Genomic DNA, 288,358 nt, shown 5'->3' with positions numbered 1-288,358 from the left:
TAGTACAGGCCGGCTAGCCATCTTATTTTCTGTGAGATTTTGTGGACTTGGGGCAGTTTAACCCATGTCCCAGATCCACCTTATAAATCACTTCTTTTTATTAAGCATACAAGATGGTAAAACACAGCAAAGTGCCTACAACCTTGTGGGCCGGCATTGCAGGGGCAATAGAAAGAGGCATATACACAGCTTGCGCCTACACCCTGGGGCTGGCAGTGGTAAAGAAAGTGGCAACCATACAAAAGTTACTTAACATGCCCATTGACCAATTCCCCTCCCACCCCCATTCCTTCTAAGTGTATATATGAGCAGTACGTGGGGCAATTCAGTCAAATCCAGTGTCAGTGGGAAGCAGGGTCAATGTCTTCATGGGATTAAGTAGGGGAGTTGCTTGAGCAAGAATGGGGGGGGGGGGGTAAGCCGCAGAAGCCTCAAGTATGCGGGCATGTCAGTTAGGTAAATTCCAAAGAAAGGATACGAATGAAAGGGACCCAGTCTGTAGCATACTCATCTGATCTCTGTTCTACGGCTAATTCAATTTTCTCCATTCCTAAAAGAATCCAGAGCTTGTACAGCCAAGTTGAATGTTGAGGGCTCCTGTTCACAACGCAGAGTGCAAGAATAACCTGGTGCGCTGCACCCAGTGCCAATGCCATGGGTTTTCCTCCATGAGAGAAGAGGGGGGAAAAGTCTGGGGATTGGGAAGCCGGAGGATAGTATAGGCAGGGAATCGAAGGACAGTGGTCATGAAAGCTTTGTCTATGTCATTTAAAACCTGATCCCAGAAGCGATTGAGTTTGGGGCAGTGCCATAAAAGATGAAGAAGTCAACCTGTCCCCGCCGCAGCCTCTTCAGCATTCTTTAGAGCGTTCCTCATTCCATGCCCCAGTCCTTCCAGGAGTTAGGTACCAGTAGGACACTATCTTATATGCGGTTTCTGTGCTAGATATGTTGTGCACCATATGTCAAGCTCAGTAAAGATGTCTGCCCATACAGTATCTGAGAAAGGTCTGCTGATTCTTCCTCCCATCGCATCTGCCCCGCAGAGCGGGTGGCAGAATTCCCACCACCAAGGACAGTATACAACTCAGAAATAAACCGTCTATCATTTTTCTTCAGCATTAGCCATTTTTCAAAAGGGATCAAGGATTGCTCTGCATGGGGTCGAATGGAGGGATGTAGAAACCAATGGCGTATTTGAAGGTATTGAATGCAGTCGGCTTCCTCCAAGCCGTAATCCATTTTAGTTGATCAAAGGGAATTATCCCTTGTGGGTCAAATAAGCAGCCAATATCTTTGCAACCCCATTCGTGCCATCGTCGAAAGCGGTCAGGCCGGAGCCCCAAAGTATACTCAGGGTTGGCAAAAATCGGTGTCATCGGGGAGGGGAAGGTCGTCAAGCCAGCCTTGACCGCCACCGCATCCCAGGCACGAAACACAAAACTCATGACTGGTGAGGAATAAAGCCCCCAGACCCTAAGTCTCCTGGGGAGCCAGGGTTCCTTCCAAATATGGGAACTAGAGACTGCCTGATCCATGAGACACCAATGTTTCTCGATGAGAGGTATTCTCCATTGTACCAGAAATGTTAGTTGCGAGGTCTGATAGTACCGCAATCGTGAAGGTATTGCAAGACCACCGTCGCGTGTTGAGTGATAGAGAAGATTTTTTATGTAACCGTGGCCCTCCCAAAATAAGCCTGTTAATCTTTACCTGCATACAGTGGAGTGTGTGTTGGGTCAATGGCAGTGCTTGAAATAGAAAGAGGATACATAGCTACGTGGTAATTTTAATAGCGCGATCCTTCCCAACCAGGAAAGGCCTAGGCATTCCCAGTTATGGATATCTGGCCTAAGTTGTTTGGCTATTATGCTATAATTAGGGGCAATGATTTTGGGGATAGTATTAGCTTATTGGATCCCAAGATAAGAAATGGCCCACTCAAATGGAAATTAAGCCCATAAGTAGGTTTTTGTGGGGGAAAAAAACCAAAATATTCAAAACGTGTGATTTATGCATATTGACCTTCTACCCAGAAAGGGATCCAAAAGTGTGGAGCGTTGTGACTACGGCAGGGAGAGAGATCAAGGGGTCAGAGCCTGCTAGAATCACGTCATTGGCATATAGGCTAGTTTGATGTTGCTCCCCACCGAATCCAGATCCATCTTATGTAAATACATTGTTTTTTTTTTTTTTTTTTTTTTTTTTTTTAAAACCTTTATTGAACAATGAAAGCTCACAAATACTGGCCTACAACCCCACGGGCTGGCCAGAACAGAATGGTCAAATAACCAGCATACAAAAAGAAGATCTGCACAGGATATAACATCAGGAGCACTGGTGAAGCAATAAAAACCATCGAGCGTTCAGCAAGAGCAGGATAATAAAGGTTAATTTTCTAGCACGGGGAGGGGACCAAAGGAATAACGGGCCGTATATGAGAGTACAAGGGAGGGACCGTGGCAAGCAGCCATTTTATAGACACAACGTAAGAAAATGAAACCATATAATCAAATCTAGCAAAGGACAGAAACAGAATCAGACCATCAAATAGCGACAGTGGCAACAGTCAACCGAGCTCACTCACCTCCGCCCCTACCCGAACAAAGAAGACGTGGTCAAAAAGCCCCATCACAAAGACTACGCAATACGCACCCCAACGGAAAAAGGGAACCTCCATAAAGGAGGAAGGGAAAGAGGGAGAAAAAGACAACAAAAGGAACACCCGCCAGACCATGCCCCCCCAGGGGGAAAAACAGGACAATAAAACCGGCATGCGATGTAACAGAAACACGATACCAGAATAGGCAGCGAACCACAATCAGCCACACACCGGAAGAAGGACAGAAAACCCCCGGGGGAGATACGAGGTGACAGAGTCCCGAAAAAGTGAATACGCAAGAGCCATAGAACAAAAAAGGGGAAAATAAGGGGGGAAAAAGACCCCCCGACACAAACAGACACCCCCCACCCACCCTTAAGCCCACCCTGCACCCCTGCAGAAGGCTACGGCCTACCCCCCCCGCAGCGTGCCTGTCGCCCTAAGTAGAACCCGAAATATAGTGGAGCAAGAAAAGTTGGAATTAAAAGACAAAAAAGGGGGGGGGGGGAAGGAAGGGAAGGAAAGAAGGGAGTAAAGACATACAAACATACACACGGGGGAGGGCCAAAGACAGGAGTAAACGCACCCATCCACCCGCCTGGGTTAAAGGTCCAAGTCCTCGGGAAGCCAAAGAGTATCAGGCCAAAGTCCAGGAGCACTAACCAGTTACACAGAACCATATCAGGACACAGAGATCATCCAAGCCGTTCATGAGCTACCGCATATAAGAGTCAGTTTTCATCAGCCCTGACCCTTTTTATCCAAAGCAATAAGGGTCCGATCCAACGAGGACCCTGCCAGAAAGAACAGAAGGCAGGCAGCAGGAGAGTCCAACGGCAGTCCAAAAAAGTCACAGGAAGAAAAGCACGGAAGATCCAGGAAAATCACAGAATGTAGCAAACGATGCAGGCACAGTTCCAAGGACATATCCATAAAAACCGACCCATCCGGGCCGGCACAGGAGACGTCATCGGGCAGTGGTGATTGAGAGGGACCAGGAGAATCATGAAAGTCCGGCAAAACAAAATCCAGCTCCCGGGCCAAGGGCAGAGGAGGCAGTACAGGAGGAGAAGGCGCCATCAGGTTACGCACCTCCGGGGCGGCAGCCGGGACCGAGTCCGTCAGGAGAGTACCAGCCACACCCCGCGATATCAATGCCTCATCCGGTCGTGGGGGCCCGGGAGGCCCGCAGTGAGGAACCGTCTCCAGAGCCAGGAGTGGCGCGGCCACCGAGAGCCGCCAGGATAGCAGGATGTTTAAGATCCCCTTAAGTGCAGGAAAACCTTCACAGTATCCGACACCCGGGCCTTGCGGCGGGCCCCCAGTGCTCGTCCGGGCCCGGCCCAAACAAATGGGGTTGGTCGCCATCTTGAGAGCCCGAACAGGCCGCGCGGCCAACAACCTCCGCCGGGGCGGCAGTCAAGCAGATGAAGTCCCGCCGACAGGCAGAAGAACACCCCGGACAGGAAGGGGGGCCACCAGAAGAAGGGGATTCGCCGGCCCCCCAATGTCGCCAGTCCCGATCTCCGAGTCCGGGCGGCAAAGAACAAAATGGCCGGACCGGAGAACAAAGGGGGAGGAAGCTGAACACACGAGGAACCCCAATAATGAAGGGCAGCGCCACCATCCAAGGCTGCCGCCACACAGGAGTCTCTCAGCCAGGAACCTCCGGCTCACACGAACAGCGGCCCTCCAATCACCTCCAGTGCGCCCCGAAGGGGAAGCCCGCAGGCTGCATCCGGCCCAGGAGCCGGGACGAAGAACCAGGCCAGTCCGCTCTCGAGTCCCGGGAATGGTCGGGGGCACTGCACCGGACCCACAGCAGCCAGGACAACCGGAACAAGTGGTAAGTGCCCGCAGTGCGTCGTAGTAGTACCACACAGCAAGGAGGGCTTCCCGGGGCAGGATAAATGCAGGATAAATGTGAAAAACACAGGCGGGCGAACGGAGCCGAGCTAAAGCGCGGCCATCTCGGTCGCGAGCTAGGCTCCTCCCCTGTAAATAAATTTTTAACAGTGGTAAGTGGTAGAAGAATTTACATTTTTCAATGATGTTTTCGTTATTGAAGCATAAAGAAAAATGATTAACTTGGAAGGAGTTTTTTATGATCGGATGTGAAGCGTTTCAATATGGAAATGACGTACATTTCTGAGGCTAAAGGACAGAAAGTAACATGGCATCACAATTTAGATGTCCTAGAAAGGACACAGAGCACTCTCGCTTACACCTTGAGGATGGTTGCTTTTTTTTCATATTGCATCAGAACAATTTTCATCTGTCAATCTTCCTGAACACTAATTTGTTTTTTTAAATGTGCTAAATGCTGCAGTCTTTGGCATTTCAATGAACTGCAGATATAGGTACTCACATCACTAAGTTTATTACAATTTAGTTTATCGGCTTTAGGCAGGGTGAAGGCCTGAATTGATTTTAGTGGGACTCAAATACATTGCCTGTTGGTGACACTAAAATGAAAAGAGTGAGGACTTAAATCCTTGAGTCGTTTGGCCCTAAAGGACTTGATTATATTATATCTGCCCGCATCTTCTAATCCCCGCCTCATAGCGATCCCTATTTTACTTTAACACTGTGACAAACGCATCCTCTGCTGAAACAGTAAATGGCAATGACATGGTTAAAAAACAAAGCAACAAAAAATACCAACAAGAGGGACGGATCTACTGAAATAATAGATCCAGGACCAGTTCTGCGTGCCTTAGCCATCACACCTCTCTCTCAGCAGACAGCTACCTCCCTGCAGTTTCCTCCTCACCACTCTGCTAACTCAGCTTTAAAACCTTCATTTTTGGAGGTTCCGAAAGTAGATCTTGGAGTTTGTGCCCTCTCTGCCCTGCCCCCAACCCTGCTCGAGCCGAACTGTATCAGAAAATATTGCAGCATAAAGCAGCTTTCGTGGCTGTTACAATGGTACATAATGACGTGGGCGTTTACAGTCAATAATCAGTCACCATTTTTTAGGTCTCGACTGGCGTTGCAGCGCGAAAGCGCTGTCGCCAGCGAGACCTATTGTGATTGTCTTGCCTCCCAAGTGGTACAGGCCGGGGCAAGCGCGGCGATTGGGGTCTGTGGACGCGCACGTACAGCCACGTGCACATCTCCTGTCCTGCTTCTCACATGCAGTTTCACTTACGCCCCATCGGCTACATGCAGCGTTACTTGTTACTGTTGAAGCATTCCTGAGCATAACACAAGAAGCTGTGGGGACACACTGCACAAATGGTCAACAGATTGGCACACGACTAGGATACTGCACCGAAAACACGGGGTGGCAAAATAAAGGAGAGCACAACGCCACCTCAACGCAAACTAGCAGACCCCCGCACACTCCTTACCGACTCTTCCGGAGACCCTCAGCCTCGTCCTAGCAACCACCCAGGCCGCCGACGTCACAATCAGCGACGTCTTGTGTTAAAAAGCACAGACCTCCATCCATTCACTACTGCCTTTAAACAAACATCCACTGGCTGGAGAATAAGCCAGAGTGAGGCTTGCAACGCGATGACGTCGTACAGCCCATGTGATTATATTGGTCCACAAAGAGGCTTGTAACGTGCGGTGTCATTCTCTCCAGAGGAGATCTCTACTCGCTCTAGTCACTCAGACCATCTAACGAGAGGCTTGGAACGCACAATCTCGTCTTTCCTCGTGACTGCTATGGAATTATTATGATTCAGAGTTTGGGGGTGCAAAGGCAAAATGTCTAAGAATCCAAAAGAAACAAGCAAAGTTCTCCTAGACCTAGACTATTTTTTTTCTATGCAAGATTTGTATTTGTTTATTTAGGTGTTGTGTACAGTATAAAAGAATCAAAATAAATTGCAAGGTTGGCGCAAGGGTCGGATTGGGATTAAAAATCAGCCCGGGCACGCTTAAAGAAGTGGCCCACATATGTATATTGCCTTTCCGCAAACCACTGCCTCTGCGACATGTTATTAGCAATGTTTGCAAATGTAATAGGTCTCGCATTTACGCGAGTTTGAGCTATTGTCATTACAAATAACAATGCATTTTTTGTTTTTAAAACCTAAATAAAAGGCATTGTTATTTACAATGCCAATAGCTTTAACTTGCATAAATGCGAGACCTATTGCATTGCAAATACTTGTGTTAAATGAATTTACCAAGTGCATTTAGGTTCCCAGTGGGAGTGACACAAAACGCTGCATAGCTTCCGATGGTGGTGATTGGAAGACATAATCACCACGATTCCAGTGGTTGCCCATTGCATGTCAATGTAACGCTGGTTTTCATGCCTCTGTAATTAACGTGGCTGCATTGTGCAGGAAAATCAAACATACAAAAAGTAATGGGAGAGGGTCGGCTCCCCGTGTTCAACAGTGTAATCTGAGGGACCGCGGAGGGGAGTTCTGACGGCTGCTGCTGCAGTTTTGTACGGACACCACAGGCTCCCGTAGGGGCAAGATGTCGCCTCTGTCCTCGCCCCCACGCACTGCCTCTCTCCAGAACGCACCCGCCTCCTGCCTTTTTCCCTTCTCTTCAAAAGTGGCCTGAGATTTCCGAAGCTGGGCTGACAGACACCTTCATGCTGAGGCACCAGGGAGTGCCTGATCGGCTTCACGTGAGCTCAGCAAATAGCGGGGGTCACTTCACACCTTGGAAAGAGGCTGCTTCAGACCCTTCCTCGATCTACCTGCCTTACATCCAACTGCTCTCTGCACCGATAGGACTGGAGCAGAGCTGCGGCGAGTGCCCTGGAGATCACCGAGTCGCATGGGCACTCCGATCCCAGAGCTGGGCTAGTCTTCTCAGCAGATCCCAGTGCTTCCCTCCTGGGTCAGGCTTGACACCAACTTGAAACCAGAGAGATTGAGAAACGGAGGCTGTGATCAGCTCAGCTGCACTGGCGATACGGAAACAGCGGCTACTTCCTTGGCTTCAAGGCGCCTCCAGGTCCAGGAGCAAGCCCATTCTCCAGGGGGTCCTGCGTGTGTGCCCAGTTCTCTTCTCACTTCGGCACCTTGAAGTAGAGAGATGCGGACGGGTTGCCCCGAAAGTGACACTCGGCCATGAGAGGGCATTTGGTCAGCCTCTGCCACCCTGCCCTTGCCAGGAAGGAGCCCGCGACCAGCTGGTGACCATCACAAGGAACGGGTGCGCACTTTTTTGAAGGAAGACTGCTGCGCCCCCTGTGAGTGAGAGTCCGCGCCCCCACCCTCCCTCCCGAGAGGCCAGGTTTCCCACTCCCTGCCTGTGACAGCCTCCGCCCGCCCAGTGACAGGCGCGCTCCAGGTGACAGACCTGGCTCCCCACCTCCCCCAGAGCTGACCCTGTGTAGAGCCAAGATACCCGCCCGCCCCAACCCGGTTAGAGGCTTGCTTCACCCCCCCTGTCGGTGAGAGGTCTCCCACCCCCCCTTCCCCCCCCTGCCCCCCTATCTGGTGGCAGGCCTTAGCCCCCAGCCACCTCCCCAGGGCGAAGAAAACGTATGACCTGCTGTTCAAGCTGCTGCTCATCGGTGACTCAGGGTGGGCAAGACCTGCCTGCTCTTCCGCTTCTCCGACGATGCCTTCAACACCACCTTCATCTCCACCATAGGTGAGTGTTTGTGGTACCTGCGTGGTGGGGGTAACTCTGATGTATTGGTCCTCCTTCAGTACCAGCTGCTTGTGTTGTGTCATGGGTGGAAGTGGAGGCGTGATGGTGGTGATTGCATTATTAACAATCAGAGTCCCATCACCATCGTTTAGGGGCTTGGAGGGTGAATTGAAAATGTATGCCATGGCTTTAGAACCACATCTGCTTCATTACATGTATACACCAAAAAAATAAAATATCTAGTTTTCAGTATCTGCTGTTGACCCAGATCACATCATTCTCGCGCCCATCCTCTTGCAACTCACAAAATATCACACGCGTTTGCCACCACTTTACACCATAGTATAATTCCTACAAGCAGATGTGCTGCTTGCGTCAGAGCCTCAGCTGTGCCGCGTAATGGGGAGCCCTTGTGTGTGTGTGTGTGTGTGTGTGTGTGTGTGGCTCTGTGTTTGTGTGTGTGTGGGGCTCTGTGTTTGTGTGTGTGTGGGGCTCTGTATGTGTGTGTGTGTGGCTCTGTGTGTGTGTGTGTGTGTCTGTGTGTGGCTCTGTGTGTGTGTGTGTGTGTGTGTGTGTGTGTGTGTATGTGTGTGACTGTTTGGGTGGCTCTGTGTGTGTGTGTGTGGCTCTGTGTGTGTGTGGGTGCAAATGCAATTGCTCTCGCATTTGCGAGAGATTAAGCTATTGGCATTGTAAATGAAAATGCCATTTATTTATCTGTTTTCAAAACCAAAACATAAATAAAAAAGTAGTCATTTACAATGCCAATAGCTCTAACTTTTGCAAAGGCGAGACCGTTGCATTGTAAATGCTTGTTTAAACAAGGAAGCAAGTAGTTAAGTAAGTTGTGTTGCCCATGAACCTTTTACTTTTTTGCGGCATTAATGGTACATACCGTGGACACTGCGCTACTTACTTGGCTTTGCGATTTTATAGCGAATCGCAAAATATCGAAATGCTGGAGGCTCTAAGAACACAAAATTTGGTCATGTAGGGAAGCAGCAGTAGATTACATGTTTTCTGTTTTATTTGTGTAATTCGGTCACTACGTTTGCACCAGGGCCGGACTGGCCATAGCGGTCACTGGGCAATCCCCCGGTGCGCCGCACAGTTGGGGGCCGGTTTTGGCCCCTGGGGGCCATTTTTGTTACAGGGCTGTTTTTGCAGCATAGCTGCAAAATCGGCCCTGTACCAAAATCGGCCGAAAACCGGCCCCGCCAAAGAGCTCGGCGGCACCTCCAACCCCCCCGAGTGGGGGGTGGGGGGGGGTGGGGGGGGGTGAACACTTTGCCAGGACCGGTTGTTGTTCCCAGTCCGGCCCTGGTTTGCACCCCTTGTTCCTGTTTTGCATCAAAGGCTAATGTTTTGACATTAATTCTTGATGTGTGTGTGTGTGTGTGTGCATGTGCATATATATATATCACTTTGCACACTTTCCAAAAGAAAAGATGAGAGGCCACACGGGGAGTAGGGAGTAACGGACTCGAAACGCGTCGGCACATGTGGTGCAAGCTGTGAAGGTAGCAGGTGGACGTTCTCCTTGCCATGTAAATAATGAGCTGTGCTTGGAAGCTCGTGTTGATGTGCGAGTGCTCTTCAATTGTAACGATACCAAGTGTGAGCACAACATATGGGCGGCGGTCGTGTCACCGAAGAGCACCACGCCGAGAACCTGGGGGCCCCGGAAATCAGCATTTGCCGGCTTCTGCATGGGGAACATCATCAAGGCATTGAGGAGAACACAAACCATCTGCCGAGGCCCATTGGGGGCCTTGTTATCAGCAGGACATTGCACTTTCATATAACCGGCACTGCAAATCCCAGAATGCTGTCTTGAACTCGTACGGAGCGTTCCAACAGAGGGCGTGCCTCGTCAGGGTTTAAGAAGGAGAAGTGGCCAGAATGTGCTTTCTTTCACCACAGCCCATGAAGAAGAGTAACAGACTCGAAACGCGTCGGCACATGTGGTGCAAGCTGTGAAGGTAGCAGGTGGACGTTCTCCTTGCCGTGTAAATAAAGAGCTGTGCTTGGAAGCTCGTGTTGATGTGCGAGTGCTCTTCAATTGTAACGATACCAAGTGTGAGCACAACATATGGGCGGCGGTCGTGTCGTCGAAGAGCACCACGCCGAGAACCTGGGGGCCCCGGAAATCAGCATTTGCCGGCTTCTGCATGGGGAACATCATCAAGGCATTGAGGAGAACACAAACCATCTGCCGAGGCCCATCAGGGCCTTGTTATCAGCAGGACATTGCACTTTCATATAACCGGCACTGCAAATCCCAGAATGCTGTCTTGAACTCGTACGGAGCGGTCCAACAGAGGGCGTGCCTCGTCAGGGTTTAAGAAGGGGAAGTGGCCGGAATGTGCTTTCTTTCACCACAGCCCATGAAGAAGAGTAATGGACTCGAAACGCGTCGGCACATGTGGTGCAAGCTGTGAAGGTAGCAGGTGGGCGTTCTCCTTGCCGTGTAATTAAAGAGCTGTGCTTGGAAGCTCGTGTTGATGTGGGAGTGCTCTTCAATTGTAACGATACCAAGTGTGAGCACAACATATGGGCGGCGGTCGTGTCGCCGAAGAGCACCATGCCGAGAACCTCGGGGCCCCGGAAATCAGCATTTGCCGGCTTCTGCATGGGGAACATCATCAAGGCATTGAGGAGAACACAAACCATCTGCCGAGGCCCATTGGGGGCCTTGTTATCAGCAGGACATTGCACTTTCATATAACCGGCACTGCAAATCCCAGAATGCTGTCTTGAACTCGTACAGAGCGGTCCAACAGAGGGCGTGCCTCGTCAGGGTTTAAGAAGGGGAAGTGGCCAGAATGTGCTTTCTTTCACCACAGCCCATGAACAAGAGTAATAGACTTGAAACGCGTCGGCACATGTGGTGCAAGCTGTGAAGGTAGCAGGTGGACGTTCTCCTTGCCGTGTAAATAAAGAGCTGTGCTTGGAAGCTCGTGTTGATGTGCGAGTGCTCTTCAATTGTAACGATACCAAGTGTGAGCACAACATATGGGCGGCGGTCGTGTCGTCGAAGAGCACCACGCCGAGAACCTGGGGGCCCCGGAAATCAGCATTTGCCGGCTTCTGCATGGGGAACATCATCAAGGCATTGAGGAGAACACAAACCATCTGCCGAGGCCCATCGGGGCCTTGTTATCAGCAGGACATTGCACTTTCATATAACCGGCACTGCAAATCCCAGAATGCTGTCTTGAACTCGTACGGAGCGGTCCAACAGAGGGCGTGCCTCGTCAGGGTTTAAGAAGGGGAAGTGGCCGGAATGTGCTTTCTTTCACCACAGCCCATGAAGAAGAGTAACAGACTCGAAACGCGTCGGAAGATGTGGTGCAAGCTGTGAAGGTAGCAGGTGGACGTTCTCCTTGCCGTGTAAATAAAGAGCTGTGCTTGGAAGCTCGTGTTGATGTGCGATTGCTCTTCAATTGTAACGATACCAAGTGTCAACACAACATATGGGCGGCGGTCGTGTCGCCGAAGAGCACCACGCCGAGAACCTGGGGGCCCCAGAAATCAGCATTTGCCGGCTCCTGCATGGGGAACATCATCAAGGCATTGAGGAGAACACAAACCATCTGCCGAGGCCCATTGGGGGCCTTGTTATCAGCAGGACATTGCACTTTCATATAACCGGCACTGCAAATCCCAGAATGCTGTCTTGAACTCGTACGGAGCGGTCCAACAGAGGGCGTGCCTCGTCAGGGTTTAAGAAGGGGAAGTGGCCAGAATGTGCTTTCTTTCACCACAGCCCATGAAGAAGAGTAACGGACTCGAAACGCGTCGGCACATGTGGTGCAAGCTGTGAAGGTAGCAGATGGACGTTCTCCTTGCCGTGTAAATAAAGAGCTGTGCTTGGAAGCTCGTGTTGATGTGGGAGTGCTCTTCAATTGTAACGATACCAAGTGTGAGCACTATATATATATATATATATATATATATATATATATATATATATATATATATATATATATTTATTTATTTTCACCAAAGGTTCCTTCTCAAGGAAAACACCGCACTCCAACAGGATATAGATTATCAATGATTTATTCTGTGCAACATCAACCACCACCTTTGCGTTTCAACCACACTCTGTCTTGCTCACGGTATGCGAGTCCTACATCAGTGTCTTACTTATATAGGCTCCCACTAATGTCATTTAGGAGGCATTGTGGGATATGTAGTCCAAAATACATGTTACCAGTTATTACAAAAGGAAAAAGTAATTATATACATCACTAATAAATCTTACGATGTCTTTTCATTATTTAAGTCCATAAGATTCCATTTCATTTCAGGCATTGATCATATGCTATATTTACATCGTCCTGTTTTTTGTGTATATAGCCTGATCTAAGGCTGGGGCATTTATTGACATTTCATTTGTTCATGCGGATGTTTCATTATTCCTGCTTAGTGCATTACATCCCTTATGACTTTTCTATTAACAATAAAGAGCTCAGTGCTCAGTTATCGCTATTTTACAAGTGTCCTTCCTATCATTATTGTTTGATAGTTGGTTTGATATCTGCTCAGTGCAGGATTCCTTTATCCTATGGCCCCTGTATTTCATGATATCCTGGACTCAGTACCTTTTATAACATCTTGTTCAGTTCAATCGGAATCAACAAATGAAATGGGATCTTATGGACTTAAATACCAGATTGACAGTCATTTGCTGTCAATCTGTTCAGTAGGTTTAGAGATATTAAAGGTAAGAAATACAGATAGATAAGGACACGGATACAAGGCGGGTAAATCCGCTGATTCATGCTCCAAAGTAAAGACCTGATTGGCTGGCCGCAGCTTCACGGAAAAGTTCCTGCCGCCATTTACTTTTATTGGGAAATGGTTCCTGTGGCTGAACTTTAGGCTGTAATGTTTACAAACTGCAAGGGTGGCGAGTCCCTGTGTACATGGGGTATATAAGTAGGCTGTCAGCATTAGTTGTTTAGTTAAAATACATGTATATATTTTTTGGGACGTTTTCTGAGGTCCACGGATCTGCCCGCCGGGCTCAGTGTGGCCGAGGTGTGAATTCAGGAGCAGATCAGCAGATATGGGCAGTTGTCAAAAAACAGACAAACAGTTTATAATCCATACCCAGTCAGACAGTTAGCCAAAAACTCTCACAGTGACTCTCACACCTAGAGAAACACTCTCACATTTATTGTCTCAGCCAGCTAGACAGGCATCCTCACACCCACTGTGAAAGGCAGGGACACCTTCCGACACCAAGTGGCACATGCAAACAGATACTCTTACACACATACCCATCCATACACTCTCACACCCACTCATATACCCACACATGCATTGTTACACCCAGTCACATACTCTACAGAACTGTTACACCCATTCACAAACCCATACACAGACTCTCACACCTACACTTACACCCATACAGACACTTTCACACCCATTCACTAACCCATACTCACACTGCCACACCCATTCACTAACCCATACACACATGCTTACACCCACACTTACACGTGCAGCCATGCACTCACACTTATTCATATACCCTTACAGGTACTGTTACACCCATTCACATACTCTACAGACACTGTCATGCTCATTCACAAACCCACACAGAGACTCTCACACCCACATTTATACCCATACAGACACTCTCACACCCATTCACAAACCCATACAGAGACTCTCACACCTACTCATATACCAATACAGGCACTGTTACATCCATTCACATACTCTACAACCACTGTTACACCCTTTCGCACATCCATACAGAGACTCTCACACCCACACTTACACCCATACAGACACACTCACTCACATACCCGTACAAACACTGTCAGACCCAGTGCTACACCCATACAGATACTGTCACACCCATTCACAAACCCATAGATGCATGGTCATACCCATTAACAAACCTATACAGAGACTCTTATGCCCATATGTACACGTATACAGACACACCCACTGACATACCAATCCAGACACTCACACCCATTCACAAACCCATACAGACACTGTCTTACTCATTCAGAACCTGATACAGAGGCTCTCACACCCCCACTTACACATATAGATATGCGCTCACACCCATTCATATAGCCATACATACACTATTACACCCACTCATACACTCTAAAGACACTTTTACACCCAGTCACAAAAACATACACAGATTCTCACACCCATACTTACACTCTTACATACACGTTGACACCCACTCACATACCCATAGGGATCCTCTGAGACCCAGTAATACAGCTGCACAAACAGTGACACACCCATTCACAAACCCATACAGACATGGTCATACCTATTCACAAACCTATGCAGAGACTCTCAGACCCATACTTACACCAATAAAAACACTTACTCACATACAGATACTCTCACACCCACTCACATATCTATGAAGACATTCACATCCACTGTTACTTCCATGCAGACACTGTCACATCCATTTAGTAAACTATACAGATGCTGTCACACCCATTGAGAAACCTATAGAGAGACTCTCACACCCCTACTTACACACATATACATACTCGCTCTGTTATACCAATTCACTTACTCTGCACACACTGTTACACCCATTCATAAACCCATACAGAGACTCTCACACCCTCACTTACACTCATACAAACACTCTCACACTCATTCCCAATCCCATACAGACACTGTCTAAGATATTCACAAACCTACACAGTGACTCTTACAACCACACTTACACATATAGACATACTCTCACACCCACTGATATACCCATACAGGTACTGTTACACCAATTCATATACTCCACAAACACTGTTACACCCATTCACAAACACATACACAGACTCTCACACCCATAGTTACACTCTTACAGGCACTATGACACCCACTCAGATACCCATAAAACCCTCTCAGAGCCAGTGTTACACCCATACAGACAGTGACAAGCCCATTCACAAACGCATACAGGCATGATCATACCCATTCACAAACCTATACAGAGACTCTCACACCCATACTTACATGTATAAAAACACTCTCACACTCACTCAAATATGCATACAAATATTCTCACACCCACTCACATATCTATGCAGACACTCTCACATCCACTGTTACATCCATGAAAGCACTGTCCCAATCCATTTAGTAACCCGTGCAGTGTCACACCCATTCACAAGCCCTACAAACACTGTTACAGCCATTTAGAAACCCATGCAGACACTCTCACACCCACACTTACAGCCATCCAGACACTTTCACACTCAGTTATATATCCATACACACTCTTTTACACCCACTCTTACACCAATGGAGACAGTGGCGGCTTCTCTGCTAAGGCGGAGGAGCGTCGCCCCACTGCTTTTAAGCAGTGTCACTAAAGGAAAAATAAAATGATAATAAGTATAAGTTATTATCATTTTATTGTTTCCTTGTTGCTTCAGGTATGCGGATGGTAAGGGGCAGGGCTGCTCTGCTGACAGAGCAGGGGCGGGGAGGAGTGGTTTGCACTCCCTAAAGTGCGCATGAATGTTTGTCTGGGGCTGGCCAAATACTAATGCGCACATTGCATGTTCTCCATGCAGGCTGCATTATAGGCTGCATTGTCTGGCTAAGTACTGATCCACGTAGCTCAGACCAATCACAACGCTGTATTGCAGCTTTGTGATTGCCACTCTCACACCCACTCACATACCCATACAGTCACTCTTACACCCACACACATACCTATACAAACACTCTCACAACTCGTCAAATACCCAGAGAGACACTCTAACTCTCACTGTTATACCCAGACAGACACTGTCACACCCACTCACTGAGATTCAAGATTTACTAAAAAACAAAGGTTCATGGAATGTTATAGTTAGGAAATAGAATTTTTAAGAAACCTTAGAAATTCAAGGAAAAAAACAAAGGTTACAGGGATGTTATAGTTAGGCTCACATTTCACTCATAAAAAATAATAAAAAATTCAACAGTTATAATTACATGAGCTAACTAAAACGTACGCCCCCTTAATGCATTGCTTATGACTTCACATATTACATCTCTCATGATATGGTCAGTGGGATTACTGATGACATTACTGATGACGATGGCATTAGCTCAGTCTGAAGTATACAAAAAAGTGATGGCTGGAATGCTTGATGTAATCTCAGCCACTGGTAATTACTCGGGCCGCATCCCAATCCATCGTTATTCTGGACACCATGTCAACTCAGCTTGGAGCCAGCTCTCTACAAATCAGTCTTCACCATGCTCCAATCGGAACAATCGGATCAGTTCAGTCCAAACTGCCAAGCCAGGTCCTCCCTGAAGCAGAACAAAAGCAACCAAGATCCGGTTTTGCCCTAGTTATGGGCTCATCAGCCAGGTACACCCAGGGCCGGACTGGGAACCAAAACCGGCCCTGGCAAAGTGCTCGGCCGGCCCCCCTCCCCACTCGGGGGAGGGGAGGGGTTGAAGGTGCCGCCGAGCCCTTTGCCGGGGCCGGTTTTCGGCCGATTTTGTTGCGGGCCGATTTTGCATAAACGGCCCTGTTACAAAATCGGCCCCCACCCTTGCAGCGCACCGGGGGATTGCCCGGTGCCCGCTATGGCCAGTCCGGGCCTGGGTACACCTTGGTTCCAGTGACACAGTGCGCACGGGACCCATGTCTGGGCATGGCTGTCCAACTTGGGCGAAACTGTAAAGTTTACAAAAAAGTGATGCACGGAATGTCTGAGTTAATCTCAGACGTGGGTCCCATTAGTTCCGTGCACACTGTGTCAGTGTCAGAGTCTGACCTTGAGACTTATGTTGCTGTGCAGTGCATTAAAACAAAAACACACACACACTCCCTTCCCCCTATTCACCAGAAAGACCAATGCTTAATTTGAGCTGGTGGTTGCGGGTGGGGCCCATTGGTGCAGCAGGAGCAGCGGCACCTGTGCCCACTGAACCCTGACTATTGCTGTGTTTTATCATTCCAACAGCAGCCAGCGGGGCCATTTCCTTTCTTGCACTAGGGTCCATGACACACTGTGTACATTACTGGGCCCACCATCACTAACTTTTGGGGACCAGCACTTTTTTTCCTCAACAAAATTGGATCCAGGGCAAAAGAAAAAAAAACACAAAAGGGGGTAGGAAGGAGGAAAATAAAAATGGAAAAATAGTGACAAAGGGAGGAAGCAGGGCTGAAAAAAGAACTTCAAAGATGCCGATAAAGGGGCAGGGAGTGTCTGGTGGTGCAACAAAGAGGCATGAGGTGGAATCAAGACTTGGCATTCTGCACCTGCCCTTCGACAGCAGCTGCCGCAGGTTTCTGAACAGAGCTTTGGGCCCGGACACTTTTCTTTTACAAATTAGGCACTGGCGCTGAACAAGTCTTACTTGGGTCATAACCACTATCGGTTGCTCAAGGAAACACAAGGTCTTATTAAACAACGAACGTCCCGGGCAGGACACCCGTCAACAGCATCAAACAGACAGTGTTGACATATCAAACAATGACACGCCTGCGTACACTGCGAGCTGGCATCCCCCTCTACCTGCTGGAGAGGAGCCCAGAGTGAAGAACAATGGCGAAAAAACCTAAACAAACAAATGCAGGAGTACAGCTATCAGGCCACCACTCCCTCGCCTCACTGAAATCAAACACAAGCTTAAACACGTGCAGGATCTTATCAGCACCCAAACAATGTTTTGCAAAATAGTGTCAGGACCTCCTGTAACGTCTTTCTTTTTTTCTTTCTTTCTTTCTTTTTTCTTTCTTTCTTTCTCTCTATCTTTCTCTCCCTCTCTTCCTCCATATACATTCCTCTTTTTAGCACCGCGAAGAGATAATTGTGTTTCTGCAGACCAACAAGAGGCAAGCTGGGCCCCTAGCTTGCACGTTGGGGGCACCCAACGGCCCCCAGAATGTCGCGTCCATTGTAGGAGAACTTGCTAGTTAAACTTGGCGCCAAATCAAAGAAAGAAACAAAAAATCACATTTTGGAAAATATATTTCGCCACACTAAATGAGCATTCGGGAATCGTACACAGAATGATGTCATTAATCAGGGTATTCTCAGGGTTCAACTAATAATCCAGTTTAATGCTGTACCCCTAGAGTTACAGAACCCCCCCCCCAGTATTGTCAGCTCCTAGGGGTGGCATTAACACCCTCACACACCCGAACTCCTAATGAGACACCCACGTGTCAGTACTGATAGGTCTGAGACGCTCTGTCCGTGATGACACTACATTAGGTGCTAGAAAGAATGAGAACCTCCGGTACCACAGCCGGGTCACACATAGTCATTCCAGGTCAGGACTTTCTGAGGCACCGGTGCTAGCAATTGATGCACCAGGTCACCCATACATCCTTCCTAGCAGCTTCCCCCGGAAATTAAGCCGCTGAAAACTGCAGGGCAAACAGGACAGGCCCTACTTCAAAATTCTGGATAGGTCTTCTGTTGCCCCTGTGGCAATTTCGAAGCAGGGAGTAGTCAGACCCTGGATCAGGTGCTCAAATCCTGCAGAGCAGCTACTGGGAGGAATGCATGGGCGTCCCACAGGCCCCTGAGGCACAAGGGCCCCTCGACCCTCCAGAGGGCCTCCTAATCCTTCAGGGGCCCCATTCAGCCCTATGCCAATGAATATATGTGAGATATCGGAGACTAAAGGGCCCCTCATCATATTCTACAGGGGAGCCCCATCTTTTTCCGTTAAGCCTCTGGAGGGAGGAGTTGGTGGTGCTCGAGCAGAGAGAGAAGCTTTTACAAGTAGGCCTGATACCGAGGACCTTTGTAGAATATATGGTTATAATAGGCCTGATGCACAGTCATAGCTGAAACCTGTATGCATTTAAATCAAGAAGTTAACTTGCAACTTGTAGTCAGGGCCACTGGAACTATGCGACGGATAGAATCAACTTATGTGGCAGGGTTGACTAAATTATACATCAGAAAAGGCAAATAATGTGGCACATGTTGCATTCTTTTGTCTGTGTCTTTTACACACTACCTTTAGTAACAGATGAACACTCAAATAACAGCAATAGGCAATTGAAAGGGGACTAGTCAACTTTCGCAGAGGGCCTCCACATTGCCTTTGTATAGCACTTACTACCCCCGACGAGGCGTTGAAGCGCTTTTTTCGGCGAGTAGCACGCTACTCCGGGAGCCATAGAGGATTAGTGTTGAATTAGTATAGTGAAACATGCAAGTACATTTTAAGTGGTGGATAGGTTAGTCAGTTATTTGGATTCAGAAGGATAGCAGAAGGATAGAAGAGGAAAAAAGGTTTGTATTTATATAGCGCTTGTTACCCCTGATGGAGGTGTTGAAGCTCGCTACTCCGGAAACCCATAGAGGATTAGTGGTGAATTAGTATGGTGAAATATGAAAGTAATTTGAGTGGTGGATATTAGTCAGTTATTTGGAGTGAGAAGGATAGTGGCGGGATAGAAGGGGAAGAAAGGTTTGCATTCATATAGCACCTATTACCCTTGATGGGTGTTGAAGCGCTTTTCTGGCGAGTAGCCGGCTACTCCGGAACCCATAAAAGATTAGTGTTGAAAATTAGTATAGTGAAATATGAAGCAATTTGAGTGGCGGATATGTTATTCAGTTATTTGGATAGAGGAGGGTAGGTGGCGTGATAGAAGAGGGAAAGGGGTTTGTATTTATATAGTGCTTGCTACCCCTGATGGGGTTTTGAAGCGCTTTTTTTGGTGAGTAGCATGCTACTCAGGAACCCAGAAGGATAAGTGTTGAATTAATATGGTGAAACATGAAATTAATTTGAGTGGTGGATATGTTAGTCAGTTATTTGGATTGAGAAGGGTTGTGGAGGGGTAGAAAAGGGAAAAAAGTTTTGCATTTATATAGCGCTTGTAACCCTGATGAGGTGTTGAAACGCTTTATTGGCGAGTAGCACGCTACTCTGGAACCCATAAAGGGTTAGTGGTGAGTTAGTATAGTGGAATATGGAATTTGAGAAGTGAACATGTTAGTCTGTTATTTTGATTGAAAAAGATGGTGGAGGGATAGAAGAGTGAAGGATGTTTTTTTAGGTCATAGCAGTAGGAGGAGGCTTTTGGATGAGTAAAAAGGGTTTTTGGAAGGGAAGAGGTTAGAGAGGTTTTTTGGGGGGGATCGGTATAGTAAAAGAAGGGCCAGATTATGCAAGGAGGGGTAGAGTAGGAGAGAGTCTAGCAAGGGTACTCTTGAGGATCAAAGTAGTGGTATGGAGTTTGGGATACATGAGAGAGTAGATGTATATGGTGAGAGATAGGGTAGTGCATTGCAAAGAGTAGTAGAAAGTAGTTTGAGATGAGTCAGAAAGTTGGGCTAGAAGATATAATGAGAGAAGTATAGGCTGAGAAATAGGATAGTGCATTGGAAATGCCAAATTAGAGGAAAGCGATAATTATATAGATCCATAAGTACATTGAAAGTTTAGAGAAGCATAAAGAAGGAAAGTATATGTAAAGGCAGTGGCGTTGTTCTTATTGCTATGCCGGTCGTTCGCCGCTAAAGTACCCACTTAGGAACTTCATTCACACTAATGGATGCCTTTTCTCAATGCCTACTAAACAGTTTGCATACTAACCATTATTTACAGCTGCGCGCTCTGGCAGCACGAGATGGGGGTGACTTGAGCGGTGTGAGGTTCACTCTGTCACAGCATCATACGTCCAAGTGCCCTAATGTGCTGAACATGTTTGAAGGATGATGAAGACACGCTCATGAAAACAATGTTGAAGACGGCCCACAGGCTGAGCAAACAGTGGAGGGACTAATTATGATATGAAAATCACAAATGACGACACAGGAAGTGAGGCCACAAGAAGTGACGACTTGCCTTTTTAATAATCCTTACTTAATAGGTCAAGGGCGTATTTTCCAGAAACCGGCAACCGCAAAGTAACAAGCAAAAAGAAATATGAAAATAGCACATTTTTGATTTTCCTTTTTTTAAATTACATTTATTTTCCATATATCAAAGGTGTTACTTGGCTCCGACTTGACTAAAAGTGAAAATATATTTAAAGCAGCCATGTGAAGCAAGTACACTTCATTCTTAAACTGCTTCTAGGGAGTAATCAAAACATGCTAGGTATATTTTTAACATTAAACTTGCTGTTCAAGTATGTCTTTTTCTTACTGGTGTTCTTTATCTCCCTCAAAAAGCACTTAACTTCACATTTGCAGTTCCTTAAACAATAGAAGGGTTAATGGTAGCAAGTTCTTTGTTCTTGTAATACGGGATTAAAACATAACTTCTTATTGAGCCATTCCCTCAAATAAAAGGTATGTGTTGCATGCTTGCAATGAGAGGTCGTAAGAAACTCGTTGCATCCCCTTGCCAGTCGCTGGGGTAAGAGCTTGAGGGGTAAGCATAGCATTTTTACAGCTAGTGAAAACACTTGGCAGAAATTTCAGGCCTGGTCAGACAAGCATTGGCATAGCCAATAGGTCTCGCCTTTGGGACATTATAAGTGTTTAGCCATGCAATAGTTGATGGTGCACCAAGGATATTGTGCTGCATAATTAAATACTTATAAGGTCCCAAAGGCAAGACCTATTGGCTATGCCAATGCTTGTTTACTTGTATCTTGGGATTTTGAGGCGAGATGCCCCTTTAGAGCAGAGGTTCCTTTGTTAAATGTGTTTAGTGAATTTATTCCTGATGAAGAGCGGTCCCATTCCACTTGGGCATTCATCAACAGCTTGGAGTCCATGGTCATTCCGAGGTCTCTTACTTCCTTTGATACTTTAGGCGGTCATCCCAATTCATCAGGCCAAGTGGCAAGCGGGTCATAATGTTTCTAGTCACCACACATGAGTATTTCCGTTTTGGAAGTATTCAATTTGAGATGACTCCAAGTCATCCACTGATCTACGGCTCTGAGGCAACTGAAAATTGGGGATTTTCCAATGTCTTTGGGTCCAGTTGAAGGAGTATTTGCAGGTCATATGCATAGTTATAGCGCGTGAGGTGAAATTGATTGATCAGTTCCGGTAATGACTTCATGTAGAAGTTGAAAAGCATGGGCGAGATGATAGAGTCTTGAGGGACCCCTGCTTTTGTGGAGTATGGTTTGGACGAGAAAGGTGGGGTATGGATGACATTAGTTCTGTTTTGAAGGTAGGACGCAATCTAGTCTGGAACAGTTCCATCTATGCCGGCTTCATAGAGTCTTTGTTTCAGAGTGTCATGGTCAACCGCGTCAAAGGCAGCCGAGAGATCCAAGAGGAGTAGCGCAGCACCCCGCTGCGGTCAACTGTATTCTTCAGGTCATCCCAGATGGCAAGGAAGGTAGATTCAGTGCCTCTTCCCAGACGGAATCATGTTTGGAAGTCTGAAAGTATGTAATTCTCTGCAATGAATTGTGACATCTGGGCAAACGCTGCTCTTTCTATCAGTTTGCCCAGGAAAGGTCCATTTGTAATAGGTCTGTAGTTGTCAGGGTTCAGCGGGTCAAAGTTTGTTTTCTTCAGTAAAGGGCATATGTGTGACTTTTTGAGTTTTTCTGGAAATATTCCGGTAGTTAAGGAATCATTGATGATTCTTCTTACTGGAGTGGCAGCAAAGGTTGTTAAAGATATAGTTAGACAGTTCAATTCAACAGATAGCTAGGAAAACAATGTTAAACAATTTGCAGGTAAGTACTCAACTTGCTTCCCTAGGTCTTCAGGGTTTCAGGACAACACAGGGCACAGTTCAAGACCACATAGATACTGCACCACCACTAGCGGCACTGTGGCCGCCGGGTACAGAGATCACTTGGCCCAATGTTATCCCATGGAGCCGGGAGATACCTCAAAGAGGCACGGTTTGCAGGTAGGTGCACTCAGTCTTGGGGCAAGTGTCACGGGGGTTAAGGTGAGCACAGGGAGCGCCACCAAGCAGCACCAAAGCTAAACCACCAGTAGCAGCCGGGTGCACGGTGCAAATCAGCATTGGGTGCCCAATGCTTTCCAATGGAGGTCGTCGGTTTAGGAAAGAGGCTGCAGGTATGGACCAGGAAGTTGGACGAAGGCGACAGACAGTGGGGCTGGTAAGCTGGATAGCTGGGGGACACCTGGTCACCATCAGGTGTGCTCCCCAAGGTCATGGGAAGGTGGATGCCGGGTGCCTTTTGGTGTCAGGGTTTCTCAGCTGGTCCCGGTCGTGGCCGGGGGACCTTTCGAACAAAGGCTGCCAGAGTCGAGAGAGAGGTTCTGAAGAGGTCAGTTACCGATGCAGACGAGGTCAGAATCGCCAGGGAGACTTCACAGGATAGGTAAGTTACTTGATCTAGGTTGTGGGTGTTGGGTACAGTGTGCACTGGGGACGCAGATCTGCCTTTATCCGGAGTCCTTGAAGTTGCTTTGTTAGACAATCCGTGTCCTCGGGAGACCAGAGTCTCTCAAAGGCAGGGCAGGTCTCCGAGGTTCTTGGAGGCTGCTCGCTGCAGGACTTGGTGGTTTCAGCTCGCAGGGTCTCTGAAGTAGGAGACAGGCCGATAGGGCTGGGCCAGAGCAGTTGTCGTTGTCTTCTCCTCTGTAGCATGTCTCTTTGGTCCTTATTCTTAGGTCATCTACTCTAAGGACCAAGGTTCAGGGGTGCTCTCAAATTCCTAGATTTAGGGCTGTTACGGGGTATGCAGGTTGGGACCAATGGGTCCCCTCCCTGGGGTGTCTACATCCCTTCTTATGCCACACTTCAGTGGGAGGAGGCATATGCCTCTTCCTGAATGGGGAGTCCCCCCATCTCTAAGATGGAGGGGACTGAGATGTGTGCTTCACTTCGCCTCCCCAACCAGAGGGGTGGGGTTGGAAAAGGTGGGCACACCTCCCTTTCTCTCTAGGTTTCCCGATGATTCTCCAGCCCAAAAAGAGGGTCGGAACTGGTGGGAGCCAGCTGCTGATAGCAGCAGAGGCTGGGGGTAGCTAGCAAAGGTAGCAAGCCTTTGAAGCTTCCCCTTTGTGGACCCTGCGCATCCTGGGGAGGAGGCATGACACCTTTGCCCAGGATGTGCTTAGTCTCAGGACCCAGAGAGCAGAGGGCGCTCTACCCAGGGGTCCAGACACCGGTCTGATGGTGGCAGATGGTGGGTAGCCATTCAGGGTTGGTCATTTTTCAGAGGGCATCTCTAAGATGCCCTCTGAGTGCATTTTACATTACATCCAACACTGGCATCAGTGTGGGTTTAATGTGCTGAGAAGTCTGGTACCAAACTTCAGTCTTCAGCAAAGTCATCATGGAGCTGTGGAGTTTGTGCTGACAAACTCCCAGCCTATGTACTCAAATGGCTTCACTATACTTACAATGTCTGTAAATGGCACAGAAACTGTAGGGGCAAATTGCTCAGGCAGCTATGCCCTCAACTGTGGTATGGCGCACTCTGCCTTTAGTGCTGTAATTCCTGCTAGAGGGGTGACTTACCCATGCCCCAGGCAGTGTTGGTGGGCATGGCTCACAGGGAAGTGTGGTCTGTTTGGTCTGCACTGAAACAAGCAGCCTGCAATGGCAGTGAGTGGGCGTTAAGCTGAGGGGTCTCTGAGGGTGGCATGCTGCAGCTCTCAAAGGCCCTCTATGGTCACAAGGCTCTTGGAACCAGGGGTACATTTTAAAAGGGACTTACCGGTGCCCCAGGGGTGTGCCAATTGTGGAGGCAAAAGTACTGTTTTGGGAAAGGACACAGGCCCTGTGGGCCAGATTGACAGGGACCCAGGGCACACTCAGTCAAGTTGGCATCATTTATCCGGCAAAAAAGTTAGGGGTAACCATGCACCAAGGGGCACTTTCCTACACACATGTCAAGCAGATAGAGGTGCACTAATCACAAGAGGTACACTCCAACCACAGAGACATCTAACCTGAATAACTCTGGTAGCTGGACCTAGAGAGACCTGGAGGAGAGGCAACCCCATTAATCTGTGCAGGTCAAAGTCATCCTTGAGCTTACTGAAGGAAGATGAAAATGAGAGACGGTCAAGCAGGATATCGGTAACCAGACTAACTGCAAACCGCACACTTAAAGACCAACCAAAGCAAATACAGAGCACAAGGACAGCACTCCAGATCCACGTTGAAGGTTGAAGAAAAAATATAATAGGCACGCCAGGTGGCATGTTATAAGGCTCTGAGGCATCACGACTGGGGAGAAGTCGGAGATCAGACAGAGCCAAGATGCTACCTGTTGGGGGAGGAAAGCTGTTTCAAGTTTCTGACAAAGTCTAGCACCTATAAGGATTCCAATGATGAGGAATCTGCAGGTAGAATGATCTATCAGAAGTACTCCTTCTCATTTGTATTGATATGCAAACATTCTCTGGGGTGGATAGACAAAGGGCAAGTAGTAGAGTTTTTCAATTTCTAATGGTATGGAAAACGGTGCAGTGCCTGAGCAGGCATTGTACCTCTCAGGCAGGGTGTTAAGGCCAGACAGGCAACTTTTACCACAGACAGAAACAATAACTCCAGTATTCATCTCATCTAGTCGGCACTCAATTCTAGGTAACCTAAAACTGTGAGTAGCGAAGAGTCTCAAACCATACTCAGATATGGAGAAGGGTTCATCCGGCAGACGTGAAGATAACTTGCGATTTTAATCAGAAAACACTTGAGCCCTATTTGACCCCTTTCCGTTGTGCAGTAGGTCAGGGCTTGAAAAATCCTAACATTTTTACTAGTCCTTCTGGTCTAGTAACTTAAAAAATCTCCTCGACCTAACTATAATGTACTTGACCTCCGTCTCTGAAAGCGAGCAAATGTGACAAGACAGCAAGATCCAAAGCCATCGCTATTGCTCATTCACTTTGTGAGCAATAACAATGTCTCTAAATCGTGCCATCCCATCACACCTGCCCTGCCTTCAGAGAAAGAGGTAAAAAGTCAGTTTGTCTTCCTAATCACCAGAAAGGGCGAGTAGAACCTAAAAATAGCTCATCCTGAAGAAATCTGGCTCGCCATAGCGAGAGGGTGAGTGGATTTTTCAAGCCCTGTAGGTGGAGTCCTTTTCTGCTTTGGCAAGCATTACGTGATGGAAGCTATGATATTAAAGATTTTTTTTCATGATGTAGGCAAAACATTCCAAGTATTCGACCTCTGAAATATTTGTTTTTAAGTCAGTGGTGGATGTCTCCTCCTTGGTGGTTAGCAAGGTTTAAAGAGCAATTATCCTCATCTCTGGGACAAGAAAGAATGAAAACTGTTCTAGCTCCTGTGATGGAAAGTTAAAATGCTAATAACGAAATGATCGGTAGGATTAACCCTCACAAAAGCAGGTTGATAGATAATGATGGCTATTTTCCCACCGAAGGAAGGAATTTGGGAATGGTATTTTAAGGTGTTTACTTCAATATGGTTGTGTGTGCCAGTTCATACATAAGAGATGCTGCTTATTTTTTTATTCTGCGTCTCAGTTGTTTCTGTACTAATTTGGAATGTTTGTATCTGCTTAATTCTTATGCGAAATATTGTACCTAAGTCTGGAAGATCTTGTACAACTTCTGATGGAGCGCCTATCTTTTTCTTTCAGTTTCTAAACAGAAGTGAAACAGAATCATTGTTCAAAGTCGAATGATACAGATTCTGCATTTAGAAAAAGGAAGTGCTGAAGTATCTGTGTTCTTGAACTGGTTACATACAGGATTGTTAATTTGTTATGGGCCAACTAATGTTTGTTAATAACTGCCTCTTGGAAGAAGTTGACAGTGGATATTATTACTATTATACGTCACTATTATCAGTAGAAGTAAAGAAGAGGAGCATATCTGTCGCCTCCTTGATCTTAACAGAGTCATAACTGTTTACCAGGGTGACTATGAAATATTTTCAGTCGAAATAAAAAGAAAATGTATATAACTAGATTAAGAACAGGTTTTCAAATAACAAAAGCGGTTTTGTGAACCAAAGATTGCTCTCACAACGGAAGGGGAAAGTATAATGAAACTGAAATGTAACTCACCCATGTTTCAAAAAAATTCGGAAGTCTCAGCATCCTTATCTATTAACACCTTTTTCTACCATCATACACTAAGCACAGAAGCCCTAAGGCACCCCACCATTTTCTCGGCCACTGCTTGACCGATCACCCCAAAACTATACATGGTGAAACGAACCAAAAAAGAACAGCACATGTTTGGAAAGTTTCATGAAGGTTTGTCAAACTGCGAAAAAGTTATTAGCAAACCAAAAGGGCTGTTCCTATGGAAATGCAGACCTAACTTTAACTAGCCATTGGCGACCACCACTGGGTAATATACCGAAAATGGACTAGCAACAACCCATATGCCTTAATTTCTTTCATTATTTCATTAAAATTGAAGCAAATTATACATACCAATTTTGCTAGCGAAAACTAAGCAATTATCATTCAACTTTATACCTGTAAAGAAGATTCCTAAAACTCCATCCCCATCAGCCCAGAAAAGCTGCTGCAAGCCTGTTGATTGTTCAGAGTCAAAAGTAGACAGAATCACTTACTTCTCCAGCTCCTCCTGGGAGTGTGCAAAGGTGCAGCAGGCCCCACGGGGGCATCCTCCTCGCTGCTTCTTATCAGGGCACATATACGTTTTGTATTTGCTGTGCTGAGGAGGATGCCACTGTGTTTTAAGTAACTTTTGATCTGCTTGATCTAGAAAAACAACATTTGTTAATCGTGCAAATTATGCAGCAGGTGATGAATTATGTGGCAAGTCCATAATTATGTGAAAGATTTCACTGCTACAGAATCACATAATTCCAGTGGCTCTGCTTCTAGTGTGTCTCAGTGTCACCAAGACAGTACGCTGGTAACGGGGTGGTCGTTTCGGTTCCATGTTTAAATATCGACAACAAAAATATAGTTAACAAAAATATAGATGTAAAAATATCGACTACAAAAATATCGAATCCCTATACTTAAACAGGTAAGTACAACAATAGATGTAAAAAATATAGATGTAAAAAATATCGACTTTAAAAAATAATATAACTTAAATTAAATAATTAAATAATATTAATATTATTAACAAAATAAATTAAATTACATTTACATTTTAACTAATTATAACAAATACATTTAATTTGATGAATGTAAACACAATAAATGTGTACATATACATATATTTTCTTAATTATATTTTATTATTAACTTTATTTAATTTATAAACTTTAATAATTATATAAAAATAAACACATATATAAAACATTTTGAATAAAAAATAATATTCTATATTTAATTAACACATTAAAGTATTAAAAAATTAATAATACATACATTTAATAACAAAATACAAACATTAGTAGTGAAAACATTTGATAGCAAAGGGGTAAAAATTACTATTCCCACTCCAAATGGTGCAACAATAGGGAAAGCGTTGGATAGCATAGGGGTAAAAATTACTACTCCCACTCCAGTGAAAGCAACAGTAGGGAAAGCGTTGGATAGCGTAGGAGTAAAAATTACTATTCCCACTCCAGAGAGTGCAACAGTAGGAAAAGTGTTGGATAACGTAGGGGTAAAAATTACTATTCACACTCCAGACAGTGCAACAGTAGGGAAAACGTTGGATAGCGTAGGGGTAAAAATTACTATTCCCACTCCAGAGAGTGCAACAGTAGCGAAAGCGTTGGATAGCGTATGGGTAAAAATTACTATTCCCACTCCAGAGGGTGCAACAGTAGGGAAAGCGTTGGATAGCGTAGGGGTAAAAATTACTATTCCCACTCCAAAGAGTGCAACAGTAGGGAAAGCGCTTGATAGCGTAGGGGTAAAAATTACTATTCCCACTCCAGACAGTGCAACAGTAGGAAAAGCGCTGGATAGCGTAGGGGTAAAAATTACTATTCCCACTCCAGAGAGTGCAACAGTAGGGAAAACATTGGATAGCTAGGGGTAAAATTTACTATTCCCACTCCAGAGAGTGCAACAGTAGAGAAAGCGTTGGATAGCGTAGGGGTAAAAATTACTATTCCCACTTCCAGTGAGTGCAACAGTAGGGAAAGTGTTGGATAGCGTAGGGGTGAAAATTACTATTCCTACTCCAGAGAGTGCAACAGTTGGGAAAGCGTTGGATATCGTAGGGGTGAAAATTACTATTCCCACTCCAGAGAGTGAAACAGTAGGGAAAGCGTGGGATAGCGTAGGGGTGAAAATTACTATTCCCACTCCAGAGAGTGCAACAGTAGGGAAAGCGTTGGATAGCGTAGGGGTAAAAATTACTATTCCCACTCCAGTGAGTACAATAGTAAGGAAAGCGCTGGAACACAAAACAATAAAAAAAACTAACTATCCAATTTTTTAATTTTTTTTTATTTCCAATATAAACATAATTAATATATACATTTACATCTATTATTATTAACAAAGATAATAAAAATTAATTAGTTACACATTATTTAAAACTATAATATCCACCACACACACCTAAAATTAATTACACAAATACATTTAATATTTACTAATTAATTAATGAAAATTAATATATTTTTTTTAATTAATTAATTAATTACCAGCTTTCACACCATATACACTTAAAAACACCACAACACACACCTAAAATAATTACACATTTACAATTAATAATTACTAAATAATTAATGGTAATTAATTTAAAAATTATTTATTAATTAATCAATTAATTAATTACCACCCTTCACACCATTTACACGTATGAACTCCCCAACACACACCTAAAATTAATTAAACAATTCACATAATTAATTATTAATTGAATAATTGAAATTAATTAACAACTAATTATTACACTATTATTAATTAATTAACACATTAATTAATCAATTAATTTTTATATAATTAAATTACTTCCCACCCTATGACCCTTTAAACCCACAACCCGCTACGGAAGTAATAACACAAAATTAAACATAAAAAACATTAATAACTAATACAATTCCAAAACATATAATAAAATAACAAACAATTCTCATTTAAAACACTAAAATACATCACATTATTAATAATTCGATATTTTTGTAAACTATATTTTTGTAAACAATATTTATTACAACGATATTACTTACCTGTCAGTCGATATTCTGGTCAAACTATATTTTTGTTGTCTATATTTGTTCCACTCGATATTTCTGCGGAGATATTATTGTCAGGCGATATTTCTACGTCGATATTAGTACTCTGCACCCTTCTCGGTTCGAAATTGGAATAATGTCGATATGCCTTCCCTTTGCCACTCCCTTCAAGATGCCTACCCTGCCCTAGAGGAGCTTGCCCCTACATCCCAGCTAGCTGCCATCAACGTTTGGCTCTCAGGGGCATGCGATCAAGTGGCCCCCTTGAGACGTGTCACAGTCAAACGCGCCCATAACGCCAATAAATGGTTTACTGATGACCTCTAGGAATAAAAACTGGCTGTGCGTCAGGCTGAGCGCGCCTGGAGGCGCGCTTATTGCCCGACCCTGAAAACACACTATTCCCTTAGGCTTAACACATACAAAAAGGCTATCCTTCTTGCCAAGACCAATTACTTCTCAAGCAAAATACTCTCAGCCGAAAATCAGCCTAGGGAAATCTTTTCCACCGTCTACAAGTTAGCCTCATCAGACAGAGCCTCCCTCAAACCTTCCCCTTCCCAATCCCTCTGTGACTCCTTAAACAATTTTGTCATTGAGAAAATTGCAGCCATCAAGGCTAACATACCACCGCCTCCCTCCTCCTCACTCGCCGCTGAACCTCCGCCCAACAGATTCCACCTTGATCATATACCTCCACTGACCAGGGAAACCCTTTCTCCCCTGTTGGCCCGGGTTAAGTCCGGTTCCCCCTCTGATGTTTGCCCAGCTTTCATATTGAGAGAGATTTTTCTAGCTTGCCCTACTCCCCCCTTGGTTTTCCTCAATGATTCCCTTAGTAAAGGCATTGTCCCTGACCACCACAAAGCGGCAACAATATTTCACATCCTGAAAAAACCTGGCGCCGATCCCTGTTCCCTTTCCAACTACCGCCCCATCTCCCTTCTCCCATACTTGGGTAAAATCCTGGAGTGCCATGTTACCACTGTCCTCGGCTCTTTCATTGAGGACAGTGGCTGTTTGGCTTCCTGCCAGGCTGGCTTTCGCCCGCTCCACTCCACCGAGAAAGTCGTGGTCTCAGTCATGGACAAACTCAGGGAGGGGATGGATACCAACCGGCCCCAAGCTCTGGTCCTCCTCGATTTGTCTGCTGCCTTCAACACGGTTGACCATTCCATTCTTCTCACCCGTGTCGAGGCAGCGGGCAACAGGGGACCCCCTCTGGCTTGGCTTACTTCCTTTTTGAGAGACCGCACTCAGGCCGTCCATCTGGCAGATTTTTCTGCCCCCCCCACGCAAGGTGCAGTGCGGTGTCCCCCAGAGCTCCTCCCTCTCCCCACTTGTATTTAATCTGTACATCTTCCCCCTCATTTTTGCTTTACAGCAACTGGAGGTCACTGTCTTCAACTATGCAGATGACCTCCAGCTCATCTTTAACCTTTCCCACTCCCCTGAGTCCATCCATAATTTTCAATCAGTTATGATTTTCATCAGGGACTGGATGAACCTAAACCACCTTAAACTTAACCCAGACAAAACTGAGTTGGTTTTCACTGGTGGTACATCCAGTCCCTGGACTCCCACGTTTTGGCCCCCTTCACTTGGTTCCCCCCCTTTACCTTCCCACTCAGTTAAAACACTTGGGATCACGTTGAATCAACATCTCACTCTGCACTCCCAGATCAGTATGGTGGTATCATCTTGTTTCTTTACCCTTCGCACCATCAGAAAAATCTCCAGATTCTTTTCCCTTTCTGCCTTAAAACTCATCCTGATGGCAATAGTGTTATCTCGCTTAGATTATGGTAATATCCTGTATAACAGTGTTCCCGCCTATGCCCTCCGATGCCTCCAGTTGGTCCAGAACCAAGCTGCCCGCCTCATCCACGGTCTTTCCAAATCACACCATGCCACTCTTCTATTAAATACCTTGCATTGGCTGCCCATCAGAGAGCGGGCCCTCTTAAAACTTGGCTGCACCACGTTTCAGGCCCGAGCTGGAACTGCCCCAGCTTTCATAAACTCCGAAATCAAAAACTATATACCGACCAGAGAACTTCGTTCCTCCACCCAGTCCCTCCTTTCCGTACCACGATTCAGGAAAAAAAGAATGGGGGGGATGAAGTTCGCTGTCCTCGGTCCCACTTTTTGGAACTCCCTCCCTCCCACTATTAGATCTATACCCTCGTATCTTGAGTTCCGCAAGGCGCTCAAAACGCATCTTTTCCTGCAAGCTCTTTCTCGTCTTAAACTCCTCACACTCTTCTCTCAGGTTCATTTGCATCCTCAGCGCCAAGAAACCGCTAGGTATACGTGCGCTTAATAAATGTTTTTAAATTCAAATTCAAATTCGGTGCTTGCTCTGCTACCAGGTTTCTCCCTATGTTTCTACTGCTCATAATCACCATGTCCTCGTCTGAGGATTCCTCTGAAAAGCCAAGGCCCAAGTTGGAAAGAATGGTGCTGGTATCATCTAGTGCTGGTAGAGTAGCTGCTGCTGGCCCTGCCAAGGCACTAGATTTGGTAGGGCCTTCCCCATTTGACGTGTGTGTGTTAAGCAATCTGGGGGTTAGTAGGATAAAGGTATGTGAGAATTTCATTGGTCCGTGAGTATTTTATTTATTTATTTTGAAGGTTTTATATAACGCGAACAAGACTCTTGCGAGTATCAGAGCGCTTTACAAGTAAAGTAGAAGGAAGGATATAGTCTACCATGAATAATGAGAGTAAGTTATGATAGTACTAAATCTAGAGAATACAGTGCTAAGCAAGCGCAAACAATATAAACAGCAGGACGAATATGAGCACAAGGAACAGCAAGTAATACAATACAATGAATAGACAAATAGTTCACGTGAATTTAGCCATGAGGATAGCTTTCACTTCTCTTTTGAAGGAGGCGTGGGAAGGGTTCATTCGTATTTCGCTAGGCAAGGCGTTCCATATCCTAGGAGCCATACCAGAAAAGGACCGGTTATAAGTTTTTTTCTTTGCAAATCGTTGAGGTTGTAGAAGAAGAGTCTTGGCACTCCTGGAAGATCTGCTGCCCGCTGAGAGCACCAGTTTCTGAGCTAGGTATTGTGGGGCTTTGTGGTGGAGAGCCTTGTGCGTCATACATGCGATTTTTAAATGAATTGGGGTTGAATTGCCATGTGACGCTGAAACATATGCAGATCTCAAGACCAGCCTAAAGAGTTATTCGCTACCCCTCCAAAGCAGACCACAAGAACTTCATTTTTCATTCTATGCATAAAGAGCATGGCAAAAGTTTTGGTTCCTTTATCATTCACCTGAAAGGGCGAATGAGGGATTATCAATTTGATATATGAAGCTATGAGAAAACTCTCAAGGCTCAGATTCTTGCAGGCTGTGAAACCTCATCTTTCAGAACTGAACTGTTTCAGAATTCCTTACAAGCGGTAAGAATCCAAGCGTAGTGTATGCAACTCACTCTGCGGGCATAAAGCCGAAGCGACAGACCAGCAAAAGCAGGGTAAGGACCATCACATTAATGGCTAGATTACTTACCGGTAATCTTCATTACTCTTAATCCTACTAGTTCTCATCTCAGTCATTAATTGTTGGGTGAAACCCACATCTGAGACAGGAAACATCAGGGGTGATAAAAAGGCAGGCCCGCCCACACTCAGCTGGGTGCCATAATAAGACTGTCATTGCCAGCATCCTCCAGTCATTTTCCAGGCACTGTCAAAGGCTTAGACGCGATCGTACTGACTGGGACGGGGCGACTAGGGCTAAGAGTAACGCTGAATGGCAGTGAGTAATTGGGCCATTACTTCTCCACCACTATAGCCCTTGTGCTTCTCCCAATGATTACTTGTGAGGTATACTATAAGGCCTTTGAAAATAAAATAAACCAAAATCACTATAATGTAATAACCATGACAATTGAATGTATACATGGTGAGACAAAGCTTAAACAGAAATGCAGTCACATATACAGATCAAATGGGGTTACTAGCCTTTTCTTCGGGTAAAAACAACAGTTGCAGGTTTTTGTAGTTGCAACTTAAAAAAGTACATGTTCCACTTTCTAATATACAGCATCCTGCTGTGGTGCTCGATAGCCTACCTTAGGGGTGAATTATAAATAATAAAATACAGGATTGGGCTTTGCCATTGGTTTAAATAGCCAAGTCGGGTTAGCATTTTAAAACTGACCTTACAGTCTGCATTGGCAGACTGGGAGCGTGTTTTTACCTTTGTCACCTCCAGGGGGCACAACTAGTTCTGCAGTCCCTGGTGTGGTTCTCTAACTTACAGGCCCTGGGTACCATATACTAGGGACTTACACGTAATTTAACCTATGCCAATTGGGTATAAGCCAATCAAACATACACATTTTAGGGTCAGGGCACTGGCAATGAGGTCTGTTTAGCAGGCTTCAGTGCACCCTCAGAGTTGAAAAACCAGCAGAATCAGTCCAAAACTTTGGCGGGTGACCATACAAAAAGAGGTATTTCCTTACACTGTCCAATGTACCAGTCAGCATGTACCTTGCGCATGAAGAAACCCCAACACCATCCTAGTGCCTTTTCCTTTGCTGCTGCAAGCCGAGATAAGTAGTGTTTTTCTCCTTCATTATATATGGTGTTCTCCTATGTATCGATATACTAAGTGATGGTTCATATTTGCAGGTGGTATACCATTATGTTTAGCTGTTCTTGTTAAGAATTTCACTACTAACAAAGCATCTGACAGGGGTGCTTAGGAGGTGGGAAGCAGGAGCACACCCTGGACAATCCCTGCCCAGCGTGCATAGTCCTCTGTTTGTTTCTACGTTGGCTGCTTACATTACGCCCGGCAGGACACCCAAAAAAATTCGAGGAGAAGGAACCAAAATAAATGACACAAACAGTTAAAGGAGGTTCCTAGGGAATATTTAAAGACCTGGCATGAACACCATCCCCATATTCAACATGTACTAAACAAGAATTTCCATGGGTCTAGAACAATCAAAATCTACCTCACTGATAAATCAACTGGAAAACCTACACAATATAAACAATATAAAAGATCTCTTTTGTGGATACCCATCAGTCACCAACCGGTGCCACCCTTAGTCATCATCTGGGTCTCCTCTTGATATTTCCATAGTGAAACGTTGATGGTGAGTCTGGGACCTGTTGATCATATCCCATACCAACTGACGAAACACTGGAAGACTTACAGATGTGAGAAGATTACCATTTATGATGGGAAAAAATATATATTGCAATGCGAAGCTCAAAAAAGTGAATTTAAAATTGGACAGCTGAGAGAAAACGTATATTTATTAACAACACTCAGTGCCCAAACCTAAAAACAGTGCAAAAACAGTGCAAAAAAAGGAAAGCTTTCAGCAAATAACTGTCATCAGTGATTATGGGGTCGACTTCTGGCCAGGCTCACTTTTGTGAACACATTCAGTACAATGCCACCTCCCGTTTAGCCAGGAGCAGCCCCAATGATGCAAGCTTCCTGACTTTCTTCGGAATCTGTACAGTGTACCCTAATAGGGCAATCTCTGGAATGGGGACCATCGGCAGTCCTACTATCTTCCCTAGGGTCGCATGCACCTCTATCCAAGAGGATTGTAAGCGGGGACATGACCATGCTAAATGTATGAAGTCAGCATGTGGTGCATTACATTTGATGCAAGTGTGTGGTCGACCAGCGTCAATCCTGTGTGCCAAAGCTGGGGTAAAATAAGCGCAGCAGAGAAATTTAAAATGTAACAGCTTATGGCGACTATTAAGTGAGATGTCTTTGGTGGCCCCGCAGCACTTGGCCCACTGCTTGTCCGTGATGGTGCACCCCCTGTCGCCTCCCAAGCCCGTCTGAGGCCGGAGTCGTCCGACGGCAGCATTTCGGCGCAAGCCTTGTACATTTTAGAGATAAGGTGCGCACCGCCGCGGGACTCCAACACCAGTGTAAGTGGAGGAAAAAAGTCGGGCTCAGTCGGGTATGTGGGGACGGCAGCGCACAGCGAAGATTTAATGCGGCACAACAGGAATTTCGTCATGAAGTCACAATCAGTGAACCGGGCGTCCTCGTCTAGTGAGAACACATGGCCCCCCGGGAACAGAACTCCCACCTTTGTAACATCCAGCGTGGACAATGTATTCTGCACCAGTCTCTCCCCAGTAATGGGGAACCATCTAGCGTTGGATAAGGGCAGGGCAGAGGAGTATAAGTGTGGGACACCAGTACGCTTTTTCAGCCCACTCCACACCCAGGCAGTTGTAGACACCTTCTGTATGTCGTGCTTGTCGCGCGGAAAGCCGGTAGGCAGTACCTCGCATAATCTGTCAGGGAGTACCAGGTCAGCCTCTGGCCTCAGGAAGGGTATGCGTGCATCAGGATGAAACCAAGCAAATGCATATTGGCACTGTGCTACTAGGTAATATAGATGGAAATCCGGCACATTGAACCTGCTCCTTTCGTACGGTAGCGTCATCATAGTCCAGCAAACTCGCGGTCTTCTCCCGCCCCATACCAGCATGGTCATGAGAGTCTGCAAAGTACAGAATAAACCATCAGATAGAGGGATCAGGATGTTATTAAAAAGGTATAAAAATTTAGGAAGAGCTACCATCTTCAGAATGGCGACCCAACAAGCCAGCAACAGGGGCATCCGCAGCCTGCGCTCGACCTGGTCCTCCAGCTTTTGGAAAGTCTGTCCGTAATTCAAGCGAATGATTTGAGTGGTGTCTAAGTGGATATGTATACCAAGATACTTTACCGAATCTTGGCACCACTCCAGGGGAAATTCGCATTCCCATGGGGTAGTGCTTACTGTGAGTGGGAATATGATGGATTTGTGCCAATTGATACCGAGTCCCGAGAAACGTCCAAAGCGAATGATCTCCCGGATAAGAGGGGACAGGTTGATACGTGGCTCATGGACGTAAAGGATAGTATCATCGGCGTATAGGGAGGCGGGTAGGGGTCCAGTATTAAACTGTAGTCCCCTATGGAGATGACGTTCCTGGAGATGTCTGACCAGGGGGTCCATGGCTAGGATGAACAAAAGCGGGGAGAGGGGGCAGCCCTGCCTAGTCCCGTGGTACAGCTGGAATGGCCCGGAAAGGGTGCTGTTTATCCGAAGACGTGCCGAAGGCTGACTATATAACAAAGAAACCGTGGAGATGAAGCCATAAGGGAGACCCATGCGGTGCATCACCTCCACCAGGAAAGGCCACTCCAAAGAATCGAATGCCTTTTACGGCATCTAATAACACCGCGGCCACAGGGACCTCAGGCTGGATTCTGTGCAGTACGGCAAACAACGTGCAGAGGTTCAGGGATGTGGATCGCCGGGGGACGAAACCAGACTGCATCGGAGAAATAATGTATTCCATGAATTGTGAGAGTTTATTAACTAGCACTTTGACTAGGATTTTGTAGTCCAGATTTAGGAGGGACAGTGGTTGATAGGAGCCTCATTGTTTGTGGTCTTTGCCGGGTTTCGGAATAAGTATGATTACAGCTTCTCGCAATGTAGGAGGGAGAATTTGCTTCTCAAGTGCCTCCGCATAGACCTCGATTAACTGAGGGGCTAATATGTCCTTAAATTCTTTATAGAAATCCCCAGTGAAGCCGTCAAGCCCTGGGGTGGAGGAGCTTTGCAGGGTATCTATGGCCCTTCCTACATCCATGACTGATATGGGCTCAGCCATAAAGTCGAGCATGTACTTTTCAAGGAACACCAGCGCAATCTCGGCTAAATAGGCAGTCTGGGCTGCGCCGTCCAAGTCAGCGCGTGAAGTGTATAATGTGGTGTAATAGTCCAGGAACTCATCCCTGATGGCCGATGTGGTGGAGCAAAGTGTAGCTCAGTAATGTAGGAATGGCTGTAGGGTGGTTTCAGCATTTGTGCAAGTACTCTGCCAGGACATTCGCCCTCGCCATACCTATGGACTACCTGATATTTCCCCATATACAGTATCTCCCTTTCCGCTGTGTCCCTGTACTCCATCAGTAGGGCGAACTGTTCCGCCTGGTCGTGTGGACTAGGAAGGGAGGCGAGATGTGCGACCAGCCTAGAAATATCTTGCTCAAAGCGGGGCAATGAGTCAATGTGTACACCGGATTGTTTGGAGATGCATACTCCCCGAATGACTGCCTTGAAACCCTCCCAAAGTATGGCAGCTGTGTCTATTGAGCCAGTATTTATTTCGAAATAGTCCTTGATCGCCTCGCGCACCTCTGCCTTAAACATTTCGTCTAGGAGGGCCCTGCTGGGGAACTGCCACAATCTTTCGTACCCCACTGGACGCTGGAGGGCCCTGTCCCCTCACGGGCTCACAGCAGCAGAGTGGTGAGGCCGAAACGGCAAGTCCTGCCGCCGCAGCAGACCGGGATAGCAGGGGAGGGGAAGCAATGCAGAAATCGCGGGTCCGACTCATAAGACCGGCTGAGTCACGGCCTTATGGTGCTCTCCAGCAGCAGCGGGAGGGAGACGCACACCGCGCCCAGGGTGTCCGTCACGGCAGAGCCGGCCCAACCCAGACTGCCTTTGGCTCGATGAGTCTCCGCATCAGTTGGGCGCAGGAACCAGCACCCGGCTCGTCGCATGTCTCTCCGCTTCAGGCACACGGTCCCAGGAATTTTAGCTCTGAATGAAAGCGCATTGCGGGGGAAATTGTTCTTGCGGCCGGCTGTGCACCTTTACTCGAAAGCGGCTATCTTTGCCGCAGGCTCGGCCACGCTTCCCTATGCCATTGTTTTTTTTTTTGTTTTTTTTTTTTTAAAACTTTATTATCGTAAAATGAGGACAGATACAGACCTACAACCATCAAGGCCGGTCAGTAATGCAAATCAACAAGAGTAAATCAATACACAGCTCATCAGCCGACAACCCGAGGGTCCGGCAGCATAGAAGCAGGATGAAGTGAGGAGCATCTGGCAAAGGAGGATAAACAATAGGTTTTACATTTTTATACATACAAACAACAAAAAGAAAACCCACAAGAAAAAGGTCGAGGCAAAAGTATCAGTATGAGGGCTGCTACGTGCGGCATGGGGGAGACAATGAAAAGCAAGCATCAGGAAATCATGGAGGTGGGGAGCGGGGACCAGGAGCGAGCAATACTATACAAAGAACCGAAAAGCAAAATGCTGGAACGTCAAAAATCAAGGAGATCTCGTAGCATCAGGGGGTTCAGCAAGGGGAGGGTCACAAATCTCTCCACGATACGAGTTCCACTGACCCCAAATCCTATCCCACTTCCTGGGCCTACCTCGGGAGATGTACACGATTTTTTCTCGAAACATGCACCAATCCATGTTCTCCTCCCAGGCCGAGACCAGTGGTGCCCTATTAGATCCCCAGAGTTGAGCAATGTCCCTTTTTGCAATGACATTGCCCAGCGTGACCCATTGAACCTGAGCAACAGTGCAGTCATTCGGTTCCCAGACATTCAGCAAGCAGCGTCGGGCCTCAGGAAGTAGCCCGACGCCCGTCACTTCTCTCATCACCGCATGCACACGATTCCAGAAAACCACCACCGCCGGGCATTCCCATATAATATGGAGGAAGGTAGCAAGCAAACCACAGCCACACCGACATAACCCATCCACAGAATAGCCCATATGCATCAAACATGGACCTGTGACATAGATGCGATGAAGAATCTTTAGCTGCACCAGTCGGAGACGCGCCGGAATAGCGACTTCCTTTGGGGAGGATATTGCAGCCTGCCAGTCCTCATCATCTAATTCCAGCCCGTCCTTAGTCCACTTCTCACGCAGCTGTATAAGAAGGTCCGAACGGGCATTAATAAGTTTTTTATATATGAGGGAAACAGTGCTGTCAGGGACATGCCCATCCAGCACTCTATCCTCCAAGGGAGATGACTCAGGGATCGAGGTACCGGCGGGGAAGACCGAGTCGAGCGCGTGGCGGAGCTGAAGGTATCGAAAGTGCTCTCTATCACTCAGCTTGTATTCCCGTTTCGGCTCGTCAAAAGTTTTGACTCTATTGGTGGCCCAAAGATCCCCCACTTTGATAATACCGATAAGGTCCCATCTATCGAATCCCTTTGAAGACCACAAGCCACCCAATCTTTCAGCTGCATATAAAGGAGTCGCCCTAGTAAGTTTACCAGTCCAGCCCGTAGCCGATGTTGCACTATCCCATACACGTATCGCCACCACAGTGGGGCCCGTCAAACACCTCCTGTCGATCTTGGAATAAAGCGCTCTATTATAATCACCTCCCGGCAGTTGCCACCTATCCATATCATAAGCGGGATTAGGAACAGGACCATACATGGCGTGGTTGATAGCACTCAACTGGGACGCCCAATAATAGCGCTTGACGTCAGGCAATGCTATACCACCATCATACCAGGGCAAAGTCAATTTCGCCAGCGCTATGCGTGGCCACCCGCCCCAGACCAATTTTCTCTGAAGGCCCTCGATTTCACAGAAGTAGCCCGCTGGAACTAGATCCAGCGTGTTCTGAATGGCATATAAGAATCGGGGAAGAGACATCATTTTAAACAAGGCCGCCCGTCCCAGGGGGGAAAGAGGCAATCTACACCATGTCGCTACATCCGATCGAAGTCTAGCAAGCGGAGGCAATAGATTCCGCTCAAATCGGACCTTGGGGTCCATAGAAATGTAGATCCCCAAGTATTTGAAACCAACGCTGGAAACAGGTATAGGGCAAGAGCGAGGCAGAGAAGGCTAACCACCCGCAAGCGGGTAAATACAGGATTTAGTCCAGTTGATAACCAAACCAGAATTCTTCCCGAAAGAGCTCAGGACATCAAAGAGGACACCCAAAGACTTACGGGGAGAAGTAAGGTATAATAGTATATCATCTGCATAAAGTGACACCCGATCTTCAAAGGTAGGGGACCACCGTATTCCCTTGAGCGAGGGCTCCCAGCGGAGCCACGCGGCAAGGGGTTCAAGAGCAAGCGCAAAAAGGAGAGGCGACAAAGGGCAGCCCTGTCTCGTGTCATGCCCGAGAACAAAAGGATCCGAGGCCCGTCCATTAACCACCACCTGTGCGAGCGGTTGTTCATATAAAAGTTTAACCCATCCGATAAACTTAGGACCAAAGCCAAATTTAGCGAGGGCAGCCCACAAATAAGGCCATTCCACCGTGTCGAAGGCCATCGAGGCGTCAAGGGAAACCAAAATGGCTGGTTCAGTAAGAGACCCCGCCCTCGCCAAGACACCATGGAGACGTCGAAGATTGAGTGCAGTATTACGGTGGGGCATAAACCCAGACTGATCAGGCTGTACCAGATCGCCAATCACCGTGATCACGCGGCTTGCCAAAATTTTAGCAAGAACCTTAGGCTCTACATTCAAAAGCGAGATCGGCCGATAAGACGAGCAGTGTTCCCGGGGCTTTCCGTCCTTATGGATGACCACAATGGACGCCAGTCTCTGATCTCGGGGAAGAAGCCCGAGATCACGTGACGCCAAAAACGCCCGACGAAGGTGCGGCGCCATTTTGTCAGGATACAACCTATACAGCTCGACCGGCAGACCGTTCGGGCCCGAAGCCTTACCACAGCGAAGTGCACGGATAGCGAGCGCTACTTCATCGGTAGAAAAATCCGCCTCCATAAGCTCCCTGTCCGAATCCGACAGACTAGGCAGCGTGATATCGCGGAGTAACAGATGCGAGTCCTCCTCAGGTCTGTCCGAGACCGGCGAGTACACCTTCCAAAAGTGCTGGGCAAAGACCTCAACTATCTCGACCGGGTCCACCACTCGCACACCATCCATACGCTCAATAACAGGCACCACACGATTCACTCTATCCCGTTTATCAAGCCAAGCTAGCAATTTCCCCGCCTTATCACCCACATCATACAGACGTCCCTGTTGTTCACGATGCATCACCTTAGCCGCATCGGTCACCAGAGCCCTATATTCAAACTGTTTAAGCGCCAAGGAGTGCAGACTAGCAGGCGTAATTACAGATCCCATCCGTTCCTCCAACTCAGAGATATCATTATCAAGGCGCACCACTTCTGCATTTTTGCGCCCCCTTTCGCTAGCAATCAAAGAGAGGGTCTGACCCCGAATCACAGTTTTACACGCCTCCCATAGGGTCACAGGAGAGGACACCGACCCTTCATTCTCGGCGAAGTAACAATCTATACACTTAACCACTGCCTTACTAATGGTGGGGTTACAAAGATGCCAAGGATTAATAGGAGCGACACGGCCCCCGGACTCCAGCCGCACATCAATAGTGAGCCACAGTGGGGAGTGATCTGAGATCCCCCTAGCCAAATGCCTAATTTCCCTCACGGAAACCATCTGTGCCGCTGGTATAAGAATGTAATCAAGTCTCGAGAGACTACCATGGGCCCCCGAATGAAAGGTGTACTGAAGCTGGCCAGGGTGAAGCTGTCTCCAACAATCCGCTAATCCCAGCGTATCAATGAAACTGCCCAACCATAGTTGCGATGTGGGGAGGGATCTACGAGGGCTTCGATCCACTGACAACCGAATTAAAATCTCCACCCACCACCAGCAAGCCATCGGGGAGCCCCAGGACCACCCCCCCAAATCGGAAAACGTGGTAGACTGTAGACCAGGGGGGACATACACAGACAAAATGGAGATCGTCTCCCCCTCCCATCGACCCACAACAGCAGCATATCGTCCCCTATCATCCAGCACCTCGTCATCCACTTCTAGGGGGAGGGAGTTCCTAACCAAGATACCCGCCCCCCTCGATCCAGTGGTGAATCCAGAGTGGGCCACCAAACGGTAGCCTCTTCTATTCAGCGCTCGGCATATATTTCCTACCAGATGTGTTTCCTGTAGTAGAACAATATCAGGGGAGTGCCGCTTTAAATACTGTAAAACAATCCCCCGTTTTAACCTATCTCCGAGTCCATTAACATTCCAGCTCAGCACCCTCAGCCCCCTACCCCCCATCCCAGACAAAACCCAACAGTCCCCCCGCCACAAAGCAGGCACAAAGGATAAAATAGCGACCAGATCAGAGCCTCGAAACAAACAAACAAGAAAAGACCCCCCACCGCCCTCCAATGAACCCTCAACACACAACCCCCCACCCTGCACCCCTGCGGTAGACTAGAAAGCCACCCCAACTTGCAGTGTGCCTGTCGCCCCATTAAACTAACCTACAAGAAGAGAGAGAAAAAAGTCCCCTGAGGAGGAAGAGTCCCAAATCCCCCCACCCCTGGGTATCTACAACGTATAAAACATCACTATCACAGAGCCACTGCAAAAGCGTCCAATAATGGCTCATCGGCGCCGACTCACTACTCCTGTTCTTCCAGGCCGCCTTCGGCACCTTTCGAACTCTCCGGATCGGCGTGTCGTGTCGGCAAAGTGTCCAACCAGTCACTGGCTACTTCAGGGCGATCAAAGAAAAAAGTACGTTCATTATGCACAATCCTCAGGCGAGCCGGAAATAGCATGGCGTACTTCAGTTCCATGTCCCTGAGGCGACGTTTCACCCCCGTAAAGGCCATACGTTGTTTCTGCACCTCTTGAGTGAAATCCGGATAGAAACTTACCGACACATTTTCAAACTGGACAGGACCATCAGTGCAGGAGGCCTGCAGGATAGCGTCTCTGTCACGGAAATTAAAAATCCTGGCTATGATAGGCCTCGGGGCGGCCCCAAGCTTGGGCTTCCCACCTGGAATCCTATGAGCACGCTCCACCGCAAAAACTTTTACTAAGGCCCTTCGGGGTCAAATAGTTTTGGATAAGGTCCTCTACCAAGAGATCCGTTGACACGTCCGTAGAAGTCTCCGGGACACCTATAATGCGAACATTATTCCGTCAGGCTCGGATCTCAAAATCATCCAGCCGACGGGCAAAAAAGTCTCTGGCCAAGCGAAGATCGCGGACCTCTGTCTGAAGATCCGAAACTTCCGTAATCAGGCTTGCTGTTTTAACGTCCAGGGATTTGACCCGTTCATTAGTTTTCCCCAGGTACGTCCTGATAAGGTTGACCTCAATCGCAAACGTATCCAATTTAGTGGCAAGCGTTTCATATTGTTGACCCATAGCAGCCTGGACACTGGCAATGGCACCCATGACGTCTGTCAGAGTCGGCTCCTCATTCGCAGGAGTACCGTCGCCAGCCTCTCCGAGGGTCTTGCCCGGACCACCCGGGGATACCTTAGGGCGAGTGAAGTGTTCAATAGTCTGGGTCTGAGCGGCTCCCCCTCGATTCGGGCCTCTGGTGGTGCGTCTCTCAGCGTCCGATCTGCCCGCCATGATGATCAATGACCACCAAAGGGTCCTCTGAAATCTGGTCAAAATGAATCACTTCACGGCAATCGCAGCAAGTCGAGAGGCCAAGGAACAACAGCCAGAGTTGAGTCGGCGACTAAGCCAGGGCAGCAGTATCAGTCAATAATGAGTCAGCACCCACGATGACCAAAATCGAAACCGAAAGTACACACAGGGGCAGCGGAGGCGTCACTCCAGCCGTTGTTGTTCAATTGCCACCTGGGCACCTCGGGAACTCAAGCCCCCGGATGGTCGTCACCGTAGGCCTCAAATTGCGGGGAGCAGCAAGTCCAGTTCCCGGCAGCCAAATCAAATTCCGAAAAATGCTTTTAATATCAGCAGGGCATCAGCAAGAAATACCCGTCGACGAATTCAGGATTAATGTCAGGATAGACGAAGGTGGCGGAAGGGGTCTCGGGAGCCCTCTGCTCAAGCGTCCATCTTGGATCCGCGCGTAGCTCCTCCCCTATCCTCCCTATGCCATTGTTGAACTCCAGGGGTAAGTACAATAATAGATTACAAGTTTACATGAGGAGCTGCAATTTATACCTTTTGTCAAGAGTAAGTGGTTATATTTCAAAGACTGATTGGGGTTGCTCCCCTCTATTCTGTACCTTGTACCTACATCCATTCTTTAAGCGTTAAGAAGCCACTAGGTGCCCCCCACATTGTACATTGTTACACACGTCTGTATAAAGCGGATATTCTGACAGAGTCCAGCCATTACGCGGAAGATGCTTTTGAGGAGTATGTGGGTGATGAGTATTTTATGGAGGATAGCCTTATTGAGGCATTCGAAAACTCTGTACAGCAGTACGAGAGATTTAATCATCAATAGGCCTCAAGGTAGTAGAACCTGCAGTCTGTGGCTTAAGCGGAGTGCTGATTTGCTAAAAACCACTCTAGCCCAGAGCCTGCCTGTAGTGTCCAACGATTTTGACTCAGCTGCCAGTAACTACAGTCTCTGGTTCGACTCTACTCTCAACCAATTGGCTCCTATTGCAGTATGCCACAGTCACAGAGTGACCCCTTCCGAACTCTGTTTATGGAAGAGCTGAGGCTCCTAAACAGCAGTGCCTTAGACAGGAAAGAAAGTGCAGTTACTAACTTTGACCCTAAGGAAAAAGCAGTTTACAAATGTAGTATTCAACTTGACAAAGAAACGATTGATAAAGAAAAAGCCCATTATTTTACGGCTAAACTTTAATCCCCAAAGAATTCTCCCAAGGAACTGTTCACTACTGTAAAGAAACTCTCAAAACTACCTGAGAGTAAAAACAATTTTGTCAAACAATAGTTTTGTAACACAATAGCTTCCTTTTTTTAAGACAAGGCCAAAGCAATACACAACATATTCTTGGCCAATATTGAGGCTTCTCCTTCCCGACTGATGATGCCTTGACTAGCAATTTTGAGGCAGGGGAAATGTTGGACATTTCTCCTGGTGCAGAGACTCATTTGGATGGTAGTTTTGATAATGATCCCAATTTTACAGCTGCCTCTCCATCCATGGTTAACCATGCTACTTTGTCAATGTTTTCGCCACCAATGTTTGCACAAACTCAGGATTTACTTAGGAAAATATAGTCGGTTCCCCCATGGATCCCTGCCCACCCAAGATCTTGCATGCTGAACCAGAGATTGCAGCTATGCATCTTATGGACATCTTTAATAGAATAATCACCACTGGATGCAATCCAAAAAAGAGGAAAAAGCTTCCATTCTTCCTCTTCTAAAAAACCCAAACTTAGGTGCTGCAGAGCCCAACAACTATCGGCCAATCTTGCGTATTCCATTCCCTGCCAGAATTGTTGAGAAAACCATTAATTTTTTAATTAACATCATTCATCAATGACAACCAGCTTTTAGATCCGACTCAATTTGGCTTCAGAAGCCACTATAGCTCGGAATTGGCCCTGCCCACAGCATCAGAGGAATTAAGACAGACCACTGATGATGACGGAAATGCTGCCCTGATCTTATTAGACCACACAGCAGCATTTGATATGGTGAACCATGCCATACTCATTGACTGCCTTTTCTCTGTAGGTATCAGGGACAGGGCCCTGTCTCTGCTAAAATCTTTTCTTACCACCAGAAATAAATTTGTTGCCATAGATGATTTCATCTATCCTTTTTTTTCACTGCATCTGGGGTTCCACAAGGCTCATTTTTGAGTCCAACTTTTCAAATTTTATATGTAACTCCTTTGGCTAGACTGCTAAAATTGTTTGGCTTCAGGACGTGGCCGGGCAAGATGGCCAAGCAGACGTAGCCTGCATCGGCTCCCGGTTCGCGCGCTGTCGGGCAGGATTTATCGGCGGCTACTCCAGACGGAATCACCTTCCTCCCATACCCACGGGAGTCGGAGGATATGAGGCGTCAGCGGCGGACCTTTGGCGGCTCTTCGTGGTCTTGAGAGGCCCCTACGCGCTGACTTTGTTTCCCGGCGTGGGACCTGGGGACAAAATGGCGGCTGCGGGACGACAGTGAATGGCACTGCGCTAAAGCTGATCCGCAGCAGCACCGGCAGGATACAAGGCTAAGGGAATCGTTGCGGCGACGAGGACAGGAGCGGTATGCCCAGGGGTGAGTGCGGACTGCTGGAATCTGGGCGAACACTTTGTGGTGGCGGTACCCACATGCCTGACCTTAAGATGGCGGCGGCAGCGGTGGTCCCGCAAGGGGCCGCGAGGGCCTGATCTCTGCCTGCCGAGGCCCGGAGAGTGGTGGAACGAAAGCGCTGCCAGGGGAGCTGAGTGGATTGGCCCCCCGGGGCCCATTGCGGCTGCTGCGCCCTGTGGGTGAGGAGATGAAGCGGTCGGTCCCAGGGCTCTGGATGTTGATCCCGGGGCGCCTTCCCTTACCTAGGCTGCGACAGTGGACCACGAGGTTGAGCCATCTATCCGCTGCGGGCGCACAGCACCTACCGCTCACCGAGATGATCGGCTCTGGGATAGATGTGAGAGGGCCCACGCCGATTTCTAGAGGTATAGCCAAGCACCAGGAAGATATTTGGACCTACCATCCCCCGAGCCTACGACACTGCCTAGTGGAGCGAAGTGGAGGGGCCTGGTGAGGCCCTCTCCTTATGCCGCCGAAGAAGAACACGACTAAGGGGACCGGTAAGGTATCTGATTTCTTCACCACGGCCGACAAACGCCCGGCTCTCCGAGGGGATACCGACAAGACGACCATGGCCCTCTCGAAAGCGAACTTATTGTCCATGCTCAAAGACTTTAAGACGGAGCTCCGTACCGAGTTGTGTCAGGATATTACGTCGTCCATCGACCAGTTACCGGTGGATTTGTCTGAGCGCCTGTCCTCTCTTCAACAGGATGTGGACTCGGTGGGCACGAGAGTCCTAGATTTGGAGACGCAACATCAGGAACACAAGCAACTTGCCGGAGAACGTCGCGACGATATCCAGGCGCTTAAGGAACAGCTACAGCAGACGCAATTGAAGGCGGAAGATTTGGAAAATCGGGCCTGGAGGGAAAACATATGAATTAGAGACCTGGAAGAAGGAGCTGAGGGGCCCGACATAGAAGCATTTGTGGAGGGATTGTTCGCAGAACTCCTGAGCCCCCAGAAACTTAAGATCAAGCTCGATAGGGTGCATAGAGTGGGCCCTCCGCAGAACAGTGATCGACGGCGGCCCTGTGATGTGCTGGCAAAGTTCCACTCCTACAAGGTCAAGGAAGCGGTGCTGCACGCTGCCAGGGCAAAGGACTCCGTCTCCTTTCAAAACTTCTCATGTGCTATATATCAAGATGTCGCCCCTTCCACGTTGGCGCGCAGACAGACGTTGCGACCTATCACTACTAAACTGCAGGCGGATGGTATCCGGTACCGTTGGACATACCCCTTTGGACTCAGCTTTGAGTATCGTAACAAGCGGAGGCACATCACCGACCTGAAAGACGGACTGTCCCTTCTGGGCCTCCCATCGGATGAGGGGGGGTCCCTCGCCAGAGTCGTCTGGAGACTCCTCGCAGGGGGCATCCTCGGCCTCCGCTTGGATGCCGGGTTCGAGGAGAGGAAGACGCTGACGACGCCTGCGCTGGGGACCCGCTGTCGTGAGTCACCTGGGCCCCACGGAGGGGTTCTGCTTTGCTCCGAGCCAGCGCACCCATGGTAAGGAGGTTCCAAGGGCTCCGGGGCTTTGGCAAGGGTGAGACTATGTTCGGCTCTTATCAGCTGCAATGGCCCCCAGACTGACTTTCTTGGGTTCCTATGTGATGGGGCAAGACTCTTCGCTGAGACCTTGGAGCGATTAGTCGCATTAGGCGCTGCTTGCTGGAGCCTTGGGACTTTTCTCTGTCTCTCTTGGGGGGCAAGGGAGGGCTATTCTTCAGGATGGACAGAATGCTCGTGTTGGACCCGGCCTCATGGCGTGGTCCTACCCCTCCCGCATGGCGGGCCCAGGACGACATCAGCCCTCCTCCGGACCTCGGGCGGCCCCTTCGGCCCGACCCCGCACGCCCCAACACCACAGATCCGGCTATCATCCCGGATCCCCATCCCCGGCCTGGCTCCAGCGTAGGCCCATCACGACCTAAGCACGAGGCCGTGCCCGACTCCATCTTGGGTCCCCCACGTCACGACCACGTGGCCTCGGCCCAGGCCCAGACCCCAGCGAAGCCCCGACATCGAGGCACCAAGATCCACCCAGGTGGTCGAGTGGCCACTCGACAGATCCCGGAGGGAGAGGGGTTTCGATGGCCCTCCAGCCGTCCCCGGACGCCTGGTATCGATCGCCCTCCGGCCTCCCTGGGCGCTGGCTCCACCCCCCTGCTGGGTGTCTGGACACCATCATCCCGGCCCCTCTGACCCCCAGGCGAGAGGGTCCGGACATCAAAGGACCTCCCTCCTATATCTGGGCCAGCCCCGGAGTTGGACGCCAGTTGTGTCCTGGACTGGAAGCCCTGCTGACGCTGTCACGGCCGACACCAGACTAACTCATCTCCGGTAACCTGAACCATCTGGGAGCCTGCTGGCGCTGCCGCGGCCTACCTTGCTGAACCATCCGAGAGCCTGCTGGCGCTGCCGCGGCCTACCTTGCTGAACCATCTGAGAGCCTGCTGGCGCTGCCGCGGCCTACCTTGCTGAAACCATTTGTAAGCCTGCTGGCGCTGCCGCGGCTCGAACCTCTCGGAACCCCCCCAGCTCGAAGATTGAGAGCTGTGCGCAGGGTATCCCTTCCTCAGCCCAGAAGCTAGACTGTCCCGCTACCTTACCCCCCTTCTCGAGACTTTACGGATCCCTCGATCCGCCTGTATATACTGCCAAGAACCTGCAACCTTTATTACTTATAAAAGCTTGAGAACTTGACCTCCTGTGTGGTGTCCGTTTGTAGTATTGTGATTACTCTGCTGTACGATCCTAGGAGAGGGCCCTCATCCAGGAGGCCTCTCGGTAACGCTCGGCTACGTCTCGACGGAGAGGTGGACCTAGGGGTGGTCCGGCAGACATCTTCTGCCTCCCCCGGGGTCACCTTTCTAACATTAGTGGCAAGCGCCGGGATCCGAGCCCACGCAGATCGTACAGAGAGTGATTCACTCGCTACCAAGAAAAACCCACTGCGACCATGAGCACAGAATTCCAGAAAGAGAAAATGGAAGACTACAGTCACAAGGAGCTAAAGCAATTCTGCAAAGACCTAGGCATCGCTACCACTGGCTTAAGCACCAAAGAATACTTTAAATCGGCCCTGCAGGCCTGGGTGGACGCCGGCGAGGCGCCACCCCCGAGTGAAGATAACCCGGGCCCGAACGGAGGCCCGGAGGCCGAGACGAACCCAGCGGGAGGGAGACCCGCAAACCCAGACACGGGCCTCTCCCACGAAGACGCCCGAGAACGAGAGAAGAACCGGCTCCACGAGTTGTATCTTGCTCGACTCAGACAAGAAGGAGAGATCCAACTGGCAGAAAGGAAGTTAGCCCTCGAGCAGCTACGGCTAGAAGGAGACCTAGAAGAAAGGCGAAGACAAAGAGACCTCGAGGAGAAAAAACTCATGCTCGAGCACGAGCGCGTCCTCAAAGAAATAGAACTGAAAGCCAAGGCAAACGAGTCTGCCATCGCCGGGGGTAAGACCTCCCCCCCGCCGGTGGACACGAAGGTGCACATACCCAAGGATGTCGTCAAGGAGTACTATAAGAACGACGACATCCAACAGTGGTTCAAAGCCTACGAGGTCGCCATGACCGCTCATCGAGTACCCCTCAAGGACTGGGGCGCCGGCCTGTGGGGGAAGTTTATCAACTAAGGGAGAGACGCCCTGCTGGAACTCCCTGATACCGAGATGACCTCGTACGAGCACATGAAGACCGCCCTCCTCACTCGCTACGGACTCACCCCCGAGATGTACCGGCAGCGATTCCGAGACTGCAAAAAAATCCCCGGTACCACTTGGGTGGAGTACGTGAACTTTTACAGCAGAGCCTTCGAGGGGTGGATCAGAGGCTGCCAGGTCACCACCTACCAGCAGTTGGTCGACCTCATTCTATGGGAACATCTGTCCAATAACTGTTTCGTCGAACTCCGGCAGCACCTCCTCGACAGCAAATTGACTGAGCCACGAAAACTCGCTGTCGAGGCGGATCGATGGGCGAGCACCTGAGTTCCCCGGAGCACGATGGGAGACTACGGCCGGGGATCCCCGGGGAACCACCGACCACGAGGCGGCGGAGTAGGCCAGAGCCGGGGACGGGACGCCCCCCAGGGATCGTCCCCTACTTCCACGTCGCCATCCCTGGGCCAGAGAGGGGGCCCCCCAGCCAGACCGGGGCCCCACCCAAACGTTACGTGTCATAGGTGCCAGCAACAAGGTCATTATGCGAATGACCCCCTCTGCCCGATGAACCAGCGACCCGGCACCACCGGGCCCCCAGCCCGCCAGATCGCGGCAGCTGCCCTGGGTGAAGAAAGAAGTGAGGAAGAGGACGACGACCACGAACAGGCCGAGTGGGAGCCCGCCGCCATGACCTTAGCATGCCTGGGTACCCACGACCTGATCCCGCGAGGTCCGATCCCCGGCAACACCCAGAAATACCGCCAGTGGGTCACCATCAATGGTCGCCGGACCGAAGCCCTCCGTGACACCGGAGCCAGCGTGACAGCGGTCCGCTGCCATCTGGTGACCCCAGAACAGATCCTTCCTAACGTCCTGTGCCCAGTCCGGTCCGCAGATAACTCAGAGACTTTGTGCCAGATGGCCCGCATCCCCTTCGAGTGGGGAGGAGTGTCGGGCATGCTGAAAGTGACTGTCCGCGACGATGCCCCCATGGACTGCCTCCTTGGGAACGACCTGGAAAGTTCCCCATGGGCTGGCGTTGAACGAAGAGAGCACCTGGGGATGCTAGGCCTTCCCGAATGGGTCTGTGCGACCACCCGCTCCATGTCCGCCCGAGCCTCCACCCCAGCGGGGGGAGCTCCGACCGCGGAACCAGAGTGGCCCGCACCTCCGCCACCCGTCGTCCCCGAGGACGCCGACCCCGAACACGGCCCCCAAGGGCCCGACCAAGAAGATCTCACCGAGCTCAACCACCTCCCAGAACTCGCTCAATGGCGCCAAGAAGGTGGCCCCACCAGCGAACAGTTCCGGCAGGAACAGAAAACCTGCCCCTCCCTCGAGGGGATTCGACAGCAAGCCGCTACTCAAGCCGCTGGAGACCCCGCGGGGTCCCACTGGGTCTATTGGGACAACGACCTCCTCTACAGTGAGCAGAAGATTGCTGAGCTAGGGGCCGGCCGGGTACTGGTCGTACCCCTCCGATTCAGAGACTTCCTCCTGAACTTAGCACATGATGTGCCCCTCGCCGGGCACCTGGGGCAGGACAAAACTTACAGCCGCCTGGTGACCCATTTCTACTGGCCAAGAATGCGCACCGATGTGCATAACCACTGCCGAACCTGCCCGACCTGTCAAGCCAGCGGGAAGAGCGGGGGGAAAGTCAAAGCCCCGCTCCAGCCGTTCCCCGTGGTGACCACCCCCTTCGAGCGAGTAGGAATAGACATCGTAGGGCCCCTGGACCCTCGCACCTCGCAGGGGCACCGCTTCATCCTCGTCCTGGTTGACCATGCCACCCGCTATCCGGAGGCCATCCCCCTCCGAACCATCACGGCCCCCGTGGTGGGCCGAGCCCTCATGAGCATTTTCTCCCGAGTCGGCTTCCCCCGAGAAGTCGTGAGTGATCGGGGCTCCAACTTTATCTCGAAGCATATGCGATCCCTATGGCAACAGTGCGGGGTCGCCTACAAGTTCACCACCCCGTATCATCCCCAAGGAAATGGACTAGTGGAACGATTTAATAGAACACTGAAGGGGATGATCAAGGGCCTAGAAGAGCCCCTCCGGCGCCAATGGGATGTCCTGCTGCCCTGCCTCCTGTTCGCCTACCGAGAGGTACCCCAGAAATCCCTGGGGTTCAGCCCTTTTGAACTCTTGTACGGACACCCGGTTCGAGGCCCCCTCAGCCTGGTCAAGGAAGGCTGGGAGACAGCCGTTCGAGATGCCCCACCGGATGTCTACCGGTACCTCCTGACACTCCGCAATCAGACTCGGAAGTTCCGAGAACTTGCCGAGGCCAACCTGGAGGCTAGTCAAGAGGAGATGAAACGCTGGTATGACCAGAACGCCTCGTCCATCGAGTTCGAGCCGGGCCAGCGAGTCTGGGTCATGTCCCCGGTTGAACCGTGTGCCCTCCAAGACAAATGGACGGGGCCCTTCAAAGTGGTGGCGCGCAAGAGCCCCGTCACCTACCTGGTCGACATGGAGTCCCCCAGGAACCCCCTCCGGGTTCTACACGCTAACCGGCTCAAGCCGCACTTTGCACGCACTGAACTGAGTCTGCTGCTGGCGACCGATGACGGAGCTGAAGACGACTCCGAGCCACTACCAGATCTCCTCAGCACCACCGAGAAAGACGGCTCCTTCGAAGGGGTCCGGCTCTCCCCTACCCTGACCCCAGAGCAGCAACAAGACTGCCGGACGCTGCTGGGGCAGTTTGCGGATCTGTTTTCCCTCACGCCGGGGGTCACCCGGTGGTGTGTCCACGATGTGGATACCGGAGACAGCCCACCTGTAAAACACCGAGCTTTCCGAGTGCCCAACCGGGTTCGGGCCTGCATCCAATCGGAAGTGGCCAAAATGTTGGCCCTGGGGGTAGTCGAGCCCTCCAACAGTCCCTGGGCCAGTCCCGTTGTCCTGGTCCCTAAAGCCGCCTCCCTCGGAACCGCTCCAGAGCTCAGGTTCTGTGTTGACTACAGGGGACTGAATGCAGTCACCAGGACCGACGCCCATCCCATCCCCAGGGCGGATGAACTGATCGATCGCCTAGGGGCCTCCAAATACCTCAGCACCTTCGATCTCACAGCGGGGTATTGGCAGATCGGCCTTACCCCTGGTGCACAAGAGCGATCGGCCTTTTTGACCCCTGATGGCCACTATCACTTCAAAGTGATGCCCTTCGGCATGAAAAATGCGCCGGCCACCTTCCAGAGACTAGTGAACCAGGTGCTGGCCGGACTAGAGGAATACAGCGCCGCCTATCTAGATGACATTGCGGTGTACAGCCTTCAGTGGGATGCGCACCTGACCCACCTCTGGAAGGTCCTGACGGCCCTCCGGCAGGCCGGACTAACCATCAAAGCCAGCAAATGCCAGATAGGCCAAGGGTCAGTGACCTATCTGGGACACCATGTGGGGAGCGGCCAAGTAGCTCCCCTCCAACCAAAGATAGACGCCATCCGGGCCTGGGAGCCCCCGGTCACCCAGACCGCCGTCCGAGCCTTCCTGGGGCTCACCAGATACTATCGGCGATTTATAAAAGACTACGGGAGCATTGTGGGGCCCCTCACAGAACTGACCTCAAAGAAATTACCCCAGAAGGTGCACTGGACCCCTGCGTGCCAAACAGCCTTTGAGACTTTAAAGACTGCCATGTGCACCGCCCCTGTGCTCCAGGCCCCAGACTACAGCAGAGAGTTTATAGTCCAAACCGACGCCTCGGAGCACGGCATCGGGGCGGTCCTGTCCCAAGTTAACCCCGAAGGAATCGACCGGCCTGTGGCCTTCATCAGCCGGCGGCTGCTGGCTAGAGAACAGCGGTGGAGCACCATCGAGAGGGAAGCCTTTGCCGTGGTGTGGGCACTCAAGAAGCTCCGGCCCTACCTCTTCGGCACCCACTTCCGAGTCCAGACCGACCACCAGCCCCTGCGTTGGTTGATGCAGATGCGGGGAGAAAACCTGAAACTGCTGCGCTGGTCCATTTCTCTGCAGGGGATGGACTTCACTGTGGAGCATCGCCCCGGCAACGACCACGCCAATGCTGACGGCCTGTCCAGATTCTTCCGCCTCGGCGAGGAGAACCCCCAAGAAGATGGGTGACTCTCCCCTGCCTTCAGCTGGGGGGGACGCGTGTTGGACCCGGCCTCATGGCGTGGTCCTACCCCTCCCGCATGGCGGGCCCAGGACGACATCAGCCCTCCTCCGGACCTCGGGCGGCCCCTTCGGCCCGACCCCGCACGCCCCAACACCACAGATCCGGCTATCATCCCGGATCCCCATCCCCGGCCTGGCTCCAGCGTAGGCCCATCACGACCTAAGCACGAGGCCGTGCCCGACTCCATCTTTGGTCCCCCACGTCATGACCACGTGGCCTCGGCCCAGGCCCAGACCCCAGCGAAGCCCCGACATCGAGGCACCAAGATCCACCCAGGTGGTCGAGTGGCCACTCGACAGATCCCGGAGGGAGAGGGGTTTCGATGGCCCTCCAGCCGTCCCCGGACGCCTGGTATCGATCGCCCTCCGGCCTCCCTGGGCGCTGGCTCCACCCCCCTGCTGGGTGTCTGGACACCATCATCCCGGCCCCTCTGACCCCCAGGCGAGAGGGTCTGGACATCAAAGGACCTCCCTCCTATATCTGGGCCAGCCCCGGAGTAGGACGCCAGTTGTATCCTGGACTGGAAGCCCTGCTGACGCTGTCACGGCCGACACCAGACGAACTCATCTCCGGTAACCTGAACCATCTGAGAGCCTGCTGGCGCTGCCGCGGCCTACCTTGCTGAACCATCCGAGAGCCTGCTGGCGCTGCCGCGGCCTACCTTGCTGAACCATCCGAGAGCCTGCTGGCGCTGCCGCGGCCTACCTTGCTGAACCATCTGAGAGCCTGCTGGCGCTGCCGCGGCCTACCTTGCTGAACCATCCAAGAGCCTGCTGGCGCTGCCGCGGCCTACCTTGCTGAACCATCTGAGAGCCTGCTGGCGCTGCCGCGGCCTACCTTGCTGAACCATCTGAGAGCCTGCTGGCGCTGCCGCGGCCTACCTTGCTGAAACCATTTGTAAGCCTGCTGGCGCTGCCGCGGCTCGAACCTCTCGGAACCCCCCCAGCTCGAGGATTGAGAGCTGTGCGCAGGGTATCCCTTCCTCCGCCCAGAAGCTAGACTGTCCCGCTACCTTACCCCCCTTCTCGAGACTTTACGGATCCCTCGATCCGCCTGTATATACTGCCAAGAACCCGCAACCTTTATTACTTATAAAAGCTTGAGAACTTGACCTCCTGTGTGGTGTCCGTTTGTAGTATTGTGATTACTCTGCTGTACGATCCTAGGAGAGGGCCCTCATCCAGGAGGCCTCTCGGTAACGCTCGGCTACGTCTCGACGGAGAGATGGACCTAGGGGTGGTCCGGCAGACATCTTCTGCCTCCCCCGGGGTCGCCTTTCTAACAGCTCGAGACTGTGAGGTTATTATGCTCTGCACCTCGGCTGAGCCCTGCAGGGTACATGTGAGCTATCTCACTGCTTCGATGATTCTTTCTTGAGATCCTGCCGCGATAGGGCGCGGACTGGGTCCCAGGACCCGTTGTCCCCCCTGGTCGATGTGGAGGCGTACTCGTCCTGCACTGCGACCAAGCACTGGTTTTTGGTTCACGTTCTGGCTTGTTCTTGTTTGGGAGTTTTGGGGGGGGTGGTTAGGGGTGGGCTGCGGTGGCGGCGCTTTTTTGTCTTTTTACGGGACACTTTGGGTTTGGAGGTCTGGCCTTTTGGTGATGATGCAGGGAGAGAGTGAGGAGGGCAGGGAGTATGGCCTTTCACTGTGGGGGAAAGAGATGCCCTGTAGGCGACTTTGGGGTCCAGATAGATACATCAGACGGGGTGACACCATTACACATAGTTCCGCACTGGCCGTCAGGGAGGAGGGTGGGCCAGGGATCACGAAGGCGCAGCACCCTAATCTTTTGCTCTGATGCCGATCACCATTGGTACGTTGTCAGGTCTGCTGTGGCTACAACTTACAATGTGAGCACAAGAGTAATGGTAAAACCCCATTTAAAAGAGAAGGCTATATACCCGCGATGGAGAAGGAAACTTATTGTATCTTCATTAATTCTAAAACAATGCTTGTCCGTGTTGAGGAGACCCTGGGTGTTAAATGGCGGAGCAGGGTGGACATAGCTGAGGGCAGGTTGCTGTTCTAGCGTCTCAGGGCACGAGAGCGGCAGAGCTAACGAGGTGCGCGTTCCACAGGTGAACTGCGCATTTCATCTGTAACCGTTCCCGAGTGAAGAAGCGTTTTCTCTTCACGCATGGAACTCGAAGCTGTTGCGGTTATAAAGACTTTGAGAATTTTGAGAAAGACATACGCATGCGCAACGTGGGATACACATTAGTCCAAAGGTAGAAAAGTCGTTTTCGAGTGAAGTTAACTCAGAAGGTGTTTGTCGTCATTCAACGGTAGGGAAAAACCGGAACGCTGAACTGTTGAAAGGCAATGTAAATTTCTCAATGCATGAAGCATAAGTTTGGTTCTTCAGACTATTATCGTTCTCAGTTTAAGTTTACTCATAGCTAGAGTCAATTTATATTAGAGTGAATCCAACTCCACAGTACCAGAGGTTCCAGTTGAAGTAATTAAAGCCACATTAAATAACAGTATCAGGTAAAGAGAGTAACATTAGAGGGTCAGTGGGAACTAAAAATTGGTTACAGAGTTATTGACTGTCATTGTGTTTATTACAGGATCTGTTATAAGAATACTACCTTACAATAAGAGAGAAGTTATAGCCTAGGTCTCAAGGAGTAAGAATCATTTAGTAAATTCATGAACAGATATTAGGTATAGTGTGAATATGGTCGTTTGTTATATTATGCCTTCTTCCTAGGTGCAAACTCTGCAGAACCCCAAAAGACCACTGCAGAAGAAGCCGCTACACTTCTGAACAGAGGCTGTCTCTCTTTCTCTTCCACTTCCCCTTTCCCCCTGCTTTAGACGTCACTTTGATATATATATATATTCGAGTGGCGTTTGAGGCGGTGGGGCAGTGGGACCATCGTCGGCTCCTGTGGATTATCTTCGGCATCTTGACAGATTGAAGTGCCAATTTATCCACCCGAGTCGACATGGCTAAAGGTTTGGATTTAAAGTCCTTAGCGGGGGTTTTAGAAGGGTTACAGAATCAACTAACTCGTACTTCTGAGGAAAATAGAGTCCTAAGAGATGAGGTCAAAAGATCCCAACAAGAGACCCATCAAATTAAACAAAAAATGGAGGAACTTCTTGCTGGTACTACTCCTTTACCGGGGATGGACCCTACTCGTAAATCTGCTGCTGAGGGGACCCCCATAAGGCCCAAATATTTCTCACCCAGTGCTCCTTACATTTTCTATGCAGAACAGTAGTGTTTAAAGAGGATCAAGCGAAGGTTGCATTCATGCTGTCCTACTTGAGCGGTGATGTCGCTGCCTGGTCCATGCCATTAATCTCCAGAAATGATCCTGCTCTGTACAATTTTGATCTCTTCAAGAAAGAATTTTTGAGAATTTTTGATGGACGAACCGCCAATCAAGCTACTGTCAACGATTTGTTGAATCGTGACTTAGTAGCATACATCGACCAATTTAACAAACTAATCGTGGAAACTGATTGGCCCGAAGGTAAACGCTCAGCCATTTTTTATCATGGTCTGAAAGATGATTTAAAGGATGCCCTAGCACAGATACCGAAGAGACCACAAGAAATTTAGGAATTAATAGATTTAGTTCTACAGATAGATCATCGACTTTATGAAAGACGATCTGAGAAGAAAAAAGATTTCAGGACCTGGGTTCCCCGGCTTGATCGCATTAAGTCTGAAGGCAGCAAGATTGGCGTTACTACAGGAGAAGAACCTATGCAGTTAGGTTCTATCAGAGGTCCCCTGACAAAAGAAGAAAAAGAGAAACGACGTTCAAACAATCTGTGCCTGTATTGTGGGGCCTCGGGTCACTTTGTAAAAGAATGTCCGAAAAAACCCAAGGTTAATTTGGGGTTAAAAGACAAATCCCATCAGTAGGGGGAGTTGCCCTGGTGGGAAGTATTGAACAGTCAACTCCTGATCATCAACAACTGGTTAACACTTTGCAATCAGCGGCCCCCCACTTAACCGTCACATTTACGATTAAATTTGGATCACGAGAAATCAATGGGGTGTCAGTAATGATTGATTCCGGCGCAACGGGGAACTTTTGCGATTTGAGGTATGCTCGAGAAATTGGAGTCAAGTGTAGTAAAAATTCCTCAGTGTGCGAGATTTTCAGTAGTTTTTTTTGCCATCTGCATGGTAATTGGTCCTCGCGGTGCTGTGTTTGTAGTAGCCTGCACGCAATAGGCCATATGGATTTCAGTTTCGGCACTTCCTGCATATTCTGTGCGGTTATGCGCAGGGGAGTGTAATAAATTTTCAATTACGAGCTGTCAGGGTGCCGCGGTAATAGAATCCAGATGGTCGGGGCGCGTTCACCAGTCTGCAGTGAGTTTGGTGGGAGCGCGTTCGTCTGCATCCTTTCATGTGTAAGTGTTGGCACATGTGTTCACTATCTCCAGCACACACACACACACAATCACATGCACCCCACACTCATTCACTGGAACTCACCAGTGCACACACATGCAAACACGTGTGTTCACTATTTCCAGCACACACTTCACGCACACGTACACACACACACTCTCATGCACTCCCCTGGCTTCTTCCGCCAGACTAGCACACACTGAGCTCAGCAAGAAGCCTCCTTTCAGCTGATCTGCCTCAGACCCACCTCTGATAGCAGCAAGTGGCCCTCAGGTAGAAGTTCGCGCTTGATTAAGTACTTTTACATTCACATAACTCCGAGATTATGTCTGTGCAATGCCTGGCACTTGAGGCACGTGAGCAGCGCACACAGGGATAGACGCAGTACAACTTTCGCCAGCTATTAAACACATAGGAAATAAAAAATTTTCATCACACCAACTAAATTAAGGGGGAAAACATGTATCGCTTTTATTGCAAAGACAATGACCGAACATTTGACACACAAAGGCACAGTGTTTTTTGCGTTGATAATACGGTTTTATTTCTTGGGTGTGGGTGAGCGGACCTGGAGATGGGGAAGGTAAATCGCACAGCTTTCTCCCCACAGCTTCGCTTTTCTTTCTTTTTGTTAGAAGAAAAGGCATGCAAGCCCAGATCCATTTAATTATCGTAACAAGATGGCTCGGAGCTCCGCCCCACAGAGTGACAGTGAGTGCAGAGTGACAGTGAGTGCAGAGTGAGTGCAGAGTGACAGTGAGTGCAGAGTGACAGTGAGTGCAGAGTGAGTGCAGAGTGACAGTGAGTGCAGAGTGACAGTGAGTGCAGAGTGAGTGCAGAGTGACAGTGAGTGCAGAGTGACAGTGAGCAGAGTGACAGTGAGTGCAGAGTGAGAGCAGAGTGACAGTGAGTGCAGAGTGACAGTGAGTGCAGAGTGACAGTGAGTGCAGAGTGAGTGCAGAGTGACAGTGAGTGCAGAGTGAGTGCAGAGTGACAGTGAGTGCAGAGTGAGTGCAGAGTGACAGGGAGTGCAGAGTGAGTGCAGAGTGACAGTGAGTGCAGAGTGAGTGCGAGAGTGACAGTGAGTGCAGAGTGAGTGCGAGAGTGACAGTGAGTGCAGAGTGACAGTGAGTGCAGAGTGACAGTGAGTGCAGAGTGACAGTGAGGGCAGAGTGACAGTGAGTGCAGAGTGAGTGCAGAGTGACAGTGAGTGCAGAGTGACAGTGAGTGCAGAGTGACAGTGAGTGCAGAGTGAGTGCACAGTGACAGTGAGTGCAGAGTGAGTGCAGAGTGACAGTGAGTGCAGAGTGACAGTGAGTGCAGAGTGACAGTGAGTGCAGAGTGAGTGCAGAGTGACAGTGAGTGCAGAGTGAGTGCAGAGTGACAGTGAGTGCAGAGTGACAGTGAGTGCAGAGTGAGTGCAGAGTGACAGTGAGTGCAGAGTGACAGTGAGTGCAGAGTGAGTGCAGAGTGACAGTGAGTGCAGAGTGAGTGCAGAGTGACAGTGAGTGCAGAGTGAGTGCAGAGTGACAGTGAGTGCAGAGTGAGTGCAGTGTGACAGTGAGTGCAGAGTGACATTGAGTGCAGAGTGAGTGCAGAGTGACAGTGAGTGCAGAGTGAGTGCAGTGACAGTGAGCGCAGAGTGAGTGCAGAGTGACAGTGAGTGCAGAGTGACAGTGAGTGCAGAGTGAGTGCAGAGTGACAGTGAGTGCAGAGTGAGTGCAGAGTGACAGTGAGTGCAGAGTGAGTGCGGAGTGACAGTGAGTGCAGAGTGACAGTGAGTGCAGAGTGAGTTCAGAGTGACAGTGAGTGCAAAGTGACAGCAGAGTGAAAGTGAGTGCAGAGTGAGCGCAGAGTGACAGTGAGTGCCGAGTGAGGGCAGAGTGACAATGAGTGCAGAGTGAGTGCAGAGTGACAGTGAGTGCAGAGTGAGTCCAGAGTGAGTGCAGAGTGACAGTGAGTGCAGAGTGAGTGCGAGAGTGACAGTGAGTGCAGAGTGAGTGCGAGAGTGATAGTGAGTGCAGAGTGACAGTGAGTGCAGAGTGACAGTGAGTGCAGAGTGAGTGCAGAGTGACAGTGAGTGCAGAGTGAGTGCAGATTGACAGTGAGTGCAGAGTGAGTGCAGAGATAGTTAGTGCAAAGTGAGTGCAGAGTGACAGTGAGTGCAGAGTGAGTGCAGAGTGACAGTGAGTGCAGAGTGAGTGCAGAGTGACAGTGAGTGCAGAGTGAGTGCAGAGTGACAGTGAGTGCAGAGTGAGTGCAGAGTGACAGTGAGTGCAGAGTGACAGTGAGTGCAGAGTGACAGTGAGTGCAGAGTGAGTGCAGAGTGACAGTGAGTGCAGAGTGAGTGCAGAGTGACAGTGAGTGCAGAGTGAGTGCAGAGTGACAGGGAGTGCAGAGTGACAGTGAGTGCAGAGTGAGTGCAGAGTGACAGTGAGTGCAGAGTGAGGGCAGAGTGAGTGCAGAGTAACAGTGAGTGCAGAGTGAGTGCAGAGTGACAGTGAGTGCAGAGTGAGTGCAGAGTGACAGTGAGTGCAGAGTGAGTGCAGAGTGACAGTGAGTGCAGAGTGAGTGCAGAGTGACAGTGAGTGCAGAGTGACAGTGAGTGCAGAGTGAGTGCAGAGTGACAGTGTGTGCAGAGTGAGTGCAGAGTGACAGTGAGTGCAGAGTGAGTGCAGAGTGACAGTGAGTGCAGAGTGACAGTGAGTGCAGAGTGAGTGCGAGAGTGACAGTGAGTGCCGAGTGAGTGCGAGAGTGACAGTGAGTGCAGAGTGACAGTGAGTGCAGAGTGAGTGCAGAGTGACAGTGAGTGCAGAGTGAGTGCAGAGTGACAGTGAGTGCAGAGTGAGTGCAGAGATAGTGAGTGCAGAGTGAGTGCAGAGTGACAGTGAGTGCAGAGTGACAGTGAGTGCAGAGTGAGTGCAGAGTGACAGTGAGTGCAGAGTGAGTGCAGAGTGACAGTGAGTGCAGAGTGAGTGCAGAGTGACAGTGAGTGCAGAGTGACAGTGAGTGCAGAGTGAGTGCAGAGTGACAGTGAGTGCAGAGTGACAGTGAGTGCAGAATGAGTGCAGAGTGACAGTGAGTGCAGAGTGATTGCAGAGTGACAGTGAGTGCAGAGTGAGTGCAGAGTGACAGTGAGTGCAGAGTGACATTGAGTGCAGAGTGAGTGCAGAGTGACAGTGAGTGCAGAGTGAGTGCAGAGTGACAGTGAGTGCAGAGTGAGTGCAGAGTGACAGTGAGTGCAGAGTGAGTGCAGAGTGACAGTGAGTGCAGAGTGACAGTGAGTGCAGAGTAAGTGCAGAGTGACAGTGAGTGCAGAGTGACAGTGAGTTCAGAGTGAGTGCAGAGTGACAGTGAGTGCAGAGTGAGTGCAGAGTGACAGTGAGTGCAGAGTGACAGTGAGTGCAGAGTGAGTGCAGAGTGACAGTGAGTGCAGAGTGACAGCAGAGTGAAAGTGAGTGCAGAGTGAGCGCAGAGTGACAGTGAGTGCAGAGTGAGTGCAGAGTGACAGTGAGTGTAGAGTGACAGTGAGTGCAGAGTGAGTGCGAGAGTGACAGTGAGTGCAGAGTGAGTGTGAGAGTGATAGTGAGTGCAGAGTGACAGTGAGTGCAGAGTGACAGTGAGTGCAGAGTGACAGTGAGTGCAGAGTGAGCGCAGAGTGACAGTGAGTGCAGAGTGAGTGCAGAGTGACAGTGAGTGTAGAGTGACAGTGAGTCCAGAGTGAGTGCGAGAGTGACAGTGAGTGCAGAGTGAGTGTGAGAGTGATAGTGAGTGCAGAGTGACAGTGAGTGCAGAGTGACAGTGAGTGCAGAGTGAGTGCAGAGTGACAGTGAGTGCAGAGTGACAGTGAGTGCAGAGTGAGTGCAGAGATAGTGAGTGCAGAGTGAGTGCAGAGTGACAGTGAGTGCAGAGTGAGTGCAGAGTGACAGTGAGTGCAGAGTGACAGTGAGTGCAGAGTGACAGTGAGTGCAGAGTGAGTGCAGAGTGACAGTGAGTCCAGAGTGAGTGCAGAGTGACAGTGAGTGCAGAGTGAGTGCAGAGTGACAGTGAGTGCAGAGTGACAGTGAGTGCAGAGTGAGTGCAGAGTGACAGCAGAGTGAGTGCAGAGTGACAGTGAGTGCAGAGTGAGTGCAAAGTGACAGTGAGTGCAGAGTGACATTGAGTGCAGAGTGAGTGCAGAGTGACATTGAGTGCAGAGTGAGTGCAGAGTGACAGTGAGTGCAGAGTGAGTGCAGAGTGACAGTGAGTACAGAGTGACAGTGAGTGCAGAGTAAGTGCAGAGTGACAGTGAGTGCAGAGTGAGTGCAGAGTGACAGTGAGTGCAGAGTGAGTGCAGAGTGACAGTGAGTGCAGAGTGAGTGCAGAGTGACAGTGAGTGCAGAGTGACAGTGAGTGCAGAGTGAGTGCAGAGTGACAGTGAGTGCAGAGTGACAGCAGAGTGAAAGTGAGTGCAGAGTGAGCGCAGAGTGACAGTGAGTGCAGAGTGAGTGCAGAGTGACAGTGAGTGCAGAGTGACAGTGAGTGCAGACTGAGTGCAGAGTGACAGTGAGTGCAGAGTGAGTGCGAGAGTGACAGTGAGTGCAGAGTCAGTGCGAGAGTGATAGTGAGTGCAGAGTGACAGTGAGTGCAGAGTGACAGTGAGTGCAGAGTGAGTGCAGAGTGACAGTGAGTGCAGAGTGAGTGCAGAGTGACAGTGAGTGCAGAGTGAGTGCAGAGATAGTGAGTGCAGAGTGAGTGCAGAGTGACAGTGAGTGCAGAGTGACAGTGAGTGCAGAGTGACAGTGAGTGCAGAGTGACAGTGAGTGCAGAGTGAGTGCAGAGTGACAGTGAGTGCAGAGTGAGTGCAGAGTGACAGTGAGTGCAGAGTGAGTGCAGAGTGACAGTGAGTGCAGAGTGACAGTGAGTGCAGAGTGAGTGCAGAGTGAGTGCAGAGTGACAGTGAGAGCAGAGTGAGTGCAGAGTGACAGTGAGTGCAGAGTGAGTGCAGAGTGACAGTGAGTGCAGAGTGAGTGCAGAGTGACAGTCAGAGTGAGTGCAGAGAGACAGTGAGTGCAGAGTGAGTGCAGAGTGACAGTTAGTGCAGACTGAGTGCAGAGTGACAGTGAGTGCAGAGTGAGTGCGAGAGGGACAGTGAGTGCAGAGTGAGTGCGAGAGTGACAGTGAGTGCAGAGTGACAGTGAGTGCAGAGTGACAGTGAGTGCAGAGTGAGTGCAGAGTGACAGTGAGTGCAGACTGAGTGCAGAGTGACAGTGAGTGCAGAGTGAGTGCGAGAGTGACAGTGAGTGCAAAGTGAGTGCAGAGTGACAGTGAGTGCTGAGTGAGTGCACAGTGGCAGTGAGTGCAGAGTGAGTGCAGAGTGACAGTGAGTGCAGAGTGAGTGCGAGAGTGACAGTGAATGCAGAGTGAGTGTTGAGTGACAGTGAGTGCAGAGTGAGTGTAAAGTGACAGTGACTGCAGAGTGACTGCAGAGACAGTGTATAAGGGTGCAGGGTGCACATTGTGTGAGTGTGCAGAATGAGTGTGCAGGATAAACAGTGTGTGACTATGCAGGGTGACATTGGGAGTGTGCGGGTGAGCAGTGTGTGAATGTGTAGGGGCAGTGTGTGAGTGTGCAGAAAACACCACGCACACATACACCACACACACATACCACTCACACACATCATACACACACCGCACACACATACACCACACACACATAACACACACACAAACCACACACACCTCACTCTCTCAACGCCACACACTCGTCACCACTCACCACCACACACTCACCCCCACAGACTCACCCCCACACACTCACCACTACACACAAAACAACACACACAACAACACACCCCCAGCCGTCAATGAATGCTTTCACCAGGCACAAAAATCAACATCCATCAATGTACGCTTTCACCAAAAACAAACACGACCATGCATCAGTGCCGCTAAACACCCACGCACACAACAAACAATGTCAGTGCAACTTTCACCAAACACACACACACACCAACAGCTGACAGTGCACCAGCCACTCTTTCAATTGGCACAATCATCAACAGCTGTCAGTACACCCTTTCACCAACCACACGCATTACCATCCAGCTCTGTATGCTTGACATCCACACTCAGTAACAGCTCTTACTGCACGCTACCACCAGTCATACACACCTCAAGCCACCACTACACGCTTCCACCAAACACACACACCAACAGCCATCACTGCACAATTCCTACAGGCACACACATCCACCACCCATCAATGCACACACCAATTGATAACGCATCCACCAATTAATATTGTACCTATCGCACTATGCTGCACTTTACCTTTTAAAGATAATGTGTTAAAGTGCAGCATGCCACCATTGATAACATTCCAATCCAACACACATATCTCCAACACACACCGCATGCTTCCACTCCAAAACACATGCCTAAAACACATTGCCATTTACAATGCCATTATCTTTAACTCAAACAAACCCTAGCCCTAATGCATTCCTCTTTTCCATAACTGTAATATGTATTAATCATGTGGTTTTGAAATTAACCAACGTAGAATAGAAAGCACATATACAAATACACGTGAGATAGTAATTCGCTTGTGTTGCGAATCATAATATATTGAGTGAAATCGTCATACTAACATAGTACGCAAATGTCATAATCTAACGAAAACCCGTGCATGTAGGCTTTCTATATGTCTTATTGTGGCAGAAATGATGGAGAATGGTAAGAAAACAATGCTTAAATTTTGCTAGAACGCTATTTAATAACTAACAGGGTTACCTAAGAATGAAGGGAGGCAAACAGAAGGGCTATACTTCGAAATCTAACGTTTAATTGTGTTTGTTTCTATAATAGCTCCCTTTATGGCCCATGCGGCCTGCGATAAAATGGAAGGTTTTCGAGACTCGAAAACTGTGGTGATCTACGCATGCGCGACTATGCTCGAGAGATGTGCCAGCAGTCTGTCCCTGTACAGCATGGGTCAAGGTCAGCGTGGCCTGGAGTGTAAAAGGGTGCCAAAAATTGTATCACTGTGTCGTGAGCCTGGGAATACAGCTCCAAGTGACAATTTAAAGGACACAAGTGAAAAAAAGTGTTAAAGAACAATTGAAACCTTATTTTGATTATAACGATGACTTGGCGGAAATATGGACAATGAGGAGATGAGGTGATGCTCATCCACCCCTTAAACCGACCAATGAAATTGAGTGAAGACCCTAAAAGTTTCACATTTTAGATAGATAGTTAGGGAAAAAGGGTATAAAAGAGGACGTTTGGAAGTGAAGGAGAGCTTGCTTTTGAATTTATTTTCGCATCACGACATGCTGTCGGACTGAACAATTTTCCATGGTGCAAAGACTTTGACATTTTTCTTAACTTTAATTTTTGATGGGTGCGGAGCCCGGATGGGAGGTGAATATCGAGAAAGAATAGAGAGGCGTTTTTTGGTAACTTTCCTGTGCTAACCCTGATGTCCATTTACTGAAATCTTGGTAATATAGTTTTTACTTATTTTCTGAACTCTTCTGCTAATAAATGTAAACTGTTTGATTTTTTTAACTTTCTTTTCTTCAGGTTAATTAAATGTCTAATGATTATTGAATTAAGGCAAAATAAAATAAGGTCATGCTAGGAGATGAAGTCTCTAAATAAAAATTAATTAAATGGAGAATTAAGCTGGTCTTGATGTCCATTAGTTAACTTTTACTAGCTGATCCATTGACCAAATGGTGGGGTGTTTTAATGTGTCTAAAAGATAAAACCATAGTAAATTTGATAAACTGCAGATGTATATAGTGTATACATTTTTAGAATTAATTTGGAATGAAATAAGACAATCCGCTAAAATCCAGCAACTTCTCCTCTAGTCTTCCCTAATCCTGGGAGCAGGGTGATTTGTGTGAATGAGTGACTTGCAGTGTTATGGGCCCCACTGACGAGTAAAGTGTGTTAGCTCCTAGGAAATATAGTGATGGTTTGGAGGTTTGGTTTGGATCAGTTTTTCTTGGTAGCAGGGTTCTGGTTGCTATAGGTTAACTTGGATAAAGTAATGTGTAGAATTAGTAGGGCAATGTGTATAGAATTTTGATGTACAGGAATTATGACTAACATTATATGTTGAGTCTGTATTATGTTATATGTAGTCCGGAATTTGAGGCATCTGGGAAGTAGGAAGCTGGTTACTCTGCCTAGGAAGAGGAACGTGTGGCATGTAAGTCACACATCACATAGTCTGTTTCAAAGTGGTGACATCGTCGTATGTTACAAGTTAGGGACATTTAAGTGTAAAAGGGGTGAATGTATAGCGAAGGCAACCTATGACATCTTGGGCTTAAGCACAGGAATCAATGTGTATTCTGATTAAAACTTATCCCTAAGAAAGTAATAGGTTTTCACCAGAGCTTGAGAGAAGGGTATGGTAGAGGGATGTGCTACTTTATCGGCAAAACTAAGATTCTGTGGTAGAGAAGAGGTAAGCGCTGTGTACCGGAAGTACAGAATACTTGTGAGTTTGAGGAAACTATCACTTTGGTTTTAGGGAAACAGACGAATGGAGATGTTTTATGTGGTTACTCACCGATTTTAGGTTTATAAAGGTGTAAATACAGTGTGTTGATACATTTTGTAAAGGAGGGGTCAGTTGAAGCTGCAGAAACCGGAGCAGGGCTGACGTAAGAAGGGTCGCGCTGGGATTGGTTTGTGTGACTAGAACGAAGAGAGCACTGATTGGTGCGTTAGCAAAGGCTGTGCAAGCATTGGTTGAGGGTGATTGAAACGTATCTTGTTCTGATTGGTGCGTTAGTGTGAACCGCGCTGTGATAGGTTGGTGCAGCAAAGTAGTTTGCAGAAGAGTGCGCAATTGTTTGAAAGTCAGGAAACCGTCCGGAAAATTGAGTTTTATTATGGAGAAGAAAGAGAAAAACCTACATGGTTTAAGAAATTAAAGAATGTGTTAAAAAAAGATAAGGAAATAGTGACGAGAGACCGAAAATTACTTCCTCCGCCTAAAACGCCTGCATCGTACATGATGACAAAATATGGCTATCATACATGTATATGGTTGGAAAATTGGGCTAGATACTTTAAGAATTATGGCGTATTGGATTTTCCAGAAGTATGTTCTTTTAGCACTGCTGTATTACGAAATTTTAGAGAAAAAATGACGAAGCTTGAACCAATGTGTGTTTCAAACAACAAGGGAACCCCAAGCGAGTCAGCACAGGACCTCAGGGAGCAACTTTTTAGAAACAACAACGGTCCCATGCAACAAGGAATCAAGCATAAAGATAAATACAGACACAGTTTATTCTGTATTAAGTGACTTGTCCAGCCGGACAGAGGTCTAAATATTTTTACTTTTAACAGGAATACAAAGAGAATTTCCTTCAACAGTTTCACGTTGTGGGGCACAAGCCTGTACCCCAATTAAGCACAAACACTTTAGTACACTCCAGGTGAACAGGAAAGGGCTTTTAGGCAAAAAGCTTTAAGTGTTCGCAAAATCGTAGTAAGAACAAAGATTTCAAGATGCACCTTTACATTAACAAAGTACATGATATAAACAATGTATAAGGCACATAAACTGGTCGACGGCGTTTCGATCCCACTTTTAAATCAAAGGGATCATCATCAGGACATTTGGTAAGTGCCTATTTAAATGCAAGCCTCTAAAACCATGTTAAATCCATGGCTATGGGTTGGGCATGAAGAGTAAATGTGGTCACCAGTGTCGGGAGCCCCCAATTTCTGTCGGGAGTCCGATCGCTTAGCTTGCTGGGAGTACCGGTTTAGTCAGTATCTGGTCCCGCGCAGATCGCATTGCCGAGCGGGACCAGATACTGACTAAACCGGTACTCCCAGCAACCTAAGCGATCGGACTCCCGACAGAAATTGGTGGCTCCCGATATTGGTGACCACATTTACTCTTCATGCCCAACCCATAGCCATGGATTTAACATGGTTTTAGAGGCTTGCATTTAATTAGGCACTTACCAAATGTCCTGATGATGATCCCTTTGATTTAAAAGTGGGATTGAAACGCCGTTGACCAGTTTATGTGCCTTATACATTGTTTATATCATGTACTTTGTTGATGTAAAGGTGCATCTTGAAATCTTTGTTCTTACTATGATTTTGCGAACACTTACAGCTTTTCGCCTAAAAGCCCTTTCCTGTTCACCTGGAGTGTACTCAAGTGTTTGTGCTTAATTGGGGTACAGGCTTGTGCCCCACAACGTGAAACTGTTGAAGGAAATTCTCTTTGTATTCCTGTTAAAAGTAAAAATATTTAGACCTCTGTCCGGCTGGACAAGTCACTTAATACAGAATCGACTGTGTCTGTATTTATCTTTATGCTTGATTCCTTGTTGCATGGGACCGTTGTTGTTTCTAAAAAATAAGCTTGAACCAAGACCTAGACCGACTCAATTTGAGGCATTGGCTGAGTGGGAAGATGAGATGCATGAATTGGAGTGAGAAAGGCTTGAGGAGTTCAGAGGACCTAGTGGCAGATTGCGAGGTTTATGGGGAACTACCCATGAGAGTACAATGCGAAGATGGAGAAACGCTTATATGTGTGATGGAATGTATCCGGTGAGGACAGTTGATGAAATGGTAGGACGGAAGTGTACGGAAAAAAGAAATAATGTGGAGTCTGGAAGGAAGAATTATGGGGATTGTGAAGCAGAGGATGAGATATTGGAGGAGATATTAAATAGAAGACCCCCTCCATAACAACCAAGTTCTGTAACTGTGACTCCAAATGCTCCGCCAATGGAGACCCGATTTACTGGTACCCCAAGACGATTTTCTGAAATTAAAGACAGTACTGAGAGAGAGGAAATGAGATATGATTCTAATGCCACATTAATGGAAACCAGACTTACTGGTACTCCCAGACAAAATCATGAAATTAGAGGCAGTGTGGCTAGAGTAGAGATAAGAATTGAAGAAAACCCAAGTACATCCGAATATGTAAGGCCAACTAATGAATTGACTGAAAAGATACAGGAACTTACAAAAAATATAGAAGCTGTGACTGTCACAGTAACAATAGGTCCTGTAATTCCAGTGTTTGAAAACCAGAAAATAAAAGAACCATTGTTAACTATCCCTTTGAATCAAAGTTTACAAAAAGTAAGAGAGAAGGTTTATACAGATTTGTCTGAGGTTAGGCGTACTAGTCAGATGACACCGCCTGACTTGACCTTTAATCAAAGTCTCCCATATAAGTTTCCAGCAGGTGCGGAATCAGATTCTGCAACACCCGGACGAAGTATAGAGAAAATCGATTTGTCGCAAACTCCTGTAGGACCAACAGAGCAGGAATTAAGTGATCGGCTTAAAACATTAAAAGTAAAACATCAAGAACCTAAAGTGTTAGATGTGGTTAGATTGAAAAATGATATGGAAGAATTAATAATTGGGACAATTGGAACAGATAGGTTAAAGGCATACCAAGATGATGAATTAATGTTCATGTGTAAAAGCATTACGTGGAGAGCAAAAACCCTGCACGATCGACTAGAAGGGTTAGCAAGTGAACTCAATATAGACTTTGCAAAGAATAAATTATTACAAAAACATTACAGTGTAGATTTTACTGAAAAGGATATTGATAACATGAATACTACTGGAAGATTAACCCAGATAAAGGAATTAATTGTGTTGCTGAGAAAATGGGGAGATGTAGAACGATGGAAGACTAAATGGGCAAAGAAAAGGGAAGAGAGCAACGATAAAACATCATTAGCGTTTCCAGTTAGAGAAAACGAGCCTGTAGCAAATGAATTTCCTATGAGAGAAATACCAGGAGGAGGGTATGTGCATGTTCCCTGGACTAGACTGGATATATTGTCATTCACAAATGATTTCCCCAGGTTGCGAGAGAAACCAGTGGAATGGTACCGACAAGTGGATCGATTTGTAAAAGTCTCAAAAGTATTATGGGAAGATTTAGATGGATTGTTTGATATAGTAGTACCAGCAGACCTATGGTCTGAGTGTAAGATTACTTTGGACTGGCCAAAAACAGAATATCCGAGAGATCCTAGAACAGTTGCTCCTGGACCTGAGGTAATGCGAAAGTATGAACAGGTAATAGTATTCTTGATGAATAAAATCCCACCAAAAGAGACAGATTGGGTAAAGATTTACAGGACATTGCAAGATCCTAAAGAATCAGTACATTCATTTTATGAAATGTGGAAAAGTAAATTTTGCCATGTTCTGTGTCCCTACGCCTCATCCATCATATGTTATGTGTGCATGATCAATATGCATATGTTATTCCCCATTTCTGATTAAAGACGCAATTACAGTTGTGTCCACCTCTGGTATGCTATTTTCCAGTCCTCGTGAATACTACGAATATCAGGCCTATGTAAGTAATGTTGCCACGTTTCTCAGTGTGCACGTTATTCCATTATAAAGTCCCCGTTTCCAGGCCTCAAAAAGGGCCCGGACACAGATTCAGCTCCTGTCTCCTGAAAGCCTCGCTGAGGAGCGATACAGCCCCCACCTGTATCCTCGACCCTTCACTTACTTCCTGCCTTGCAGTGCCCGGTGCACCCCGGCTCTGCCTCTGAGTCTGCCAAAAGTATGTTATAGTTCCTGCTATCAGTTCAGTCCTCCTCCTCTGCATTCCTAAGCTACTGAACTGCATCAATAGTTTCCGTCATTGTCTAGCCTTCTCGTCTCCACGTTAGAGAAATACTGTATTTAATGGTCATTTAATATTCTTCACGCACTACATGTAGAATAATGCATGGTCCAGTCTTAGAATCAAGTTAGCCTTTCCCCTCATGACTTCTAGTTTATATCAACATGTTCCCTAAACATTAGATACCAGATAGGGTTTAGGTACATGTCGCTCCGACCCTCCAGACTTTAGTCTCTGCTCCTAGCACAGAGTTCGTAGCCCCCAGCTTCTCCTAGTAATACGTCATTGCTAGTTTTCGCGCACCATTAGGTTAGAGGTCCCGGCTCCTTAGGTAGCCCCCTCCAAAGTTTCCGCCCATTCATGACATATTCTGTTACGTTTCGCATCACATGTCTAGGTGAACTCCCAGTTACACCTCTTTTTACTGTTATCTCTCGCGACTGCTACGTGTCACGCCTTCTACTCCACCTACTGTTACGCCTACTGCAATGTAATGCTATGTGTTTGCGCTATGTATATAAGTCAATGTTATGTTATTAAATGTTAGCGCGCTCATCCCAGACCTAGCCCCAGCAGCTGCTGGGCCTCTTTTCCCCTGCTGGGCCCCAGTTGTCCTGCTGGGCCCTGTCATTCTGTTCCTATGCAGGTTGTCCTGATCCTGTCCTTATGCTGTAATAAACCTGCAGAAACTCCTACTACCTCGAATCTTGACTCTTATTTATTGAGCTATCTGTTATGCTATAAGTCTAGTCAAAAATAGGGTATTATTTATTTATTTACCACATAATGGCGCCCGAATAGGGACTCGCCCTTTCCCCACGCGTCGGTGAAGCCACGCCGACCCCCTGACCCTCTGCAGTCGTGACGGAACCATACTGGCCAAGTGCAGATATTTCTGCTTCAAGTATCCCTCAGGCCCACGGAGGAGACGGAGGAGGCGGTCCAGCATCCGAACGAGACGGTGGAGGAACGCGGCGAGTCCCGACCAGAGCCCAAGCCGAGAGTCCAAGGCCCGAGGTATCCGGAGGCCCACCCGTAACTGAAGTCCGAAGTCCGAAGTTCGTCGTCATCAGTCCAGTCCCGTCCGAGGCCTTCCGTTCCGTGCTGCCCGGTGAGTACCATTGCTGGGGTAGTGTCTAGACAGGGTCAGTCTAAATTGACTCCTGGTCCGTGGGTTGGTGGTACCCAAGCCCACAAACGAAGTGTTCACCTAGGTGGATACGGGTCTTGATGCGTTCCTTTATGGGACCGGTATGTTCCGTACTGTTACAGCAGTACATCCAGTAACTCTAGTCTGTTCCGTTCTCGAGAATTCTGTTCTGTTTCTGTTTTCAGTATTTTCAGGTAGTATTCTGTTCGAACTGTTATGTTATGATATTGTTTAATGTATTTCCAATGTCGTGGTATGCCTGAATTGTTTTCCCAATTGTTATTGTTTTTCGTGTATTGTATTGTGTTCCGATTCAAGTTTAGAATGCCGCTCTTTTCCAAGTTACGTCAGTTAAAAACTAGAAAGGGTCTGCTGGAAGCAGCAGTTCCTGTTCCGCCTAGGGACAGTCCAGGTCACTTTATGTATCAGAAACATGGCATAAGCGCCATATTGTATCTAGATTTATGGGTAGAGTATACCAAACAGTTAGAAGAAAAGTATAGATGGCCCGTATCGGGTACATGGGATGCCGAATGTATCATGCGAGTAGAAGAAGCATTATGGAAAAAGAAAGCCAGACAGTCACAGAAAGATGCCATCGAGTTATGGCGTAAGGAAGCGCATAGAAGAACGGAAAAGGAAGTCAGAAAGTCAGAGTTAAGTAGAGAATCCCAAGAACGAGCTCAAGAAAGAGAATTAATCGAGATAGGTGAACAAGTCAAAGTCGAACAGTCAGACAGACAGAGGCATGCCCTTATTAAGGGTATGTATCCTCTTCTTGCCGAAGGTTTGCCAAAAGCGACCCCAGAGGCACCCAGTAATTTCCCGCCACCATTAGTTCCGACCAAGCTACGTCACAAACCGACCGCAGCTGATATTTTTATTTCGTCCTATTTGGATGATACAGTTCCAGAATATGCAAATCCAGTTCGCACTCCACCTGTCCCTGTAAATCAGGCACTTCCCGTTCCTCCAGACACCGGAGTACCTGTTACGGTACCCCCGGGTCAGCCTGTCATACAAGTTCAGCCCACGTTACAATTACCGACCCTGCAAGCACGAAGAATGTCAGTCGACGATTCTAGTATAGGGGCCGCAGGAGGAGGTCCTCCTCAAACCCCACCGCCACACAAGCGTTTATCAGCACTCGAATTACATGCTCAAGCATCACAGCGTACTCCTAAAAGTAATAAGTCTGTTACAGAAATCAGACAAGCCCTTGCCGAATGTGTCTATGACACAGTCCCAGGCGAGTATAATATGGTTTTATATTCCGTACGCGTAAGAAGGGTGACCGAGTATCTAGTCACCTTACCAAATATGAAAGAAGATCTAGACAGAATATATCGTTTCATCCGTACAGGGGATGATCCAGAAAGTATTGGCGAGATTATGTCTCAAAGGAAAGCCGAGATTCAGCTCATGATATTAAAGTTCCTGATCAATTGTCTAATAAGAGAACAAGATTACCCATCTAAAGATCCCGCCGAAATGAGAATCCTGACAAGGTGGAGTGATAATATAGCCGAGGGTAAGCACAAGACCATTAGTGCCATGGAAAGTATGTACAAGAAAATTCGTAAAGAAATAATAAGGTTACACGAACAGCGTAAAGCAGCACAAGTAAGCGAGAAAGAAAGTGTCTCTGATCCGGAAGAGGAAGACGAGAATTCCGCCAGAATAGCGTATGTAGGAAAATCCAGATTTCCAGATCGCCATTTACGTCCAGAACCCAAGTCTATGTTTCATCATCCAGCGCCAGAACAAAGCTCTTTAGAACAAGTATTTCAAGCTACCGATCACATCCTGAAATCACGAGTCGGTTGTAGCGAATTAAGTACTATGCATGAACAAGAACTAGCCCGATCAGCAGTCCGATGGATTACTGATTCTACCACTTTTCCAGACGAAATAGTGGCACAAATGTTCCTGAAACTGCCCCCAGCCGAGCAGCGACTGGTGGGTATGTATATGATCCAGCACCTCATTACCCTGTATGAGGGTCAACATTCTGATCCAGGCCCGTTACATGATATCCTGAACGAGTTACTCCAGTACAGATGGAGAGGTCTAGGTACCGATTTAATTAATGTCATTCTAGAACAGCGTCACAAATATAGAACGTTCTTGAACCCGCATTTTGTTCATGTCTCACCCCCAGAAAGTAAACCGTTTTACATAGACAGACAGAATCCGTTACGAGAAGTCCACCCAGTTAAAGGAACGGGTGGCGAAATGCAACGAGTGTTTGTATACACTCCAATCACAAAGATGGAACTCCTCGAGATGAAGAAATTAATCCCCTGTCATGACAAAGATCCAGCGGGGTTCCATAGAGAATTAAAAGACATGCTCCGTATGGGAGAATACACGTACCCAGATATCATTAAAATGTTAAAGGTCCTGCTACCCGCAGGGGTGTATGAAAAGTTAAAGGAAAAAGAATGGGAGGTGGGAGAGAAAAAGATCGATTGGACAGCTCTAGAAGCTGAAGACAAGGCACGAGTACCAGGTACCGGTCTTGGAGATAAATGTAGAGAATTACCAGAATTACTGATTCAAGTTTTACCCCGATTATTGACAACGAGAAAAGAAGACTGGGATGCAATCTCAGCCTGTAAACAGAAACAAGATGAGGATATTAGTGATTTTTATTCTAGATTCGAGAAATGTTTCAGTATTAACAGTGGTCTCAAGACAAGTAGTGAGTCATACCCTCATCTTTTCGTTACCAAATTAGTCGAGAATTCAAGTCCACAAATTAAAAACCGAGTTTTGAAAGTCGAAAGCACCTGGCAAGCAAATACTCCGTCCCAGATGCTCCAGATGCTCCAGTACCACCAGAATAGAATTAGAGAAGAGCAAGAACACGAAAGAAAACGTATGAAAGACACGAAAATGAAAGTGCTAGTTGCACAGTCTATTCCTCAAGACAGTCAGAAGAGAGGTCCGAATCAAGCCAGTCATCCTGCGGCTCCCGTTAAAGGGAACTGCAATTATTGTAAACAGCCAGGTCATTTTATAAACGAGTGTGCAGTTCTGAAACACAACATAGCTACTGGTAAGACTAAAGAAAGACCACGTCCGCCGAGACAAGAACAAGTTTCACAGACTCCTCAGTCACAGAATGCACCACAGACAGTTACAGTACCGCAGCCTATTGCTGCAACACAGCACGTTACATCGCAGATGTACCAGTATGCACAGTCTGAGTATCCAGAGTACCAGTCATATTCATGAAACAGCCTAGAGAGGGAGGTAGGCTTGCCTCTCATCGAGATTCCTGTAGACCAAGAAGGTCCCTATGTTCATAGTCAAGTATTAGGGAAAGACAGAAAGTTTTTGATCGATACAGGGGCAAGTAGGACCACAATTAGTCACGCCGAAGTTCCAGGGGCTCCGCTCTCAGGCTCAAGAAATGTTTCCCTTGGATTTTCAGGAAAACCCATAGTTAATGAAATATCTAAGCCAGTTACTCTAGAAGTAGGTCCATTGTCCCGTACTACTGATCTGTTACTTACTAAGTCATGTCCAGAAAATCTATTAGGCATTAAGACACTGAAAGAGTTAGGTGCAGTTATTTGCTGTTCCCCAGAGGGAATACGTCTGTTCCTACGCGACTTTAAGGGTCACTATGTATTACGAGATTTTGATTCCAGATTGTCTAATGTTCCGCAGCATTTATGGGCGCAAGGTCCAACTGATGTAGGTTACATGCAAATCACACCCCATCGTGTGACTCTCAAACCAGGTGTAGTGTTACCACGAATCAGGCAGTACAGATTGCCACCTGAGGCTGTAGCAGCCTTATCCAAAATTATTGACGAGCTCATGGCTCAAGGAGTAGTTGTAGAAACTGACTCCAATGTGTGTAATTCTCCGATCATTCCGGTCATGAAACGTACTGATCCAAATGCACCCCCAGTATATCGATTAGTGATTGATTTACGAGAGCTTAACAAATGTATTATTCCTCAATACCCAGTTGTCCCAGACATTTCTTCCCTGTTAACAGCCATTGATTCCGAAGCCATGTTTTTCACTGTTATTGACCTCAAGAATGCATTTTTTAGTGTTCCAATTCATCCAGACAGCCAGTTTCTTTTCGGATTCTGTTTAAATGGAAGGAGCTATATGTTTACACGCGCTCCTCAAGGTTTCACAGAAAGCCCTAGTATTTACAGTCAAGCACTCAAGAGACAATTAGACAACATTCACATGCCATCTGACACTGCCCTGCTCCAGTATGTCGATGATCTACTGATCACAGCCCGTTCTGAACGTGCTTGCGAGCGAGCATCACTTACAGTTCTGTATTTTCTAGCCGAGATGGGGCACAAGGTGTCACCTTCGAAGCTTCAATTCTGTGTCCAGCAAGTGGTATACTTAGGACACTTGCTGTCCAAGAGGGGTAGGCAGTTGACACCCGACCGTATCCAGTTAATAGCGAGTCTTCCCCAGCCTAGAACCCAGAAGGAGGTACGTGCCTTTATCGGCCTTACTTCTTATTGTAGACAATGGATTCCCCAGTATGCATTCCTAGCCAAGCCACTGATACAGTTAACGACACAGGAGGCAGCCGTATCGACTGTCCTCCCTTGGACATCTGACCATACACTTAGTTTCAACGAGTTAAAGAAAGCCCTATGTCAAGCTCCAGTTCTAGCTACACCGAACTACAGTAAGCCTTTTACACTTTTCGTTACTGAACGCGAAGGTACAGCATTATCTGTCCTCACACAAGATCAAGCAGGTCAATACAAGCCCTGTGCTTATTTTTCGAGCACATTAGATCCAGTCGCCCAGGCGTTGCCTGCGTGCCTCAAGTCAGTTGCAGCCACAGCACTAGCTATCAGACAAAGTGATTCTATAGTTCTAGGACATTCCCTGACAGTACAAGTTCCACATTCAGTAGAAGTTCTTTTAAACCGAACACAAACTCAGCACTTGACAATTGCACGTCTAACAGGTTATGAATTGACACTGTTCCAGCCACACATAGAAATTAGACGCTGCAACGTCCTGAATCCTGCTACACTGTTACCATCAGTTAGTTCAAATCCAGACACACATGATTGTGTGGAAGTAGTTAACATCACGACAAAGCCAAGACAAGACCTGACAGACATTCCGTTACCAGATCCTGACCTGACACTTTATGTGGATGGTTCATGTATGAGAACTAGTACAGGAGAACTAGTCGCCGCATATGCAGTGACTACTGACACTGAAGTTATTGAAACACACCGTATTGATACCCTGTCCGCTCAAGCAGCAGAGCTAGTTGCTCTGACACAAGCCTGTATACATGCCAAAAACCTGAAAGTTAATGTTTACACAGATTCACGTTACGCATTCGGAGTTGTACACGACTTCGGAGTGCTCTGGCAGGAGAGAGGTTTTATGACTTCTCATGGAACCAAGATTCAGCATGGTCTCCTTATTCAAGCCCTGTTAGATGCCATACATTTACCGACATCTATTGCTATCATGAAATGCAAAGCACATATGAAAGTTACTGACATTATTTCCCAAGGTAATGATTTAGCAGACCGTACAGCCAAGCGTACAGCACAGACTCCAGACATCCCAGTTAATATGACACATACTCCAGATCCGATTACATGCATGACAGTTAAGGACCCTACTCAAGATGTCATAGATATCCAGTCACATGCTACTCCTGATGAAATCAAGAAATGGTCTGTACAAGGAGGGGTCCAGACAGATCAAGGATGGTTAACGAAGGGTAGAGCCACATGGTTCCTCCCCGATTCTATGGTTCAAGTCATTATCAATACCGCACATAGTCCAGCACATTTAGGAGAAAAAGCTATGTTAGACAGTATCCAGAACATTTGGTTCAACAAGCATTTACGAGCTGCAGCCAAGCAGAAAGTTCGTACCTGTATGATATGTTGTCAGTTTAATCCAGGTAAAAGTGTCCCGGTGGAACAAGGTGGTTTCCAGCCCCCTGACCACCCTTTTGAGGTCCTCCAGATGGATTATATTCAAATGGAGCGATGTCGAGGTTTCAAGTATGTCCTTGTAGTTGTATGCGCTTTGTCCAGGTGGACAGAAGCATATCCAGTCCCAGATTACACAGCCGCGACCACTGCCAAGCAGTTGGTTCGTGAATTCTTCCCTAGATATGGACTCCCTAGAGTCGTATATTCTGATAACGGCCAGCCATTCTCATCTGAACTCATGAGACACGTTTCCCTGTTGTTAGGGTACCAGTGGAAGTTCCATTGTGTACGCCATCCAGAAGCAGCTGGACTAGTCGAAAGGCATAATCAGACTCTGAAAATCCGTATAGCAAAAGTCTGTAAAGACAAAGGTGTGGACTGGTTAATAGCTCTGCCAGTCGCTTTATTTTATATGCGTATGGTCGCACATTCCAGATCAGGTCTGTCCCCGTATGAGGTCGTTTTCGGCCGCCCCCCTAACATGTGGGGTACTCCTAGACCCCGAAGTATTACCGATGTTTCATGTAATATGCTGACAGATTACCTAGCTTCCTTGATGTCTGCCCTCAACTCATGTCGTTCACAGGTTGCCGCCGCATTTCCAGACAATACCGAGGTGGCACCGCACGAGATCGTTCCAGGCTCCTTGGTGATGATCAGAAATTTTGACAGATCAAGTCCGCTGGAACCACGTTGGAAGGAGCCACGTCAGGTCCTCTTGACCACCCGAACTGCCGTCAAGTTGGAAGGCAGGAAGGGGTGGGTCCACCTTTCTCATGTAAAACTTTTCAAAGGACCGAAACCAGTCTTCAAAAGCATTTCCGAGAACATTTCCCAGGATTCGAAGGATTGCCAGAACATTGTTTTAAAGGACTGTCCCGCACCAGACATTGTTACAACCCCTCCCTTGTTAGAGAAAACTCCGCAACAGGAGTATAAGTTAAAGCTCAGGTCTAATAAGTCAGCCAGTTTGATTGTATAAGTCCTCCCCTAGGTGAAACGGTTAGACTGTTTCTGACATGTATAAAATAGACCCCCATAGTGAGAGAGTCAGTCAAAGCTCAATGAAATGTATCGTTTTTCTGAGTTTCATATTATTCATCAGCCTAATGATTTCCTGCACCAGCTATGCTTTCTATCTGTGTTTTCCAGTTCCTCATGTAAATATGTCTGCTCATGCTACAGTAGAACACATGTTTAGTGATCTGCCTCCTCACGAATATTCATACCGCCTCGCAATGCGTAATAACACATTTATCCGTATGTTACATTATTCACACCAGACCAGCAATGCCACTAATTGTTGGGTGTGTGGTCGACTCCCCCCTTTCCAGACACCGAAGGGAGTTCTGCCACTCTTTCCTTATCCATTCTCACACAATGGTTCGTGTGGAGCATGGTCCACGTTAACGTCATCCTCAACAGATATGTCTTTTCTTAACAGTACATGTTTTCCAGACAAGCAAGATCTTCCCCACAGAACAGGTTTAGATTTAGAAAATGAAGTATATAATTTAGGAAATTATTCGTCGAATTTTATGGTCCTGAATGTTCAGTCTGATACTACTCCAGACTCACCCGCTATTTCAGTACTACCAGTCAAAGGCGAATTATGTGTCCGTAGTTATGGTTCTGTACATATAGGTCATAGTGAATGTACTACTGTTATCCAGTATAGTGACAGTGGGAAATCTATTTTCAAAGCTTCACGTCATTCTTATTTTATTTGTGGTCAAACTGCATATGTCCGTCTGCCCCTCGATTGGGAGGGAACCTGTTACATTGCTTTCCTACTGCCACCTGTTTTTCTAGCCCCACCTGACTATCATAGGAATTCTTTCTTAGTACACACTAGACACAAGAGAAATCTCCCGATTGTCGATTATACTGAAACCGCCGCAGAGCAATTCATTGATATAGATAAAGGTGTTTTCCCTTATTTAGGCACAGTTGTAAATAGTAAGCTAATCCGTAGGTTAACAAGAACCCTTGAAGCAGTAGTAGATGAGACTGCCTCTGCTCTAGGTAACTTAACTGAAGAGCAATCCTTTATGAGAATTGTCGTTTTACAGAATCGTCTCGTCCTTGACGTCATACTGGCCGATAGGGGCGGGGCCTGTAGAATTCTCGGATCTAGTTGTTGCATTTTCATTCCAAATAACGCACCGTCTGTTTATTCAGCTATAACCAGACTCCATAAAATTGCCCATCTGTTACACCAAGATCCAGGCACCTGGACATGGTCCGGTTGGTTCTGGAATATAATTTCCGCGTGGGGTTGGAAAGTCCTGTCCTTTTTAGGTATTACAGTAGCGATCATATTTAGCTGCTGCCTCTGTATACAATGTGGCCCTGCGATTTGCAGCATGTGTGCTACCTCTTGTATTCCTAGTCCCAAGCCCCGTTCTAAATCTCGTTCCAAGACAATTCGAGACGAGCAAATGGTACTGTATGAAATGATAGACGGTATCATGAATATTGATGTTTCCTGATGGAAACGTAGTGACAAGGAGGGAATGTGGAAAAGTAAATTTTGCCATGTTCTGTGTCCCTACGCCTCATCCATCATATGTTATGTGTGCATGATCAATATGCATATGTTATTCCCCATTTCTGATTAAAGACGCAATTACAGTTGTGTCCACCTCTGGTATGCTATTTTCCAGTCCTCGTGAATACTACGAATATCAGGCCTATGTAAGTAATGTTGCCACGTTTCTCAGTGTGCACGTTATTCCATTATAAAGTCCCCGTTTCCAGGCCTCAAAAAGGGCCCGGACCACAGATTCAGCTCCTGTCTCCTGAAAGCCTCGCTGAGGAGCGATACAGCCCCCACCTGTATCCTCGACCCTTCACTTACTTCCTGCCTTGCAGTGCCCGGTGCACCCCGGCTCTGCCTCTGAGTCTGCCAAAAGTATGTTATAGTTCCTGCTATCAGTTCAGTCCTCCTCCTCTGCATTCCTAAGCTACTGAACTGCATCAATAGTTTCCGTCATTGTCTAGCCTTCTCGTCTCCACGTTAGAGAAATACTGTATTTAATGGTCATTTAATATTCTTCACGCACTACATGTAGAATAATGCATGGTCCAGTCTTAGAATCAAGTTAGCCTTTCCCCTCATGACTTCTAGTTTATATCAACATGTTCCCTAAACATTAGATACCAGATAGGGTTTAGGTACATGTCGCTCCGACCCTCCAGACTTTAGTCTCTGCTCCTAGCACAGAGTTCGTAGCCCCCAGCTTCTCCTAGTAATACGTCATTGCTAGTTTTCGCGCACCATTAGGTTAGAGGTCCCGGCTCCTTAGGTAGCCCCCTCCAAAGTTTCCGCCCATTCATGACATATTCTGTTACGTTTCGCATCACATGTCTAGGTGAACTCCCAGTTACACCTCTTTTTACTGTTATCTCTCGCGACTGCTACGTGTCACGCCTTCTACTCCACCTACTGTTACGCCTACTGCAATGTAATGCTATGTGTTTGCGCTATGTATATAAGTCAATGTTATGTTATTAAATGTTAGCGCGCTCATCCCAGACCTAGCCCCAGCAGCTGCTGGGCCTCTTTTCCCCTGCTGGGCCCCAGTTGTCCTGCTGGGCCCTGTCATTCTGTTCCTATGCAGGTTGTCCTGATCCTGTCCTTATGCTGTAATAAACCTGCAGAAACTCCTACTACCTCGAATCTTGACTCTTATTTATTGAGCTATCTGTTATGCTATAAGTCTAGTCAAAAATAGGGTATTATTTATTTATTTACCACAGAAAGCTTGTTGCTAGTGTTTAAGCAATACAGTGGATATGAGGAGTTAAGTGAAAAGGACATGAGTAATTTTGTGTATCGTTTTGTCTTTGGATTAAGACCAGAGATAGGAGATATGATCAAGCATAACTTGATGGGATGGCAGTCATGTTCCGTTGATGAAGTATTGAGGCATGCAAAATATTGCAGTGATGAGATTGAGGTTAAGCAACGAAAACTTAAAGAGAAAGCCATGTGGGTGCAGGTGAAAGTTGCTGAACATCAAGTAGCTCAATTGGAGAATAAAAGTCCAGAAGGAGGTCAGGTAAGACTGAAGGGAAATTTGAATAAAGTAAAAGGAATGGGTAATTTAGATGAGGCCAAGAAAAAGTTTCCATGTCACAATTGCAGCAGGTTAGGGCATTGGAAGAAAGAGTGTAAGTTGCCACCAAGAGTTAACCCCGAAAATACATAATTGAATCCGCAGGTGCAGAATGAGGTAATTCAACAGCCATCGCCACAGCAGCAGGTAGTTACCCCACAGAGTCAGGTGCCACAACCACCACTTCCAAACAGTGTAAATCTACAGAAATACAGTGCAGAGACAGGATTCTTCGGAGGAGAACAGGTAACAAGATCACCTAGAGTGAATGTGAGTTCACAGGGATGAATCTCTGACAGAATATCGAGGCTGAAAATATCGACAGACAAAATATCGACGCTGGAATATCGAAGGCAAGTATATCGACACCCTATCTACAACATGGTACGTACAAAAATATCGAAACGAAAATATCGATGTTAAAAATATCGTAATTAAAAATATCGTTTTTAAAAAAAAGGTAAAATTAAGCAAATAGTACTTATATATAATTTAAACTTATGTTAAAATGTGTTATAATGTTTAAAATGAATAAATAATACATATTTACTATTAAACATTTAATTAAAAATAATAATAAAATATATAATATATACTTAATTAATTATAATATATAGATACATTTTTTTAATAATTATAAAATATTAACAAGTACTACAATTTAAAAATACATAAACACTCATAAAATAACATAAATAATTATATTTAATAAATAACAACTATTAAATATACTATCAATATTTTTAGAATTAATTAAATACAACATTATGTAACATCTTAAATACATAAATAAATATAAATAATATTGAATAGCATAAGGGTAAAAATTACTATTCAAACTCCAGTGGGTGCAACAGTAGATAAAGCGTTGGATAGCGTAAGGGTAAAAATTACTATTCCAACTCCAGTGAGTGCAACAGTAGGGAAAGCGTTGGATCACGGGTATGTAAATATAACTATTCCCACTCCAATGAGTACAACATTAGGGAAAGCGTTGGATAGCGTAAGAGTAAAAATTACTATTCCCACTCCAGAGAGTGCAACAGTAGGAAAAGCGTTGGATAGCGGGTGGGTAAAAATTACTATTCCAACTCCAGTGAGTGGAACAGTAGGGAAAGCATTGGATAGCGGGTATGTAAAAATTGACTATTCCCACTCCAATGAGTGCAACATTAGGGAAAAGGTTGGATAGCATAAGAGTAAAAATTACTATTCCCACTCCAGAGAGTGCAACAGTAGGGAAAACGTTAGATAGCGGGTGGGTAAAAATTACTATTGCCACTCCAGTGAGTGGAACATTAGGGAAAGTGTTGGATAGCGTATGGGTAAAAATGACTATTCCCATTCCAGAGAGTGCAACAGTAGGGAAAACGTTGGATAGCGGGTGGGTAAAAATTACTATTCCCACTCCAGTGAGTGGAACAGTAGGGAAAGCGTTGGATAGCGTAGGGAGAAAAATTACTATTCCCACTCCAATGAGTGCAACATTAGGGAAAGTGTTGGATAGCGTAAGGGTAAAAATTACTATTCCAACTCCAAAGGGTGCAACAGTAGGGAAAACGTTGGATAGCGTAGGGGGAAAAAATACTATTCCCACTCCAGAGACTTCAACAGTAGGGAAAGCGTTGGATAGCGTAGGGGGACAATTTACTATTCCCACTTCAGCGAGTGCTACATTAGGGAAAGTGTTGGATAGTGTACGGGTATAAATTACTATTATAACTCCAGAGGTTGCAACAGTAGTGAAAAGGTTGGATAGCGTAGGAGGAATAATTACTATTCCCACTCCAGAGAGTGCAACAGTAGGGAAAGCGTTGGATAGCGTAGGGAGACAATTTACTATTCCCACTCCAATGAGTGCAACATTAGGGAAAGTGTTGGATAGCGTAAGGGTAAAAATTACTATTCCAACTCCAAAGGGTGCAACATTAGGGAAAGCATTGGATAGCGTAGGGGGAAAAATTACTATTACCACTCCAGAGACTTCAACAGTAGGAAAAGCGCTGGATAGCGTAGGGGGAAAATTACTATTCCCACTTCAGTGAGTGCTACAGTAGGGAAAGCGTTGGATAGCGTACGGGTATAAATTACTATTATAACTCCAGAGGGTGCAACAGTAGTGAAAACGTTGGATAGCGTAGGGGGAAAAATTACTATTCCCACTCCAGAGAGTGAAACAGTAGGGAAAGCGTTGGATAGCGTAGGGAGAAAAATTACTATTCCCACTCCAATGAGTGCAACATTAAGGAAAGTGTTGGATAGCGTAAGGGTAAAAATTACTATTCCAACTCCAAAGGGTGCAACAGTAGGGAAAACGTTGGATAGCGTAGGGGGAAAAAATACTATTCCCACTCCAGAGACTTCAACAGTAGGGAAAGCGTTGGATAGCGTAGGGGGACAAATTACTATTCCCACTTCAGCAAGTGCTACAGTAGGGAAAGCGTTGAATAGCGTACGGGTATAAATTACTATTATAACTCCAGAGGGTGCAACAGTAGTGAAAACGTTGGATAGCGTAGGAGGAATAATTACTATTCCCAGTCCAGAGAGTGCAACAGTAGGGAAAGCGTTGGATAGCGTAGGGAGAAAAATTACTATTCCCACTCCAATGAGTGCAACATTAGGGAAAGTGTTGGAAAGCGTAAGGTTAAAAATTACTATTCCAACTCCAAAGGGTGCAACAGTAGGGAAAGCGTTGGATAGCGTAGGGGGAAAAATTACTATTCCCACTCCAGAGACTTCAACAGTAGGGAAAGCGTTGGATAGCATAGGGGGAAAAATTACTATTCCCACTTCAGTGAGTACTACAGTAGGGAAAGCGTTGGATAGCGTACGGGTATAAATTACTATTATAACTCCAGAGGGTGCAACAGTAGTGAAAACGTTGGATAGCGTACGGGTGAAAATTACTATTCCAACTCCAGATGGTGCAACAGTAGGGAAATGGTTAGATAGCGTAGATGTAAAAACAACTATTCCAACTCCAAAGAGTGCAACAGTAGGGAAAGCTTTGGATAGCGTAGGGGAAAAAATTACTATTCCAACTCCAAAGGGTGCGACAGTAGTGAATGCCAATTAATAAATATTTACAAAATATATTACACATAAAAATATGTAATTAATTACAATTAATTTACTTCCCACCCTATTCCCCTATAAACCCACAACCCACTCTGGTACTAAAACATAACATTTAATAATAATTAACATTATTTACCAATTAAATAATTAATATATCAATTAAAATAATTAATTGCCAATTATTAATTAATTCAAAAATTAAATATTTACAATTAAATTACTTCCCACCCTATTCCCCTATAAACCCACAACCCGCTCTGGTACTAAAACATAACATTTAATAAACATTAACATTAATTACCGATAAAATAATTAATTTAGCAATTATATTAATTAATTGCCAATTAATAATTACATTTAAAATTAATTAATTACTATTAAATTACTTCCCACCCTATTCCCCTATAAACCCACAACCCGCTCTGATACCAAAACATAACATTTAATAAAAATTAACTTTAATTACCAATAAAATAATTAATTTATCAATTAAAATAATTAATTGCCAATTAATAATTAAATAAAAAATTAATTATTTACAAGTAAATTACTTCCCACCCTATTCCCCTATAAACCCACAACCCGCTCTGGTACTAAAACATAACATTTAATAAAAATTAACATTAATTACCAAATAAATAATTAATTTATCAATTAAAATAATTAATTGCCAATTAATAATTACAATTAAATTACTTCCCACCCTATTCCCCTATAAACCCACAACCCGCTCCGGTACTAAAACATATAATTTACTTAAAAATAAATGTATTAATATATAAAAATGATACACATATAATATAAATTAATTTAAATACTTAACAAAAACATATAACACATACATAATAAAAATCAAAAAAATAATACAAATATCGATATTAGTAACATCGAAATTAGTTACATCGATATATATGCTATTGATATTACTAACTTCGATATTAGTTACATCGATATAAATGATTTCGATATTACTTACCTCAGGGTCGATATTCTGTCCTACGATATTCTTGACATCGATATTCTGTACCATCGAAATTTTAAACACGATATTATGGTAGGTCGATATTTTCAACTCGATATTTTGACTGTGCACCCACAGGGATGTATGACGTTACAACGCATACTTTTACAACGCCTTCCTTTACAACGCGGTTTTTACATCGCATACCATTACAACGCATAGTGCTTTTAGGCGCTGGATAGTGATTTATTTAATTTACTATTCCAACTCCAGTCCCCGTGGATAGTAGGGAAGGTGTTGGATAGTATATTAAATACATTCCCTATCCTAGAGCGCCCCCAGCGCTATGCGTTGTAATGGTTTGCGTTGTAAAAGTTGCGTCGTAATGGTAGTGCGTTGTAAAAGTTTCGTTGTAAAGGATGTTTCCCGTTCACAGTATTGGTTTAAGGACGATGGGAGTGAGTCTGATGGCAGCTTCTGACGGTGCCTAAGAGAGGGAGAAGAGTGCGTACTTGGCGCAACTCTAGAGGTAGATCAATCTGGTCCTTTTGTGAATGGAAAGGTAAATGATGTAAATGTGACTTTCCTAGTGGACACAGTTGCTACCCGTTCTACTGTTAGATCAGTAGAGGTTCAAAATCTTCCTCTCTCTGGAGACAGTATCCAAGTAGTAGGTGTAGCAAACATACAGATATGCATTGATTTGTAGTGTGTGACAGTAGTCCTGTTAACCTTCTTGGTAGGGACATACTGTGTAAAATGAACTGTGCCATTTACTGTTCACCAGATGGCATTGAGCTTCAAACCCCAGATGAAGATAGATTGTATAAAATGACTATGTCACTGATAGACTCAGAACGAAATAGTATGTTTCCTATATCTGATCGAGAAAAGATACCTGGTGAGTTGAAAGAGTCAGTCAAAGAACAAGTGTGGGATTTCACAGAAGAGGATATTGGACTAATGAAAGGGGTGGATCCTGTAAAAGTTTCTGTAAAGGAAGGAGTGAGTTACCCAAACATTCCCCAATACAAAATGACAGCAGAAATAATTGAAGGAATAACCCCAGTGATAAATAAGATGCTCGAACAAGGAATTCTGAGAGAAATAATAAGCAGTCCATGTAATGCGCCTATAATGGGATTGAAAAAGCTTAATGGAACATTTAGGATAGTACAGGATTTGAGAAGAATTAATAAAATTGTTGTCCCATGCTGTCCGGTTGTACAAAACCCAGCAGTGATCCTGTACCAAATTCCACATGATGCAGAATGGTATACAGTCAGTGATCTATGTAACGCGTTCTTTACAGTTCCATTACCCAGATAGCCAGCCAATATTTACTTTCCGGTTTGGAGACCGTATTTTGGCACGGTGCAGAATTCCTCAGGGATATACTGAGAGTCCCTCCATCTTTAATCAGCTGCCAAAGAAATAATTGGAGAGTTTGAACATGCCCGAAAACTCAGTACTGGTTCAATACATTGATGACCTGTTAGTGACATCAAGAACCAAGGATGCATGTCTTTCAGATACTATTGCATTGCTGAATCATTTGGCAGATGGAGGACATAAGGTGTGATGATTAAAGTTACAGTTCTGTCAGAAAAAAAGTACAATATTTAGGTCACAAGATTGCCCAAGGAATCATACAAGTTACCATAGAGAGAATCAGAATGATACAGGGAGTGCAACCTCCTAAAACTCAGAGACAAGTGAGAATGTTCTTAGGAATGGTACGTTATTGTCGACAATGGATCAGAAGATTTTCACTGATAGCAAAACCATTGCAGAGGCTGACAAGAGCAGATGTAAAAGATCCTATAGTGCTGAATAAAACAGAAATGGAGGCTTTTGAACGACTAAAAACCATTCTGTGTGAAGCACCAGCATTGGGAATGCCCGATTATGAGAAAGAGTTTGAACTATATTGCAGTGAACGAGAAGGATGTGCATTATCAGTTCTAATTCAAAGACATGGAAAACTGAGAAAGCCAATTGCATATATCTCAGCTGTTTTGGATCCAGTTGCTAAAGCATTGCCAGGATGCTTGAAAGCAGAAGGTGCTACAAGTGTGAGTTTGGAACAAAGTGAAGGTATAGTGATGGGATATCCTTTGAGGGTATATGCACCTCATTCGGTGGAGATTCTCCTCACTAGGACAAAAACACAGTTCCTTACCAATAAAAGGATGACAAAATATGAGAAGGTAATTCTAGGTGCAGATAATGTGACAATTGCACTATGTGTGAATGTAAATCCATCTACATTGTTACCTAAAATGGCTACTAATGATGTAACAACATCGAAATGCACAATTTTTAGAAAATGGTGTAGAATGTGGTTAATATGTACAGGATTATTAATGTTGGTATGGTTGATTTTAGCTATTATAATTGCTTTCAGGCTGAATTTTGAAAAAGCAAAGGCAAATGAGAGTATGAAAGAAAAGACCCATGAGTCAAAGGGTGAAATGATGCATGTGTATAGACCTGAAGTACATCAAGATAACTCGATTAGTGACTTTTCAAGGAACACGTTTTCAAAGTTATTATCTGAATATGTGAGAACGATGGATGCGAGTGACTGTTACGTCTGTGTGAAATTACCAGCATCTGTATCAGAGGGTGTGACGTACCATCACCTTCCACTAACATATGGGGTTACATGTAGTGTATTAGCTAGTTTGTTTTATAAGACAGGTACATTAGAGTATTATTATTCTAATTCTAATTCTGATGATGTTTTTGTGAAATTGAAAATTGTAGCTGAGTTGAATCAAATCAAACCTGGAAAAGTTTTTGGAGAGTATTTTTGGGAAACACAAGAACTGACCCATGGCTATGCATTCAAACATAATTTGACTGGTAAAATGAGAAATGAGGAAAAAGCATTTTTGGATATGGTAGAAGAAAGGAGGAATCAGTACAAAAGGAGGGAACAATTAAAGCAATCTAAATCTACAATGTGGACATTTGAGGATGATAATATAGAAGAACATAATGTGAATGTGGCTATAAATATAGATACACCATTATTAGGGAAACTATGTATTCGAAGAGATAACACTGTGTATGATAATTATTTTGTGGGAGCAAGTCAATGTGAAGATACATATATTATAAAATGGGGGTTGGAGATTTAAAGGAGGTAATGATCCAGTTTTCCCTGGGATTTATTTTTTATGCGGGAACAAAGCTTATTATAAATTGCCTGATCACTGGTATGGGTCCTGTTATCTAGGCCTGGTCATTCCTAACATTTTCCATGTAGATAGAGGAACTAATGGAATTTATGAGATAGGTAAACCTTTAAGTCGTAGAAGGAGAGAAAGTGTAATAGAAATAATAGGTGATGTTTTTGGATCATTGATACCAGCAGTGGGTATATCCTTTAATGCAAACAGAATTCGGAAATTGTCAAAGACAGTAGATCATTTGTCAACAGATACTGCAGGAGGATTTTTAATGGTAAATACAGAAATGGTGGGTATGAGAGCTATGGTGATGCAAAATCGACTTGCTCTTGATATAATTCTGGCAAAAGAAGAAGGAGTCTGTGGAATTTTGAAGGTACAACATTGTTGTACTTACATACCTTATCAAAGTCAAAACATTAAAAGATATATTACAAATCTTACAGAGTTGCATAAAGAAATTATACCACTGGAGGTTGACGGTGTTCTTGTGAAATGTGGTAGAAGTTTTTCAGCCGTTAGGGATTGGTTTTATGAAATAGGTAGATCCATAAAAGGGAAGGTACTAATTCCAGTAACACTAATAATAGTAATATTTTTAGTTTTAAGATTAGGTTGTAAACTTAGAAAAAGAAGAAACTTTACAAAAAGTCTATAAAAAAGGAATTTGAAGAAAGACAAGAGAGAGAACGTGAAAAGGAGGACATTGAAATGGAAGAGTTTAAAGACAAACTTTATCAAGATTGAAAGAAACTGGAAGAAACTAGAGTATAACTTATACTAATTAAAAGAATTTGAAACATGTTATGAGAAAATTTAGGAAATATTTGGGTGTTATTTGGTGATAAATCACCAAAGGGGGGAGTTGATCGAGCGAGGGTGAAAACAAAAATGTTTGTATACCCCTCTCAAAGTCTCTTTCCCATAACTGTAATATGTATTAATCGTGTGGTTTTTAAATTAACCAACGTAGAATAGAAAGCACATATACAAATACACGTGGGATACTAATTTGCTTGTGTTGCGAATCATAATATATTAATTGAGTGAAATCGTCATACTAATATAGTACGTAAATGTCATAATCTAACGAAAACCTGTGCATGTAGGCTTCCAAAATGTCTCCACCCCTAAATGGGCATTGGTGGGAGCTCCTTCCCCGTTTCGGCAATCAAGTCCGGGGCAAGCTCCAAAAGATGATAGAAAGCGATCTAGAATCCAGAAAAAATGCAAAGGCCTAGCTATTCACAAAACCACACAGACTACAAGTCCCACCGTTTGTGAGTGCAACATATGAAACTTTCCCACATACTTCCTTCACATACTAATATACTGCTAAACACAGCTGCATCAAATCTGGACTACATGTCAGGGCCTCTAGCATGACCAAAACACACCACTCACAACTGCCATATTTTCTTGCAACAGTACTCAAAAAATGGAGTAGCTACTTACTCTAAAAATCAGAAAGTGCTTGGGCCCTCATCACCAGGTGCAGAGAGCTGTAGAAATGTTATCTATGAAACAGAAGGTTGTGATCAGGATTTTCTTTGGGTTCGGGCACTGTCACGGGGTCACGGGATCACCGGTAGCATCCCCCGTGACTGATTGTCAGTCCCATTTACGGGATTGGGCCGGGCCCTTTAAGGAAAGTGAGGGCTTCCCAGACTAACGCTGTAGGAAGGTGGATACCTGACTATGGTTACCCCAGATTTTTTTGCCTAGTGTTTAGCTGGTTTTGGACTTAGTTGGCCTGGGACCCTGCTATTCAGGGCCCCAGGCTATCTGCTCTCTCTTTCTTTAAAATGGACTCCATGTACCCTAGGTGCATAACTAAATTGGTATTGGACACCTTATCAGCCCCTGTACAGTGTACTATAGGTACCCAGGGCCTAGGTGCATCCAAGGCCTACCAGGGGCGGCAGCATATCTTTTGCCACCCCTGGCTGGCCAGCCAAACTAACACAACTGGCTGATCACTCAGCTGGGGCAAGGTCGTGTATTCACCCCTTGCTTAGATATAGTATACCTATGTCTAAACCTATATCTGGACACATATGCACCTATAAGTCACTACTATGGCAGGCCTTAACAATCCTGGAGGCAGAGCGCTTGGTTTTATGTGAGATGGTGCTCTAGCATGAGCTGAGCCTGTCTGCAGTGTTCGGAACCATCTCCTTACTACTGTTCCAGTGATACTGCCATACCATATACTCTTAAGTGCATTATAATCCTCGCGGTCAATGCTAACTTTGGTTTGGCTTTATCAAAACATGTTGTGTTTGGTGTCATATACTTTGGAATACTACCCCCTCGCCAGTTCTGGCGACGGGGGTAGCATTCCACCCTTCTAGAGGGAGAAGACATGTTACTTTACTTAAAACGCGGTTAATTCTAACCAGAGCCTCAGCATCACAAAATGGATGATGCTGCCCCGACACAAGTCTGACCTCCTGCTGCTGACCGAAACTTGGCAGGGGAGGCCTGGACAAAGGGTTTCCTGTCACAGGGAGGTGCTACATCACCCTAGACAGGAGATAGTGGATTGGAGCAGGGAGGGTTGAAAGAAACTAGACACTGCCTGGGGCACACAAGGTGTCCCATGCAAAATCCAGTCAAACCGGTTCTGGGGCACTCCAGCCCCAGCTCTGGCGCGAAACTGGACATTGGGAAAGGGGTGTAACCACCCCCTTCCTGGGTCCCACCCATAGGAGGGACCTAGCAGGTAATCCAGCCCCTTGATTTGGAATAAAGGTAGGAGCTGTGCCAGTGCACATCAGATTATCCTGACTGAAACTTATGAAACGAAACTCTGGACCCTTCGACATCCTACTCGACGTAGAAGACTGAAGAATCTCCCTTGTGGTCAAGGAGTGACCACCCTGTGCAAACAGGCACCATCCAGCACGTCACCATTTGCTTTGTTGCAGGTCCCGCCGGAACTCGAGCAACAGAGATCGACAAGACCCAGTGTTCCTGCCTGTCAACAGCCCGATCCACAGTCCCTGCAAAGCTGAGACCCGTGGAGGCGACCTGAAGCGTGGGGCCAGCCATCTTGGAAAAACTCCAAAGTGCTGACCGTGCAGCTTACGAGTCTCCCTTGAAGCTGTGCATTGGAGTTTGAGAAGCTCCAGCCCCAAGCAACTTTTGCACTGAAGCTCACCCCTCCACACTCACCGAGTGCTGCGTGGGGCCCTTCTGCATTTTCCTGCTTGACGCGTTGGTCCGGTCGCTTGCCCGTTGGCTAGTGGCCCAAGTACCGACGAACCTTTGAATTTCCCCTGAAAAGGAGCTCCCGCTCTGACCTTGCAGGTCCAAGTAAGAAGCGATCTTCGAATCCTGCGTGGGTTGCCCATGCCAAGGCTTGTTAACTCCGATCCGGAAGCCGACACCGCCGACAGTGAGAGCCTTTGTGGGACAGCTCTTGATCCACTCCTGGACATCCTCGGTGCCCCAGAGTCCACGTGGCAGCGGAGACAAGCTTGGCGACAAGCACCTGATTGCGCCCGACATCGCCTGGTTTCTTCCTGGTTCCTTCCTGGTCACTGGCTAGTGACCCAGACTCTGTTCCCTCTGCTGTCAGGTACTCTACATCTTTAATCCACCCTTGGATCACACCGGACACTTCTCTTCTGGCCGCCTGCAGCATCTTCATCTCCAGGCTCCATAGATCTACACGACGAGAACCGACACGCTTTTGCACCTGTGCACCCGCTTCCTGTGGGTGAGGTAACTCTTGAACGCCGGTGCTCCTGTAGTGGTTTACACCTCTAGTGTCTAAGTCTAAAGTTTTGTCCTTCTAGTCCAGTCGGAAGACTCTTAAAACTGTAACTCGATAACTTTTATGCACCATTGACTTTGCATTGGTGCATGCGTGTGCTTTTAGCGCTGCACCCGATTCCCGCGGGCTACTCCCGTCCTAACTGCTGTTAGTCCAGTGTAGTCCCAGCGATTCCCCAGGCCCTAGGCCTCACCACTGATCGAATAGTGATACTTATACCACTTTTTTGATATATGGTTTGAGTGGCCACCGGCCCTATCCATAATTGTGCAACTTTCATATGTTATAATGTGCTTTTGTTTAAACGCTCGTGCTTGTATATTCATAAAGAGTACAGGGGATTATTCTGAGAATAAATACACATATTTTTATAATATATAACTTGTGTGGTGTCCTTTCATTTGATATTACAGGATTGCATATGGTAAAACAGCTGGCTTCACATGCCCTCTTGAGTTAAGCCTTTAGGCTGCTTAGTCCATGCTACCATTAGGATAGCTTGTCTTTTAAGGTTGACTTACAACCACCACCATAAGGGATTGTTTGGACTGATACAAGGTGCCCCCAGAATTGGAGTCATCATACATCAGGCCAACTTCTCACATTGGTGGCAGCGGTTGGGATTTTAATCTGCTGTTGTTTTACCATTGCAATCTTTTTATCAAATTGAAAGATCACATTAAGTACCATTGGTACATATAAACAAAGCTTAGCATATTTAAGTTCTACTGAACTTAGTAGTTGTAGATAAAAGGGCTTAGCACACCCTGCCTACAACTCACTAGCAAGGTACAGTAGGAAAATACTTAGTGTAGGTAAGTGCATCACTTACACCTCACTAGAAGTCATGTCTGGCACTGGTGAGAAACCCATTGCTCTGCCTGTGGAAGGTGACCTGACCAAGGCACCCTCCAGCTATGACAAATTCAGCCACAAAGACTTGAGTGCCTTGTGCACTGCAAGGGGGCTGAGAAAGGGTCACAACCCTACCATTCCTGTCCTGATAGCCATCCTGGAGAAGGATGATCTTGAGAAACCTAGTATAGTTCCCTCGGGGTCAGGAGAAGGAGTGAATCCCCCAGATACTGAGAACACCACCCCAGAGGTAGAAGATGAGGAGGTGGACCCTGAATCAGAAGAGGAAGAGGAAGAGTCAGATCAGGATCAAAGGGATAACCAGGTACCAGTTGGGAGGCTTAGCCAAGTCAATTTGGACCTACATAGAAATGGAGAGGGCCAGCACCTCCCCAGAGTACATAACGGAATACTCCCAGGCAATAGAAGAGAGAGATCTCCTTCCAGGGACTCTCACCTGTCTAGTGCCTCAAGAGAATCTCAAAGGGGAATGGCTTCCCCCCAGAGAAAAGAGCATCCGGCCAGGATGAGAGCTGTCAGACTCCAGATAGAGAGGGAAGAGATAGCCCTGGCCGAAGCTAAACTTGCTTTAGCAAGGGAACATAAATTGAGTGGGGTAGAACCCACTGGTGGCAGCATAATTCCCAAAGAGAAAGACAGGTCCTATGATACTAGAAACCTGACAAAGATTGTGCCCCCCTATAGGGAAGGGGATGACATCCACAAATGGATAACTGCTCTGGAGAGAGCCTGCATGGTACAGCAGGTTCCTCAAGAACAGTGGGCAGCAATTTTATGGTACTCCTTTTCTGAGAAAGGGAGAGATAAGCTCCTCACAGTTAGACCTGAGGATGCTAAAAACTACAGTCCTGAAGAGTGCTCTTATTGATGGGTTTGGCTTAACCACTGAGCAATACAGGTTGTTGTTCAGAGATACCCAAAAAGCTCAGACTCAGGACTGGACTGATTTTGTAGATTGTGCTACTAAGGCTCTGGAAGGTTGGCTACATGGCAGCAAAGTACATGACTATACAGGATTGTATAATTTGATTATGAGGGAGCAGATCCAAAGTAAATGTCAGAACCAGCTTTTGCACCAGCACCTGGTGGAATCAGATCTGACCTTTCCCCAAGAAATGGGTAAGAGGGCAGACAAATGGGTCAGAACCAGGATTAGGCCTAAGAATCAGGGTAATGACCAAAAGAAGGATACTTCCAAGGCTCAAGAGACGGGTGGGGATAAATCTAAAGACAAGCCTCCCACAGGGCCCCAAAACTCCAAGGATGGGGGTGGGTCCCAAAAAACTTCCTCTGTCCCAAAGAAACCTTACTGCCATGCCTGTAAGCAGACTGGCCACTGGAAAACAGACAGCTGTTGTCCAAAGAATAACAATAAAGAAAATATACCTCCAAGTAAAGCTCCAACACCTCCTGTTACTATCAGTAGTAATCCCCCAGGTGGTGGGAACACCCCCAAGAATTTGGCTGGGTTTACTTTTTGGAACACAGGTGGATTCTGGCCTAACCAGGTCCCCTACAATAGCTACTCTTGTCTGTAAGAATGGCATGGGGTTTGCCAACTTCACTGATTGCCCAAACACTTTGAGCAAATACAGACAGGAGCCCCTCATCAATGGTCAGAAAGTTGAGGCCTACAGAGACACAGGGTCTAGTATCACTATGGTGACTGAGAATCTAGTCCCCTCAAGGCAACATTTACCTGGTGCCACATATCAGGTGACTAATATTGATGGAGTGCAGAAAAATCATCCCATGGCAGTGGTAAATCTCAGCTGGGGAGGTGTCACTGGCCCAAAGAGAGTGGCAGTGTCAACAAACTTGCCTGTAGATTGTCTACTTGGGAATGATTTAGAAATCTCAGCCTGGTCTGAGGTTGAACAGGAAACCCATTCTAAAATGGTAAATGTCCATGGAAAGGTTAGTGGGGCTGTGATGGCCACAGCCCAAATCCAAGATGTCCTTCCTGAAAAGGTTGGTAGGGCTGTGCAGGACTCAGCCCCATCTTCAGCAGAATCCCTTCCTTAACAAGTTAGCAGAGCTGTTATGGTAACAGCCCATACCCAAACTGAGTCCCTTCCTGAAAAGGTTGGTGGGGCTGTGATGTCGACAGCCCAAACTCAAACTGATTCATGTGTTGTGAAGCCTGAAACTATGGATCACTCCACACAAACAGAGAACATTGAGGAGGAAGAGAAATCTCACTCCCACCAGACATTAGGAAAGGATCAGCCTCCTCAGGGAACTGATCTTACCCCTTGTGAAGAAACTGCCCCAGAGGTAGTCAGGCCTAGCCTGGCAGAGCCCCTGATATCAGTGGACCCTTCCAAGGTGGGACCCAGGCTGGAGCAGGTAACCTGCCCCTCTCTACCCTGCAGAGGTCAAGGAGGTCAGTGAGCCCCAAAGGGCCCCCTGTCAAATAAAACACCCCCATCAGCAGATTAAGGGCACCAAAGCTAGCAGCCCTAGCAAGGTGAAAACTTTAAAAACTCCTGAGGGATCCCCCTTACAACTAGTTAGGGACCTCCCCCAGATGGACACTGTTGGGCACAGCCAAACCTGGGACCCCAAGGCCCCAAACCTGACCTGTCCCTTCAGTAAGCCAACCAAAGGGACCCAGCCTCCAGCTGTAGGCAGCCAGAGGTTGACCCTGAGAGCACAGTGCAACTCAGTCAAGGAAAGAAAGGCACACATGGTGGAAGATGATTGGAGGAAGCTGAGCCCTACATTAGTGGAGCCTCACTTCAGTACTCCATCTCAACACCAGCCTTTTACTTTGCCAAAACACACCACAGGTAGCGATTCCCTATGGTGGAGACCCTCTGATACCCCTAGGGTGAGGGATTGCTTAGTGGACCATGAGACAGGGGGTAACCCTGCTAGTGCGGGTACTTCGTTATATGGCCACTTAGGCAATATAGGCTTACCTGGTCAAGGATAGCCTTATCTCCTTTTGTTTGGGGGGGGGTTATGTAGGAAGGTGGCTACCTGACTATGGTTACCCCAGATTGTTTTGCCTAGTGTTTAGCTGGTTTTCGACTTAGTTGGCCTGGGACCCTGCTATTCAGGGCCCCAGGCTATCTGCTCTCTCTTTAAAATGGACTCCGTGTACCCTAGGTGCATAACTAAATTGGTATTGGACACCTTATCAGCCCCTGTACAGTGTACTATAGGTACCCAGGGCCTAGGTGCATCCAAGGCCTACCAGGGGCTGCAGCATATCTTTTGCCACCCCTGGCTGGCCATCCAAAGTGACACAACTGGCTGATCACTCAGCTGGGGCAAGGTCGTGTAATCACCCCTTGCTTGGATATAGTATACCTATGTCTAAACCTATATCTGGACACATATGCACCTATAAGTCACTCCTATGGCAGGCCTTAACAATCCTGGAGGCAGAGTGCTTGGTTTTTTGTGAGATGGTGCTCTAGCATGAGCTGAGCCTGTCTGCAGTGTTCGGAACCATCTCCTTACTACTGTTCCAGTGATACTGCCATACCATATACTCTTAAGTGCATTATAATCCTCGCGGTTAATGCTAACTTTGGTTTGGCTTTATCAAAACATGTCGTGTTTGGTGTCATACACTTTGGAATACTACCCCTTCGCCAGTTCTGGCGACGGGGGTAGCATTCCGCCCTTCTAGAGGGAGAAGACATGTTACTTTACTTAAAACGCGGTTAATTCTAACCAGAGCCTCAGCATCACAAAATGGATGCTGCTGCCCCGACACAAGTCTGACTTCCTGCTGCTGACCGAAACTTGGCAGGGGAGGCCTGGACAAAGGGTTTCTTGTCACAGGGAGGTGCTACACCACCCCAGACAGGAGATAGTGGATTGGAGCAGGGAGGGTTGAAAGAAACTAGACACTGCCTGGGGCACACAAGGTGTCCCATGCAAAATCCAGTCAAACCGGTTCTGGGGCACTCCAGCCCCAGCTCTGGCACGAAACTGGACAAAGGGTCCCACCCATAGGAGGGACCTTGCAGGTAATCCAGCCCCTTGATTTGGAATAAAGGTAAGAGCTGTGCCAGTGCACATCAGATTATCCTGACTGAAACTTATGAAATGAAACTCTGGACTCTTCGACACCCTACTCGACGTAGAAGACTGAAGAATCTCCCTTGTGGTCAAGGAGTGACCACCCTGTGCAAACAGGCACCATCCAGCACGTCACCGTTTGCTTTGTTGCAGTTCCCGCCGGAACTCGAGCAACAGAGATCGACAAGACCCAGCGTTCCTGCCTTCCAACAGCCCGATCCACAGTCCCTGCAAAGCTGAGACCCGTGGTGGCGACCTGAAGCGTGGGGCCAGCCATCTTGGCAAAACTACAGTGCTGACCGTGCAGCTTACGAGGCTCCCGCGAAGCTGTGCATTGGAGTTTGAGAAGCTCCAGCCCCGAGCAGCTTTTGCACCGAAGCTTAACCCTCCACACTCACAGAGTGCTGCGTGGGGCCCTTTTGCATTTTCCAGCTTGACGCGTTGGTCCGGTCGCTTGCCCGTTGGCTAGTGGCCCCAGTACCGACGAACCTTTGAATTTGCTCTGCTAGTCTGGTTGCTCCAGATTGGCCCTCGCTCCCCTGAAAAGGAGCACCCGCTCTGACCTTGCTGGTCCGAGTAAGAAGCAATCTTTGAATCCTGCGTGGGTTGCCCTTGCCAAGGCTTGTTAACTCCGATCCGGAAGCCGACACCGCCGACAGTGAGAGCCGTTGTGGGACAGCTCTTGATCCACTCCTGGACATCCTCGGTGCCCCAGAGTCCACGTGGCAGCGGAGACAAGCTTCGCGACAAGCACCTGATAGCGCCCGACAACGCCTGGTTCCTTCCTGGTTCCTTCCTGGTCACTGGCTAGTGACCCGGACTCTGTCCCCTCTGCTTTCAGGTACTCTACATCTTCGATCCACCCTTGGATCACAGCGGACACTTCTCTTCTGGCCGCCTGCAGCATCTTCATCTCCAGGCTCCATAGATCTACACGACGAGGCCCGACACGCTTTTGCACCTGTGCACCCGCTTCCTGTGAGTGAGGTAACTCTTGAACGCCGGTGCTCCTGTAGTGGTTTACACCTCTAGTGTCTAAGTCTAAAGTTTTGTCCTTCTAGTCCAGTCATAAGACTCTTAAAACTGTATCTCGATAACTTTTACGCACCATTGACATTGCATTGGTGCATGCGTGTGCTTTTAGCGCTGCACCCGATTCCCGCGGGCTTCTCCCGTCCTAACCGTGTTAGTCCAGTGTAGTCCCAGCGATTCCCAAGGCCCTAGGCCTTACCACTGATCGAATAGTGATACTTATACCACTTTTTTGATATATGGTTTGAGTGGCCACCGGCCCTATCCATAATTGTGCAACTTTCATATGTTATACTGTGCTTTTGTTTAAACGCTTGTGCTTCTATACTCATAAAGAGTACAGGGGATTATTCTGAGAATAAATGCATATATTTTTATAATATATAACTTGTGTGGTGTCCTTTCATTTGATATTACAGGATTGCATATGGTAAAACAGCTGGCTTCACATGCTCTCTTGAGTTAAGCCTTTAGGCTGCTTAGTCCATGCTACCATTAGGATAGCTTGTCTTTTAAGGTTGACTTACACCACCACCATAAGGGATTGTTTGTACTGAGCGGTTAATTCACCATCCTCCCGCCGAAGATACCTTGGGTTAGGATCCTCTACATGATACTCCTTTCCCTTTTTAGACTTGACCAGCTGGCTCAACATCAGGCAGAGGAATCCCCTCCTGGCGTCTACGTGAGTAATTTCTGCTCACTTGCCCAGCACTCGTGCAGTTTTCACGCACAGTGCACATATGTACTGCACACACAGCCCTCTGAAACACCTCTTTATCCATTTCAGACTGTCCACCCCCTCCCCTCCAGTCTTGATAAAGACCCGACGCGACCACCAACTGGGGCGCAACAGGATCGAAACGTCGACGCCCACCAATGGTTCAGAAACTCCAGGATCCTTGAAATAAATGCTAGGTGTCCTTGGATGTGAAATATACTCTGACCAACTTTACCCCTGTACATAATTGTATATATGAATTTTGTATCTCACTGTACATTGCTTCAAGCACTGAGCACTTGTCACTAATTGTCACATAATTCTCACTTGTGTTCGACAGTCTTTTTTATAAAATACCTCATATCATTGTTGAATGAATTAATTCCAATGTAACGTGTTTGAATCAAAATATAAATACAATGCAAATCATCCCTTGGTTTTAAGAAATTGATTATTAATTTTGCTTGAAGATTCGTTATTTCACTTTAATTGTGTTTCAGAGAGCTTTCACACGTATGTCTTGTATTTGATTAGCGTTTACAAAGCAATTTGTCTTACCCAACAGAACCACTCTTGTATTTAATCAACTTCGCACAAACGCCTACCCCTGTGACGTCGGACTTCGTGGGCCTATCACAGACGACTGATTCAGAAGAAAAGGCGGACCAGGAAGAGCCGAGGTGTGCAGCAGGAAGCAGCATCGCGGAGGGAAGAGGGAGCCGAACGGAGCCGAGAAGAACGGAAGACGCAGGAGTTCCACAACGGGAGGAGAAGCCGAGTCCACAGCAGGAGGAGAAGCCGAGTCCGCGGCAGAAGGAGAAGCCGAGTCAGCCGTCGGAGGAGAAGCCAGGAGGCCACCGACAACACGCTTCGCCCAGCCATGCTCACGGAGACGCGTGGCTAAGCAAGGTATGGAGCCGATTCTGTCTCCTTCTTTCTTTAAAGGGGGGGGCCAGGTAATGGAAGGGGGGGAGAGGGAGCGTCTTACCATCGCCGGGTAGAACACTAAATTGCAATCCCTATGCACTGTCACGACACATATCGTTGTAATTCGCAGGCACTGACTTAAGTGTTCTTTTTGTTTGGTTAGAGGGTGATGGTTTCTTTCCCCACAAACGTTACCCTCACCCCCTACCCCATAACTCCGGTATTTTTTAAACCTTAATCTGAACACTACTCGCCTTTGTTTCTCTTCGGCTGAAACGGTGACACACAACCGGCTCCGAGGGACCAAGGAAAAGGAAGAATAAGAAGACACCAAAAAGCACCAACCAGACAAGACTGTAACTGATATCAAAAGAATTACTGATATCCCGAATATAAAATAAACCTTTTGGCAAACCCATCACGTGGTCATTGGCTCTTTCCCTCCTTGTTAACCCTAGCAGGTTACAGGCACCCACTAGAACGACGACACACTGGATCCCAAGGCTATGCCAGTTCGAGATGGTGAATGGGCTTTATGGCTAGGGACTAACAATGACTTTAACATTTTTGATTGGTGAAACATAAGGTTCTATGCATGGATGTATATATATGGCATTTCCATTAGATGTGCAATTCTATTACTATCCGATCTGCTGCATTATTCCAATCTGCCTTTTTTTTGGGTGTGTTATCATAGGTTATTCATCCCTTCTTTTTTTTCTACTGAATGCAACTGGAAGAATGATTGTAACAATTATGTTTTCGACGTATCTGTTTTACCTTAAATGACAGTGAGTTAGAATACGAATGCTGTCTTCTTCCTGTATAAGCCTAATACGTTTCCTTTTTTTTGTTTTCACCATGGTTGCATTTTATCACTCTAGTTCATAGTGTCTATTTATGTGACTGTTGTAATCACTGCTTCCTATACCAATGTTTAATTTTAGACAGGAGACAGAAATAAACCCAATATCTGTGTTTAAATCTCCCTCTGAGGTCTTTCCAAATATTAGCATGTATCACAGCTACTCTAAGTCAAGTTGGAAAGTTCACTTTGAGGGAACCTTTCACCCTCACCCTCCACCATCAATAGTAAAGGTGTAAAAAACTAAAAAAACACTTGCAGATGATTGAGTACACTAAACAAAAAACATGGCCAGTCCAGAAAATCCTTCACGTCAGAGCAGCACAGATTTTTCAAGACATGAGGATGACTTTCAGCCCAACAACTCTCCAAAACAAATACTGAGAGACACTGTCTCCAGACCCAGATTGACTGCACTTGGTCCTAAACTTCAGCATGAGGGTCTGCACTACACCTGTGTTACAACTATACATTCTGTATCTTTATATTTCATGTTTAGGCGTGAAAAAAAAATTAGCTACCTATCGCGCCAAGAATTTTCAATTCTATTAAGGACATGGAGGCGAGGATTATGCTTCTCTTTCTTTTAATGCTACACAGAGCAGCCAATGAAATTAGTATTATGTATCAAAAAACTACATTTCCCATGATGCAAAAAAACACTTCACATCCTGTAGTAGCCCATAAGAGCCAGTCAATACCGGATATCCCCCTCTTTCTTTGCTTCGAACAATAAGTCCATAACCAACTTTAAGTCCAACATAAACATCCTCCAACGTGGAAGAACCGCCAACTGGAATGAAACTTCTTTAACCTGAAGCGTATTTAGTCCATCTTCTTCTCAGGACCTGGAAGAATGAGAAATAAAGCCCGTAAATTCTGCTTAAACATACCATAAAATCATGGGTGGGCCAATTCATTACAATACATGTAATATAACCGGGTGGGATAATCCTCGCCTCCGTGTCCTCAAAAGAATTGAAAATTCTTGGTGCGATAGCTAGCTAATTTTTTATTCTATTACAGGACCGGAGGCTTCGTATTATGCTAGTTTAACGCTGTTGAAATACTACAGAGGAAATATCACCCACCGGTTTGTAATAAAACTGTTTGAAAGTAGATTCTGAAGACCAATCAGCAGAATGCATAATGTCTTGAACAGTACACACTAACATAAAACTCTTAGAGGCCATGGCGCCACGAACAGAGTGCGCCCCAAAAACCTGTGTATCAACACCCGCCTCTTGCATAACATATTTCAGCCATCTGGCTATAGTAGCTGCAGTGACAGGTTTGAATGGCTTCTGTAAAGCAAGCAATAATTGCGTTACACCTGTAGGCCAAGTAGTCCTCGTACATTCCTCATAGGCCTTACGGCATTGCACCACAAACAGCTTAACATTACTTGGAAAGGCATTATAATAAACACTTCTAGACATTGTCTTGCTCCTGGCAGTAATATTAAAAGAGACTCCTTCTAGAGTATATACTCTACCTGTAATGTCCAAGGCCTTGACATCCGATGACCGTCTACATGCAGCAAGACATAGAGGCATAGCTAACTTGGTTGAGAGTTGTTTCCTTGTTAATAAATCATTTTGGGGCCAAAGATTGAACAGGGAAAAAACTAGAGAGACATCCCATAATGAAGTATATTTAGGTTTGGGCGGATTCGCTACCCTAATACCTTTCAGAAGCTTGCAAACAAGCGGATGCATACCTACAGGTTTACCTTCAATTTGAGAATGACCTGCCGAGATCGCGGATTGGAAATTATTAACGGAACAATACGCTAAACCTTCCGAAGCTTTCAGGGAAAGGAAGTTCACAATGCAGGGTAATCCTGCCCCCACGGGATCCACGTGTTGTTCCAGAGCACCAAGAAACCCAGGCTTTCCACGCTGAAGTGTATTTCTTTCTAGTGGAAGGAGCCCAAGCATTTGCCAACATTACCGGAAAGTCTCCAGGCCATTAGAGACAGATGCCCCGACATTACCATCGGGTGCATCTCTCCATGAGGGCCCTGGAGCATCATCGGGGACTCTGGTATCTTCCTGGGAAGGTCGCATCACACCTCCAGAAGACTCAAAAACCAAGGCTGCGATTTCCAGAGGGGAGTCACTAAGATCACTTCCGCCCTCTGTCGCATTATCTGTGAACACACTCGAGGGATCAAAATGTACGGGGGAAAGGCATAATTCAGATATTGGGACCAGTCCTGAGTGAAAGCATCCGTCGTCAGAGCTAACGGATCCGGTCGCCAACTGAAGAACTGAGACATCTGCCGATTCAACCTGGAAGCAAAAAGGTCTATCTGGCATGTCCCCCAGATCACTTGTAACCAATGAACTACCTGCGGTTGGAGTCGCCAATCGCTGTAGTCCCTGAGGTGGCGTGAGTGCCAGTCTGCCACCCCGTTCGACTGGCCCGGAATTTATTCGGCTATGACCGATATCTGATGACTTAGGCAATAGTGCCAGAAATCCTTCGCTATCTCTACTAACATGGTGGATCTTGTGCCTCCCAGTTTGTTGATGTAGCGGACTGCTGAGATGTTGTCCATCCTTAAAAGGATGCAACACAAGACTTTCTTGGGTGACAGAGTCCTGATCACAAATGAGCCGGCGAGCAGCTTGAGGCCATTGATATGGAGATCTAGTTCTTGGAGGGACCACCGCCCTCCTGTGGAAATATTTCCACAGCGTGTCCCCCAGCCCCAACGGCTGGCATCGGAGTCTATGACAACTTCTGGAAGAGAGCCGAAAATGGCCCGACCGTTCCATGCTTCCACGTGACTGATCCACCACTGAAGCTCCTGGCGGACCTCCGAGGACAGAGGGACCAGGTCAGTGTACGAGAGACCCTTCTGTAGGTGTTGAATCTTCAATCTCTGAAGGGCCCGATAATGAAGGAGCCTGATAAGATCGCCTGAATAGATGACACCAGGAGACCCACTATCCTGGCAATAGCTCTCAGCAAGACTGTTTGTTTGGACAACAGGGCGCGTAGTTCTTTCTGTATGTCGCACAATTTGGAGCGAGGAAGGCTCAACTGAGAATCTCGCGTGAGAATCTATAACAAAACCCAGAAAATCTATTCTTTGTGATGGACACAGTACGGATTTGGTTTTGTTAACCACAAACCCGAGACCTTGCAGCGTAGCAATGGTCATGCGCAGATGTTGTACCGCCATCTCCCGAGTCTGTGCCATGATCAGTATATCGTCTAAATACACTATCATGCGAATCCTTGCTCCCTGAGGTAGGCTACCACTGGTTTCAACACCTTGGTGAAACATCATGGAGCTGATGAAAGTCCGAAAGGAAGGACCAAATATTCGCACCACCAGTCTCTCCATTGGAATTGCAGAAACCTCCGATGTGGAGGAAAAACCGGAACAGATAGGTAGGCATCCTTTAGATCCAGACGGATCATCCAGTCCGCCTGTTTCAGAAGATCCGCCAAGAGATAGATACCTTCCATCTTAAAGTGTTTGTAAACCATGTAGTGATTGAAATCCTTCAACTTGTGTACCAACCTGTAACCTCCACCCTTCTTCTGAAACAGAAAAATATTGCTGCAGAAACTGTGAGGGCCCTTGTTGCAACCTGCTATCGCATCTTTCTGCAGCAATTCTTCTACTTCTGAATCTATGAAAACGTATTCTGTTTGGGAAAAAGACAGCTGCCTGGGGCGCCTTTCCTGAGCGGGGACCTGAAAGAAATCTAGATGAAAACCCTGAACAGTTTAAAAAATCCAAGCATCCTGAGACAATTGAGCCCAATTTCAAAAGAAGTAACAAATAACACCCACCAAAGGGAGTGGGGAAGTGTCTGGAGCACTCACCTGAAGATTCTGTGCCTGGAAGCCACCATGGTAGGCTCCCCTGTTAAACCGCCTCTTGTTGAAGCGCTGCCTGGTAGGGTACAACGTTCCCCCACGGGTGGAATCCCTATCGCCTCTACCTCAGTCAAAGTCGCCTCTCTGGGGGCCCTGGAAAGACTGGCAGCCAAACGAGCGTCCCCGGCCTTGTCTGGCCCTGTTTAAAACACCAGCCTGAAAGACTCTCTTTATTCCTGACTGGGCTTTGTCGAGAGTCGTGAAGGTACCCACATACTTAGCCACGTCCTTCACAAATCGCTCACCGAATAAATTGCCATCCGCCAGGGGCCCAGGTTCCGCCGCTGCTAGCTCGTTGAGGTTGGATTCCATCCTCATGAGGAGGGACTTACGGCGCTCTGTTCATATAGCGCAATATATGTGAACCCCCCCAGAAGGCAGAATTTGAATCGGATACTAGCATGTAACAAGAAGGGGTCAAAGGGTCCTTACCAAATGTATGATCTTTGGGAACAAGACTCCAGAGGTAAGACAAGGTGGTTTGAGTAATGGAGGTTGCGAACAAGGTTTCCATCATTTTTTGTCATGACCCTAAAGGAAGGTTTTATTCTCCTTTTTCCCTACAGCTTTTTTGTCCTGATGAGAACTCCCCGAATGGTGTGAGTTCGAAAAGCGTAGACAATATATGCCATCTAAATAAAGGAGCAGTTTGCTAAAGATTTTCCATTGATAAGAATTTATTGTATATGGCTTACTGTGAATATTTCTATCTCAGGTTGTATGTATGATGATGTGAATGGCTGTGAATGGATGAGGGTATAATTGTTTCTAAAAATGATATTGTTGTTTGTGCTGACATTGTTGATATTGTAAATATTTTGTCAATATTGTGTAAATATATACATGTTTATGAGGTCTTGTAATGTATGATAAATTGGTGAAATAATAACCAACAATCCTTATGTAAAAAATGTAATAATAAAATGAAAGATTCATTCAGACATTAGGGTGTTAATTTACCATATCGCATAAACCGTATGGTTTGACATTTATTTTTCCAAAAAAGAATATAACAGTACTGGCATTCTGTTGTTCATTGGTACTTCGTGGCTCAGCCTTACTGTTGGGGGCCCAGACCCAGTGGTGGTTTTTTCTTTGGGAACAAGAAGCACATAAAATGACATTTTTGCTTGTCAATCTGCCTTACTTATACTGTGACAAGAAACGTAACCGTACTGTGGGATGTATATCTGTATGCCATGTACATTTATTGTTATTGCAATGCCATGGGAAATGTTCAATAAAAATTGTTTAAAAGAAAAAAAAAACATACGTAAACGATATGAAAATTCTACCAATATCTTATAACGAGTTTTTAGGGGGAAATTTCGCAGTCTTTAAAAAAGCCGGAAGTGGAGAACCGGCATCCTGGATCATTTTGCTAATGAGAAAATTGTCCCTCTGGTAAGGTTTATACAGCAGACATGCTATATAATCAAATAATTCTGCTTCATAATATAATCAAATATTCGGGAGAGCGAGCCCACCCAACTTGATATCTAATTGCAAAATCGGGAGCCTCACTCTGGCAATCTTTTTATTCCAAACAAAAGTTCTAATCATAGCATTAATTTGTTTAAAAAAACTAACATTAACTTTAACCGGGATATTTGTGAACAAAAAAATCAACAGCGGTAGGATAGACATCTTAATTAGTGCCACCCGTCCTATCAATGTCAGGGGAAGATTGGACCACTTATTCAGAAGATTTTGGATTTTAGTGCATGTAGTCTCATAATTATTCTTAAATTAGTCCCTATAATAAAATGTGACGTATATTCCCAAATATCTGATGGGCGCAGTTTTCATTGCCTGATGTATTAATTCATCTGGAAGACAACCCGAGCCAGAATTTAGCATCAAAATTTCTGTTTTGGAAGGATTTATTTTATAACCCCCTATTTGCTCAAATTTCCGAAATTCCACCATAATAGCCTGTATATTTAATTTTTCAGGATCTAAATAAAAAATAGCATCATCTGCAAAAAGTTTTAGTTTTGCCATCCCTTCAACAGGGGCTCTAGTATTGCTATTCATACGTATTCTAATTGCAAGGGGTTCAATAAAAAAGGTAAACAAAAGTGGTGATAAGGGGCAGCCTTGCCTAGTTCCCCGATTTATCTCTATTAGACCGGCTTGATCACCATTTATTATAATCTGCGCCTGAGCCCCCTGATAAATATTTTTAATCATGGTTATTAGAGATAAAGGAAACCCAAACCTAAAAGTGCGTAAAATAATGAATCCCAATTAACTAAATCAAAGGCTTTTTCTGTGTCTACCATCATGATACAAGCAGGGGTGTTATTTACATTAAAAAAGTCCAGTGCTTAAATCAAAAAGCGAGTATTTGTTTACATCATTCGGCCCGCAATAAACCCAGTTTGATCCTCGTGAATTACTTTCTTAGCTGCGGGAGTCAGACGCAGAGCCCAAATCTTCATTATTTTTTTATTTATTTTTAGAGTTTTATAGAGCGCGGACAAGACCCTTACGGGTATCAGATCGCTTTACAGTACATGGGGATAACAAATAATATACATCAAGGAAGTGTACGTAAGATGATAGAGCAAACATAGCACAAGACAAATAGGAAATGACCTGATGTGTGAAGGTAATACAGTGACAGGTAAGTAGGTCAAATAAAAATAACATAATTGAGAACGATAAAAGCAGAGCAATAAGGTGCCTGTTAGGAGCGCACTTAGCGACATGGTAACGAAAATAGGTTGATTAGATAGACTAGTATGATACCCTGTACGTGTGTTCTTGCGGAATCAAAGGTCTGTGTTTAAGAGAGTTTTGCCATAAGAATGCCTTTAACTTCCCGTTTGAAAGCTGCAGTGGAGGGGTTCAGCCTTGTTTCCGGGGTAAGGGCATTCCAAATCCTGAGCGCCATTCCAGAGAAGGAGCGTTTGTATGTTTTGTTCTTATTGAATCTTTGTGGTTTCAGTAAGAGGTTTTCCGCACTTCTTGTGGATCTTATCCCGCAGGATATTGTAAGTTTCTGTGTGAGATAGCTGGGTGCCTTGTAGTGTATGGCCTTATGAGTCATGCATGCTATTTCAGGTGAATTCTGTCTTTAAATGGTAGCCAGTTTAGAGATTTAAGGTCAGGGGAGATGTGGGCCCTTCTTTTTGAGCCAGTGATGAGTCTCGCTGCCGCATTAGTAGATGCTCTTAGGGGAGCTGTAGTAGCTGTGGGGAGACCGCATAGCGAGACACTTCCGTAGTCCAGCCGAGATAGAACTAGAGCTTGAACCGCCATCTTGAGGTCATTAGCCGGTAAGAAGCGTTTCAGTTTCCTTAGTGTGTTGATCTGAAAGGTTGCTCCCTTCGTTGCATTACTAATGTGCTTCTGCATATTGAGGTTGCAGTCAAGTGTTATACCCAATGATTTCGCCGAGTCTACAATAGTTGGTTGGACGTTGAATGCGGTAAGGTGTTTGATCAAATCATGCATTATATGGACTTTGGCAGGTGGGGCAATTAGGAGGAATTCTGTTTTTGAGGCATTCAATTTGAGGTGATTCTCAGCCAGCCACTTTTGGGTGGACTTAAGGGTAGTATTAAGCATGTTGATGTCTTCAAGAGTGTTGATCTTAAGGTAGAGTTGGGTATCATCCGCGTACATGTGGAATTGAATGTTGGACGCTTGCAGCAGATCGGTGAGTGGTTCCATGAATAAGTTAAAAAGTGTTGGTGATAGCAAGGATCCTTGTGGGACTCCTAGCGTGACTGGAACGGGTTTAGAGAAGGTGTTGTTGACCTTGAATTTTTGGGTCCGGTTTTACAGAAATGAGGTAAACCAGTTAAGCACCGATCCAGATAGGACCATTCTATGGTTCAACAAATCTATCAAGTTCTTGTGTTTAACTGTATCGAAGGCTGATGAGAGGTCTAGAAGGATAAGACGGCATGAGCCGTTTTGATCCAGTATTTGAAGGGCATCATCAATGATGTGTGTCATGGCTGATTCCGTGCTGTGGTCTGCTCGGAAGCCGGATTGGTTTATGTTGAGATGGTTGAAGCGATTAATATGTTTTGTTAATTGGTGTTGAACACATTTTTCCAGAAGTTTGGCCAGCGTGGGAATATTGGAGATAGGACGGTAGTTGTTTAGGTCCGTAGGGTCAGCTGTGGGTTTCTTAAGGATGGATTTTATAATCTTGTTAAGTAAACTGATTGGACGGTAAGAATTTATATTATGGTTTGCCTTTTTTCACGAAACTAACAACTTTCGCTTTTTTAAATTCCAGAGGTACTAGTCCGCCCATTTTAATGAAGTCAAATAATTTAACCAGAAAAGGGGTTAGCTCCTTCATAAAACACTTGTAAAATTCACTTAGAAATCCGTCCTCACCAGAAGCTTTAGCACCTGCCAAAGATTTTATTACTGCCTCTATCTCATCTGCAGTTATATTCATTTGCAGCATTGTTGCCAGATTATGCGATAATTTGGGGACTTGTAGTGAGTCAAAATAACTCTCGATCTACTCATTATCAACCGAATATTTAGTGGAATTAATCTGTTGAAAATGATTTAAAAAAATTCAAGGAATTTCCGATCTGTCGGTAACCACTGTATTCGATAAAGGATCTATTATTTCAACGATGCAAGTGGCTTCTTGTCGAGCTTGAGTGGACCAAGCGAGCATCTTACCCCCCATTTGACCCTCTTCATACACCTTCTGTAAATAGGACTGGGAACTATTTATTTCTTCTAAAACAAAATAATCTCGTTAAGCCTTCCTAGCATGATCCAACAAAGATTGATTTAATAATCCCACATGAATAGCAGCATTAGTCAATGACTGCTGAAGTTGTGATATCTTATCAAGGCATTCCCTTATTTTCTTAGCGGAAGTGGAAATCATCCTCCCACGAGCTGCTGCCTTAAAACCCCCCCAGACTGAAAACATATCGGCGGTCCCTTCATTGATGGACAAATATTCTTTTATCCAATCTCTAAATTCATTGATCCACATTGGGTCCTGCAGAAGGAGCCGGTCCATCTCCCACTTGGACTTGACCCTTCTGTCAAGGCCCAGATCTATACCTACTGTCACATAAGAGTCATCAGAGAAGGCATTAACGCCAATAGCGGCCTCACTGAAACCCAAGGAGCGTGATAGCAATATATAATCTATAAGAGATGCAGATTGATTTTTTTTAACAGCAACTTTATTGGGTTTTTCAGTTTATAAAACTCCACTGTGTCATACATTTATTACACAAGTAGCGTCTTCGTATCATATCTATCTCCATGTTGCAATAACCTTCACTTATATTAGTCTAACACAGCAGTACCTTCATGGAACATAATCATGCATTCAGTTGCAACAATCACAAGAATGAGTTTACTTCAAAGTGTGGCCCATTGCATTCCCTTCCCTTCCCTCCCTCTAACCTAAGCCCTCCCCCTCCCTCTGGCTCTGACTGATTGTAATAACTCCTAAGTCATGATCACGTCTCAACCAACAACCTGAGTGAGACAATTCTCCTAACGTGTTCATAGGGGGTCCCCGGTACATCTATCGTTGCACTAATTGTCTGTGTTGTTTATTCACTGTGAGTGGAACATCCGACACGTCATCTGGGCTACTTCCTTTAAGTGTATCCAGTAGTTCATCCCATTCCAACAAGATTGGGTTTTTCCGGAGGCCCCTAGTTTCCTCCCTATGCAGAGATGCACTTTCCGCCCCCGCCCGCCGAGTCAGCTCGGTATGCCATTCATGCAGTGAAGGGGCTTTGGCTGATTTCCAGCGCATGGTAATAGATCTTTTGGCAATCACCATCGCCAAGTCCAGAAACCGCAGCTGTACTTTCTGCGCTGGTCTGGGTTTACGGAGACCTAGCAAGCACACCAGCGCCGAGACCCCAATGGCCAGGTGGGTAACCACCTCGAGTGTTTGTACCACTCTTTCCCTATAAACCCTCAGCCTCGGGCATGCCCACAGCATGTGGAGTAGGTCAGCCTCCAGCAGCTGGCATCTGGGGCAGTGGTGGACAGCGGTCGGATACATCTTCAGTAATCTGTGTGGTGTCAGGTAGGCTCAATGTATGATCATGTAATGTATACATTTAAACTTTGCATTGAGTGGGATTTTACTGGGGTGTTCTAAGATGTCTGCCCATTCCTTATCCGTGAGTTCTCTACCCATATCTGCTACCCATTGCGCTCGAAACGCTGCAAGGGGAAGCCTCACGTGAGAGCGAATACTCAAGTATAACCTTTTAATAAGATGGCTGCCCCGGCCCATTAGATATAATGCTTTAACTAGTTCATGTGTCTGAGGTTCCACCCGGTCAGGGGACCACTGTTTCTTGATATATTGTATTATAGCAGCATGTGTAATGTATAGGGTATTAGGGGCCCCAGTTGCTTGTGTAAAATTGTCATGGTCCAAAAGGGGCTCGTCCCCCAAAAGTGACCCAATCGTGTCTAACCCTGCATCTATCCATCGGCTAAGTGCCCGTTTCGTCAGTCTGCCACTCGCCAGCGGGATCCCCAACAGCAGGATGTTTCTTGCGTATGGACAGCAAGTAGATGTATATTTCAGGGCCTTTTTCCAACATTCCAGCGCCGTTTTCAGCAACGGCGGTAATGCCAGTGTGGCTCTGCTGTGCAGGAGTAATAGAGTGTGTAGAAGGCCCTGTTCAAGGTGTTGTACAGTATAGCCAATCTCCTGTAAATTACGGCCTGGCGTCCAGTACGATAACCACTGCAACTGACAGGAGTAATAGTATGCTCTAAAGTACGGCGCGCCCAGGCCACCCCCTCGCATGTCTAGCAGCAATTTTTTCAGGCTTATTCTGCAACGTCCTGTTCCTCAGATAAGATCCAATTGAATAATATCCAGAGTATTAAAAAAGGATGGGGGTACTGTCAACAGTAAGTTCGCAAAATAATATATCAGACGTGGAAGCACCACATCTTGGATATAGCTATTCTACCCATGACCGAGAGAGACAGCATAGTCCAGAACGCAACCTGAGATCTTATCCCCCTAATAGCTTTGCCTAGGTTATCTTCCAGCATGTCCTCATGGGAGCGATACACATTGATGCCCAGGTATTTGAAAGTGTGTGAAGCCGTCTGTAGAGTTAATCTCCCAAATTGAACAGTGTCCGGGTAGTGCTGCTCATGAAAAAAGAAAGCTTTTGATTTGGATTTGTTTATTGCCAATCCAGATATCTACTCAAAATCAGCAAAGATTCTCAGCATGGTGTCTAAGCTCCCCTGGAGGTTCTTCACGTAAAGGATTAAGGCATCGGCGTATGCCAGTACCAAGTGTGTGGAAGCGGCGAGCGGGATACCGCAGTGGGACGCCACCGCTCGTAACCTGATCACCAGTGGCTCCAGCGCCAACACAAATAAAATTGGGGATAAGGGACAACCCTGTTGTGTGCCTCTGTGAACATGATATTCGTGTGAGATATGTTTTCCGGACCGGACCCTGGCCGTCGGGGCATCATATAACAAGCGCACCCATTTAATATAACAGGAAGGCAAGCCGAAGCGTGTTATGGCCTGAAACATGTAGTCCAGGACAACGTATCAAATGCCCGCCGCATATCCAAAGCAATGCATCCCGCCTGACGATAGGGGGTTAGATCGGAAGACATTATTTTTTTTTTGTAAACACATTTTTATTGATTTTCATTGCAGCATTCAGAAATTCCCTATTACATGTACCAAACATTCCTCCCCCCTTCAATCGACAATTTATGATTCTAGTCCTCTAGTAATGATTCCGCTAATGAAAGTTCGTGTCCGGCATACCACTGGTATTACAATAATAAGCTACAGCATATTATGAAAGCCCCCTCCCCATTCCTCCCTCCCCCCACCCCGGCACTGGTGTGTTCTGCCATTATTACAAATCTAGAGATGAAGTTTGTGTTGATAATAGGTCAGGATGCTCTATCTTAGTTCTACAGTTACCCCTAAACCCCCCCCATCACGCTATTCCGTGTCCTCCCCGGATGATTGGTTTATCAGCGTCTGAACCAACTCCTCCCAAGCTCTTGCCACTTCCATCGCCTTTTTATTCTTCTGTCGGAGCGCCAGCTGAAATTGAACCGCTCCCTCACTACTAGCCCACTTAAGCAGCTGCACCCTCCAACTCTTACCACTTGGCCCCTCTTTTGATTTCCAGCGCATCGTAATTTCCCTTTTCGCTAGTACTAGGCCCATATCTACAAACTTACTAGTTACCTTCATCTTGGGGGTGTGAGGAAACCAGTGTAGTATGCATGTAGCCATATCAAAGACCAGTTGGCGCTCCGTAATTAAATTTAATAGATCTCCCACTTGTTCCCAATAGTTCCCCAAGGACGGGCACCCCCACACCATATGTTCCAAGTCCGCTCCCACTGCAGAACATCTAGGACACATCACACTGCTAGCATTATAATATTCCATGATCTAACGAGGTGTCAAATACGCTCTATGCACGATAAAGAAATGCACCAGTTGGAATCGGGCGTTTCTAGTTCCCTTCCATGCCCTACGCTGTATGTGCCCCCATGTGGCCTCTGGTATGGGTTTTCCAATGCTCACTTCCCATTTTAGGCGCAGCTCGCCCAATGGGGCTAAACCTTTGTTCAACATCCTCAAATATAAGCATGTAACTGCTTTGAACATACCAGCTGCCATCATCACATATTGACACGCCATCGTTGTTTTAGGTTCTACCATTCCCTCCTTCCAATGCTTCTGAATCGCTCGCTTTAGGGCCGCATGGATCAAACAATCTCCCCTGGGGAGATCAAACCTCTTTTGTAGTACCTTATAAGTCAACAGCTCCCCATCCTCGTATAAGTCGCCCAGTACTTGGATCCCGGCCTGCTCCCATTCCCACAACGATGTCCAGTCGCCTCCATGGGGCAATGCTGTCAGCATCCCCAATGGTATTTCCGGCGCGTAGGGGTGCTGCACGCCCGCCCTCCGCTGGCTCCTGTTCCAGCACAACCTCAGAGTTTTCTCTTCCAATGTGAGATCCCTAAGGTCCAGGCGCTGTTGCAGTACTATAAATGACAGGACATGTCTCGGAATTCCTCCGCCTCTTGCAGATTCAGGGCCCCTAAACTCCATGGCCACCGCCTGTGTAAAAACCTGTAGTTGCGCTGCTATATAATACAATTCGAAGTCGGGCACCACTAAGCCGCCCTCCACTCTTGGCCTCATCAATGTTTTGAGGGCCACTCTGCACCTCCCTGACCGCCAAACGAACCCCACTATCATGGACTTCTGGTTGCCAAACACTAAGCATGGCACCCATATAGGTAGTGTTCTAAAAAAGTATAGCAGTCGCGGGAGTGCCACCATCTTTAGTAATGCTATCCTCCCCATCACTGCGAGTTGAAGGGTACTCCAAAATGCCATACTCCCCTTTAGGGCTCATATACATCTCCCTAAATTCCCTTCTAGTATATCACTAACGGCATGATAGATGGGAACTCCGAGGTACGCTAAACAAGACGGTTCCCACCTCACAGCCTATGGCATCTCAGGAACTACCCTCCCCGGCTGCACCAGGAATAAGCATATTTTAGACCAATTAACTCTCAATCCTGAAACCGTCTCAAAGTCTGATTACAGCCATGCTGCTCCTGCCATTGCTTCATCCGCATTTGCCAAAAACAATAACAAATCATCTGCGTATAAAGAGATGTGTTGCTGTTCCCCTCTAAAAGCTAGGCCCTCGTACCACTGTCCCAACCGAGCCCGCGCTGCCAGCGGCTCTATTGCCAAAGCAAATAAGAGCGGGGAAAGTGGGCAACCCTGTCGCGTCCCACGGGCTACCGCGTATCGGGGGGAAATCATTTGCCCTACTTTAACTCTTGCCACCGCCGAGGTATACAGCACCGTTGTCCATCTCACAAATGCCTCGCCCAGCCCAAAGCAGCCCAACGTTTTTTACAAATACTCCCATTCTAGGCTATCAAAGGCCTTTTCTATATCTACAGAGAGGATTGCCGCCCCGGGCGAGCCTTCACAAGCTTCCCCTAAAACCCTCAGCAGTCTTCGCACATTGGTAGCAGTATTCCTGGTAGGGATAAACCCAGCCTGATCCTTGTGAACCAGGCTCGTCATATGCTGCATCAGGCGCGACGCCAGGATCCGACTAAGGATCTTATAGTCCGTGGACATCATTGATAATGGGCGATACGCCGCTGTGTCTGTGCTATCCCTTCCCGGCTTCAATAATGGAACTATGAGAGCCTCCCGCATCGTCTCCGGCAGCTGTCCCAATTCCTGCGCCTAGCTATAGACCTCTAATAGCCTTGGTGCCAATACGTCTATATATTGCAAATAAAACTCAACTGGTAACCCATCCACCCCCGGGGTCTTATTCTGTGCCATCTGTTTAATGGCACTTCTTATCTCCTCAAGCGTAATGCCCTGGCCCAGATGTTTCACCTGTTCTTCATCTAGTTGTGGAAGTACCACATCCTCCAAGAATAACTCAATATCAGTTTTGTCTGCCGTTAATGTACTCTCGTAAAGCCTCTCATAATACTTCCGGAACTCATGCATAATCTCCCTTTGAGTATAGACCATAGTACCCTCACCCACCCCTAGGGCCAAGATCGGGGAGCCCCGCGGTATAGGATTTACCAACCAGGCCAGCAGCGTTCCCGCCTTGTCGCTCTTTGCATGAGCCTTCGAGATGCAGATTGATGTTGGCATGAAAAACAAGTATATTTCTGATCAGTTCGATTTGAGAATCGCCAAGCATCAATTAGCTGAAAATCGTCTTTCAATGCATCAAAGAGTTTCTTAGTTTTAGGTTTCAATTGTTTTTTCCCTGCGTTGGAAGTATCTAAGTTCAAATCCTGGATATAACTAAAATCACCCCCCAAAACAATTGGCCCCGTAACTCCTAATAACAACTTATGTAACGAACGCAGTGTGGATTCATCATCAAATATTGGACCGTAATAATTAATAAAATTCAGAGTCTGGTTATTTAAAGACACTTGCACCCAAATCCACCTCCCTTGAGGATCTCTTTTCCTCCTGAAGAAACACCCAATCAAACTCACGAGAAAAATAAATCGCCACCCCCCTCATTGCCACCCCCGCTGAGGCGAAAAAAACCCTGGAAAACATTCCCGGAATATAACATTTTGGGGTATTTGATTTCAGATGGGTTTCCTGTAAAAAAAGAATCTGAGGTTTTAAAGTAACTAACCACTGTATCAATCTCCCATATTTACATCTATTCAGAATGCCATTTACATTCACCGAAAGGATTTGACAATTACTCATTTAAAAAAAATTATTTCCAAGAAGCTCCATATTCTGCAATTCTTTCACAAAATGTCCTCAACCATCTCATGAATTCCGTATAGCAACTGCTCATTTTTAGGTCGAGGACTGAAGGCTGCGCTTGCGCAGTCTCCGGCAGGAGATTTAATGATTTTGAGTATGGGGGCTTGAACTCGCCTCTCTCCTCCATTGTCTGGCTTCCTAAACGGAGGCCAGCCATTGGAGGAGAGGGGCATCACTCCGCTCAAGCCCCGTCTCTTTCGGATTCGGGGGCGTGTTTTTTTGCGTTCTTTCGATTGTGACGTCATCCGTCACTCAGAACGCCAAAAACACGCCCCCGAATCCGAAATTTTCGGATGTTTGCGGCGGACATTTTTTTTTTCTTGTTTCCCCTATTGTTGGCACTGTGCTCTGGCGCATTTCCGTGTTGGTTTGTTATGCTTCCGGTGGCCCCACAAGCAAGTCCTCCCGATCCTTTCCTTTCTTTATATCCTCTCTTAGGCAGCCACTCACAGTTTACTGCTGCCCTAGTTCGTAGGGGCCTCAGGCCTTATGTGTCATCAGCCTCCACTCCCCAGTCACAAAAGAATGGGCCTGCCTCCTTTGCATGACCAAGCTGGGCGCCACTCATGCCAAGAGCGATTGCTTCCCAAGCTGTGGAGCCAGGAGCTCACCTGTGCTTCAGCAGCCCCGTTCGTTGCGGAGCTCTTCTCGCCCTCAGTGTATAGATCCCGGACCGGCTTGGTTGCTCCTCACGCAGCTCCTCACGGCATCTCCCAGTTGTGATGCGTCGCTCTCAGTGTGCTGGTCATGGTTCCGGTGCTGACCGGTTCTCCAGGTACTCCACAGGCTGTCGGACGGACAGCTGGGCTCACCACTTGCTCGCCGTCACTCAGGAGTTCCTGCTCCGCCTGGCCTCACACCAGCAGGAATTCTGCTCGCCTTCCTGGGCTGTCTCCTCCGCTGGGCCACCTTCAGTCGTGTTGGTCGCGGACCTGGTTCCAGCCCGATTCGGCCGGGCACTCAGTGGGCTTGCTCGTCCCTGCTGCAATGCACTTCTAAATTTGCTGGACAAGAGTCTCGCTCACCAGGCGTGGCTTCCGGCGGTTCTCCTTTTCAGTCGGATCTGGGGGCCGGGGGCGTCCAGCAGCACTGCACGGGCCGGGTGGCTCTCCGACGTGGCTGCCGCAGAAGCCGGGTGGGTGCCCAGCGTCACCGCAGGATTTGGGTGGGCCGCCTCATCCCTGCCGGAGCCGGGTGGATGCCAGCAGCACTGCAGGAGCCAGGTGCGCTACCGACACCCCGCAGGAGCCCCGCTGCCAGGGGCAGGGTAGGCATTGGCGCCCGGAGCCCCGCAGGCCGGCCGCGCCTTCCTCCGGAGTGGGTGAGTCCAGCTGTGTGTCATGTGAGTGCCATGTGTATGCCATCTTTCCAACCTCCATGGGCTCAGCGGCTCCTCAAGGCATTGCTGCTGTGGAAACTGATGCCCCTGGGCCCGTGAACCCTGGCCCACTGGAGCCTGTCAGTGCCCGGGGCGTGTTGGCAGTCAGGGTCATTGTTATGGGTTGTTGCTTTGGATTTATAAGTCAGCATCGCGGCACTGAGGTACTTGGACTGTGAGGTAGGAGCCAGCAGTGTTGTCAGTCCATGTGTGTGCTGCCAGTCTGTTCCTGTCTGTCATTTCAGTCTGTGTGTGTTGTGTTCAGTCTGTGTTTTGCTGTCAGAGTCTATCTCATGTTGTCAGTCTGTGAAGGTGCCTCTGTCAGCCTTTGTCCCTCTTGAAATGAAATGAAAAATTACATTTCTATAGCGCATAACTACCCGGAGGCCTCGCAGCGCTTTAGACTGATTACTGTGTCGGACCTACGGGTAGTTAGTACGCTTTTGCAAACAGGTGGGTCTTTAAGGCCTTCCTGAAGGATTGTAAGTTACTGTCTTCTCTCAAGGTCACAGGCAGGGAGTTCCAGAGCCTTGACGCTGTATGGCTGAAAGAGCGGCCGCCCCATCTGGCCCTCTTGACTCTGGACGAAGTTGCCAGATGCAGTGTTCCAGAGCGAAGGGCTCTGGAGGGGATGTAGGGTGATACTAGAGGATGTAGAATGGCCGGGCCTGTTCGATGAAGAGATTTGTGTAAAATACACATGGCTTTAAACTGTGCTCGGGCAGCCACCGGGAGCCAGTGGAGATCTTTTAGCGCCTTCCTGGCGGACTGCCAGCGCGGGATGTTATACAGCAATCGTGCGGCACAGTTTTGGGTGACCTGGAGCCTGTTGACCACTGCCGCAGGGGCTCCCAGATATAGCACATTCCCATAGTCCAAGCGGGAGAGTACAAGGGCTTGCACCATGACCCTCCTCGCCTGGATTGGGAGCAAAGGGAGCACTTTGCGGAGCATTTTCATCAGCCCAACGCAGGTGGAGGCAGTTTTGCTGGCTTGAGCTGAAAAGTCCAGTGCTGTGTCGAGCCAAACTCCCAAGCTTTTTATCAGGGGCTTAGGGGGAGGGGGGACACCGAGACATGAGGGCCAGATGGAAATTAAGTTGGTCAGAGGAGAATTGCCCAATAACATGATCTCGGTTTTCTCCCCATTAAGCTTGAGGTGGGAAGAGTGCATCCACTTAGCAACAGCCTCTAGACAGGGGCCTAGATTGTTAGAGGAGCCCTCCGCGTGGTCCAGGGAGACCACCAGTTGGGTGTCGTCAGCGTATGTAATAATACGCACACCGAACGGGTGGACTATCCCTTCTAGAGGCTGCATATAAATGTTAAAAAGGGTGGGGCTCAGGGAAGAACCCTGAGGCACACCACACCTAAGTGGATGCTTAGATGAAACCCCCTCACCCTCAAACACCCGAAAGGATCGCTCATCCAGGAAGGAGGTCAGCCACGCAAGGGCCGCGCCCGACACACCCATGTTCTTCAGACGATGTAATAGTGTGGCATGGTTAACTGTGTCGAACGCGGCACTTAGATCGAGCAAAATAATGGCTGTTTTTCCTCCCTGGTCCATAATGGCTCTGGCTGCCTCCGTTACTGCCAGAAGGGCCGTCTCAGTACCATGCTGAGGACGAAACCCCGTCTGAGAAACACGCAGAAGGCTGTTAGACTCCAGATAGTCCACCAAGACCTTGTTGACATGTCTTTCCACCAATTTACTCATCCAAGGGAGTAACGATATTGGACGGAAATTGGACAGGTCATTGTGATCCAGATTTGGTTTCTTTAACAGGGCCCTGACCATCGCACACTTCCATGGGGCTGGGACAGAGTTGGAGGAGATGGAGATGTTAAGGACGTCTAAAATGTGCGGGCCAATAGTGTCCATCACTTTAACTAGGGTCGTGGGGGGGCCGGGTCGTTCGGGGATCCAGAGGTAACTTTGTGGACCAATGTATCCAAAGAAACAAGATCCAGGAGGGGAAGGGTGGCCAGTGAGCAGGACAGAGGTAGGTCGAAATCTGACATAGAAGTCAGACCCAGGTCATTCCCCCCTGTTGGAAACAGGGAGTATATTGTTTGGATTTTTTGAGAGAAAAAAGTGGCAAGATTATCACAACGAGCCTGCGCACCATCCGCAGCTGGGAGCTCCGGGGGAGGAGAAATTAGAGATTTTACGATCTTAAACATTTCTCTGGGAGCATTCACTGCCTGAGTGATTTTAGTGCCATAAAACTCTGCTTGGGCGATTTTTATTTGATTTTTATAGTGCCTAATTGTGGCCCTGTACTCTGAACCCTTCATCTGAGAGCGATCTTTCCTCAAGGCTCTCTCCGCTTTGCGGCATCCTTGTTTCAAAGTTCTAAGAGAGGGAGAATACCAAGGAGCCACTTTAGATCTTTTTATAGCTTGCCGATAGCTTTTCGGAAGAACTTGGTCAAGAGTCTCAGAGATCCAATTGTCAAAGTTGAGGGCTGCCATATTGGAGTTGCTCGTTTTTAGAGGTGGATTTTTAGAGAGGACTTGTTCCCATTTAAGGGGCGATAGGGAGCTCCACTTTCTACCCCAATATTTTTCCTGGGTTTGTGGTGTAGGGGGGGTGCCTATAGGCCAGGTAAGGGGGATTAAAAAATGGTCAGTCCAAGGTAGTGGAATCGGTGCTTTGGCCAGAAGAGTGTCAAGGTTGCTATAGACATGGTCCAAGAGGTGTCCTTTGTTGTGTGTTGCAAGGAACCCCTTTTGAGATAGGCCAAATGCCTGGAGATTTGAGCGGAGGCTATTAGCGGCGCCATCCAATGGATCGTCAAGATGCAAGTTTAAGTCGCCTAGCAGGGTGAGATTTGATCCGGTGACCACCAGGTTGGCTGCCAAGTCCGTCATATCAGTGACGAAATTGCCAAGTGGGCCAGGTGGTCGGTAAACTAAGATGCCGGAAAAGGTAAAAGTGGGAGAAAATTGAAGCGCGTAGCATAGGCTCTCACAGGCTGACGTGGTAGAGGAGGTGACACGACATGTATAGGTATCTCTATATATGATGGCCAGCCCTCCACCCCTGCCCGACTGGCGGTCCAGTCGTTTGATGGTATAGCCCTGGGGGATAGCCCATATTACTGCTGGATCGTTTTGTACCTGGAGCCAGGTCTCAGTTAAAAAGAGGGCCTCAGGATTGAGTTCCTCGATCAATAACGCCAGTTCCGTATGGTGTTTGGGCAGGGACCGGCAGTTAAGAAGATACATGTTTTTATTGTGCGTAAGACCGTGTCTGGCTGGAGTCGCGGCTGCGCGCCAATGACATGTTTTACAGCCGGCGCAACTGTTGGTCGGGAGAACCGAATGTAAACAGCGTGAGTCAACTCGAGGTCGAGAAGAATGCAGGAAAGGGGCATTATAACAAATACGGCGTCCTACCATAATGTCGGGCCAGAAGCCAGAAGCGTCTGGACGCGGACTGGCGCAGACTGGCTTCTCTTTGGCGCCTCTTCGGCGCGCTCAAGGCGCTACCGCTGCGCGTCACCGCTGCGCGTGAAGTTACACCCTAAATAGATTAGGAGGTGGGGTGAGACTAGACCGTCCTGATTGGTAGTATGGCTGCCCAACTGGGACAAACCGGAAGTGCAAGCGCTGTACCTCCCTCCACGCAATCTTGTGCTGACAGGCCTTTCCTTTCTGTGTTGTCAGTCTGTGATATTATCCTGTGGGTGTCAGGTGTGTCTGCTGTTTTGTCAGTCTGTGACTGGTCTGTGAGTCTGTGTTGTCACCCGTTGTATCTCGTCATAGATTGCCTCTCCTGTATCACCAGTCTGTCTGCCTTGGTTTGTCAGTTTGTTTCTCTGCTGTGTTGTTCGCCCCTGTCTCTTGTTGTTCTGTCTTGTGCAGTGTTGTTGGCCTGTCCGTTTGTGTGCGCATCAGCCTCTGTCTCTCTGGCGTTGTCAGCCTGTCCCTCTTGTGTCACTCTGTATTTGTCTAATGCTGTCTGTCTGCTTGTATTGCTCATCAGCCTCTGTATGTATGTATGTCTGTCCTTTGTGTCGGTCTCTCTTGCCTCCTGACTGTCGTACTGTGCATGTCTGCATCTTTGGCCAGCTTGTGTTTTTGCTTGTCAGTCGCTTGCTGTGTGTCAGCATCTCTCGTGTGTCAGTCTGCCTTTCTGGTGCAGCTCCTGTGTGTGTGCGTGTGTCAGTCTGATCTCTCGTGTGTCTGTCTGTCTCTAGTGTTGTCAGTTTGTGTCTCCAGTTAAAGGGTTGGTTTGTGGGCACAGGGCGAGGGTTGCCTTCTCGGGATACATGAAACCACTCCCACTATTTAAAGCGCCGAGAAAAGGTTGAGTGTGCGGTGGCGCTATATAAAGAATTGTCACAGTGATGAGCATCGCCCCTCAGACCTGCAGTTGGCACTCTGTATTCCCGACAGGTGCAGTGCACTCTTCACCCTCCCCCTTCTCTTAACCCTCACCGAAACCCCCTCTCTTAAGGCGATCCGTTTTAGGTCTGGCGGTAGCTATACCACATGAACTTACCAAACGTAAGTAATTTAAAGGGACTTGTGACCTGCTATCTTCATCCATTGGTCTGTTTTTGTGTCATTTACATTTTTGTTCCGCCGACTACAGCACGGGTCAACGGGTCAGCCCACTCCAGGCATTGGATAACTTCGCTTTGAGTGACGGGGTTCTTTTCTTCGTTCCAGGGGCAATATGGCAGTGTGTTTTTTGAGACAAACTGCTTTGCGTTAAGCCATTTTTTTAAGTCATTTTTTTTAATAAGGGGAAATGCCCCCACCTCACCCAACAATAAAGTTTTACAAGAACAGTAATGGAACATAACAAATAATTAAAAGCACAAGGCTGGTAGCCAATGTTAGACCGGCCGGCTTTGCCAATGCTTGTCTAGGTCTGGCTTGATGGTGCAGCTCACTGGAGACCTTTTGTTACCAATTATTTGGAATGCAAATGGGGATGGAATTGGCTCCGTCCAGAGGAGTTCTTTCCACTATTTTCATGCTATGTGGCTGTTTGATATATCATTCCGCCTCCTATGCAGCGCTTGCATTACAATGCACGAGGGAATATTTTACATCTGAATAACACAATGAATCTTGGCATTAAATCATTTACCTTTATAGATGCACTGATTACAGAAATAACAATTTTTTGTTCCTTTTTTCACAGTAGCAGACTTAAAAAAGTATTTGAATCGGTATTGAATTTGCAAGCCAGACCTATTCACTTTGTAAATTGCATTTCTGTTCCTCTTCAAGTGCTGGGTGTGGTTGGCTCTGTCTGTGTGAGGATGGCTCTATGTGAATGACTCTGTGTGGGTGGCTCTGTGTGGGTGGCTCTATGTGTGTGTGGGTGGCTTCTGTGTGTGGCTCTGTGTGGGTGTAATGCAATAGGTCATGCATTTGCGAGCGATTAAGCTATTGGCATTGTAAATGACAATGCCATTTATTTAACGATTAAGCTATTGGCAATGTAAATGACAATGCCATTTATTTATGATTTTTAAAAAAAAAGTCATGAGCAATGCCAATAGCTCTACCTTTAATAATGCTGAGACCATTGCATTGTAAATGCTTGTTTTATTTGTTAATCCCGGTAACCCACCCTCTACCCAACACCCTCCACCCCCAAGGAAATGTGGATACTCCCGCTGTCCACATGCTCCACCCCCCAACACATACAGGTGCCCTGATATTGCACCTCAAAATGACCCCCCTGCGCCCCAATGAGAGAGAAGAAAAGAAAAAAACAAGCTAAGCCTAGAAAAAGCTCCCAGACGGAAAAGGCTTTTTAAATCTTACAGATGGAAGATTCTCTTAATCTTATAGGCTGCAGTTCAACTGAGCATGAAACTCTACAAAAAAAAAAAAGAAAGAAACACAAGACTAATATGCAAGCCCGCTAGTCCATTATTTTCCATTATTTTCCAGCAGAGATTGTCTTGAATAGCTCCTGTGCATCTTCCAAACGAGTAAATAAGCGAATTTTTCCATGTAGAAGCACTTTTAGTTTGGATTGTTGTGCAATCGAAGCTTGTGCCCCTTGAGTCTTAAACAAATTTAATAACTTAACAAACTCCTTCTGCCTCCTAGCAGCCGTTACTGACATATCAGCAAATATTCTGCATCTTCCTCCATTTTCAATTTCAAATTGCCTTGCCTGAATGGCTGAGGACAATTTTTTTTCTTTTACCCGATAATCTGCAAAATTGGCAAGTATTGTACGCGGAGATTTCTCATTTGGAGGAAGATGAGCGGGAACCCTATGTGCTCTTGTTAACGTTAGATCCCCTGCAAAGTTTGGTAGCACAGCCCTCTTTATGAATGTTTCCACCCATTTTACAGTGTCGGCCCCTTCAAGTCGTTTGGGAACACCAACTATCCGAAGGTTTGAACGTCTGGAAAAGTTCTCAAGTTCTCAATCTTTCCATGATCAATTTTCCCTTGTCGCCACTTCCACCTGCTGGAGGACCCCTATCATTTGGTCTTCCGACGCGGAAATCCTTGACTCGGCATCAAGAAGACGGCCCGGTAAGGTCGAAATAACCTCCTCGATCTTTCCCAAACGTTGCTGAATCGACTGAATCTCTAATGACTGCATTTTCTTCTTGTCTCTGATCTCTTCTAAGATCATATTTAACATCGTTTTAACATCCATCTGACATGAGATCTCCCTCTCTTGCTGAATTATAAGGACCAGTGCCTCGACCTTAGCCTGAAGTTCCTTTTCCTGAGAGTTAGTCTCGGCGAAGAGTAGACTGGAGCTGGAGCTGGAACTGTTAGCCAGAGAGATTTGTGGGCCCGAGTGAATTGAAAGCGTTAATTGTTCTATTAACGACTGTTGATCTGATTTATCTGTCTGATCCTGAGCCCAGACCGGGGCCTCCATTGCTGTAGTGTCTTTAAATTGAGGTTGTTTAACATCTGACCCAGTTTGGCCAGAGGAGTGGGGGGACAAAGGCAGAGGGGTTACACTTGCCGCAGCTATCTGAACTCCATCAGAAGGGGTCGGATTCGATACATCAGGAGCTAGATCTTGCAACAGAATCTGCAGCGGAGAAGCCAACTCTTGAGGTGCGGTGGTCTTAGCTAGTGAATGTTCTGGTGCTGACCCCCCTACAACCCCCAGAGTTGCTTGCACAGTATCCTGCAAAGGAACATCTTTTCTTGTATTGCTAGTTGATACAGTGAGAGGAACTGTCTTTTCAACAAAAAGAGGAAAGTCTCTAGCATTTTTCACCTCCTGACCTACCCGGGCATCCGAGCCACCTGCTGGAGAGTCCGGATATCTAAGAACGGTTTCTGTGGATACCATCATTTTTGTTATTTTCAAAGGTGAGTCCTCAATATCAGAACTTTGTGAGCTAAAGGAAGACTCCGCAGGCTGTAATTTACTGCTCCCTTTGGACTGATTTGACTTTGCTTTCGCAGAGCGCGCTTTATTTTTTGCGGCAATTAAGGCATCTGCTTTTGCCGCTGCGGCCAGCAGCTTATGTTGCTTTTTCATGGTATTTTCTTTGCTCCTCGTAAAGCTGCCTCAAGTAGGACGTTCTTTGCCTTTTGTTCTTATCTTCCCCCCTTTTACCTCAAGAATCTGTAGTATATACAGCAGAAAAGGAAACCTTTCTATCTCCTACTTTGAATTTTTTTTTTTACGCCTTGCAGAATCAATACCTGGGTGTTCACCAATTCAGTTAAAATTAAATGGCGCAGTGTATTGAGCCTAACAGTTTCTCACCCCACTCTCCTTAAGGAAGGAACCATCATCAATTGCAGGCAGCCACCCACAGTGTACTCATATTAATGTCTCCTGCCTCATGTTGCAGTTCCTCATATGTATGTTACATTACATTAAATATCATTACTCAATGTCAATTTCACCACCATCTCTACCTCTATAATCTTCTCACTTCTGCATCCCCAGTTTCCCACCTACCTCGACCTTTACCCCTTTCTCTCATTTTCAAACGTCTAACACACTGGTTTCCTCCACTGCTGCCTCTCTCATCCCCATGCATCTTTTTACTTCTGGTTTCCATCTTACTTTTATCCTTCCCAATTTATTTTTCTTTCAGCTCACTCAACTTCCTGTTGCTTTCCTTACACCTCCCCTTTTTAATTCCATATTTTACACGTGACATCTCTCTTTCCCATTTTGTAACTTCACTCAACCTATAACGTCGACGCCCATCCCCAATGAGCTCCTTATACACTTTACCCCACTCTTGCACAGCATTTCACTCATAGGCTCTTGCTCTTTGCCATTGTTCAGTATTTGGTTTTACCTATTTTGTCTGATCCTCCCATCCTTTTTCCAACTCCTTTGTTCTTTTCCTGTCAGTTGTTTTCAACAGTAATCCTTTATGGGTTCCGGAGTGGCGTGCTACTCACCAGAAAAGCGATTCAACACCCATCAGGGATAACAAGTGCTATATGGAATGCAAGTCTTTCTTCCCCTTTTATCCCTCCGCTATCCTTCTCACTCCAAGTAACTGACTAATATCCACCACTGAAATTACTTCATATTTCACCATATTGATTCGCCACTAATCCTTTGTAGGCTTCCTGAAGCGTGCGTCAACAAGCGCTATATAAATACAAACCTTTGTCCTCCTCTATCCTTCTGCTATCATTCCAAATCCAAATAACTGACTAACCTATCCACCACTTAAAACGTACTTGCATGTTTCACTATACTAATTCAACACTAATCCTCTATGGGCCCCGGAGTAGCGTGCTACTCGCCGAAAAAGCGCTTTGACGCCTCATCAGGGGTAATAAGGGCTATATACATGCAATTACAATACAACTACTTCTTTGTGCTCATGATCTTCCTCTATGGCATGTGCCCATCTTCTTTTGCTAACTGTTTTTACTTCTGTGTCTTCAAATGTCACCCAAGCCATAGCTACAACATCATCATCATTCAATTTATTAACACAAGGTGCAGATGACAAGCAATCCACTCCAACATTTTTTGTCTGGTATTTATTTCCCAATGCAAGTATATTTGTGTAACTTTCATGTGAACTTGGCAATCCATAGTGACACATTCCCAGTACCACCATCCATCAGAATATTTGTTAAAGGTTTGTGCCAGAATTTGTTTTTGTACTTGTTGATAGCCCAAACACGCAAAGTTAGTTCCGTTTGGATTAATGCATACTTTTGCTCTCCCTATTTAAATTCACTTGAAGCAGACATGATGGGATGTGTGTGCCTGCTGTCTTTTAGAACCAGTACTACCCCAAAACCAATTTAGCTACCGTCTAAGTCACGCAGATCTTAGTGTTTCGTCAAATAGATGTAGTAATTGTGCTGCTTGTAGCTTTCTTTATTTCATCTACGATGGCATCGGATGCTGGAAAAAAATCCATATCCTTCTTGACCAACCTGCTAAAAGGCTCAAATTTCTCTATGTATTCCTTGACAAACTTTGCGTAAAATACACCTACCAGGTAACACCATTAATTATCTCTGTTTTGGGGTGCCAGAAATTTCATAATGGCAATCCCAAGGAAAGTCTTTGGACATTCTACGTCAAGCAAAAAGAACATGCCCTTAATATTTTATACTTACTTTCATGCATATGCCCTTCTTTTACTTAACCTACTTTGCTCAGTCTTTATTAAGAATGGGCTTATTTCCAATTGTGTTTCCTCAGTTTTACTTAATATCAGTACATCATTCTGGAACGCACATATCCCTTTCATTCCTTCAAACATATTATTCATTGTACGTTGATATTAAACGCAATGTCAAACACACACAGCCCAAAGCCAGGTAACAAAATTGATTGAATCCTTGAAGGACTATAAGTGCTATCAGGTGACTCTACTTCTGATGTAGTTTAACTTGGTGATAGGCTGTCTTGAAAGCCAGGGAAGTAAATATGGTTGCCTCACCCCGACTCATCACCATTTTCTGTAATAAAGGTAAAAGTTGCCAGTTCACAACCACTTGGTGATTTATTTGTCTCACGTCTATACACAATCTGAGTTCCCTTCCTTTCTTTCATGCCATGACAACTGGAGAAAGGACCAGCCCCCCAACATGGTCTTCACTTCTCGTATAAAGCTGAATTTTGCACGTCTTCTTTTTTATTGGTTGTGCTCCTTCCTTGAACAATAACATGTGCAGGAAACCTTTAAACAATCCCAGTTCTGCTCTAAACATAGACTTGAACTCTTGGATACAAATTTTGAGATTTTTTCCCACAACACTGAGTGCATAAGCCCTTCTACAGAGATCAGTTTTCATTTGTAGCTTGCATTGCTCATATCATCCAAGGATGACAACTCCATGTTCTACCATGGTTTTTGTCGTCCTCTGGTGTACTTGTTGTTTGGAATTCCAAGTGCCATGGGGCAGGGGGATACCCCCATTTTTCCAGGCTCTGTTGGTTCTGGGTGCCTGCTTCTGTTCCATTGATCCCTCATGCCTGTAACAGAATAACCATGCAAAAAAACAATGAAGGAAAACTCTATGCATGCCCAATTTCTACATACTGATTCCCTTGGTCTAAAACTCCTGAAGCATTTGCCCATCTCTTGTTCAACTGCTGTGATGTAGATGGGTGGGTGGGTGTAATTTTGTGGCCAACAAAGGTCTCAAATACCTAGCTACATGCCCACACTACATATGGAGGGACCATCACTGTGTATTGGTGAACTGAGCCCCTTCCCCGCTTGTTTTGAATTACCCAATTGTTGGACTGTTTCTTTCAGAGACTTCCTTTAGACCTGAACCCCACCCCACCTCTGGATATTTTTAGGAGAGAGCAAGCTGTACACCCCACCTCCCACACCCTGCTTCTCAGGGTCCCAGGCCTTCATCAGGGTTATACTTCCACCTTCAATATCTCTGCTTCACTAGCCTGTCAAGGACAGGATGTGATATAGGTCTGTCGAGTATCCTTCAAGATTGCCCAAGTAAAGAGCATATCCGCTCCATAATTACTCCCAAGTAGTTACTGTACTCCCATAAATAAAAAAAGATGACATATGTCTTCTCTTGAGTGTCATAGCTAGGCGGCAACAATGGGGAAAACCTCCTTTGGAAATCTATGTAGTTCTTGATTGAAGATATAGACTGTTTTGGCGAAATCAAGGCACCAAACTTCCCTTGACATCAATAAGAATAAAAGAGTCGAGCAAGGTATCGGTCCAGAGTCAGAGGATCCCCAAGGAAATTGATCCAAACTGCTTGAGAAACAAGCATTTACAATGCAATAGTCTCGGCATTGTTAAAGTTAGAGCTATTTGCATTGCTCATGACATTATTTTTATTTATGTTTTTGTTTTTAAAACATAAATAAATGGCATTGACATTTACAATGCCAATAGCTTAATCGCTCGCAAATGCGAGACCTATTGCATCTGCACCCACACAGAGCCACACACACAGAGCCCCACACACACACAGAGCCCCCCCCCCCACACACAGAGCCCCCCCCCACACACACAGAGCCCCCCCACACACACAGAGCCCCCCACACACACAGAACCCCCCACACACAGAGAGCCACACACACACACACACAGAGCCCCACACACACCCAGAGCCCCACACACACACCCAGAGCCCCACACACACACACAGAGCCACACACACACAGAGCCACACACACACAGAGCCACACACACACAGAGAGCCACACACACACAGAGAGCCACACACACACAGAGAGCCACACACACACACAGAGCCCCCCCCCCCACACACACACAGAGCCCCACACACACACACACACAGAGCCCCCCACACACACACAGAGCCCCCCACACACACACAGAGCCACACACACACACAGCCACACACACACAGAGAGCCACACACACACACACACAGAGCCACACACACACACACACACAGAGAGCCACACACACACAGCCACACACAGGGAACAGAGGCCAGAAAAAACGCTCACAACGAGGGAACAGAGGCCAGAAAAAACGCTCACAACGAGGGGGCAGGAGAGCAAGCACAGCCAAGGGCCACGAGAGCAAGCACAGCCAGGGGGCAGGAGAGCAAGCACAGCCAGGGGGCAGGAGAGCAAGCACAGCCAGGGGGCAGGAGAGCAAGCACAACGAACGAGGGGGCAGGAAAGCAAGCAAAACAAACGAGGGGGCAGAAAAGCAAGCACAACGAACGAGGGGGCAGAAAAGCAAGCACAACGAACGAGGGGGCAGGAGAGCAAGCACAACGAACGTGGGGGCAGGAGAGCAAGCACAACGAATGAGGGGGCAGGAAAGCAAGCACAACGAACGAGGGGGCAGGAAACAAGCACAACGGACGAGGGGCAGGAGAGCAAGCACAACGAGGGGGGCAGGGGGCAGTAAAGCAAGCACAACGAGCAAGCACAAACCCTTTACCTGCGTTATCCAAGCTGCCGGCCGAGACCAGGAGAGACTCAGCGCCGGCTCCAGACAGACGCGTGCTGCACTAAGCACAGCCAGGGGGGAAGGAGAGCAAGCACAGCCAGGGGGCAGGAGAGCAAGCACAGCCAGGGGGCAGGAGAGCAAGCACAGCTAGGGGGCAGGAGAGCAAGCACAGCTAGGGGGCAGGAGAGCAAGCACAGCCAGGGGGCAGGAGAACAAGCACAACGAACGAGGGGGCAGGAAAGCAAGCACAACGAACAAGGGGGCAGGAGAGCAAGCACAACGACCGAGGGGGCAGGAAAGCAAGCACAACGAACGAGGGGGCAGGAAAGCAAGCACAACGGACGATGGGGCAGGAGAGCAAGCACAACGGACGAGGGGGCAGGAGAGCAAGCACAACGGACGAGGGGGCAGGAGAGCAAGCACAACGAGGGGGGCAGGGGGCAATAAAGCAAGCACAACGAGCAAGCACAAACCCCTTACCTGCGTTATCCAAGCTGCGGGCCGCAACCAGGAGAGACTAGGCGCCGGCTCCAGAAGGACGCGTGCTGCACTAAGCACAGCCAGGGGGCAGGAGAGCAAGCACAGCCAGGGGGCAGGAGAGCAAGCACAGCCAGGGGGCAGGAGAGCAAGCACAGCCAGGGGGCAGGAGAGCAAGCACAGCCAGGGGGCAGGAGAGGAAGCACAGCCAGGGGCAGGAGAGCAAGCACAGCCAGGGGGCAGCAAAGCAAGCACAACGAGCAAGCACAAACCCCTTACCTGCGTTATCCAAGCTGCGGGCCGCGACCAGGAGAGACTCAGCGCCGGCTCCAGAGGGACGCATGCTGCACTCGCTGCCCCTCCTTCTTTCATTCCCTCTCCGATGCGTAACATGGTGGCCGGCCTGAGGAGCGGGAGAGGGAGGGAGATGTGTTGCCACGGAGCAGGAGGGAGGGAGCGGTGAAAGGGAAACCGGCAGCCCTGCATCTGGGAGTCGGCTCCCCCGTGCTGTGACAGGACGTCCCAGAACACAGCGTAATGGCCCTCGAGCCAGCTCAGGCTCTGGGATCTCGGAGGCAGGGGGGAGGGCGGTGCGGTGATCTTCAGGTCCCGGTCGAGCGCCGAGGAGCCCGGGCACATGCTCTCGAAGCCCGGGTTCGGGTTCAGCTCCAGCAGCTCGTCTTCCAGCTCCTTGTCGGACAAGGACGACGAGTAGTGTGAGGAGGCTGACGACGAGCAGGAGGATCAACCCGGGCAGTAGTGAGTGACAGCCTCCCAAGCCGCGTGCAGAGAATAAAAAATAAAATTCCGCTTACCAGGGAGAAAATGGAGGCTGTCGGCTGGCAGTGTCGGGGAGAGATGGAGAGATGAGGTGGGCGGAGAGAGGAGGGCTGTGATGCCGAGGGAGGGGTGAACAGATGGGACGGAGAGGCGAGGGCTGCAGCGGGGATGCCCAGCCGTGAAAGATGAGGGGGCGGGGTTCGAACAGGTGAGGAGCCGAGCTGAATCTCGAATATTAATATGGCGCTGCAGGGCAGAACAGAGGTGCACGTCTGGGTAGGAAGGGCAAAGCGACCAAAACAAGAAAAGTGAGGCAGAGTCTGCTCACGCGGCCTGCACGCGCCAGTCGGCCCTCTGATTGGTTAATAAGGAACACCAATCACAGAGCCGACTTGAGCGTGCAGGCAGCGTGATGAGGGACGTGCTTTGTTACGATGACGTCAGGGAGAAAAAGAACACGAAAAACACCCCCCCGAATCCCGTCTTGAACTGAGTGACGCCCCTCTTCTCCAATGGCTGGCCTCCGTTTAGGAAGCCAGCCAATGGAGAAGAGGGGCGGGTTCAAGCCCCCATACTGTAAACATAAAATCTCAGCTGCGCGACACTGCTGCGCAGTGTACGCTAGGCTGAGACCTAAAAATGACAACAGTGGCAAAGCATGCTAAGCAAGACCACAGATAAAAAAGATTGTTCCAAAGGTAGGATCCGATCTGTTAAGAAAAATGACAGACAAAATTGCAGAGCAAGGCAGTGGACAGTGTAATGGCAAATGAGGGAATTATTGTGTTGCAACACATCTTCCCTTTCCAAATGAGGCCTTTTGTATTTCTAAACAGGAACAGACCTCATAGGGAGAGACTCTGCCACATCGAGGACTGTGAAATTTGTGTAACTCCCAGTGGAGAGACCACCATCTTGTACAGGAACTTTGAATTGTCAAACTCCACATTTAACCAACAACTTGTGGCATCAAAGAAGCCCAACTTTGACATTCTGCATGCCATGTGGGAGGTCTGCACTCCACGCCATCCCCCATTTGTATGAGAATCCCCTGCTTCCGTCCGGGTTCCTGCAGATGCTGAGGCATGGGAGTGAATCAAACGATCAGAAGACCCCACTCTCAACATGGCACACATTAAGCAATGTGCTGAACAGTAGCATGTAAAATACTTCTTCCCTTACCAAAACTGTTTTAACTCTGATCTTTTGCTTAATTCTGTGCATGAATGTGACGGGGCTGGGTGCACGAGCAGGCCATAACCCAGCATTTGTGGTACTGCAACCCACCAATACCAATGGCGACCATGCTGAAATAAAATGGAGCCCAGTGCTTTATTAGAGAAACAAATAGCCTGCACTTTTATTATATATTCAGTAAATTAACAAAGTACACATAAACCTGCGATCAGCCGGTCAATTAACATTTCAGCACAGAAAGCCCTTAAAAGCAAGAGTTGGCCTAGCAAGACAACTGACTGCCGAGACAGAAGCCCCCCCCCCCCTCCCGGCCCAGATTTTTGCTCAACAGCGTGCCCCTTCCATACCAGGGGGCATAGGAATTATCATACCCTTTCCAGGACCTGCTAGTTCAGGGTGTATCCACATCACAATTGGAGTTAATGTCCATTTATAGCCACCGTGCTAGTTCTAATGCTACTGCAATGTATGGGAGAAACAGGTCTGCCCCACATTCTAGAGATGCACTGCATCCCAGAGTAGCTCCCCAGGCAGTTTAGGCTGAACTAACAAGGCAGCGCGGCTGCAAAACTGATGCCATGCAGAACTTCACTTTTGCAATGTTATGTTTTTTTACTTTGAACCATTCAACAGTCTTGTGATCTGAGTCAAGTAGTTTGTCTCATGAAGTCAAAGGCAAAGTGATAAAAAGATTGCCAAATGACTCCATTTCATTATGGGGCACACAATGTTCAAGCACTGGACTTTCTTTTAACAACCAGCCCTGCCAAGTGCCACGCATCTCGCAATAAAATAACGCATTTTCTGAAATGTTCCCACATAATACAACCCAATGCTTCCTATGACTTAACGTCGTTAATTTCATCTGAACCAATTGGACCACCACGTCTGAAAACAATTGTTTAGATATGGTAAGCCCATGACTGCAACGTGGTGTTCTTGAAGACACGTAGTCATATGGTAATGTTACTTATCAAACCCACAATGTTGGCAAGTATAGCAACATTACACTTAAAACTATAATCAGGGCCACTGAAATAATGCAACGAGGAGGACCTTTTTTATGCGGCAAGAAAAGGGAAATTATGGGTAATAATACGGCTCCTTTTGTATAAGTATTACCTCATTATATTGGCATTCTTACCCGTTACACTAAGAGCCATGAACAGGTAAATAATGCCCCGTGGCTAGGTGGCGTGAGGCATCCGGCAACACGAACAAGGCGTGGTTGGATGCTCGGTCAATCGCCCTCTTTATATCCTCACCCAACATGGCACATCAGATAACACTCTAGACGCGCAGGTTTGGTAAGGTCTGGCGGCCTTCTTGGAATGCTTATAATACGTGCCATCCTCTAACTGGGTCCATCGTGTAACACGTAATTACATGTTGACACATGACTAGAGAATAACTATTAGAATAGAAGCTTTCCGTTTTGTGATTGGCCGTTGGTGGAGGCTCGGTTACCGTAAAAAGAAAGAAGCGTATAGAGTAGCAGCGGCTCTCTCTAGGACAGACCAATTGGACATTATCCCAGTCAGTCAGGGTAAGGCCTTACTCTCTGATTGGGTTAACTGTGTCCGGTAGGCGGGATTTCCGATGGGTTGTTGTGGTGACGCGAAACGAGAATGGATGCGCGAAGTGGCCGGTGGCTGCTGCTTGGTCCTATAGGACTCCTCTTGCTTCTCTTTGGAGGTTGTACGGGGCGGAAACACCAGCTGCAGCTTACGGTTAGTTATGGAATTGCTCTTCATATCACTTCCGGCCCCATGCCACGAATGGTCCGCTTTAATTTTCACTTCCTGGTTTTGAGGCGCTGTCTTCCGGACACTGTGGCTGTACTTCCGTTTGCGAAGTCTTACTTCCGGAATCCTATAGTCTTTACTTTTTCACTCTCTAGACCTGGCCCCACTCTCTAGTAGTTTGACGTTATTTGTGTGTTTATGTCTCGAGGCAATACGTGATGTCAACTACCTCTGTATTCTGGCAAGCTGTCACAGTGCATTTTGGTGATAGATGACTTCTGTGTGGTTTGGCCAATTGGCTCCTGCTTCACCAGTCCATCTGTTTTCAGGGAGCTTTAATCAGACTTGTAACATGCTTCTTTTAACTGAATGAATTATGCTAAACAAACGTGATAGTTTAAACCCCTTGAGTAGAAGCATGATTTGTTAGGATTGTTGGATTGTTTAGTTATTCTGATGTTTTAACACCATGTTGGCAGGACACCGTGATTAGACTTGTATCAAGGCTATGTAACTGCAACCACTAAGTAATACTCTTAAAGTTATTGCTTAAAGGGTTGGCAGTACACGTTGTTCATTTGAATCAAACTAGGATTTGAATTCTCAGGATGCACCTTTTTGGTAAATCAAACACCCAGAACTGTAAACAGTGTTTTGATATGGCAATCTTAGCAGCTGTGGTGCGCTAGGAATACCCGTAATCCTTTGATTTTCTTAAGCTCGCAATTTCTTAGAAAGGGAGCAATTACATTTGCAAGTGCCTGTAATTATGCCTAACAGTTAAGAATGCCATGGCGCCTAACGGGGGGCTGTTGCACACCATACAAGTACCAGATAACTTAAAGTAGTACATGTACAGTCTGAGCCACTTTGGGGGATGGTTTATATTTCAAGCTTCACCATGGTAACTCTAAAAGCCATAAACATATGTTAAGGTAAGTCACCAGTGACACAGTGCGCTATTCCTTTAGTTTACTTTAATAGCCTAATGCCTTCTGGGAGATGTGTTCCTGGGCCACTTCAGTTGATCCAATTGAATTGACACACTATAGATCAATAATTTGTATAAGAAAAAACCCAGAACTGGAAAGTTGTGTCGTTGGCAACATGGAGTCATCTGATAACATAAATGTATAACTACTCTGCATGTTGCACTTTTTAGAAAGCTTGCAAGCATCTATCGAAAGAAGAAATGTTCCACTTTTTATGCAATTAGAGGCATTTTAGTTGACTCTAATTTAATGATGCCTTACTTGAAGTGCAAACTTTGCATCATTTATTTTTAGGTCGAGCCTAGAGTCAGCGTGCACGCACTGCTCTGCGAGATTTGTTGTAGTGGAGTAGGGAATTGAAGGCCCGCCCACCCTTGGCCCATATTTGCCATTGGCTTGTGTCATTGTTCTTCCTAAATGCTGGCTTCTGATTTGTAAATAGACTTGTTCGTCTCTCCTTTGTACCGCTGCCTCTTCGTTTGTCACCTCCCATGGCAACTGTCTTTTTTACTTCGGTAGTAACACAGTACCTGTTATTTAGTCTTTAAGACCTTTTGGGGAGAGGAGTTGGCCTAACGGCTAGGGCGATCAACCTCGAACCTGGGGAACTGGGTTCGAGTCTAGGCAATGAAGCCTGTGATTCTGGCCATATCACATAATCTCCCCGTGCCTACCCAAAAAAAAATGAATGTGTCATCATGTAATGTAACTGGTGCTATGTAAAAACAACAGTTGATGGACAGAATGCAGAACAATGTCATACATTGACCCCAGTACAGAGATCTGGGCCTAAATCCATTGTTTTTTTGCACTCCACACCACCCCAGTTCAGACATGGCCATATGCAAATCAGCCTTGACCCTGTGCCTCATGGGAACAGTCCAGCCCGAACTGCCAAGCCATGTCTTTCCTGGACCGGAATCAAGCATCCTAGGACCGTTTTCTGGCTATCAGCCGTCTTCAGACAGGATAGCTTGACTCCAGTGGTGTGGAGAGCATGGGACTCACGTCTGAGCATACCCATCCCACTCGGGGTGACAAATGCAAAAACAACAGTTGATGGACAGAATGCAGAACAATGTCATACATTCACCCCAGTGCAGAGATCTGAGCCTAAATCCATCGTTTTTTTGCACTCCACACCACCCCAGTTCAGACATGGCCATATGCAAATCAGCCTTGACCCTGTGCCTCATGGGAACAGTCCAGCCCGAACTGCCAAGCCATGTCTTTCCTGGACCGGAATCAAGCATCCTAGGACCGGTTTCTGGCTATCAGCCGTCTTCAGCCAGGATAGCTTGACTCCAGTGGTGTGGAGAGCATGGAACTCACGTCTGAGCATACCCATCCCACTCGGGGTGACAAATGCAAAAACAACAGTTGATGGACAGAATGCAGAACAATGTCATATCAAGCTATCCAGGCTGAAGAGGGCTGAAAGCCCGAAACCGGTCCTTGGATGCTTGTTTCCAGTCCAGGGAGGACCTGGCTTAGCAGTTCGGCTGGACTGTTCCCATGGGGCACAGGGTCAAGACTGATTCACGCTATAAAAAAAAGCTCTGTAAACTAAAAAGCACTATTTTGTTTATAAAGTTTCTCTTACTGCAGGCACGACGTGCTTTGGTGCCTCCTTTATAACCCCACCCTTCCTCCCTCCCATTGTCCATGCCTTCTTTACCCCCTCACGCCCTCCCTCCAATTGTCATGCCTTCTTTACCACCCGTCTTCGAATTGAAATTGATGGTGCATGTGTGTTTCAGAGCAGCTTGGTGCAGTGGTAGATTTTGTGGAGGCTGGGAGGGGAGGTCCCAGCAGTTCTGCATGGGGAAGCGGTCTTGTGATAGCGAGTTGCGGTAGAGACAGTGAAAGGGTTAAGGAGTCAGGCAGAAGTGGGAGGTGCCTGCTCTGCTTCAGCTGCAGGCATAGGAGTTTAGAAATGGGGTTGAGCTGCTGCTGGATCGGGCTGCTGTAGTCATTACAGCCAGAGCTAGGGGTGTTCTTGCCATGAGAAAGCACCTCACCTGGTATTGCTCCCCCAGCTCCCCCCGCTGTCTCCTCTTTCCTCAACTAGTACAAATAAAGACCTAGACTTTTCAGGCACATTATACATTTATCCTTTTCTGGTACACCATTAATTGTATTCTCATTACAAAGTTTACTCCCCTATTTTTAATTCTCGGGGTAGTTGGTAAAAAGGAAGTAGTTATGGTTACTAGCTATCCAACCAATACTACTTTACTATTGGCAAGTAAAGTAGTATTGGTTGGATAGCTAGTAACCATAACTACTTCCTTTTTTAACCTCAATACCCAACACAAGAGACAGAATAAAAGTGCATATCTGTGTTGGTGTGTGGTTTTATATGTTGTTTGACACATTTTTGGTTACCTTGTGGTCTTCCTTCACTGTATATTTTCACAAAACTATTTCTTTTGTGTTTCTTGGACACTTTTTTTTTTCGAGCTTGATGGTGCCAATGATGAGAACAGGGCAATCCTGGTGAGTACCTGCCAGGTTCCCGTTGGTGGTCCGCCCGTGAGGTGCCATCTTGCTCTTGCACACTTTTCTCAGTTTACCCATATCACAGTTTGACACTTGAGTGTGTGTTGCATGTTAGCTCGCAACTGAATTTTACTCTTTGGGAACCAGGCGATTGTTTAAATGAGGCACAAGTCCAGGCTATACCAACTACCCCGAGAATTAAAAATAGGGGAGTAAAATTTGTAATGAGAATACAATTAATGGTGTACCAGAAAAGGATACATTTATAATGTGCCTGAAAAGTCTAGGTCTTTATTTGTACTAGTTGCATTATGAGTGGAGGGCGACCTATGACTAACTTTACCCTCTAAGCTCCTGTTGTTTTGAATCCTCTTTCCTCAAACTGGTCAGTGCTTATGTACTGGCCCTGTGCAGAGATACCCACTGCATCATGCATCGCCGCCCCAGGGCAACGAGCTGCTCATGCCTGGCTCTAAGACTCGGGCTGCTTCTGCTGTCATGTACAGCACGCCGCAAACTAGCAGCGATGGACGCCACTCCAGGTGAGAGAGCTTTATGTGCGAGAAGATGCTAGGGGTAGGCGCTGTCCTGCCAACAAACACCAAGCAGGTCTGTTGCCTCCCAACGCAATAAAAAAAGTGCTGTGATGCGGACAAAGCTGCTTCATCATAGCGCTTTATTCCCCCCAAAATCTGCATTGCCCCCACCCTGTGTGTTGCTGGCTCGCCTCGTCCTAGCTAAAATCATTGACAAAGCCTCTTTAAAGCACGACCTATTGGCTTTGCCAATGGTTGTTTTCCTTTGCACTGCGTGTATACATATTTCCCTCCTTCAACTTTGCAGGACCTAGTTTACTACATGTGTAACACTTGATACGTCTTGGGTTAGCACGGAAACTATATAGGTGAACGTCTCCCATTGGGATAGCCAATTCTGGTTTTCTAGTATCCAGTGTTGGGATAGCCAATTCTGGTTTTCTAGTATCCAGTGTGAAGTTTTTGAATGGGTCAGCGTTGTCATGGAGGTTATTGATTAGGTTAGGAAACTTCTTTAAGTATTTCTTCACAATGTTCAAGCTTGCTACTCACCTGCCCCATAACCCTCTCATGTTTCTTGCTGTTCGATTTGGACAGGACTATAAGCTTCATTTTTTATTTTTTATCGTGGGCATAGCTGTCAATTGACCCCATCCGAAGTGTTACATCTTTTGTTAGTTCTTGCTTTTTGAGCCAGCAACACTTTCCATTAAGGAAATGTAAAAAAAAAAACTATTTAGCATAGTAAACACCCAATAAAAAGAATCCACTTGCAGCATGCTCGAGGCTAAAAAAAACCACTGCCTGAAGATGTCACTTTTGACAACAGAAACCTGGCAGGCTTAAATGCATTTTCCACTGTGATGCTCGTTTATTGCTTCCGGCCCGCCGCACTTTGCAAAAGCCGCAGGAGCCATGCAGGTGCTTTGCGGCAGCCGTGGTTCCCTCAGCCGCTACTGAAAAACCCTTTACCTCTTGCAGCGGCTCATCTACACCTGTGCCTTCTGCCGGAGTGGAAGCCTCTTAGGAGCTGCGCAAGTGCCTCACGGCTTCGTGATTGCCGCAGTTGCAGCAGCTGCCATTGGAAAACACTTGACTTCTTGTCATGGCTCCCCTTTGCCACAAAGGATCTCTGCCTGTGCCTGCCGATGTTGCCGCTGCTCACCCCTCGCGCTGGTCTGGCTTGAGGTTTGAAGCGCTGGTTGCCTGCCCGACACCTCCAATTGGACTAATTTGGTGCCCCCCTCCATATTGTCGATGTTGTGCATGCACCAGGCCTTGCTTTGGTGTCCCTTCTCTGGATCCTCTCTTCCTCCTCCTATGCAGCCTGGATTGCCCGAGGCTTACATTAAGTATACATTAAGGCTGAGATCAGTGTGCGGACAGAGAACAACTCTGCACCAACCATTCAACACTTGGAGAGAGGGGTGAGACCGGAGAGAAGAGAAAGGAGGAGTGCATTTGGTTTGAACTCTATAGCATTTTATGAACATTTTATCAGCACTGGTTCTCTGGGGTGTAGGAAGCACTATTAGTGCTCTGTTCCTCGGGTAGAGCTGGGGGAGTGCGGAAATGGCACAACTAGGTCTGTGGTGCGGCTTGCTCTCTGCTGTGTGCTCCTCCCCCCACCCCTTGTTTAGATCTGCAAACAGTCCCAGATGATACAAGCTGCTGCTCTCTTCCGTGAATTAAGGATGATGGCCTGGAGGCTACACTCAAGCAGACTGATTCTACTCCATCCTTCTCTCAGCACTTACCTGCCTCAGACATTGCAAACTGTGTGTCTGGGGAGTCTAGAAACCCTGCCATTGAGTATTTTACCTTACTGGATGCGACCATTAACTTGAGCACCCGTTTACCAATGGCAAGCGGCTCCCTTAGGATCCCATCTGGACCATTACAGGTCACCGGTTTAATGCTCTTCAGTAGTACTCCTTCAGAAAAATCATCAGTAGTACTGTGATCTTCAGTGACATCCGAAATAGAAATGCTTGGGAACTTATTCTACAAACTCCCTGGTCAATATGTGCAAATCTCTTAAGTGCATGGAAAGAATTCAGTAATCCATCTTAGCACTCCTAAAAATAATCGGTGAATAACTGATCCCATCCAAGATGTGGGCGTGGCCGGTAAGATGGCCGCATAGGGCGTGCCTTTGCGGTACTCCTGCTGGAACGCAGGGAAATCCGCCAGAATCCTATGGTGCGATCTTAGCACCTGCCTCACATAACATCAGCCCGGCCAGGAAACACCATCTGGTGTGGGAATGGTAATTTGGTCCCCGTAATATAGCGGAATAGACCTCGGGGCCTATCGACGAAAGGACAGAGCCACCATCTTGAGCTGACGTGGGCTCCTTTGCAGCTGACACCGAGAGCGGGGCGCCGGCGGCTGGAATGCCGTCTGTGATTGCAGCGCCGCAGTACATGGTGGTGACTGTGAGGAGCTGGTCCGCAATAAACATTGGAGAAACTGCGGCCCCTGCGGTCCCCCGGGAGGACTGGACCGGACCTGGCCGTGGCGCTTGAGGCTAGCGGGGATCTGGGATCGAGTCGTGGCCTGGGCATGGTAGAGGCCCGACTCTGATTTAGATCACTGCCACGAGACGGGTCGCCTGTGTGCAGGAAGGTGGGGAAGCGGGGTCCCTCCCGCGGACTTAAATCATTTGAAAGCTTAAGTGCTGGTGCGAGAACAGCGGGGTCTGGATGGAGACTAACAATGAACCTCCAAGGGGGTGAACTACACCTATGACTGGGGGTTCGTTGGCGATCTCTTGGCGCCCCTGACCGGTTCTGGGACAGTTATTGGTCTTCGGCCCCCTGGAGTGAGGGACTGGTTGACTCTGCAGTAGTGGAGTGCCTGCTTTGACTGACCCTGCTAGAGTCGCACTCTAACTGAGAGACCCTGTCAATGGGAACGGGACACGCGGGAGCTGTAGTGTTGTGAGACTGGCTCTGCCCGTGGGCAGATAATCGCAGAGGACTGAGCCGGTAGGGATCCAGGGTGCGATTCAGGCTGGTTGGACCCTGGGGTCCTCTAGGGGAAACTGGCCACCATTGTTAAGGACAAAAGCAATCGGGCCCAGTCCAACAAAATAATAAATTATGCGCAACCCCTACGCATGGCCCAAATCAACAGGAACCACGAGGGGACGATACTGTGGAGGTGGTGCCAGCTGGAGATCAGCAGGAGCCTTCATTAAATGATATCCTGGCAGCTATTCAGAATACGAGGGACGATATGGTGGCCAGGATTGATGCAGTGGCAATTGATGTCAATCTTCTTCGATGTGACCTGCGCAAGGTCTCCGACAGAGTCACCACGACGGAACAGCATGTGGGCACACTTCAGACGGAAGTCCAGTCTCTCCGGGAAACGGTCATGGAGCTACAAAGAAGGAGGATCAAACTTGATGACGTGGCGAAGACCAGGAAGGGCGCTCAAGGAGAAATAATCTGAGGTTTATGGGTTTCCCAGAGCAGGCTGAGGGATCCTCTGTGGAGTTATTCTTGGAGGACTGGATCACAAGCGTACTTACACCCGGGAGAACGTCCAAGTTCTTCAACATTGAACGGGTCCATAGGGCGCTGGTCCCCCCTCCTCGACCCGGGGCTCCGCCGAGTGCCATCATAGCCTGTTTTTTTTATTATCGTGACCGGGATCTGATCCTGCAGGCCACTCGTACAAAGGATGGTATGCAATTCCAGGGCCATCCCATTGCAATTTTCCCGGACTCATACCCAACGGGTGTAGGACCAGTGGCTCACCTTCTGGCAGTGAAAAGGGGAATGAGGGAAACCGGGATGAAGTACAGCCTCCTCTTCCCAGCCAATCTCCGGATTGAGCATTAGTGCAGGGCTCTGTTTTTCTTCTAGGCGGTGGAGGCCTCTGAATGGATAGACACTATAGGGGTACATGCCGATCGTCGGGACTTACAACCCAACTCGAGGACCCTAATGGATTTACAGTACCTGCCGCAAGACAAAGGCGACTGTGTGGAGGGAAACAACAAAAGGACACTGGCGGCTCTGGAAGGGTCAGGGTGTGTGCAGATTGTACTTGTCTTGAGTTCACATTCTGTGGAAAAGAAGCAGGTTCATCGTCCAGAACAATCAGATAAGTGGACATGGGGGGACCCACTTTAAACGTTTAGTTTTTCTATTGTGGGGAAAAGTAATTTTTGTATATCCTCTGTCCGTGGAGAACCACGTCCCTCAGTAGAGGCTGGGGCCTGTTTGGGGAGCTAGAGGCTCTTCCCTCGCACCCTGTCGAGTGCCTGGCCACTTGCACTGCACCTCTTTCATGGGACATGGCTACTGCTCATCTAAGGATTTGTTGAGTACAACGTTGGTCTATGTTGCAGTGGATAGATATATTCTTCGAGAAATTTGTGGGGGGTTGTTTGGGGTGGGAGATGGCATTGCTCGCTCTCTACCATGTTGGGAGGGATGGATCCGTTTCACTGCCTAGTGGGTGGGGGGCATAGGGGAGTCCATCAGTTGTGTTTGTCATTTAATGGTTTAAGAAGGGTTTAATTGATCCATGTCTGGGATGTAATTTAGTGATGTGCGCCCAATTTCGATGCGGGATGGAAGGGTCGGAACCCAGGAGCAGGTCCAACCACTAACTACCATGGCTCCTCCCATGATGAAACTACTGACCTGGAATAATTGTGGAATGGCAGTGCTCGAAAAGCGAAGAAGGGTGTAGGAATACATAAGACGACATAGAATCTCTGTAGCAGGCCTCCAGGTAACCCATATTTGGGGTGACACACTACTTTATATAAGATGCAGATGGAGAGGATAGTTGCATGCTACTTCATATACTGTATTTGCCCGGGGGGTATCTCATTTGGGTGGCCCGGGGATCCCTTTTCAGCAGTTGCACCTTGTGATCGACCCAGAGAGGCTGTTTGGGATCTTGTACGGCAGGCTTGACGGTCCGGACATATGCTTTATTAATGTATATGCTCTGAATTCAGATGCTCCAGGCTTCTTTCCTGAGGTGGTGACCACAGCGGCCCCATACGTGGGGGGACGTAATTATGCAACTGTGTGTTAGCTGGGACACAGGACTGGGAGCCCCCCCCGCCTCCCCCCCTCCCCGGGCAGACACTAAACCGGGCATGACCGAGGCTTTGGCAGACACCATGAGGGGGCTTGGGCTGGTGGATGTGTGGAGGATACGACATCCAGACACTAGAGTTTTCTCCTGTCATACCCCTGCGACAAATACATTTAGCAGGCAGGACCAATTTTTGTATATGCGGACCCTGATGTCTAGGGTGGGAGACGTATAGCTTCCGAAACATATCTCTGATCATTCTCCCATGAAGTTATCCTTAGACCCTGAGAGGCCCAGATCTGCGATCCGAACATGGAGCCTCCAGACTGAGGCGCTCACTGACCCACCCTTTGCCGCTACGCTAGGAGAAGAGCTTTCTAGATATTTTGAAACTAATTGGGGTTCAGCGTCCTCTAGGACTGTGGAGTGGGAGGCTATGAAGGGGGTGATCTGGGGGATTTGCATTAATACAACCTATGGTGTCCGTCAGCAGCTTGAAAGGGACATTAAGGTGCAGGAGGGGAAACTGGCAGATTTGGAGGCATCGCTACCGACAGCTCCTCGTCTTCTGAATGACTGGCGACGGCACGGGAACAGCTGTTGGCGGCATTATACAGGCTTGAAAAGTTTCATTACACTGCCTATCGACAGCTTTTGCATGTAGAGGGAGACCGTTCTGGGGCCCTGCTTGCCAAATTGATTAAAGAGTCAGAAGCCGGTCTCCCCCATAGTGCAGATGCAGTCCGGCGAGGGGCATACAGTATATAGCCAACAAAAAATCCTGGACATCTTGGCCGATCACTTAGCCAAGTGTAGTATGCAGGCATCCTCCTCTAAATACGGAGAGGATGACTGGGTTTATGGCCGCCCTAGACGTCCCTCGATTGGAAAATGAGGCAAGCCAGTTGTTGGATGACCTGATATCCAAATAGGAAATACTAGAGGCCATACAAGCTTTAAAGGAATCCCAAAGTCCTGGGAATTATGGTCTACTGGGCGAGTTTTATAAATGGTTTGCACCCGTTTTAGTAGACCACCTTTTGGAAGTATACAACAAAGCGCTTCAGAGGCAAACATTGCCAACTTCTATGAGAGAAGCGCTGGTAGTCATAATACCCAAGTCAGACCGGGATACCCGGTTGCCGGGACTGTATAGACCAATTTCCCTTCTGAATATAGATATATAAATCCTGAGCGAGATCTTGGCAGTCCGACTTCAACCGCATATGCACCACCTAATCCATCCTGACCAAAGGGGCTTTATCTCTAAACGTAGCACTGCCTATAATCTGCGGAGGCTCGCCATGTATGGCACTCCCCCTCCCTGGATCAGGAGGATTGTGCTCTGGCGTTATTGGCTATAGAGCAGGCGTTCGATTCGGTTGGTTGAGTATATATCTGGGAAGTCCTGCGAAAAATAGGGTGAGGGTACAAGTTCTTAAATGGGTACAATTAGTCTACTCAGCCCCTCATGCCAGAATACGAACGGGGAGGTTGGTCACAAGGGCCTTCATATTGCAACGCGGCACCAGACAGGGATGAACATTATTGCCACTCATTTTTAGGTCTAGCCTAGAGCAGCGCATGCGCTGTTTGCTCGACTTTAGTAAGGGGGTTTTCAAAGTGCTACCCCACGCTTTGGCTGGCCTAGCGCTTGCGTTCGCGCGCGCAGCCGCCATCTGTCTTTCACAGGCCGGTCATTAAGTGCATCGCAATCACTTTCGCAGTGCAGAGGCGCCATCTGGCTTTCCTCTCGCTCTCCCTGTACGCGAATAACCTCCAACACAACCCTCTACTTCACACCACAAATTTGATGGTTTGATGGTGGCATCTCCTCTGTAAACAAATGCTTCGTAAGACGAAATGGACGATAGTTTAAGTTCCCGCGTTTGCGTGCAGTGTTAGAAAAAGCTGGCAACACACCAGGCTAAGACTTCATTTGTAGATTGATGTAATAAGAACTCTACGAAACGTATGCAAAGCTAAACTATTTGCTACCGCTATGTACAGAAAGTACGAAGTCTAACGCTTGTTCTTCGGCCTTAATTTTAAGATAATTTACTTTGTATCGTGCAGAAGTTTCTGTTGACAGACTTTTCTGCCCTATGGATGCAGATTTGTTATATGCTTTTGATATTTTGACCTCCGTACACATGCCCCTTGTGCAGCTGCTGTTGCAATCGTTTCTTAGGTGCGCATGGGACTTGGCACGGGCAGGAATTTGTGTCTGGAAGAGCCTTGAACCATGCATCAGATAGTACAACTTCTTTAGCCCCATCCCGAGCACTTGTGCTGCTTACAAAGTATGGAGAATCGCTGGTTTCTTTCATGACCACATGCCTATGGTCTTGATGTTCCTTTAACAAATACAAAGCGGCATCTTTCACACCATGCTAGAACATTTTAAAGAGGGTTCCTAACTTTTATGCCCCTGACATTACCATACTCTTGCTTTACACACCATTTGTATCTACCGCTTTGGGAGATTAATCAATACCCCCAAACACTATTAATATTTTGTGCACATCTGATGGTTGAAACTTTGCTACTGTCTGAACTAAATCCTGCCAGAATAATCGTATGCAAAGTACCAGTGTATGGGACTCCGAGGTTGAACAGTTGTTACCTTCTATAGACACAAGTGTCCACTTTAAGCCTGCCTACTGTAAGCCTCCGATCATATTTTCGTAACTGGTTAAAAAAAATAATTCTCTCGAAGTTTAAATAGCACGAACTTGACCCGAAATCATGTTTCGGAGCGCTTTACATGACCACCAGTTGCGTTACATGAGGACACGTTCATTAATTCACTTGAGGATTCTCAGTATCTGCCAAATTGTAGCTTTCTTTTCTTTAGTCAATATTGCTCCTCAAATGTGTTTGTAATCATAGGAACTTACGGGCGGTGTCATTATTTTGAAATATACGTCAGAAAAAAAGCAATTGGTGTGATCTTCCTTACCTGTCTGACCCAGCCCTGTCCATATTGAGTCATATGCACATTTGAGCTGTATATGTGTAAAAAAACAAATATGAAAGGTACCCTTTTGGAGAGGCTGTAGTGTTGGATAGCAAACAAGGGGTTGAATATTTCAACTAAATTACCATGTTGTGCAAAATAGGCACATGCTCTTGTTATTCATTAAGTACAGGATGTTGTGGTGTATTTGCTGTTCGTTAGAGGCTTTTGCTATTGACTCAAGTACACATAAGTTGTCAATATGTCTCAATCAAAATAACACATTAGGAGGAGTCACTAAAGTGGTTGGAGGTGTGTTCTCAAGGAAAGTCGTCAGATATCTCCAGTCTTATTCTTCCTAGTGGGATTGGATGCTGTGTCAATGTGTTTTGCTGATTGTGCCTCTTCCTCAGTGCAAACATTATGTAGTTCTTTCCTGATGTCATAATAGTTATACAAGAGGAGTGCCATACTAAGTATTTCTTATTGACCTACATATCGTAGATTCGTCACACATTCTTTAACCAAGAGAATGAGTCCCATATTTCCTTTCACAAACTTAGGTCTTATATCCATCTCCTTTCTTACTGTATTTTTTAGCAGTTGTATTTATACAGTATTTCATACTTCTGATCAGGTGCAGAAGTACCTTGAGTTTTAGTACCATGAAAAAGAGCTCAGCGGGATGAATATAGGCTCAGATTATGTGCCACATTGGATTAAACATCCTGCTACCAACCCTCCTGGTCCAGTATGCTACTGCTTAACATCCATGAAGAGGATGCCACTTATGCATGGGGTCCGTTGCTAGGTTCGTCAGTGTACGGTAGGACAGACCTGTGAGGTGCTTTTAAGGTATTTTTTGTGTCAATAAATGGAAAGAAAATGACAGGTTACTTTCTTAAGATAATGACATTGGAAATGCCTCCAATGGAAATGCTTAAATGCTGGCACAAATTCTTTTTAGCTCTGTGCAAGCCAAGACCATTTCATTTTTAGTAATTTACATATCCAATATACATGCTATTAGGGGCTTTCAGCCAGCCCACTTCATCCATTGGTCTGTTGTTGTGTTATTCACACTTTTCTTCCACCTGCTACAGCTACAGCATACTGCTTGGGGTAGTGGGTCAGCACACTTCACTTTGAGTGATGGTGTTTAACTCTTGGACAAGGAGTACACCTGCAAATAAGGTAGTTCCCTTTGGTGCCTGGGTGCACTGTAGTAATGTGTGCTTCTTGAAACCAAATTTGTTAAACTTTTGAAAATATTTTTAAGGGTGCTGACGACTCCAGCAACAATGGAGTATTAAAAAGCAAGCATTGACAAACACTGTCAAGCCAATGCTAGACTGATTGGCTTTGCCAATGTTTGTTGGTCTTATGTTGCTCTCCATCTCTTTAGCTCATTCAACAAGCATTGGCATAGCCAATAGGTCTCGCTTTTGGGACCTTATAAGTATTTAGTTATGCAGCACAATATCCTTGGTGCAACAATATCAACTGTTGCATGGCTAAACACTTATACGGTCCCAAAAGCGAGACTTATTGGCTATACCAATGCTTGTTGCAACAGCAATGGAGCCGTTGGCATTTGGGATTCCACTGGGAGTGACTAATCATGTGGTATCTATGTACGTGGACGATGCTCATGTGTACCTCCGACAACCTGTTCAAGAGATTCCAATATTGTCTGACATTTTCCGGAGGTTTGGGAGCGTATCTGGGTTGCAGATTAATCCCGGTAAATTGAAATTGATCTCAATGGGAAGGTTGGCTTCACTCCCAGATGGGGCGTTGCCGGAGGTAGGGTTTCCATGGGTGAGGACCGCACCTAGGTGCCTGGGGAACAAATTGGCTGCGACGGCTGAGCAATATTTGACTCTCAATGTAGGGAATGTAATTGAAGGAATACGGGGTTTGGTGCGTTTCTGGCAGGGACTGCCTCTATCCCTTATGGGAAGGATAGCCATAGCCAAAATTATCATTCTACCGATATGCCTCTATGCAGTTCAGCACTCCCTCTTCAAAATACCTCAACAGTTTTTTGCAAATCTAGATAGCTTATTGGTAGATTTATTATGGGGCGCTAAACGTAAAAGGGTTAGTCTGGCCACACTGCAGAGAACGTGGCAAGCCGGGGGACTAGAGGTTCCCTGCCTGGAATTTTATTAAATGGCTTCACAGCTGCAGCGCTCAGTGCACTGGCTGGATGAAGACGAAAACTGGGAGAAGAGTCTGCTGGTGTGAACGTTTGGGGACCGGCCGCAGCCTGAACTGCTAATGATGGGTAACATTTTAACTCAGGCATGCCCATACATAATTTGGCATGTTGTGGAAATATGGGAACTCACGGTCAGAAAGACGCTGAGATGAGCGCCCTATGCCCCGGACATGCCCCTATGGGTAGTACAGCCCTTCTCTAAAATCTCGGCTTCTATGTCTGTACGTAGATGGCAGGAGGATGGATGCCTGATGAGGGACCTATATACCAATAAACAGTACATTACCCGAGAGCAGGCAATGGACACCTTTAGTTTCGGCACCGGGCAGTTCCTGCAGTGTGAGAAAATAGCTCGGGTAGCAAGAGATATGGCCCACGTTTCCAGAGGAGCCCCCCGTTGCCAACGTGTTGCAGGTCCTGTTATATATGGTCCGAGGACGAAGACTTGTCTTCCATCTGTATCAGCAATCCAGGAAGACAAGATAGTTCAGAGACTCCCTGTTCAGACAAGATGGGACACAATAGTGGGGGACCCCATAACAGGTAAGGATTGGATTAAAATTCATGAGGGGTTAAAGCAGGTGAGTTCGAACACTCGCTTTAAATTGATACAATAAAATTTTGTTCATCAGACATACCTAACGCCCCAAATTTTGAATAGGATCTACCCGGAACGTGGAGGGCAGTGTCCCACATGTGGGGAGGCCTACTTTATACATATGTCATGGTTCTGTTCGGTTATGTGCCCTTACTGGACTGATGTCCTGGCAACGTTACAAGAGACGGCGGGGTGGGTGGTACCCCGAGAGATCCGCACGGTACTGCTTGGTTTACTACCCCGGCCTAAAAATAAGAACCTCAGTAGGAAATTAGTTCTCCTGGGACTGGTGATGGCAAAGCGACGTGTAGCTATATGTGGCTGAGCCACAGTCCACCTAAAATGTTGCTGTGCGTACGGAATATGAATGAATGGGCTGTAGCTGAAACGATGTGAATGCAACAGACCAGACTGGATGAAAAACTAGAAGATGACCTACGGGCCTGGAGGGCAATGCTGAGGGATATGCAGACAGATCGGCAGCCTGCTGCTTCCCAGACTAATGACACGGGGCCTGAACGGTCAGCAAGACAATATGGTGCCGACTATGAGAGGTAGGAGGACACACAACCTAGATGTAAGAGGTGGCACATAGGGAAGGATAGAAGGAAGAAAGACACACACGCAGACATGGAAAGGGGGAGGGGGGTAGTTCAGTTTAAATAAAAAGGTACTTGTTGTTCAAAAGGCATCAGTCAAGGAAAAATGTCATGCAAGAGGAGGGGGCACAGGGAAGTAATGATATGTATAATGCTGCTTTATGATGAATAGGACAGTGTATGTATACACTTTTCGATTCATTTTTGTTTTCTTTTTTCTCTTGTTTAATTGGTTTCCATTGCAGCACGGTTTCAGAATATGTTTAAAATGCTGTACCCTCTATTCTTGTCTCAAATGCCAATAAAGATAACTTAAAAAAACCTCATCACATCCAAGACATCTTACTGGTAATCCTGAAAATGGTGATGGGTTCAAAGATGAGGGCGTGCTCACCAATGAAGCTCTTCAAACAGCAACAAGTGAGGTTTGCGGAAAGCTGGGTCTCATGAATCATGGACCACCTGTTGGGGCCCCTAAGAACCAGGAGCTTGATGGCACCCTCCAATCACCCCAAGCTCTTGACTATGGGACACAAGCTGGTAAACCTCAAATTATGTATTTGGTGGTCCCAGTAAGAAGCAGCAGAACGCGGAATGTTCCGTTTATTCGTTGAAGAATCGTTTGACTTGGGTTCCCCATATCTTGCAGCTTCCAGTTCATCGGTGAAGGTCTCTTGTCCCAGGTTTGAGGCCCTTCCTGTTTTCAGACCATATGACTGGGCTACAACAAGCTCGGCTGCCCCTGCGAAACCTGTTCACTCCAAAGGAAAAACCAAAGCAAAGAATCTCTAAGAAAAACACAAGAAAACTTTGCTTTAAGGAAACAGGAGCTTCCGGTGCCCCCACTACTAAGACCTCAGGGGATATTTCAAATATTTCCCAATGTAGCACAAGCATCTCTGGTACAAAGGGAGGCTCAGATGTAAAAATTGATTATTGTTCCATAAAAAACCCCTGTCTAGTAGAGAGACAGAATTACGCACAGCCGGTCTAGTTTCCCCTGAACAGCTGTCTATGTACCTAAACCTCAGGTCTGAACCTTATTGTTTTGCGCCAGTGGTAAACACAAACTGCATACATTCGAGTTGAAACATTCTCCCGCTCTCTTATGTCCCTGCAGACACTTTTAGGTAAGATTTTGTGGCCTTATTTGACTGTGATATAATTATGAACCAATCTTTTTTTTTATTAACCTGTTTTGCAGAGATTGAAAATTTAAAGATGATACAAAGTAGTGACATCTCTCTTGTGTCCTTAATGCACTTTCCTGCAGCGCTGAAAACAAGGGTTCAGTTCCACTCTAAAATTGTTGTAAATCTGATTCTCCAAAATAGCGAATTGCTCCAATGTAGAGGTTTTGATGTAATCAAAAATACTATCCCCAATCGGCACCATGTCCCTTTGAAATCTGCAATTTCTGAGTATCATTTGATTTCCTTAACTGAGATAACAGCTGACAACTTAAAATGTCTACATGTTTCAGTAGTGAATGGAGGGGGATCTGTAAGGCATTATGGGTCTAGTGTCCCCTGAATCCCTCCCATCCCAATAGAGGATGAGTGCATGAAATTGAATTGGCTAGCCGATACTCTCAATTGTGCTTGTGGGTTGGGTCAAGGATCAAAGCCCTATCATTAGCAGTAACATAAAAGTGGTTCCCTGGAATGCAGCTGGTCTAATGAATACCCTGGAGAAAATGGAATTCCTAAACAACTTTAAAGGGGATATGATCTGCATCCAGGAAACCTGGTGCTCTTCTGATTTTTTGTTTTGATGGCTATTTTGTCTTAAGTTCTAACGCTCTCCCTTCCTAGAAAGGGCATGCAAAGGGAAGAATAGCCATCTGTTGAGTAATTATTTAAAGTGTGAATATAATAGTTTTAAAGACCCCTTCAATCTCTTTCAGGTTATAAAGATTGTTCCAATTGTAGATGGAAGTGTGAGAGTCCCATTGCTTGTGGTGAACACATATATTTCCTCAGATAAGTTATAATAACATGCTTCTTGATATTTTCTCCTTCCTATCAAAAATGGCAAAATATCTGTTTGTTGGAGATTTAAATTGCAAAGTCAACAACCACTACCATTAACTTATTCTCATGCGTAGAGAATGAAGCTGCATTTAATATTCCACCATTACTTTTTCCACTGAACTTTAGAATGGATCAAAGAGGGCATTTACTTCTTGGCCTTTTAAGAAAGAGTGATTTGGTGATTATAAATGGTGGATTCAACCAGGATACCCCAGCTCAATTTACTCGTAAATCACCACCGGGACTCTATTATTGATTATATTATAGATTTCTACACGACTGTTCAACTTTGACTGATTTGAAAGTTGTATATTCTTTACTTAGTGATCACAGACTACTTGTTCGTTTTTTAGAATTTAGTCTACACCCTATAGGGTCATGGAAATTTGATGGAACCAGCACAAAATGTGATAAGAATTCAGGTCAGACGCAGTGGCCTTTTCTAAAATCTCCAATTTAAAAGGGCTACTGGAGGGGGTTATTCATGATTTAGATCTTTGAAATACGGATATCCTTAATTCCTTCTTCATCATTTATGAAACAGACTGCAAAGGATGACCGTCTGGTGCACCCCAAGCCTTCTTGCAAGCTGTTATGTTGCCTACTACTTTCATTGAACAGGGAAATGAACAGATTCATTTGAATGCAGTTTGTCACCTTTTTGAAAGAAAGAGACAATCTTCTTTCCCTGCTGAAAAGTAGAAGGATACTACTGAAGGTGAGACTTAGAAAACATAAAGTTGACCGTAGGAGTGGTGACTTGAGAGAAGCAGCTTGGCTTTTAAGAAAAATGCTAGACAATTTCGGATGATCAATAATGATTGTTGTGGTTCTAAAGTGAGGTCTTATCCATCTCCCATTCCAGAGGACGCATGGCGAGGTTTTATTCTCTCAATACATGCAGAGAATCAAGATGTAAAAATTAAATCTGAAGATACACCTGGCCTAAAGTCCATAACTGCCAGCTATGGCCCACTTTCAGTGGGGGAAATTGAGTCCTCGACCAGTGCATTGAGATCCTCAGGCGTAATGGACCCTGATGAAGTTCTAATATCAGTTATTAAACAAGAGGCTACCCTCTGGGCAATGATTCTTTTACCGTTCTTTGAATATTGTCTTCTTAAAGGGACAGTCCCCTCCTCGTGGCTTGGAAGCGTCATCATCCCATTGTATAAACAAGCATTTGCAATGCAATAGGTCTCGCATTTACGCAAGTTTGAGCTATTGGCATTGTAAATAACAATGCCTTTTATTTATGTTTTGTTTTTTAAAACATTAGTCGCATTGTCATTTGCAATGCCAATAGCTTAAACTATTGCAAATGCGAGAGCTATTGCATTGCAAATTTGTGTATACTTGTGTATACAAATTTAATAAAATAAAATCTGAAAATCACTAGTGCGTACGAGGGAAATCTAATTGCTGTATTATAGCGGTTAGAAGTTGTGCATGAGCTGTGAGTTCATGTTCCCACTGTGGTCTGATGTCACATAGTTGTGAATTGAGTGAAGGCAATGGACTTAGGTTACGTCCCTGTGGGCCGAATGTGCGCATAAGTCTCTTCTGAACGCTTTGGAGGGTGAGTGTGAGTCTGTCTCTGGGCAGTGTGCGCATTTGTACATTTACTATTGTACATAGTACCGTTGTTTGCAGCCGAAGTCAGTCTGAGGTGGGGGGGGGGGTCACTACCAATTTCACTTAAACACCTCTCTTGCCTCCACGTTTTGAAACTCGCTAAGTGCCAGGAGCTGTTACTTGGATATACTTTTCTAAAAAAAACTCTGTGTTATTTCTTAACGTGGGACTTCTATGTGGGTTTGCTGTGACATTCGTTTCGGGACAGTTTAGAGATCTAAAAAACACCTTTGAAGTGATCACTTTCTGTGTTTGCTATGGTACGATCATTTTTCAATGTTGGATAAAAGGCGGATTGTGATAGTATTTTTATCGGCATCATTTACTCAGGTGTGTGTGTGTGTGGGTTTTTTGCGTCTGAGAGGGTCAGAAGTGTGCACCAGTCCTAATGCTGCGGTACAAGGGTTATAAAGTTATGCGGCACGTGTTCTTGGCTCTCCATTTCATACCAGGCTGGGGTCAGACTGAGGTCGTACCTGCCGGTATGCAGTTCGTGCATACGTCGCCCTCCTCCCTTGCTCACACCTTACCTTCCAGGTGGGCAGCCGCTGCTGCCTCTGCCCCGCCCTCCTCTCCTTCTTGTGCTGCAGAAGCATGGCCGTGGCCAGCGCGGGCAGCCCTGGGGCCCAGGCCTGGGCCACTGCACCGCGGAACATTGCACCGTCCAAGCCCCCGGCCTCCGACGCCTGCTGCTGCCGGTAGCCCGTGAGAGGACTGCAGGCACTGCAGCCGGCCCGCCCGGGCTCCACAGGTGTGTCTTGCTCAGAGCTCACTACCCCTGTCAGTGCTCTCTGAGGCCCACACATGCCCGGGCTGCCGGGAGCACAGCCTTGGAACAGGGCCGAACATATCTGCTCAGCCACCAGGGCTGTCAAGCTGGAATTCCAGCCACGAATCCAACGTGAAACAGAAAGTGACTCAGAGAATATGAGGGAAAGTCATGTGTGTCTCAGGAATGCCGTATCGCAACCTTCCAGCGTCACTGAGAGATCTATGCAGATTATTCATTTTAAAAACAATTCACGGCTGCTCGTTTGTGTGCCTCGCCCCTGTTGCTGTGTCTGTGTTTTTTGTCAAACTAATTTGAATCGGACTGGGGCTCGGTTTCTATTCTAGCATGTTGGGGCATGTAAATATTTCTACTCCATCCGTGACATAAAGGTTTTTGAGTGTGAGAACAGCGGTGGCATACAATGATTCCTGATGCATTGTTGACTCACACTCTCATTCACCCCTTCACCCGTCTAGGCACACAAGCCAGTCAATCAAGAAGCACTCTTTACTATACAAGATAGAGGACTATTAGCTTTGGCAATTCTTACCTCAGACAAGGTTTAATATTTCAAATTAGGTTGTTTATAAATGTTTTTACACTTAGCAGATAAGACCAGCGGGAGCTCGCCCTGCCTTCAGCTGTTGTTACTGGCACGCGCCCTCTAGTGGCCCGGTGTGGGAGAAGAGCTCGCGCGTGGCTGACGTCAACGACGCAGCCGCCTGGGCTTGGAGGCTGCTGGAGTGCGAGACGGGCGCGCGGGCAAAGAGTTGCTGGCAGAGCAAGGAGTTGTGCGGGGGGCACGTGGGCCACCGAGAGGGAGCCGGAGCCTTAGGAGGACGCGTGGGTGGAACGACGGGGTGCCGGAGCGCCTCCCGCTGCAGCCAGCAGCCATGGCGCGGGCACTAACTGTGATTCTCTGGACTTTACTTGGACTTGTGGCTGCGGTGCGGGAAGGCGAGACCTACACAGGTAAGGAGAGCTGCGACCCCTGCGGATGGGACAGATCTGGGTGCTGGGGGGCGGTGGGGTGGGTGAGCCCTTCTGCCATTGTGCTGGTATGCTGTGATAGCGGAAGGGAGCACTTCGGGGCACGTTGACGGGCCATGGAGCTGATGGCGGAGGGGGGAGGGAAAGTGAAAATAACTGCAGGAGGTTTTCCAGGGAGACAGGAGATGGGCACAGCACGTAACTGTACGTGGTGAACGCGCGCGTCCTCATTACCGATCCGGCCTGCAGTCTGCGCGTGCCCATCTCCTGTCTCCCTGGCAAGCCCTTGAAAGCATAGTCGAGGACTATAGGTCTCGCTGGCCACAGCGCTTCGCGCTGCGTCGCCAGGTGCGAGACCTAAAAAGGGAATGGAAATTCACCAGGTAATTTTCATCAAATTGCCTTGTTAGATGAAGTTGCTAAGGTCTTTACCAAGGGCCTATTAGATCACCTTAAGTCCTGGTTAGAGAGCAGTATGGTCATCTCATTAGAACAAACAGGACTTAGGAAACACCATGGTATGCTAGATAAATCGCTGCTTTGCATCTTATAAATGAAAAATGTACAACCATCAGAAATTACTCAGTGTATGCCACGTTTATTGACTTCTCCTCAGCCCCTGAAAAGGTTGATTGTCCAACACTGTGGGAGAAGTTACTTAATCTCTGCATTCCAGCAACCCTGCTACATTTAATCATAGCCCTGCACTATTCAACCTGGTGTAAAGTTCTGCTGGGTGGAGATCGGGGTCTTTCCATGAATTTCCGGACTAAAAATGGTCTGAAGCAGGGATTGTTACTTGCTTCTTTGTTAATTTCGCTATACATACATGATCTTCCCAGCTTCATATCGAAAGGTCCGGGTTTTCCACCAAACATTGGAGGTCGATCTCTAACTTGTCTTCTCTATGTAGATGATATTGTAATTTTATCTTACCCCGAAAGGCCTAAATGGTCGCTTGGCGGCACTCCAACAATATACAGACCTACATTCCTTGAAGGTTAATTCATCAAAAGTCAAATTTTATGTTTTCAGGGGATAAAGCCTGCTAAAATATTAACTTTTCATGGTATCTGGGCTCTCAAAAACTGGAGAGGGTTAGAGCATATTGATTCCTAGGAAAAATTATGTCTAGCTCTCTCACTGATTCAGATCCCATCTCTAACAATGTGGGTAAAGCACAGTCACAGACCAAGGGGCAAGGTGAATTTTTCAGTGCTGTAGGTAGGAAACATTTTCCCCATGTTCTTGCTGTATACCAGCCCAAGATCCCTCCCACCTTACTGTATGCCTTGGAGATAATAGATGTGGCAAAATGGGAATTTTTAGATTACACCGAAGGAAAGATTCTTAGACGACTATCCTCATGTAATACTTTCTCGACTGTTGCTGCTCTAAGGCTAGAATATGGAATTAAATGCTGCTTTGTGCATGGCTTGGCAGGAGTGAAACGATGGGCCTATTGCCTGATGTGAGGTGACGTTTCTTCACTAAGGCACTTTATATGTAAGGTGGTCTTTGACCTGAAGAGAAAACATTCTTGTTTAAAACATTTTTTAAGTAGGCTCTTGAACAATTGGAGCTAGACCAAAATGTGTTATTGTAACAGGGTCGGGGCGGGAGGCCTTGAGGACTGGTGGACCCATGTCCCTAACTCCCCTCCTTCCCCGCAGACTGACCCTTCGAGGGCAGATTGGGACAGCCGTTCAGAACTGGACGGTGAAATCGACCCCGGCGCCTTTAACTGAGCGTATGATGACCGCGACGAGACCCCGCCCCCGGCTGACGTCGGAGGCTCCGATTCGGTGAAAGGACAGGAAGTCCTGTATACGGCGTGTGACATCACCCCGGAGTGCGGAGAAGGAACCGGAGAAGAAGGATCGAGGAGAAAACGAGAGACGAACGGAGAGGACAAGAGAATCGAGAGCGGAGGAGAGCCAGGAGGCCAACGACCCCGTGATCCGCCGTGCCACGCTCCCGAGGGAGGAGTGTGGCTTTCCCAGGTACGGCGGCGTTGGGCAACCCGGGTGGGGAGAAAGAGCGCCCCTTTGTAGATACTGTAGATACCCCTGTGTGTGCCTTTCCCGTGTACTTTCCTCCCCCTCCACCCATCCTTACCCTTCCCGCGTTCCTCACACCACTCCTCCTTCCCTGAGCACGGACATGTCCGCTTTATAGATACCACGGGTGCTCCCTCACAACCACTCGGTCCTAATGCGGGCAAGCTGGTATCAGGCTATAAACTAACGGCTTCCCTCTGTTGGTCTCCTTTTTCCTTGGGGTCCGAAGACGGCGTATCCGCAACGAGAAGACATCGGCCAGGAGCCACCGCGACCTAGAGACTCCGCCAAAACGGACAAGCTGGAGTTTGCCAGAGAGAGACTTACATTCAGAACCCGGCGTACCCTGATAATAAAACCCAGTTTGAGAAAACATTCTGGTCTTCAGCTTCCTACTGTTACCGCGCCCCTCTCCACCACCCCTCCCACGCCCACAGTTATTTTCTTTATTTCCAACTCAACTAAAGGCATGTCTAAAAGAACCTTCGGTAAATTTAAATCATCACATGGGTACCGATTTTTGTTGTATAAAAAAAAGAGTTTTAATGTTAGCGGATTTCACTAAAACATCATAAGCCCACCACCATATTTAGCATGGAATTTGACGCTTGGGGTTAGGCGTCTTTGCACTTCACTAAGATTCTGTTAAATGTTCTAACCTCTCAATGGTATGGTACCCCAAATGTTTGCAATCTATGCCAAAATGGTATCCAGGATTTGAAACGTCTTATTTGTTTGTCCTACCTTGGTTTTTTTTTTATAATCAACTTTATTGATTTTGCAAAAACAGAGAGAATTCATAGGTTGCAGTTCAATAGGCATCAAAGGGAACGGGTCAGGGATGATGGATGTTACAGGTAGGGTCGGTCCATCAAAGTCCAACACAGCAGTTTGCATGGTGGTTACATCATGACATAGAGCAAAAGGAAGACAGATTAACATGGTGGCATCATATTAAACCATTTACCCCCCACTTTGTTAAATAAGTCCGGGCATCCTCAGTCCTCGAATAGGGCCTCCTCCTGGATCCCACACCAGTCCACTCCCTTCCTCCATCTCCGCACAGTGGGTGCCTTAGCTTGTGACCAGTGCGCTGCTATGTCCCTCTTGGCCACCGCCACAGCTGTCCCCAAGAGGCGCTTGTCCATCCTAGAACCATCTAGGCCGTCAAAGACCCCCAACAACATACGCAGTGGGTCGTGTGGAACCTCCCACTCCAGGGCCTGCGTGAGCTCCAGCTCTACCCCCCCTCCAGAACGGCACCAGCACCGGACAATGCCATACCATGTGATAGAAATCGGCAGAGGCCGAGGCACATCTCGGGCACTCCGAAGTGGGTCTTAACCGGGCCCGGAATAGCCGTGCCGAGGTGAGGTATTACGCGTGGAGGTAATATAATTGAACCAGGCGCAGCTTGGAAGACGTGGCCAGGGTTTTGGGCGCCAAAAGGGCATCCCTCCAGTCTGCCTCTTATAGGGGGCCCAGCCATTCCTTCCAGCGGGCCCTGAGCCGGTCTAGGGAAGCGGAACCATTATTTACTAGGGACCGATAAATGCGGGACACTCCCCCTCTGCCCAGATTCCCCATCATCACCTGGGCCTCCAATGGACTGAACTCTGGAAGGGAAACGGGGCGAGACATGCGTGTAGAGGGCGTGTCTTAGTTGTAAGTACCGATAGAGTTGGGAGTGAGGAAGAGCATGACATTGCTGTAGGTCTGCGAAGGAGCGGATGTGGTCCCCAACCCAGACCTCACCGAGCACCGAAACTCCAATGAGGTCCCACCTCTGGAACCCCCGCAGGGACGAGACCTCCCGCATCCAAGACCCCTGCCAGAGTGGCGTCTGTCGAGTGAGTTTCCGGTCCCACCCCACATGCCTCAGGGCTGAACGCCAGGCCAGAAACACCGTCCTAGTGACCGGGGCATACGCCTGTGGCACTGGTCTGCCATACATAAGCGCCTGGACCTGTGGAAAGTCCAACGCATTGAGTTCCACCCGATAGGCAGGGTCGGACCAGCCGCCCGCGTACCAATCATGGATGACGATAAGTTTTGTGGCTAGGTAGTAGAGGTGAAGATTGGTCACCCCCATACCTCCGTCAAAGGGGGGGATGCGGGGGTGTGCCAGGGATACACGCGATCTCCCACCTCCCCAGAGAAACCGGGTGAGGACCCCGTCAAGTTCGCGGAACCAACTGCTCGAAAGGTGGATCGTGATATTCTGCAGTATATAGAGGAAGCGGGGGAGGACTATAATTTTGAACAGCGCACTCCTGCCCATGCGGTTCAGGGGAAGGTCTGCCTTCATCCTGACAACCAGGGGCGTGACATTCAGGGCCCATTCAAGCTCCAGTAGAAGAGCAATCCATACGCCAAGGTACTTGACTGAGTGCCTCCTAAAGGGAATAGTCGACTGCCAGTCATAGCACTCCCTGGAGGGATGCAGTGGGACCAGAGTGGCCTTGAGTGCATTGAGACAATGTCCGGAGACCTCCTCAAAAGCCGAGAGGACCTTCAAGCACCTTGGGCCAGAACTTGCAGGATCCGCTAGGTATAGCAGCACGTCGTCCGCATATAGGGCTATCTTGTCCACTTGGCTCGAGTCCCATGGTGGAGGCGACGAATGTAGTGGCGGGTGCCCCTAGCCGGCATAAACCCGCATTGATCGGGGTGAACCAGCTCCTGCAGGAGGGGCTGGAGTCTCTGGGCCAAGACAGTGGCGAAGAGCTTAATCTCTGTGTTGATCAGCGAGATCGGGCGGTAGTCTGCACAGCTCAGAGACGGCGGCTGCGTCTTCGGGATAACCACTATCGTGGCCAAGTCCGACTCAGGGGGGAAGGTGCCAGACTCCACCACATGGCGAAAGATCCAGCAGGCGAGTGGCCAAGATATCTCGAAAGGCCGCGTAGTACTCTTGCGGGTACCCGTCTGGACCAGGCGTCTTACCGGGGTGCAGGAAGGAGATGGCATCCTGAACCTCCTCCAGGGTGAAGGGGCGGTCCAGAGCGTCTGCAGTGTCTTGGGGGATAGAAGGCAGTCGGGTACCAGTTCCGTCCATCAGAACGGCTAGAGGCGCACCCGATGGTCGAGCAGCATAGAGGCGCGCATAGAAGTCAGCAAAAGTCTGTGCTATGGCCGCGGAAGCCACGTGAAGGGTTCCATAATTTGAGTGGACCTCCGGAATAATACGGTTGATTTTAGGATAGGGCACCAGATTGTGAAGGAGTTTACCGTTCTTATCCCCCACCCATAAACCAGAGCCACGACGAGCGCCAGAGCATTTTGGCTGACTCCAGCGAGATACGGGCGATCTCCTCACGAACCGCCGCTAGTGGCCGGGAAGAATCCTCCCGCCCGCCAGAACAGTGTGCAGCTTTCAACCGCGTCGCACGGGATTCCAGCAGTGCGAGCTGGGCCATCTGCTCCGATCGTTTCGCGTGTACCAAACCCCTGGCCACTCCTCGGACCACAGCCTTGCCTACCTCCCACAGCCTCCCACTGAGCCCTCATTGGTGGAGAAATAGTGACTGAGTTCCTGGCCAAGGGATTCTACCAGCTCCGAGTCTTGTAGGAACCAGGCGTTCAGCCGCCAGACCGCACGTGGACCCGTCGAAGAGGACCCGAGCCGGAGGGAGACAGGAGAGTGGTCAGACCGCCCTCTGGGCAGGATCGCAGCGCCAGAGACCAGCTGGCAGTTGGTGGCTGGCAACAGGAAAAGGTCAATGCAGGAGTGGGTATGGTGGGACACCGACGTACGGGTGTACTGATTCACGCGGGGGTTCCAGACACGTCACAGAGACCCGGGGCCGAGGTCCAGCTCGACAGGGATTTAGCAGAGATGACACGGGCCTCGGATGGGGTCCCCGTCGTATCACGCAGGAGCTGCAGGACGGCATTAAAGTCTCCCCAACCACCGTAAGACCCTGCGGGAGGGAGGAAAGCACCTGTGTAAGATGTCGGGGTGTTGGAGATAGGAGGGCAGGGGGAATGTAAAGGCTCAGGAAGTTTAGGGGGCCTCCATCCAAAGTACCCGATACCACCACATAGCGGCCCTGTACGTCTGTCTCGGCAGCAGCCAGGGTAAAGGGAAGACCCTTCCTGAGTAAGATAGCCACCCCCCGGGAGCCCAGTGTGAAGCCGGAGTGCCAGACCCTGTCAAAGCCATAACGGGCTAGAAAGTTACAGTATGTACCTAAGAGGTGTGACTCTTGGAGAAAGAGGATGTCCGATGTGTAGCGGTGGGCAGCACGGAGGATGGCCGTGCGTTTGATGCGATCCAGGAGGCCATTGACATTCCAGGAAAGGATATGGATGGGCCTAGTGAGAGTGTATGTCATCGGAAGGGATGGGACGTGGAGGGACGGAGAACCCCAGGGGACCACACCCAGCCGAAGGGGGGCAGCCATCCAAATGTAGATATAGAGAGGGGGTCTTGGAGCTGGTGATTTGATCGGCAATGGCGAAGACCCAAGGAGAGGAGGAGGGAACGACCGCCTGTAGCCAATCCTGATGGCGGCCAGTAGGCAGCCGAAAATAACAAACTGGTGGAGGCAATGAGCTGCGTGTCAGTTGTGGACACGCCTGTAAGAGAAGATTAGTCAGGAGAACTGCAACCAGCCGCCCTCAGGCGGCAAAACAACAACAACAAACAGCGGCTCGTAGGCAGATAAAAATAACAAACTGTTGGGGGACAACGGTCTCCCCTCGCCCCCCAACTCCCCCCAACCTACACTTCGGAAGTGGAAGCATCTGTCGCCCCAAAGCCCCAACCTCTAACTACCCCACAAGAGGTAATTTGCTATTCTAAAACGGTTAGCAGAGCAAGAGCATGGCTAAAGAGGACACCCCTCCATGTTGGAGGATGAATACCAAGAGCTGGAAAAGGAATGATGTGATAAGAATAAGGTTAACAGGATAAATCGATCCCGGCACTGCAATATAGACAGATGAGTGTCAGCAACTAAAAGGGCCACGAGTGATAAGCGAAGAGTAACAAGAGGAAGCAATCCCGACATCTCCTCGGGAAGGCGAACCTCTGATCGGGCCACCCAGTGGAGCCGGGCAGGACCGCGCTCTGAGCGTCTAGAGCGGACCCATTGTGAAGAGACTCGACAAGTGGAGGCCAGGCACGCATTCTGTTGCTCCGATTACACCCCTTCTTCACCACCAGAGCCACGGATCACGGGGCTACCAGACAGGCACGAGTCCGACATGGCCTTTCGCAGGGTCGCATCCGGCCCGGGGATACTCCCCAGATCGATCAAGGAAGAGGCCAAGGCGGGGGAAGAGGCTTCCTGGTTCATGGGCTGAGTCAGGGGATGTCGGGACTACGCCCCCGGTGAATGGGAACCTCCTCTCTAGCGACCGCCCCGTCTTCGAGATCTAGTCCGGCGCCTCTGGGCCTTGGGCGCCTCGTGGCTCGGCTGTGCAGACGGTATCCGGACAGGGGAGGGGGCCGCACCAGGCAGGAGGTGGCGCAACTCCGTGAGCCAGGTCCATGCCGCCTGGGGGGTGTCGAATAAGAATGTCTTATCTCGGAAGATCACCTTAAGACGTGCTGGGAAAAGGAGACCGTAGCGAAGCCCCATAGCCCTGAGCTTTTGCTTAACCTCATCGTAGGACCGGCGTCGAGTCTGCACCTCTCTGGTGTAGTCCGGGAATACTATGATTCTGGAGTTCTGGAAGAGCAGCGGACCCTGCTCTCTGGCCGCCCCCAGAATTGCGTCCCTGTCCCGGAAGTTTAAGATTCGAAGGTTGATGGGAAGGGACGGGGCTCCGGGAGGTGGTTTAGGAGCAAGAGAGCGGGGAGCCCACTCCACCGCGAACCAGGAGGAGAGTTTCTCTTTGGGAATCCAGGAGCGGACCCAGGCCTCAATGAAGATGTCGGTGCGGCCCTTCTCCACCCCCTCCGCAAAACCCAGGAGGTGCAGGTTGTTTCTTCGTGCCCCATTTTCGGCATCTTCAGCCCTGCAGTGTAACTCCGAGGTCAGCGTCTGAAGGCGGGCCACCTGAGATTTGAGGGTGCCGATGGCGTCCTCCACCGTGAAAATACGGGATTAGGTTTCGGCGATCCGTGCCGTGGCATTCCGGAGGTTCTGCCGAATTAGGGCCACATCCACCCTCACTTTCCCGATCTTGCTTTCAACCGAGGCCTGGGATGCGCTTATCGCCTGCAGGATGGTGGAGAGATCTCCCTCGGTGGCCCCAGGGGCAGGCAGGGGTCCGGCTCCGGGGTCTCGGTCTGGTCTGGTGAATTGGTCCATCTTCGTCTGAGTCGGGGGGGATAGAGGTTTGGGTGTTGCGATTCCTGCCCATGGCTTCGATGAGTCAGTCAGTGGTGCCCGGAGGGGGGTGGCCGCCCCACGGCGTTTTGGCCGCAGCCCCCGCCACCCGGAGTAGTGGCTGGGATGTAATAAACTGCTTTTGCCTGTTTTATTTCTAATGGCAACCTTCCCCTCCCCGCCAGGCGTGTCTCTATAGCCCCTCTCCGGTAGTCTCTCATGAAGCCTCTACCGGGATTTCCTATTCTCTGTTCTCCCTCCGGTCTCCTAATATCTGGATAGCACTCCAGATTTCCCTGTCTTTATTCTACCATCTCCATGTAGTTATATCAGGCTCCATCAGGATTTGACCTCCTGTGAGGACTCCTGCCGCACTTCGGGTGATGTTTCTGGCTGCTTAAGTTCTGATACCAATGCTTCCCACGCACTTTCGTCTGGCCTCATTTAACCATACCGCCCCCTCGTAGCTTGCCCAACGTACCAACTCCCTCGTCCACCTATCTGTGTGGGGTAGTAATGTGACTAGTGACTAGTAATATCCCTTTTAGCTACTATCAGGCCCAGGACCTGGAATTTACTTGTGATTTTATTCTTAGAGATGTGGGGGAATCTGTGTAGGAGGCAATATCCCGGTGCTGTGGCCACTACTTTCTCCATCACTTCCGAAAGGATTTCAATCACCTCCATCCAGAACCTTCCTATCGCTGGGCGGCTCCAGAACATGTGAATAAACTCCGCCCCCTCCTCTCCACAGCAGGGGCAAGCTGCTGTTATTTTCATTTTTTTATTTTTTTTTATTTTATTGTTCTTAGCACAGCAAACTGCAAACAATATCACAAGTTAATGTATATCAAATTCATCATCAAATAGCAATGTCCAAATATTGACTTTCAGGTGAGATAAACTCATGATTCATAATAATCTCGGAAGGCGCTCCAAATTTTAATACCCAGTCTCTTTTTCCTGGATCCTTTAATTGAAAATAAACTCCACTCCAAATTATATAAACTCAGCATTTTAGCACGCCATTGATAAAAGTCCGGTGATTTTTCCTGTAACCATTCCCTAGCGATGCATAGACGTGCGACTGTCATCGCAAAAAATATAAAATGACGGTATTGAAAAAGTGTTTCCGTATTATTATCTTTTTGAATTTTACCTAGCAACATCATTGCTGGAGAGATAACAACCGTTGATTTAATCACCAAAGAGATACATTTTTCCAAATGCTCAATAAATCCCTTCAACTTAACACAGCTATAAAAAATATGTATCGCCCCAGCATCCTCATCACCACAACGAAAACATTTACCTTCATTTCCAGCTCCCCATTTTGCCATTCGCTTAGGCGTATAATATAAATCATATAGCGATTTAAAAAACTGAGCTTTCAAATTCGCCGACATGAGCGCCTCTTTTGACAAAATTAAAAGATCCTCAACATCAATCTCTAGATCTCCTAGAGATTCTCTCCATTTCACCTGCACTTTTTCTACATCATCTTTCTTAGCCGAGACCAAGGATTGATAGATCACTCCAATTTTAACTGATCTACTAATTTCTTCAATGACTTGATGTTGAATTAAATTCCCACCCCTTCGATTTAAATAGTCCCGAATTTGTAGATATTTAAAAAAAAATACCATCTGGGCAGTGAATATTCATCCTTGATCTCTTCAAAAGATTTACACATCCCATTCTTATTAACAATATGTCCCAAAATCTTAATGCCTTTCTGCTGCCACTTATTAGACATTACATCAGAGAAAATGCCTGGTAGGATCCTATGCGCATTGAACGGAGTATAATATGACACTCTTGATAAATCCATATTTTTCATGAACCATTTCCAGACCTTGAAAGCCCCATGGTTACCTTAAACCTTGTTCGCTTAAAATAACTCCCATCAATTTCTTTAACTAAAATATGCTTTGCATTTGTACCTAACTGTATATCAAAAATATTTGGCATGTTTGCATCATCACTTTCATTTACTCCTATTATCAAAACTTTCATTTTCAATAGAAAGCAAGTTATGTAATGTTATAAAGAAAAAAGTCAGGTACCCCCGTTCCTCCCCTTAGAGCTGGCCACATCATGTATTTAATTGCCCTTCTGGGTCTCCCAGGGCTCCATATAAATTTCCCACATTTATATTGCAGCTCCTGTATTTTATCTTTAGTTATCTCTAAAGGTATAGATCTAAATAAATACAAAACCTTTGGCAGTATATTCATTTTTATGACATTTGATCGTCCAATAATGGTTAGATACAGCCTTTCCCACCTATCCAGAGATGACGTGATTTTTGCCATTAATGTGTTCCAATTGGCTTGCACTAATTCGGTCATATTTGCCCTGATTACAATTCCCAAATACATCACTTCTTTTACCACCCTATTATCTTGCCAAATAATCGTATCAGAACAAAGAATTTGAGTTTTTGTCTCGTTCAATTTATAACCGGTTATAAAACCGAATACCTGTGCTAGTCGTTCGCTTTCCTTTATTGCTGTTGCAGGATTAGTTGTGGCCACTGCAATGTCATCAGCATAGGCAAAAACTGAAAAATAATAATCCTGAACTTTGTAAGGGGGAATCAAAATGTTTTGGCTCAGTAACTCGATTAAAGGGTTAATATAAAAGGGGGGAACAAGGGCAACCTTGTCATTTACCACGTGATATAATGACATTGTCAGAGAGTTGGCCCATGACTGATATCTTTGCCACTGGTGTTAAATATAAAGATTGTATTGCTCTAATAAATTTCACCCCGAATCCCATTTTTTTCATTAATTCCCACAGATAATCCCACTGCACGCGATCAAACGCTTTTTCCGCGTCCAAAAGAATCAGCGCTAGATCATTTTTATTTACTGAGGCAGTATCAAATAAAGAAATAACTTTATTGACATGTTCTACCGTCCCCCTTCTGGGAATGAATCCATGTTGATGCTGTGATACTAAAGGGGTAATACAATCAGACAACCGATTGGCTAAGATTTTGGAATATATTTTATTATCGGCATTTAACAGCGAAATCGGCCGATATGACCCAACGCGTTCTGGTGGTTTACCTTTTTTGCAGAAGACTGCAATAGTAGCCTCTGTCCAAGTTCTTGGGGGATTTCCCATCTGGGCTTCTCGCACTGTTTTTACCAGTTCTTTTTTAATGTCATGATAAAATTGTATATATATTTCACTGGGTAGTCTATCAGGGCCAGCAGCTTTACCTTTAGCTAAACTTTTAACAGCCCTATCCAGCTCCTCCTCTGTAATTGTATCCTCTAGCCACTGTGAATCAGTTGAGTCCACCTTTTTTAAGCCTACTGCTAGTATTGTGTTCCAGTTTGGTCCCGGAACAGATGGTCCTTCATATAACTCAGCATAAAATTGTTGGAAAACCTTGAGTATCTCTTGTGGTGCCGATTGTACCACCCCTGCAGAATCTATCATTTGATCAATATTTCTGGCCGACTCTTTAATACGTAGTTGAATCGCCAATTTTCTCCCAATTGCCTCTCCATATTCATGTTTATCCATTTTTGAAGAAATAAATTTCCTAGCATTTTCCTCTGCCCAGATACCTGATATTTTTGCTCTATCCCTGGCAACTTTATCCTCTAATATAATTAGCCTTCCCCCTTATTGATTATCTCCTGCATTAGCTGTGTTTCAGAATGCATCAATTGCTCATATAGCCTATCTAGCTCTTGTCTAGCTTTTTTTTGTATCCTACACGAAAAACTGATACATTCTCCCCGAAATCCAGCTTTAAAAGTATCCCATATTATGGCCTGTGAGCTGGATCCCTTATTCTCTTCGAAATATAATTTCGTCCACTTCCTTATGTGTTCTCTAAACTCCTCATTGAAGATTAATTTCCTATCAAATGTGAAGCTAATTTGTCTAGGTTTATTTAATGCCATATCAATTTCTAGCAGTAACGGCGAGTGATCGGATGAGATTCTAGGATATACAGAAATAGTTGCACCTGAGGCAATTGAGACAGGGGTAAAGAAATAGTCAAGTCTAACTAGTTTTTTGTGCGGGTAAGAATAAAACGTATACCCAGTGTCTTGTGGCCTCAATTGCCCCCACACATCCACCAACCCGTGATCCTGCGCTAAGCTTACCAAGGCCTTGTATACTTTTGGTTTACGGCCCTTATACTTAGCCAACCCATCCTTCATAGCAGTATTAGTCAAATTTATGTTAATATCCCCACAGATTATTATAGGTTGGGACCAAGTAGTTAACTCCATATTTATTTCTACTAAAGCCTCTGGGTCGTCTAAATTTGAACCATAAATATTACAAAGCGTTAGCTTCTTGCCTTCTACATTGAGTTCCGCTATTTCCCATCTTCCCTTTTTATCAGCCAACGTTTTACCTGTTACTACATTATTGCCTTTACACATGATAGCGACCCCCCTTATCAAACTAGTTTGACCTGTAGCAATCACAAGTGTATATCCAAGTTCTCTTAAGACCACTCTCTTAGACCAAGGTAAATGCGTCTCCTGTAAGCATACTATATGTGGTGCTATATATCTCAGTTCAGCAGCAACTTTCTGTCTTTTTTTCACATTATTCAGTCCTGATACATTTAGAGAACAAATTTTCAATCGCCTAGTTGCCATTATCTTTTTTAACAAATCTAGGGAGGTACCCCTTTAATCTTGTCTTACGAGTTGTATTCAATATCCAAATCATTTCAAAACAATCATATACAACAAAATACATAGTGATCCATACCAGCACAGGATCATAAATGATCTTCTCAATATGCAGTTCACTGTACCCAAGAACTATTTTTTCCCATTTTTCCTCCCTACACCTCCCCACTGTGCCACCCACACATCCCCCCCAGCCATGTGTCCCCCTCCCCCCTACCCACCCCTTTAATGAGGCTTTAGGACTTATGGTCCTCTTGATGCGAGCTTGCCCCATTCTACCTGCCTTCGCCCGCGAACTTGGTATTAATTTAAAGAAAAAAAACAAGTAATAATCATATGCGTCGACCTACTGAATTGAGGCCTGAGCCGTGGACATCATTACAAATCTCTTAGATAATCCTCTAAAGTTACGTATACTCATTATATACTCATTTCGCTAATTAAGCTTATACAGTAACTAAATCCAATTACATTACATTGAGTCCAAAAAAGTCTTAGCTGCTAATGATGTTATAAAGTAATGAGTACGCTCTTTATAAACAACTTTCATTTTTGCAGGAAACATAAGATAGACTTGAGCTCCCTTAGATTGGAAAACAGGTATAAGCTGTCGCAGCTGCCATCTCAAGTCCACCGTTTGTTTACACAGATCCGGACGGACAAAATAATCACAACCAAGTGCACTGATTTTCTTATCTGGTCTTGCATTCTTAAATATTTCCTCTCGTGCTGAGAAGCTATTAAATGCCACTAATAAAGCTCTTGGTCTGTGATCGCGCTGTTCCAAGTGATTTGACCGTATTTTGAAAGGAAACCGGTGCGCTCTTTCAACTTCCCGGTCCCAATCCCATCTAGTTGAATCTGGAAATGATTTTTTAAGAAGCTCAATTATGAAGCCTCGAGGATCTGACCCCTCCTTTCCTTCAGAAATTTGTAAAAACCGCAAGTTGTTTCTACGAGCGCGATTCTCTAGGTCAATGACTTTCCAGTTAATCTCATCATTATAGGCCAACTGTTCAGCTATCACCCTCTTCTGTTGCGTTACCTCATCCTCTAATGTAGATATGCGCGACTCAGCCTCAGTAACTCTGCCCAAGAACTCCGAATGCGATTTAGCCAAACGCCTGACAGAATTTTGAAGTTTTTTGCATGAGTTCTGCACTCTTAAACTGTCCTGTCTATGCTCCTCTCTGTGTAGCATCATGGTCTTGTAAATAAGCTCCAGTGATATCTCTTCATCTGGCTCCTCTCTAGACAGTAATGCAGCTCCTGCACGATCATAATGTCCATCATGTGTCAACCGTAGTCGACGTACAGTCTGGCCATTTGCTTGCTCAGATCCACCCTCTTCGGCGTCAAAGCTGCTATGAAGGCTACCTTCAACCATGCTCATCTGCACTGCATACTGTTGAGCAAGATCCTCAGTAGATGACATGGAGTGCTGTGAAAGAGAGTAAAAATCCGCCGAATCTGTGCTCTCAATGTATTTAACAGGGGTAGTACCAGCAGGGGGGCCACCATTAACTACCACCTCTTGAGCCAAGCCTGTCTCTCCTGGCTCTATCACATTCTCTTCAAGCAATACTCCATCCTCGCCATCTACATCGTTTAACTGTGCCTCATTTGACACCAAATTATCAGAGCCCCCTTCTAGCTCCTGCCCAGTCTCGACACACTCTGTCAGAGCCTCAACAGATCCTAAGGGCACAGAATCTTTACCCGGGTCTTGGCTTCGAATATGCTTTATACTTTTTGAGAGCTCCTTATTTTTCATAGTATTAAAAAGTTCAGGAATGCCTTTAGTCGCTTTTACAGTCTTAGATGCCTCATGTAATACATTTTCCACCTCCTTCTCATACAGTCTAGGATTACCTTTTCCAACTCTTTCAAGTTCTTTAGCTGGTGCCTCCGCTCGACTGGTGCCTTTACTTGCAGTACTTGCGGTATTTCGTGTGGGCGTGGGCATTGCAGCAGCATAATCCGCTCCCGAATTCTGACGCTCACCCTGCATCTCAGCCCCGGTGACAGCCTGCCCCCGGCCCCTTCGCCCCTTAGGAGGCATTTCTCTAATATTTGCTGATTCCGACAAAAACGCCGTGGCTCAATTCGGGCTGCTCTCAGTAACTCTCAGTAGCTCCAACACCCGCTCTGTGACTGCAACAGGTGTGCCGTCTTACAGACCCACCCACCATATCAGGCGCAGCGCAACCACTACGGTCTCCTCAGTCCTTCTCCAGCAGAGATCAACGCTGAGCCCGAAGGTAAGGCACGTCCGTTTTACAAACGTAAGTTTTCAAAGGCAGCTTCTACCTACGATCCTCGGTCAGTAGCGGTGGCGGTAGCGATTTGCTTATTCCGTCGGCTTTCCAGCTTTCAGCCTCCCAGTTTTCAGCGGTCAGACGCCGAAGTTCACGAGGTCCGGCAGGAGCAGCTAGCTCACGCGACCATTGGGGTCGCCATCTTGCCTCAGGGGGCAAACTGCTGTTCTTGCGTAAAAATGCCTATTGATACGTCCTGGGGTGAGGTATGCCCTGTGAAATACATAAAAGTTCACTAGTTGGAATCTATTATTTCTAATGACCTTACTGATGCGTTCTGCCAATTCCCCCCATGCTTTCTCATCTACTGGTTCCCACAGATCTTCTTCCCATCGTTGCGGTAGCTCATTGAGGGCAGGGAGTGTCGTGCAACTGAGTCTGTTGTATAAGAAAGTGACCGCCTTAAATGTCCCCGCTGCCGACACCACATACTGACACCCCTCAGATAGTGGTGCAGATAGCCCACTCCCTCGTTGTTTGCGTATTGCAGCTGTTAAGATAGTATGCAATAGAAAGTCCCCCCTCAGTATCTCGTATCTCTTCCTAAATGTATCAAAAGGCAGCAGGGCTCCTTCCTCGTAAAGCATTCCCATCGTGGGTACCCCTGCTGTCATCCAAGTCTCTAGTCCTTGCCAACCTGCTCTATGTGGTAGTGCCCTGCATTTCGCTAAAGGAATATATTGAGCATACGAGCGCATAGTTTTGGACCTCTGTGAACTTCTAATCCAGCATTTGCGGGCTACTCTTAGTTCTTTAGTCATTTCCTTTTCCCTAACAGGCAACCATAATACTACTCTTGAGAGGAGGTCCAGACTCAGGCTTCCAGACCCTTGTTGTGCAGTCCCCCTTATCTGACTCGCAATCCATTTCGTGAGACACTGCAACTGGGTGGCTAGAAAATAGTACTCAAAATCTAGTGCTGCTAGCCTCCCTCTGCTTTTGGTCCCATTAATGTCTTCAGGGCTACCCTGCGCCTCCCAGCTCCCCACAGAAACCCCGTCACCATTGTCCGTAGATGTCAAACCTCTCCATTGGGATCCATACCGGCAGTACCCCGAAGAAATATAGGAGTCTAGGAAGTGTCACCATTTTTAGGAGCTATATCCTACCAGTCAGCGATAAGGGAAGGGTTCCCCAAAAATCAAAGCTGGCCTTTGTCGCTCTGATAGCTTTTCCCACATTACCCTCCACTCGATCATGATAGATTTAGAGCCCAGGTACGGGAGGCATCTACCTTTCCATTCTACCCCAGCAACCGCCTGCGGCTTGTCTCGCCCCTGCCTGGTAGGAAATAGACATGACTTCCTCCAATTCACTTTGAGGGATGCTATTCTCTCTAGTGCCAGCAGCAATTACCTGGCACCGTCAAGATCTTCTTCCATATTCATAAGGAAAAGCAGTAAGTCATCTGCATATAATGCTATATGATGGGTGCTAGCCCCTGATATAAGTTTCCTGACCTGGCTTTAGCAGCCAGGGGCTCCATAGCCAGATCGAACAGAAGGAGCAACAGAAGACATCCCTGCAGCGTTCCCCTCTCCACCCCATGTAGAAATGTGCCTTTTAATGAACACACCGGTGCAGGGTTCACCCTTATCTTGTCCATAGACCAATAAAATAGAGATTGGCACTGAAGCTGGAATTCAAAGAACAAGTTTATTAACCACTAATGAGTGGGACCACGTCCTTACAACACCCTCAAGTGTTCCAGGAGGTAGTACATTGAATACACAGGCCATTGTGCTTATATACAGACCTTGTTGCAGAGTAAGCATGTAGATACAAATAGAAGGTATAGACCTACACAGAAATAGTTACAGCCAGACATGGGCAGATGAGTAATCACTTAGTCAGCAAAATGGGAGGGGGAACAGAACTGTTCACAGCAGCACAAAATATCTGACAGTTACGTCTTTGACCAGGTGCATTTCAGCAGCTACAGGCCTTTTCACAGCACATACATTGCTTTGGCTCAGTACAGAAGGAGTTAACTAAAGTTAATGACTCAAGCAGAATAGAAGGGCAAGCAGCAGTGAAGACAGAAGAATTACATAGCTAACAAAATGGATGCCACAGACAAGATGGCTTCAGCTTATGCTAACAGAAATTATTTTTTATTTCTACACCCTTAGCTATCCGATATGAGCCTACCTGTCCTTACTCGGCCCTTAGAATCTGTGTATAACAGGGCCGTCCATGGCACAAACTCAGATCCCATGCGCTTGTATCTCGTTCTGCATGCGCTCGTGTCTTATAATTCTTGTAAGCAAAGTAGCGCAGCCTCTCCACCTGCTCCGTTACCATTTCTTTGGCTGCCAGTAATTCCTCTTGCTTATCTACATTCTCTGGTCTTTCTCTCTCAATATTTCGTAGACGCTTCTCTGCTATTAAAGTGCCCCTCAGGAGAGTCCTCCTCATTCCCACCATTTCGGAGATGCACCTGCCCCTAAATACTGCTTTGAAGGCCTCACACTCTGCAATAGGGCTCGAAGCAGTTCCCACATTTTCATCAAAGTATTGCTCTATGGCTGTTTGGATCGTTGCTTGATATCCCTGATCTTCTTATTCTTCTGGTCTGAGGCACCACGTGGGGATGCATGACCAACCCCTGGACCAGCCGAGCCCAATCAGCAGTGGATTGTGGTCTGAGACCGTTCTTGTCAGATATTCCCTAGTCTGCACACACTCATGAACATCTGGAGTGCATAATATGGCGTCGCAGAGTTCTCCCTATCTAATTTCTGACCTCAGACACGCCTGGCCTCTATAGAAAACCCCCAAAACAAACAAACTTCCCAACTCTCCTTCCCCAGGACAGGTAGAATTAGTCCCCCCCTCCCATCCAAACACTTAAACTGTTCTTCTGGCTATGCAGTTGTGGTGCCTATCGCCAAGACCCCCTCCACCCAGTATCCCCCATGGTTCCGCAGGTAGTCTTTGCCCCAGCCTCCCTCTTTCTCCACCCCCCCCTGTCTATCAACTCCTTCTGAAGCCCCCCTCCCCTCTCATTTCAGGGGCATCTCAAAAAGGATATAGTCCATCTGAGTCTGCAGTTCTTCTGACTTGGAATTTTCCGGTTAGCCAAGTTCATCAGCTGTGTTGGGTGTTACTTCTGGTAGCTCCGTCTCTGACTCCTCAGCTGCAGTAGATGTTGGAGATCCCTCCATCCGATGAACTTCTCTGTCGCTCCGAGTTGATCTAGGGCTGGACCCCGACTGGCCTAGCTCCGCCACCTTCTGAGGGCCTTGCATCATTCTGCCTGGGCTTCTATGTAGGTTGGTGCTCTTGCTGTGCCGTATTCTGCTTCTCTCCTCACCGCAGCTGATCCCGGTGAGCTTCCCCTCGATCCAGAGCCCCAACCATTCCAAGGCTTCCTGGGGCGTCTGAAAGAACTGTACTCCCTTTGGGCCAACCAACCGCAGCTGCGCCGGGAATAACATTGGGAGCTGCAGTTGCCGCAGCTTCCTCTTCACTGCCAGAAATATGGTTCTTTGCCTCTGAACCTCTCTGGTAAAATCGGGAAACTTTGCTATTTCCAATCTGTAAGTAGTTTTTCTGGCGGGCCTGCTTAAGAATGTGGTCTCTATCTTTCAAATGGAGCAGGCAGGCCACTATTGGCCTTAGTAGGGCCCCTGGCTTGGGCACTCTGGATGGGACTCTATGCGCCCTCTCTAGGGCATAGAATGGCGATAACCCTTCTGGAGCCACTTCCCTTTTGATCCAGTCCTCCAAAAATTGCACCATGCCGTTACCTTCCTCCTTTTCCGGTACTCCAACTATGTGCAAGTTATTTCTGCATGATCTTCCTTCACTGTCCTCTGCCCGCACCTCTAGCATCCGTACTTTCGCTTCAACGGCTGCGAGGGATTTCCACAGATCCGTTACCTCCGTTGGAAGGTTCGCACGCGTCCTCTCAGTGCTGGTTATTCTCTCCGCTAGGCGGCAGTGATTGTCTTTTAGAAGACTGAGGTCAGTGCCAATGGAATACATTTTTGTTTCAAGTGCTTCACGGGATGCTGTGATAGCCTCCATGATGTCCGTCAGCATGGGGCATATAACAGAGGCATCCCTCCCTGTTACTGGGTTGTCATCTTCTTCGTCTGTCTGGGTGTTCCCGCCGCCCGTAGCAAGGATACTGTGTCCTTTTTTCTTTGGTACTTTCCCTATGCTTGTCCATAATCTCACCTTTCTGGTAGTTGGTCTTCAAGTAGCAGTCCCTTGCTAATTCCTATAAAAAAATCTTCACACGGCCCTCCTCACAGCGTTGGGCTCCAGGCTCCTGAGCTGATCTGGTCAAACCACCCCTCTCTGCGGTTCATGGACTTATGCCCCAGGTTTCACGCGTCTCCCAAATGGCCTAGGGTCTCAATTCAGGGACAGGGATCGTTTTCCCGGTCAACTATCTTCCTGCTCCGTAGACTGTGTTCTTCTTGGCCCAGGCAGGCCTACTTCCCTCTGGTATGCACACAACAAGGAGCTTTAGAGGGAAGAGAACCGACCAGGTCGCCCTCCACTCAAAAGTCAATAGAAATACATAAAGACCTGGTCTGTAAGGCACCTCTCTTAAGGCCAAACGATATAAAGCGGGAGTAGGGATTCACAACATTTAATTCCCATAAACGCCCCTCTTTTCCATAACGAGGTAGTAACCACCCGCTTTTTTGTCTTCAATTTAAAGTAAAAACCGTTTTGACAAATGGCAGTCACCATGTTTTGTTACCCCTGACCAACGTACAGGAGGATTAATGCAAAGGGTGCATAAAGTTCTGAGCATCACAATCAAAACAGAACAGAAAATTTGTGAAAAGGCAAGATGACCCCTCACGTGCGCACCACCAATCGAGCTCGTGCGCACCACCAATCGAGCTCGCTGGTTGGTACTCACCAGCTGTGCCCACTTTTACCATCATGGATAGTCATCTTGTCTTGAGAAATAATAAATATAGTGTCCAAATCAAAATCAATAGGTGCTGTGAAGTGAAGTGAATAGATCACATCCCACGATGCGACCATGTGAAGCTAAAATTGAAATAAGTTGCACTTTACTCGATACCAACTTTATTATTCACTTGTGCACTTATTCAAATTAAAAATCGGTTGCCTATCATGCACACCGCTTTATACTGCGCCGACATGTTTCATTGCCACAACAATTTTGGGGCAATTTCTTCAGGGCAAACACAGTCGCCTGGCACCAGTACTTGACACTTAAATAACTTTTTCCAAGGACCTAAATGAGCCACCGTTCTTCGTACCAGCTCTATCCTTTTGGGTCACACTTCCCTCTGGTGCCTGGGGTTCAGTTGCCTCACTCAGTAGTACATTCAATATGTCTCCCTTGCTCTCAGCAGTTCTCGCCTTGCCCTGTCTCTTGCCCACAGCTGCTCTGATGGATGCAGGTCCCCAGGTCACCGTGCTGGCTAATCGAGGACTCACTTTCTCGGTCTGTTATATTGCTATGTAGCTGCCATTATGGATCTCAGAGCCTTCTTTGGTGGGCCCTCTCCCAGATTAGTCCTCGCTCTCAATGCGGGCCTCCTCTCTGCTCCTGGGCCTGCCCCGCCAAGTTGCCTCTCTTTGCCTGCAGGCCGATCCTTTGTGTCTTTCCGCTGTTTAACGCTCTTCCGTACTGCCTAGGCCTGGTGTCCAGGCCTCAAGTTTCCCAAGCCCGACTCTGGGCTCCAGCCAGGCATGTGCTCCTTCCCCTGGTTCCTTCACTCCTCTGCCTTCCACTGGTCCATCCCGTTCGGTTGTGCTGGGTACGGCCGCACAGCGCGTCACTCGCAACCTGCTGCTTCTTCCTTCTCGTTCCTGACTCCGCTCCTCTGTGTGGCTGCCTTAATGCTGTTGCGGTAAGCACTCACACACTCTATTGATGTCGCCGCTTGTCTGTCCGATCAGCAGGTGTTCAATTTGGGCAGCCCGCGCCTCCGTTGCTCCTTAGGTCCGATCCCACCTGAGCTTCCGTCCATGGCTTCAGCACCTGTTTCGCGCTGCGGCTGCCATTTTGCTTGCTGTTTCCCAGGGTCCTCTTGCCGATGGCTTCGTTCCCTCGCTATTTGCCTCTCTATCCTGAATCTGCTTGTTCCGGGGCACTTCAGCTCTTGTTGCCCCCGCCTAAAAGGGGGGCTGGGGTTCAGGATTCTGTCGGATAGGGGAACACTAGGACGGAACTTCGAGGTCCGCTACTGTTTACATCGCCATCAGGCCACGCCTCTCCACTCAGTGAACCTTGACGACAATTACTGCACAGCGTGGACTGTGCATGCCTGCCCTAGACCTGCCTCCATACACACTCCTGACATATATAGATCAGGTCTGTCACAGTTAGTTACCTTTTATGTTTGTTATTACAATTATTTTGTATTTCTTTACAGCCATTTCTCCTTTACACTGCAGATCTAATATATCCTAACATACTTGTAGAAATTACTACACCGCTGTTCTAAGATGTGTGCCACTCAGAGACTGTTTTCTTTTTTCGCATCAGTGTGTGAAATCTGTTTCCTCATTATTGTCCCGTACATCGGCTGTACCATGTAATTACATAATTTTGTATTTAAAAAAAATCAATAACAATTGTTGTTATGTTGTTGTATTTATTATTGTAGTGTTTCTTTAAATGCACATGAGGTCAGAACTATGGAATGATATGTGTACACTGTTCTAGTTCTGTAGTCAGTTGCTTTGGAGCCTATGAACGGTATGCTGCTTTCCTGGCACTCACCTGTTGTACTACTTTATACCTTAATATATTGAATAAAGGTATTTATATCAAACTGGATTCCATCACTTCAACGTGTGACGAGAATGGGATGCTGAACCTTATTAAGGAGCAAGGTTGGTTTTTTTTTCTCCTGTGTGAAGACCATTTTTAAGACGAAAGGTTTTTTTTTTTGTGGGCTGCCTCTTCGCTGGAAAAGGAACAACTAGTCTGTCGTGCAGAAAACAATGACACTTCGTGGGAACCTCTTTTCTGACATTTTCACGGAGGGAAGACTCACCTCCATACGGCCTGCGCATTGTGACCGTTGAAACCACTGCCTTACCGCATCTTTCAAGCAGCGGCAGGGATTCGGTAGAGGCGGTGTGCGCTGCTGGAGTCATTTCCTCGTTCCGCTGCCGGTGACGCTGATGTGTTCTCCTGTTGCGTCTGGTGGTGGAGTTACGATCTAAGCGCATTGACATAAGGACGGCCATATGCGGGGTCATGCAACGTGACCTGACGCAGCGGCCATATTTTAAAAAAATTATTTTATTGAGACTCGTTATCGGAGAGGAAGGAGCATTTACGGAAGTGAGGACATTCGATGGAGGAAATTATTAGAGGTATGATGAACAATTATTTTGAATGACCAGCGGAAGAGGAGCTTTATAATACATTATTGGCATTTTGGTGATTTATCTACAACAGGTGAGGTAGTCGGGTGAAAGCTATAATTTTGTTGTGTTCTGGATTGTTGTTTTTTTTCTATTCACAAAGGAACACATTATATTTTTGTATAAGTTTCATGGTTTATGGAAGAAGGAGATTATATTACAAGTAGAGACATGGCTCAACAAAATTTTTCAATTAGTTCTCCAGAACCATTTTGGGTTTCGGGTGCACAACCTAACATCAAATGGATTGAATGGAAGGAGTACTTTATTGATTATATTGAGGCAATCGATGAGGCTAAGAAGATGAAAACAGAGCAAAAGAAGAGGATCTTATTGCATTTCTTGGGGCCTATGGGATTAAAAACACATTCTTTTATGAGTAAACATATAGATCCTGATCTGGATGTATTTGGAAATACCATTAAGGATATGGATAAATATTTCGCTCCAAAAGTCTGTATTGGTGTCATTAGACACAAATTCTTTCAGAGGAAACAAACAAATGAGGAGAAAGTAGATGAATGGGTTGATGACTTGAAGAAGCTGGCAATTGACTGCAAGTTCAGTGATTTACATGATGACTTGATACGTGATCAGTTAGTCATGCACAATAATAATACTACGTTACAAGATAGGTTGTGGGTTAATGGGGATGCACCCTTGGATGATATAGTTGCTATTATGAGGATATCAGAAATGTCGGGCAAGTGTGAGACGGTGGTGAAGGAAGCGGACAAAGAGACAATTAAAGCATCTGCAGCCATATGTTAAATTCAAACGCCGAGTAAAGGTTTTCATCAACAGTCGCATGGGAAATGGATTAACCAAACTGCGAGATACCAGAACAAGGACAAGACAGTAAAGGAGAGAAGATGCTATCGATGTGATAGTAGAACACATTTGGCTTTTAGTAGAAATTGTCCTGCTTTAAAGAAGAAATGTGGGATCTGTGGACTTATGGGTCTTTTTAGTAAAATGTGCCGTAGACGTTCAAATGTGAAATATATTTGAGATGAAGTGTTAGAGGAGGTATGTGTAAAGAATGTGAGGGGGAATTGTATTATCAAAATCACGGAACATTCCATGGAGTGCAAACCTATATGTGAGATATCTCTGGGAGGAGTGTTAGCAAGTGTGTATGCAGATTCAGGGTCCCCGTACACAATTGTTAATGAGGAGGTTTGGAAACATTTTTTTGTGGGGAAACTTGGAAACCAGTTGAATGAATAAGACATTTGTCCTGTTAGTTACACTGGAGAGAAAATTGAGATGTTGGGATTTAGATGGCTTACCTTTTTATTCAAAGGGAGGACCACTAGAGAGAAGTTGTATGTAGCAAAAGTTGGATGTAAAGGTGAGAGTCGTTTTGAACCACCAAAGCAGGTAGCAGAAATTTTGAGAAACTCAGTGAGACTATGTGATGGAAGCGTGTGGAATCTTAAGAACATTGCCATTGATCCTGTACAAAATAGGAGTGTGGGCTCTCCAGAGATGAACAGTCAAGATAATTTTGAATGGATTGAGGACCACTTTGATAACAGTTGTTTACAATCTCAATTAGCTGCTGATATTGTGAATAATTCTGAACAAATTGATGGTGCATCTTCTTCCTGTAAGGGGGGAAGGGATTGGAGATCGCAGTTCCAAAGCAGACTGTGATTCTAGAGTAGTTGATTCAGTATATGAAAAGAGAGTTAGAGTTTTACCTTCTTGGCTTAGAGAATATGTTATGTAATTTATCACCTTGAGTGATGTAAGATGTTCATCATATATTTAAAAGATATGTCGGGAAACTTATTTATCCTTGGTAGTTTGGAATTGTTTCCTTTCTTATTTTTCTCTTTTCTTCTCACTATATCTCTTTTTTTCTTTATTCATAAGGGGGTGGATGTGTTATGTTGTTGTATTTATTATTGTAGTGTTTCTTTAACCCCTTCGATGCTGGCCCGTTTCCGCCGCTGTGCGGTAAACAAACGAACAGGGCGGGGCCGTGACGAACCCCAGCCGTCATCCGCACACAAGCACCGTGGAGCGTGACGGCTGGGGTTCGTCACCAGCATGCAAGGGGTTAAATGCACGTGAGCTCAGAACTATGGAATTATATGTGTACACTGTTCTAGTTCTGTAGTCAGTTGCTTTGGAGCCTATGAACGGTATGCTGCTTTCCTGGCACTCACCTGTTGTACTACTTTATACCTTAATATATTGAATAAAGGTATTTATATCAAACTGGATTCCATCACTTCAATTGTTAAACAAATAAATCCTCCTCCCCCCCCCCCCCCCCCCAAAAAAATCAATTATTTTTTTAAAGGATCACAAGGGCCTCCAGGAGCCATGGAGTAGTGGGTAGGGGAGTGGGTAGATGGGGTAGCAACCCCAGCGGGGTCGGGGGGGGGGGGGTGTGCGGGGGGCTGGCACGATGACAGAGGATATTATTTTAATTCTGATATAACACAGCCATAATTTAGCACCTCACTGCATGGCACCAAATATGATAATGGATTTTTTTTTGTTCTTAACCAATAGATTTCCGAAGCTTCTTATCTCCTGGATAACTAGATATTTTATAGAATTTCACATCCCTACATCTGGGGGATGGGATAGGCTTTGCCTGAAAATGTCACTTGTATTTCGATGTCTTAATTTTCTCCATTGCCCTCTTTGGGTCACACGACAAACTCCACATTATTATGTCATTTATTGTCATTGTCTTCTGAGGATAATGAACACCTTTACTATAAAATCGCAATCCTCACAGTTGTCAAACCCTATGATCTCATGTACCTCTTCATGGTCCCCTTTGTGTGCCCTGACTGTTGAATGCTGCTCTACAGAACGATTAACCCTCACATGTTCCCCTAGCCTTGCACTTTGTTGTTAGCATTCCTCATTTTGCCTGTGTGCCACATCACCCTTGAATAGTGCTCTATGTTGTCGTAATCATCCTGCATTTTATGTTGTGGGTAAAATAACCCTCAATCCTGCTCTATGATGTCATACGCCCTTTAGTCAAGTTGCCGTTCAAATCATGAAACGTGTCATCTACCTGGATTATCTACTGAGACGTACAATGCCAGATCCTCTTTAATGTCATAAACCCCTTGAAGTTTCTCAAATGGGTGTACACTCTGCCATGTTTCACACTATTTCAAATCCTGCTGTGTCATGTCCTAATTCACCTGCATTGTCTCCCATGCCTCCAATGACTTCCAAATCCTGTTGCATGTGGTCACAAACTACCTGCATTGTGTCCCCTGGCACATGTGACCAACCAGGCATGGTCTCCTTTGGGTCACTTGACTTTGGATGCCTGCTACATGATTTTGTAGTGTCTCTGCATTATCTCTCATTTGTCATTGTACCATTTGGATTCTTCTCGTTTGTCATGGTCCACCTATACTGACCCTCTTGGGTCACGTGGGCACCCAAATCATCCAAATGTACTCTCTGACTTTATAACCCACCTGTGCTGTCTCCCATGATCCATGTTGTCATAATCCCCCTGCATGGTCTCCCGTAGTGTACATGACCTCTGACTTCTGACTTGTGATGTCATAGTCCACCTGTATTGTTTCCTAGAGTACACAGCTTGAAACCTAATGATACCCATCATGGTAAGGCCTGTTGATGCACTCATGTCTAATTTCATCTCTGCCATGTTCTCAGCTCACTTGTTACCTCGTTTGCTCTGGCTCTCTCCTTCTTGTTTTCCCACCTCACAATGCTCTCTGTTACAGGATGAGAAACGCTCCAACATTCAGGTCAACAGCTTTGGCTTTTTTGCAAATGGAACCCTGGAGGTAAACATGACACTCAGGCTTGTGCGGCCTCCCAACAACCAAAGCCGGGTAAGTTTGTTCACTAACATTGGAATCATTTGGGGCAATGTCAGAGGGCTATGAGGAGTAGGACTTTTGTGCCATCATTGACTGTCCTGCTTAGAATGTTATCAATTCATAGTACTCTCATATGTAGCCCAATACCGGAAACCCATGTAGGAGGTTTTTGCAGGCACGACATACCAAGAGAACCCATTTCAAAGTTAGAAAAAAATATCCTCAGGGAAAGAGAAAACAGCTGCTAGAGCATCTGGCACCATCTAGTAGTTTTAGATCTTAGCTACTTCATCATTAATGAGAAGGCTTGCTTCAAAATCACTAAATAGATTTTGTAGCACAAGTACATGTGCTGAAAAAGAATGGAGTCTGGGGAATAATGCCCCCTCTGTTCCTCCCCCCGAGACAGCCATTGATACTAGAGGCTAAAGTATTAGTCAGTATTGAGAAGTCTACACTCCCAAGAGGATTTCTATCCTCTTGCCATCTTCCTGTAGGATGCAATGTATTCCTGTTTGCCAGCCGAAGACAGCTAGTGGCTCTGTGTGCTGTTAGCATCCACAGGCATGTTAAGGTCCCCACTTCTCTACTATGGGGATCAAACCTATCCCATTCCTTAGGGTGCTATTCTTCGTCTCTCACTATCCCTAGACAGGTTTTCGTTCATCCACTCTGACTCGTCACAGATAAGGTGGGTTTCAGTCTCTTTCTCTTTTGCAGACAGAATGAGCTTCATCCCCTCTTACTATCCACAAACAGGATTGTTTGCCTATCCTCCCTCAGGAAGGGGTCTGTCCCATTGCTCTATTCATAGGTAAGGTTTGGGACATCCCCTCTCTCTATTCACAGTCAGGAGAGGCTCTGCTTATTCGCACACTTGGCAAACAGGGGCTTTAATGGACTAATTATTATATAGTTGTTTTTATATCAACATACCGTTGAAACTCGGTGCACTGCTTAGTCGCTGTTATTTGGTTGTGGTTTTCTCACACAGAGGTCACATTGCACTTTGTGATATTTGTGATATTTGTGAGGTTATTTGTAGAGCGCGACGTTCGCTCCGGAGGGAGCATCTTGGCGCTAAAGATCCTGAGTGGCCAATCCTGGGGTTGAAGGAGGGATTAGATGGCCGCTTTAGCGTAGTCATCGGAGAGGTTGAAAATCCAGGTCTTTAAGAGCTTTCTAAAGGGTTTTTCCAGCGTCTGTTGTCTGAGAGTTTTGGGCAGGTTGTTCCATGCTTTCGTGGCCAAAGAGCTTAAGGTTTTGCCACCCTTAGTCTTTAGGTTATATTTAGCCGGGAGGATAAGATTATCAAGAGACGAGCGTAGGGAACGACTAGGGGTGTAGTGGGGGAAGCGACTGGAGAGGTATTTAGGGCCGGTTTTGCTGAAGGCACGGAAGGCAGTGATCAGAATTTTAAAAAGAATTCTCTTATGGAGAGGCAGCCAGTGTAGTGAACGGAGGGCGGCGGAGATAGAGGATCTGCGAGGTAGCCTGAGTACTAGTCGTGCGGCGGAGTGAAGCACACTTTGAAGTTTTGATAGTGTGTTCTTTTTTGCCCCTGCAAGAAGGCCGTTGCAATAGTCTAGGCGAGAAATTATAAGCGCTATTGCAACAGTTTTCCTGGCATCGATAGGAAGGAAATTGAAGAATTTTCTGAGAGATTTGATTATTCCAAAGCATTTTCCAGCTACCGTTCTAGTATGTAGGTCAAAGGAGAGGTCAGAGTCAAAGATAACGCCGAGATTTCTGGCGGATGTAACAGTCTGGGGAGGAACAGCTGAATCGTCTGGCCACCAGAGGGCTGGGTTGAAGGAAGCGTTTCTTCCAATTGGAAGGATCTCAGTTTTGTTGGAATTGCATTTTAAATGGTTCCGATCCATCCAGCGGAAGACTTCAGTTAGACAGAGTTTAAGGTTGAGCTCGGCGTCAGTGGAATTGTCATCTAGTGGCACGATGAGTTGTGTGTCATTGGCGTAAGAGGTGACTGGTATGCCGAAGGAATCGATCAGAGACAAGAGGGGAATGAGATAAATATTAAAAAGAAGGGGACTCAGGATGGACCCCTGCGGTACACCTGATGAGACCAGCTTCTCTTTCGAGTGAAAGGGACCTAGGGCGACAGTTTGTGAACGGTCGGTAAGGAAAGACTTAATCCAGGCTAAAACAGTGTCGGTGACGCCAATGTCCCTCAATCTACTGATGAGGATGGAGTGGGATATGGTATCAAACGCCGCCGTTAAGTCAAGGAGGATGAGAATAGAATTTTTCCTCTGATCTTGTAACAATCTGATGGTGTCTGATAGCTCTATCAGTGCAGTTTCAGTCGAGTGTTTTGGACGGAAGCCCGATTGTTTAGGGTGTAGAATGTTGTTTTCTTCCAAGTGGCGTTTTAACTCTCTGTAGACTAGTTGCTCCGTTATTTTTCCCAGGGCAGGGAGTAGTGAAATTGGGCGGAGGTTGGTCAGATCTGTCGGGGACTTGTTGGCCTTTTTCATTAGGGGTTTAACAATTCCCTTCTTCCAACGACTGGGGACATGTCCTGTGAGGAGTGAAGAATTAACTATTTTGTTTATCGTCGGATTCAATACCTAGATTAGTTGGTGAAGTATTTTCGGTGGACAGGGATCCGAAGGGGAACCGGATTTGCAGGCCAAGATACTTTCTTTGGTTTGCGCTAACGTGGCCGGAGGAAAGCTTCTAAGAATGCCGACACTCGATTCCGGGAAGGAGGGAACAAGGGAGGCATCCGGGATAGGGAAGTTGTTTTGGATGGAAGCAATTTTATCTTCAAAGTAGTCAGAGATTTGGTCACAGAGGTCTTGAGATGGAGGTATTTCCGGTAGGAGTGCTTTGGGCTGAGTAAATGATTTTACTATTTTGAACAGCGTCTTTTGTTTTTGGCTGGCGTCTTTAATGGTATTAACGTAAAAGTTTTTTTTGGCTGATTTAATTTTTGAGAGATACGTTTTCCTAATTAAAATATAGGAAAGGCGATTGACCTCATCGTATTTCTTACGCCATTTACGTTCTGCCTTCTTGCAAAGCAAATGAGCGGTAGCTAGGTCAGGAGTGAACCAAGGGGCATTAGTTTTGGTTTTTTGTTGGGAGGAATAGGGACGCTTGGGGGGGATTCTGGAGTTAATTTCCTGAGAGATCCAGTTGTGGAAGTGGTCGGCGTCGATTTCGACGTTCCCCGATAAAGTGGGGGATTGAGCAGGCATAAGGGGTTTGAGACTAATGTTTTCTTGGACCTTTTTCCAGTTAATTGAGTTAGTGAGGTGGGGGTTGGATTTATTGCCAGGGGGCAAATTCACTATCTTAATGTGGAATGGGATCAACGAGTGATCGGACCAGATCTGTGGCAGAGGGGGAAGGGTGGTTAAGGAAGGGAGGTTAGAGCACACACCATCAAGGGTATGACCAAGAGAGTGCGTTGGAAGAGTGACGCGCTGCTGGATGTTGAACATATCCAGAGTTTGGGAGAAATTGATGGATTGTGCATCGGTTTTGGATTCAAGATGTAAATTGAAATCGCCGAGTAGGGTAAAGTGCGAGTATTTTAGAGAGAAGTATCCCAAGTATCCCAAAGGACGCCTTTGAAATACCCACTTGGGTATGTGTGCTTTGAATAAACCAATTCTTATAATTGGAGCCTGCAGACTGCCTTTGTGATAATTCATATGAAGTAAGTTTGCTGTTTTGTTTACGTTCTATTTAGAATGAATTCAGTGTGAATCACTGTCAATGTACTTGTGTCACTCACCCAGCTTTACACAGACATGTGGGTTGCTATTGTTTGTGAAGAATATGATCCCTATCAGGGCAAGTGTATGATCACTGTGAATAATGTGTACTTTCACTGTATCTAAGACAGTGCAGACATACCTTTACTGAGTAGTGAATTAAACAATTCTCATACGTGAGGCTGCTCTGCTGCAAGTTCATATCATGCAGTGACTAGATATGGTTTCTAAGGAATTCAATCATGTCATTAATGCTGTTGACTGCCTCCTAGGCCTCTCTCAGCCTACCTGAGTCATAATTATCTTTGGGTTTCTTCTGCAGATCGGTTTCAGCCTGTCCCATGCCAAGAGCGGCCAGTTCCTCTCCTCTCCGGTGAGCTCAGTTCGCCAAAACCAACCTGGGGCTTAAGTGAAGGGTATGGAATGATTTGGCAGGGGTTTGTGACTCTGTGTCATTCCTTAAATAATGTGTGGGCACATAGTTTGTTTTTACTGACAAGACAATAGCACTGTGGGTGTAAGTATTTCTTCTTGGGTGTATGTAGGTATTTTTGTTTTGGTCATATGTATATATTCCAATTTTCAATTGTATGGGTAAGTATGGTTTTTAGGTGTGCGCATGCATGTTTGTTCTTTATCGTTGTGTATATCATTTATTTGCCTTCGTAAAGACATGTAGTACCTTGTCTTTATTTTATGTAGTAGTATTATATTTTGGTACTGCTTGCCATTGCTTGTGGCGTTGGTCACCAATCTGTGTTTATTTTCCATGTGAGGTTGTTTTAATGGGGTTTGTGTGTTTAAGTGCTTTTCTTGGTCAAGTGTCTAACCCCTTTGCTGTAAGACTCTTCTGGTTGCGGGTATATATACGGCTTGTAGGTTCACCAAGAACCCAAGGTACCCAGAGCCAATAACTGAGCTGCATCTTGCAATGGTTTTTCATTGTGTACCAGGTATACAGCAATTTGTTTGGTAAAATATAAAGAGTGAGAAACAGGTATCAAGGAACCCAACATATTTCTGAAATGGAAGCAAGATATGAAGTTTAGAAGTAGTGGTTATTTGCACTTCTCTGAATTTGTGGGTACCCATACTAGCATGTGAATTAGAAGGCATTTTTCAAAGTGACTAATTTTTTACACACTGCCTTACATTTGGAAGGCAGAAATGCATAGAAAGACACTTTGTAATAACACTTGTTCTACTATTCTGTGTTCCCCTAAATCCACACAAGTGAGGTAGCATTTTTATCAAGAGACCTGGGGGAATGCTGGGTGGTAGGAAATTTGTGCTCGCCCCGTAAGCCTAAATTTTCCCACACACAAATGTGAGGAAAACATGATTTATTTAGCCACATTTGCGGTTTGCAGGGCAGTCTGGGTAAGAAAACATTGGGGAATCCACGCAAGCCACACCTCCATGGACTCTAAGGTGTCTAGTTTTCAGACATGTCTGGGTTTGGTAGGTTTCCCGAGCCCGGGACCATAAATGCAGGTGACACACTTGCAAAACCAGCTTGTTTCGTGGTTGATAATTTTGATGCCTCAACAATTTGTTTTTTGGCCTTTCCCTGTTGCAGGCACATGGCCCACTCACACTAGTGAGGTAGCATTTTTATCGGGAGACTGGGTAACACTGAGTGATAGGAAATTTGCACCAGCCTGGTGATCCCACAACTTTCTGAAACAAAAGTGTGAGTAAAACTTGTTTTTTAGGTAAATGTGAGGTTTGCAGGGGATTCTGGGTAAGAAAACATTGGGGAATCCACACAAGCCACACCTCCCTGGACTCCTCCGGGTGACTTGTTTTCAGAGATGTCTGGGTTCAGTAGATTTCCATAGATGGCTGCCGAGTGTGGGACCAAAAATGCTGGTGACCCCCTTGCAAACACCAGGCCGTTTTGTGATCAAGTATCCCATTTGCAAAGGCCTCTGGGAAAGTAAACATACCACATATTATTCCTTTGGTGACCAGTTTCCAAAAATATGTGAGGGCAGAAGGTGGTCACTGCAGAGAAAGTATGCATTGACGGTAAAAAGCAACAAAAAAAAACAACCAACAAAACATTACTGCACACCTATCCATTAGTCAATCACAGGCATTCTGGTTGAATTTGGCACAAATATAAGTAAATGGTTCATAAAAAAACTTTATTCACCAGTGACTTTACAAAATACAATCTGCAAAAGTCAAATCATTTCAACATTACATCAAAGAACCACTGACTTACAGCTTGTGAGCTGTAAAGCCACGTCAGGGCACCATCCCTTTTACAGTCCATTCACACGCCTTTCGTGCGCCAGCTGTAGGACAAACACAATACAACACTTACATTTACAAACAGCACCATTCAAGGGCCCATCGCTCTCATGCGCCAATAGGACTAACGCACCAATCTTGCCACCAAGCACCCAAACATCAGATAACTGACAACCACACCTCAAGCAAGTCAATACACATACTGGCTACCAGCCTCCAACACACAACTTGTCCACACGCACCCCCAGCCAAGCGCCAGTCTACATACACGACCGCCGAGCAAGCACCAGTCCACATGCACCGCCAAGCAGGCGCCAGTCCACACGCACTGACAGGCAGACGCCAGTCCACATGCACCGCCAGGCAGAAGCCAGTCCACACGCACCGCCAGTCAACTGCCATTCCACATGCACCGCCAGCCACGCGCTAGTCCACCCACACCACCAGCCATGCGCCAGTGTACACACACCACCAGCCAAACGGCAGTACATGCAAACTGTCTGCCGAACTCCACTTTACAAACACATAAACTTTCCCTGGTGTCTAGTGGTTTTGTGATCCCCCCCTTGGGTGCAGATGGATCTAGAAATATGGCTGATGTGCCCCAAGTGGGGGTGCAGAAAACTGCACCAATATTGCCCCTATAATAGAGAGCAACCATGCCTAATGGGGCAGCTTCCTGACATATTGATAAAGAAAAACCCTGGTGTCTAGTGGTTTTCTGCCCCCCCCCCCCTTGGTGGCAGATAGGCCTAAAAATATGGCCGATCTCCTATGCGCTTCCCTGACTTGCTCTTATGACTATAACTTGTAGCCTAAATTTACTTAATGGCAGAAGTTATAGTTTCTTCAGATAAGTATTGCTATAAGTATAAATATAGCTGCTGAATTTTTATGGCTTTGTGAGGGTAAAACGTCAGACTTCAGTGAATTTCTGTGGTTTTTTTAACATAGAAATGGGTGCGGTATTTTTATCCGATTGGGCTTCAGATTTGTGTCCCTACATATCTATACATTTCTTTCTTTAAATACTCCCAAACTACTGAACAGATTTACACAAAATTACAAAAAGGTTTCTTTCTAGGCCGAAATTTTGTGTAATTCCTTTCAGCGGTTTGGTCTGTAATCTTGTCTAAAAACTGAAAAATCCCCATAGACATTGCTTGGGGAAAAAGCGTTTTGGGGCCCCACCTTTTTCTCGGCCCGCGCTTCACAAATCACCCCGAAACTTTCCAGACAGCAGCGCAACTAACTTGCGTGCTAAGTTTCAAAATGTTATTAGGATTCGTCAAACGGTGCCAGAGTTAGCAAAACAAAAAACTTTTTGCCTATGGGAAAAGTTGGTCCTAGCAATAAATACATGCTGGCTATGGCCAGTGGGAGATGATATGTGTGTGTGTGTGCTAACCGACATATTAATATGATCGTCATTAAGATAAAAAATTATTGAATTGAAAGTGATGAGATTTAAATGAATAAATAAGTAATTCTTTTAGAAAATGTAATATTTAAATATGGGTTTATGATTTGTAATTTTTATGTATTTAGTAATTAGGGTTTTAAGGGTTCAGAAATGGCTATAGTATGGTGTTTTTAAGGCTCAAAGATCGTAAAAATGTAGGAGCAGTAAGGAGTTTTTAGGGCTCAGGAATGCGTATTGTATAGGGGTAATGAATGGTGTTTAGGTTTAAGTGAATAGTAGTTTAAAATATTACATTAAAATTAATTTATAATACAACTAATAAAAGATAAAACTACATCAGTGTGTGTGTGTGTGCACACATACACCCCCCCCCAAAAAAAGTAAAGGCACTTCCGATGTAACAACATTTGATGTAAAGGTATTATTAATGTAATGACCTTAGATGTGATGATCTTCAAAGTAACAACTGACATTCGATTTCAACTCTTCTGGTCCTTTGCTTTGTTTTCTCTATTATTGGCCATCAAATGCTATGTCTACTTTTTAGCATATAAGATTATTTCAGTGGGGTTTGTGAGGTGTTTTTCTTCACCAGCAAGTGTGTTGATTTGGTGGCCATGAGAGTAGGTTCGTTTTGACTTTGCTATTATGGATTTATTACTATATGATTTGCGGTATTGGTTAGGATTTGTCTTTCCTCTAATCCTGAGCTTTCCTCTCACTTAAGGAGCAAGTCTCTCTTCGTTGCGTTTTGGATTCAGAGCCATTGGACAAAATGTTCCTCATCCTCAATTTCACACGCAGTTGGTAAGTGCCTGCAGCGGAGCGACTTAAGAAGAGCCACTCCTTGTGGTAGGGTTTTTGGGGCACCCCTGGTGCACTTCAAAATGCATCTGTGTGGTTGGGAAACTGTCAAACAAAAGGAAATTCTATCATTAGTGTTTATGTTGAATTCAACAAGATTTGTACCTATGTCAGTGACACATCTACGAGCCCAGGGAGATTTGTGCTGGTTTCAGTGAGCAACTCCCCAGTGCTGGTGTTACTGAGATAGCTGTACTCTTGGTGAATGCCTTTATTAGTATTTCTGAGTCAAGCGGTTGAGGTTAGCTTCTTTTTTTTTTTTTTCCAATGGAATGGTGTTATTGAGAGCACTGAAATCACCCCACTTATGTGGGCTGGTATTGAATAACATACACAATGTCTGTCAGCAAATGAACATAGTCTTTGTTGCCTTTATACCATTGTGCTTCAAACATATTGTGAGGTTCCGATGGCCTTTGTAACAAAAGCTGACCGGTTTCATATTCAGCAACCATTAGTTGATCTCCAGGTGAAATACAATATCTTTGCTACAAGCAAACTTTCCTTTCTAGTGCTCTCGGGTCTTAGTATCTAGATTGTCAGTTCAAATATGGCAGACGTATTGACCTCCGGCCTGATGTTTGGACTCTGATCTCCCCTTCAGGCCAAGGAGGAATGATTATAAGGGGTACCTGTACCAGAACAGAAGGTGATTGCTTCATTGCTCGTTTCTTTTCCTTTTGCTGTCACAGCGTCAGTGTTAAGATGTCGGGAAACTTAAAAGACGTGAACGTTTCAGATGCCCTCGGCGATAAAGAAAAGGTGGAATCCCTGAAAACTACAACAGGGCAACCCAGTCCATCCCTCGGCACAAGTCCATCTAAAACAGGTATGGAACCCAAAAGCTGCTATGTGTGAGGGATCCAAAAACTGGTGGAGATGCTGAATGTGTACCTTGCGCAAGATGCTGAAAGGTATATGTGTAAGAGAAACACGTTAAGTGTTCTGTGTAGAAAGAAATGCTCTGTTTCTCAGGGTTAAACTGCACTTAGTGAGATGTAAAGAGAACTGTGAAAGAAATCCAAAGCTGGACACAAGCATTACTCTGTGTCTGAGTATCTGTTCTGGGAGACAGAGAAACTAAACAACTGTTCTGTGTGGGCCCTTTACAGGCAATAATTAGTGTGTGTAAGATCAACACTTAGAAACCTTTCTGTATGAAGGATGCCATAAATTGTTCCCAGTACCACAAAAGTTGGGTAATAATAAGCATAGTTTTATTGTGCCATGATAACCCTTGAAAGGAACAAATACAATTATTTCCTTATCGGGATGAGGGTATGTATGGCCGAGACCAAGAAACAGATCAGTGCATGAGGACCTATTTGGCTCCGTATGTGTAACAAGGAAAGTGCTGTGTGAGAGAACTAGAAACATGCTGAGGGATAGAGAGAACCAACATGGGTGTGCTGGAGATGTTGTTGTGCGAGTGAAAGAGAGACTTAGACACTGTTGTCCTCATAAGATATAGAAAGCATTCCCAGTGTGAGACCCAAAACATCTCTACAAGTGAGGCTAAGACACGGTTCTTTTTGTGAAACCTAGAGATATTGTGTGTGTATGTGCGTGTGTGTCTGTCTGTCTGTCTCCCAAAAAGATTATATGTGCGTGCGTGTGCTCAGGTGTGCGTGTACTTGACATCAAGAGGCTGTTCTGTGTCTGAGACCTAGAAACGTCTGTGTGAGACTCTAGGAGCTGCTTTTGTGAGAAACATGCATTCTTTGCTAATGGTGAATGATATAAAAAAATCCTCTCTATGAATGACACCTGTAAAACGGCTCTGTGTGCAAGAGCCTGATTCTGAAATGTCTGAGACCCATAAATCTGATGTGTTTGAGAGAGACCAGATACTGCTGTCCCTGAACTAAATCCATAACAAGCACCTGCAACGCAATAGGTCTCGCAATTGCGAGATTTTGAGCTATTGACTTTGTAAATAACAATGCTTTTTATTTGTGTTTAAAAAACAACACATAAATAAAAGGCATTGTCATTTACAATACCAATAGGTCAAAGTTACAAAAATGCGAAACCTATTGTATTGCAAATGCGCTTTCACGTTAAGAGGTCACGCCCCTTTCTTTAGACGAGCCGCGTCTAAAGAAAGATCTGCAGCCGCTATTAAAACGAAAGCGTGGTATGGTGCGCTTTTACCAAAAAAAACATGTATTTGTTACGATGACCATCAAATGCTTTTTTTGTAAAAGCGCCCTGTGAAAGCATGCATAGCGCGCTGAATGTTACAAGAAAGCATGTAGTGCCTGCAGTAGGATAAATGAATTAAAGAAAATAGTGCTTAAAGACTAAATAAGATGCACCGTGTAACAACCGAAGTAAAAGGGCCAGTCCTCAAGGTAGGTTACAAATGAAGACAAGGCGGTACTAGGGAGAGACTAACAAGCCTGTTAACGAATCAGAAGCCAGCATATATGAAGGACATAACACAAGCCAATGACCCATATGGGTGGAGAGTGGGCGGGGCCTCAATTCATACTCCAATACCGCATGCTTCGGAGAGCATCGCATGGTCGACCTAAACACTGCTGCCCCCAACAGAGGCATAGAAGCTGCTTTTTATAAGACTCACAATACTCTGTTTTGGAAACCCAGAAATAAGTTGTGGTCTAAATACCTCATGTGTGATCCGGCCTTTGAGTGTAATGTGTCTTTGGGCTAGGGATGTTATGCGATTGTGAACATCCAGAGTCCCACTCATCCTTGCTCATGGGTCTCGCATCTGATTACGTGAGGCTCTTCTGTGGTAGGAGACTTGGCAATTTCTTTTCTTGTTCATTGATGTGTTCACTGCTGGCGATTAGCTGTCCGTCCTTCCTCCTTTCATCTGTTCATGCCTATTAACTGTTCATCCTCAGCTAACATGCCTACAGCTAGTTTTGAGCCATTCACTCCCTGGTCTCTATATATGGGTACCGTTATTTGTGACCTGTTCCCTTTTCCTTGGTTTGTTCATGTATGCTTAGGGCGGCTTCTCCTTCCTTGATATGTTTAGGGTGGCTTCTCCTTCCTTGATATGTTTACAGGTGGCTGTAAACTTTTTTTTTCTGTCTCAGTGCGTTTATGGCTCGCTGTAAGTCGTTTTTCTGACTTTTGCATGTTTAAAGTCGGTTGCAAGCTATTTCTTCTTATCATGTTTACTGCTACTCGCTGTTTGCCTTTTTCCTTTTTGTAAGTGTTACATTTTGGTAAAGTTGTGTTTCATCATTTGCTAGAAGTTGATTCGCCTTTCTTGAAATTGTAATGCCTGCGAGCAGTTTTTCCCTTCTTCATGTATTAACAACAGGCCAGCTTTGAATATAAATGCTGTTTCTTTTCTTGCGTTCAATGGTGACTTGACATGTTTTTGTCTGTCCCTACACTTTTTCCTCTGGTACATCGTAGAGTCAGACAAGAAAAAGAAAGCACCAGTGCAGAAGCGGGACACAGACATTGGACAGCCAGCACCTGGGGAAAAGACAAAGCAGGTGAGAAAGTTAGCACAAGTCATTAGGTTGTCATAAGTAGGAGAAATAACCTCTTGTGGACTTAATGAATCTGAGCTCATGGCCCTTGCAGCCAAATAAGGTTCCCCTTAGTAGGGGTGGGGGGCTGCCTCGTAGCCCAGACCCCCAGGAACATCATTTGGTGCATTTGGTTCTTCTTTTAAGGGGCTGACTGGTGGGGGCAGTGCCTGAGGGAGGCACTGGTGTCCACAGTGGTTGAGAGACCATGCTCCAGATAATGGCTGTTAGTTTCTTTGAGTGGCTGCCACTTGTGCCTATGTGGACCGCGGGTTGTAAAGCTCCAACACTGCTCGTGGTGTAAGCAGGGCAAGGGCAGGTGGGCAGTTATGCTGTCAATATGGTACATTGTGAATCATGCTCTGAGGAACAGCTGGCTGTTCTAATGACTGGTTATCTCAAGATTACCTTTGCTGACTTGCATTAAAAGCAGTGATCTTGGGTGGTTGCAGGGCTTTGACAGTGGGCAGCGAGGGTCTCTGTTTAAACTTTTGTTCTCTGTAAAAGGTTCTTGACAAGTTTCTTGCTTTGTAGATCTCAGCATCATCCACAGCCGTTAAATCAGATGGGCCTACAAAGGATCTTTGCCTGGCCCTACAGTCATCACCCCCAGAGTATCACCTTGTTGTAAGTTCAGGGCTCTGCAACAGGAGTTTTTTTGTTATTTTTTTCAACAGTATTGCTGTCTTCCCACTTGGACTTTTCTCTTTCTAATTCTTCATTGGCTCTAGCTTAGGCTATTATGTTCGTCTAAAGTTTTCTGTTTTCTATATTGCGTTCTTTTTGCCCTTTTTCCCTCTTTTCGACTGCTTTCATTTTTTCTGCAACTGCTTCTATTTCCCTGGTTGTTTTCCCGTCCCTTTTGTTTTCCGAGGGGTTTCCCTTATCTGCTTTTCCTGTTTTTCAAATTGTATTTGTCTTTTCTTTCCTTTTATTCTACAGTGTTAGTTTTCTTCTCTCACTTACTATGAACACCTTATTTCATCTGCTTTTGTTTTATTATGATGGCATTTCGCCTGTCTTTCATGGTATTCTACAGAGACATCCTGTCAGATACTGTGGTTAAACATCCGGGAAAAGTCCATTTGGCTATCTTCCCAGATCCGACTAAATCTGGTTTGATATTGAGTCTAGAACATAACCAGTAGGCATTTATGTAGGAGCCGATTACACATGAATATGTTCTCATTCACTCGTTTTGCAGAAATCGATTTACAAATATATATTCTTTACTGAAGTATGTTATAAATACCATTGGTTGAAAAGGAATGGTAGCTGTGGTGTGCAGAAGTTCATGAATCAATATGTAAAAGGTATTGTCACGCAAACTTTATCATAATAATTTGAGTTACTTATAATCGCATTTCCTCTTTAGTATCCGCATTCTGGTTACCAGTGATAAAAGAGCACAATTAATGTCCTCCTCAATCAAAATAGAGTACTACATACTATTTAGTGAGTGAGTGATGTCTCTTTGGAAGTTAGCCACACACAGAGAGGCACATTAAGTCTGTGAACAAAGGTTCAGCACACTGTTTGAGGACAACAATAAATCAATAATTGCCAGTGTCTGTCTGTTCTTGGTTAAACCGTGCCGGCATTCTGCTGGCCTACCTAATCATAAGCAGGTGATTACACATTTGTTTCAGCTTAGCTCAGGTAGGATCTGTCCTGTTGCCTATTATCAGGGCATGGGAAGGTGTGGTTCAAGCATTGATTAGCAATTTAATCATGGAACATTTAAACAATATGGAGTCTTATTTAGAGACAGCAGGCAAGTTGTTGCATCTTATCTTCCTTGCCACTTGTTTCATCCTCCCTCTCACGTTTTGTCTTGTGTCTGTCTATTCCATGGTCTGGTGCCTTACATTTTGCACCTCCGTCCTCATGTTTCTTTACTCTACAATGTTGATCTTTGTATCTTTGTATTATAGAGATTGACCTGTGAAGCGCTTTCCTCGAGATGTCGTGCAGAAGTGCTCTCTTTCAATAAAGTGGCTTATCTCACATCATTGAACCTTTTCAATTGTCTTAGTTGCACAAATTGTCACTTAGAAAATAGGGTCTTCTTGTGTGTGCAAGAATGGAGGCCCAGAAGCATGTGAGCATCCTGGCATACTCCTTATAGTAGGACTCCATCGCTTTCATTGCCACCTTACTCTACAATGGTTCCGAAATTAGAGAGGGGTATGCCCTACGTCTGTATACAGCAAAGGGATTTATGACATGTAAATCCTACTCCACACATGCATGCATACAGCTTCTTTGCATGTCTAACATGTGAGGAATGCAAGTGATGCCAGTTATGGGAATTTGACTGACCTTCATCCAGGGAGACTGAGTAGGCATTCTTCCCACAATGTTCAAGTAAAAAGACCAGTGCCTGTGATTTAGTAGTTGTGCTTCCACCACCAGAGACCTCCAGCTGGGGCGAAGGGGGTAGTAGCTACATTCGCTCAGAACAGATGTACACTTTGGTTAGTGTGCCCCAGTCATTAGAGCTAAGCTTTGATGGCGGTCAAAGTAAAAGTATAAGCCCTTCCAGTAGACTCACAAGACTGTTTAATTTACTGTAGGTTACAACAGAGGACTTGTCCGCAAAACGGACCAGGCCAGGGTGGCACAGATTTTTCAAATCATGGAGAGACTTTCATTCCAACACCTTTTTTAAATGAATGGCGTTATTAATGAATTAAATACGTTTTCTGCAGCCGTTAAACATTTGAAATGTGACAGAACAATAACACAATCCATGTGATTGCTTTCAGTAATTGTTTTCCTCTCTCCCTCAGTTCCAGGTAGTGTTTGGCTCAAAGGGACAAGGTCTGTACAACTTGTACTTCCACAACTGCAACAATCTGCAATTGTCGCCCACCGGGTACAATATCACTGTGAGTATAAACCAGAGTAGAGCATTGTCAATGGGAGTCAATTTCTGAGATCTTAGTTTAGGGGCCCTCTGTTCTAAGGTCTTGATCCCTATGTGGTGGGATGCAGTGGTTGTGGCTTCATCCGCAGGGCCATTTTCAGTGGTTAGTGAGTAGTATTTTATTGGCACTCTGTATTTGATATGAGTCCTGTTGGGGTATTGTCATCTGTTTTGCAGATGATGTTTTTCTTTTTTGCATATAGTGAAGAGTTATTACTGGGTTCATGGAAGAAAGGGATTACACTGAATGCTTTGAAGGGTCAATGTTTCAAGTAGGCACGGACTTGAGCAGGTTGACTAGATCTTTCATTCTTCACCTGTCCTACATTTTGGCTGGGTATTCACCTCAACTGGGTGTGCAGAGGATACCTTGGTGTGTACTAACCAGTCGGTATCTCTATGTGCTTACCTCATTGACATTCTGGCCTTCTTTTGGATGTGTAGATAGATATCAAGGAAAAGAATCCCGGCGGCTATCTGTCTGCAGCAGAGATCCCCCTATTCAAGCTCTATCTCATCATGGCTGGGGGCTTCTTCACTGCTTCTGTCATCTGGGTCTATATGCTCCACAAGCACAAGTAAGTGAGTCACAAAAAGCTTTTTGATGTTTTGGTCCTTAGCAGTTGTAAACCAGTCTTCTCCAGCACAGCCTTCCTTTAACCCAAACAGTGAAGGACCTCAGAGATTCAACCAAAATAGGTCTACAGGTCCTGCTAAACGCAGCCATACCCAAAATAAATATGTTGCTTATTTTTAGATTACAAACCTAGTAATAAAGCAGTGAGCATGAATTCGAGAGGAGAGGACAGTTCAGCAGTTTAGAAGATTACTGGGGTCAGTTGTGTTTTGGGCTGTGGAACATGTAAATGGGCATGGCACTATGGTTCATAGTCTTGCATAGATGCATTCCATTTTTTTAATTAGGGCTCTCTTAAGAATCCACACGCGGCGTAACTTGTGAGCTCTTTTGTTTTTTATACAGTCTGCTTAACGTTATACAGTCTTCTTAACGCCTCACCCTCCCTCTGTCTGTGCTGCATTTGCCCATTCCCTCTTTCCCTCCCGCTGTCGGTATTGTCTTCACCCATCCTCATCCCCCCTTGTCCACGTTGATACGGACATGACTGTGCTTTTAGAAAGGTACCATTTGGTCTTCCCCAGACAATTTGATAGCCAATATGTCTTTTTTGTTTTTACCTTAAAAGGAACATCGTAAATATTGTAGCATTGTTTTGCGTTGTTGCCTGAAGAATTATGCAGGTATTTCATGCCTTCCATGTAAATAATATTTACAGAAATGCTTTTAAATGTAGTGAAAAACAGCCATTGAAGTGCTTGTGCAGTGCCAAACAGTAAAAAAGTTAAAATGCAAATCAATAAAAATCCCACAAAAATAAAGCACAATTAAATAAACAAAATGACACCAACATGACAACAATACAGTAAGAGGAACCAGCTATATGAATTTTCGAAGTGTTAAGTAGGAATAGCGCCAAGCACAGTGTGCCACGTGCCAGTGAAAGTTAATGGTCATGGTAGACCAGGAGTTAGGTGTGATTTGACACTTAACTTAATGAAGGGCAAGTCCGATACACAACCAGGTTTGCCTTGGTCAAAGATGTAACCTTTTGACTTTAGAACTTTAAGTCCCAGACCACCACTGGGATACACTTCTAAAGCCCCTCAGTACTTCATGGGAGGCATTTAGAGACTCACAGGGTAGCAGACAGAGGCCAGCACCAGGGTCATGCCTAGGTCCAGTTGGCACCAATCAGCTTTCCAGTTGCAGGTAAGGCCTCTTGTAGTTTGTTTTATACCATAGCTTTAACAGGAAGGCAGTTTATGGCCATTGGATTCCATTTATTTTTTCTGAGTACAAGCGAGAGAGTAGGTCCAGTCCTTCAGGGTTCTTCTCAGGTCCTGAATTGGGTGCCTGGAAATGCCACATTTATGCCTGGCATGAGCTAGTAGATGGGAATGACACATGGACATACCCTAACCAATGGGCTAAATTTTCCCGGGGCCAACCCTACACACTTTGGGTGTTTCCTAGGGGGCTAAAGTCCTCAATCACACTAAACCTGGGCTCTGAGGGCTGGGTGTGTATGTGCGCTCGAAGTGTCCTTTGGTAATCGTAGTGTCCTCCGACATCGAATGGTAAAATCAAGATCTGAAAGAGAAATCTTAGTGATAGATTCCTTACCTTAGAATATCCCCAGACGTCAGACTGGATCCAGAAATTTTTTGCGTAGCAGTACCCTTGCGCGTCGGTAGGCGTCATCTGCGGCTCCGCGTCCGTCGTGGGCGCCATGATGACGTTGTCGGAGTACTTAGACGCCGCCTCCGCGTGCTGACGTCCGTTCTTCTTTTTTCCGCGCCAGCAGCGCAGATCTGGAGAAAGTGGTACCTTAGTCATTTTTTGACTAAAACTTTTTACGATCCTTTTTGATCTTTCCTATCGAGTCTTCGACTCCGAATGGTGCCGGTAGGGATGCCAGGTTTTAAGCCTTGTGAGGATTGCGATCGACTGATGTCGGTCCTGGACCCTCACCGTCGGTGTCTCCACTGTCTCGGCGTCGATCATGACGACAAGACCTGTTCCGACTGCCGGGCCTTGACTTCGAAAGCTAGGCGGGAGCGGTCCCGCAAGCGGCTCGAGCTCCGGCAGTCGGCCACGCGCCGTGAGAGGTCCCGGTCCGGACGGAGGTCGAGGGACAGGTGAACTTGGGGAGGCCAGTGGTCTGGACACTTCGCCAGACACTGGTTTTGTCTCACCTCCTACCGTGGCTACGGAGGAGGGGGCAACCTACAGTGTGCTGCTGACACGGGCAGCCAAGGCCTTAGGCCTTGAACTCCCCGTCGCGGCCGTGAGGACTAACCTCCTCACTGAGGTCCTTAAACCGCAGTCAAGCTCGGCTGAGCCTCTGCTGCCGTTTAATGAGGCCTTGACCGACGTTCTTTTGGGCACTTGGTCCAGGCCCGCTACAGGTTCGCCTGTAGATAGGAACGTGGCCAGACGCCACCGCCCGGCCCCGGGCGACCCTTGTTTCCTATCCACCCACCCCACCCCTGAGAGCCTGGTTATCCAGGCCTCCAATTCCCAGACCGCATTCCTGTCGGCTCCGCCGGACAGGGAATCCAAGAGGTATGAGCAATACGGCAAAAAGGTATTCTCCTCCCTGAGTCTGGGACTGCGGTCTTCCAACACCGCATGCCTCTTGGGCCGCTACACCCACTCTCTGTGGGATACGGTCGCGGATGTGCTGCCAGAATGCCCGTTGGAGGTACGGCTAAACTCGGCCAAGCCCTTGTGGAAGGCCGAGATGCGGCACGTTATTCTATCCGTTGTGGACTGGATACCACCGACTCACTGGGCAGAGCGATGGCAACGACGGTGGCGATTCGTCACCACGCCTGGTTGAGGTCTGCCAACTTCTCGGCTGATGTCCAGAACACACTCATGGACATGCCGTTTGATGGCCGTCGCCTTTTTGGCGACAAGGCAGACCATGTGCTTGAGCGCTTTAAAGACTACAGGGCTACGGCCAAGTCCTTGGGCCTCTCGGCCCCGCGCCAGCAATCGGCTGCCTTTCACTCCTTTCGTGGCCACGGAAGGGGTGTACTCACACGTGCTGCCAGCCACGCACCGCAGGGTAATACCCAACGCGGTGGCGGCCGTGGAAACCGCCGTGGCGGCGGTCGGGGACAACGGCGAGGTCAGTCCACACCTTCCCACGCAGCATCCGCCTCTAAGCCCTCCTAGTCCGTGCTTTCAGGCCCATGTGTCGCCAGTGGGGGACAGGGTTCGCCATCACCTCCTCCACTGGCGCACTGTCACGTCGGACAGGTGGTTGCTGCAAATCGTCCGAAGGGGCTACTCCCTCCCGTTCGAGGCGACTCCTCCAGCCAGGCCACCGCAGAACCACCGTGTATCGGGGGATCATTTGCGACTCCTGCAGGAGGAAGTTACGGCCCTCTTGGCCAAGGGGGCCATCGAGCGCGTTCCTGGGCCAGAAGTAGGGTGTGGTTGCTACTCCCACTACTTTCTGGTACCCAAGAAGGGCAAAGGGGGCCTACGCCCTATCTTGGACCTGCGGAACGTCAACGGCTTCCTCCATTAGTTAGTGATAGATTCCTTACCGACCCACCCATCCTCCCCGTTCTGCGAACCGATATCTAGGGTTAAGGTCATCCCCTTTCAGGGCCCTAGTTTCAATGGCACCAGTGTTGGTTTTTAACATGGCTCTGCGTTTCTGGCGCGGAAAAGCTGTGTCTTAAGAACTGACGTCAGCAAGCGGAGGCGGCGTCTAAGTACTCCGAGGACGTCATCACGGCGCCCATGATGCCGACGACGGACGCGGAGCCGCAGACGACGCCAATCCGACGCGCAAGGGTACTGCTACGCAAAAAAAATCCGGATCCAGTCTGACGCCTGGGGATATTCTAAGGTAAGGAATCTATCACTAACTAATGTCTCTTACAGATATATCATTACACAAGTAGTAACTTGAGCTTTTGGGCAGCTACTGTACCCCCATTATACTCCAGAAACAGAAATTGGGTAGAACAAAAATATGGCTTTCCTGCAATCAGACAGTGGTTACACAAGAATTGTTAATTATTATGTAAACTGGATGCTCACAGGCCCCTCCCTGCATATTCTGTAAGCTTTAGAAGAGTTGTCGCTGCTCATTCAGGTCAGCCTATTGCTTGCTCCTGGCAGTCATTTCACACCTATTCAAATGCCAATTACTGGCTCGCAGAAGTGAAAGAGCGAATGCAAATTTTGCCTCCAAGAACTTTAGGGAGGGAAAAAGATAACTTTCTTCAAGTTACTTTTCCTTAATATTTATTAAAATACAACGTTGCCATTTAATAGGATTTTTAATAACTATTGAATAGTTGTTTAATTATTTTTCTAGCTAGTCCTGTTCCTAAGATATAGTTATTGTAATGTTTTCGCTGATTTTCTAAATAAAACAGTCAGGCCTGCCACAGTGAAAAATTGCTTTTGGTTCCTAGTCACTGTAAGGACAAGTTAACATTACTTTTCTACATGTCATACTTTTAAATACCATACACTCTGCCTCAGGGGTGACAAGGCCTACATAGGGGTGCTTATTATTATTTAAAGGAGAGGTTTTGAAAGGATGAATTGCTGTTTTTAACTGCTAGGCCTGAAGCCAATGTTACTGTAGTGGATGGCACCATAGGTTCTGCAGTCCAATAATCACATTTAACTTACAGTAACATACAATTCTCTAGTTTATGGTTCAGTACATTACTTATACCAATTAGAAGGATACCAATTTCATCAAGGGAGCGCAGGCACTATACCACTGGTTAGCAGGTAAAAAGTGAACAAAGTTCTACAGCAAGCAAAAAAGTAGGGTTAAGCAAAAGGCAAAAAGCAACAACGGACCAAGCAGAAAAGGCAGATTTCCTGCAGCCAGTGTGATAGTTTACATGTCCGCACCTGACCAAAGAAATCAACACTTTTGGTGCAAAAGACCTAACAAGACATTACAAAAAGTGCATTTGCATACTTCATCACCAACCTGTCTATGTAGGTCTGTTTTCATAGAGATTTAAGTCCCTGGCACATAGAAAGAACGAAAATTACAATAGTGAATATTTGTGTATCTCCGACTATCCGAGCTCATCTTGTAAACAACATAAAACAATGTGTGTCTTGTCAGTTAATCATTGCCACATTTGCTCCCACTGTCCCACCTCCCTCCTACTGTAAGTGTTGCCTGCTACTCCCCTCCACCCCAGCTGTCAACAGTGCCTTTGCCCCTTCCTTTCCTCCCACTGTCCGTGTTGCCTTGGTGCATCCTGTCCACATTCCCACATGTCTGCGTTGCACGCTACCCACCATAAAAGAAAACCTACGACATGGACACTGCTGGTTGCATCATGATGCTTTTATAGTGGCTACAAAGTGAAAAGTAAATAAAGATACAAATGAGGGGACAACTGTTGTTAATTCAAACGAAGTAAAAGAATCCTATTGAGGCACACAAAGCCAAACCTTTCATGAGGTAGCCGAATACTAGTAAATCACAGTTTAGTTGAATTGAACAATAGCATATAAAAGTGTTGTTGAATCCCAGCTTGGTTGTGACAAAGAAAACTGGCACTGCAGAATGGAGGTTGAGCTGTGGCTGCTCCATAAAGTATGGTAAAGTCACTGAAGATTGGAGGGAGGGGCTACGCTTTTGTTGTAGGGGCATGTCTATGAAGGCAAAAAAAGTGACTGAAGAATAGATCTTTTTAAGGATAATATAGACCTCTGGGCACCAATTGTTATCAATTTTTTTAGGGCAACCGCCAATACTCATCACCCCAGGTCATGGAAAGTGTGTGTGATAGTGCCTATTTTTTTTGTTAAAAGGCAATAAAAAGGACCTAGCCTATTATAGACCTATTTCTCTCCTGGATTTGCTTGTTAAGGTGGTGAGGAGAATCATTTTAGCCAGGCTTGAATCTTGGGGCCCAAGATAATCATATCCTGTCGGAGGTACAATACGCCTTTTACAACAGCTTGGAAACCACAGACCAATGCTTACATCATTATTTGCTAATTTCTAAGTAACCTGTAGCAAAAGCTAGGACAATCCTTTTAGCTTTTATGAATTTGTCCTGTGCTTTTGATAGCGTAAACTGAAGAAAGGTCTGGCATAAGATGTTGGATTTGGGTGCAGATCCTTCAATCGTCCATTTATTGTCCCAATTCCATTCGGACACTACAGCTTGTGTAGTTTCTGCTGAACGTTCAAAAGGATTTGGGATCGAAATCGGTGTCAGGCATGTCGATGATCTTGATTCACATCTAAGTTCATTAGGTCTGGATACGCTTTGGATTTACAACCGCCTGGTTCCAGTGCTTCTCTATGCTGACAACGCCATCCTTATAGCACGCTCCACAAACCGGCATAAAGTGTCGTGTATTTCTATAGGTTCTGAATCAGTCCCCCTATTCCTGACCCTATTCTGGTTAAACTAACTATCAAGTTAACTAACAGTCAGCCCATGAGGCAAGAAATCCCCCATGATGCAGATACCGTTATCTGACGCAGTCACACTACGGCACAGGAACGTGTTATCTGATTAGGTCATAACGCTTGAGATCTAATTAGACAAGCGACATTCCTCCAGCCCCTGATAAGGCATACGACGTTCTCATAACAAATCAAACCTATGACAACCTGGATAATCCGTGCGGCCATTGTTTTGATTTCACAGAGAACTTTTGCAAAAGAATGTGCTAACGAGCAAGTCGTATGACATCTTTATTGACGTACCTATGTCCATCCTTACGTCAATCTCGGCACCTTTAAGGTATAAATATTGCCGACCTTGCCCTATGCAAACACACGCGTGGTGACAAGACGGAGCAGCCATACTTGCCGAAGCCGAGAGCAGAAGCAGACCCCGCTGGCAGCAGCCCCGCCTTCCTGACGCGCTGAGAGACGCGCTGCTATCTCAAGCCGAGAGACCCAGCACCGGCGCTTCTGGGCAGCCCTCGCAGGCAGCCTGGAATATCGAGAGCAGAGAAAGAGATACCATTCCTCATTCATCCTAACTTCCAGGTACAGAACTGAATAACCCCTCACAGAGAATTCTTTAGTTATTCACTTGGCAAAAACAAACTTAACTTAAACTGTAACTTTCTATTCCCGCCCACGCATTAGACTTAGGTCAGGTACACGGGGTAGGCGTATTTAGAAACACCAGTTGAGTACGTTTAGTCAAATGTATATGTGTATGTAAATATATTTTAATCATTTTAAACATCATATGGCTCAGAAACCATATCAATGTTTTTACAGTATTATTTTATACTATTGCTTTTAATGTATGCACTTTACTTCACTATAAGTATTGCAATAATATCGATCCATTTCTCTTGTACGAGAAAAGAGACTGATCAATAAATAACACCTTTTATTGAACACGCCCGTCTCTTCCTTTTCTCTACATTCTGATGAGACTAAGAATGCACGTACTGACTGAGTAAAATAATTGCCTTGTGCTCACACGACTCTTGAGATTGACTCTTGATTAGGGGAGAGCAAAGTTGTCATGTTCTATGGTTGTCAGAAACTAAATCCCTTCTTGTCTAATCAAGGAAGTTAATCCTTCCTTGAACATTCGAGAAAGTTTCTAGCGAACTCTGAGCTTAGCTGGCAAACCCAAAAATTAAGTCTAGTATCGACAGTAGTAGACCTAGTTAACGTCTGGTCTAGGCCTTTACTGCTGTAGGTACTATTCCAATGCGCAGAGCCTATTGGGAAAATAGGAACTACACTACATGGCGCCCAACGTGTTTGGAAAGGGCGATAAAACTAATGTAAGACATTTAGAGTAACTCAGTCGTGCTTTCTCACTCAGACCCCTTTTCCCAAATACTCCAAAGACGTCTGGAGTGGGTGAAAGGTTATATCCTCCAAAACCTCGCAGGAGGGAACTCCTATGTATGGTTTTTGGTCAAGTCAACGTTGAAGGATAAACAGTTCCAAAATATTGTACATCTAATCTCTGTTTCCATAAAGAAACCTGATCTGCAAACAAACATAATACCATCCTGTCTGTAAAATGGCAGAGAGTGATGATGAAAGAGAGGCAGTTAGATTAGCAACTGAACTCGCAGATGCTGATGCTACCATGCAAGCAGCAGACCCGAATATAACACTCATTCCGGTCATTAAAAGGAGATCTATAACCTTAAAACTTATAGAAAATGGACTGACACCTAGAGGTGGCACAGTCATATTCGTAATCGAGGCACACGAATATCGGCAGACAGAGGTATACTATACATGGATACATTTTCCAGCAGCAAATGCTGTAACAAAGTACTTCCACTATTACAAAGTAGAGGAACCTCCTGAAACGTACACTCCTTTCGAGGAGGTGGAAGTACCACTCAAAATTCCAAGAGCATTTGCTCTTATTTGATGGCGCCCTAAAACATAACAATCACATTACAAGGCTCGGTCCTTTAGGAAGACCAGGAGCAACGTGGCCGGTCTTAGCCGGATACACACCACATCCAGACATCGACGAGATGCCTGCCCCACAGCTGTTAATACAGCTAAAACAATTACTAAAAATTCACAGACAATTAGTTCAGTATGTAATGCGGACTTCAACAATTCAGCCAGCGATTAAACTTCCACAGCTGACCCCTCACCAGGGGAACACAAATAAAATTACACCACAGAACATCCAATCCTGCCTAGGTAAAGTTCCAGCTAAACGGGAACAAATACCATTCTGGTTGGCACAGAAAATCACCCAAATAGAGGCGGTGTTTCCTGACACCACCCCATTAGAAAAACACAGGATTCTGACTATATGTCTCCCAATGGGAATCGCACCACACATTGAGGACTGTGACACTTGGGGTACAGTCTTTGCTTCCATTTACACAAAAACGCACGGTGTTCCATCCATTTCGGTAATACCAGATGTGCTAAAACAAATTCAAGATGAATACGGTCCAGAACCTGCTTTAACTCTTGGTATGAAATTACTGAAAGACTTCAAGCAGGTCTCGGCTATATTATTAGCCAACATAAAAGGTGAAGCAGCAAACGTGGCGATCCGCCAGAGGTTAAAAGAGACAGATATAGCAGACCAACCAGCTGAAATTGCCAGAATCATAGAAAAATCCTATGAAGAACTAGGCAGAGATAGTCTAGGTGGAATACCAGTAAAACCGCAACTGACTACAAGTCCAGAAAAAATACTTTTTAATAATAATAATTCACCAAAAAAGAACTGGGATGGAAATAAACAATCCAATCCTAAAGAAAAGAAATTCCAGTCCAGAGGAAGGTCTCCGAGGCGAAGAGAGAAATCTCCAAACCTAAGACAGAGGTCACCGCAGAGTGACCCCTCTGGGAATAGATATAACCTTAGAAATAGGGATAATATTAAAAAACCTGATAGATATCAAGACATCGATACACGTCCCTCTCAATCTTTTCAGAATTCCTCGCAGAAATCGGAAAGAAGAGGACGATCAGAAGAGCACGCCAAGTCCAAAGACCAGGAACCTGCTCAACTGAAAAAGAAATTACAATTTCCAAAAAAGAAGGTAGCCAGTATCAAGGTAGTTAACAATGCCGAGAATACTGAGGACACAACTGAAAAACGGAGAATGGGCTCAGACAATGCTAGACAGCGCAGCAGAGGTGAGCATAGCTCGCAAAGTCCTTATGAATCATCTGGAGACAGTGGACACGAATGAATACCTTCAAGTGGAAACTGCAGACACCAGAGTTAGCAAGCCCCACAAGATATACGAGATAACATTACGTATAGAGGGAGATAAGACTAGGAAAATAAGGGGACTATTTTGGGATAACCTCTCCAAAGGCTATGACATCCTTCTAGCTGAAAAAGACTGGCCACCAGAGTTTGTCAGGGAGTGCCCTCATGGCGAAGAAGTAATTATGCCTGCCTTCTCGAATCAAATACCGATTCATAAAAAATACACACTTGCTAGAAAGTGGGCAGTGGCCTTAGCACCTGCTTTATATAAAAATCATGTAGCATGGGATGAGGACTCCCCTCCTCATAAAATCCAGTTAAAATCACAACCTACTGCACAAAGGCAGTACCCAATTAAGCAAGAAGCTAAAAAACAAGTAAATGAAATACTAGATCAGCTAGAATACCAGGGGGTGATTGAAACTTGCACCTCACAAATGAACAATCCTTTGTTTCCGGTCTCCAAACCAGACAATTCATATCGTCTAGTTTTGGATTACCGACACCTTAACACATGTTGCAAAACTTTTGCAGTGCAAAACTCACACAGTGCTGCACTAATGAACAACATAGTGCGCAAAAAATACAAAACAACCTTGGACATCTCCAATGGATTCTTTTGTCAAAACATAGCACCAGAGAGCAGATATTTAACTGCATTCTCAGTAAATGGCACTCAAAAACAATTCTGTCGGTTAGCCCAGGGGTACAAGAACAGCCCGGGGGTATTCTCAGCGAGAGTAACAGAATTACTACAACTATATGATGATGAAGCATTATCTTATGTTGATGACATTTACTTAACAGATGATGACTTGGAGACTCACTTGAAAAGAGTGAACACCATAATACTTGGTTTCGCTGCAGAGGGTTACAAATTCAACTTTAAAAAGTCCAGAATTGCCCATCTGACAGTCCTATTCTTAGGATACGAGTTATCAAGTGAAGGCAAAAGCCTGGCAGACAATTTCCTAGAGAAATGTGCCGTAATCCAAGCTCCTAAAACACTAAAAAACCTACAGTCAATTCTAGGCTTCCTAAATTTCGGAAGAACATACATTGCAAATTACGCAGAAAGGGTCAAACCCCTTTATGATCTAATTAAACCAGACTTTAAAAGATCCAGTTGGACTCAAACACACACAGACATTTTGAGATCCTTACAAACAGACATGCTAATTAAAACAAAATTAGAAACACGTGATAACACACGCAATCTTGTGATTCGAGTCATCCCAGGGAGATGCGGATTCACATACCTGACCTCTAATGAGGGAGTAATGGTACCAATTGCATTCAAATCACACATGTACACAGAAGCTGAACAGAAATTCAGTAATACAGGAAAAATCATTCGTGCAGTTCAAACCGCAATAGCTAGAGAAAAAGACATAGCTGACGGTAGACATATCACAGTCAGAACAGCAGAATCAGCCTTTGAGGCACTAACAACACCGTGTAATTTACCAACAACAACATTGAATCCGGAATGGATACAATGGGTGAATTCAATCACAACGGACAAAGTATACTACTACTTTGATCCAGAACTAGAAGAATTAAAAAATCTAAAATATGAAAAGACGTATCCTCTGCCAATCGACATTCTGCCTCTACGACATTACGCCTGTGTAATCTATACAGACGGACATGCTCAACCCTCCGTTTGGGGAGAACATGCATACAATCCCACATGTGAGATTACAAAAGAAGTGTGGCGCGGAGGTATATTAAAACCTCTATTAACAAAATCACACTCAGTAGAAACTAATTCAGAACTACAAACTGAAATAATAGCATTGAAAATGGCGCAAGATAATGCGGATCGCGAATTCCCGACACTTATAGTGTCAGATTCATATTACTGCGTCAAATCATATAACAGCGATTTGCAGACATGGATTCAGAACGGTTACAAAGATGACACAGATGCACCAATAAAGCAGAGACTTCTCTGGGAACAAATAGCTCTTTTACAAAAAGAACTACCAAAGACTCACGTGACTCACTCACTGAGTCATCAACGTGATGGCGTTCACGTTGTAGGGAATTCATTGGCTGAAACAGCCGCAGCGGCAGCCAGTAAACCGGCTCCCGTAGATCGAAAAAAGCGTACATTAAAATACATTGACGGTGAAACAATGCTGGCGGTGAAAACGTCATCAAAAGGCGACTGCTCAGCGTTACCGATCAACTATCCACTCAATTATACATACATAATCGATGCAAACTCCGTCCCTTTTGCTCGAATCCCTGGAGTGGGGGATAGAGTGATTCCAAACATGGACAGGAGAAGCTTGTTAATCGCAGACGCACACATGGGCGAGGGTCTCAGACACCTTAAATTAAAAGATTCTCTGGAAGAATTACAATCACGGTACTGGTGGCCAGGCATGAGCCTGCACTACACCATGTTTGTAAAAAACTGCCCAAACTGCAACAGAGATCGCAGTGGGGAGAGAAGCAGTTTAATACCTCGTCGTATCAAGGCAGATAATATTACCAACAAAAAGAATGGCTTGCGATTAACATATACAGGCTAGTTTCCACTTATAATGTAGATCCACAGCACTCGGCTGACGTCCGGACTATTATACAAGATTTGCGAGTCTAAATGGCATATACGCTAAGAGCATGCTACGTTCGACCATTGTTTTCACTCAGGCAATCCAGCCTGGGGGGGAAACATGGCCAAATGAGCACAGCCCAGCGGGAATCTTCTCACTTCCTTCCTGAGGGTACTGGATGGTGTAAAGAAACAAGCATTGGAAATGCAATAGGTCTCGCACCATTAGAGTTAGTGCTTTTAGAATTGTTTATGGGTTTTTTTTGTAAATGTTTAGCATTTTTGTTTCCTGTAGCCAATGCTAAAGAATTACAAATAAAAAAAGCCATAAACATTTCTTAAAGCTCTAACTGAAATGGTCTGAGACCTATTGCACTGTGTGAGGGTGAGGGGTTGAGGATGAGTGAGGGTGAGGGTGAGAGTGGGTGAGGGTGAGTGAGGGTGAGGGGTTGAGGGTGAGTGAGGGTGAGGGGTTGAGGGTGAGTGAGAGTGAGGGTGAGTGAGGGTGAGTGAGGGTGAGTGAGGGTGAGGGGTTGAGGGTGAGTGAGAGTGAGGGTGAGTGAGGGGTTGAGGTTGAGGGTGAGGTGTTGAGGGTGAGTGAGGGTGAGGGTGAGTGAGGGTGAGGGTGAGTGAGGTGTTGAGGGTGAGTGAGGGTGAGGGTGAGTTAGGGTGAGGGGTTGAGGGTGAGTGAGAGTAGTTGAGGCTGAGTGAGGGTGAGTGAGAGTGAGGGTGAGTGAGGGGTTGAGGGTGAAGGTTTGAGGGTGAGGGTGAGCACACAAGCTTAGGAGTATGTCTTAGCACAACTTGCCCTCACCAATCACCTTTCACTTCTCAGGGCCTATGGACTTTCAAGGCTACAGATAGCATCTGCCATGTGCCTTAGAGGAACATTTATGTTTTAAAAATGTATTTGACAAATAATTATCGATCCATAGTTCAGCGCCGGCGAGATTATGCATTTTTGATATTTTTTGTTGCTGCACAGGCACTCGTGAGCATCATCTTTACCAGACTATACTATGGGTGGGCCGAGAGTTAGGCAGTCCAGGATCTGGGTGTTGCCATTTTAGAATGGCCCCTTACTTGCCAACTGATGGAGAATTGTTGGGTGGTCTCACTACTACTCGCTGATCTTGTAATTCATGCTCTAATACAAATGAACACTAAATAGCTTTTTATTCACCATCTCAGCAAGAGGCCAACAATTGAATAAGCAGAGTGTGAACCCTTCAGTGAACAGCACCAGTGTAAGTTGTGGATGACTTGAGGATTGTCGCTCATATTTTAACAGATTCGTAACTATTTCACATACATCTTTTTAGTACGAAAGATTCGCTGTTTTTTATTTTCTCATCTCTGATGCATTTTACTTGTTTCTTTTCATTCCTGCATAAACCATAGAGCCAACTCGGCACAAACGTGTTATAATGTGGTCAGAGGGAGGGGCACTAGATGACGAGATGTGGACTACCGCCACATTATGCAAGCTTGCCAGAGCCTCTGTGCCTTGTGGTAAACTACAGCTGTTCTTGAAGTGCTCAGAGCTGCTTCTTCATTCAACGTAAGCCATCGCTTCACTCCAATGAGAGCATCTGAGCATCCTGAAATTGACGTCCTTTGCATAATAAAAGTGTTTACATACCTCAAGCTTCTTTCTCTAGGATTCTTTCTGTAGGATTTCCTTCTGTTTCCTGCTCAATGGTTTCTTCAATGAAATGTTCTTAATTGCTTGTTTCTTTGCTGATTTTTTGGAGAGCAGAACTAGAGCACAGCTTGTAGCTACTCCTTTCAGTCTTTCGTCATATTTCAGTTACTGGTGCGTGTACTGCATCATTGAGGCACACGGCCCTGGTGCTGGGTGTGCAGGGTCGATTTTTACATTGACACAAACATGGGAAATAAGTGGTGCAAATTGAAATTATACTGTTTTCGTGCATGCTATTTAAAAAACAAAAATACGCTATTCCCTCAAAGTTATTACCAGCAAAATAACGAGAGTGTAGTTTGCACAAAGCTCTAAAATAGCACTGGAAACAAAGACAACAAGTGAAAGCAAGTTGCGGTAAAGCGGGTTTGGGCTTTCATTTAATGTTATTCCCGAAATGTGCTCCAGGCAACACGTTAATCTCTTTGTACGTCGTGTTTGTGCTGCATATTTGGAGGCTTGACAATAACATGCTAGTTGGGGCTGAGCAACACCAAAATGGTTAAAGGGACTGTAAGAAGGGACGGTGCAAGGAAAACAAACTGCGAGGGGCGGAAGGAAGGAGACAATGTAAAAAAAATTCAAATGAAAAGAAGCGAGACGGGTCAATTACATGTTCCCTCCAAGCGCAATGCCGCTGCCAGCAGCGGCAGAGCAAGAAAGTCAGCACAAACAAACGGTGCGAAGAGGTGGCTCAACATATAACGATGCCGACTTTGGAGAAGGAGAACAGGGTTCGAGCCTCAGCGTGGGCGGCATCATTAATTATAAATTAAATAAACTGAGATCTCCTGCATATTAAATATGAATAAATAAACAGCGTGCGTGGGGTGAGGGCAGGAAGCTGCCAGCTATTTAAAAAACAAAAATACGCTATTCCCTCAAAGTTATTACCAGCAAAATAACGAGAGTGTAGTTTGCACAAAGCTCTAAAATAGCACTGGAAACAAAGACAACAAGTGAAAGCAAGTTGCGGTAAAGCGGGTTTGGGCTTTCATTTAATGTTATTCCCGAAATGTGCTCCAGGCAACACGTTAATCTCTTTGTACGTCGTGTTTGTGCTGCATATTTGGAGGCTTGACAATAACATGCTAGTTGGGGCTGAGCAACACCAAAATGGTTAAAGGGACTGTAAGAAGGGACGGTGCAAGGAAAACAAACTGCGAGGGGCGGAAGGAAGGAGACAATGTAAAAAAAATTCAAATGAAAAGAAGCGAGACGGGTCAATTACATGTTCCCTCCAAGCGCAATGCCGCTGCCAGCAGCGGCAGAGCAAGAAAGTCAGCACAAACAAACGGTGCGAAGAGGTGGCTCAACATATAACGATGCCGACTTTGGAGAAGGAGAACAGGGTTCGAGCCTCAGCGTGGGCGGCATCATTAATTATAAATTAAATAAACTGAGATCTCCTGCATATTAAATATAAATAAATAAACAGCGTGCGTGGGGTGAGGGCAGGAAGCTGCCAGATATGGAAATACCAGCATCAAAGAAAACAAGACGGAGGGAAGAGAGGGGAGAGGGGAGGGGGGAGGAGAAATGCGACACGGCGGGAAGGGGCAGGCAGGATGACTCAGGGGAGGGGGCGGAGCGGGGCAGAGCGGCATGTGGGTGTGAAGAAGCCGGGCCTTTGAAGTGAAGCTAAGCTTCACTTCAAAGGTGTCGGAGGAATGCGGGCGGCTGTGCACGCGCTTTTAAGCTCAATGCACATGCGCATTGAGCTTAAAAGTCACGGGCACTGCAAGGAATCGCCACGATTCCTTGCAAGTTAGATAAAGAGTAGATGAGCCCCTATAGTCTCGCTTGCTCGATGCGCATGCGCATCGACAGGCGAGACCTAAAAACCAAGGCAGAAAGCAATCTATAATGGAAAGGATATTAGGTTCGGGAGCTGGGTGGGTCAAACATCTAATAAGTGTCCAACGTAGTCTAAATAACTTGCCAAGAAATTCTCTGAAGGGATTCAGTCCGTACAAATTATTATTCGGAACTAGGATGTTGATCTCTGACCTTGATAGTCAGACTTCAGTGGTAATAGAAAAAACCTTTGATGTCAAAGACCGTTTGGCTATTTTGCAGGACTTAAACAAAACAAGAAAAGACCTGAGCAACATACAGTTGAAACAACAGCCAACAACCACTGAAGAATCACCACCTGTCCCAGCAAGACCTGTCTGGATTCCAAAAGTCGGGGATCTAGTCAGGGAGAAGATCGCGGTAAAGAAGGAATTTGGGCCTTCTTACAGAAAAGCAGTTCCTGTCTTGTCTGTCAACGGGACAAGATCAGTTGTACTACCGCCACTTGCTGGAAAAAAGGAGAACCGAGTTGTATCCATCGACCTGGTAAAACCACAACATGTGGCCGATAACAAACAGTAGGCCAAGTGGACTCCCAATAAGTAGCAGAACACCAAGGTTTGCTACCAGTACAGAGGTCCTATCAAAGAGGCTCATCACATTCGAAACGCCTACAGAAGAACAACAAGGACTATGCAACAATGCAATAGAACTCAGACCTCTGAAAACCCAAATAAAGACATTTAGCAGAGACACACCAATCTATACTGAAGTACCAAGTGACAATGCAAAAAACAAAAATCCTGAACCAATTGGAACAATTGACAGAACTGCATCTGGTTACTTCATCAACTTCGATGATTCCTCTGAAGGCTTCAGTGAATCAAAGACACAGCCATCATCAAAATCCTTTAAAGACAAAGCTAAGGAACTTTTGAAACAACTGAAAGAAACATATCTGGTTTCTCCATGGATTGAATTTTGGGTGGGTTTTGGTGCATTTATCCTCATACTTTGGCTCATCATGGTATTTACTTTGGGACGCTTCATTGAGGGAAAATATGCTAAAATGGACACAGCAAGTCAGAACATCAACTTGATCCTCAAACCACACACATCTTCACACGTCGAGAAAAGAGAACTTTCTCCAGAACTTTCTTCAGCCAACTTCACAGCCAATCCGATACCTGGTGGGGTAGCCTGGGACAACACTGACTATGAAATTTATGGTCCGGTCGAGATCCTGAAATATCCACACCAAATCAAGATCTCCTTGAGTGACTTTGCAAAACCAAACTCATTTGCTGATGATTGGGACTTTGAAAGTATTAACAACATGATGTCTGACTTAGTAATGTCTGCTAAATTTACAAAACATGATTATTTGCAAGGTTCTACAAATTATGATAGTATGTATTGCTATAACCATTATGGTAACCATTTTTTGCATAAATCTGCACAACCTAGAAATGTTTTAAATTATAATCAATGGGAACATTGTGCTACACCTCCAAAAGGGAGCTCTAGAACCGTTTATGACAAATATTCATATTTTTCAGGTTTTAACATAACTAATGCTGAAACATTTTATTTTAAATTGTCAAACAAGACAGGGATGAAAACCATGATAACCAACACAAAATTGATATATTCAGATTCATTCTTTGAAAAAATGAATACTTTTGGATTTGATTATTGGGACAAAAATGTTGATTTGAAAAGTGTTTGGGGTACAAAAGAATGGCAAGTACAGGGTTTAGAAGCTTTGTTTAGAGCCTGCATGATCCCAGAACAAATGATATTTTTAAATGACACTGTTCAACAAACCACCTGTCTTGGCTTAGCCAAAATCAAAGATTTAAATAACCTGTCTATTCCAAAGCCAACAATGTTTAGCAATAACTCTGATACAGATGAAGAAATAGACATAAACCATATACTTAACCAAAACAGAACACATCCTGATTGGAAACAATGGTTGATCTGGCCCACAGATACAAATAACTGTCAAGATAGATTCCTGAATAAAACACAGGGTTTCAAAATGACCAGGCCAGACCCTAGATATCCCCAAAGACATCACCCAGGGATAATTACAACCTACAGTGTGGGCAAATTATGCCTTCAATGGCTACAGACTTCCACACTGCCTGAAATTAAGCAACACCTAACTTTACTTACTGATGGTGCTGACTTGCGTGATTTCATACTGGGACCACGCAAACAGCGTCAAAAGCGTTTCATAGCAGCCTCTGTATATGCAGCATACAATGAGGCCTGGAAGGTTACTCAAATTGAGACAGCAGAAAGAATACGGGAAATTGACCGTATCAATTTGGAAAAATCACTTTCTGTAGTGGACAATGGGTTAATGACTCTGTCCTCCAGAATATTTTCATTGGACAGCATTGTGTCTTCAGCAATCGATATATTATCGCAAGACTTACTGTTATTACAACATGGTCAGTCACAATTGCGTTCCATTGTACAGCTTGGCTGGACGTTACAAAATCTGCGTTCAGGCTATGTGCCTTGGCGTTTAATCAACACAACGTCACTATTCCAAATCTTTAACCTTACTGATAGACAAATCGGTATGGCGCAAAAGGGTGCTGATTATACAATCTTGAGCATTGAAAAACTAGAAAGATTACCAATGACAATGTCAGAACGACCTGTCAGTGAATGGATAATCCACGGAATCATAAATATTCCAATCTCAACCTTCAGGTTTCAATACTGCCAAAAATATATAAGGCTGGCATGTACGAGAAATTGGGAAAGGGGTACCTTAAAACAACTTGGAACCTGCCCTATTCACATGCATGTGTCAGTAATAAAGGACAGAAAGTGTTTCTTAGTGGCAACAATTGTGCTATGTCACTAAGCGGCACGCTTCTGTGTAACGGTATTAGTTTGCACGGAGCCTGTGAAGGGAATTCATACAACCTTTCATGTCACCAGCAAGGCGCACCTGCAACTGAAATAGAACCATTCTTTCAAAGACTCTATAATGGGAGTTACATTCTTATTGTAGACCGCAGATGTTGCAGTCTTATGCCCGGGACTCCTTATCTAGTAACTACAACAGCGAAGGTCAAGTGCTGTGGACGTTCTTTGTTCCCCAGCTCCTTTCCAGACAGGGAGGCGAGGGCATGGCCCAGTTTGAAAATTACTTCTATTCGAATAGACACTTTAAGCAGAATGAAAACAGTGCTTCTTCAGACGCCTACAAGGCTCACGTCATCAAAAGAAACGTATGATCTACAAGTCGCAAGGACGACTGCAGAGATACATACATTATTATCAACTAATTCCCCCGTACATTTCGCGGAAATCCTGAGCGAAATCTTAAATATTTCTGATACCACTGGGGTCTCAAAGGTATTTAAGACAGTATTTTCGATGGCATTAACACCATTCAAAGCCATACTGGGTATTTTTCCAGATTTCGTCCATTCGATTTTTGGCGGACTTCCCCTGATCCTGGGACTAATTGCAGGAATCCTATTCCTAGTCCTTATTTTTCGTTATGGCAACCCATGTCACAGATCAAACTCTCGCGACAATGGAAGATACGATCCTAGCCATTGGATACCGGGACCGGATATCAAAAATCCTGGGACTCTCCCGGCTTAGAGACCTGAACATGACTTGGTTTCTATCATTTCGACCAATGTGGCAAAGGTGTGTTTTACCTGTACTAAGGTGTCTGCTATGCGGAGAAGAATGCGTGTTAAACACCTGTCTGACGCTACAATCGGATGCGCCGGTGGATGCAGATACACTGTTGGTTCCTACCAAGGTTCACGCTTTGTGCTGCCCTCAAAGGCTGCCAATCCTGATGACGGCATTCCTGGAATCTTCACCACTACGATTGAAGAGTAGTGAAGTTCAAGATGAAAGCAGCATCGAACAGGTACGACCTTCTGTCAGCAATGCGAATCAGAATGTCAATGGAGACAATCATGCGCATGAATGCATGGTTACCCCTATTTCCGACTTAGTGGAACTTTCCCATGAAGCTGTTGACAGTTTTTTCGAAAGCCTGAATGATATGATGTTCTCTCCAGAACAGAAATAGAGACTTTTGAGTAAACTCGCACACGGCGTTCCCTGAATTCGGCCTTCAACTTTAAAAATAAAGTCACATGAACAATTACAATCCAGTTCACGGACAGCAATTTTTTCAGCATGCCCCTTAAAATATTTTTCTACATATTTTTTCCCGGGACACTGATCTTCTGCTTAAAGTAAGAAACTATTCCTAGAGAACTAAGATTTCTATTTTTAGATACTTTATATAGACTTTAGCTGCCCGCTGGTAGGTTCACAAATATTTTATTATGTGATGAAATGGTCTCGAACTTCCTTTCTGTATAGCCATATTAAGAGCCATTTCATGTGTATTTCTCATATACCAATAAGCAATAATGCATAAAAATGCGTGTTTACTTTTGCATTTAATTCATAGCTTAAGTGCATACAATATATATGACTGCAATTTTTCAGTATATTTGAAAATTTCGAAATGCATTTATGTATTTTGGGGTGGTAAGGTATACACTATACTCTATAGTATGTTGTACTATGTTATACTATGCATAGATTAGTAGATATGACCATAGTTAGCGTGGAGTGGGTGTCGTGTATTTCTATAGGTTCTGAATCAGTCCCCCTATTCCTGACCCTATTCTGGTTAAACTAACTATCAAGTTAACTAACAGTCAGCCCATGAGGCAAGAAATCCCCCATGATGCAGATACCGTTATCTGACGCAGTCACACTACGGCACAGGAACGTGTTATCTGATTAGGTTATAACGCTTGAGATCTAATTAGACAAGCGACATTCCTCCAGCCCCTGATAAGGCATACGACGTTCTCATAACAAATCAAACCTATGACAACCTGGATAATCCGTGCGGCCATTGTTTTGATTTCACAGAGAACTTTTGCAAAAGAATGTGCTAACAAGCAAGTCGTATGACATCTTTATTGACGTACCTATGTCCATCCTTACGTCAATCTCGGCACCTTTAAGGTATAAATATTGCCGACCTTGCCCTATGCAAACACACGCGTGGTGACAAGACGAAGCAGCCATACTTGCCGAAGCCGAGAGCAGAAGCAGACCCCGCTGGCAGCAGCCCCGCCTTCCTGACGCGCTGAGAGACGCGCTGCTATCTCAAGCCGAGAGACCCAGCACCGGAGCTTCTGGGCAGCCCTCGCAGGCAGCCTGGAATATCGAGAGCAGAGAAAGAGATACCATTCCTCATTCATCCTAACTTCCAGGTACAGAACTGAATAACCCCTCACAGAGAATTCTTTAGTTATTCACTTGGCAAAAACAAACTTAACTTAAACTGTAACTTTCTATTCCCGCCCACGCATTAGACTTAGGTCAGGTACACGGGGTAGGCGTATTTAGAAACACCAGTTGAGTACGTTTAGTCAAATGTATATGTGTATGTAAATATATTTTAATCATTTTAAACATCATATGGCTCAGAAACCATATCAATGTTTTTACAGTATTATTTTATACTATTGCTTTTAATGTATGCACTTTACTTCACTATAAGTATTGCAATAATATCGATCCATTTCTCTTGTACGAGAAAAGAGACTGATCAATAAATAACACCTTTTATTGAACACGCCCGTCTCTTCCTTTTCTCTACATTCTGATGAGACTAAGAATGCACGTACTGACTGAGTAAAATAATTGCCTTGTGCTCACACGACTCTTGAGATTGACTCTTGATTAGGGGAGAGCAAAGTTGTCATGTTCTATGGTTGTCAGAAACTAAATCCCTTCTTGTCTAATCAGGGAAGTTAATCCTTCCTTGAACATTCGAGAAAGTTTCTAGCGAACTCTGAGCTTAGCTGGCAAACCCAAAAATTAAGTCTAGTATCGACAGTAGTAGACCTAGTTAACGTCTGGTCTAGGCCTTTACTGCTGTAGGTACTATTCCAATGCGCAGAGCCTATTGGGAAAATAGGAACTACACTACAAAAGAATAACTAAGTTACTTAGTTAGATTTATGAAGTAATTGGACAATGACAAAGTCCTTTCTTTTGTTGATTTAATACCAATTGATAAGGTTAACTCTTTTCAGTATCTGGGATTCCCAACGAACTCCGGCCTTTCTTGGCAACACCTTATCACTGTAAGAATGCAGCAGTTTGAGAGGTGCACTGAAGCTATTTTTAGATTTACTGCGGAAATGGGTTCAAAACCAATAAAAGAAATCCTTGAGATTTCTGAGAGTAAATGCATCTTAGTTGCGTCATATGGGGCTGAACTTTGGGCATGCACTGACCATAAGAGGATACAAATGTTAGAGAATGCCTTTACCAATCGATCAATCAATCATTTATGTAGCGCGGAAAATCACCAGTGAGGGTCTTTATGTGAAGACTGTTAGCCGTACCATCTAATTGTTCGGTTGTGGCCTCCACTCTGAACTGGAAGTCATGTATATTACGGACTTCATTAAATTACGTCCCTTGGTCCTCTGGCTCACTATTTGGGGTAAAACTGAGAAACTATTTAGCCATACCATTATCTTAAATTGTCTCTCCATTGAGAATGGCCTCTGATTCCCTTGGATTTAGTATGTTAGAAATGCATTTTCTTAATAGGTAAACCTGAAATTCCCCCACTCCCGAAATCTTTAGAGTTAGAGATCAAGTGAAACCTAATTTTACAGATAAATGTCTGGAGAATCGATTTTTGGTTGTATCATCCGTGTAGACCACTTACTCATTTCATCTGTTAATAGTATTGAACCATATCTTTTTGTTTACTTCTAATCTGTAGCACAGATTTCATTTAACTCTGTTTAGGTTTAATGTAGTTAACTTGTTATTATACTTTTGCTGAAAAGTTTAATTGGTCTAAGTTACCTCCTTGCCCCTGCGATCATCACTCTTTGCATTCTTCCATTCATTTTACTTTTTTCTGCTGCTTTTGTTTTACTGAACCTAGAAGGCGTTTCCTGGTTCTGCCCCAGTTTAATATAAGGTCCTATTAGATGACATATACTTCTCTGCAACAATTAAATATGGTATATGTGCGTTTCTCTCTTTGTAAATGTATTACTCACTGAATGAAAATTAGGAGCTTCCTTCATTGATATGTGTTCTACTTCTGTGTTTTTAAGTTTTAAGCATTTTAGTCATGCGTGTTGTCATGAATGTTTTAAGCTTGCTGAGATTAGTTTTTATTGAGAACTTGTATTTGATTAACGCTTTGCGTGAATGCGCTCACCGCAACAATAAAATGTTTCTCTGTTATAATTTATTTATTAAACATAAAACATTAAACATAAATTGCGCCAAATAAAGCTGATTGATTGATTGGCTGAAGAATACAATACTGAGAACTCAGCAGTAAGGACAGGGTAATGGTGTTTTCCACTAAAGCCTTTCAAACCAACTGACGACATGCCAGTTTTTTCAGACGTTCTGACATAATATAAGCATTCTTCAGGAATACAGGAATGCCGTCCATTCTACACTTCCACAGTGCACCTGCACTACTGTAGATACTGTGTCCATAGTAACTTTTATTCTCCTTCTTTCAGATTCAGCGTGTTCAAGATCCACTGGCTAATGGCAGCTTTAGTTTTCACCAAAAGCATTGCACTTCTTTTTCACAGTGTAAGTAAAAACATTAAACATGTCGTCATCTTCCATTCTCCTTGAGATTGTGGCAAAAGGCAATATTGCGATCCACAGTCCCTCATGGACACAAAAATCAATTTCTCTGATCATGAACCTTCATTAAGAAGTAGCAATAATTGCTTCTGTGCCGTGCCCATGGGAAGGAGCTAAAGATTGAAATTGTAGTTAGATATGGAGCAGAACTGGCTGCTAGCTGAAATTGAAGCAGTGGACGGGTGGAGGCAGTGATTGTATTAACACAAAACCGTAGTGACCTCTGTGGGAAGTAATCAGCACTAAATTCTCTGACTGATGATCAAGAGCCTCTAGGAGGGCAGAGGTTGGCCAATGCAGCTGGTCACGAAAACCTCAATAGAGGCTGCAATTGGACCCCTACCTCCCTTCTTGGTGTACAACCTGTCTTCTGCTTTACTGACGCTAAGCATCTTCCTCCTCAGATCAACTACTACTTCATTAACAAAGAGGGACGTCCACTCGAAGGCCTGGCAGTTATGTATTACATCACCCACGTGTAAGTACCGACTACTATCGATAGTTATGGATAGTGCAGAAACGTTGGTTATTGGTGGATGGCGTTTTATGGGTTCATGAGGAATGGGTTTGTAGCACTGGCTGTGGGGTGTGGTGCTGGATGTTATGATATGGAGGACTGTGCCTGAGACCTGCTCCAATGCTGTGAGTGGATGGCGCCAAGGCTGAAGGTGCAATTAATGTTACAGGATTCGGTGATCATTTAATAACCTGAGAGCATTTGATTGCTGTATGAGATTGGTAACTCTCTAGCGGTCGGTATATACACCTTGACCTCCTTTCTCTTGACCTCATGCCATCTGTACCTTCTTGTATCCTTCTCTTTAGGCTGAAAGGCGTGCTGCTCTTCATTACTATAGTCCTGATTGGTACCGGATGGGCGTTCGTGAAGTACATCCTTTCTGACAAAGACAAGAAGATTTTCATGATTGTCCTCCCTCTGCAGGTACTCAAGAATGAATGTGATTGTAGCCCTGATCATTCTAAAACTATAATGTGATTTCTTTTTCGCGATTACAAGCTGCCCTTTGTGGTGTCATTTTCCTCCTCTTAATTATATGTTGCAACTCAAGGCTCCTTAAATGTATAACTAAAGCTGGTGATGTAATTTTCTGTTTCATATCACCTCTGAAGGCCAAAGTGGATTTTAAAGTTCGTGATGACACTTTCGCCCGTCCGTTTCATTCTAAGACTTGTAATGTCTTTGAATGTTTAAATGCTGTGATGACATTCTTTGCACAGCTTGTTTGTTGCTTTCTGCTGCTGTTTAATTTCTTGTTTGAGTGTTGCAACTTGCACATCGTGCTGCAGTTTCCTGTGTTCTATATTCTACACTAGTTATGCAATTTCCTGCTTGAAGATTGTCATCTTTAGCTTGCCTGGATCCACTTGTTGAATAATCTAGTCTTTCGTTTGAGTTTATAAATATTGTATTCTATATCTTTCAGTTTTTTCAACTGCTACGTGCTGAAGACTCTGGTGTCATTTTCTGTCTCTTCTGCAGGTGCTGGCAAATGTTGCTTATATCATCATGGAGTCCTCTGAGACGGGAACAAGTGATTATGCCCTGTGGACACAGATCGTCTTCCTCGTGGATCTGATCTGTTGTGGAGCCATCCTCTTTCCAGTGATATGGTGATGAAAGGCCCTCTGTATCCTAGCTTTCTGTAACCCTGCTGGTGTCTTAGCACACGTGGATTGGCAGTTTGCTGTTTTACCTGTTCTTGAGTGGGAAGTGGTCTATAATGATGTGTTGTGAGAATCTCAGGGATGTTGTACTGTGGATTCCTGTTGTGATTGGGATGGCCATTGGTGGTTTGCTGTAGTCTGTGGTTCTTTGTTGTAGTCATGGATATTCATATATGTTAACAGGTGTGGTGACTTGTGGTTTGTTGTAGTCAGGGTGGTCTCCAATGATTCACTGTTTTTGTGAAGGGGTGTACTGTTACATTGATCTTTGGTTTTGGGCTGATGCCTAGTGATTCGCTCCGATCATAGAGCTATGCTTCTCTGTAACATGGAACATTCTCTCATGTTTACTATTTGGTCTGCAGCATTTTGTGGTTGATATAGAATTGTTCTCCTGTTTTCACTGTTTGCAATGGGGTGGACTCTTGTGGTTTACTATGCTTTAAGACTTGACCTCCTGTGGTTATTGCTCTTAAATAGTTTTCAGTGATCTTTGTATTGTTAGTATCTGTATGTTTTGTCTGAGGGAGCACAGCGTTTTGCAGTGGTTTTGTCTGAGGGAGCACAGCTTTTTGCAGTGGTTCTGTCTCATGTTTTGATTGTAGTTATCGGAGTCATCACCAGTGGCTGAATGTGGGTGTTTGTGAGTGGGTACCTGAATTCTACAGAGAGTTAGTCAGCAGACCCCTAAATAAGGGGTAGAAAATGTTGAATTTTGTAGCACATCACCAGAAATCTTGAACATAGATCTCAATGTATTTCCTTAGGTCTATTCGACATCTCCAGGAGGCATCCAGCACTGATGGGAAAGGTAAAAGTGCAGACTACATCTGCACAGACCAACATTGGCACCTCCTCCTGTCCTATACATACACTGCACTCTTTCCTTATCTCCTCTTTAAATATGCAGCCTTTAGACCTAGTATCTTGGCATCTATGTTATCCCTTCTGTTTTTTATAGCTTTTAAACTTGTTTTTTTTAACTGCCCTTTCTCTCCAGTCTTTTTTTCCATTGTGATGTTTAGCCTGACAGTGCCCAGGAGCTTTTACCATTGCAACTTGCCAAATGGTCATGCTTAGAGCCAAATTGACTTTTCTGTCTTTCTTTACAGCTGCCATGAATTTGGCAAAGCTAAAGCTCTTCCGGCATTATTACATTATGGTACGTTTGGAATTGCTCTATTGCTTCAGTTATTTCTGTGTCTTTGTAGTTTTAAATTCACCACATTATTTGTCATGTTTAAATCATCCAGACAAAGTCAACCCAGTTCGGGACCACTGTATATTTCCTCACTCCACACCAATAATGCGCCTCAACACCCCATCAGGGTTATAAGCGCTATATAAATGCAAACCTTTTCCCTTTTTCTACCTCTCCCCAACCCTTCTCAATCCAAATAACTAACTTATCCACCACTCAAATTACTTTCATATTTTACTATACTAATTTAACACTAATCCTTATGGGTTCCAGAGCAGCGTGCTACTCACCAAAAAAAGCACTTCAAAACCCCATCAGGGGTAGCAAGCGCTATATAAATACAAACGACTTTCCCTCTTCTATCTCACCGCCTACCCTTCTCTATCCAAATAACTGAATAACATATCCACCACGCAAATTACTCCATATATCACTATACTAATTTTCAACACTAATCCCTTATGGGTTCCGGAGTAGCGTGCTACTTGCCAGAAAAGCGATTCAACACCCATCAGGGATAACAGGTGCTGTATGAATACAAACCTTTCTTCCCTTTCTATCCCTCCGCTATCCTTCTCACTTCAAATAACTGACTAATATCCACCTCTGAAATTACTTTAATAATTCACCATGCTAATTCACCACTGATCCTTTATGGGTTTCCGGAGTAACGTGCTTCTCGCCAAAAAAAAGCCCTTCAACACCCCATCAGGGGTAATAAGCGCAATATAAATACAAACCTGTTTTCCTCTTCTATCCTTATGCTAACCTTCCGAATCCATATAACCGACTAACCTATCCACCACTTAAATTACTTTCATATTTCACTATACTAATTCAACACTAATCCTTTATGGGTCCTGAGGTAGCGTGCTACTCGCCAAAAAAGCGATTTGACGCCTCGTATGGGGTAGTAAGTGCTATATAAATGCAATTACAATACAATACAATATATACTGCACTTTTCAGAAGTCTTTCTTCACTGAGTATCTCAAGGCAGATCTTGTGGTGTCCCTTATTAGAATGTTGTATGTCCCCAAGCTCGTTATTCCATGTTCCTTTTTGTGGGATCCAACTGCGACACCACCCGTAGGTCTCCCTATGGTCCTACTCTGCAGGCCTTGTGACTTTGTAGTGGGTTTTGTTTCCTTTGGGTTTCTATACATCTATCTTCATTGATCGCTTGTTGTTCACAGATTGTTTGCTACATCTACTTCACCAGAATCATTGCCATCCTGCTTAAGGTCACAGTCTCCTTTCAGCTACAGTGGCTTCATGAGGTAAGGAATTACATCAGTCAGTGATGGGTGACGGAAGAAGAGGGGTCAGTTACAGTGAATTCAATTGGTGTGATGGTGGATGATTCATTTGGGCAGTTTACCAAAGGTACAAGTGGAGGTGGTAGGTGGAAACTGTGCAAATTGAGAGTGGAGTGTGGTTTCATTGGGAACAAAGGGATGATTACTGTTTTGTCAGTAGGATCTGGTTGGTGTTTGCCATTGATGTAAGTGGAGCGCATGGGTAGGTGATAGCACAAAGTTGGGGCTGGTGGATGTTATTTTTGGTCTTAAATTGAGTTTGTTAAAATGTGTCTGATAGTATACAAGTGTAGTTGATGATGTTGGTGTTTACGAGTGTAGTTGATGATGTTGGTGTTTATTGCGGATGCTGTTGCATCTGTACTGGATGGAGATAGTTGGTGCTTTTCCTATATTCACTTGATTTTGCAGCATGTGTACCTGTTGGTTGGTTTGTATCAATTGTACACTTTTGTGTGAACAAGAAGGTGGGTGGGTATTGTTGGTGTTGTTGGTCTGCATTCCTGGTGCCCTTATAAGTGTATTTGATAGTAGATGACTGTTTGCTGCTTTTATGTTTGCGTGCGCATCTGATATATAATTGGATTCAGTTGGTGTTGTTACATTTGCATAGTTAATATCATTATTAGTATAGTACCGGATGTTAGATCTGTAGTATTGGAGTGTGTGTGTACCTGATGGTAAATGGCTGTCATTGGTGCTCTTTTGTGTGCCCTTGATGATAGATAGTTATTGTTGTGTATTGTTCTTGCCTCTGATTAAAAATAAAATACTCATATTCTCCATGCTTTTCGGTGTCATGATGGATGGGTATTGTTTGTGCCAACATTAGATTTTTATTGGGGCTATCTATGGGTGGCTTTGGTGAGGACTGACTCTTTGACCGCTCCAAATCTTTGCTGTCTTTAAGTAAATCCTCATTAAATCTTTTCTTTTGCCTTACAGATGCTGTTGTGTATGTGTTGCATGTGTATCTTTGGTGACATTCTAACTGGGAGGGGATCTCCAAATACATTTCTGAAGAGCTTAATGAGCGCGGTTTGCTCTTTTCTCTCAAGTTAGATCTAGACCAACCACATTCTTTGCATTAGCTTATTCATTGTGCACTTTGCCGTCAGCACTATAAGCATATTAAAATGCCTAAATGTAGGGTTAGTGGGTGTTTTTAACTAAATAAGTCTTTTACATAACGTCTATAACCCTGAAGTGGTTCTAAGTTGCCTACACATTATATAATACTTTCATTCATCTCTACAGATGAAAGATCTATTCATACTTCTGATATTATGAATACTCATCATCAATTCTTCTTTTATTTACACAAATTTGGTTGAAGGATTTATTGAGTTAATCCTTGGTAACCAGTGTTTCCTTTTCATGTTGTGTTTGTATTGTTGGTGCCTGCTTTATTTGTGTCTTTAACACTCTCCACTGTTATCAGCTTTTATTTTATACTAATCCAAGGTACCACCTGATTAAATTCTTCCTTCTGCCTTACAGATGCTGTTGTGTATGCTTGTGATGATGCTTTGTTTATCGTATATGCCTGTTATAAGTGTGACTTTAAAAAGACATTCTTTCTTCAGCTCCAACTTCATGCTTTCCTGAGGGGACTCCTAATGGAATCCTATATTCTGTCTTGCTAATACAATTGTTTCTTAGTCATCTCTGCTGTTGCGTGTCCTGCTACAGGTGTATTGTTTAGTCTTTATCACGAGTCTGTTTTTAGGGCTTCTCTGCTCCGATTCCTGTTATCCTGAGGGAAGACTCCTAGAATCCTCATTCTTTCTTGCAGATGCTTGTGGAAGTTTCCACTCTTGTGTTCTTCGTTCTGACTGGATACAAGTTTCGACCGGCCTCCAATAACCCATACCTCCAGCTCCCACAGGAGGACGAAGACATACAGATGGATGAAGTGTAAGCTTCTCTCCTGTTTTAACATGTTATTTTCTCCTTCTCTCTGCACATCATGGTACTTTATTTTATAGCTGTGCAGCTAATTTAAGACATTCACTACTGGGAGTCTCTCTTGCCATTCCTTTGGGTTGTCCGTCCCTTTCTGTTAATTTTTCAATCCCAGAGAACATTTTCTCACTCTTCAGGAATTTCAAAATCACCTAAGCACTACCACACTCATTAAGATCACTCACTCATCGACTAATGCATCACTCATGTGGCCTTATAGGGTTTAGGTTCTGGCACACAGTCCCACTGCCCTCTGTATGTTTTTGAGAGCCTGAAGTGCTCCACAGGCTTTTTATTAATTAGTGCACTGACTTATTCAAATCACCTATCCTGTTCAACATGTTAGATCACAGCAGTCATTCTATCCAGACTAGGCTGCTCTAAGAATTCATCGGTCAACCCCTCAAATAATCTGATCTGAAGCCACGAAGACGTTTTAGAACTTGGTCCCCATATAACTTTTTCTGACCTTAAAAAACAAAAACAAAGTTGACTTCGAAGTCCACAGGGCAAATGGCTGAGAGTTTATTTATTTATTTGAAGAGTTTTATAAAGTGCGGACAGGACCCATTGGTTATCAGAACGCTGAACAAAGAAAACACGAGTTATGCATATAAAGTAAGAAGCAATCCGCTATAAGTAAGAACAGAAGAAACTGCAGAGAAGCCATCAGAAAGGTAGATTCATGATCCAATATTATCAACATGAGTCATCCAGAAGCATTCTTCGGGGTTGTTAATGGAAATATCTTTTCATCAGAAACCTTTTAATTTCACAAAGTGGTTGAAGGCACGATGGCATCTGAGTGAGAAGCCACTACTTATCTCTCTCCCCCTTGGTGGTGAAGATTTTCCCGACTACGACTTTGAATAAGCGGTGGAGCTGCAGGGGAGAGTCTGCAAGGTTCACAGTGCTCTGCAGGGGAGTTTTCCGATATTTCCGCAAGTTGATGACACACCAGCAAAATGAAAAGGAGCTGGTGTAGCGGGCGCTGGGAAGCCCTAACGCGTCTTCCGCTGACGGCGTCAGCAGCCGCCCTGGGACACGTCTAAGGCCCACGGCCGTTGCCTGGAAACGGCAATGCGCTCTTGGAGTGGGAAGGGACTAACCCAGAACCATACAGCGAGGCAGTCACAATGGCGGTTCGTGGCTGGGGAAAGATCGCAACTGCGACGGCGATTGCAACCCCCCATAGTGTTACGGCGTGAGGGCTCCGAGGCAAAAACTGACCCCCAAAAGGGTGATCCACGGCCAAAAAACTGTGAAAAACAGGGGAAAGTCGAACAGGATAAATGTGAGCCCCCAACAAAAATAAACTCACAGCGAGGTAAAACATCTATGGATATAGGAAAATCACAGCCATCTATCTGAAATATCTTTTCATCTATAACTTCGGGACATCAGCCTATCTGCCAGTAGTGAGGTGGATGATGGGGGCTTGACCTCTGGTAACACCAGTCCCTCAGAGAAAGTCACTTTAGGGGAGAAAGAGCTGGTCGAAGAATTAGACTGGGACTATTCAGCAACACCAATGCTCTACCCTGAGGGGATAGGTGAAGGCGAGACGCAAACTACGGTTAACTCTGTGGGGAAATCAGACCTTACAAAGAGAGTAAACCCGGCCGAGCCATCACTGTCTCTGATTTTGCAGTCCCTACACACCTTCCAGGATGATGTCAAATACGACAATCAACAGGCACGGTTAGCCACAAAATAACTCCAAGGCTCCGTACGGAAAGTGGGGAAGATCTGCTTGGATATTGCTGAACGACTGAATATGGTGGAATCCTGCACGGAAATGCTCGAAAACACAGTGGAAACCCTGAAGACGCAGGCTTCATCACAGGACAGCACCATAAAGGATGTTATGTCGAAGCTAGAGGACTATGAAAATAGACCGCGTCGTAACAATCTAAGACTGCTAGGGGTCCCGGAGAACTGTGAGGCAACTGGTGTGAGAACGTTCGTAATAAATATGTTACTGGAATCCTTCCCAGAGCTGTCAATGTGGGACTGGGACAAAGAAGTCCAACAAGTTCACAGATGTCCCCTCATACTATCAAAGCATTTTACCGGAGAAAATAAATTACCCCGTGCTATACTGATTTATTTTGGTAACATTCTACTTAGACAGGCTGTGTATGATCGGGCCAGAACCAACGCTAAAAGGAGCTTTGAAGGATTTTTCTTCTTTGCCAACCCGGATTTTGCGCACGCTCTGGTGGAAAGAAGATGTCGGCTCAGGCAGTTAATGAACCCGTTCCAAGCTACCGGGGCCCTGGTATTCCTACAAAACCCGGCATGGCTCATAGTAAGGGCCAGAACTTCAGTTTAGGAAGCCCAGAAATTCATAGATGATATTACTACAGATGCTACGGGGGCTAAATTGTTGGATGTATATCTAAAAAAACGCAAAGTGAATGTAAGGCTAAGGATGAAATTTCTTTTTAGGTTACTTTTTTTTGGTTTGTCCAGGATGTAGGTTTAGGATAAGGTGCTTTGAGTAAGGGGGGAGGTGGAGGGAGAGGAGGTGTGGCACAGACGTCTTCACACAGGCTCATGATTCAGCCTGGTTTTTGGGGGTGGTAGAAGTAGGGGTCTGTTCTCAGACAGGGTGCCAGAGACGATAAAGTAAGCGTGCAATATGTTGTAGATATTAGTGTAGGCATTACTTATGATTGTGTAGTACTTGTAGCACATGTAGTGAAAAGTAATGAGATTCATAGAGGAATTGCAGTGTCCTATGGAAATAGGGTACCATCGTTCGGCCTATGTCACAAATCCGGATGGGTCTACTAAAAGTGGTGTCAATATATGTGACCTAAACGATTTGAAGAAAAGGCAGAAAGTTGTGGGGGGCTACAAGTAATGGGTACAAGCAATAGCTCAAACTCTCATAACTGCAAGACCTATTGCATTGCAAATGCTTGTCTTGTCCAGCATTGGATCTTTCATCAAGTCAAGAGCTTAATGCAGATTATCAAAGGAGTTCAATACCTTAGTGGACGTGAGAGTGATGCTTACCGTAATCAGAAAAGGTTTCTCAGAATTGCCTGCTCTATCACTGTCTCCGATTTCGAGTGTAATTCCAAGCACTAGTGTTTAGAGAAACCGTAGGTGTTATTCGAAGTTACGACCTGCAAATAACTTTAACATCTGCTCTTGCAAACTGGGCTGTGTGTCCTCTATTATTCTGGTGGACTGAACACTAACACAGCCTTGTAATCTCTTTCCTCCTTAAGCATAAGCAGTTTAAATGCAAGACACAGACCTTCTGATAGATACATCTGCCGTGTGGATTTCTCACCTTGTGAATATATCCCCTGCGTCAGCAACATTCGGAATTCGGAAATTCTTTTCGTAGCTTCGCGCCGACGTGGACTCGGACGTCATAGAGGCACGGCATCGCTCGCGACTCCGCTGACGTCACCGACGCCTATAATAGGCCCACGCCGGCGTGATGACATCAGTTCCCTTTTTTCCGCATCGTCGACGCTAACGGTTTTCTAAGGATCGTCCGTAGCTTTTTTTTTTTTTTTGTAACTTTTTATTATTTGAAACACAAAGAAACAAAAACATAGAACAAACAGCAAGGCAGTACAGTATGAATACAGACATTAGATATGTGCTCAAGGAGGACGGGAGACACATGCCAACAGGAGAAGAAAACTCTCTGAATACAGTTGAGGGGAGGGAGGCACAGGCAGAGTTGCATATGAACAGTATGACATATCACTGCTGGAAGGGATATAGGTCAGGGCGACTGAGGAGGACTCTGGGAGGCGGTGAGCGGGGGTGTACAAATATCTCCACGGTTTGTGTTCCAAGGAGTCCAAATCTTACTCCATTTTCTGGGTCTGCCTCTTGCAATATACACTGTTTTCTCTCGAAACATGCACCAGTCCAAACTCTCTTTCCAAGTTGTCACTGTGGGCGGCCTCGGGGATCCCCACAACTGGGCAATATCTCTCTTCGTGACCATATTGGCCAAGGTCACCCATCGAAGCTGTGACACATCATAATCATTCGGACCCCATACATTCAATAAGCACTGCCGGGCCTCCGGCCTCCGGCCTCATAACAACACCTGTGACATCATCCATAATCTCATGTATATGTTTCCAGAATCGCACCACCTCAGGGCATTCCCAAATGATGTGGAGATAGGTACCAAGGAGACCACACCCACGCCGACACATGCCATCCGTAGAAAAGCCCATATGAATTAGACGGGGACCAGTGACATAAATTCTGTGAAGGATCTTGAGTTGGACCAGACGGAGGCGGGCCGGAAACGCCACCTCCTTGGGAGAGGAGATCGCGGACTGCCAATCCTCATCATCCAGTTCAATACCATCAGCAATCCAGGCCTCACGAAGGCGATCAAGCAGACCCGATCTAGCATTCATCATTTTTTTGTAGAACAGTGAGATTGTGCCGGATAGCACTTAGCCGTCTAGTATACGATCTTCGAGGGTGGAGGAATCCGGGACAGCACCACCCGCTGGCAACACAGAATTCAGAGCATGACGTACCTGGATGTAACGAAATCTTTCCCTGTCACTCAACATATACTCTGTTTGCAGTTCAGAGAAGGCCTTAACCTTTCCCTTAACCCAAAGATCACGCACTTTACTTATACCGATCATGTCCCACTTATCAAATCCCTTCGTCCTCCAGAGGCCGCCCAACTTCGCAGAGGCATAGAGCGGTGTCGCACCCATTAATTTATCACTCCAGCCCATAGCCGCCGTAGCGCTATGCCATACTCGCACAGTTATAGCGGTAGGTCCCGTGAGTCGTGAACGGGAAGGTCCCGAATAAAGTGCCCTGTAGTAATCACCCCCCGGGAGCAGCCATTTGTCCATTTCAAATGCTGGGTTCAACGCCGGGCCATACATCCCGTGGTTAATAGCAGCAAGGTGGGAAGCCCAATAATACCTACGAATATCCGGGAACGCTATACCGCCATCATACCAGGGGAGTATCAATTTCGGAAGAGCTATACGCGAACGTCCGTCCCATATTAGTTGCCTCTGTACCGATTCTATTTCCCGAAAATACGTCGACGGGATGACATCAGGACTATTCTGAAGGGCATATAGGAACCGGGGCAGGGACATCATCTTAAAAAGGGCCGCACGCCCTAGTGGAGACACGGTAATTTACGCCAACGCGCTACATCGGAGCGTAGCCGCTGAAGTGGGGGAAGCAAATTTCATAGAGATAAACACACCCAGGTACTTAAAGCCAGATTGCGACAGCTGGATGGGACAGCCCCGTGGCAAGCGAGGGACATCACCCGCAAGTACATAAATGTAGGATTTCGACCAATTAATGATGAGGCCCGAGTTCTTCCCAAAGGAGGTAAGTACGTCAAACAACACATTAAGCGATTTTTGGAGAGAGGTAAGGTACAATAAAATATCATCCGCGTATAAGGAAATGCGGTCCTCAAATTCCGGCGTCCAGCGTATACCCTTCATCGAGGGTTCCCACCGCAGCCAAGCAGCAAGAGGCTCCAACGCCAAAGCAAAAAGGAGCGGGGACAACGGACAGCCCTGTCGCGTGCCCGTACCTAGAGTAAAAGGCATGGAGACGCGGCCATTAACCACCACCTGGGCGAGTGGTGCTTCGTACAGTAGTTTGACCCAACCGATAAAACCCGCGCCGAAACCAAACTTGGCGAGTACCGCCCAGAGATAAGACCACTCGATTGTATCAAAGGCCATCGTGGCGTCCAAGGACGCCAAGATGGCCGGTTCACGCAGCGTCGGGCCCTCGCGAGAACACCATGCAGACGTCGTAAGTTCAGTGCCGTATTACGGTGCGGGATAAAACCCGATTGATCCGGATGAATCAAGTCGCCAATAACCGTAATCAAACGATTAGCAAGCAGTTTGGCGAGGATCTTGGGCTCCGCATTTAAGAGCGAAATGGGTCTATAAGACGAGCAACGATCCCGTGGTTTACCCTCCTTATGGATCACCACAATGGTCGCAAGACGCTGATCTCTAGGGAGGGAGCCATTGTCTCGAGCAGCCAAAAACATAGCACGTAGATGGGGAGCTAAAGTATCAGGGCGTAACTTATACAGTTCCACAGGAAGGCCATTGGGACCCAGAGCCTTGCCGGAGCGAAGGGAGCGCAGCGCGAGAGCCACTTTATCCACCGAGGGCGTGGCATCCAGGCAGTCACGCTCCGAGTCGGACAAACATGGGAGCGCTATATCCCGAAGCAACAAACGCGAATCCCCTTCAGGCCTGTCGGACACAGAAGTATATACCTCTCGAAAGTGATCAGCAAAGCATTCAACAATGTCAACTGGATCAGTTACACTCACACCATCACACGCCACAATCACCGGAACCACTCGATTCGCTCTCTCCCTTCTGTCTAGCCAGGCGATCAATTTTCCTGCTTTATCACCAACGTCATAGAGCCGTCCCTGCTGTTCCCTACTCATCGTCTTTGCCGCATCAGTGACCAAAGTTTTATATTCTAGTTGTTTAAGGCGGAGGACGTGTAAAGCTTCTCGAGACATCCCCCCGCTCCAATGCAGTCTCCAGATCTGTGATTTCAGTTTCGAGCTGAACAACTGCCTCGTTCTTACATTTCTTAGCACACCCCACCAAAGACAATGCCTGTCCCCTGATCACGGTCTTAAAAGCTTCCCACAACGAGACAGGTGAAGATACAGAACCAACATTTTCAACAAAATACAGATCAAATGATTTAATCAATTCAGTGCGCGTCTTGGGGTTGAGAAGATACCAGGGGTTAATTGGAGCCACCCTGCCCTCGGCCCCGATGCTAAGATTAAAATGAAACCAAATAGGGGAATGGTCCGATATGCCCCGGGCCAGGTGTTTAACCTCTCCAATCGAGGGGGACAGTGCCGCCGGTATCAGGATGTAGTCCAATCGAGAAAGACTGCCATGAGCTCCCGAGTGGAAAGTAAACTGTGTCTGCTCTGGGTGCATTAGTCTCCAACAGTCTATGAGGCCCAAGGTTTCCAGGAAGTCGCCCAACCAGGATTGTGCAGGAGGAAGATCTCTGGGGGGGATAGCGATCTATCCTGCCAGAAATGATGGAGTTAAAATTACCACCCAGTATCAAAACACCCTCGGGGAGACCCAGAACCATCCGCCCCAGGTCCGCAAATGTCGTGGATTGCAAGCCCGGGGGGACATAAACTGACACCAACGAGATTGGCTTTCCCTCCCACCGCCCGACTAGTGCAACATATCGACCCCTGGCATCGAGGATCACATCATCAACTTCGAGGGGGAGGGAAACCTTGAGCAAAATACCCACTCCTCTAGAACTAGACGTAAATCCCGAATGGGCAGCCAGACGATAACCCCTCCTATTAAGAGCATGACAAGTGTTTCCTATCAAATGCGTCTCTTGTAACAGTACGACATCAGGCGAAAGGCGCCGCAACAGCTGCATAACCACCCCTCTCTTTATGCGATCACCCAACCCATTCACATTCCAGCATAATACCTTCAACCCCCTACCCCCCATCCAAATCCAAAATGGACTCCCATCGCAAAACGAGCATCACACAAACGTCAATGATAATGAAAGTACCTTGCCTTGAAGAAGAAAAAACGAACAATCCCTGTACTTGTCCCTCCCTCCCCCCAAGGTTCCCAACACAATTTCCCCCACCCTGCACCGACTCATAAGCCACCCCAACTTGCAGTGTGCCTGCCGCCCTAGCAAATACAAACATAAACTAATCTACACAAAGAAAACCCCAGAGGAGGAAAGGGTCCCGCCATCCCCGCTACCTCCGAGGATACGAATGGAATGATCAAAGAAAGTCAGTGAACTCCGGCTGAGCACGCAGTAAACGGTTCCGGACACAGGCACCATAGTCATTCTTGGTCCATCAGTCCCCCTTCCGCACCACCAGCATGTTCTTGGCCAGTGCGGCGAGTCGGCAAAGTGTCCAACCAATCACTCACTTCCTCAGGCCTGACAAAGAAAAGTGTTTGATTGTCATACTCAACAGGTAGTCGGGCCGGGAATAACATAGCATATTTTAGTTCCATGTCTCTGAGTCGCCTTTTCACACCTTGAAATCCCAGGCGTTGTTTCTGGACCGACTGAGAAAAGTCTGGATAAAAGTTTACGGCGGCGTTTTTGAACTGCGTAGGGCCGCTTGTCCGTGCCACCTGCAAAATGGCGTCGCGATCTCTGAAATTGAAGATCCGAGCAATGATCGAACAGGGGGGGGGGAACCAGGCTTCGCTTGCCCCCCTGGCACCCTGTGCGCACGTTCAATGGCAAAAAATGTGCTCAGGCCCTTTGGGGCCAGATGATTTAGAATGAGGTCCTCCACTCGAAGATCAATGGCGAGTGGACTAGATTCTTCCGGGACCCCAATAATACGCACGTTATTGCGCCGCGCACGGCCGTCAAAATCCTCCAAGCGACGTGCAAACAAGTCATTGGCAGATCTTAAGTTGCGCACTTCTGTTTGCAGGTCGGACACGTCCGTGGTGAGGCTGGATGTCTTCAGGTCTAATGACTTCACTTTCTCATTCGTCTTGGCTAAGTCAGTGCGAATGAGGCTGACATCGATAGCCACTGTGTCCAGCTTCAGAGCCAGGGCTTCATATTGTTGGCCAATGGAGGACTGTATCACAGCAATGGCGCCCATCACGTCTTGTAGTGTTAAGTCCGCCAACACAGCAGGATCGTCGACAACCTCCTCCCGGGCCTTAGGTGCGCCACCGGGGGATCCTTTAGAAAGCTTATATCGGTCCATGACGTTCGTCTGGGTAGAACCACCCTGGATGGTGGTCTTAACCTTCCGTTTCTCACCCTCAGGCTTGCCCGTCATGGCGAGTCGGGTGCCCCGGAGGGAGGCTTGGGATCTGGTCCAAATGGCTCCGTAAAAGTCACACACGGGAACACAGGAGACCAAGCTGAGCCAAGTGGAGACCACAGCCAAACAGTCGTCTGCTCGGAACTCAATGAGTTGGCATCAGTCCGATCAACAGACACACCGCATATATGAGGCAGTGCGCCGGAGAAACGAAACCGAAAGTGAAGTGAGGCCGTGGTCCGACCTCCTCGAGCCGTTGTTGTTGAATTACGACCCGGGCACTGCCAACACTCAAGGTCCAGGCTGGTCCATGGAGAAGGCCGCAAAGTTCAAGACGGCGAAGCTCGGGGACCCTGCGTCCGATTTCGATCAAAAAACCTGCTAGTACATCAGCCGGGTTGTGTCTTCAATGATCTTCCATCAGATCAGGATATTAAACAGGATAAATGCGGGAGGCAGCGAGGGTCCTCGGGAGCCCTGTGCTCACGCGGCCATCTCGGATGCGCACGAAACTCCTCCTCGATCGTCCGTAGCTTTAACTGTAACTTTGTTACTCTGTATTGTTAGTATTCCTTTATCTCCTCTTTCAACATGTCTTCGAAGAAGACGGGTTTTAAAGCCTGTGGAGAATGCGGCAAAACCATGTCCATTACGGATCCGCATGAATGTTGTTTATGGTGTCTTAGCTTCGACCACGATGTCGAAGACTGCCGATCCTGTAAGAAGATGACTCCTAAGGCCCTCCGGGAGAGAGAAGCTAAGCTTATTGTTGCAAAGCTTAAAGGAAGTAAAGAAAAGAATAAATCGAGATCGCGGACTCGACCCTCGAGGTCAAGATCTCACTCGAGGTTGCGTTCGGATTCGTCCTCGGCCCATGCTTCGAGATCGTCAAAAAAGAAGCATAGGAAAAGATCTCATGAATCCCGACATCGTTCAAAGAAGTACTCGGGTTCTAAACCAAAGTCGCAGGTGAAGCTAGTAGAAAAAGAAGTGATGTCTTCGGCTTCGGAAGAACATGACGCCGGAGGTGAGGCGTCGCATGCGAATTCGCCTGGTTCACCGAAGCAAATAGCGAATCTGTCTCCGGTTCCATCCCATTCTCCGGATCGGGAGGATGAAGGTGAGGAGGAGATAGTTGGAGAGGGAGAGGCTCCGTTGCCCGAAGGTCTATCGACTCCGGTGCACCAGCCTGAAGAGGAGGTCGACGTCGTATCGACTCCGCACCCTCAAGATCCACCTGGGAGTTCGTATCCAACCTTCCCGGCTCCAGGTCAGGATCCGACGCATTTTCTAAATGCAATGTATGGCATCTACTCCAGGGCTATGTACCCCTCTGGGATTCCTGTTGGTCCCACGGGTCCGATGGCATTTGGTCTGGGTGTCCCCCAAACCTATGCCCCTGCGCCCTTTATGCCCTTTATGCCGGCTCCGGCGCTGCATTGGCATCTTCCGACATCGGCGAGGCCTTCGACTCCGAAGCCATCGACGCCACCGAATCCTTCGACGCCGGTTCCATCATCTCTGATGCCGAATCCCGAACGACGTCGTGGAAGTCTTCCTCGGCCGGCGTCGGGCTCAGCTCCGGCTTCGACGGAGTCGACAGTGGATCCGACGGCTTCGAAAGTGAAGCATAGGTCGAGACGTGAAGCCCAGAGGCTGATGGAAGAAGAGAGCTATCGTGAGGAGTATTTGGAGGAGGGTGAGCTTCAGGATCCTGAGGACCCTTATGAGGATCTTTCGGGGGCCAGTGGTCTTGAACTGTCCCCAGAGTGGGATTTGGTTTCAGTGACAGACGAACCCTCTAAAGATGTGGCTCCTTACCACGTTGTAATTAAATAAGCAGCAAATTTGTTGAACATTGCTTTACCTACTGCTGAGTTCAAATCAAATCTACTCACGGAGGTTCTTCACTCTCCCTCATCGGTGACTGAACCATTACTGCCCTTTAATGATGCCCTTAGAGATCCTATTTTAGAGGTTTGGAAGAAACCCTTGTCGACTCCAGCTGTGTCTTGAGCTGTTGCCAGAAGGTACAGGACTGCTCCAGATGACCCAGAATTTTTATCCACTCACCCTCTACCTGAGAGTTTGGTGCTACAGGCTGCCTGTTCCAAACGATCAACAGGAGCTTTTCCTCAAGTTCCAGCTGAAAAGGAGTCGAGAAAGCAGGATCAGGCTGCTAAAAAGGTTTTCTCCTCTGCCAGCATGGCATTAAAGTCCACAAACGCGACCTGCCTGATGGGGCGTTACATTCACGCACTAATGGATACTGTAAAACAGTGAGTGCCAAAGATACCGGAAGATGATAGAAAGGACTTCCAGGAGGTTATCTCGGACACTCAGGCTGCAGCAAGGCAGGTGATACAGAGTGGTTTAGACACTGCAGATTCTGTGGCGAGGGTCATGGGCTCTTCGGTGGCTACGAGGAGAGCTGCATGGCTGAATCGTCTGAGTTTTCAACAGATGTCCAGTCTGCATAGATGGATCTACCATTCGACGGATCTGGTTTGTTTGGAAAGAAGGCAGATGCTGCTTTAGAACGTTTTAAAGACAGCAGGGCGACTGCTAAGTCGTTGGGCCTTCAGACCAGGGGGACTTTTGAAAGGCGTACTAGAGGATTTAGCAGATCTTCCTTTCGATCCTACAAATCTACACAGCAGCAGCCACAGCAGCAGCAAAACACGCTGTACAGATCTTATAGGGGCAAGCAAAGAGGCCGTTCTCGAGGCCGTCAAATCTCCTCCTCTTCCTCCTCTTCCCCTTCCCAGCCCCCTGCCAACGCAGCCCTAGATCCGCCATTCCGGATCATGTGGGCCCAGTGGGGGGCCGGCTTACCCATTTCCTACGGGATTGGGAATTGATAACATCGGATCTTTGGGATCTCAATCTTGTCGGGAATGGGTATGCTCTTCCCTTTCGGGAGTTTCCCCCAAATTACCCTCCTTGCCAGGGTTATTGTTCGGAGGACCACCTGCTTCTCCTGCAGGAAGAAGTCCTGGCACTATTCCGAAAAGGTGCGATAGAGTTGGTTCCAGAGCAGGAAAGGGGTCAGGGGAGCTACTCCCGGTATTTCCTGATCCCCAAGAAGGATGGCAGGCTTCGGCCAATTCTGGATCTCAGGATCTTGAACCTTTACCTGAAACAGGAAAAGTTCAAGATGCTCACTCTTGCACAGGTTCTTCAAGCGCTGCTGGAAGAAGACTGGATGGTGTCGATCGACTTGCTGGATGCGTATTTTCATATTCCCATCTTGAAGTCGCACAGAAATTATCTCCGTTTTACGGTTAGGTCGCAACACTACCAGTTTGCGGTCCTTCCGTTTGGTCTTACTACTGCGCCTCGAGTCTTCACCAAGGTGATGGCAGTGGTGGCAGCACATCTCAGGAGGTCGGGGATACCTGTATTCCCGTATCTGGACGACTGGCTGATCAAAGCGGAGTCGCCGGAGAAGGTGCTCCTTCATCTGCAAGAGACAACTCAGTTGTTGCACAGGTTGGTTTTATCGATAAATGTACCCAATTCTCACCTGGTGCCCTCCCAGCGCAACCTGTTCATAGGTGCGGTACTGGACACTACTGTGTGTCGTGCATTCCCTCCACCTCAAAGGATTCGCGACATACAGGAGATGATTCCTTTGTTCTACAATGGAGCGGTCGTTCCAGTCCTGAAGGTCCTTCGCCTGCTCGGTCTGGTGGCTTCTTGCATTCTATTGGTCAACCATGCACGCTGGCACATGAGGGCACTCCAGTGGTGCCTCCGCAGGCAGTGGTATCAGCACAACGGAGATCTCAGGGAGTCAGTGAGGATCTCCAGAGAAACTGCGGCGGATCTGTCTTGGTGGAGCGTGGAAGGCAATCTGTCACAAGGAAAGCCTTTTCAACTTCCTCCATCGGTGGCCACGGTAATAACGGATGCATCCACTCTAGGGTGGGGTGCTCATCTGGGGGACCTGGAGGTCAAGGGTCTTTGGTCTCCAGAGGAAAGGTTGCTTCATATCAACCTTCTAGAGTTGCGGGCGATACGTCTGGCGCTCAAGGCCTTCCTCCCTTCCCTTCGCGGTCGGTCGGTTCAGGTCCTGACGGACAACACGACCACGATGTGGTACATCAACAAGCAGGGAGGAGTGGGGTCGCAGTGTCTCTGCAGAGAGGCTCTGCGTTTCTGGTCCTGGGTTCAGGACCATCAGATTTGTCTGATGGCAAATCATCTGGCCGGTGTTCAGAACGTTCGTGCAGACAGTCTCAGTCGGCAGTTCTCTGCTGACCACGAGTGGAGGCTTCATCCGGAGGTAGTTCGTCACGTCTTTCGGACGTGGGGAACTCCTCAGGTGGACCTTTTTGCCACTCAAGAGAATGCTCACTGCCCGTTATTCTGCACTCTCCAGTATCCTATGCAAGGAGCCTTGGGGGACGCGTTTCAGTTGAGTTGGGGAAGTCAACTCCTTTACGCGTTTCCTCCCATACCTTTGATTCCTCGGGTTCTGAGGAAAATTCGCCAAGACCGGACCCAAGTTATATTTATCGCCCCGGATTGGCCAAGAAGGGTGTGGTACTCAGACCTTCTCCACCTCTCCTCTCACCCGCCACTCCGTCTCCCTCACTGGGCAGATCTCCTCTCCCAGATGGAGGGGCAGGTTCTACACCCCCACCTCCAGACCTTACACCTTCATGCCTGGAGATTGAACGGGGCAACCTGAGTTCTTTTTCTCTCCCGCCTGACGTGGTAGATGTCATCTTGTCAGCCAGGCGTGACTCCACTAAGTCCATCTATTCCTATAGGTGGTCAAAATTTGTCGCTTGGTGTGGGGAGAAATCTATAGACCCTTTGAGAGCCCATTTGTCTGATGTTCTCCAGTTTGCCCTTTCTCTGGCGCAACAGGGGCTTGCTGTTGCCACAGTGAAGGGCTATCTTTCAGCGCTGTCGGCATTTCTCTGCTTGCCTGACCAGCCATCTCTTTTTAAATCTCCTGTGGTTTTAAGGTTTTTGAAGGGCCTCACGAATAAGTTCCCTTCTACTCCTTTTATTGTGCCTCAGTGGGACTTAAATCTTGTTTTGACCTTTCTGATGGGTGCTCCCTTTGAGCCTCTTCACAAATGTCCTATGAGGCTTTTGACTCTTAAGACAGTTTTCCTCGTTGCGATAACCTCGGCAAGGAGGGTAAGTGAGCTTCAAGCTCTTAGTTCCAAGCCCCCTTTCTAGTCCATTCATGCTGATCGAATGGTTCTTAGGACCAGGGCTGCTTTTCTGCCTAAGGCATCGGTTGAGCTGTGCTGATGACGGACCCGTTCCGTCACGACCACGCCCGTTTTTCGAACCTTCAGCACAGCGCGAAAATTTGCGCTGCGCTGAAGGTGTTAATATTGGAGAGTGGTGCTGGTTTATTCACGGGCGGGATTGTACTAAATAAACTCGTAAATGATTCTGGTTTAAAATAAACATGAAGTTCTTGGCTTGCTCAACTACCTTGAGTTTGCTGATAAATGTATTCTGATGGACGATTAGTTAAGGCCTGATTTAGCAAGGCGCAGTAAATACGGAGGGAGTTGATGAGATGCCATAGACTATGGATTTAGGTTGTTGGCTTTTGCCCAATTATAAAATTGAATCCATTTGCAAGCATACATTTAGAGTGTACATGCCACTCGGGCTGCTTTCAAGATTCTTCTTTAATCATAGGAATTTACATATCACCAAACATGAGATCCTCAACCTCTAAGTTATCAGATGTAGTGAATTTGGATCCAGATGAAGGACTTGTCCTCGATTTCTGGACAGCAATGACTGATCCATCCTGAATTGATTAGTACTGTCCACTGATCTGTTCCACAGCTCTGACATCCAGTTTTGCCTGGGCCGTCCTGGACCCATTTGTATCATAAGACAGTTCTTTCTTCATTATGCATGGTTGCCTGGTTGTTACTGGAATCGGCAGAAAGGCTTTTAGGAATTTTACTATTCAACTTGTCCAAAAAGCTTCTTCTTGAGTGCTTGGACACAGCCACCTGCTTATGAACAATGGCCAATTCCCATTCATCCACAATAGCCACTCAATCCCAACCACACAAAAAGCGACAGGAATAAGAGAGCGGCAGCATGGTCTCTCTCGTTTGGTTCTTTAGTTCTGAGCCTATGAGTGGCCCTTCTTCTCATTTGCTCTGATGAGCCTTGCCCTTGTTATCTTGATGATTGATAGAAAATCTGTAGCTTGTAACTCTTGAGTAATTTGTCTGTGTACAAAAATCGTAACCCCTTTAGTGGGTTTGTCACTTATAGTTAAATGACCTTTGCCCTCGCTGTCATGATACAAACAATCTAGGACGCTTTGTCCATTTGTGTTGCCTTCAGTATTTGACTATACCAAGAAGTTGTCGCCATCAAACAGAATATTTAGGTTTCTCACTTCAGGCATGAATGATACGCTCCTAAGCCAACCATATATAGGCATCACACCTGCTTTGCCAATGTGTTGGAAACCTACGGTAGCAGAGTCTGTACCAGAATCAATGAGTGACGCCTTCTTTACTAAGTATCACCATACCTTGTGTCTTTTCTTCATCCAATAACTTTTGTAAACATGGAGCTATGTCATTCCTTAGCTGCCTTTCATACCTCACGATTATTGCATAAGATTAGTTACTTTGACAACAGTAGCTGCTAAAACAGGGACTCTTTTTTCCTTTGTGTCCCATTTGTGACCCTCTTTATCCAGAGGTGCTGTGCAGTGGGCTGAAGGACTTCCCTGGACAATGGAATCTGTCTTAATCTGATTCACTGGACATGCATATGTTGTGTATGCTATTTTGTATGTCTTCTCCAACCACAAAATGTTCACTGAAGAAAATATAGGATTCCTCATAATTTGATACCCCTCTGCTCATATTTGATCTAATATGGTGTGGATCGGGCTGCCTGCCTTGACTTTCCATCAAAGTCATACAATAAACAAGACTTCTCAACTGCAAACGTTGGAGGAAAAGTTTTCTGACTCTCGCTAGATGGATGCATCATTCTTGGCAATAGGCGTGATGGCTTTCGATTCATGGTCATCATCCTTGTCGGCATAAATATTGGAGTGATCTATCTTGTCATCATAATCATTCATGGAATCATCTTGTTTTTTAAAAGCCTTAAATTCTACTGTGTTCCACTCTTGCTTTCTGGGTGCACTCATTGCGCTTCCTCAATTTGTGGAAACCACTGATGGGCCACTTATAGTATCCTGCAATTTTGCTGGTCTGCATTTTGATAAGAGCATCTTTGTTTTTGTTTCGCAGCTATTATAATCAGAACCCACAACACTCTGGTACTCTTCCATTTTGTTAGTGACCAATCCTTTTTAAAGTCCTCATCTTCTAGAAAGATCCTTGGTTCGTTCAATACAATTAATCCACATGGAGCTGCATTTACCCTTAAATATTCTGTTATCTCAGCTCCATAGAGATGGGTCTTCACATGTGTTATCTTTAGTTCCATGAGAGTGTCCCATTCGCTTGTCTGAACAAGTGTTTGTGTCAGTGATGTGTTCCCTATTAATCATAGTGCCACTAAAATAGATGAGAAAACATTATCATCAAATGAAAGTCCTTTCATTATGGCTCTGAAATAAGAATCTGTATTCCAGTAGTTTGAGTAAGGTGCTATAAAGGATGCACCACTTGACGCTCACAACTGAACCGCTGTACAGATCTGGTCAATCACTATGAGCGAGATGGAGGTACAACCATCACATGTCCTCCAAAGAACAGACCGCGAGTCACAAGTTGTTACAATTGTGTGGAGAGGTAATGCTGTCTTTGGGTCACAATCTATCACCCTAGATTGTGCATATATGCACAAAATATTGGATGAGTAAGCCTTACACACAAATTGTGACATGCTTCATTATGGACACCCTCATCCCACCCTGACAAGATGCTACTGTCAAGAGGGGAGACTCAACCTCAGTACGGGGGAGTTCTTGATAAAAGATGCACTGGATAAATGGTGGGATTCAGTTAATTTTAAAAATACTTTGAGGTAAACCCAAAGGAAATACCTTTATTGGTGGGTATCTCCGGAATGGTTAAAAAATGTCCAATAGTGGATGACAATTGGGTGTAATGGCCCGTTCATCTTTCACAATGTCAACATGTGTCAGCCCATACATTTGCCAATAAATGATCAAGGGCTTTCATCAGAGTCAAAGGAACCCCTGCTAATCGTGCTTTTGAAAACATACACACGTATCTCCTATCTCCACAATAAAGTATAGTAAATCTAGGATATACAAGTGCAATGCTTATCAATGCATATTATGTACAAAATATAAAACATGCACAGGGGACTAACTTGTCATAAACTAGTAGTAATAGTGGCACACTTATGACACAGCAGCCCAAGAAAAAAGATTACACTTGTGCTAGGTGAAATATTGTGTGAAGACATTAACACATTGCTTACACTTGCCCTAGCTAAAGGTTGCTATAATCCCCTTCTCTAGATGTTGTCAGTGACTCTCTATAGTCACACACTTTAAAAAAAGAATGAATTAACGGAGGAAATGTGAAAAGAATAGCAGAGAGATCATATACAAATTAATATATTAATAGTGAGCATTCCCAGTTTTCAATCATTGCCTGTTAATGTCATGGGGATGGAAGGTTATTAAATATATACCCAACCCAATCAGGGAGCTCATACATGAGCCAAAATGTATATAGGGTAGTCAGTCATTGGTGGCAGTGGGGCGTATGCATCCGGGTTGGTATGAGTGAACACACACCACACCACACACCCCCACAATACAGTACGAGTGGGAAAGCGACTTATAGGGGTGCAGCCATGTAGCAAAAAGAGAGTGGGACAGGACCTTCCGAGCAGTGTCTCTTTGACTGGATCAATGCGGGGCAAGGGCAGTGGACTTAATTTGTTCTGTAATGAAAACAACTTAAAATAGGGAGACCATTCCTCTAGTGTGATTAACTGTTGTGCAAAACTCAAAATTCTTCTGCAGACTGTTCTATATAAACAGTAGGCTTTTTTACTTTGCCCATAAAGAAATAATGGATCTTTGACACATGGCTTTTCTTTAATTACATCTTTGGTTTTGTGTGCACGCCATGAATGAGGTCCATTATTGAAGTAACTGGGTTCTTTATGAACTGTGGTGTTGAAGAGCCTTGAAAAAGTCCAGGGGGTTGGAACACATGTTGAATGACAAGAAATAAGGGATGCTTTTGCTTACTGACCAAAATAAAAAGCCTGAGAAGCTAATTAAGTCAACGTGAAACCAATGGATTTGACTGGCTGCTTTGGGACATAGTTCAGTGGGGTGTGCAGCTCGTTAGTTTAAAATTAATCAGGTCACATAATTGTTCTTTAATTGTACACCCTTATATTTAGTCAGTCAATTATTCTTTATTTGGTTAAAAAATAACCATACAAGATATACAAACGTAAAAAGTTTTAGAATTGCATAAAACAGTACATGAATTTACTATGGAGTAAATACAAATGTACAGTTCATAATTTGTCAGTTTTAAAAAAGACCCACTGACCAAAAAAAGAGGAAAAACAATCACAGGATAAAACATATCAACATAATAAATGTGTGTGCAAAAAAAGCACAAAAATACAAAGATTCACTTCATGAAGTGTTCACATATAGTGCTGAGTATAATTAACAATCACCAGAAAGATGTAAATAAAATGTAGATGTAGTACATACAACACTGCAGGTCTGCATTGTCTAAGATTAACTGATCTTAAAACAGGAAATATTTTCTAAAAGGAATATAAAATTTACAAAAAAAAGCATCAAGTGTATCATAGACTGGACCGAGCAAGAATCACAGGGGTACGAACAGAGCTTAGAAAAATTAGGTCCAGGCTCGGGGAAATTCCACCAGGAAATGCAAGGTCTTTAACCAAAAACATGTAAGGAAATATCAGTGCTGGTTATTAGTAACCAACTTGAGGTATGGTTCCATACCTGGCAAGTAAATGGGTAAATAGTCCACCCCGTAAGTTTGAAAAATTCAGTACGCTCTCTGCGGCTGTGGCACATGGAATTGAATTTGGCCTTAATAGTATCCTTACTAGGAATTGAAATAGCATAAGATTTGCTATATATTTCTGGCAAATCTACACAAGAAAACATTTTATTTAGATGAGGCTAACCACGGGACCTTGACTACCATATCTAATTTCACATCATTTGACAAGATCAGCCACTTAAAGCTGGTTTCCTGCTTGGTTCAGATTCAGATCCGCAACATGCAACATGAGGGCACGCAATTTAAAATAACGATCAGCCATTATTCATAAACACATGTACATTTTGCAGTTACTTACCTTGGTAGTTTGGGGTGCGGCTCAATTGTTCCGTTTCATTTTCTAAGATTGATTATATAAATATCGATCTGCCTACAGGATTCCTCCTGCTGTTTGTGACAGATTTTATATTTTATTTGGGGTTTGTTGCATGATTCACCATGGTTCGTTCTTCTACTTAGCTCGCTTCACTTCTTCATTGGGTTCTCCGTGACTGCTTTGCACTCCATGCCCTAATCGGAAACTAAGGATGCTTCTCTCGTTTACTTCTAGCAGCTTGCTCACTCTCAGCTGTGAGCCTCAATTGAGGCCTTTCGAGGGCCATACTTCCACCTTGCCACCCAACCTCAAATATGATTCTCTTTTGAAAAGAGAGGCAAGTCTCCATTCTACATTGCTTGCCTCTGTTCCAGTGTGCCACCTGCATGGTTGACTGGTCTCTGGGGATTCATTTGCCTGTTTGCTAGCATCATGGCTGCCATGTTTGGTACTTGGCCATACGCTTCACAATTGAAAATTTAAATTCTGTTAACAAAACAGATGCCCTAGGAGTCATGAACCGTTTCTGCCTCCGACAGGCGTGACCGGGAGGTATGCCACCAGATTGGTGCCTTGTTCTGTAGAATAGTAGGCTGATTGGGACAGATGAAGGGTTTCAGCTAGTACTTTGTTTTCTACAAAACTGATGGCCTTCATCTTATGTCTGTAATTCATTAAAATGAAAATGGCTCAGGTTGTACATTTTAAAGTGATCAGTTCCTGTTCTCCACATTGTACAGACAGAATATTCTGTCATGTGGAATGCCTTGCAGTGTGCTTCTCTTTTAGTTCTAGCACCAAGATCAAAGTACATCGGGCAAACTTGGTGTTGGACTGGGATCTCACTTACCAAAGCACCAGGGGTGTAGTGAATCAATCCCTCCTTCTACCCCTATGCCCACTGCCACCACCAACTAAGCAGCAGGGAGAAAAAATAGCATTAGAGAAATGTAAGAAAGAAAAAGCAAGTTGAAATACAAAAGATGGTTAGATAGAAAGAACAACTGGGAAGAGAAAGGAAGGCTGGAAGGAAAGACACATGAAAGGAAATAAGGATAAGATGTTGAAAGTTAGGGTAGAAGTGCGAAAGGAAGGTGAAAGAATGAACAAATGAGAGGGTGAAAGGATAGATAGATGCAAGGAGTGAAAGGATTAACAGGTTAAAGTGGATGGAAGGATGATGATGGGGGAGAGTGGATGAATAAAATGGATACAACTAAATAATGGTAGGTGAAAGGATGGATGTATATATGAAAGAAAGGGCGAAAGATTAATGACTGGATGGACAGATGAATAGATAGAAGGATAATGGGATTGTTGGAAAGATGGAAGGAGGATGAATGGAACTCTCCTGAGGAGGACCGGCTTTCTTTGCTTGGGGTGATAAGAGGTATGATTGACGAGGTAGGTATTTACATTTCCTGGCTGCTCCCTTGCGTAGTACTTCCTGCTTGTGGAGTTTCCAGCCTTCTGACCTCAAAAGCATTTAAAATTAGCAGGAAGCACTACCATACTCATATTAAATTAGCGAAAAAAAGAGTATTACTCCAACAAAATACTTGAGGCCAACCAAGTCCAAAAAATCATCTTTTCAGTCATAAAGTCTTTCACCAACCCCAAAGCATTGCAGAAAGAAATCGCGCCCTCTCCGAGTCTATGTGATCCAATCTCGAGCTTCTTTGAGGAAAAAATCCTGAATATACAAAAGGATTTTGTAACAGACCCTGTACAAAACCAGGATGACGTCCTAGAACCCGACCCAGCAAGTACTGGTCACTCACTCCAAACCTTTGAACCAGCTTCACTGGAGCAGACACGGGCTGCAATTGCTGCCTGTAAATCAGGTTCCCCTCTGGATGCCTGCCCCCCCATGATTCTCCACCAAATCACTGACATTGTCAACCCAATAATTAATCAGATAGTCAATTCCTCATTAATCTCAGGCATAGTTTCAGACGATTGGAAGCTAGCTATAGTAAAACCACAGGAAAAAAAAAACATTGACTCATCCAATCTCTCCAACCTCTGCCCTATATTGCTTCTCCTGATGCTGGGCAAAATCACGGAAAAACTAGTCTACAAAGAATTAACTAAGTTCCTTGAAACCACCAAGATCCTTCACCCTCGGCAATCTGGCTTCCGCCCCAAGCACTCCACAGAGTCGGTACTCCCTGAAATATCAGACACTTTAAAAACTATAGCAGACAAAGGCAGGAAGGCTGTTGTGATCTTGCTCGACATGTCTGCCGCATTTGATACCATCTCACACAGTATTCTGACCCGGCTCCAATCCAATGGCCTCGCTAATACCGTATTAGCATGGATTGAGTCATTTCTCTCCAATCGCAGGCAAGTTGTGTCCCTTGGAACGTTCCTCGCTGCTGAACCGACCACCGCAACCGGACTTCCACAGGGCTCATCCCCCAGTCCACTATTTTTCAACGTATATATGACCCCACTCATTTCCTTGATAGCTTGATTTGTGATAGATTTAACGTCCTAAGCAGACGAAACACAATTGATTCTATCCACCTACTCTGAACTCAATTTTAAACAATGCCTAACCAAGGTCATCCAATGGATGCGGGACAACCACCTCTGGTGTAACACAGACAAAACTGAGATCCTACTGATAGGAAAAGACAATCCCTTCCAGCCGAGCGCTTGGTGGCTGGAAGGCACAACTCTACCTTCCACCACTGTTAAGGTAGCCAAAAACCTAGGAGTGCAATTCGACACCGCTCTCTCCTTCCGGCCACATGCATTGACAGTGGCGGGGACCTGAGTCAACCTCATCAAGTCTTTAAAAAGTTTTTTTGCCTTTATCCCCCTCACTGCCAGGTAAACAGTTGTGGTAGCGCTGATCCTCTCGTGCCTAGACTACTGCAACATTTACAACAAGGGGTGGTGATGGACAGAGTCTCTGAATTAAGCAGAATACTCTCACCCAGTCAAGAGATCAGGGCTAGATCCAACACCGTTTTTTAGCTCATTGCACCATCCCAGTTTCAGAACCTGGCTGTATGCAAATTAGTCTGTCCCTGGCCCAGTGCATCATGGGAACAGGGCAGACCAAACTACAAAAGCCAATTCTTACACTGGGAAGGAAACAAGCTTCCGGGGACCGGTTTCTGGCATTTCAGCCGTCTTCGGCCCGGCTTGCTTGAATCCTGATGGTGCAATGAGCAAGGGACTCACATCTGAGTATACCCTTCCACGCTTAGGGTGGACAAAAATATTTACAACAAGGGGTGGTGATGGACAGAGTCTCTGAATTAAGCAGAATACTCTCACCCAGTCAAGAGATCAGGGCTAGATCCAACACCGTTTTTTAGCTCATTGCACCATCCCAGTTTCAGAACCTGGCTGTATGCAAATTAGTCTGTCCCTGGCCCAGTGCATCATGGGAACAGGGCAGACCAAACTACAAAAGCCAATTCTTACACTGGGAAGGAAACAAGCTTCCGGGGACCGGTTTCTGGCATTTCAGCCGTCTTCGGCCCGGCTTGCTTGAATCCTGATGGTGCAATGAGCAAGGGACTCACATCTGAGTATACCCTTCCACGCTTAGGGTGGACAAAAATATTTACAACAAGGGGTGGTGATGGACAGAGTCTCTGAATTAAGCAGAATACTCTCACCCAGTCAAGAGATCAGGGCTAGATCCAACACCGTTTTTTAGCTCATTGCACCATCCCAGTTTCAGAACCTGGCTGTATGCAAATTAGTCTGTCCCTGGCCCAGTGCATCATGGGAACAGGGCAGACCAAACTACAAAAGCCAATTCTTACACTGGGAAGGAAACAAGCTTCCGGGGACCGGTTTCTGGCATTTCAGCCGTCTTCGGCCCGGCTTGCTTGAATCCTGATGGTGCAATGAGCAAGGGACTCACATCTGAGTATACCCTTCCACGCTTAGGGTGGACAAAAATATTTACAACAAGGGGTGGTGATGGACAGAGTCTCTGAATTAAGCAGAATACTCTCACCCAGTCAAGAGATCAGGGCTAGATCCAACACCGTTTTTTAGCTGAAGCTTGTTTCCTTCCCAGTGTAAGAATTGGCTTTTGTAGTTTGGTTTGCCCTGTTCCCATCATGCACTGGGACAGGAACAGACTAATTTGCATACAGCCAGGTTCTGAAACTGGGATGGTGCAATGAGCTAAAAAACGGTGTTGGATCTAGCCCTGATCTTTTGACTGGGTGAGAGTATTCTGCTTAATTCAGAGACTCTGTCCCTCACCACCCCTTGTTGTAAATATTTTTGTCCACCCTAAGCGTGGAAGGGTATACTCAGACATGAGTCCCTTGCTCATTGCACCATCAGGATTCAAGCAAGCCGGGCCGAAGATGGCTGTAATGCCAGAAACCGGTCCCCGGAAGCTTGTTTCCTTCCCAGTGTAAGAATTGGCTTTTGTAGTTTGGTTTGCCCTGTTCCCATCATGCACTGGGACAGGAACAGACTAATTTGCATACAGCCAGGTTCTGAAACTGGGATGGTGCAATGAGCTAAAAAACGGTGTTGGATCTAGCCCTGATCTTTTGACTGGGTGAGAGTATTCTGCTTAATTCAGAGACTCTGTCCCTCACCACCCCTTGTTGTAAATATTTTTGTCCACCCTAAGCGTGGAAGGGTATACTCAGACATGAGTCCCTTGCTCATTGCACCATCAGGATTCAAGCAAGCCGGGCCGAAGACGGCTGTAATGCCAGAAACCGGTCCCCGGAAGCTTGTTTCCTTCCCAGTGTAAGAATTGGCTTTTGTAGTTTGGTTTTCCCTGTTCCCATCATGCACTGGGACAGGAACAGACTAATTTGCATACAGCCAGGTTCTGAAACTGGGATGGTGCAATGAGCTAAAAAACGGTGTTGGATCTAGCCCTGATCTTTTGACTGGGTGAGAGTATTCTGCTTAATTCAGAGACTCTGTCCCTCACCACCCCTTGTTGTAAATATTTTTGTCCACCCTAAGCGTGGAAGGGTATACTCAGACATGAGTCCCTTGCTCATTGCACCATCAGGATTCAAGCAAGCCGGGCCGAAGACGGCTGTAATGCCAGAAACCGGTCCCCGGAAGCTTGTTTCCTTCCCAGTGTAAGAATTGGCTTTTGTAGTTTGGTTTGCCCTGTTCCCATCATGCACTGGGACAGGAACAGACTAATTTGCATACAGCCAGGTTCTGAAACTGGGATGGTGCAATGAGCTAAAAAACGGTGTTGGATCTAGCCCTGATCTTTTGACTGGGTGAGAGTATTCTGCTTAATTCAGAGACTCTGTCCCTCACCACCCCTTGTTGTAAATATTTTTGTCCACCCTAAGCGTGGAAGGGTATACTCAGACATGAGTCCCTTGCTCATTGCACCATCAGGATTCAAGCAAGCCGGGCCGAAGACGGCTGTAATGCCAGAAACCGTTCCCCGGAAGCTTGTTTCCTTCCCAGTGTAAGAATTGGCTTTTGTAGTTTGGTTTGCCCTGTTCCCATCATGCACTGGGACAGGAACAGACTAATTTGCATACAGCCAGGTTCTGAAACTGGGATGGTGCAATGAGCTAAAAAACGGTGTTGGATCTAGCCCTGATCTTTTGACTGGGTGAGAGTATTCTGCTTAATTCAGAGACTCTGTCCCTCACCACCCCTTGTTGTAAATATTTTTGTCCACCCTAAGCGTGGAAGGGTATACTCAGACATGAGTCCCTTGCTCATTGCACCATCAGGATTCAAGCAAGCCGGGCCGAAGACGGCTGTAATGCCAGAAACCGGTCCCCGGAAGCTTGTTTCCTTCCCAGTGTAAGAATTGGCTTTTGTAGTTTGGTTTGCCCTGTTCCCATCATGCACTGGGACAGGAACAGACTAATTTGCATACAGCCAGGTTCTGAAACTGGGATGGTGCAATGAGCTAAAAAACGGTGTTGGATCTAGCCCTGATCTTTTGACTGGGTGAGAGTATTCTGCTTAATTCAGAGACTCTGTCCCTCACCACCCCTTGTTGTAAATATTTTTGTCCACCCTAAGCCTGGAAGGGTATACTCAGACATGAGTCCCTTGCTCATTGCACCATCAGGATTCAAGCAAGCCGGGCCGAAGACGGCTGTAATGCCAGAAACCGGTCCCCGGAAGCTTGTTTCCTTCCCAGTGTAAGAATTGGCTTTTGTAGTTTGGTTTGCCCTGTTCCCATCATGCACTGGGACAGGAACAGACTAATTTGCATACAGCCAGGTTCTGAAACTGGGATGGTGCAATGAGCTAAAAAACGGTGTTGGATCTAGCCCTGATCTTTTGACTGGGTGAGAGTATTCTGCTTAATTCAGAGACTCTGTCCCTCACCACCCCTTGTTGTAAATATTTTTGTCCACCCTAAGCGTGGAAGGGTATACTCAGACATGAGTCCCTTGCTCATTGCACCATCAGGATTCAAGCAAGCCGGGCCGAAGACGGCTGTAATGCCAGAAACCGGTCCCCGGAAGCTTGTTTCCTTCCCAGTGTAAGAATTGGCTTTTGTAGTTTGGTTTGCCCTGTTCCCATCATGCACTGGGACAGGAACAGACTAATTTGCATACAGCCAGGTTCTGAAACTGGGATGGTGCAATGAGCTAAAAAACGGTGTTGGATCTAGCCCTGATCTTTTGACTGGGTGAGAGTATTCTGCTTAATTCAGAGACTCTGTCCCTCACCACCCCTTGTTGTAAATATTTTTGTCCACCCTAAGCGTGGAAGGGTATACTCAGACATGAGTCCCTTGCTCATTGCACCATCAGGATTCAAGCAAGCCGGGCCGAAGACGGCTGTAATGCCAGAAACCGGTCCCCGGAAGCTTGTTTCCGTCCCAGTGTAAGAATTGGCTTTTGTAGTTTGGTTTGCCCTGTTCCCATCATGCACTGGGACAGGAACAGACTAATTTGCATACAGCCAGGTTCTGAAACTGGGATGGTGCAATGAGCTAAAAAACGGTGTTGGATCTAGCCCTGATCTTTTGACTGGGTGAGAGTATTCTGCTTAATTCAGAGACTCTGTCCCTCACCACCCCTTGTTGTAAATATTTTTGTCCACCCTAAGCGTGGAAGGGTATACTCAGACATGAGTCCCTTGCTCATTGCACCATCAGGATTCAAGCAAGCCGGGCCGAAGACGGCTGTAATGCCAGAAACCGGTCCCCGGAAGCTTGTTTCCTTCCCAGTGTAAGAATTGGCTTTTGTAGTTTGGTTTGCCCTGTTCCCATCATGCACTGGGACAGGAACAGACTAATTTGCATACAGCCAGGTTCTGAAACTGGGATGGTGCAATGAGCTAAAAAACGGTGTTGGATCTAGCCCTGATCTTTTGACTGGGTGAGAGTATTCTGCTTAATTCAGAGACTCTGTCCCTCACCACCCCTTGTTGTAAATATTTTTGTCCACCCTAAGCGTGGAAGGGTATACTCAGACATGAGTCCCTTGCTCATTGCACCATCAGGATTCAAGCAAGCCGGGCCGAAGACGGCTGTAATGCCAGAAACCGGTCCCCGGAAGCTTGTTTCCTTCCCAGTGTAAGAATTGGCTTTTGTAGTTTGGTTTGCCCTGTTCCCATCATGCACTGGGACAGGAACAGACTAATTTGCATACAGCCAGGTTCTGAAACTGGGATGGTGCAATGAGCTAAAAAACGGTGTTGGATCTAGCCCTGATCTTTTGACTGGGTGAGAGTATTCTGCTTAATTCAGAGACTCTGTCCCTCACCACCCCTTGTTGTAAATATTTTTGTCCACCCTAAGCGTGGAAGGGTATACTCAGACATGAGTCCCTTGCTCATTGCACCATCAGGATTCAAGCAAGCCGGGCCGAAGACGGCTGTAATGCCAGAAACCGGTCCCCGGAAGCTTGTTTCCTTCCCAGTGTAAGAATTGGCTTTTGTAGTTTGGTTTGCCCTGTTCCCATCATGCACTGGGACAGGAACAGACTAATTTGCATAAAGCCAGGTTCTGAAACTGGGATGGTGCAATGAGCTAAAAAACGGTGTTGGATCTAGCCCTGATCTTTTGACTGGGTGAGAGTATTCTGCTTAATTCAGAGACTCTGTCCCTCTCCACCCCTTGTTGTAAATATAGACTACTGCAACAGCCTCCTGGCTGCAGCTAATAAACAAACGCTAAAAAGACTACAAGTGGTGCAACACGCTGCGACCTGCTTAGTCCTGAAGTTACCGCGTAGGTCCTCTGTATCCGCAGCTCTAAAAATCCTGCCCTGGCTCCCACTGTATAAGAGAATCCTATTTAAGATTCTCTTAATCACTTTCAGAGCGTCACTACACCTTGGCCCAATGCACCTCTCAGCCAGGTCCACCCCTTATACCACCACCAGGACTCTTAGGTCCTCATCAGCAAACTTGCTTCTGGTATAAAACAAAAGGAGGAAAAACAGTAGCAGCCATGGGAACAAAAGCCTGGAACCTCTTGCCAACTCACCTGAGAATGTTGAAAACAGAGACACAGTTTAGGAAGACACTGAAAACCTGGATCTTTGGATCTCCTGAAGATTTCTGCCTATCCCTCACATAGGGCCACCGTGGCTTCCTCTCACCTTTCCTCCGACTAGCGCCAGGATGCTCCTTTTGGAGTAACAGCCCGCGCTCTGTAAATACAACATTCAAATCAAATCTGTGCTTTGAGATTTGGGAGATCCAGATGCAAGTTGCAGTGGGGTTGCCAGCATTTGGAATAGATGCTTGAGATTAGAAAGGGCAATCATGGGTTGACCTTGGACAGGTTTGCTCTTACCTGTGTGTGACTAGAAATGTTCACTGTTAGCATGGCCTCGTCTCTGTTTTACTGCTCACTGTATATTGTAAAGATTACTCACTTTCCACCTCAGACGAAGCAGAGATTACAGTGGATACTACAGGAACACAAGGAGGAAAGCAGGAGGTGATACAGGGCCAGTGCCCTACTAATCAGAGTGGTATGTTCTCTAGATTTTTCTAAAAACACAGAGGTCGTTTTTTTAGACCGTCTGGTACCAGGGAGTTCTACAATGTGACAACCTGAATCCGCAAACCAGTTGTACTGCAACCATTCCACAACCCACTGAGCAATATTTGAGCGAGATGTGTTTCAGGTAACGATCAATTCCCTAAGACATTACAAGAACCGTTAGTGGAAACCCAAACACTCTTTCAGAATTGCACACTCCAGAACACTAGAACAAGAGGGATACATTTAAAATATGTCTTGAAAATCCGAATCCTAGTCTAGTACACACAATATAAATTGTAACCACAATGAAGACAAATAAAATGGCAGTAGCAATGCTTACTAACAGTTTAAATAAGAGGAACCAGTCCAACATGATTGATGTTATAAATGTATATCAAACCTACCTTCATTTTATTACTTCTAAGCTCTAATCTGATTCTAGCACATCAGAAAATAAAATCTGTTTCGAGTTTCAGAGATGATGCACACCCTATTTGAACAATGGAGCTTCTGTTCAGTGCATTCTCTAGGTCTGCTATTCTCATCTCTTGAGGCCAGCTGCATTGCTCAGTGAGCGAGCGAAAGCTAGATGCCCCCTTCTCAGTATCCTTCAATTGGAAGAAGGGATATGATTCTGTACATCCAGTCCCAGTGTCACCTGGTGTAAGCATTCCCTGCTACGCATCACTCTCCGTGCTCCGTTTTCCGAACATTATTTCATTGTTACATTTCTTTAACAGAAATCAGTCTGTTGTCTTTTAATTTATTTCCATTCAGTAAGACTGTTCATTTGAATAACATTAAAGATGACACATAGTTGTCAACCTTCTAGAAACTCTTAGAAATCATGCATTGAGCATTTTATATTAAAAACTGCGAAATATATTCACCTAAAGCTTAATTCTCATATTGCAGAATATAATAATATAAACACGGTGTGTGTCATATTAATCACACATTTTCATTTGTGATTTATTGACTGGATAAATACAACTCAGAGGAATACCCAGAGTAGAGAAAGTATACTATTCATAAGAAGAGGGTGAATACTTGTTGGGTGGGGTGGGTTTCTCTGTGTCTATATTCTCTTTATTGTGTCTGTCATCAGAGATGTACCTTGGTCCCCAAGTGGATTTCTCTGGAATGACCCATGAGGCCTTTGATATTGAAGATTCAGAAAAGGGGGTGGTGATGAACAGAGTGCCTGAATTAAGCAGACAACTCTTACCCAGTCCAAAGATCAGGGCTTGATCCATCACCGTTTTTTAGCTCACTGCACCATCCCAGCTCAGAACTTGGCTATATGCAAACTAGTCTGTTCCTGTCCCAGTGCATGATGGGAACAGGGCAAACCAAACTACCAAGCCAATTCTTATACTGGGAGATAAATAACGGTGATGGATCAAGCCCTGATCTTTGGACTGGGTAAGAGTGGTCTGCTTAATTCAGACACTCTGTTCATCACCACCCCCTTTTCTGTATCGTTTTTGGCCACTATAGGTGTGGCAGGGTATACTCAGACATGAGTCCCTTTCTCACTGCTCCATCAGGATTCAAGCAAGCCGGGCCGAAGAGGCTGAAATGCCAGAAACCGGTCCCCGGTAGCTTGTCTCCTTTCTGGTGAAGAATTGGCTTGGTAGTTTGGTCTGCCCTGTTCCCATGATGCACTGGGCCAGGGACAGACTAATTTGCATATAGCCAGGTTCTGAGCTGGGATGGGGCAGTGAGATAAATAACGGTGATGGATCAAGCCCTGATCTTTGGACTGGGTAAGAGTGGTCTGCTTAATTCAGACACTCTGTTCATCACCACCCCCTTTTCTGTATCGTTTGATATTGAAGAGCATAATTGAACAGTACACATTTGTCTTGCTAAAATGTACCTATTCAAGTGGCTTGCTAAGTGGTTTATTTCTAAATATTACACATTTTGTCCCTCTTTCAGGCTCACAGAATCAGGTGTTCTTGGGGGCGTGACCAGGGTGAATAAAACCTTCAATGAACCAGAGACGCTGTGAGGGTCTGCATTGTAGCTGTGCTCCTTCAGCTCGTGGACACCCGTGCCATGGGCCTTCCATCTATGCAGCCTTGCCCTGACCAAAGATTTCTTGGGAAACCTAACCGCCTTTGAGAAGCAACGGCTGGATTCTGGGGAATCCGAAGAACTGTGGAAAGCAACTTCACACTTTTTGGTGACCTGAGGGCCTGTGAGAAGTGACTCTTAGATTTTTGTGGAACCAGAGTACACTTTGGTATCTGACAGAGTGCTCCTGAGAGAACAGGAGAAAAGGAACATATTGAAATTCAGGGAAATGTGTGCATTGTTGCTGCTTCTTCGCCTAGAGCCCTTCTTTTCTGTCCGGCGTACAACTCCTGGGACCTGCCTGGATATCCTACATGACAGTCTATTGAATCCATTTCAGTTTTTTCCTGACTACAACCCCGTGTTCTCATGTGGACACCCAGGGCATCACTACATGGTGTCTTCCTTGGCAAAACGTAGATGACATGAGAAGCAGTCAAACCCTTGCAACACCATTACTTCTTTGACATGCTCAACTCAGGTCACACTTTGACTAGCGTGCAGCCTGGTTTACCTTCCCTTGTGGCACATGTTACAAAATGTTACTTTCAGTGCACCAAGCAAGTCCCAAATTGTTACAATCCCCTTTGCACATGAGCCCCAACATGTTACATACTTCGTGTTGAATTAGCCACAAATTGCAAACTTCAGGTGACGTGGGCCCCAACTGGTTACTATCGCTGTGAATCAGTAGTCCCAATGTGTTACAGTCTCGTCTCCATGACACAAAGATCCTAATATGTTACTTTCACTATGAAATATGGGGGTCTAACAGGCTACGTTTTCTATGACAATTAGACCCATCATGTTACTTTCACTGCTATACCGGTTATCAACATATTGCAATTTACGTCTTTCAGTGGCGTGAACTCCAAGACACAGACTTCAATAATACATTCCATTTGACACACATAAGCATTCCACACTTTCAGTGCACAGATCCAACTGTACATTCCTTCTTAGCACACCCTCCTGTGTGCAGATTAATTGGTACATTCCTCATGGTCCAATGGTACAATCATAATTGAACATTCTATTTAATAGTGCATTCCTGTGGTACATGCAGTATTGACTCTCTGGGAGTGTGGCCTTCTTACTGCCCCCTGACGTCGGCAGTCCCTTCAAGCCTTTATACTGGGAGTAGCTCAGATGGGGTAGGGGTTGGGAGTGGGCATCTTCCAAGAGCAGAGCATTCTGGGACCCTCGTACTATGATGCTTGTCCGGCCCTGATCACTGGGCCAGCACATTTCATTTCTTCATTTAAATTATTTTAACTCTGAACTGATTGAGAAACATGGACTTAAAAAATTGAATGTTCTTGTGTTTGCAATAGAATCGCCTTTGCTAGAGACCAGTCTCTTGTGCATTATTTAGCAAAGAGTTCCTGTGAATGCTCGTCAGTTACTGTCCACCAACTCGTGCATCAGACCCCTTCCCCGAGTAGGATTCCCAACAGCAGCAAGTTTGTCCCACTAAGACCAGCTCTTTTACAGCATATGTTACTCATGTGCTTTGCATACTCTAGGCATTTGAGGGTTGTCTCTGGAATATGTTAAAACTTTGATTTAACAACTTCGGAGGCATCAGCTCAGCTTTTATAATCCCTCTTTTGGACAAAATCTCCAGATTTCTTTATTCTGTCACTACGTTTGAGATAGAAGAAAGCCACAAACAAGGTTAACTCTTTACCAAACTGCATAGTTCCATGTACAGTACATTCTGAATCCAAAATACAGTCAATCAGTATCACCGTTAAAGACTATGCCTGTACATGTACTAGTTTCATGGCTAGGTTTGGTGGTATGGTCATACCTATTTAGTGGCTGCTTTACTTTGCTAGTTATTCACTTAGGTGGGCCCTAGGAAAACATGTTTGGTTGTGTCTGGACTGTTGGTATAACATGCAGTTGGTGATGCCACACTTGTTTTGCTGACCATCTATCTATGCTGAGGAATATTGGATAGGTTGCGTGTAACAATTGTATATTGAGATACTATGTTCAAGTGAATTGCAGTGCTGACTTTGAAGGACTAAGAAGCAATGTCTGCAAAGAAAAGGAATGCCAGCAATTGCCCTAGAGTGTGTCAAGGATTTGTGAAAAGGGAGACAAAGGGAAGATAATATTGGTGACCAAGCTGATCACGGTCATGCAGAGCGTACGAGGGATGCCACGAGTAAGCCCTGTGCAAGATGTCAAAGAAAGTTAAAGCTAGAAAAGGGCAAGTCACTAGGAGACAGTTCAGCATTCAGGAAAACTAACATCCTGGGCAAGAGTTCCAGGGAACTTTAGGCAGAATGGTTTACGAATGGGAATGCTATTTGTGATGCAGCCAGAACGGTGATGGATTAAACCCAGATCTTTTGACTGGGTGTGAGTGTTTGATTGGTTCAGATGCTCCGTCCATCACCACCCCCTTTTGTACCGCTTTTGGCCGCCATAAGTGTGGCAGGGTATGCTCAGACGTGAGTCCCTTGCTCACTTTGCCACTGGATTCAAGCAAGCCGGGCTGAAGGCGGCTGTAATGCCAGAAACCGGTCCTCGGAAGCTTGTTTCCGGTCCAGGGAAGGCATGGCTTGGCAGTTCGGGCTGGACTGTTCCCATGAGGCACAGGGTCAGACTGATTTGCATATAGCCATGTCTGAACTGGGGTGGCAGAGTGGGCTAAAGAACGGTGATGGATTAAACCCAGATCTTTTGACTGGGTGTGAGTGTTTGATTGGTTCAGATGCTCCGTCCATCACCACCTCCTTTTGTACCGCCAGTGCATCAATTGACAGCAAATTGCCCATTAGAAGGGGTTGCAGAGGAACCTGCCTCATGAATGTTAACTAGGCAGGTCGTAATTTGTAGCTCCCTATAATTGGCTGCAAGTGCAGGGGTGTGCCCGCAAGGTAAAGCAGACCCCCGTCCCTGCATTTACATTCTCATAATGGAAACTTTTTACAATTATTTTTTTTGAAGCAGATGACGTCAAATAAACAGGTTCAGCTTTGAAAAATGTTTCTCATTTGGGAAAATAGCTGGGGGAGGAGGCAGTGGTCCTCTAGACTGTTCCTCCTGAGGCCACTACAATGTTTTCTAAATGGGAACCTGTCCCACGAGGAGAGCTTTCACTTTGTGAATCAGTTACTACCCCAAATCATGGGATGGTAACTGATCAATGGTTTGCCACCACAACTGAAGTCGCTTGATGCATCCCTGTCCAAACAACACGCCCACCTATTTGCATTTCAGAAAGGGTTGCAAAAGTCCTTTAGCAGTGGTAGAGAATATTCCAAACCATGAAAGTGCATTTGGGTATTGTAAGGAGCCGTTTTGCTCGTGGCAACCCTGCAACTTTGTGAAACGCAGGGTTTGCAACCGTAGATTTGTACATGTGGCCCTTTGTTTAAAATTGGTCTTTTATTCTCACCAAGCACCTCCCACATAGGTGAAACTGCACCCAACCATGCACTTCTAAAGGACGGCCAAGAACTGTATGCAAATTGAAGAGCCTCACTGTTTTGTCATGGTCAGATGTACTACATGAATATTGCAATACAAGACAAAGCTATAAATCAGAGGTTCAAGTTTCTCATACCCTTCTCAGTTCAGGGATTATCACCAACTGTAGATTCGAAGTGTTTTCAGTTTGCTACTGAACCTATTCACTTGAACTCTTCACAAAATCCAGATCCCAACTTAAGTAACACTTGGTAAATCATCCGTTCTTAACAATAGACACTCTGACAAGTCATCCATGTGCTTGAACCTAGTCAAGAAGGTCATGCTCCCAAGACCTGGTTCTGTTGAATCTTCAAAACCACAGGTTCTTGACATTGCCACAAGCCTGATTGAGACCCATTTCCCATTTCCACATCCTGAAGAGTACTCTGCAGAGGCGTAGGAAGGGGGGTGCGGTGGGTGTGGGCCGCCCCAGGTGTCATCACTGATGGGGGTGACAAAATGGCAAAAATATGTGTACCTATGTACTAAAGCTTGAGTACTGCACTATTCCAGACCAGGTGTGACCTCAGCTTGATCTCTGTATTCACTTAGCTCCTCCCTCAGGGGTACAAGTCCTTGTAAAAGATAACCTCAAAAGAGTACACTTGGTATACATCTACGAGGCTGCATGCAGAGCCTGACTTGTGCAACATAAATATCCTATCACACATCTTAGTACAATATTAAGAGCTGGTATGCTTTGAGGTAGTGAGAGAGTTGCCTGTTGATAGTTTTCTCCATCACCTTGCCTGGTGTAGGGTGGAAGCAAGATCGGGCAGTAGTTTTCTAGTTGAGTGGGATCTGTTGTAAGTTTTTTTTTATTACCAGTGTTTTGACAGTCGCATGTTTCCAGGCATCTAGAAACATCTCAGTGATAATGGAGTTGTTCAGGATTCGGGTGTGGACTTTGCTGATGAGACGGCGCCCATATTGAAGATGTGTTGGGCAGGGATCCAGTGATTCGTTCTCCATCTCCATACAAAATGTTTGCAGTGTTGTTTTGTTGTGCCGAGTTCCTTGGTGTACCAGCCGGCCTGCTTACGTGTTCTCCTCTGTGTGATGTGGGGTGAGGGTGCACAAGTATGGTTGGAGGTTTAAGTTGTAGATGGTTTCATTTTTGTATCTGAAGAATTCCGAGAGGAGATCACAAAGCTCCTGCGAGGGGGTGATGCTGTTCGTAGTTGAGGCTGGTGAACTGAAGTCTTAAATAATTGTGAAGATTTCTTTGCTGCTATTGGAGCTGTTGTGATGCACACTTCCTAGTTCCTTTAATTTGCTGGTGGTATCGTCTGACAGTTGCTTGATATGTCTCTGCCGTTTTCAAGGTGATTCGTTCTCCATCTTCATACTAAATGTTTGCAGTGTTGTTTTGTTGTGCCGAGTTCCTTGGTGTACCAGCCAGCCTGCTTACGTGTTCTACTCTGTGATGTGGGGTGCCAGCAAGGCAGCTTATGTTGTGATCCACTTGGCGAGATGTTTGATGTCACTGTAGAGGTCATATTGGTAGGATTTGGCTTATTCTGGAGCAGGGTGTGGCTCATAGTTGGAGTCCAAGATGCTGCTCCAGCTGTGTCCAGCCAGGCATGTGGTGGGGGGGTTTTGTTTGGTGTGCAATGCGGTTTTCGAATTGGATGATGGCGTGGTCGGTCCAGGTCAGAGGCGTGGTTGAAGTGATTTCAATGCCATAAAAAGTGGTAAAGACGGGGTCAAGGGTATGTCCAGTGGCAGGAGTAGGTCCTATTACGTGTTGTGTCGGTCCCCGGTTCCCTAGGCTCTCTAGGAGTGCAGTGGCGTTGTTCCAGTCAATAGAAGGGCCCTCGCTTCGTTATACTATTACAGCAGACAGGTTTCCGTGGCAGACTCCAACCGTTGGCACCAGGTAATGAGGTTGTCCATGCCATCAATCTACAGCTTTCTGTCTTCTAGAAAAACACCCTGCTCCTCTGCATGAAGCACCAGTTGGAGCTAACTGGAATCCCGGCATGATCCACACTGGAGTTTCCAGCGAGCCCGCAGTTGACCAGCTACACCGACGTCACGAGCAGCGAATCAGCATGCTGCCACCGCTCTGCACCACGCTAACGCAGATTCACCGTTCAGCCGAACCTCTCCTCAATCCCCCTTGGGGGGGCACTTAGCTGCGAGAAGCAAGACAAGGCGGCAAGGCCGCGAACAAGCCCGCCAACCGCGTTCAGGCAGCCTTAAGGCGACAAGTGCGGCTGCCATTAGAGGTGGTTGCTGAGCGTGTTCCGGGATAACTCGCGGAGGCGGCCCAACTAGGTTGGGTGAAGCCTGCGGCTTCCACTCCAAGTGCCCCGCTCGTCTGCCTGCTACACCACACTGCCACGTGGGAGCCAGAGGGAGCCAGAGGCAGAGAAGAGGCAGACGGGGGTCCCTGCTAACATCAAGAAGCTGCAGAGTGCCACTCCATGCCACAGGTAGGGGGGGCGACTTATGCAAAAAAAAAAACAATTGGTGGACGGCCAGCTGGGGGAGGCACAATCCGCAGCTTTTAGAGGCATCTAGCGTCAGGAGCTGCCAGCAGTCATCTGCCCCCCTGCCATCTGCAATTTGCCATTCGCAATTTGCCAATCTGCCAAGCTTTTCTGGCCTTTCTGGTTTTTCAGGTCCCTCTAACCCCCCCCTTTCCCTGTGCTGTCAGCAGCTGGGCTGGACCGAGGTTTCCCAGGAGCCCAGTGCAGCTCAGGTGTGCCATGAGAGCCCCTGGAACACCATTAGGCAGCTGGGGACCTGCTAGTGCCCCCCTTCACCAACATCCCTCTCAACTCCACCCGACCAGGCCAGACAAGTACCTGCAGACCTGCACCACAGACAATTTGGTGTAACCCAACATAAGGGGCCCAATTGTGGCCATTTGTGGACAGGAAACAAAACCTAATGGTCCTCGCAGCACTCCGCCAGTCATTACAACTCCTCAGCGCTTCGCACCACTTTTGAGCTCCCTTCGCTCAGTGGGGGCGTGGATACTTGACTGCACTGCAGCAGTCAAATGGCCCCCTGGACGTCAATATATAGAACCAAACATTAGATTAACTACTCCTCTAACAGGGTGTTAGACTTGGCATTTTTTGGCGTGTTTCCCCTGAGTTTTTGGTTTCTGCCCTCCCGGTTTTGACTCTGTTTTTGCTGGCGTAGTGTTTCTGCGCACTTTTCTCACTGCTGCTCAGTGGTAAAGTGCAAGTGCTCCTGTGGTAAAGTGTGATATAGTTTGGTGTTTCCATGATTGGATATTTGATGTACTTGTTAGTCCCTAGTAAAGTGCTCTGCGTGTGCCAGGGCCTGTAAATCAAATGCTACCAGTGGGCCTGCAGCCTGGATTGTGCCACCCACGCGAGCAGCCCTAAAAAGGCAACTCAGACCTGCCATTTCAGGGTCTGCGCGCAGTAGGTAACTGCTGTTTCGACTTGGCAAGTGCACCCACTTCCCAGGCCCTACACCTTCCCTTTCTACATGTTAATCACCCCTAAGGTAGGCCCAAGGTACCCCTGTGGGCAGTGTATGTGAAAGGTAGGACATGCCCTGGTGTGTGTGGCATGTCCTGATAGTGAATTACAGCCCATTTCGTTTTTCACTATTGCAAGGCTACCTGTTCCCCATAGGACAGAATGGGAAGTTTGTTTATAACATCTTATAAACATAACTGGCCCTGGGAACTAGGTAGGGAAATACAATTTAGTATGCCTTAACTCAGAATCTAAAGATGCATCTTTTAGTGAAGGTGATTTTTACATTCTGTGTTTGAAAAATACTCAGTTATCTCTTGTGCCTCTGCTGGAATGTGGATTGCCTGTCTGGGTTTTGGATGACCGAAGGCTGGGGAGTAGGAGTGGCTCCAGATAGTCTAGGTAGGGTGAGGAAAGGGCTGAATAGACCTGGGCTGCAACGGGGGAAGGGTGAGGAGATTTCCTTGCACCTCAAAGGGTTTTGTCTGCCTCTGACTATGCCATCTCCGCCTCCTGCATGGAAATCACACCAGAGAAGGCAGAACTGGTTCTGGCTGGGCACAGACACTCTCTGCCTAAGAGATCAAAGGACTTTGGGATATAAATATTGGGGCCCAGACCCCTGAACTGAGAGCTGGGGAAGTTGTGAGGAGGGACAACCACTTTGCTGTTCACTTTGCTGTGTTGGCCTGCAGTGGCTACTTCTGTCTTGGGCAGTGAAAGACTGAACTGAACTTTCTGCAATCTACTTTTGTGAGTTTCTCCAAGGGCTTGAGGTAGAGCTTGCCCCCTGTTCAAGAAGTCTCTGAAACAGCAAAGACTTCAAGCTCTTCTGCCCTCAGCACTGGGGACTGTGTGTTTTGTGCTGCAACAGAAGAAAAGCAACTCTACAACGCCTCTGCCGACTCCGTGTCCTGAAGGCACCGCAGAGAGCACCGCCGCAACGCGACCCTGGTCTCACCGACAAAGTCTGCTGATGCCCTCACCGATCCGCGGCTCGCACTGCAACCTGTGGGCACCAGCCTTCGCTTCACGACAACGCCTTGGCACCGCAGAGGGCAACGCGGCACTGCGACCCTGGCCTCACCGACGACGCCTGTTGACGCTATTGACGTTGCTTGCACTGCGACCTGTGGGCACCACACTCCGCACCGCCTCATTTCATGACGACTCCCTGGTATCCCCGATGATGCCGCTCCACGCCGAAATCGACCTTGCTGCTTGCAATGTGGTTCGAGTGCAGCGCTCGTAAAGTTACACAATGCATCGCCCTCATCCCACAGCGCAGCCTTGGCCTCCCGATGCCGGTGCCATCAACTCCAGGTCATCAGCTGACGACAACGCTTAAGCAATGACGACAACGCTGCCTGCACCGTGACCTGCCAGCACTGTGACCAGCACCGCCTTCATCTCGCATCGCGACCCTGGTCTCACCGACGACGCCATCTGACGACGCCGCCACCGTACCGCTGCTCGCACCGTGACCTGAGGGCACCACACGCCGCACCGCAGCACAAGACACCTGCCGACGCCAGCGCTCCTGACTCCATCAGAGAGGAGATAGACCTGCAACACGTGTGATTTCAATGGCCCCAGATGACTCCTGTACCGACCTCCGAAACCAACGCCAGCCGATGCCGTGTTTTCGGAAGCTCAACGAGAGGTCATCGACGCCCTGCATTTCTAAAAGGTACTGTTTGTGGGTCATCCAGACACCGTAGCTGGCCCGCAACTCCACGGTCAGCCAGAACTGTTTGGATTTGTTTGCTCACAATGCCGTGATAGCCCAGGATGGAGCTATCGACATCAAGGAACAATTATTAAAGAATATTTTGATAACTGTAGATTTTTAAGTACTGTATTGTGGATTTTTTTAATCGTTTTTGGTCTTGTCTTAAAGTATATAGAAATATTAGCTATTTTTCTAAACTGGTGTGGTGTCCTTTTGTAGTACTTACACTGTATTGCTGTAGGTTATGTGCAAATGCTTTACACACTGCCTCTAAGATAAGCCTGACTGCTCGTGCCAAGCTACCAAGGGGGGTTAGCAGGGGTTATTTTAGGAGTGTAACTCCCTTCTCTTGAGTAGGAAGAAGGGTCCCTATTTGGACAAAGGTGCAAGCCCTTGCCAACTAGAGACCCCCATTTCTAACACTGGGGCTCAAGCCCGGAGCCCGCAGCCACCCTCTTCTTCCTACCTAGTCCAACCAGCAGCCCAAGCGGGCACAGGTGTGGTCGGGGAAAGCCAGAGTGGCCACTTTCCTGAGGCCAGGGGCGAAGAAAGGGAAAAAACAAAAATCATGCCACCCCTGCTCAAGCCAGCACCAGCCTGCATTAATTACAACAGACTCTGCATCAAAAGATTTGCCAAATGATTTAACCGTACTAACCCAGCCAAAAACCTACACAAAATTCAGCTTCCTCAATGACGCAGGCTCTGCAATTTATTCAAGCAATGCTACCCTCAAAGGTCTGCAGTCCCCTCTGCCCCCCCTACAAACTGAGTTGACCCCACTAACTTCTCAGATGCAAGAAAAGACCTGTCCAAGCGCCAAGGGCCAGCCAAGCTTGCGACTAGCTAACAACTCGGTCACAAGAATGGTTACCTCTCCATTGGGCCCAAGGCCCTCTCCAGAGCTCTGCAACAACCGTTGCTCTCCTTGCTCCGCCTGCCACAATCAGCTAGGGCCCCCAAAGGCCCATCCCAGCACAGCGGACACAAATCTGCCCCGTTCCAGTCCTGCAAAACCCCAAAGAACCTGGAGCTCGATCAACTTACAAGTACAAGCACAAATACACCAAGGTCAAAATAAGCCAAGGGGAGCCAACTGCTTAGACTCGGAATCAGAATCAGAACTAGCTCTGGAACAAGCCCCACTGCAGGCCACAGCGGAGGGAGGGGCAATATCTCACGAGCGCTCACCCCCAAAGACTGCCAGCCCACTGAGTACCACACAAGAGGATCATTGCCACAAAAGTACCATGCTATCAAATCAACTAGAATCTGCCTCAGAACGCACCCCAGAATGTGACTTAGAGGTCTACCCTTTCCTGACACAAAAGGAGAACAGCGCCTCATGCCCGACAGGCTCAGAGAGGATCCAGCAGGCAGAACGAGACCTGGAAAGCAGTTTCAGCCAATTACTGACATACAGGGTTACCATCCCAGCAGCTTTGCTGCGGCTGGCAGACACAACAGTATCAATCCCAGATCCTCCACCTACCCAAATTTGGACATCACCCATCCCGCCCAGACCTTCTGAAGAAATGGGGAGGTCTGCTGACCTGATCCACCAAGAGGGAGGGAAGGTAGTGCTATCATATCTGAACACACAAGAATGGGAGGAAATGCTTGCCAGTTATTCACCTGACCCGCAACAGAGCGCTACCCCAGCCACGGTCCCTCAACTACGCTCCCTAAGCCCCAGCCAATCACCTGGGGAGGAGTCCGCAGACAAACCAAAAGGGGGACGCTACCTAAAGAGCAAATCTGATAGAGACTACTAGCCGCAGATTCCTTCACGTAGAATTATCCCCAGGCGTGAGACTGGATCCGGAAACTTTCGCCGCAGCATCCCTGCATGCCGGGGGCTGGGCGACACCATGCGACTCCGCCCAGGTGTCATCCGCGTACGTGACGTCAGCGAAGTCACATAAGACCCACCCCGGCGTGCCTACGTCAGGTTTTTCCTTTTCCGCATGCAGCGCGGATCCGGTCCTTGCTACGGGCCTGTTTGGGGCCCTTTTTTATCCCCATTGTCTCTTCTTTGGTGAAACAGTGTGCGAATGCCTTCGGGCTTCAAGACTTGCACATCGTGTGGGCGTCTTATGTCGGCGACGGACCCTCACCTCATTTGTATGTGGTGTTTGGGGGAGGATCACAGCACCACTGACTGAGGCGTGCAAACAGTTGAAGCCAAAGTCGCGGCGAGAGCGCCGGATGAAACTACTCTCAGCTCAACTCTCCAGGTCGACGTCCTCCCCTCGATCAGCTTCGACGAACGGCTTCAGATACGGCCGTGGTCGTCCATCTCCAATGTCACGCGAGCATCGCTCCCCGGTGGGTAAGTGTCACAGTTTGTCCCTGGGGGCTGGTTTACGGCCTGCCAGGGGCGTGGGCTCTCCGTGGGTGATGCGGCCCGCGCGTCGCCCTATCCTCCGTTTCCCAGTGTTGGGGCATCTCCTCCTCCTCCTTCCCTTCCTGGGGCGTCAGCGGATCCCTTGCCTTGCGTGGGGCCCTCCGCGGCGCCGACTGGCTCTGATCCAGGCTTGGAGGATGTGGTACTGTTTGGATGTGGCCCCGCAGCGGTCCCTCCTTCAGACCACGGCGCCTCTGCTTCTTCGCACTCTCCCTTGGGGTCCCTCTGGTGTCGCCGGGGCTCGGGTCGCATACCCGAGCCCCTCTCGGTCCTTTGACAAGGTGGTCCTGTCGAAGGCCGAGGTGACGCCGCTATGGCGCCGGCAGCGGCTGGACCGTGCGGAGCCACAGGGGTCGTGGCTGGGTGGGGACCCCTCGTCCCTCTCCGGGCCCCTCTTGTCCCTCCCCACAGGCGGTTGCCTCGTCAGAGGGCAAGTCGGATGTGGAATCGTCCCTGGTACCGCCACATGTGTTGCCGGGCGACCTCCGCTACATTCTGGGCCGCGGCTGGCGGAGGGCTTCGTGTCACTCCCCAGGCCCTCCTCGTTTCTCCACACAGGCGGTTGCCTCGGCGGAGGTCGAGTTGGCGTTGTTCCAGCGCTGCCCTGGAGCCGGTTCGGCTCTGGGTCCACTCCGGTCCCCGGTGCGGTGTAACTTGGAGGGACCCTGTCCGGCGACGCTGGATGGTGTTGACGTCCTGCCTCAGGCCGCAGACTCTACGGCTCCACCCAGGGGTCATGCTGCGGATTAGTCTTCAGACGCTCCTTCTTCTCCGAAGGCAGGCTGTATAATGGTGTCGTCCTCCCCGGAGACTGGTCGCCGTTTGGTATCTTTTTCACCGGTGTCATCGAAGGGCGGCTCCCTGCCCTTTCTAAGGCAGAGGTGTTCGCCGGAGGAGCGTCAGGTCCCTCATTCTTTGGTTCCTTCTGACTTCCAGGTCTGGCCCTTGCTCGTTCAGCTTGGCTACGGGGACGGCCGCCTTAGTTTGCAGCCGTCGCCCACGGAGGAGCTGCTTTCTCCACCGCGGGGCCCTACGGAGGCGGGTGCAGCCTTTGCTCACGCGGTTTCCACGGCGGTGGGCATTCTGCGCATGGGTGACCCGGTTGCTCACTTTCGGCGGACCTTCTCTTGGAGGTTCTCCACCAGGGCTCTGGTGGGAGGGAGATCTTACTTCCCTTTAAGGGTCTGCTCCTTTCTTCCCTGATGGGGGGTTGGAGGCGACCCGCCTCAGGTCGATCCGGTGCCTCAGCACCTGCATTTTCCGGCGCCGCTTAACCCAGCATGCCTTTCCCGCCACCCCTCTGCTGCCAGTCTGCTTTTGCGGACCAGCGTTCCCTCAAGGCCGCCACTGTTGACTCCGCCATCCCAGGAGGCCCGCTGACTAGACTCTTGGGAACGCAACATGTTTGCCTGGACCAGCGCTGCCCTGCGGGCCCTTAACACCATGTGTGTGTTGGCTAGGGCCTCCTCTTGTTTGTGGGACTCTGGGATCCGCAGCCTCCCAGGAGACGATCCAGGTGGACTTACAGCATCATGCTGTGGATGGCCGGGAGATAGCGGCGTTTATTCTCCGCTCCGCTCTGGACATCTCGGAGGTGCTGGGCCAGGCCATGGCTTCCTCAGTCACCCTCCGTCGCCATGCTTGGCTTCAGGACGGCGTGTTCCCTGAAAATATTCAGGAGAGGCTCATTGATCTTCTGTTTGACGGTAGCTTGTTGTTCCATGCCCCGGCTGACTCCGCCATCCAAAGGTTCCTGGCAGGGCTCCGTCCACGTCCTCCTCCTCCGCCTTATCCTCCTCCTCCTCCTCTCCTCAGTGACTGCTGAGTTGGGCTGGTTCTGGGCCTTCTTAGGCTTCTTGTTCGGACTGTGGAGTGTGTTTTCTGGCCATTGAGTCCTCCCCTGGGACATTTGCATTGTTGGATGGCCCTTTATGTCTATGTGTGTACGTGTTTTCCTGGTGTTGTTGCACAGACTTGGCCCTGAGATTAGGTCTTCTGCTTGCTTGGGCTGCTTGTCAAGCCTTCTGCAGGGGTGTTTTTCCCCGTGGCCCTTTTGTTTTTTCCTCTGCTGCGGAAATTCTTCCAAAGAGGGTTCCCATGTCTTGGGACTTAACGTACCTTTTGTGGGGTAGCTGTTATATACCTTGTGCTCTGCTTGGGAGTTCTGGTGCCGGTTCTCCATGGCGTTCCTGTATGTTGCTTTGCTTCGGAGGTCGTGCGTGTGGCCCCTCCTAGTAGTGTGGCTGGGCATTTTCTCCCCTTCCTGCCCCTGTCCTGAGGGCTGGGGGTGATTCTGAGTGTTCCCTTGTCAGGTGTCGACTGCCCTGCCCGGTCTTTCTGGAGCCCCGGGCTGTTCTTCTTTATTCTGGCAGCTTCTGCCTGTTGACACTGTTCTGGCTGGCCTGTTGCCTTCCATCGGGAGGGGGGCTCCCCCTCTTTTCCCTCATTTCCTTGGTCCCTCTGGGCTTCCTCCTCTTCCTGTCTTGGCATTGGATGGAAGCTCTTTTGCATTGTAAGGGAGTGAGGTGCTTCGGCCTTTCTAGCCTTGCTCTTGGTTCTTCTGCTGTGAGGGTACGGGCCTCTTCGGTCTTCCTGTTCCGCCTACATGCTCTGGGGTCGGTACTGTTCTCCTTGTGGAAGTTCCTCTTGTCTGGCAGGGATGAAGTTTTCACTTCGGGCCCGCAGATCTGGTTCCCTGTGGGACCTTCTGTTCTGTCCAGGCTGGTGGGGTCCTTTCGCAGACCCTCCTTCCCCGTGAGTATTGATAGGGTATCTATTCTATGTGAAGGAATCTGCGGCTAGAAGTCTCTATCAGATGAATGAGTTTCTTACCTTCGGTAACAATGTATCTGGTAGAGACGATTCTAGCCGCAGATTCCTTCACGGCCCGCACTTCCTCCCCGTTCTGCGAGGACCCTTGGGTTGGTCTTCGGTACTCGCCTCCCGGTGGGGGGTTGTGTCTCCTGCAAGTGCCTTCTTTGCTCTTGACAGGTGGCTCCGTCTGGTTGCGGTTCAGTCCTCCTCTTGGTTCCTGGGAGGATGGGGTTACGGTGTTCCTGTGCCCCCCTGCTCTGGCTACTCCAGGTTTGGGGGTGGGGGGTTGCCTTCAATCTCTGTCCTTCCCTTCCTCTTGCTGCTGAGGGTCCTGGTCCCTCTGCTAACCTCTGAATCGGGGGTCATATGGCCAGGCCTTGCCCTTGTTCCTTGGTGGGTGGTTGCCCTCTATGCTGGGTGGCTTGGAGCAAACGCTAAATAGCGACACCAACAGAGAAGGAAAGGGCGCAATCAGAAAATCGCTGAGAAGCCCACAATCTTCTACCCAATCTTCTACCGTCAACACACACAGCTGTCCACTAAACCTGGTTCAGCCAATATTCAAACCAGAGACCTCCTGCCGAATAATTATCCGGACCAAGGAAGTCCCTCTGTTTTCCAAAACCTGGAACAGAAGCTCAAGCCAATCAAGGGACAATGGAATGGGAACCTAACTTCATCTGAAAATAAGAAGGGCCCCCAGAGTAGCAGCCAACTGAAGCCTGAATGATCAGAACCAAATGGAGGACCTCGAACACCCTCCCAATCCCAGAACAACCACGACAATCTACAGTAATGGATTGGCCCAGACCAGTGGCAGCCCCAGAGAGTTATAAGCCACAAAAGTTATAAGCAAGGAGACCGGCACTAAAGTCCTCAACAGCAAAATTGAGCAGACCAGGACGGCAGTGCACAATCCAGACAACCTGCCCTTACCCACCACTCTAACATTAAGCGGACAATGAAGAACCTGACATGCCAATCAGAATCTGCTTCCTTAGAACTTAATGTTTAACCAACTTAAAAAAGAGCCCACCGATATGGGAAATTCCATCCTGTCGCTCGGCCATCAGGAGACGACTCCTGATATGAACGCACTCTCTGCACTCTGCCCTGTGGTTGTCTGGCACTATTGCCTTATACAATAGATGCCCAACGCAAGCTACACTAACTATTATCATCACCGCCATGTAGTATTGCAGTGTATACTTTTTAGGGCCCCTGTTTTTTTTTATTTATTTTTTTACTGTTTTTACTGTCTTACCTTTGGCATTTACTGAATGGTTTTATCAGGCATGTAAACTTGTATGTAAGCACTGAACCGCACTTTTGTCATGTGGAGCTCCTGCCCCTCTTCCGGTACCGGTGAAGGGGGCTTATTTGTTGGATGATTCCCCGAGCGCACAGCGGATGTGTGCAGTGGGCCAGCCGCTGGCGCGCCAAAGTCAAGCTCGTCCGCGGCCTGGCCGGCCCCAAGGGCCAGGCGTGCTGCCGGTTCCATCAAACACAGTCACTGCCAGAATATTGTGTACTCTATGTCTCAACTACTTGCTCTTCGACCTAAATCCCCACACAGGAAGTGTGCACCTAGTATTAACTTTACTAAAGGGAAAGCTGATCACTGCAGACAGGCAGACAGTGTAATTTTTGCCCTAATAATGGTCTGGCCTCTTTTTTGGGTCCTTCAGACTGGCCGCAGGGGTTGGGAGGTGCAGAGATGCATACTCACGATTCCCCGATAACCAGTCGACCTTCTGTTCTTAAGGGAGCACTTATTAACGCTTGTTCCATGATTAAGCATAAGACATAAATCACCATGACCTTTACTACGCTTAATCTGGACTTCCTCTTTATTACCGAAACCTGAGCTAAGGAACACTAGGGCTCCGACCTGACCGATGCTTTCCCCCAGGCTACACTATCCTCAGACATGACCGTCCCGCAGACTGGGTGGCAGCCTTGCCCTTGTGACTAAAGACTTTCTCAACTGTACCCGTACCCGTCTGGAGGGAGCCCCCGGTTCGCTTCTAGAAGCAGCGATCTTCGTTATTAAATATGGAGAAAACCGAAAATTCTCAGGTTTTCTGGTTTATCGTCCTCCGGGGTCTAGGGCCAACTTTCTTGATATAGGGGCCAGACTCTAGAATCTTTTACCATCATGGCACAGTATACAATTCTTGGGGATTTCAATTTCCATCTTGAATGTAACCAGGACACTGATTCTGTACACTTTCTCGACCTCATGAATTAGATGGGCTTTGAGCAACTCATTCACTCCCCAACCCACAGGGCCGGCCACACCCTGGACAGCATTTTGTCAATCACAGTAATCTTAGGATCAAGGCTGTCCTGCCTCTTAGCTAGGTCGACCATGGGCTGGTTGAGTTTGATGTCACCTTTTCCTCTCTCACTAAGGTCACGTCTAATATACCCCCAAAAATATATTAAGTAGAAGAATACATAAGGTCTCGGCCACGGACTGGAAGGATGCTCTGACCTTATCCTCGGCCGTAGCCAGACTGATTATCCTACAGCAGCAGAGGGTTTCCGTGACTGGATTACTAACGCATTGGACATTGTTGCTCCTGTCAAATGCTGTGTTAATAAGAGAGCCAAACACTCAGCCCAGGAGGTTCTCAGACGAACTTAGGACTCTTAGACAGCTCTGTCGTAGGCAAGAACGGAGGTGGCGGGCGGCCCCTTGCCTTCAGGAAAAAGTGAAACAGAGATCCTTGCTGAAGGACTATAAGCGTGCCATCTTCCAGGCGAAATCCCAATATTTTACTGATACGATTAGGTCAGCTGATAATTCATCTAGCACGCTCTACAAAGTCATTAGGGAAATTACTGCACCCCCAGGAGCACCACTCCTGAACCTTACCCAAGACTTCTGTGACGACATAGCCCTCTACTCTCAGGAGAAAGTCTTGAAAGTTTTTCATGAGTTCTCCCCTTCTGAGGAAATCAAGCCTGCCACAGATTTCGCTTTGGCACCCTTACCTGCTACGCATAGCTTGGCATTGTTTCCGGCTATCACAGTCTCTCACACTAAGGGACTCCTACTTGGCCTCAAGTCCGTGTCTCCTATTGATCCCTGTAGGGTTTCTACACTCAGACTTGCATCCGAACCTATAGCTGAGTTCCTGTGCAAAGTTTTCAATAACATTCTTCTAACCGGACACTATCCGAATATTTGGAAGAAAGCCACGGTCTTACCCCTCCTTAAGAAGCCCAATGCCAACCCTTCAGGACTAAAGAAATATAGGCCTATTTCCCTTCTCCCCGCCCCTGCCAAAATGCTAGAAAAATGTATCAATATTGAACTTGTGAAATTCATTGAAACACACGACAGCTTGGATAGCTCCCAGAATGGGTTTCGGGCAGGTCACAGCACTGAATCCGCCTTGGTTGCAGCCTCGGATTATATCCGCATGCAGGTTGATCAGGGCGGATCAGCGGAGTTGATCCTGCTGGACCTCTCAGCGGCGTTTGACACCATTTCCCCAGTTCGCATGTTTCAGCGACTGCAGGATGTTGGTGTCACTGGAAAGGCCTTACAGCTCCTCCACTCTTTTATGCACGACAGAACCAATGTCGTCAGTTACGGCGGGTTCAAAGCCAAGTCCTTCAGTCTTCTTTGTGGGGTCCCCCAGGGCTCCTCACTTAGCCCCACTCTTTTCAATCTTTATGTGACCCCCTTGGCTTAATTGGTGAGATCTTTTGGCTTCCAGGTCCTCTCCTATGCAGATGACACGCAAATCATTATATCCATCTCTGATGATTTGCAGCTGGTTGCTCAAAGGTTTAATTTATATATGATCACCATAATACGCTAGATGAAGGACAACTCTCTTAAAATTGATACGGAGAAAATCGAAGTTTTGGTTTTTGGCCTTCAGTCCTCAATCTGGTCTGCCGCCTTGGTGGCCTCAAATCTGCGGCCCTTTTCCTGTCCCAGTGACAACGGCCTAAATCCTAGAAGTTATTTTTGATAAGGGCCTGTCTTTCGATGCCCGGGTGAACCGCACGGTTAGCACCTGATTCCATATTCTTAAAATTCTCAAGAAAGCACTGCCATACATTCCCTTGGATATTCATCGGCCTACTATCATTGCTCTAGTCACCTCTTGCAATGCATTATACCTCAATGTCAATAAAGGCTCCCTGAACAAGCTGCAGGTAGTGTAAAATGCTGCAGCAAGACTTATACTGCACATCCCTAAACATCAGTCCATCAGGGAAGGAATCCGTGCCTTGCATTGGCTTCCCATCAGGAAGCGCATCACCTTTAAGGCTCTGAATTTGGTGTACAAGGCCATGCATGGTACACGATCATCTCACCTTGCAACCTTATTCCACTGGTACACCTCGGACAGAACCTTGAGGTCCTCCACTCAGAAGAAGCTTGTCTCGCCTAGATTTCGTCGGTCCAGGTGGGGTGGCTGCTAATTTTCTGAGGCAGCCGCCAGACTTTGGAACACTTTGCCTCTCTCTATCACCATGGCAAACTCACTTGCATCCTTTAAGAAGATCTTAAAGACCTGGCTTTTCGCCTTGTAGTCGGTCAATGCTTGCTACCGCTTCGTCCCGCTTGACACCTTTCTGGTGTAGCGCGCTTTATAAATTCCCATCCTATCCAATCCTATATCAAGGACAAAATGGGGTTTCTTAATGAGGAGGTAGTTGAATCTGCAAAATATGCCATTTTGTAGCAGTTTAAGAGGCCTGTTAATATGGGGGTGCCTATCCATCAGTATGCTCTGGACATGGTTATAAATGAGTGGAAAGACTCTGTCAAGATGAATGTCCCTTCGTTCATGTCCAGACTGTATTCATTAGAAGGGATGGAAGAGAAACTGCCAGACTCTGTACATGTGGATTCAGAGGTGGCGTGTCTTGTTGGTAGAGCCTCTATGGCAGAAGACAGTATTTTAAGAGACCCAAAAGACAAGAAATTAGGTTTATGCAGTTTCTCATTTGGCTCCTCATAGTGGATTCTATGGGGTTTATATTGCTCAGTCCTTGTTTTTCGATTTTAGAGAACTGTTTAAATCTATACAAGAAGGTACACAGTGTTCAGAGTTATTGGAGAACATGGAGAGGTAGGTGGAATTCCTGTCGGATATTTCCTTTGATGCTGTCCTGGCGGGTGCATCATCTCGCGGAGGATCTATAGCTGCTAGACTGAATCTTTTTCTGAAGGACTGGAAAACTTACTCAGATCAGAAGTCTGCTGTTTTGAGAATAACTTTCAAGGGTGATAAGCCATTTGGCTCAGAGTTTGAGGAGAAATTACAAAATATATTTAAAGAATGGAATTACTCAATTCCCTTTCATAGACAAAACCAGAACCGGTCAAAACTACCTACCAGCATAGAGCTAAATCCTTCAGACAGCCTTCTAGAAGGCAGCAGAATGTGGAGCAGGAGTCAAGATTCCAAAGCAGATCTTCTGTAAAGTTCCAAAAGCAGATGAAACAAGAGTCACAGAACTCCAATAAGTGCTCTTGGCTATCATAAAATAGAAAGAAGATGGTTTCAAGTACGAGGCTGGTGGCAGAATCAATTTCTTCCTACTGGAATGGCAGTCAATGACATCGGACAGATGGGTTCCAAAAATCATTCAGAGAGGTTACAAGATAGTGGTTGCCGTTCCTTCAGGGACCATTAATACTCCAGTGCCAGATCACACGAAAAGTGAATGGCACTGAAGATGGTGTCACTTCATTGGTTCAGAAAAAGGCCATTATTCCAGTCTCAAAGGAAGAAGAGGGAAAAGGGATATACTTGATTGTGTTTCTTGAAGGCGGTTTCCAAATTGTCAAAGACTTGAAGGCCTTGAACAAGTTTGTGGAAAAGATACCCTCCAAGATGGAAAGACTTAAGAATATTAACCCTCTAATAGAACCGAATCTTTCTGGCCACTCTCGACTAAATGGATGCATATCTTAATGTTCCAATATACAAGCTGAATGAGTAGTTTCTGCAATTTTATGTTTGGGGCAAACAATGGCAATACATAGTTCTCCAATTTGGGCTTCAGTTGTCCCCGGGGGTATTCACAAAGGTGCTGGCTCTGCTGGTGGCTCACCTTCATCTCAAAGGTGTGCTAGTATTCCCATATCTCAACAACTGGTTGGTGCAAGCTCTGCCAATACCAATTTTGGAGCAGCATCTCTCCTTGACCGTTGCTACTCTAAATCATCATGGGTTTCTTTTGACTCTCCCAAAGTGTCAACTTCTTCATTCTTCTGATTTTCAGTTCATTGGAGCACAATTCATTATTCAACTGGGCAAAGTGATTCTCCCTATAAAAAGGTTTGTTCACCTCCAAAGTCTGCTGAATTATATATTTTTGAGCAAGGAGGCCACTCTGTTCAAATGGACGGATGTACAGGGCCATATTGCGGCACAAGTATTCACTGTGCCATGGGCAAGACCACATCCGAAACCACTGCTGTCTCATCTGCAATGCCATGGAGCCCTGCCAGTCAGGAATATGAGTTACAAAATTCCTGTCTCCCCAGACATCAAGCACTCTGCAGTGGTGGATGAACGTGAACAACCTCTGCAAAGGAGTAGTGATGCATCCAGACCCTCCGATGATTTCGATAACGGATGGGAGTTCATTAGGCTGGGGAGCTTCACTGGGAGACTTGACAGTCCTAGCAAAATGGTGTGGGATAGAGGGTCGGAGGTCATCAAACTGGAGAGAATTGATGGCAGTTTTCCAGGCCCTCCGGCACTTCCATCAACATCTGCACCAAGGCAATGTGCTGAAAAGATGGGAAAACACAGTGAGTGGCATACATAAACCATCAAGTAAGTACCCATTGCCAACCCTTGAACAAGATGGCCTGCAGTCAGACTGTGGCCAAAGACTCCTCTTTCCTTATCAGCTGTTCACATCAAGGGTCTGGACAATGTGGTGGCAGACCGCTTGAGTAGAGTTTCCCCCATCTCAGGGCTTGAGACTGACCAGGTCCCCCTACACAGCCATCTATGGTAGGTTCAGCACTCCCGGTCTGGAACAGTGTGCCTCCAAGAACAGTGCTCTTCTTCAGAGGTTTTGCTCCAGGTTCTCAGGATGGGAAGCCTGGGGTGTGGATGCACCGATCTTGGAGAGGTCCCAGAGACTCCTCTTTGCCTTCCCTCTATTTACTCCGACTCAAAGACACCTATGCACCATTCAGCAGAAGAAGGCCCAAGTGATTGTTGTTCCATATGGAGAACTTGGTTACCACTTCTGAAGCACATGGCATGTTTCCCTCCATAGATCCTCCCACTTTCTCATGTTCCACTAAGGTTTTGCAACCCTCTACAAGTTAGTCTTTCCCTCTCAGTTTGGAGGATGAGCGGAGGAGTTTGAAGGACCAATGTTTACCTCCTCACATTAGAATAGACAGCAGGAGTAGATCTTCTAGATTTTTGCAGTACAGTGATAAACACTTCAAAGTCTTTGATTCTTGGTGTTCTGCACAAAGGAAATCCTATGTGGAATGTTCGGTCTACTCTATTCTTCAATTTCTGTTGCATGGGTTTTGAAAAATGTGTCCCTTCCTACATTATGGCCACAATATTATGCCATTAAGGCATTCCATCAGAAATGCGGCTAGATACTGTTCCCCTGGTGACTAGGATACTTCAAAGCTTTACCATTTCCAAACCACCTGCTCGATCTTTAGTTCCTTCTTGGGATCTTTAATAGGTTTTGAAGGTGTTACGAGACACCCTTTTTGAGCCTTTGACCAAAGCAGATCTTAAATTTCTATCCTTTAAGGTCCTTTTCCTAGTCACCATTACTTCTACCTTTTGGTTGGGGGAACTTAATGCACTCCTGTTTCACCCACCCTTTGTAAATTTACTGGATGACGCAATGGTTTTTGGACCAGATGCTTCTTTCCTCCTAAGGTTGTGTCAAAGTTCCACTCTTCTTAAGAACTTATTCTTCTTGCTACCATTTCTGGGGAGGAATGTAGACTGCATTTGTTGGATGTTAATTCAGTTCTCCGTTTGTCACTTTTGGCATTGCAGGGAAAGGTAGGAAAGTGTCCAAATTCACACTGATCTGCTGGATCAGAGGCTATTGCAGTAACCTGTGCCAACACTAATCTTCTCAAGACCTCCGGGACTGCATGATTGTTCCTCAAGAAGTTTGGCGGCCACTATGGCGGAATTAAAAGGCGTAACATTAGATGAAATTTGCAGAGCCAGGACTTGGGCTTCAGGGCACACTTTTATGAGACATTATAGATTGAATTAACTTTTTGCATGACCAAAAGAATTTCGAATTTTGTGGCTTGCAATCAGTATTACCATGAAAATTGTTTGTGACATGTTGATGGTATAATGGTCAGGAGACTTTGGCATTAAATCACTTTAGTGTTGCAGTATGCCTTGGTCTCCTAGAGTTTATCTTATCAAAGACCAATACTCAGCTTTGATGTACCTCCTAGGTAAGGACAGGGACAAGAACAAGGAACGAAGAGAATGCCCTGATTACTTTCCGGTAATCTTCATTACTCTTAGTCCTAATGGTTCAATCTCGACCCAGTCATTAGATCCCACTCCCTGGTATCTAGCCTTTGACAAGAGGCTTAGTATTACAGGATGTATTGTGAGGAATGCTACTAACCTTGTAAAAACCAGCTCAGGGTGGGTGTGATTAGGTCGCATTTGCTGTTTTATTTCCTGTTTGGGACTGGGTAACTAAGCTCATAGGTAAGGACTGGGTCATTGAGGAGTAGGACTAAAAGTAATGAACATTACCAGTAAGTAAGTAAGTAATTGGGCATCAATTGCTCAACAATTGCAACAATAGAGGACTTCAGATGAAAAAACATAAGTGGTGTTGCCTCAACATCCTGTGATTCTGGGCAAATCAATCTCCTGGCATAAAAACAATGAATGTGAACTTGTGTAGTATAACTGTTGCTCATGTAAAGCGCCCAATACTTTCCGGTCAAGTCGAGATCACGCTATATAAAATTGCAACAACAAAAAATAACACCTCAATGAACATACAGTGGAAGCAGCTGACAGACACCAATTAAGTTAAATTAATCTGTTCTTCATCCAAGCCCCACACAAATACTAAGAACGTCATAAGGGATGCTTTAGAAGTGCTGCAAATTAGAAGACGGCAAAGAAGAGTGATACTGATACCAAGGAATGGTAAGTAATGTGTGAACGTAAAACCCCTTTTTAGAGTTTTTTTCATTTTAGGTCGAGCCGGGGAAGCACATGCGCTGCTCTGAGGTTTGTTGTTCCTAGAATATGGGCTTTAAGAACCGCCCATGTTTTCAATTGGCTTCTCTTGCTGTCCTATGTAAATGCTCGCTTTTTATTGGTGGGTTGTCTTACAAGTCCCTCCTTTTGGGCTTTTATATCCTCCCACGGGGACTGCCCGTTGAATATGCTTATACGCTTCATGTTATTTCCCCAACTTCAAGATCACTTCTTTTTTGGTTGGCCTGCCTTTGCTTATGTTCCTGTGATGAAACGTTTGTGGCTGCTTCATTTTGCAGCTTGGCCCCTCACTTAATCTCCCCATATCCTTCACCACCCCACCCACAACAGTGCATACCCACCCCCACGAGCCCTCCAAGGTCACTGCTTTTTCCAACTTATGGCAGTGCTTTATGTATATTTGACGCGCACTGTGCCGCTCCTAATCTCCCCAAGCCATTTCCCACATCACCCCTCCCACAACAGTAATACAGGGCTGTTTCTTACAGTGTTGTGGGTCTCTCTCATTAAGTGTTGTGGTCTGATGAAATTCGGAGGTCAGCCCCCTTTCTAGTGCAGTGTAGCACGACTCTCCCCTGCAGTGCTGCAGTCTCTGCGCTGAAGCCAAGTCTGACTTTTTTCTTAAGCGTGGTCTCTCACCTGTACTGTTGCCTCTCCTGCAGTGTCAAGAAACACTTGTATGCAGTTCAAGGTGTCTCATACAGTGCCGGCAGTTGCTCGCACACAACGCTGATATCTCTCGTGCAGTGCCGTCACTCTCCTGCACGTCCTCTTTTGTTTTGCTTTGCTCTCACTCACGTATGCAGTGCTAGAATCACTCTTGCGCAGTGCTGGGTGTTTCTCCTGTAGTTTTTGTCTTTTTTCCCTCCCCCTCACTGGACTTGGAACAGAGTTAAAATGAAGTTGGTCTGTAACTTGTGAGAATCGCGCAGGACGGACCCTCACCCTGGAAGCACAGGGCATGTCATGTCACTTCTCCTCTTTTTACTCTCGCCCTCTCTCCCCTTGCCGCTCTCCACCCAGCCTATCTCTCGCTCCCTTCCCCACATCACCCCCCCACACAACAGTGATTACAGGGCTGTTTCTTTCACTGTCGTGGGTCTCGCTTATGTAGTGTTGTGGGCTCACGTGGCTCCCTTTCTAAATTCTAGTGCAGTGTAGCACCTCTCCTGCAGTGCTGCGGTCTCAATCGAAGCGCAGTCTGGCTTTTTTTCCTTAAGCATGGTCGCTCGGCTGTCTCTCCAGCAGTGTCGAGAAACACTTTCATGCAGTGCTGGGTGTCTCATGCAAAGTTAGAAGTGGGCGGAGTCGGAAGGGCATGGCGTGCTCCTACTTTTAAAAATTATGTTAGTCCGTTCCCTTACTTCTTTGTTTTTAAAAAGCGAACCAGGACTGCAGGAATAGCCCTACCTAAAAACTACAACTTTATTTTTCAGCCTGTGTGGTGCACCGTGCACATCGAGGAAGGCCTCTGCAGTGCGCCTGACCTCCTCCCCTTCTCCTCTGTGTCTAGGGGCCTGCAAAGTGACACTGAAAGGGCCACAAGTCTTAGCATGGTGCGAAAACGGCTGCCTCTGATGGCCCTGCTGCTGCCGTGAGCCCGTGATTCAGACCTCATTTAGTGAGGACGCTGCCTGCCTGCCCTCACTGTGACCATCAGAATACTTTGGTGATGCCACCTGGGAAAGAAGAAAAGAGCTTCACTGAGGACTTCGTGGATTGCTGTAAATCTGCTCTCCAGCCAGCCAGAACTGAACAAGCATTGAAAAGGCAATAGATCTCACCTTTGATTGTTAAAGCCATTGCTTTGCTAATGGTATTGTATAGCAAAGCAAACGGCTTTAACTTAATGAAAGGCAAGACCTATTGCATTTGTAATGCTTGTTTGGTAGTTTTTTTACTGTGCTGTTCAGTGCGGACTACTTGTCTGCTGCATGCAAATAAATACAGATAAGTAATCCAGTAATTTACTTGGCACTAGTTTTTCATGTTAAATAGATAGGCTGTTTCTAGATTGATGATATTAAGTTACAAGCCCAGATGGCCAGTTTCCTGTATCATATTTCTTCATCAGTACCTCTATTTGGTAACGTTTGGAGGTCTGACTGACCTTTGACTATTTGAGTTTGATCACTTTTGGCCCTGAAGCACATGCTCATTGGCTTAGCTTGCAAATTGAATACGTTCTACTCTTTCCCTGCCAGTATAGAAACCAAGCTCATGGCTGAACACAGTGAGTGACCCATCTGTGTGCCACATCCCAGTAGCATTCTTTGGGACATATTAGCTTCACAAAAACTTTAATTGATCGCAAAAGATACTGAGCCTTGCAGTTTCTCTTAGAGTGTAAAAGCATAGGCATGCACTGGCCAGACACTTATCAGGGGGAATCGGATAATACCTGTATTTGCAGTTTGCGTTTTTACAGAGTGGGAGGTTAGAAGAAACCGAGGCCTCTGTACATAGAATTCTCTGTTTCCCAAACATCAGAGACCGCACTGTACCAAGCCGTGCTGTAGTACAGAGCAGGAGAGTTCTTACTTAACCCACCCCATGTTTTGACAAAATTTACAATCATACAATCTTTAGTCTGTCAATCAAAGTGACCAAAAAATTACAACATACATTAAAAACGAGTGTATATATATATATATATATATATATATATATATATATTGCACAGATCACAGTAAGATAAAAACATCATAAAATGAAAAATTAAGAACAGAATTAATATCCATCAACTAAAGTGACCTATTGCCTCTCCCACTTCACTGTAAATTGGCCTGCCGGTCCCCTGGAACCAGGTCCTTCAACCATCCATGTGGGACATGAATGCTGTAGGATGCTTCTTTCTGCTTGTATAGAGGATATTTGTATGGTTTCGTTTATGATACAGGTGCTCTCAGCTATGCTGCAATCCATTTAGTATTTGCTACAAGTGGTATCTAAGATGAAGGGATGGAGCGAAGCCAGACAGCAGATGTGAATTCCAGGGCAGGGCAGCGATCCTTTGTACTGGAACAAACTTGTGGGTGTGGAAGATGAGACAGAGAAACCCTTGAAACTGGGGAGTTAACCACATACCCTTTCCTGGCCTATTGTTTGCTGGAAAGGCAACTACCCACAGGTTATCAGAACTCTTGTTTACCCTCATGCTAATATCTTGTGATAAAGATCTTGGTTGAATCAGTCTGAGTGAAATAACCAAAGGGACAGAACTGGCAGCATTACTCACAAGGCTGACTGTTGAAATGCATAACTACTTCATAGAATAAAGATGGACCACAAACTTCCAACCAGTGTACAAGGTGCCTATGCACTTAGAAGACAGGGCCAGGGGATCTTCCCTGCAACAGTGTGAGCCAGGATGTAGTGGGCCAGCGGAGCTCACTAAATAATAAAAGAGAATAGTCAGATATCGGATTTCTATAAATCGGGACGCTTGTATAGAGTGCTTAATTTGAGCAAGTTGTTTCCGTGCTCGGAACCAGCACTTAGTTGTCAACACCGGCCCTTGTGACAGTCTGCCACAAGGTGGCGCCATCTTGCTAATTTAGAGATGATCAAAACAACAGATGATTATTAAGTCACTATACACTAAAAATTACTATTTCCTCCACCCAGCCCATTCTTATAGCTTTGGGGGCCTGGAATTGTCCAAACTGATTTTGTTTGGAGAAGTTGTGTTGTTACTATCATTGGCAGCATGGCTGGTTATATGATTCCAGGAAAAGGAGATCTACAAAATATATGATATCTATTTGCCAATGGAGAGCAGAGGTGGTGTTTGCTGCTGGGAGTATCAAAGACCAGTGACGTCCATTACACACCTGTGGATTTTAGCGCATTGCTCTTGACCTTGCTATAATGTCCCTTTCAACTCCCTCTTCCAAACCCTATGTATGGCTATGCTTTTTGCTTCAGTGGGTCTGCCTTGAGAGCCTGAGCAGCCTCTCAAGTGCAGTTGTGCTTGACTAAGGCCAGTCTTGGAAGCCAGACGTCTTCTAGGGGAGGCAGGGCCAGGTATGAGGGGACTGCAAACTGAATCTATTGGTAGCGCCCGCGCATCGGAGGCCTCTGCATTAATATGCAGGTAAACCCGGCCCCCTCACCACACGGGTCCCGGTATGGGTGAAGAAGTGCAACAAGCTAGCAATGTGGCCAACCATGTAATACTGCTTATTACAGAGGCTGACATTTGCATCACTGAACTTGGAGAGCTGCTCACTTTGTGTACTGTTAGCAGTAACTGTCTGCAATACATGTCCCCCTGCAGCGCACATTGCCATAAGTCCTAGATAACAGATTATGAGCAGTATCCTTGCATTCCAGTGTTCCATATCTTCATGTAGTTTCACGTGTTGATATGTTAAGTACTTTTTCTTGTCAAATAGCAGTACTGGCTGGAGATACCATTTTTGGGCGGTGGCAGATTCATTGTGTTCTGAGTCTCTGACTCCACGACACTGCCCCGAGTACACCTCAGACTGTTCACCATGTTACCCTGAGAGGCAAGTACAAAAGAGATTGACTTGGTGTTCAGCTATCAGCGTCCACAGTAGGCCAGGCCCCAGGACATCAGTGGTAAAAGGACTTAACCACCTCAGTTGAGATCTACTGAACCCTTGTGTGCCTAGGACCCCATAAACATGTATTTTCCCTAACATTACCTTGTCTCTAATTTCAACCTAGGCCCCTTTTAATTAATGTCACACTCCTCATTACTCCCCTTTGTTATTATAGCATTTCTTAATTTTGAATTCGTTATTACAGAAGCTCTTTATTGGTTTTTTTCCATTTTCACATTATTTGGTACAGTGAATGATTTCAGAATTTCCCAAGACAACAGAGGAAACTAACCTCTGAGGAACTTGTTATTACTGCGTCTCGCTTATCTAGCTTATTAACAGAAATAGCTGCAGCAGGCCTTTCTTTCTAGAGCCTAAAATATAAATAAGGAAACAATACTCATGAAATATCAGCCTGTTTGAGTTCAGCAGAAACGGAAAGGTGACTGCTTCCTGAAAACAAATACAACACACAGGGGATACAAAGGGATGGGCAGAGGTTGCCTACTCGAGGTACAAACAGCAAAACCCTAAATAAAAGGACTTACATACATGAGTGAATGTCAATAGAAATACAAACGTGCATATGTAATACCAAGAAATGGGCAAGAAAGGCTGCAGGAATTGTAGGATTGAGTTTGAGAGCAGGGCCTATTAAAGAGATGAAGGAGAGATTCAGCACTACAAGAACTCAAGAAAAGGCAATACAAGCAAAGAGGGGCTGCAGCATAGGAAGCGAAACAGACCAGGAAGATAGCAAACAAAGGAAAAGAAATCGCAAAAGATTTTTTATTACATTTTATTAAAATTATGCAAACTTGCAAGAACCTTTTTATGAACTGCTCTTGCCTGAAAAGTGATTGCAGGAGCATACCTTATGGTCACAGTTCAAACAAGAATCGGCAAGACACTGGTTCAAGGAGAAAATGTGTCAAAGTTGAGGCTTTATTGTTTCCGCAAGATGTATTTTGCTCAAAGCATTCACCAGTGAGTGAGCTTTCGTCCACATAATTTATTTTGCTTTGGCCTAGGAACCAGCACTGAAGAGTAGGACAAAAAAGCACAAGAAAATCGAGTCCAGGTGGTACTTAGTACTGGGTTGTTAAAGTGTCATAATGTTATTTGGTTCTGTGCCTTGAACAGATGTAGGCCTGGTCCATAGTGGACTATCATGCTCCTTGTATGCTTGCAATGTAATGTGTTTGTATGTTTGCAATGTAATGTTTGTAATGCTATACGCTGGCATGTTCTGTGCCCTCTATGCGTGGTTGCATTGTATCCTAGCCTCTTCATGCACTGGAATTCGTGACATGTGTGTGTCTAACATTAAGGATCTGCCCGCAGAGTCTGGTGACCAACGGGCTGATCGAAGAAGGACCTCTTGGCTACAGTGGGGCCTTGAATGTATGCAGAAACTAAGGCTTAACTGGAAGAAACTTCCTCTCAAACTGTAGCCGGTTTCCAGTCCTCACCTTTGGTCTATCGACACTGAAAGTACCAGTGGCGTAGAGAAAAACCCATGGACAAGAAGGCAAAGCAAGACGCAAGAAAAATATTCAGATGACAAATGTCCCACCAGGACCTACTAGGTCCGGTAGCAGGCAGAGGGAGAAAGAGAGCAGGTGCTGCAGCAAGAGGGCATGTCTGCAATAAGGAAAGGAAGGTAAAATAACTGCAACCAGAAGCAGCGAAGGATCCCAAATCCACCATCATGTCTGTGCTGGGAGCTGCCGGCAGGAGCTCGCAGAGTGAGCACAGGACAGTAGTATTGAAGTTCCAACTCAAGGGTGGGTTAACCTTTGGTGCTTCGGCTGGTGATTCTGGAGCCTCGGGGGTGCATGCTTCTGACCAAAGGTGCAGTTTGCTCTTAGCGTGCTTTGAGGGAACAGCACTGAAGAGAGGGATCTACTGTGTAGTGCCCCCCGTTGGCCCATCTCTGAGCAGGCACAGGGAGGTTGTTGCTGCAGGGGACCTATTGGAATTGAACAGTTTGCAGTTGGGTTGATCAGTGTGTTCCACTTGTGCCATTTGGTCGCCCAGGTAACCTGTCACAAGGATGATGCTCAAGCGAGCGTTGGGTTGTGGAAAATGCTCTAACCTTTTCTGCTACGTGTAGTGCAGGTGGCCTCTCA

At 46.4% G+C, this 288,358-nt stretch overlaps 1 protein-coding gene across 2 annotated transcripts; it reads left to right on the top strand.

Annotated features, from left to right (window-relative positions):
- The first annotated feature begins 135,645 nt into the window (after positions 1 to 135,645).
- GPR108 (G protein-coupled receptor 108) lies at positions 135,646 to 259,849 on the top strand. Of its 2 annotated transcripts, none has more exons than XM_078685739.1 (18): positions 135,646 to 135,817; positions 183,198 to 183,308; positions 187,365 to 187,415; positions 191,452 to 191,531; positions 192,281 to 192,417; positions 194,988 to 195,070; positions 195,641 to 195,733; positions 197,899 to 197,997; positions 198,480 to 198,613; positions 221,980 to 222,055; positions 222,517 to 222,590; positions 222,938 to 223,055; positions 223,614 to 223,744; positions 224,566 to 224,609; positions 224,911 to 224,960; positions 226,196 to 226,279; positions 228,114 to 228,235; positions 258,364 to 259,849. In XM_078685739.1, exons 1-18 carry the CDS (start codon positions 135,716 to 135,718, stop codon positions 258,434 to 258,436), a joined length of 1,662 nt encoding a protein of 553 aa, XP_078541865.1. In that variant the 5' UTR covers positions 135,646 to 135,715; the 3' UTR covers positions 258,437 to 259,849. The 2 variants fall into 2 exon arrangements, with proteins under 2 accessions (XP_078541865.1, XP_078541871.1); XM_078685745.1 differs by having other exon boundaries at positions 135,673 to 135,817; positions 187,365 to 187,458.
- The last annotated feature ends 28,509 nt before the right edge of the window (positions 259,850 to 288,358 follow it).

Source organism: Lissotriton helveticus, chromosome 1_1 (genome assembly GCF_964261635.1).
Source record: "Lissotriton helveticus chromosome 1_1, aLisHel1.1, whole genome shotgun sequence".
NCBI classification, from domain to species: domain Eukaryota; kingdom Metazoa; phylum Chordata; class Amphibia; order Caudata; family Salamandridae; genus Lissotriton; species Lissotriton helveticus.
This window is presented reverse-complemented; position numbering and strand designations above follow the sequence as displayed.

Excerpts from the sequence above, each read along its gene's own strand:
- GPR108 (XM_078685739.1), top strand. The coding sequence starts at position 135,716 with ATGGATGCGCGAAGTGGCCGGTGGCTGCTGCTTGGTCCTATAGGACTC. Across the intron at positions 195,071-195,640 it reads CTGGGGAAAAGACAAAGCAG|ATCTCAGCATCATCCACAGC; the intron begins GTGAGAAAGTTA and ends CTTGCTTTGTAG. Across the intron at positions 228,236-258,363 it reads GACATACAGATGGATGAAGT|GCTCACAGAATCAGGTGTTC; the intron begins GTAAGCTTCTCT and ends TCCCTCTTTCAG.